Here is a 224,398-nt window from a genome sequence, read left to right on the forward strand (position 1 = left end):
TTAATCCGTTCTGGAAGTCCGTTCTTAAACCAAAGCCGTTCTTAAACCAAGGCACACTTTCCCTAATGAGGCCTCCTGCCGCTGGTGCCCTTCCACTGTTCAGATTCTGTTCATAAACCGAGGTAAAGTTCACAGACCGGGACACTGCTTCCAAAATTGTGGAGTTCCTAAACCGAATAGTTCTTAAGCAGGGCTGTTCTTAAACCGAGGTACCACTGTACCTCTGTCATATCCCCTCTCCCTTGCCTTTTCTCTGAAGCCCCAAATGCCACAAGCCTTTCAAATGAGGGAGTTGCTCCCTCCCCTTGATCATTTTGGTTGCCTTTTTCTGAACCATTTTCCAGCTCTGCAATGACCAGAAGTGGACACAGTATTCCCAGTGTGGCTGCAACATACCGCAGATTTGTATAAAACCATTCTGATCATGCCAGCGTTATTTTAATCGTAAAGATCCCTAGCATGGAGTTTACTTTTTCACAGCTGTCACCCTCTGAGTCAACATTTTAATGCAGCCTTCAACCATAATACCAGTATATCTTTCCTGGCCGTCTCAGATCCCATCAAGTGTGTATGGGAAGTTAAGAGTCGCTTTATTGCTCGCTTACATTGAATCACATTTGCTATGGTAGTATCCAATAATCTGGTCTGGAGAGATCCTTTTGGAGCAACTTGCAAACCTGTTTTGCTTTGACCACCCTAAACAATTTGGTAGCAACAGCAAACGTGGCTACTTCACTGCTCATTCCTCATGGGCATAGCGGGGGGGGGGGACAGCTGCTGACCAATAACTGACCAATCACATTGCAGATAGCTCAGTTCTGCCCTCACTAACCTAAAACCTACCCCCCCAACATAAATCCTGGCTATGCCCATGTCACCCCTAACTCCAAGTCACTTAAAGGTAAAGGGAACCCTGACCATTAGGTCCAGTCGTGACCGACTCTGGGGTTGCGCACTCATCTCGCTCTATAGGCCGAAGGAGCCGGGGTTTGTCCGCAGACAGCTTCCGGGTCATGTGGCCAGCATGACCAAGCCGCTTCTGGCGAACCAGAGCAGCACACGGAAATGCCGTTTACCTTCCCGCAGGAGCGGTCCCTATTTATCTACTTGCACTTTGACATGCTTTTGAACTGCTAGGTTGGCAGGAGCAGGGACCGAGCAACGGGAGCTCACCCCGTCCCGGGGATTTGAACCGCCGACCTTCTGATCGGCAAGTCCTAGGCTCTGTGGTTTAACCCACAGCGCCACCTGCTTCCCTAGTCACTTAGTCCAAGTCACTTAGACTAAGACTAGTCCAAGTCACTTAGGAACCAGTAAAAAATCACCAGCCCCAATACAACTCATTGGAGAACCCCATTTTTGAAAATGTAAGTAGCTTGTATTGGCTTGAAAAAGGGGTTCTGTCTCCCCTCTCTTTTATGACACATTGATATTGGAAAGCCTGGTGGAGTTGGTGTGTGTGTGTGTGTGTGTGTGTGTGTGTGAAACAGACATTACTTTTTTAAGGTAAAAATTGAAGTGCCAGTACTCTTACTTGATGCAAGCATAGAAGGTGCCAGCACAAAATGGCTGCTATGAGCAGCAAAAGAAAAAGGTGTTAGTACTCTGCTCCAGCATGAGTTGCTGTTGTTGGCATCGGTCTGTCTTGAGAGACAACGGAGGAGTGCACTCTTGGGGGTGAAGTCAAGCTCTGGAGAAGCCACAGCCTGCTGTGGCTGTGGAGACCAATATGGGAGACACATGTTTTATTGCAGCTGGGGCAGATGAAGGCATCCAGTGACATTGGGGACATGGAAAGGAACAGTGGTGCAGGGGGCCACTAGGGGGCGCATTGGAAGATGGCCGACAATACCATCTCTCCGACCCACACGGGGTAATTAAGAGGCTGTTATGGGAGTAGGCAGCCTCCCTTGTTACCCCAAGGAAATGGGGAACACTGCCCTTGCCTGCTGTGCCCATAAATCACCCCCTAATTCGAAAGAAGGGGGTGAGGGCCCTAGGCAGAATGCCCCCGTGTGGACATCGGCTCTCCTGGACGCTGTCTCTGATCGCGCACTAGCTGCAGCAATTTGGAATAATTAATTACAAAAGAAGCAAATGCACATATTTCAAGTGAAGAAGGGGAGTGAAGTCTGCTAATTTAAGTGACCTCTGTGAAAGAAGACGACGGGCTGGAGAAACAGGAATATTTTACGATGAAGATACACCAAAGGCGGGGTATGTTGACAATGGGGCTGAATGGGGGGGGACCTTTTTTACTTTCCTTCTATGTGATTTACAAGAACCCCTCCTCATTAGAACCGTCGGTTGAACTGACCCAAGCAGGATGATTAAGGTCTGTGTGGAGATAAACTTTAACCAAAAGTATGCTTTATGGAGACCGAGAAGCAATAAGAGTTTTTGGGAATGGCGCAGCAATTAATTCGGAGTCGCCATCTTGCCAAAGGATTTATAGCCGGGAGGAAAAACGGACTTGTTTTCAGACTGCATTCCTAGTGAATCTCCTCAGAGGTTTTGAGAAAGGAGGCAGATTGGTGAAGATTAATGACGCTAAGACTGTTTTGATGTATGGAAGTGATGTTATATGGAAAACGTCTGGATATGGCTACTGGATAAAAATAATAATATCCACGCAGGATTACAAACTGTTCTAACCAGCTTGCGGAGACTATCAGAGGTCACAAAGAGAAAGGAAAAATATATGAAAATAACAACAAGAGATGTGGAAAAATAATAAGAAAGGACTGGATAGTACTGTGAACATCATAAGGTTAGATTTGTGGACATTAAAACGGCAGTAAGAAGCAAGAAGTTGATTGGATCCCCTTCGGAACTTGAAATATGGGTACCCCCAACAAAAATTTAAAATTCGGCTGTGTAATTTGGAATTTAGGTAATTTGGTTTGATTTGATGTGATTATTGGTCGGTTAATAAAAAATTATTCTTTGGAAAGGAACAGTGGTGCAGCTTGGCGGCTCCATGCAAATACTGAGGCAACAAACACTTAGATTGGCACCCAGACTCAGAAAGCCAGTTGCTGTTTTAGAGGGTGCCTTTGGGTAAAAGGCCTTTGGGTAAGAGTCCCACTGTCATTGATAACTAGGAGTAAATGTGCAGACATATACATGTGCACACACTCGCACATGGACAGACACTAATAAATGCTGCCTCGCCTCCTGTCTACGTTGTTTAAGCGCAAGCAATTATTGCCAAGCCATGGTATTTTGGAGATGCTCCTGGATAGCAGGATGATGGGACAGATTTCCTTGGCAGGTGGTGAGCTTTCCTTTGCTGGAGATACTCAAGCAGAGGCGATCTGACAGGGGTTGGAAAGGTTTACCTCGCCTGGGCCAGTTCACTCCAGCAGAGATCCCTCTGTGGCCCAGATTGAGCATGCACATGAGCGCTCACGCCTGCGATTTCCAGCATCTGCGCAGATGCAATTTCTGGCGTTTGCGCAGACAGGATTTTCAGCATCTGCGCATGCGCAGATGTGATTTCCAGCACCGAGGAAGTGAGTCCCCACACCGCGCTGTGCTGGTTAAGCGCATTGCACAGGGACTCACCAAGCGGGCGGCTCTGTTCGGGGGCAGCTCGGGGGCAGGTTAAATGGCCCCCGTGGGCCGCTTGTGGCCCATGGACCTTAGGTTGCCTACCCCTGGGTAAGAGAGCTATCTGTTAGAGATGCTGTGGTTGTATCCTGCATTGTAGATCTTGTACTGAGCAAAGAGTTGGGGTAGATGACCTCCAGCGTCCCACTCATCCCTGTGGTTTTATGAGAGCAAGCAGGTGATCCTGCTATTAGGGATTTCTTTGATTTTACATAGAATGCAGCCTTATCTTATCTTACCTTTGTTCTCCCGTTGTTTACTCTTTAAAGTTGCCCAGTCTCCTGAGATGGCAGACACCCAGAGGACCTTCTCTGGTCACCTGCAAGGGACTGATTCCGCGTGGGAGCAAGCTAATCTGTGGTCTTTTTTAGTTGTGGTATTCAGCATCGTTCGTCTCCCCCCCCCCACCCCGACTTCCCTAAATGGCCTGAGGCCAGCGAGGCAACTCAACGCACACCCTTTCCCGAGGAAGCTTGGAGATCATCTTGACTTACGACATTGTACTCCCCAAGTGGCACGCCAGTGGAAATTAGGTTGACGGCTATGGAGAGAGTTTTCTCTCTGTGGGGGGAAGTATCCTCTCCCCACAGAAGCTTGCCTGACATGCTTTGAGCTGCATATACACCATACATTTAAAGCACATTTTCCTCCACCCCCATAAAAAAAGAATCCCAGGAATTGTAGTTTGTTAAGCATGCTGGGAACTGTAGCTCTCTGAGGGTCAAACTGCAGTCCCTGGGATTCTTTTATTGGGTGGGGAATGTGCTTTAAATGTATTCAGGGTAAGCTAGTTTCAGTGAAATTTTATTGCTGATTCAAATCAACAATAGAAGCCACTGCAGTACCTTGTCACGGACTGAAAAGCAAAGAGACATTTAAAAATGGAAAGCGTAATGCTGGTGGCCAACAAAAGAGGTTTAAAGACTGTCTCGAGGCAAATCTTTTAAAAAGTAGAATAAACACCAACAATTGGGAAACACTTGCCTGCGAGTGCTCCAATTGGGGAACAGCCTTTACCAAAGGTGTCATGGGCTTTGAAGACACTCGAACTCAGAACACAAGGGAGAAATGTGCTAAGAGGAAGGCACCGTGATCAACTTCTTCCCGGAAACCAATGTCCCCACTGTGAAAGGATGTGTGAATCCAGAATTGGCCTCCAAAGTCACTTACAGACTCATTGTTAAAACCGTGTTTATGGAAGACAATCTTACTTGGCTACGAGTGATCGCAGAAGAAGAAGAAGAAGAAGAAGAAGAAGAAGAAGAAGAAGAAGAAGAAGAAGAAGAAGAAGGTATGAATGCCACAGTCCTTGTGGATAAGGCTTCCAGGGTTGTTTCCCCTGCCAGCCTTCTATCACCCCCCCAGTCTCACTTTCAACATGCCCCCCCCCATGCAGAGCCTCCCACAGTGCAGGCAGCTATATAGTGGCGCAGCATGTTGGGGGCACAGTACTTTCATTAGGCCAGCCAAAAGGCCTCAGAGTAGCAAGCCAAGCTTTCAAGTTCCCTAGGACACTTCATCAGGCTGGATGTTAAACAAAGCAGAGAGGGCAGAAGTTGACTGATGGTGAAGCCATGGATGGAGTCGCAGTCTTAAGATGGAATGCAGGAGAAAGGAGCCGACTTATTTTGATTAGGCTCTGCTAGATGCTATGCAGGTTTCAGGTTGCATCTGGCGCTGCTAAGAAACCTGAATTGTTGACCTTTGAAATACGAAATCAGGCTGTTGCTAGGATCTGTCTCCACTTTTTGGTGAAAGACACAACTTCCTTGGTAGCTGGAAAAATTTACACACACACACACACACACACACACACACACACACTGTCAATTGGTCAATTCAGCTTCCATTGTTTTCCCCTTTCGTGTTAGGGCTTCCAGCACTGGAGCTAAATGTGGATTCCTCCTGGCCTGTCTTCCCTTTAATGCACATTTTGTCACCCTAGGTGCATCCCAGTGTTGTCCCGGACCTTTCCCTGGGAAAACTATGGGGCTTCTGGAGGCATGGATTCATGGAAAGTGTGAATCAGAAAAAGCCTGCATTTAAAGGGCTCACCTGTTGTTTAATGTAGATAATAAGCTTCCTGTGTTTCCATTAATTCTCTGTTGACCATATGATGTTCTCCTCCACATCATGGCCTTCCCCACTCCTCTCCTTGTTGGAAAAAGTGGGAAATGTCCTAGCCAACATTGGGATAGGCACAGTTTGTTCTGGTGTGGATAAAACCTTTGTGTTTCCCACCAAAAACAACCAGGAGCCTTGTAACACTTTAAAGACGAAGGGCCTGTCCATACCTTATCTTAATATGGATTGTGAACTCCTATGCTTCCTTTAATTCCCTCTTGTCCATGTGGCATTCTCTTGCAAGAGATTTTGCAGTCAAACTCAACAATGCATGTCTATGCTCGTTAGGAAATGAAGGAGTACAGAGCTGTAAATTGCTAGAGAAAGCATGGCTCAGTCACACACCCTCACCTTCAGGGAGGGAGGAAATAAGTAAGGCCCGTTTCCCATTCTTTTCTCTCTCTCTCTTCTCTTTGAATCATCTAACAGAACAGACATTTGAAGCTGGGGCTCCAGACTCATACCATGTATTTGAGACTAACTTTTGTATTTTGTAACTAAGAATACCTTACCTGTGTTGTTTCTGCTGCAGCACTGAACGATGCATGAGTGAGACCTCTAATTACTGTAAGTAAGCCATTTAAACTTACTTGAGGGTTGTAGTCTATTCACTGTGAGAGGGATAGACATGGGGGAGCACAATCGTGAGCACTTAATAATGGAACATTTAAAAGTCTAACAACCTCTATTTCCTATGCTTTGCAAATGCTGCACATATTCTTGCATTGCAGGGGTTTGGACTAGATGTCCCTTATCGTTCCTTCCAAATATATAATTCTAGGATTCTGTTATTTCTGTTTTAAACTTTGCTGGAGGTTCTTTTGACTGGAGAGTGAGTCAAGATTTTTTAATTCAGCCAGTCGCCTTTTCTTTCTTTCTTTCTTTCTTTCTTTCTTTCTTTCTTTCTTTCTTTCTTTTTGCAGTGTCCCACACACGTGGGACTTCAGGATTAACTGGTATCGCTCAGTTATTTCCCAGCACCTCTAACTACTGCTATCCCAAATTTCTTTCTCCCAAAATCTGGAGATTCCTAATGCATTTGGTATATCTCTCTAATTCAGATTTTCAAGGTTTTGGGAATATCCCGATTTAGGAAAGAGAAAGTGTGGGAGAGTGGTGGTTGGTGGATGAGGGGGGGTTTAAACGAGGCACCAAGGGATTTGCAATCCACATTAAGCCAAGGTAGGGACAGGCCCTAAAAGATTTATCAACTTTCATGCATCAGATGAAGCATACTGCAGAAAGTTAATGCTGTGATAAACCTGTTCATCTTTAAGGTGACTCAAGACTTTGTTGCATTTACTTTGCATGCGTGTGAAGATCCTGAGAGTTTCGGTTCCAGTCTTGCACCTGTCCCTGCTTATCTATGGTCGTGAAGCAGAAGATTGGTCCGCCAGGGTTCCACATTCAAACACATACATCACACCTCCCCCCCTGCCCCCGCCGAATGAAACACCACCAAGGATCAGTTTCACTGAGACCAAAGTACTGCACAGCAGAAGTTGTTTACTATGCAATTACCCTCTTTAGCAAAACTTTCCACTTCTGGAGCCGAAATGGAAAGTGCCATCGAGGGAACGTGAACAGGGAGGAAGACATTTACTTCTCTTCCTAAAACCGTGGAGGCAGTTTCCCACAGCAACCCACTGGGAACTCAGTCACAGCCAGGCACACATATCGGGGGCCCAGTGCCCAGGCTTGTTACAGATGCAAAGGTCAGAGTAGGGCAGCTCTCACTGGATTTGTGAGGGATTTCTGAGTACAGATGCAAAATCAGGCAAGGTGAGATCTTCTGCTTGAGCAGCTGGTGTTCGAAAGGCATACAACAGACAACATACAAAACAATCTGGCTAATTTTACCCAACAAAGGTTTTTTAAAAAAGGTAAAGGACCCCTGGACCGTTAAGTCCAGTCAAAGGCGAATATTGGGGTGGGGCGCTCATCTCGCTTTCAGGCCGAGGGAGCTGGCGTTTGTCCACGGACAGCTTTCCAGGTCATGTGGCCAGCATGAGTAAACCGCTTCTGGCGTAATGGAACACCATGGCGGAAGCCAGAGCACACGGAAACACGTTTTATCTTCCCGCCGCAGCGGTACCTCTTTATCTACTTGCACTGGTGTGCTTTTGAACTGCGAGGTAGGCAGGAGCTGGGACAGAGCAACAGGAGCTCACTCCGCTGCAGGGATTCGAACTGGCGTCCTTCCGATCGGCAAGCCCAAGAGGCTCAGTGGTTTAGACCACAGTGCCCCCTCACGCACGCAAACAAATCTCACTGCTGCCAATTAAACACAACCATGCCCTGCCCCCCCCAAGCTCCCTCACTACCAAGGAAATATAATAAAACAAACAGATAGACAACCTACCCAAATGACGCTGACATTAAAAACCCACATACTGTACACACTAAGTATAAAAATATAAATTTACCACTTCCTTCCCCCCCCCTTTTCTTCTTTCCCAACTTTATTCTGTTTACAACACTAATGTCTCACATTATATGTAACTGATATATGGAAAGACTTTACCTGAGAAAAGAGACGATGCACATACTTTGGTAAACAAAGAAAATATTTAATAAAAATTAGTATACAAAAACGGAAATGGCACACAGCATTTCTTCAGGCATAGACATTGAACAGCAAACATCAGCAATGAAAATTAGGAGACGTCTTATTTTAAATTGGGCATTCTTTCCTGGAGGGACTTAGGGAAAGGTGGAAGGGTGCATTTGAGCCCCCAGTTCACATTCAGCAGTGGGGGGGGGGGGGGAGAGACTTCTGTCAGGCTGATTCCCGCAGATACTTGATTGTGTTTGATACAGTGCAAAAATATTTTCACAGTTTATTGAGCTTCATGCCATACTTTGGGAGACACTTTAACTCACACAGATGGAACATGTCTCAAATGCTTTGCTCTGTCACATAATCTGGCCCTGTCCTGGAGTCACAGTCTTTTGGTCAGAGGTCATCAGCTGCATAAATATGTTTTTGGACACTTCCTTGAGGTTTCCAGATGTCAATGTACTATTGAATTACGTACCAGTCCTTTGGAACCTGGCACAGGGACAATGCAACTAGCTTCTAAGGATATTCAAGATGGTTAAAGCTATAACGCTTCGATATTGGAAGGGAAGGACAGGTCTACCCCACCCCCACTCTTCTTTAAGATGTGTGCATTTCTAACTTTGGACTTTTTGTTCAGACCGGTATCATTCTTCTACCCATCCAGAACACTGTGGCTTGTGTGTGTCTGTGTGTATGTATGAGAGACACACACAGACAGACAGACAGACAGACAGAGATGGTCCATCAACCTCATCCACAGAAAACAAAACTCTGGCTTTCTCTGGGAATGTTTGCAAATTGAAAAAAATGAATAAATCTGAGAATGGTCTTTTTTTAATTGGTTGCAATATTATCAGATTAATGACTACTTTTAAAATGATTTATTCAAAGGTTTCATGGATTGAAGTTCTGACTTTTAAAAGATTCTGCTTGAAGGAAGAGAAAATGTATAAATTGTCAGCTTCGCCTTTGAGCCAGTGCCACCGACTGGGCTCAACCACTTCTGCCCCGACTGGGCCAGGTGAGCTGGGGTAGCACTTCCAGAGACCTTCTTCTGCAGGAACAGGTCTAAGTGCTGTGGACTCACAACTCAGAGCTGTGAGCATTGAACTCACTTCCAGAAGACAGCCGTGCACAGCAGAGTATAGCAGAGCATAAATCACTCGGACGACAGTGCTGAAGAATATCTTCTTTTATTCACTAACAGCTACTGTACTATACAAACTATATACAAATGGAGACGCTGGACTGCACTGAGTGTTACAGCTGCTTTCTGCAGCGACCTTATCTACACAGAGATAACACTCAGTCTCCCCATTGAAGTGAGGCTGGAGTGGAATAAGTACTGGAGCAAAATCCGCCCCCTCCTCTCTGGAAAATCAGCAGATTCTTGCAATGGGAGGGGTGAAATATCCTCATAAATTGTTATTAGAATGGAGACGAAAGATGAAATGGTTAAATCAGTAATGATACAACGGGCTAAGGATCTAGGACAGACCTTTCAAAATTGTGTGTCGTGACACATTAGTGTGTCGGCTGCAGTGTGTAGGTGTGTCGCACAAACGCTCCCCGCGCTCCTACCAGGGATGGAAATGTTAACCTCTGGTTTGCTTGTAGAACTGAATTACTGTGTCTCGAAAAGTGTGTCACCCACATGAAAAGTTTGGAAAGCTCTGATCTAGGCCATAACATAGAAACAAATGTGTAGTAAAGGCTGTGGAAAACAGATATGAAATTTATGAAAATTATATGAAAATGATGTATAGACACCTAACACCTAACAAATTGTCTAAAATGTATAAGAAGGTTCCTAATAACTGCTGGAAGTGTAAACAAGTAGATGGATCTTTTTTTCATATATGGTGGACTTGCAAGAAAGCAAAGGTATTTTGGGATATGATATATGATGAGATAAAAAAGATGTTTAAAGTGATTAAACACCAAAAAAAGCACACACCCTGAAGCTTTTCTTTTAGGGATTGTAGGGACAGAAATTCCAAGAAAGATGATTAAGCTGTTTATACAGGATTTTATAGGATTATATAGCTAACAGCTAGGATGTGGGACACGGGTGGCGCTGTGGGTAAAACCTCAGCGCCTAGGACTTGCCGATCTCATGGTCGGCGGTTCGAATCCCCGCGGCGGGGTGCGCTCCCGTCGTTCGGTCCCAGCGCCTGCCAACCTAGCAGTTCGAAAGCACCCCCGGGTGCAAGTAGATAAATAGGGACCGCTTACCAGCGGGAAGGTAAACGGCGTTCCGTGTGCTGCGCTGGCTCGCCAGATGCAGCTTGTCACGCTGGCCACGTGACCCGGAAGTGTCTGCGGACAGTGCTAGCCCCCGGCCTCTTAAGTGAGATGAGCGCACAACCCTAGAGTCTGGCAAGACTGGCCCGTACGGGCAGGGGTACCTTTACCTTTACCTAGGATGCTCTATGCACAAAAATGGAAAAAAGAAGTAAAGGTAAAGGGACCCCTGACCATTAGGTCCAGTCGTGGCCGACTCTGGGGTTGCAGCGCTCATCTCGCTTTATTGGCCGAGGGAGCCGGCGTACAGCTTCTGGGTCAAAATGGAAAGAAGAAGTAGTTACCACCAAATAAGAATGGATAAGTAAAGCATTGGACTATGCGGAATTGGCAAAGCCCCAGAGACGTAGGAAGGTCAGGTGGTACCCGGTGCGGAAAATTTCTTGATTTATATATTTTTTTGCCTGCAAGTATGGTTAGCGTTATTTCATATTTTCTTACAAAGGAATGTGGATTCTGAGCCTCTGATAACAAGTAGGTGACTATGGACAGATACTTAAATCTACAGGATGGATTGTGTTTTGGCTTGTGTTATTTTATTTATATGTATTGTTTATTTATTTAATAAAATTTATTTTTAAAAAACCTGCAAAGTGGTTTACCGAAACAAAAAACACAAAAACACCACAGCAGTAAAATCAAGAAAAATTAACAATCTTACTTTAAAACATACAAAAGCTAAAATATGAAGATTAAAATTACTTCAACTTCCTAAACATCTAGGTATGCTTGCCTAATGAAGAATGCTTTTAGCAGGTGCCCGAAAAGAGTCTAGCAAAGGCACATGCTTTGTTGAAATTTCAGCCTTCACGACATAGGAAAACGGCCAAGTAAACAGCTATTTTCATGGAGGAGGGTCAAGATATTAACTGATATGCATGAAATTTCATATGTAGCTATATAATCCCTAGTGTAGTAAGATAAGACCTTTGGAGCAGGCATGTTCAAAAAAAAAATTTTTTTTTTTTTTTACTGATAAATTTTTATTGGTATTATACATATATACATATAAACTTATACAAAGTCCAATACTTAAATTACACATAATATATTCATTCCATAAATCATAAATACATTTATTTTAGGCTCTGCCAAGCCTTGAACTTCCTTCCACTCCTTTGGTAAGTATCAAATAGACTTTATATTCATGTATTTTATCTCTTTTACATAATAACCTTTTACTGTTAGAGTTATTCCAATCCCGCCAGTGTCGTTTAAAGTTTAGTCCCAATATATATCCAATATTTAATCCAGTTATCATGAAATTTCTGTTCAAAAAAATTTTTTTAAAATGAACTGCCCTAGTAGGGCAGTAATTGTTCCTTGATAATTTGTCAGACCCCCCCCCCCATTATGGCACATGGGGCGGCCTGCCCCCCGCCCCACCTTTCCTAGACCCCTGCAAATCCCATCTCTAGCAATGAGTAGACCACACTCTGTTATGTAAGATTAAAATGCTTTACTTACTAAATCCAAAGGTCTGGTTCATGTTTTATTCCATACAGCAGCAAGGAGAACACAGGTAAATTACTATTGGGTGCAAAATACAGAATGTAGTTTCAAACATGCAGTATGAACTTGGATCAAGTTAAGATATGTCTGTCCTGGTAGATTACAAGAGAGTGAGAGAAAGGAAAAAAAGCAGCTTCACTTTCCCTCTCAGGGAGGTAAGGGAGCATGACCTAGCCAAGTCTAGTAACAGACCTCTCTTCATGCACTAACTAGCACAATTATGTTTGACTGCAATTTCCCACAGCTATGTTACTGGTTTGGTGGGGGTGGGTCAGTCTGGATGATGCCCTGAGTCCCCTCCAGTTCTTGGGATCCAGCATCCAGTGAGGATTAGAATCTAACAGAGGATTCTAGGTTTAGGTTTGGAATTGCCCAAGAAAGATGTTAAATTATTTTTGTATGCCACAACGGCTGCCCGAATATTACTTGCTAAAAATTGGAAAACACAAGAACTACCAACTGGCAGATGAAGATGATGGATTTTTCAGAGTTAGCTGACCTGACTGGAAGAATCCGCGACCAGAAAGGAGTTTCAAGAGGACTGGAGGAAATTCAAGGACTATTTGAATAAATATTGTAATATAAAAAAATTAGAAATTACTTGAAAGAAACAAATAGGCCTAGGATGAAACTAAGTTATAATTAAATAAATGGGATTTAGAATATTAAGAAAAGTGAATAAGATGGATCATAACTGGAAATTGTTTTAGTTTAATAATGATATTGGAAAGCTGTTACTTTCAACTACAAGGAAACTCAGAAGGGAGGGACTAGAGGAAGTCAACCAAGATGTTTATAAGGCTGGATTTGTAAAGAATTAAGTTTGTTGTTATTGTTTATCGGTTTATTGTTCCTTTTTCGTTCATTGATGCATTTTTCTTTTTGTGTGTGTTATTCTGCTTTGTGGTTTTTGTTATAATTGTGGAAAATCTAATTTTTTATTTTTTAAAAAAAAATAGAATCTAACAGAGGATTCTATTGCTGAACTAGTGAGACAAAGCCTTAGCTGGCCACTTAGGTGTCCTCGTCAGCATCCAAAAAGAATGAGCTACAAGTGATTGTGCCCTCCAGGCCAATGGGTGAATCCTTCCTTCCCTCTGTATCACCTAGTTGCTAGCGAGGAGAACAATAGTGTTTGTAACCTATGTGGGCTGAGCTGGAAGAAGCTGGAAGATGGAGACACAGAGACCTGCTTGCTGTGTGCTGGATCCAAAGCTGTAACTAATAGAGAAGCAAGATCTGTTGGGGTGTTAATGCTGTGAGCCCCTCCATCTTATGCTCAGGTTGTATAGATGTGTAAATAAAACCTTATTACCACTCAGAGATTAGGGTGGCCTGTAACAGTTTAGTTCATTGGAAGCCATTTTTGAACTGCACAGGACTGTATTCATACAGCTTTTGTTTGGGATTCAGTTCAGGTTAACTATTTGTCAGCTGTAGGAGGAGAAAAGTTGGTTACATATGCGGAAGGATGCTTGCCCTATCACTGGGGCCAGAAAAAGCAAGGTTCCTTATTAATGCATTTTTTTTAATCCCCGAAGATAGACTGAGACCTAATTGCACCTCTTTACATGTCTGACAACCGCATGATCATATTGAGCGTTGGGAAATTCCAGTTGCCCAAGATCACTATTTGCTTTATAGTCAAAACTTTCTGCTGCCAATTAATACTGTTTTTAAGCCATGCTCTTTGGTTTTGATGCTGACCCACTGCCCAAACACAATGAATCATCATTTGCTCCCTTTTCATATGTAACAATTCTCTTTTCTTTGTCAAGCTTTGGTACTGTGCCAGACCTTCCATCCCACTTTTAATTTTATTTTTGCCTTTAAAATTTTCAGTCTGTTAGGATTCCACCCCTCACCCCCCAGTCAGTCCAAAACATTATTCAGCCACTCAGAAAGATTGTTCCACGTTCCTCTTCGGATGCACCACTTTCTGCTTCTCACACGGCTATTAGGGCACAGGAGTTCTGCCAGGGAAAAAACAATGGCATCCCTATTGCCCACAGGGCTTAATAGGTCCTGCACCATTGTGCGGGGGGGGGGGGGGCGCAAGAGAAGCCAAGAGTGAGCCTCTCATTGTGTCTCCCTCCACCAAAGCTGGTCTGTGCCATGGTGTGATTTAATCTATTTTTGTTTTAAATAACAGTGTTCAAGCGGTATGATTTGTGGGGAGGGTGTTTGGGGCTGATGGGAGTCGCAGTCATTGTCCAAAACATCTTGAGCACCAGGTTGTTGAAGACTGTCCTGAGCGTTTTAAAAAGACTCATGAGCCATGACCACCACATAATGCAGCAGCAAAATTCCATAAATGAATTAAGTGCTCAGTCCCAAATCTAGTCAATTTCCCAAAGGTGCAATCAATTTCATTTTTATTGCTTCAATTATTTTATCAGAGATTTTGATATAGTAACAGCAATTACAAAGAAAACATTTCAAAATACTAAAAAGAAAAAAGAAAGGGATAGCATTTGGCAAGCCGTGTTTAGCACAATTACTTTAAGAGGTCTTGTCTTGCTTATCTCTGTTGAATCTTCCAGATGCACCAGAAGGATAGTGAGAAAGTACTGAGAAAGATGGAAGAGGACAAAAAAATCTGATAGATCTCTCACATTCCTCCGATGTTCATTTTGATTGATGTAGCCAATAAAATCAAACCACATGACAAAGGAGGTGTCCCTTTCACTTTCACCTTGTGCCATCCACAGTTACTGAGACCGGTGCTTCAGAAGCCGAAGGCACTATGTAGCCTCATTTTCATTTTATTATGACATTGATATCCCACCTTTCCTCTAAGGGGCTCAAGCTGACAGACATAGTTCTCCAGTGAGTAGGCAGTCCAAGGTCACCCACTGAACTTCATGACTAAGTGGAGGGTTGAATCCTGCTCTCCCAGGTCCCAGCCTTACCTCTAAACCACATTTTGTCCTGGTTCTGCTCCAAGTCAGTTTCATGAGGTGACCTTGACGTATGTGAGAGAAAGAAAAACTATCTTGGATCCACTTTCTTATTTTAATCTACAGCGGTTCTGTGAGGAGGCTGCCCATAGAATCACAGAATTGCAGGGCTAGGAGGGAGCTAAAGGGTCATCCAGCCCAACCCTTTACAATGCAAGAATCACAGCTAAAGAATCCATGACAGATGGTCATCAAATGAAGGCGAGTGCACCACTTTCCCAGGGAATCTGCTCCACTATCAAACAGTTCTTCCTCATGTCGAAACAAAATTTAAAAAAAAATTCCTTCCAGTAGCACCTTAGAGACCAGCTAAGCTTGTTATTGGTATGAGCTTTCGTGTGCATGCACACTTCTTAATCTCCTTTCTTATAATGTATATCCATTGGTTCAGCCCCTCCCCCTGGAGCTACAGAAAAGAAGCTTGCTCCATCTCCCATATTCTTCTTAATTTCCCTAGTTTATTGGACTTTATGCCCCTTTTTGTTGCAACACCTAGTGACCCAGAAGTTAAGCCGCACTGACAACAATGTGGTGCTTAACTTTGAGCACCGTGCAACGTGCAGAAATAGCCCCCAACCAAAGCACCCATCTCTTCCCCCCCCCCCAATAGAGCAACCTTCCCCAACCTGGCTGCTCCAGATGTTTTGGACTGTAACTTCCATCAACCCCAGCCATTCAGCCATATGATGCTGGTTCCAATAGGAGTTGCAGTCTTAAACATCTAGAGGTCAGGGTAGTGAAGCCTTATGTCAAAGGATACTCAGTCCAGTGACCTACAAGGTTTCTGAGGCAGTGGACATATCTATGTCCATCATTATTACATGAACATGTGTACATTGTGTTTCTCTCCAAATGTCTTTAGCGCATGTCCTTACCAGCCTCTTCTGCCCAGTCTAAAAGACGAGAAGAGAAGAACTCCAGAGCTGGTGCCTCTCAAACCCTGCTTCTTGTTGCCTCGCTCCATAATATCTACACAGATTTCCATCTTAGGCAGAGATCAGACCAACTGCTCAGAAGCAGGCTGACCCCTCCTCTTGACCTGACAGTTTCATAACAGCATTCCCAGCAGAAAGTTGTTTCAAGGAAACTGGCTTGTGGGAGGCCTGCAAGGGGGACAGGGACTGTACAAGACAATTTCTGAAGAATCAACAAAGGGGCTTTCCCTAACATAAAATCCTGGATGCCTGGACTTCTAGTGCTAAAGGCAGGGTCAAAACTAGGCTTTATTTCACCCAGGTTAAAGACACAGTTGGCACCCCTTATGCGCATTTGCCAACACACACACACACACACACACACACACACACACACAGGCTGGGAGCCTCAATGGCACCCCTCTAGAGGCGGCACCTGGGGCAGCAACCCTGGCTAGCCCCCCCCCCCCCGCCATAGCTGCAGTTCTGCTAAAGTTGGTTCTTCTAAGCATACCGGTACTTTTTGAAGCATGCAAGCAGCCTCTGTGACCCTTCAGTGGTCAATGGAAGAGCTGTTGGACTTTCTTCATATCTCCCAGTCAGATCCCCAGCAGCATACAAACATTTTTATCCACACTTAATTCTACTTGTTTCTTTTCAATATTGTGCAAAAATGAAAATGGAATAAGGGTAAGGTACTTGTTGAGTGAACACCTCAAACTTTTTCTGTCCTAGGTCAGAAAGGTTCCTTTCTTTGTACAAAGTGTGCAGGGGGGGGGGGTTGAGAATGTCTGCTATTTACTGTGCATTCATTTATTTGCTGGTGTGGTGGTGGTTAGACAATATTGTGTCAAGCAAGTGTTATCCCATAGTTTCTGGTGCACTTTCCCACCACTTTCCTGAATGCAAAAGTGTGGTTTTAAATGTAAGTGGGTTTGTTTCAAATTGACTTTAATTGTGGAATCTGAATTTGCTAGTTGTAATTGAATCCCATCCCAAAACAGCAGGAATGCCCCCCCCCCCGCAAGACAAAAAGATTCTAGGACATATGCCTCACTGCCAATTTTAATACCCAGAAGGTGGAAGAACCAACAAGGGGCTCATCTGTCTTGGACCTGGACCTTACCAGTAGAGAAGAACAGATAAATGAAGTGGAAGTACTCAGAAACTGGGAAAGAAGTGATCATGTTCTCCTGGGTTTCAGGAAAAAAGGGGAAACCGAGTGTAGTCAGCAACACACTCTGGACTTTAAAAAGGCCAATTTCAAAAAAGCTGAAGGAGCTACTGGGTGTGATCCCATGGTCAGAAATACCCAAAGAGAAGGGAGTCTAAGAAGGATGGGAGTTTCTAAAAGGGGAAATATTGAAGGCCCAAATGCAGACGATACCAACAAGAAAGAAAAGTGGGAGGCATCTAAGAAGCTTACAGATGAGCTGGGAGTTAAGAAGGGCATGTATAAGAAATGGAAGAAAGGGGAAATCACAAAGGAGGAGTATGCACGAGTAGCCAACAGTTGCAGGTTTCAGTAAGGCTTTTGACAAAGTCCCCCATGATATTCTCGTGAGGAGCTGGTAAAATGTGTGTTGAGCAAGGCAACTGTTAGGTGGATTTGTAGCTGGTTGACTGACCGAACCCAAAGAGTACTCATTAATGGTTTCTTGTCATCCTGGAAAGAAGTGACAAGGGGGGTGCCGCAGGGTTCTGTCCTGGGCCCGTTGATGTTCAACGTCTTTATAAATGACTTGGATGAAGGAATTGAGGGGATGCTCATCAAATCTGCAGATGACACCAAACTGGGAGGGGTAGCTAATGTCACAGAAGTCAGAGACAGAATTCAAAATGACCTTAACATATTGGAGAACAAGCTAACAAATGAATTTCAGTAGGGACAAATGTAAGGTTCTGCACTTTGGCAGGAAGAACCAGGTTCACAAATAAAGGATGGGGGACACCTGGCTTAATAGCAGTACACGTGAAAAGGATCTCAGGGTCTTGGTGGATCACAAGCTTAACACAGGTCAACCATGTGATGCAGCAGCAAAAAAAGCTAACATTCTAGGCTGCACCAACAGAAGTCTAGTGTCCAGATCAAGGGAAATAATAGTACCACTGTATTCTGCCTGGGCCAGGCCACACTTGGAATACTGTGTCGAATTCTGGGCACCACAATTTAAGAAGGATTTTTTAAAATAACATTTCCCCCCAAAAAAATAACAACAAAAACATCATCAAGAATTTTTTTAACCAAGTCAGGCACAATTTAAGAAGGATGTTGACAAGCTGGAAGGCGTGCAGAGGAGGGCAACCAATATGATCAAGGGTTTGGAAACTAAGCCTTGTGAGGACCTCTTGAAGTAGCTGGGTTTGTTTAGCCTGGACAAAGGGAGACTGAGAGGAGATATGATAGCCACCTTCAATATCTTAAGGGTTGTCACATGGAAGAGGAGACATGCTTGTTCCCTCCTGCTATGGAGGGTAGGACTAGAGGCATTGGCTTTAAGTTACAAGAAAGGAGATTCTGACTAAACTTTTGGAAAAACTTTCTGGCAGTCGGAGCTGTTCGGTGGTGGAACAGACTTCCATGAGAGGTGATGGACTCTCTTTCCTTGGAAGTTTTAAAGCAGAGGTTGTCTAGCTATCTGTCATGGATTCTTTACCTGAAATTCCTACATTGCAGGGGTTGGACTAGATGATTTTAGGTGCCTTCCAACTCTAAGATTCTATGACTTTAAGAGTCCAGTCGCACAGAGTCAGTCTCAGCATTGTTACCAGGCACAAAGGAGCAAACGCCTGTGCCCACAGAACTCCTTCCCATTTAAAAACTTTTTGATATGTTAATAGACCAGCCTTAGAAATGCCAGCAGCACAACCAGGCGCCTTCAGTTGCTCCAGCTGCAACAAAACATGTCTCTCCTGCATTGGCCTCCACAGCCATAGCAGACACTGTAACTCTCCAATAGTTTTGACTTCATTCCCAAAGGCACACTCCTCTGTTGTTTCCTGAGTCAGACAGATGCCAACAACAGAATAAAGAAACACAATGGGCCAGGTGGGTGGCTGCTGCCCTGACCAACATACTTCCTCATCTCCATCCATAAGGGATAGGAAATCTGAGCACGATGCTAGCAAGGGCTGTGGCTGCCCCAGCCAGACACTCCCTTTATTATAAGGCTGGGCTATTATATGGGAGTCCCAGGTCTCTAGGTCAAAGGTGCTTTTGGACAATGGCATCTGTCTCCACCTGCCTCCCCCCAGAGAAGCACTGGGTGCAGGGGATGGGGGAAGGGGAAGAGGGCATCTTGATTTTGAGGATCCCATTTAAAACTAGTTCTGCCCCTGTGACAGGAATTTTGAGGTCTTAGAAACGACAGGAGAAAAACAACATTCAAATTTCTGTTTTAGACCGCCTTTTTTGTGATGTAGGTATGATGTATCTGAGGGGTGGTCTTAGGTTACACTCCTTCTGTGATGTATGTATGATGTTTCTGGGGGTGGTCTTGATCTAGAGGGTGGCAATTTCAAATGTCTTTATAAAGCCTTGTGCGCCATTGTTCTGGGTTCCTCCTCCCTCCTGCGTGTGGTTAGCGAGGACCCTGTTGCAGCAGATCAATAAAGATCAGGCTTACTAGCTGCTTTGCTTCTCAATATTCTCTGGTTGGCCTCTGTTATTTTCTCCTACCAATAGGGAACCTATCTAAGGACTCTATATGGGCTCTTGGATACCCCATAAGGGAAAAGGGCAATTTTTGTTTACAACACCCCTATATAAAGTGATACCCTTAGCTACCATGTGAGTGTGAGTGAGTGAGTGGACTGTTAAAAGGTTGTAATAAACAGCAATGAAAAGCACAGGCTGACAATTCAATTAGTTTAAATACTCATTTCGTATACTCAGTGATTGTTCCTGGTAACTGGTTCACATAATTGGCCTTAACAAGCCATCTTAGCATTGTAAGTACACTGCAAGTTGGAGTGATGGCCACCAATTTGGATAGCTTTAGAAGAGCTGAGACTCCAATATTTTGGCCCCCTCATGAGAAGACTCCCTGGAAAAGACCCTGATGTTGGGAAAGATGGAGGGCACAAGGAGAAGGGGACGACAGAGGACGAGGTGGTTGGACAGTGTTCTTGAAGCTACCAGCATGAGTTTGACCAAACTGCGGGAGGCAGTGGAAGACAGGAGTGCCTGGCGTGCTCTGGTCCAGGGGGTCACGAAGAGTTGGACATGACTGAATGACTAAACAACAACAGAAGAGCCTCCCAGCCATGAGGGCTCTGCTCTGCCTCCATTGTCGAGGCAGCAATGCTTCTGAATACCAGTTGCTGGAAACCACAGGAGGAGAGAGTTGCTCTTGTGCTCAGATTCTGCTTACTGGCTCCCCATAAGAGACATCTGGTTGGCTGCTGTCTTCTTGTGGGTCAAGAAACCACTGTCTCTATTCAGACCAAAATGACCAGAATCAAATGCACTACTGCTGTCTTAGCAACATCAAAGTGACCTCCCCAGGGTGCAAGCTTGGGCAGTGTGTATGGAGGTCCTGGGTTGCCCAGATTACAAGACCCCATCCTCAGCCCCGCTGATGTGGTCCACAGAGTAATACATTTGGCACCAGACTGGCTGCAGCAGTTGCCAGGAGGAGGCATACAAGACACCACCCAATCGTCTTAGGGACTCCACTCTGGATTTGTAGCCTTTTATTCTGAAAGTATCTCACCAGGCAGTGGAAGTTTAGGATCAGTGTTTTCCTTCTCCTAGATGGGCTCCCTTCTCAAGTTGACGAGCCGCATCTGCCCCTCCCGTCTCTGCATGTACAGAAACTGCTCCATCCACCATAGCCTCTCTTTGCATGCAGGGGAAGTTCCTTAGTCACAGAGGGTTTGAGACCCATCAGCTGCCCTCACCTGGTTTAGCTGGCTAATCAAAGCCATTCCCAGGGTGTGACCACTGTCACATGCTGGCAGCTTCTAGGAGCCACAGGTGATAACCGAATGCAGGGTGGGGACAAACTACCCCAGAAGCAGCCTATGTGTCCCCCACCACAGGTACTACTGCTCCCCTAACATCCTGACAATTAGCTGCTTTTCCTTTAGGAGAAAGAACCTCCCTCTCAGTAGCTTGAGGAGCTGCAGATGATTTATTTAAAGGAAGGTTAGCATTGCAAACACTGAAACACAGAGTTTAGCAGCACCATGGTGTGGCTTTCAGGACAGGCAGGTTCCCATCCACCCACTTGACCCATTTTCTCACTTGGTTAAGCAGGTTGCGGCTATGCACCAAAAACTGGTTAGGGTGGAAGTTAGCTAGACAAAAAGACATACATGGAGGCCCAAGTGCGCCTTTTCCATGGAAGGTACATTAATACTTGCAAGACACATTCCCCTTCTTTGCAGGTTTGGGGAGATCAACAAGGCTTGCATTGAAGTACATCAGCCTGCTCCCCAATGACTTTGCAGAAGGGGGTGGGATCCAGTTAACCTCTAATTCTGTCTTCTAGCAGAGTACAGCCTTCCCTGACAATCCACACCTCTCCAAGCTCACTGGCAGAGAAGAGCATTTCCCAACTCTGAAACCTCAGATTCTTTAACTGGGTAATTTCAAGGACTAAGCCATCAGTCTTTTGTACACAGAGAGAATCTGCAACTGAGATAAAGGCTGAATCTGTCAGAAGTAAATCAGCATGGTCCTAAACAGATTGACTCAGGAGTGAGCAGGCCTGCTTTGGACCACAGACAATCATTAAGCCAAAGCAAACACAAGTTGTTTACAAGTTGGGCAAGACCCCACTCCCTGCTTATTTCTCAATTGCACATGACCCACCCAGTTTTCATTAGGCAGTGGTGGTGGTGGGGAATCTTCAAAGCAACCAGGAAAGGCAAAACAAAATCTAGTACTTTTCTTTAAAAGGAAAGAATGCCCTAACCAAAGCCAAACCTCAGTCTGTGTTCTACTTTACCAAAAAGGTTTTACAGTCAGAAGACTTAAGATGCAAGTGTAAGTTCACAGCTTTGCAAACAAGAATTTCCCCCCTTTAAATCTTTCATTCGCAATGTGATGTTCTTCAGATGTTTTGGAATAAAACGCCCATTGGTTCCAGCCAGCACCTTGCAGAAGGCTGCTTTAGATGACACGGTTTCAAACCATGGTCCTCCCAAGTGGTTTTCTTTTTAATAGAAAAAAAGGTGTCGGTGCTTAGCATGAAGTTGTTTCAGTTAAGTGCTGCACTTCTAACATTTGGGGGAAAAAACAACGCACAAAAAACTGCCAGTACTACATACCACTGAGTACCCCCAGAAAAAAGCACTGGCCTCCCCCTACAAAAACCCATTTCAAATTTTCATTTCTAAAACACCCACATTTAAAAAAATCCCAACATTATGACGTTTTTCATTGGCAGTTCAGTTTAAGAAAGCTATTGACATGAACACAAAACATTATTCACTCCTGCCTAGAATGCTAACATAGAAACACTCTCATTTAGTACCGGTACTTTAAACCATCCTCACAATGTTTTTTTCAGAAAACATTTCCTTGGAGTTTTCATTCTGGACAGCAGGGGGCACTGCTGTCCTTTTAAGTTAGCCAATGCAGGAATTTGTTCCCCAAACCATTATCCTTTTGTATTACATTTGAGAAGATGTTTCCAAACTCTGCATTTAAAAAACAAGCCCCTGAATGCCTAGCATGCTCAACATCGCAATTTGATGGGAAAACGTAAGTGTTGTAAGAAAAATACAGCTCCCTTTCCCTTACTGGGTATCCAAGAGTCTGTATAGAGTCCTTATGTAGGTTCTCTATCTGTAGGAGAAAATAGCAGAGGCCAACCAGAGAATATTGAGAAGCAAAGCGGCTAGTAAGCCTGATCTTTATTAAACTGTTGCAAAAGGGTCCCTCCCCCCCCCCCCACAGGGAAGGAGGAGCCCAGAACTTTGCTGTGCAAGCTCTTATATTGACTTTTGAAATTGCCTTCCCTATAGCTCAAGACCACCCCCCCAAAACATCATACATCACAGAAAGAGGTGGTCCCCAGCTCAGCAGAAATTGGAGAGTTGCTTCAGTCCTGTCATCCAAGATACCTGATAATACCTTATTTGATTGCCTTTTCTGGGTAGCCTGGCCATTCCTTTGAGATGGTAAATAGTTCCTTAATCTATTACACATGTTGATAGTGTGCTCAGCTTAACAGATACTTGCCAGACTGTATTTACAGGGAGGTGCAAGCCCCTACAGTCCAAAGACAACTAGAAAGCTTTTCCCATTTCCTTCCTCCTTGCAGAGAAATACCGGTATTTGAGGTCAATTTGGGAGAGTCAGAATGGCTTCTGGATTGTTCTCCTGTACTATTTCAGACACATGGTTTATATACTGACCATATTTTTGCTCTATAAGATGCACCTGACCGTAAGACGCACCTAGTTTTCAGAGGAGGAAAACAAGAAAAGCCAGCAAGAGCCGCAGACACGCTTGCTTGGCACGGCTCTTTAAAGATAGAGCGGCTCTTGCTGGCTTTTCCGGGAGGTGGGAGAAGGGTCTGACGGGCTGCCCTCCGTCCCTTCTCCCACCTCCCGGAAAAGTCAGAGCAAGCTGCGCAGCTATCTCTGAAGCCAGCACAGCAAGGGGGAGAGCTGCGCAGTGCCTCTAGCACCTCTAGTTGTGCTGGCTTCTCAGCGAAGCAGGATGAGGGACAGAAGGGAGCCCTTACAGAGCCCCTTCCGTCCCTTATCCTGCTTCACTGGGAAGCCAGCAGAGCAAGAGGCGCTGCGCAGCTCTCCCCCTTGCTGTGCTGGCTTCAGAGATAGCTGTGCAGCGCCTCTTCAGCGAAGCGGGAGGAGGAACGGAAGGGGCTCCGTGTAAGGGCTCCCTTCTGTTCCTCCTCCTGCTTCGCCGGGAAGCCAGCAGGCGCTGCGCAGCTCTTGCTCTTCTGGCTTCTGGGATAGCTGCGCAGCCTGCATTCGCTCCATAAGACGCACACACATTTCCCCTTACTTTTTAGGAGGAAAAGTGTCTTATGGAGCGAAAAATATGGTATGTGTTTGCCTTGTACATTTATGAGCAATATATATATATATATATCACACCTTAGAATTCCTATAGCAATAAGTAAACCCAAAGGTGAGTGCACATACATGAGAGACACAGATACAATTGCCACACGCAGGACCCATTCCAGTTTGGATACAAGGCGGAATTCACTAACTGTTGATATACATAGTGAAAACTGGGAAGTTTGGCATGGTGTGTGTGTTTATTGATCGATTTAAACAATTTATATATTGCTTAACTAAAATAGTCTCTAAGCCTCTGGGCCTCCCCCCTCCCCTGAACAAGCCCAATGAAGTGTTCTGCAGTAGACAAAAGCTAGCACACTATTTTCAGAAGAAAAAGAAAAAGCACTGGCCCTAATACAGATTTTGGGATCTGAGAGGCAGTGTGGTGTAGAGGTTAGAGCAGTGTTTCTTGGTCTTGGGCCACCAGCTCTTGTTTGACTACAACTCCCATCATCCCTGGCCACTGGTCCTGCTAGCTAGGGATGATAGGAGTTGTAGTCAAACAACAGCTGGGGACCCAAGATCCAGAAACACTGGGTTAGTGTGTTGGACTAAGACCTAGGAGACCAGTGTTCAAATCTCCAAAATGGAGAAAAGTCCTCCACAACGATGTGAGAGACTGATAAAGTCATACAGAAAACAATAACTTTAAGTTATTGCTGCTAAAGATAGTTCTACAAGCTGCTGAATCATAAGGCGTGCTTAGTTTTTCACACATGGCTTCTCTATTTTGGATTTATTTGTGTCAAATAAATCATGACGTGGTGTAATGTCATTTGTTGTTGTTCATCAGAGGTTTTATTTACCTAAGACCTGCTAAGGAACAGCTGGTTGTTATTACGTCCACATCTGTAAAACCACAATTCAAAGAGGGTGTACCTTCTTTTTCCCATGACACACACAAAAATTTCACACACACATTTTTTTTCTTACAGGCCTACACAGCTTCCTCTCCTTTTCTGTCAGACCCAAGGTCCATCCCACAGTGCTATGAAATAAGTCACAGAGGCAAGCTTCTTCTAAACAGATTTCTGTATTAGCCAATTACTTATAAATACATTTATTACAGTGAGCAAATCTGTGTATGCAGGGAGAAACAACAAAAACAAAACCATCAGCTACAGCGGAGACCCTGCAAAGATCCAAGGAACTTGATCAGGAAAGGCAGAAGCCTACAGGCCACAGTCAGGCAGAAGGCCTGGAGCGGAAGGCCAGGGCAGGCAGAGGAACAGGGGCAGAGAAGCAGGCTCCCATGCTCTGCCATTCAGGGTGGCACACCCCAGGAGAAAGGCCTGCCTCAGAATCAAGGTCTAAGGCAGCCTGGGCCAACCGGGCATTCTCCAGATGTTTTGGACCACAAACCCGTACCAGCCCCAGTAGTGATGGGAGTTGTAACCTAAAACACCTGGAGGGTACTTGACTGGCAAAGGCTGTCAAAGGGAACTAAATACACAACAGTGAATGAAGCAGAAACTTAGAGCACCTTTAAAAAACAAACAAACCTGCCTCATAGTTTTGGGGTTTTTTAAAAGCCACTTATGGACAAACGTCTCCTCTCCAAAGTGTTCACAGGAGACTTGGATGCCTTTACAATGCCCACCCCGCTTTTAAAGGGGAATACAGGCATTTCCCCACCCCAAACATTAATTACCAAGAAAACCTCTATACAAGAAGCATCCCCCATAGGGCTTCTGGGGCTCCCCAAACCCATTCTGGCCAACAGGGAACGCTGATCCCTTCCCCCAAGCAACGTTTGTCAACACTGTCACCTAATTGAGATGGGAGTGACCCAACCAGGTCCCTAAAAGAGGCTGTTTGGGAAGGAGCAGCTAAAGGCACTTTGGGAATCAGAACCCTCCAGGGAGAGATGAAGGGAACCTTAGCACTTGCCAGGCACAGATAACAGGAATTGCATCTCAAACAGTTGTTGGCACCAGTATCTGCAGGCTGGAGTGGGGGGTCAGCGAGCCCCAGGTGAATTTGGAAACGTAGGGAGTGTGGTAACGGAGCTCTTAAGGTCTGGTGGCAGAGATTCTTATTGCCCTGAGGCTAAAGAGAGGAGGAGCTGGTGAAGAAGGAAAGGGCAGTCTAGGGAGGGGAGTGTGTTTGTGTGTTCTGAAGGAGCAGTCAAGGACCCTGATGGCTGTGCTCAGCCAAGGGCCTTGTGGTTCCGTTAGTAATTTTGACGACTAAGAGAAGCAGTGGCAGACAGGAGCCAGGGTTGGAGTGAGCCGAGAAGATCCAATGCCAGGAGGAAGAGAGTTAGGTTGGGATGACACCCGTAGCAAAGAGAATGATCAAGATCAGGATGATGGCCACAATGACGCAGATGATGATGATCATCTTGGCATTCTTCCACCAGTACTTGCGTGCCACCTTCTGTGAGGTTGTCTTGAAGTGTTCCGACTGCAATGGAGAGAGAGAGAGAGAGAGAACTGTGAACACAGGAGGAGAGAGACTCCTCAGCCACACACCAACCAATGTGGGACGGGAAAGGTCTCCTCACAAAAAACAAACAAGAATTAAGAATGTGAGATGAGTCCTGCTGGATCAGGCCATGGCCCATCTAGTGGAGAATCCTCTTCTCATAGTGGCCAATTAGGTGCCTGTGGGAAACCTGCTAGCAGCACAATCCAGATGCCAGTTACAGCGCTACGAGAGACGGAGGACAGCCTTCTTCCATGCCAGCATCATTTATACAATTCCATTGTGTCACCTTTTTGCTCAACTTAGAAGTCCCAAACACTGCAACCTTTTCCCCCCAGGGGAGTTGCTCCATTCCCTTGATCAGTTGCTTGCCTTTTCCTGGAACTTTTCCAACTCCGCAAAACCCTTTTTTGAGCAAAGGCAGCTGGAAGTGAACATAGTATTCCAAATGCAGTTGTACAACAGATTTGTGTAACTGCATCAAGTTACCAGCAGTTTTATTTTCAGTTCCTTTCCTAATTTCTCTAGCATGGTACTGGGGTCCCAATATAGGTCAAACCCAGCAGATACAAATTTGGCACAGAAATGGGACTGGCAGCCAAGCTATAATCATTGTGATGTGTTCAGAACGCCTAGTCCCAGTTATTAAACTGGCCACCCAGCTGCGGTTTCCAGTCATCAAAGGCAGCCCAACACACAATGCATGGCAGTAATCTATCTGCTGTTTGCATCTTCTGCAGCTCTGTCAGGCCATCGACAGCAGCCATTCCATCAGGCTGCTGCGAGAGAGATGGAACTGCAGGGCCTCTCCATCAGCTCTGCTAAGAGACCGGCAAATGCTTGGCTCTGCTCCAAATTCTTTTCATTCCTGCTGCTCAAGACCTCCAAAACTAAGGATTAGTGCTTGTTTCCCCCTCCCCTCGGCCTATTTCCTTTTGGGTTGTAAGCCTGAGGCAATCTTCTCGTTTATATTTGTAAGCTGAGCTTGAGAGCACTTTTTGTGTGTGCTGAAAACCGGGATAAAAATGCCAATGAAATAATAATTAGCAAGTGTGTCTCTGTGTTGAAAGTGTCTCTGGAATTCTGTAGATATTTTATAGTTAATATTTTTATTCTACTGTTGTATTACCCATCCTGGGAGCATTTGTTGAAGGGCTGGATAATAAATTGAAATAATAATAATAATAATAATAATAATAATAATAATAATAACAACGGCAGCTCGTGGCACCCTGTTTCGATCAGGTCCCCCCAATTAAGGCTGCTGAGCAACTTTCCAGCCACCAAAACCAGGTGACAGATTCAAAAGTCAGCTAAAATCTTGCACATTCCTGTACGCTAGTCTTAGGTGGTACGGCCAACTGCTCCGCCTCATTCCAGGAAACAGCTTAGCAAGTTGTAAATACCAAAGGTAGAATAAAGGGCAGAGGGTGGTTGGGGCCTTCCTGGGCTTGCTCAGGGATTAATCAGCCACACTACAAACAGCTCCACCCTGTCCACTATGCTCCTTAGACACAGGACCTCTGGTGCGCTGCCTGAGAGGAGCTGGGCCTTGTGCCTCGGCCACCCTCTGCCTCAGCACCCACAGGCTGGTCACACAGACCAAATTGTGCCAGATTCGGACTTTTGAGTCAGAGGAGATCTCAGTTTAGAAGAGCCCAAATTGGCAATGATAAAAGGACAACTGGGATCAGCTGCGCACCATGGGGAAAACCTGCATGTTATTTTCAGAGCAGCTGGGAAGAAAATGTGCTGGTTGCAAGTCCCTCTCTGCGGTAAGGAGGGATTTAAAACCCCGTCCCAACAGGACAGGTGTGCAGGCTACTTGCAGGGAAAATCACACTTGAAAGCCAAAGGAGCTAAACATTTCGCCCGCTCTGAATTCTGAGCAGTGGTTGGGCTGAGGCACTGTTATCCGTGGATAAGGAGGAGGAGTTTTAATTTGCAGCAGAAACACTGTGAAGGCAAAGAATGCCTCCGTTGGCTGTATAGTGGGCTACAAACACACGTCTAAATACACCTATAGAGTTAGAACATGCTTGCCACTTGCAACATCCTTGAACTTGTGTGGAAAACCAGAGGATCATACCAAGTCACACCTTATGGTTTTGATGGCACTATTGCCAGAGCCCCAGCAATGTTGAAAAAGCCCCTGCTTTATCCATGAGCAACTTCCCCTTCAAGCTGAAGCTCTCAAGCTCAGAGCAAGTTTGCTGAGGGCAGGGGGTCTGTACCCTCCAGGTGCCTCCTCCCATCATCCTGAGGCAGCATGGCCAATGGTCAGGGATTATGGGAGCTGTAGTTCAGCAAAACTTAAGACAGCCACAGGTTCCCTAGGTCTGTGTTTCTAACTGGGAAACATCTTTCCTTCCAATGGGAACTTACAGATGTGGCACAAGAAGAGATAACCAGATGTACAAATGTAAGATGGGGGACACCAGGCTGGCCAGTAGTACATGTGAAAGGGATCTAGGGGTCTTTGTAGACCGCAAGCCTAACGTGAGTCTGCTCAGGAATGGAAGAGTACCACTTTACTCTGCCTTGGTCAGATCTCACTTGGAGTTTTGTGTCCTATTCTTGACAGCACAGTTTAAGAATTGTATTGACAAGCTGAAACATGTGCAGAGGGAGTGACCAAGATGATCAAGGGTCTACAAACCTTATGAGGAACAGTTAAGGTAGTTGGGTATGTTTAGCCTGGAGAAGAGAACATTGAGAGAGAATCGAATCATAACATTGTGGAGTTGGAAGAGACCAAGAGTCCAACCCCCCAATAACCAGGGATAACCATCTTCAAATATTTAAGGGGCTGTCCCATGTTAGATGGAGTGAGGTTGCTTTCTGCTGGTGCAGAACAAAGGACCCAGACCAGTGGACCCAAATTACAAGAAAGGAGATTCTAACTAAACATTAGGAATAACTTTCTCTCTCTTTTTTTTTATTAGATAGAATACGCGATGTTATAACTATATGATACTTACCGAAGAGACGGAGGGAAGTCCGAAGCTCGGCAGAGCTTAAGGCTTAGGTGGATGGATAAATGTATAATGAGTGTATGCATTCTATGTGTATATGTAATAATGAAAATCAATAAAAACTGAATAGGAATAACTTTCTCACGGTAAGAGCTGCTTGACAGTGGAACAGACTCCCTCGGAAGATGGTGGACTCTCCTTCATTGGTTTTGAAACGGAGACTGGATGGCCATCTGTCAGAGATTCTTTAACTGTGATTTCTGCATTGCAGGGGATGGATCTAGATGACCCTTGGGATTCTAGGAACTACCATCACTTTCCCCAATGCTTGCTTGGGGACTCTGCTCTTCTCTACCAAGTCACTAGGCAAGTCCCCCCACTCTTCAATGAAAGGAGCTTGGTGGCCTCCCGTGAAAACCTCACCCCCTTCGACTCTGCTCAGAGCACAAGTCTCAGAACCTACCGTCGCTTCCAGGTCCTCCGTCTTGTTGCGCAGGTGGTCCAGGTTCTCTCCCCTTGCCAGCATACGCTCCACGTTCTGCGTCATGATGTTCTTGACACCCTCCACCTCATTCTGGAGGTTCTTCACCTTGTCGCTTGCCATCCCGGGGGCGCTTCCACCCTCCTGGAGGGAAGAGAAGGAAGGAAGGAAGGGGGCTTAGGATGGAAGACCTGGGTCAGCCATGGATGTTGGCAACCGGAAGAAGGAAATCCAAATGGAGCTCCCAGCGTCCCACACACCAACAAATATGGGACGGGAAAGGTCTTCTGCACAACCCTCACAAAACATAAACAAGAATGCACTTGAGAAACCCACAAGCAGGACCCAAGCACAAGAGCAACTCTCCCTTCCTGTGGCTTCCAGCAACTGGTCTTCAGAAGCATTGCTGCCTCCAACTGTGGATGCAGAGCAGTCCTCCTGGCTAGTACCCATCGATAGCCCTCTCCTCCATGAATTTGTCCAATCCTATTTTTAAACCATCTAGGTTGGTAGCCATCACTGCCTCCATTGACAGACTGTGCAAGGTAGATCCAGGGGATTGTGAATGAAGGAGCTGCTGACTGCCTAGGCCCCTGTTCAGAAAATATCTCTGTTCCACAACTGCCAATTTCATAATGCCTTTATACATATCTATGGTTTGACTGCCCTTAGAATACTGCAAATAGCTCTGGTTGCCGCACCTCAAAAGGGACATTGTAGAATTGGGTAAGGGGAAGAAAGGGACAACCAGATGATCAGGGGGTTGGAGCAAATTTAACTTCCCAAGGAGGAAAGGGACCAACATTTTAGGAGTTTTAGTTTAGGACTAAAAAAAAAAGTGAGTAAGGGGCAGGGGGAGAGGACAGAGGCATATAAGATCATGCATAGTGTGTGGAGAAAGTAGACTCTGTTAGAACCCAAAGAAATCATCTAATGAAATGGACTACTGGAAGATCCAGGACAGAAAAAAAGAAGAAGTAGAACTTATCACAGAATCCGCAGTATGCAGGGATGACCACCACCTTATATGGCTTTAAAAGGGGTCCAGACAAATAAATATAGGATAAGGGTATCAACAGCTACTAGCCATGATGGCAACGTGCTTCCTCCACTGTCCAAGGCAGAATGACAGTTCCTGGGAGTCTGCAGTGGCGAGAGTACGACTGTAGCACTCAGGTTCTGGTTGCAGTCTTCACATTGGGCCATCTGGTTGGCCAATGCAAGAACAGGATGCTGGACTAGATGGGCTCCCTTTGGCCTGCTCCATCAGCCAGGCTCTCCTCCTATTCTTAACAGGGCACACAATTTGCCACTACAGTAGCTGCTCATGCAAATGCCACTTGTGCAAGGGCAAAACAAGAACCAACAGACGAAAATTAATCCATTGGCCTTGCACCAAGACACACTCTGAAAATAGGAACCAAGTCTGATCAGAAAGAACAGGCTTTGGTCGTACAAGAGAGGCCACTTTCACCCTGCCTGCCTGGGAGTGACGCGGTGGCTTGGGCGCCCACAGACTCCGCGCTGCCCCAAACAGCCTGCCCACCACCTCCCCATCAGCTGTAGGACGGCTGAGTGGGAAGAGGCAGGCAGGCTCCTCGAAGGCCCCGCGGAGCGTCCTGCCCCGGCTCGCGCCGCCCACAGGCACAGGGCATGCCCACCACCCCAGGTGCCCGATCGGCTTGCTTCGCCGCTGTCTTCAGCCCAAGCATCGCATTTCCTCGAGGGCAACTTTTTGCACCATACAGGTGCTGTGACATTAAGATTGTTAAAACCATAATGTATTTTTACATTATTAGAACATTACAAAGAGCTGGGCTGCTGGATGAGGCCAAAGGCCCATCTAAGCCAGCATCCTGTTTTCAGTTGGTCAACCAGATGCCCCAATGGAAAGCTTGCAAGCAGGACCTGGTTGGCACAGCGCTCTAGCCACAGCGCTCTAACCCAGCGGCCAGTATTCAGAGGTACATTACCTCTGAAAGTGGGGAGAACATAGGAATTGTGACTGGGAGCCATCGCTCGCCTAATCCTCTTTGAAAGCCATTCAAGTTGCTGGCCATTATTGCACCTTGTGGGAGCAAATCCCATAGTTTAACTATGCGCTATGTGAAGAAGTACTTTATTATATATTAATTATGTTATATTATGTACAATTCATATTAATTAAAGCACAGGAGGAACTCAGGATTATTAAAAACCTCACTAAAATGCCAGGAGTGTTAGACAAGGCCAAACAGATAAACAATACTTGTCTCAAGGAAGAGAAACCATTCGTCATCCTTATTCACAAAGATGTTGCAATCCCGGTATCACCAGATTCACTCAAGAGTTCCACAGAGTTGTTTCCTCAGAAATTACCAGAGTCAGATGACCAAACTTGGGGATAAGAAAGCAAAGACAACTAACCTCCAGAAGTGGAGATCGCAGTCACCCAGGGGTGCCATCTCACCCTCAGGATTGTGGGTGCTTGCCACCATAACGAGGACGTGCGACATCACACACTGGGACGCAAGCACAATGCACAAAGTTGCATTGCGCTTTTGGTGGGGGGGCTCCTCCTCGCAGCCAGCAAGGCCCCCTTTTCCGTGGGGAGGGGCTCAGACATGGAGGCAGAGTTTCTGCCTCTGCATCTGAGCCCCACCTCCCTGGAAAAGGGGGGCTCACTTGCTGGCTGCAGAGGGTGGGGCTGAACTTCTTCTTTCTCAGAGGCAGAGCCGCAGAGGCTGGTTGGCTGCCTCCCTCTGGTTTTGCTCACTGACTTTGTGGGTGCCCAGCCCCCAAAATTATATTATTGTGGGTGCCCAAGCACCCACAGCCCCTGGAGTTGGCTCCTGTGCAGTCACCGTAGCCACAATTTCTGGACACCACAACATACGTCTTCTGAACTAATGCAGAGATGCAATGGGCAGCCTCCACTGAACTGGTAATTACTGATTCTATTTTATTTCATTACTATTGTATAGAAGAACCAATTACCAGTTACGACAGACTGTGTAATGATCAGTGTGGAAATCGCAGCTGTACTCAGGATGCCACCTTTCCTATTAACCACTGTGTCACTTTTATATAAAAAATAATAACCATTTTAGGGAATAGAAGCATATTACATCATTCAAGGCTCATTTTTTTCTAACTGTAATTGCTGCCTTCAATATACTTGTTGTGGGACTGAATCATCAGTGTCCTGCTTTAGGGCTGTATCCCACCAAGTTATAGTGGACCCATAGAACTTAGTGGAGCTTAGTCATGTGCATTACTTTCAATAGGCCTACTCTGAGTACAGCTAACATTGGCTGCAACCATTTAGTACCAAGTCAGATAAAACAAATGTGGACAGATTTTATTTCAGATGTCATAGAGTCACTGGAATTTAATTTCCACATCTCACTGGCCTGAAGTCTTTTAAAAACAGGTTGTACCACCTGGTGGTAGGCAAGAATGCTTGGGGACAGCCAGGTTTGGTGGTGAATTCTATAGCAAAGAGCAAAAATGCCACAGCTTAAGGACAGCAAACCCCTGCTTCAACCAGCCATCTTCAACACATGAAACCATTCTGTATCTTCTGAAACCAATCCTGAAAACTTGAGACCAAAGAACTCCAGCTCACGGTCCAGACACATCTAAGGATGTTGGCAGGGAGACACTCAAACAGTGCTCCATCCTACCTGCCCCTGGCACCTGAGCCTGCTGCCAAGTCAGTGCTTCTGGAGAAGCTGCAGCGAAGAACCAGGAATGCTGTGCAGGAAGGCACCAGAGGTCTTGAGCAAGTCCCCAGCAGAAGTGACACATACTTCTTTCCACCGGGAATGCAAAATATGCCAAGCATCCCCCAGAACCAGCAGAGCCACTCTGCAGTCAACAGCCTGGCATCATCCCCAGCCCAGAGTTGCTTTAGTGGGGAGTAACAGAATCACAGAGTTGGAAGGGACCCAAAAGTCATCTAGTCCAATGCCTTGCAATGCAGGAATCTCAGCTACAGCATCCATGACAGATAGCCATCCAGCCTCTGTTTAAAAACATCCAAGGAAGGAGAGTCTACAGCCTCCCGAGGGAGACCGTTTCACTGTCAAATAGCTCTTACGGTCTGAAAGTTTTTTCAAATGTTTAGTTGGAATCTCCTTTCTTGTAACTTGAAGCTATTGGTTTGAGTCCTACCCTCAAGAGCAGGAGAAAGCAAGCATGCTACCCCTCTCCATGTGACAACCCTTAAGATATTTGGAGATGGCCATCGTATCTCCTCTCAGTCTCCCTTTGTCCAGGCTAAACATACCCAGCTACTTCAAGAGGTCCTCCTAAGGCTTAGTTTCCAGACCCTTGGTCCTCTTGCTTGCCCTCCTCAGCTTGTCAACATCCTTCTTAAATTGTGCCTGACTTGGTTAACAAATTTCTTGATGATGTTTTTGTTGTTATTTTTGGAAAATTAATAAAATGTTATTTTTTAAAATCCTTCTTAAATTGTGGTGCCCAGAATTTGACAAAGTATTCCAGGTTTGGTCTGGCCCAGGCAGAATACAGTGGTACTATTATTTCCCTTGATCTGGACACTAGACTTCTGTTGATGCAGCCTAGAATGTTAGCTTTTTTTGCTGCTGCATCACATGGTTGACTCGTGTTAAGCTTGTAATCCACCAAAACCCCTAGATCCTTTTCACATGTACTGCTAGTAAGCCAGGTGTCCCCCATCCTATATTTGTGCATCTGGTTCCTCCTGCCTAGGGGCAGAACCTTACATTTGTCCCTACTGAAATTCATTTTGTTAGCTTGTTCTCCAATATGTTAAGGTCATTTTGAATTCTGATTCTGTCTTCTGTGACATTAGCTACCCCTCCCAGTTTGGTGTCATTTGCAAATTTGATGAGCATCCCCTCAATTCCTTTATCCAAGTCATTTATAAAGACGTTGAACATCAACGGGCCCAGGACAGAACCCTGCGGCACCCCCCTTGTCACTTTTTCCAGGATGACGAGAAATCATTAATGAGTACTCTTTGGGTTCGGTCAGTCAACCAGCTACAAATCCACCTAACAGTTGCCTTGCTCAACACACATTTTACCAGCTCCTCACGAGAATATCATGGGGGACTTTGTCAAAAGCCTTACTGAAACCTGCAACTGTTGGCTACTCGTGCATACTCCTCCTTTGTGATTTCCCCTTTCTTCCATTTCTTATACATGCCCTTCTTAACTGTAAGCTTCTTAGATGCCTCCCACTTTTCTTTCTTGTTGGTATCGTCTGCATTTGGGCCTTCAATATTTCCCCTTTTAGAAACTCCCATCCTTCTTAGACTCCCTTCTCTTTGGGTATTTCTGACCATGGGATCACACCCAGTAGCTCCTTCAGCTTTTTTGAAATTGGCCTTTTTAAAGTCCAGAGTGTGTTGCTGACTACACTCAGTTCCCTCTTTTTCCCTGAAACCCAGGAGAACATGATCACTTCCTCTCAAGTTTCCCAGGACATCCACTTCATTTATCAGTTGCTCTCTCCTGGTGAGGACCAGATCCAAAATAGATGAGCCCCTTGTTGGTTCTTCCACCTTCTGGGAAATGAAATTGTCAGCGATGCAATGGAGGAATTTTTCAGACCTTACACTCTTGGCAGAGTTTGAGTCCCAACAGATATCAGGGAAGTTGAAGTCGCCCATGATTACTATATCTCTCCCTTTTGAATGTTTGGTAATCTGCTCTAGTAAGGCATCATCCAAGTCTTCAGTGTGGCTTGGTGGTCTATAGCAGACACACACAGTAAGGTCACTGTTGTTTCTCTCTCCTACCATTTTTACCCATATAAATCTCAATCTGCTTTTCACGCTCCAGGTCATGGATTTCTTCAGAAGTGTACACATCCATTATATACAATGCTACTCCTCCTCCTTTCTTGTTTGGCTTATTCCTTCTGAACAGGTTATACCCCTCAATTCCTACATTCCAGTCATGAGTCTCATCCCACCAGGTTTCAGCAATGCCTACCAGGTTGTATTTGCCATCCTGTATTAAAAGCTCCAATTCATCTTGTTTGTTTCTCATCCTGTTTGTTTCCCATACTCTGTGCATTTGTGTGGTGCAAGAGGCTTCAACCTCTGGAGCCCAGCAATGCTGGTGCAGCCAAGAGTGTTGTCCCTGGGCTCTAACAGCAGAACAGGGAGAGCAGTCTTTTTCCCTGCCACCCAAGCTGATTGCTGGGCATCTTTCCTGTTATAAGCCTCAAGCTGACCAGTCGGTAGTTGCCTGGTCCTCTTCTTTTATCGCTTTTGAAGATGGGGACAACATCTGCCTATCTCCAGTCCACAGGGAGCTCACTTGCTCTCCACAAATTCTCAGTGATTATAGACAGAGGCTCTGAGATTACACCTGCAGTTACTTTAGTACCCTTGGCTGCAGCCCATTAGAGATTTGATTTGAATTACTTTAAAGTAGCTAGATGTTCCTTTACCACCTCTTCCTGTCTTGGGCTGCAGCTACCATTCTGCACCATTTATTATATCACCACCAAGTTGGGCGCAGCTTTCTTTTTGAGTGAAGACAGAGGCAAAGCAGGTGATGAGCAGTTTCGGCATCTGCCACCCAGTAGCACTTCTGTTTTGTTTACACTCAGAGGGCCTACTACTTGCTTGTTCTTCCTCTTGTTTCAAACATAGATGGGGGAAAAACATTTTTATTATTTTTGACTTCACTTGCAAGCCTATGTTCATGCTGAGCTTTAGCCTATCTGACCTTCTCCATGAAAGTGTTGGCTAACCTAAAAACATCTTTACCGGCAGGCAATGTATAACTCCTCAAAAAATTAGTAAGGGAATAAAGGGACTTTTCCTGTCTCTGGTGGAAATGACCACAGGCTGCTGTATTCTCAAATGAAATCTTTCAGGAGATATAAAAAAATATTAATAAACATATTAAAATTTATCCTCTGTTATCCTTACTAAATATGTGGAAATATACCATGAAGACATTTTGCCAAAAGGAAATTTTGACATGGATGCTGTCAGCTGGCAGGATTTTTACAGCACAACAGCGGAAATGACTTTAAAAAATATGTCTATATCCTTATGGTATAAAAATATATGGAAGTTGGTTATTGCAGGAAAAAATAGAACGTACGTTACAGGTCTCTAAAGGGCTGGAAGATTCCAGTGATTTCTCCTCAGTATGGTGGGATTTTATTTTACATAGTTTAGCTTCAGATTCACAGAGAAATATGGATGCCATGATCTTAGATTAGATGTCGGGGTACTTAACTTTCTCCCTGCGCATGCCAGGCCTCTTCTGTGACACACTTCCAGCTCCAGAGGTTGGAAGGGTGATCTCACTAGGGGGGTCTTTCACCTCCAAGTTGCCATAATGGCAGTTTGTGGGTCTGGGGGGCCAGGTCTTCTCTTCCCATGCCCTAAAGTATGTGCCTAGATGCACATACCGCTTACGTGCCTTGAAATGTTTTTCCTCACTCACTGCCCCAAAGAGGCTCCAAGCACCAAACCCTTTGACTCAGGGCTCCTTTTCGCCACACAGATGTCCAAACCCACAACTGTGATTTCTTTTCCTTACTAGAAAATTGTATACTCCCAAATGCATTTGCAAAAGGATTGATTCCATTTGTCTTAGGGATTTGTAATCAGAACTCCATAAGCAAGCTCTAATACTTTAATTTGGCTGCCAAGGAACAAAGGACTATTGGGTTTAATTCTTTCACAGTCATATTCTTAACCTTGTAAACTATACCCAGGTTTTCTCGTTCCCACAATTTTTACTCTCCTGCAGGTTCAAAGGCTTGGCTTCAGCCATTATAGTCTCTGCGTCGCTCCAGATGCACTTTTCCATTTGCATTCATAATTCTTTGTGTTTGCGATGGTATTGGGGCAGTTATAAGCAGTCCCACTTTCAATACGGTTTGAGCCTACCAACAGTTTCAGGGTGGACACACTGCTTCATTTCTGGTCAACGCATGTCCTGTAACTTCCTACTGAAATCCTTTAACTCCTCATTCCACAAACATTCTGGTTTACTTTTTTTTGTCTCACCTTTGTTGCAAGAGGATACCTCCCAACAGCAATAAGACAATAACACTGGGGAAGTGGAACGATGTGTGTATGGTCCAGGATAAATACACCACTAATGCACAATGATTGTGTCAATGGCATGTTATGGTACACCCCCCCCCCCCAAAACAAACAAAGCAATCTGGAGGGCCCTCTGTGCTCTAGCATTCTACTTATAGCTGCTAGAGTCTGAACGAGGTCAATTTTTACAGAACCACAAATACAAGCAAGCAGTAACAGAAATTCAGTAATATATTCAGCTAAAGGTAGGGCATAGGGAATCTAATTTTGAATAAATGTGCAATTAATTGTTTTGAATTTTATTATGTTATTATGGGTTCATGGGTTGTGCAAGCCTCTATTCTGAATAATTATTATTTTTGTTATGTGTAGTGGGCAAATTTGGAGTAAGACGGTTGGATGGCACCCGGTATGCCTCCTTCCAGAAACTCCTGCAGTCAAGCTGGTGCCAAATGTCTTGCTCTGCTTTCCTTTGGACCACATCAGTGAGGCCAAGACAGGGGTCTTGTAGTCTGGACAGCCTAGGACCTCCATACACATTGCCCAGGCCTGCACCCCAGAAAAGTCACTTCGGTGCTGCTAATACAGCAGGAACAACATGGGAGGCGGCAGTTATGGGTTACCAGTCACCGCAGCCACAGCAGGCGCTGCCATTCTCTGACGGTTTGCCTCTAGAGACAGACGGATGCCAACAACAGGGGTAAGGGGCACTGGGGGTGAGTACATGGAACCAAGGGGGCTGTGGCTGAAAAAGTTTCAGATCCACTGATCTAAACTGTGTACAAGGATGACCCTAGAGGGGTGAGAAGTGGATTTCCTGGACAGCAAGCAATTTCAAAATCCAACATTCCACAGAACAAAGAAGCTGGGCTTTTCCTTGAACATTCTTTTGGCAGCTCTGACATGAAAACTGGAGCAAAACATCCCACACACTGCCAGGGCTGGAATTAATAGCTGCCTTATCTTCAGACCTATTCCTGGAAGCTGTTTGCTAGGAAATGCAAAGCAGGAGTCCGAAAGTCTAAACCAGGGCAGGTCTGCTATACCCTGTGCTTGCTTCTCTTCTTCTTCTTCTTCACTCTCTGCTATCACTCTCTTTTGCACAAGGAACCCACTGACCTCACACAGCTGTTGTGATGACAGTCAATAACAGACCATAAAAGCTATTTCCATGTAGAAAAACCGCTACACAGCTAATGAGCAACCAGTGCAGGTCAAGAGTAATGAGAAGCTGGAATTAAACATGGCAGCCTCTCCCAACAAAATGCTCTGCAGATGTTTTGGACTACAACTCCCATTGGTGCCATCATCAAACTTGGGTGGAGGTGACAGGAAATGTAGTCTAGAAACAGATTCTGGGCTCATCCACACTGACCTTTTGCCACACTCTTTCCAGGCACAGATCCGTACTTAAATGCTCCGTGTCAGAATGTTTTCTCTCTCTCTCTTTTTTTTTTTTTTTGCCCCAGTGAAATCTTGCTCTTTAGCACTCAGTCAGAGCAAATGTCAATTCAGGTTTTCTACAGATTGCCATTTGCTCCAAGCGAGCTTCAAAGAGTGGGTTTTTGTGGTGAAAGCTCTGAGGCAAAAAAAAAAAAGGGTGTTTGTACTCAGACACAGAGCTTTAAAGTGCAGACGTTGCCTGGAGGAAAGGCAAGTGTGGATAAACCCTCACACTATCTATTTAAAGCGCATGACTTCCCCCAGATAATTCTGGGAGCTGTGGTTTGTAAAGGGTGCTGGAAATGGCAGCTCTGTGAGGAGGAAACTACCATTCCCAGGATTCTCTGGGAGGAAGTCATGTGCTTTAAATGTGCATTGAATATGCTGTAATTGTACAGCGTGGATTTGACAGCTGGACGGCTTATGGCTCAAGAATGCTGGACTGGTGCATGAAGAATCCAGAGGATGAAAGAGCAGCATAATAAAGTTTCAGTGATGAGATTAACAGAAGAAATATCCTAGCAGTGGGACGGACTCTGGTCTCTCTTAAGAGGTTTCTGAGCACGGATCCAGCAGCGATGGGCTTCTGGCATTGGCGGGGGTAGGACTGGATGACATTTGGGGCACCTTGGGGGCAAGATCTCAGTGCCCCCCCCCCCAGTGCTAAGCTGCAGCCAGGGGTGACAACTTGAATAAAAAATGGGGCGGGGCATAATTGATCATATGACACGGTGCACTATTTGAAGGCAAGGCTCGTCAACTTTGGGGGGCGCTGGACCCTCAAATCTTTTATTGGGATGCCGAAGACCCCACAACCCCCAGGAGTTGGCTCCTATATGGCTGCAGCGGTTCAAGTGTCGGCTTGGGGTCAAGGCGGGCGGCGTTCGGATCCCCGCTCCGCCACGGCCAGTTCCACCTCTCCCAGCCTAACCAGCCTCGCAGGGTTGTTGGGAAGACACAGAGCGGGCGGGGACTCGGGGAAAGCCTGGAACTGTGGCCCGAGCTTGCAAAAGGGCCACTTGTTGGTTTCTAGAGGGCGTCTGCAAAGGCCGGAAAGGTTTCGAGGAGAAGCCCGGGAGGAGGAGCCCAACTCGCCCCAGCAGCCCAGCCCAGGAAGAGCGCCAAGCCCCGCAAAAGAGGTTTCCCGCGGGGGCCGGAGCCTCGTCCCGGGGCCTCCGAAACACCCCCCCCCCGCGCCGCCACCACTCCTGCCCAGCTCCCCTGCGCGCCGCCTCGACGCCGGCCGAGCCCGAGGGCGGAAGGGAGGCGCGCCAGAGCCGGGGGAACCCCGAGCCCGCGCCGGAGGGGGAGCCCTGGTCCAGGGACGCGGCCTCGAGAGGCAGCCCCCGGCCAAGCGCCCGCTCCGCGCCCCCGGCCCAGCCACGTCGAGGCGCGGCGGGCGCCGGACGGGGCGGCGAGAAGGCAGCAAACTCGGCGCGGCTGGAAAGCTCACCATGAGCCCGTCGAGTGGGTTCCCCCAGCAGCCGCTTCCCGGTCCTCGGCCAGCTCCCCGAAACTTCCTGCTTCTCTCTGGCTCCCCGCCGGCGGCCGCCCCTTCCTGTCCGCCTACCTTCTGGGCTCAGGTGGCCCGGGGCGGGTCCTCTCCTCCTCCGACGCCGCCGCGCCTCCTTCCGAGAGAGCGGCCCCAGGAGGAGCCCCACCCCCGCGGCGGCGGCGGCTTTGTGTTTCCTTGACGTGGCTCGAGGCCCAGCGGAGGCCAGTGTCTTCGAGAAATAGGGTTTATTAACAGGGATGGGCATGGGCGTTGCCAAGGGGGGGCAGCTGCCTCTCCCTGCCCCCCTAAATCAATAAAATCAGTAAACACACATAGCAGACTCAGGTTCTGCCATCCCCAACAAAAGGCTTGCCCCCCCCCCCAAGAAAAATCTTGGCTACACCCATGTACCTAGTTACAGGTAGGTAGCCGTGTTGGTCTGCTGTAGTCGAAACAAAATAAAAAAAATTCCTTCCAGTAGCACCTTAGAGACCAGCTAAGTTTGTTATTGGTATGAGCTTTCGTGTATCTGAGGAAGTGTGCATGCACACAAAAGCTCATACCAATAACATACTTAGCTGATCTTAAGGTGCTACTGGAAGGAATTTTTTATTTTGTTTAGACCTAGGGGTTGGTTAGGTTTGCCCCCACCAAGGGCGTAGGCCCAGTGGGCGCAGAAATCTCTCCACACTGGCTTGGAGTGGCTAGGAGCCTTCCTGCCCCGTCCGCACTCTCCCTGCCAAGGGCACAAGAAAGCCTAGGTACGCTTCTTTTAGCACATCTTTACACTTGGAAGTCGGCAATGGAGGAGGTGCAGAATATTATATCTCAATAAAAGACCTGCACAGAGCTTGTCTGAGGCCCAGGAGTGGGACTGTTTTGTTGTTTCTCAAACCGGACTGGAGTTCTTTAGCCCCTGTTGGCCAAGGTGTGAACATCTCTGTTATGTACTAAAGTTCTCACCCTGGGCCAGCAGGGGGATACTGTAGATAGTTTTCACTCAGGTCCACATATGCAAATAAGGGATTGAAAGTGATGTTCAGTGATTGGATAGTTACAGAAAGTTGTTACAGTTGCGTTGTACTGGAGCTCTATATAATCAGGCTGACTGAACCCTTCAGTTCAGTTCTGTTCTGGCCTGTGAATAAACAAGAGCTGTTTGAAGAATCGCTGTGTTGTCTGATATGTTCACCCACAACTTAACAATCTCCGTCAAGGGTAAAGACACCCCACCCTCCTCCTCAGTGCCTCCCTGTTGTGAACTCCAGCAGATTGGAATCTGGCTGACATGGAGCTGTGCTGGGGTGGGGGGAGAGAGATGTGAAACTTAGCAGGAAGGGACGGGTCACCTTCATTGTGCTCTAAGGCAATACAGTGGTACCTCGGGTTAAGTACTTAATTCGTTCCGGAGGTCCGTTCTTAACCTGAAACTGTTCTTAACTTGAAGCACCACTTTAGCTAATGGGGCCTCCTGCTGACACCGCGGCACCAGAGCACAATTTCTGTTCTCATCCTGCATCCTCAAGCAAAGTTCTTAACCCGAGGTACTATTTCTGGGTTAGCGGAGTCTGTAACCTGAAGCGTATGTAACCTGAAGTGTATGTAACCCAAGGTACCACTGTAATGTGAACCCAGCTGCCCTCAACTCCCTACAGCCTCCACCCTATCCCATAGCAATCCAGAAGCCAAGGACTGGAGTGGGACCCTGGTTCAATTCCCCACTGAATCCTAAAGCTCACTTAGTGGCCTGGAGCCAGCTGGTACCTTGCAGCCTAACTTGCTGTTGTTGTGAGGGTAAAATGAGTGGAAGGGAGAACTGTCAACACAACCTGAGCTCTTTGGTGTAAGGTCTTGCGTCAAAAATGTGGCAGGCCTCCAGGGATAGCGAAGACTCCACTTTTCCTGCATACTGCTGCCTCAAAGTCAGAAATGGCTGGATGAGGAAGAGCAGGCTTTGAAGACTGACATTTTTGGTAAAGTGCCAAAGGCCCCTTAGATAAGAATACAGATCCTCTTATGGATCATAACTGGTTGAAGAAGAGGAAGTGTAGAGTAGAAATAAATGGACAAATTAAGAAATGGGGTTCTCCAAAGATCAATATTGGGCCCTGTGCTTCTGAACTTGTTTGTAAGTGTCCTGGAGTGTCCAAGATGGTTAAAACCTTGGTTCTGGCTGCCTCAGTGGGAGAGAAGGGAGGCAGAAGGCTCACTGCATCTGCTTTGCTGAAAGCTCAGCTCCATTGGAACCTCCTACCCCTGCACTGCGCCTGTGTATGAGGTTTATTTCCCTCCTCTTCCTTCCTGTCCCCCTTTCCTTGTGTATTGCTAGATTGTAAGTCTGCAGGCAGGGACGCGGGTGGCGCTGTGGTCTAAACCACAGAGCCTAGGGCTTGCCGATCAGAAGGTCAGCGGTTCCAAACCACACGACGGGGTGAGCGAGCTCCCGTTGCTCAGTCCCTGCTCCTCGGTCCCTGCTCCTGCCAACCTAGCAGTTTGAAAGCACGCCAAAAAGTGCAGGTAGATAAATAGATACTGCTCCGGCAGGAAAGTAAACAGCATTTCCGTGTGCTGCTCTGGTTCGCCAGAAGCGGCTTAGTCATGCTGGCCACATGACCCAGAAGCTGTACGCCGGCTCCCTCGGCCAATAAAGCGAGATGAGCGCCGCAACCCCAGAGTCGGCCACGACTGGACCTAACGGTCAGGGGTCCCTTTACCTTTAAGTCTGCAAGCAGGGACTGCCTTCCTCTAATAGTATGTAAGCCACTCTCCGGGAGCCCTTTTGGCTGAAGGGTAGGGTACAGCTGCTCTAAATAAATACCAAATAAATAATAAAATGCTGCTTGCCGACTTCCGGAGGCGGCGCAAGACAGCAATGGCGGTCCTCTTTGCGCTGTGAAGAGGGGCTCCGCGGAAAAGGGTCGTCCGCTGCGGCAGAGCGGAGACCCGTTAAGAAAACCCACAGGTAGAGTGAGCCTGTGGTCGTGGGACTCGGCGGGCACCCATTTTTATTAAAAAAAATAAAATAAAATAAAATGCTGCTTGCCTACCAAATAAATATCAACATGCTGCCACTTTAATGTGCCTTTTTCTGCACTGTGGCCATCTATGCACCTCACTGCACTGTCACACACATGGGTGACAGCAGCCACAAGACTGCCCAGTCTCTCTGTGTGTCTGTGAGCCAAAAGGCCTGCCTTGTGGGCTCAGTCTTTCCTCGAGTTGTTTGCAAGAACCTCTGCTCCTAGAAACTGACCCTTGACCATATATATGTAATTTCTATACTGCCCTTCATCCGAGGATCACAGGGATTACAATATAAGAACACAAAAATACATAACATAGTTATTATTTGAACCACCCTGAGATGAATGGTGGTGTACAAATGTAATGCTGTATTTTTCGCTCTATAACACGCACCTGACCATAACACGCACGTAGTTTTTAGAGGAGGAAAATCCGTAGGCATGCCACCCGTAGGCATTCCCTCCATAACACGCACAGACATTTCCCCTTACTTTCTAGGAGGAAAAAAGTGAGTGTTATGGTGCAAAAAATACGGTAAATTAAAACCAATCAAGCCTCCCCCCCCCAGTTTAAAAGGCCATAGGTTGTTTAATTAGCCAAAGGCCTTAAATACACAACTGATCCCCTCCCCCTTGGCTGGTGCTGTGTGACTGTGCCCAGTGAAGTGAACTTATCACCATTCCCCCCACCCCACATTGCACTAATAAACTTCCTACAGGGAAGAGAGTGAGCTGATTTTCCTTGCCCCTGCCCCAGTGCTATTCTTCTAGAAAAAGAGGCAATGGTGCCCACCTGAGAGGTGCCAGAGCTGAGTTCCTGCGAGTTCCGGCTGAAGAAAAGCCCTGCCCCTGCCTGAGACCCTTCTAAGGACAAGCTCCTCCCTAAGGGTTGTCTCCTGCTCTCTCTGACATTATTGTGGGGGCTGGACGCCAGTGTGGTGTAGTGGTTAAGAGCGATGGACTCGTATTCTGGTGAACCGGGTTCGCTTCCCCGCTCCTCCACATGCAGCTGCTGGGTGACCTTGGGCCAGTCACACTTCTCTGAAGTCTCTCAGCCCCACTCACCTCACAGAGTGTTTGTTGTGGGGGAGGAAGGGAAAGGAGATTGTTAGCCGCTTTGAGACTCCTTAAAGGGAGTGAAAGGCGGGATATCAAATCCAAACTCCTCCTCTTCTTCTTCTTCTTCTTCTTCCTCTTCCTCTTCTTCTTCCTCTTCCTCTTCACCTTTGATCAGGAACATGGAAAGAACTGACTGGTAGTCCTTTAAAAAGCATTAGGAGCTTGTCACCTTTAATTTTTGTAAATTGGTGCTGTTGTTTTTTACTTGAATGTCAGATCCTGTCAGATTGTGTCAGATCCTGGCCAAAGCACTAACACTCATTGGATCCTTCCATCCAGATGGGATCAAATTTGCTCAGCTAAAACCCAGTGGAACAGGAAGTAAAGCGTAAACAGTTAAAACCACAAGAAACTGAAAGAAATTGCTCAGTTTATTAGCGTAAAAAGCTTAATGGTGTTATGAAATGATAACATGAAAACGTATGGAATTTACAGGAAATAAAATTGCATAAGATAAAATGTTTGAAAATAAAGCAACTTAAATATGATGAAATTTAAAGCAAAGCAATTATATATAATTTGCATATACTAAACTAATAATTAACATCAACAAAGCAATTAATATGAGTAAATAACATAATCTCCCCAAATTTGGCCATATATGTCATGCTTTCACTTTTGTTTTGGCTTCATATTGGTTTTCTGGGACTTCATATCTGTCTTCTGAAGCCAAAGTCTCAACTAGTAGCACTGAAAGCAGAAGATTTACACAAGGTTCAAGCAGCTTACAGGAAAACAATACAGACATGTCATAGTGTTATCCATCTTAATCCATTAGGGCTTCTCTGCTGTGTGCAATAAACTTTAGTGCAGGGTATGAGGGCACAATAGAGCCAGATTAAAAAATGGGATTTGAGTTCAAAATGCTTAAGAGAACATGATTTAGATAAATGGTGTGAATTGCCTATTATGAAACACATGAATTATAGACAATTTCTTTTTATATTTGTATTGTTTATAGCACCTTGGGTGTCAGCTGAACATCCTCCAGAGGAGGGCAACCAAAATGGTCAAAGGCCTGGAAACGATGCCTTATGAGGAACGGCTAAGGGAGCTGGGCATGTTTAGCCTGGAGAAGAGGAGGTTAAGGGGTGATATGATAGCCATGTTCAAATATATAAAAGGATGTCACATAGAGGAGGGAGAAAGGTTGTTTTCTGCTGCTCCAGAGAAGAGGACACGGAGCAATGGATCCAAACTACAAGAAAGAAGATTCCACCTAAACATTAGGAAGAACTTCCTGACAGTAAGAGCTGTTCGACAGTGGAATTTGCTGCCAAGGAGTGTGGTGGAGTCTCCTTCTTTGGAGGTCTTTAAGCAGAGGCTTGACAACCATATGTCAGGAGTGCTCTGATAGTGTTTCCTGCTTGGCAGGGGGTTGGACTCGATGGCCCTTGTGGTTTCTTCCAACTCTATGATTCTATGAAATAGCAAATGCATGTACTTGTTGGCTGATGGATGGAAAAGTAGCCTTTTCAGAATTTTGCAGAGCAAAGTCGGAAATGCAACCTGTGAGCCATCTTCTCGCGCGCTGGGGAAAACAAAACCATTGAATGCATGACTGTGCCATGTGGATGGGTAAGCTGAGATTGTTGTGGGTCCAGTTGGTACACCTGCCTGCCTGCCTGCCTCCCAGCAGGCCAAGAGTGAAAGCAAAGGGAAGTAGCAAGTTGGAGCTCCAACAAAAGGTTGCCTTGCAGTGTCCTGGTAAGTTCCTGCAGACAGAAGTGGCTTCTCTTCAGCGTGCCAACCAGCCAGCCCCTGAAATCAGCGAATTACGCTGCTCCTTGTTTTTCCTTTTCCAGTTGATAGGGCCCATCTGCACTATACAGTGGTACCTCGGGTTAAGTACTTAATTCGTTCCAGAGGTCCGTACTTAACCTGAAACTGTTCTTAACCTGAAGCACCACTTTAGCTAATGGGGCCTCCCGCTGCCGCCGCACGATTTCTGTTCTAATCCTGAAGCAAAGTTCTTAACCTGAAGCACTATTTCTGGTCTAGCGGAGTCTGTAACCTGAAGCATATGTAACCCAAGGTACCACTGTACATTTAATGCACCATCATACCGTTTTAAAAACTCAGGTTTTCTTCCAAAGAATTCTGGGAGCTGTAGTTCATTAAGGGTGCTGAAAGCTGTTAGGAGACCCCGGGGCCACTAGGGGGCGCATTGGAAGATGGCCGACAATACCATCCGTCCGACCCACACGGGGTAATTAAGAGGCTGTTATGGGAGTAGGCAGCCTCCCTTGTTGCCCCAAGGAAATGGGGGACACTGCCCTTGCCTGCTGTGCCCATAAATCACCCCCTAATTCGAAAGAAGGGGGTGAGGGCCCTAGGCAGAATGCCCCCGTGTGGACATCGGCTCTCCTGGACGCTGTCTCTGATCGCGCACTAGCTGCAGCAATTTGGAATACTTAATTACAAAAGAAGCAAATGCACATATTTCAAGTGAAGAAGGGGAGTGAAGTCTGCTAATTTAAGTGACCTCTGCGAAAGAAGACGACGGGCTGGAGAAACAGGAATATTTTACGATGAAGATACACCAAAGGCGGGGTATGTTGACAACGGGGCTGAATGGGGGGACGACCTTTTTTACTTTCCTTCTATGTGATTTAAAAGAACCCCTCCTCATTAGAACCGTCGGTTGAACTGACCCAAGCAGGATGATTAAGGTCTGTGTGGAGATAAACTTTAACCAAAAGTATGCTTTATGGAGACCGAGAAGCAATAAGAGCTTTTGGGAATGGCGCAGCAATTAATTCGGAGTCGCCATCTTGCCAAAGGATTTATAGCCGGGAGGAAGAATGGATTTGTTTTCAGACTGCATTCCTAGTGAATCTCCTCAGAGGTTTTGAGAAAGGAGGCAGATTGGTGAAGATTAATGACGCTAAGACTGTTTTGATGTATGGAAGTGATGTTATATGGAAAACGTCTGGATATGGCTACTGGATAAAAAAATTAATATCCACGCAGGATTACAAACTGTTCTAACCAGCTTGTGGAGACTATCAGAGGTCACAAAGAGAAAGGAAAAATATATGAAAATAACAACAAGAGATGTGGAAAAATAATAAGAAAGGACTGGGTAGTACTGTGAACATCATAAGGTTAGATTTGTGGACATTAAAACAGCAGTAAGAAGCAAGAAGTTGATTGGATCCCTTCGGAACTTGAAATATGGGTACCCCCAACAAAAATTTAAAATTCGGCTGTGTAATTTGGAATTTAGGTAATTTGGTTTGATTTGATGTGATTGGTCGGTTAATAAAAAATTATTCTTTAAAAAAAAAAGCTGTTAGGAGACCCCCGGTCCCCTCATAGGGCTACAATTACTTCTGTGAGTTCCTTGGGATGAAGGGTTGATTGTTAAACTACTCTGAAAATTGTGGCTGGTTACACAGAATCTGATTCTCTATGTTGCAAGAAAAGATATGCAGCAATTTTAGAAGAAGGCTTTCTTCAATCAAACCAATCAAATATAGAGCTATATTCCAGGGCGAGTGGTACCAGGCGTCCTGTGTCAGATTGGCTGTTTTCCATTGAGTTGCTATTACCATTTGTGGTGCCAAGATCATCTATAAAACCAGGGATTTTTTCCCCAGACAGAACTCAGGTGGGTGCCACTGACACCTGAGGGAGGCAATGGGAGGCATCTATGGTGAGTTCCAACACCTTTTTTTTCTAGAAAAAGAGCACTGTATAAGACTTATTCTTTTGACAATGTATCTACATTGGTATCACCCAAATATTCAGGAAATTAATTTGGACAACAAACAATAACTTACTTGGTAACATTTGTCATTTCTGTCAAAATTAAACCCCCCAAATCTTGAATCAATTGACATTCCCATCATAAATGGTAAAATGCACACATTTATTGCAATAATTAGGTGATACAAAAGAAGACATTTTTTGACATTTGCAAGGGAGTAAGATACTACTTGTGTAGTAATTTGAAGGGTTTTCCCCCAAAGGAAACTGGAAAAAGTGAGATTCTGATTGCTAAAAGCTCCTCCCCTTTGGAGCCGGAGCGTCCGGATCGGTGCCAGGAGTAGAGGGAAGATCGCGGCCACGCTCCACGTCCACCCTCCCTATCCAAAGGGCTGGAGCAAAAAAAGGCTCCCTTAAAAGCAAAGGCCGCCACATTCCGGGCTTTTACCATTAGAAACGCGTGACAAACGCGCATAATGTGCTGGAACCCAAAGGGATCACCGGGAAGCAGAACGCTGGGATGTTGGAGGAGACCAGAGAATTCATTAGGCATTAGAACCATTCGTGTCGGTTTTTTAATGCCAATTTACTTAAAGACCATCCACTTCCACGCCCTCCTCCCACGAGCTCAGTGTGATCATAACTGACAACTTTCCCCTTTTCTTGCGAGGAATCCTATTCGGAATAAGGGAATATCCCTTAAAAAGGGGGGAAGTTGACAGCTCTGCACTTGATTCTCCAACTTTCCGTTTTAGTCTCGCAACAGCCCCGCAATGGAGATGAGGCTGAGAAGCAGCGACCTGTCCAAGGCCCACCCATCATGTGGGCGAGCGGAGAATACCGCCCATTGGGTTTCACTTGACGGGCCAAGGCGGCCCCCGCCCTGGAAGCTGCTTTGCTGGGCGGCCCGTCCCGCTCCTCCGCCCGGCCCGCGCAGGGAGGCGCCTCCGCGGAGCCGGAAGTCCGAGCTGCGCGGCGCTGCCTGGCTTGCCCTCCTCTCTTGGGGGGCCTCCCTGGCCGGGACTCCGCCGAGCGGAAGGGCGCGCTCTCGCTCTCCCGCCGCCACGTCGAGATGGGGCCGGGGCGCGTGCACGCGGCGGGTATGAGCGGGCAGAGGGCAGGCGGGGGGGGGGGCGAGGTTCAGGTTCAGGCCTCTGGGGGGGTGCTGGGGAAGGGCCCCCCTTCTTCTTCCTGCAAGCCCAGCTGGGGCGCAGCGCCCGCCCCCGGGACTGGCACCGCGTCTCCCCCGGCAAACGCCCCGCGGTGGGGCGAGGAGGGCAGGCTCTGCAAATTCCTCTTTTAATTCCCCCCCTGCCCAGGGCAGCGCTGGCCTTTGAGAGTAAGAGACAACCCGGGATAGCCTTAAGCTTTTTTTCTGGGGGGACGCATACCCCTAAACATTTTGTGAATCTAAGTTTGGACTCATTGAGGAGCGGTGTTTCAATATGAGCAGGAAAATGAGAGTACTTCTAAACATTTTTTTTTAAAGGAAAAAAAGCACTGGCCTTAAGAGAGTTGTGTCTCACTGGTCGCCAGTCTGCCCTTTTAGCCATAGCTGTCAACTTTCAGATTTGAAAATAAGGGATCAGCAGCCTCTCCTGTCCCGGGACAGTCTACAGGATATCTAACAATCCGGGATAGCAGTGGGAAACGGCGCTGGAATAAGGGAATTTCCCACAAAAAAAGGGAAGGTTGACAGCTATGCTTTTAGCTAGCAACCAGGATAAAGGTAAAGGGACCCCTGACCATTAGGTCCAACCGTGACCGACTCTGGGGTTGCGGCGCTCATCTCGCTTTATTGGCCGAGGGAGCCGGCGTTTGTCCGCAGACAGCTTCTAGGTCATGTGGCCAGCGTGACTAAGCTGCTTCTAGCGAACAAGAGCAGTGCACAGAAATGCCGTTTACCTTCCCGCCGGATGGTCCAGAGCGACTTCATGCAGGGCGCCTATTTATCTACTTGCACTTTGTCGTGCTTTTGAATTGCTAGGTTGGCTGGAGCAGGGACCGAGCAATGGGAGCTCACCCCGTCGCGGGGATTCGAACCACCGACCTTCTGATCAGCAAGTCCTAGGCTCAGTGGTTTGACCCACAGCGCCACCTGCGTCCCATATATCTTTTAAAATCTTAGAATAATAGAATTGTAGAGTTGGAAGGGACACCAGGGGTCATCTAGTCCAACCCCCTGCAATGCAGGAATCACATCTCAAGAATCCCTGACAGATGACTATCCAAGCTCTGCTTAAAAACCTCCAAGGAAGAAGAGTCCACAACTTCCCAAGGAAGTCCATTCCACTTCATTCACTTTTATGGGGGGGGGGGAGTAAAGGGTTCAATAGAATACAGTCTGGGGGGGGGGTCCTCAACATTCTACACTCCCCCCACCCCAGCTCAGCCTGCTCCTTCCTGCCTGGGCTCTGTCCCTTGGTCACACCAGAGTGTAAGGACAAGACCTGGCCAATATGTGCAACAAGGTGAAGTAGACAGTAGGATTTGGGGGGGGGGGGTATCAGCAGCCAGTTTGAACTTGCTGTGTGTGTCTAGCAGTGTGCTGGTTTTCAAAATGCAGATTCTCCCATTCCTTTGCCGTTGGCAACCTCTGGTCTCTTTAATTTGAGAGGCACCAGAATTATACCAGCAGAGGCTACTTTTCCTGTTAGAAGGCAGTAGCTTCCTCTGTCCCCAAGTCACAGGAAAAGTAGCCTCTGCTGGTATAATTCTGGTGCCTCACAAATTAAAGAGACCTGAGTCAAGCTGTCTAGGGCACCATCTGCATGAGAACATAGAGAGAGCCTGCTGCTGGGTCAGGGGGTTGCCTGAGGCCTCTCAGCACCCTTCACAAACTACAGCTCCTGGGAGTCTTTGGGGCAAGCCTTGACTGCTTAAAGTGGTTTGATACGGCTTTGATCAGTATTGTTCAGATTTGGGACCATCTCAGTCGTACTCAGCAATTCTGGGATTGAACTCAGGGCTTTTGCATGCAAAGCTGATGCTCTGCGCTGATCCATGACTCTTTTTCTCCCTCTGGGGTGCAGCTGCCATCCTCTTCATCTTATTTTTGCAGGCACTCAGCTGTCAGAGTCTCCTGCCAGCCAGAAGAGGCGCAGCAACAAAGAGGAGGAGCCTGGGCCCTCGACCCCCTGCAGCTGGACCAAGCGCCTCCTGGGCTTTGAATGGGCCGATCTTTCCAGCTGGCACCATTTTGTCTGCTTACTTAACAGGCCGACTGACCCTGCAGCGCTGGGCATCTTCCGCTTTCTCTTTGGTGAGTCTTTTGCCTTAAGAGTGCTGGCCCTGGGAGGCCGGTGTGGACTGGAGAGTGCTTGTAGGCACCTCAGAGTATTGAGATGCTTGATATCTGTAAGGATAAATCCTTTTGGCATAGGTGTAGTTAGGAAAGATTCCAGGATGTCAGCTGCTTTCAGAAAAATGCTGATCTGTGCCCACAGCAGCAGCTTTCTACAACCTGGTGCTTCTGGGGTATTTTTGGATTACAACTCCCCTTAGCAAGTGGAGCACAGACTGTATATTTGCTATCAGGATGGGTTTAAGGTGCTCAGTTTGGTGTATCAAGCCCTTGGTAGCCAGCCTGCTACTTGAAGGAGCACTTTGCTCCATTGCTTGTCTTAAGGTGGAGAGGCAGTGCTGATCGCTGATGTAATATAGCAGGGCCTCCTTGGTAACAGCTCCCAGGATATGGAATGCCCTCTCCTTGGAGACAGATCTCCTTTCTGATGCATTCAACACTAGCCTAAAATAATAGGAAGAAGAACAGCGACAGCAGCAACATCTGGAGGCCACTAGGCTGCAGAAAGCTGATTTACAGTGTTCCAACAATTTCATACTGTATCCGCAAAGCTCCATCCCTCCATGTATGTTTAGGCTTGAGTCCCAGTTGACACCTGAGGTTCTGCTCCACGTTACCTTCAGCAGTAAAGCTCAAGAAACAGGGTCTTTGGGGTCATGGTGCCACACATGTGGCATTCCTGTCCCAGTTGCTGCCTGTCTCTAGGAGCAAGGGAAACATCTCATCTGGATCTTCAGAAAAGCTGCTGGAAGCCCCTGTTATTGGCAATCATCATTTTCTTTAACAGAAGTAGGAAAGCAATTATAACACTAACAGTACAACATGATAAAATAATAATAATAATAATAATAATAGTAATGATAATAATGATAATGATAGTATGGCAGGTTGAGAGGAGTTCCCTACCAGGACAGACTTTGCTCATGTGCTCAAGACATCAGTTTTATAAAACATATTTTGCTGCACTGTGTGAAATATGAGCAAGCCAGGGCTGAACTGATACTACCCTTGCTGGTACCTTTCCCATGAAAATCAGAGGCTCACTATGTCAGGTTCCTATTGGAAGACCGGACAAACGCTAGAACATTAGCAGTGGTGAAGTTTTTATCGGTGGTTACAAGAACCAATGATCCCTATCTTTAAGTCTGAACAAAATGCTTGTTTAACCTGGGGGTAGGTTGTCTGAATTGTGCATTGCTTTGTAACGATTTGTTGGGTCTCTAGAACGTAATAAAGATTGATTGATTGATAATAATAATAATAAACATTACAGTGAAAGTACAGTTGCTTGAGAGAGCACTGCAGAACTAGGAGGAGAACATGATGCAGAGGACACTTGGCATCTTACACAATCTTATTTGTGAACTAAGGGCCTCCAAAGGTTGAGGTGTGAGTCAGGAGAGTGGACTTGACTATCTGCCTGACTAGCAAACACCAGAAGAGGCCACCAGATACTGTCAAACCCCAATCCCATTGGAGCTGGGATTGTTTCTTTGTGGGCCTTTCCTTTCCTTTTTGCTGTCATAGAAATTTAAAAAGGGTATGTTGTTTCATTCTCTGGTACCCTCTTGTCACAAGCCATGCTGTTGGTCCTTTGAGGCTGAACGGGGAGAATGAAATACAGGTACCAAGCCTGGGGTGGGGAGGACAGGTGAGCAGGAGTGTGCATTGGTCACTTTCTTGCTGTTGTCAGGAATTGATGCTGAATTGACCCAGGCTGAAGACTCCACATATTCAGCCTCTGCAACAGCTGCAGGAAATCTTGGAAGAAAAGGCACTTTCCTTTCCAAGGGATGCTTCTGAGCACCTTGCCGCGAGTGCAGGAAACTCATCTGAGCTTGCCCTTGGGCTGGCAGGCATAAGATAGTGCTCCCTGCTAGTCCACTCTGTGTTGCTTGGTCTTCCTGATGCATCTGAAGTTTGCCACAGTTGAAGCCAGGAAACTTGGCTAGATTTATTTGATCCACCAGTGCTGATGTTGTGCTGTTTGTTCATCCTCAATGCATCATTTGATGTCCACTGCTTTCTCTGGAGCCTTTAAACTTGTGAGGATCTTCAATGCACCCTGTATTAAGAAGTAAATGCATTAAGGCCTAGAAAGGGTGGTGGGTAGAGTTAAGAGAGAGCATGGCCATGTTGAGACCAGGAATGGGTGTCAAGAGCCCAAATTAGGTGGCTTTCCTCCTCTCCTCCCTCATGCTGTGTTTGCGACCTTTTGGGAGATGCTGGGTGCAGGATTCGTGACTGTTTTTTTCTCTGCATGTGATGGCTGCTGCTGCTGCCCTCCTTTCATACACTCTCTGCCATATCTCTTGCAGGAGGAATGTCTGTTCCTACACGCCTCCTTCTTTACAAAGCTGCCCACAGGGCCTCTTTGCCAAACAAAATAGATGGGCTGGTTTTCCTGAGAGCTGTGGGGGAAATAATTTCATGGCGGTTGCAATCCAGTTCAGTGCACAGGATGTGGAGGAATGCGCTGCTTTTTTAAGCTGTGGTGTTTCCCTCCTGTACTGGAGCCACATCCATAGCTGCCACATCCGTAGCTGGCAGCAGCTTTGGGCTTCTCATTTTGGGCCAGTGCTGCTGGCCTCTCTCTTATCAGCAGTGATAGGAGACTTTGGACCTGGCTAGGAGAGATCAGGGTGTGATCCCATCGTGGGCTGCACTGGATGGTTTGTCCTAAAAACCAACAAGGTGTGTGTGTGTGTGTGTGTGTGTGTGTGTACAGAATGACTGACCTTTCCTTTGAATCACTGCTGCTTTCAATGAAAAAAAATTCTACTCCGTGTTTTGAAACTCTCTCTGAGCCCCCTTCACTCTTCATTTGTGGCGCACATCTGACAGTTCCACCTGACCCTCAGCATTTTCTGGAGTGGACTGCAGTAGCACATAATGTACCAATGTGGTGTGCTGGTTAGAGTGTTGGACTAGGGTAAGGTAAATGTAAAAGACCCCTGGATGGTTAAGTCCAGTCAAAGGCAACTATGGGGTGCGGCGCCCATCTTGCTTTTCAGGCTGAGGGAGCCAGAGTTTGTCCACAGACAGCTTTCCGGGTCATGTGGCCATCATAACTAAACCACTACTGGCGCACAGAGGACCGTGACGGAGGCCAGAGTGCACTGAAACGCTGTAAGAGCCAAGGGTTCAGATCCTCACTGCAGGCCTGTTTCCTTCCAGTGTTTGACCCCATTCCACCCCACATCATTCTTCTCTCTGGCCCTTGCTTAGGTTTGTTGATGGCCTTGGACATTCCCCAGGAGCGAGGCTTGAGCCAGCTGGACCACAAATACCTGGATGGGCTGAAGGTGTGCCGCTTCCCCCTCTTCAACTTCCTGGAGCCCCTTCCGCTGGACTGGATGTACCTTGTCTACACAGTGATGCTGCTGGGTAAGGACACTGGGAGAAGGCCAGGGAGGTGGGATGGACCAGCCCTGCAGTGTTGGCTCCACCTTGTTTCCTGGGCTTTTGGGCCTTGTTGGGTTGAGTGCGGCTGCAGAAGGTGCTCTGGGGACCTGACCTTGCCTCCCTCGCTGCAACAGGTGCTTTGGGGATCATGCTGGGCTGTTTCTACCGCCTCAGCTGCCTGCTCTTCGTGGTGCCTTACTGGTATGTCTTCCTGCTGGACAAAACAACATGGAACAACCACTCCTACCTCTACGGCCTCCTGGGCTTCCAGCTCTTGTTCATGAACGCAAACCGCTACTGGTAAGGGGTACCCCTTTGCTTTGCTTTCACCCAACAACCCTGATGTCAGGTTTTGCAGTGCCTCCTCTTTGCTCACAACATGCTTATGCCGAGTAAACACCTTTCCCGGCATTTCAATTACACAATTTCAGCTTGGCATTTGAACAGCTTGTGTCAGGAGTCAGGAGCAGGTCAGCAATGAAAAAACACCAGTGTCAGTGAAGTTAGCTCTTTATTCCAGGAAACCAAAACAGTGCAGTGATCACAGCAACTCTTCCCAGTAGGTCTTGCTACATTTGTGGCCGTTGTGAGGACTGAAGGTCCCCGGGGCCTTCCCAGTGCCTCTCTAAGGCCCTTCTTCCCCCAGTTCCTTCCAGCAGCCTAAGGCTCCTTTGACTTGTCGCTCTTTGCTCCACCCTCTTCATTTCTCTGTGTGTTCTGGGAGACCAGCAGGGAGGAGAGCTGGTCGCAGCAGGAGGGGGAGCTTCCTTGGCTTCTTCAGCAGCCTGCCTCCACTTCTGCCTATTGACCCCCCTCTGCTTCTGCTTCTGCCACAGCCTCTTCGTGCTCACTAAATCCTGTTACGTCTTCAGCTTCCAACGCATCCTCCCAGTCTGCTCCCTCTTCTCCCTTCTGACCACTTGTCATCATTCCACCACCAGTCCTTGGGCTCTGAGCCTTGTTCCCCTGGGGGTTCCCCTGCTAGTACCTTCCACCCCCCCACCCCTGCCTCCATTCAGTCCAAGACACTTGCAGGCTCTGGCATGAGGTCCCTAGGAAGTCTCCAGCAGCTGGAGGAGGAACATGAGCAGGCATCTTACTTCCTTTATCTCATAAAATTTATATGCCACTTGTTTGGAGAAAGAAACCTCAAAGCGGTTTACAAAAAAGAATAAAACAGTGAAATAATTGGTAAAAATAGTTAAAAACAGCTATTCAAAACATTTTAAAAAATAATTAAAATAAATGATAAGCTGAAAACCAGATTAAAACACCCGTCAGGCTGGCCCGTCAGGCCAAAAATTGTGAAAAGTGTACAATGAATGATGTCAACAGGCAGGGAGTTCCAAAGTGTGGGTGCTGCCACACTTACAAACTACAGTGGTACCTCGGGTTACAGACGCTTCAGGTTACAGACCCTGAAATAGTACCTCGGGTTAAGGACTTTGCTTCAGGATTAGAACAGAAATCGTGCTCCAGCGGCAGCAGGAGGCCCCATTAGCTAAAGTGGTGCTTCAGGTTAAGAACAGTTTCAGGTTAAGAACAGTTTCAGGTTAAGAACGGACCTCCAGAACAAATTAAGTTCTTAACCCGAGGTACCACTGTAAATGCAAGTCATTGATATTTAACTCATAAATCTTGTGCATGTTGACACCAGCAGAAGTTGGTCTTGCATTGCAAGGCATTGGCCACATTTCACATTAAACCACAGTTGAAAATTAACTACGGTTTAATGTGAACAAGTAACCTGCTGGCGCACACTGTTCAAGGGCGTCTCCTTTGCTGCTTCCCAGCTCCTGCCTTTGCCGTAGGAGAAGCAAAGCCTGTGCCTTGGCTTAGTGTTAGGTGAAAACCTGACCTTATTTCTCTCTGTGCGAACCATACGTAGTAATCCAGTAGCAACCCTTGGCTACCACTCAGGGCTTGCTTGGAGGGCAACAAACTACAAATCTGGATTCATAGGTAATGGCCTGGAATGTGCACCTTCACTGCGCTTAGTTTGCCCATGACCAGCTCCAAACTGTGGCAAAGACAGATTCCAGGTGCCAGCTTTCTGAATGAGTCAGAAAGCCACTGGAGAAGTGACTGTGGCTTCTGGGTTTCAGAAAGATTTTGTGGACCTCTTGCAAGATCTTGCCAGAAACCGAATGCTGCAACAGTGTGACCCTAGCAAGCAAGGCTTCAGCGGAGGTGTGGGGTGTGGGAGGCAGTGGTGGGAGAGGCGGCAGCAGTTGACGAAATTGGATGGGCCACCCCTGACAGCACCACCTTTTAAATAAGTCTGTGTTGTGGTGGGCTGAAAATAATATTTCAGAATTCTTAAGTGCCATCACTCAGGAGAAGGCCTTAGGCATCCAGAACGCCTCTGGTACTGGCTAAGCTGATCTGGACCCCCCCACCTTTGTCTCGATTTAAAATGGTCCGTGGGTAGCTTCTCAGTCCCACTGGAGGCCTCTAGGTAATGCGTCTCTTTCCTTTAGGTCTATTGATGGCCTCTGGAATCCACAGAAGAGAAACGCGCATGTTCCGTTGTGGAACTACACGCTGCTGCGCACACAGGTAAAGCGCTGCTGTTATTTCCCCCTAGCCCCCACCCCAGTATGCAGACTCCTCTCAGTGTCTGCACTGAAGTGTCCTCTGGAAACTGTTGTAAACAAAAATCTGCCCTTTTCCCCTTATGGGGTATCCAAGAGCCCATACAGAGTCCTTACGTAGGTTCCTATTGGTAGGAGAAAATAACAGAGGCCAATCAGAGAATATTGAGAAGCAAAGCAGCTAGTAAGCCTGATCTTTATTGATCTGTTGCAACAGGGTCCTCACTCACCACACACAGAAGGGAGGAGGAACCCAGAACAATGGCGTGCAAGGCCTTATATAGACATTTTAAATTCCCTGCTCTGGAGCTCAAGACCACCCCTCCATACATCATACATACATCACAGAAGGGGTGTTACCTAAGACCACCCCCCAGATACATCATACCTACATCACAGAAAAGGCGGTCTACAGCAGAAATCTGAGTGTGTTGTTTATCTCATCTGACAGGTTACCTGTTTAATGGTCACTTGATTGGATTGCCCGGGGAGCCTGGCCAGTCTTTTGTAATGATAAATACTTAGTTCCTGAGCCAGGTCACAGGCTCACACCCTATTCATATCTTAAATGTGCCCTTCAGACAGGATTTGTGAGGAAAGAGACAATGGGGAGGTTTCCCACTTTGACCTTGCAGAGAAAACATTTGGTCAGTTTGGGAATCAAAAATGGTTTCAGGTCGGTCTTCCTGTGCTGATCTATGTACGTGCTTGGTTGGTACACTTATGAACATTTAACATATATCTAAGACCTCAAAATTCCTATCACAAAACAAAGCAGCCTCTATGTAGATGGATGAGCCAGGACCCCCCACCCCCACAGAAGCAGCATGGGCTCAGCATTGACACTGGCGGGCTGTGACTTTCCAGGTTTGCAGGCCAGAGTCTTTCCCAGCCCTACCTGGGGATGCCAGGAATTGAACCTGGGATCTTTTGCGTGCAAAGTGTGTGCTCTGCTGCTGAGCAAGAGCTCACCCCCTTCATTGGGGGATACGGTATGTAGCGAGGTCCTTTCCTCACCTCGAAGGTAGTTTGGAGATGGGCAACCCCTTTGCTCCTGCCTGATGTCTTGTGCCCCTTGCCTGACTAGTTTGCTTCAGAATCTAACTCACAGATTCTTGGCCTTGTTCCCGAGCAGATCTTCATTGTGTACTTCATTGCGGGCATCAAGAAACTGGATGCGGATTGGGTCGAAGGCTACTCCATGAGCTCCCTTGCTCACCACTGGCTTTTCAGCCCCTTCAGGTGAGGAGGAAAGGGAGGGAGGGAGGCAGAAGCAGTGAAGGAGGAGAAAGGTCAAGGAATCACACAGGTGGAAGGTTCCAGCCGCTCCCTTCTGCATCCTAGATTTGGGAGGGTGGAATTCCCATGAAGGGTCTGGCTTTAGCTAGGGATAATACTTACTAGTTTTCAATTACAATCCAATAATAACTGCATTATAACAATACCAATTTATAATACAATTATTAATACCAATTGTTCAAATACCAAATTATATAATTTAGATAAAGTGGCCCCCTGTGTGCTAGATTTGATGAATTGATTATTTGCTTTATTTCTGCGTTCCAGAATCGTATTAATTTCCAGTCATAATGATAATCCCTTATACAACAACTGCAATATTAAAAACTTCTATTTGTGTTGACACATTAAATGATTTATAAAGCTACAAGTGAGGAACTCAAATTAGATTCTTGTTCTTCCTGTGTGTGGCAGTTATTCTGTCTGTGGTGTTTCTTCCTGTCCTTGTAAGATGTTATGTCTTTCTTTCCCCCGGTTGTTGCTGTTATCCATCATGCCTTGGGCGGAGCTGATATCCCATTGTTCCAGAAATTTCTCCATCGCTCCGTCCTGTGCTTTGCTGTTTTGCAACTTTTGCAACAGCTGCAAAAGTCACTCTGTCCCAATAAATAACCTGTTTTCACCATTTCCCCTCTCAGTCTGGGAAGAAGAGCGGTCTGTCGAATTGCAGATGACTCAGTAAAGAACCTTATCAGTTCCTTGGCAGTTCACTGACGCCTTTCATCCTTCCTTCCAACTGAAGATATATGATATATACTTCCAATTAAATTAAATTCCAAGTCCTCTTAGCATTATTCAGTTCACTCTGCAAATAATAAAGGATAGGGAAGAGTCAGCTCTAAGTTTATATCATTAAGCCTTTTGCAAAATAGAGCTTCCCTCCCTTTCTCCTTTTTTTACACACACAGTTCCATTTGATATTATATTCCATATTTATAATCCAATTCTTTCACTCTCGCTTGTACAAATATAATTTGAACTAAAATTCAGAGGAGAGTTGCCGAATCATAAATGTAGAGAATAAAACTTTAAACAAACCATAGGCTCCACTCTCTGCCCACCGTCTTTTTCACCAAATGAAGTCTTATCTTCAGTTTTGTTCTGCATTTTGGGATCTCATCTCTTCTAGCACACGCCTGTACTTTAGTCCAATTAAGCTCCAACTAACAGGAGAACCTCTGCTTCTTAATGGCGGCATTGGAGGGTTTCTGGTGGGCAAAATGTTTTTGCACTCAGCTCCTCCCTGCCCCCCCGCATTCCATGCCAGAGCAAGGAGATGAACTGCGAGTGAAGCCCCTTCCCCCTGTCCCTGGGGGGGAATTTGCAAGGATAATTACCCTCAATCATCCTTGTTTTTCCTTCTCTCTCTGTCATGGAGTCTGGCTCCATTAAGGCAGAGCAGAACCAGAAGCCACCGTTCGGTCCACATTTTTAAGTGAGCTGACCTCCCACCACTTCGATGAATACATGGATTGGAATATGATTATCCTTTGGACATGACCAAATTTTGTGATACAGTTCCTGGCGCAAAAAAGTGTGTGTTTGTGTGTGTTTGTGTGTGTTTGTGTGTGTGTGTGTGTGTGTATATATATATTTGCAGATTTAAAACTAAAATAAATTTAGAAATGCATTTGTGATAAAATTCATATCTAAGTTTACAGTATGATTTTGTCTTACATGGGGGTTCCGTTCCAAAGGTTCTGCATTTACATGAAAACTGCATATACCCAAACCCTTGGAACTGCCCTGCGGCTAGTGAGTGAGGGTGGGAATCTGCATGGGCTTTTTTTAAAAAAGAAGAGACTTGTGAATTATCACATAGAAATTGACATTGCTGTGCATCCCTAGTCCTGAGCATAGGCTGTTCACCTCCACCCACCACTTCTCAGTTATGCTGTGTCTTCTATCTCAGGTTGGTGCTTTCAGAGGAGATGACCAGCCTGCTGGTAGTGCATGGTGGGGGTCTCATGCTGGACTTGACCGCTGGCTACCTGTTGTTTTTTGACGCCACCCGACCCATTGCACTTGTCTTTGTCTCCTACTTTCACTGCATGAACTCCCAGCTCTTCAGCATTGGTAAGTTCTCCAGATGTCCAAACAACTCTCTTCTTCGCAAGAGGGTCAGGAGCCCTTAACTCCTGCCTTGTTTGGCTTTGGCCGCTAACCACGCTCCTGCTTGCCTGCGGTGAGTAAGAATCCCTTTTAGGTAACCAGGAAAACAAGTTTTTTGGGCTGTTTGGGAAAAAATGTGGGTGGTTCCTCACACCACCCCCCTTCATAGTATTAACAGGCTGCAAATTGCTAACATAGGTTCATGCAGAGAGGAAAAAAATCCCCAATTTTTTTGGGGGGGGGAGAGGCTTTTGCAGACACTTGCAAGCCTATGTTAATGCCATTTGGGGTAGTTTGTGTGACAAACTTGGTAATAAAACTTCCTCCTCGTCTTTGTTCTTGCAAGGTGGTGGGTGGGAGATGGCAATTGTACATAACCTTAGCATTGGGCTGGTATTGCAAACATCTCCTTCTCTGGCCTCCCTGTCCCAATCCACAAAAGTCCAATTTCCCAGCATTTTTTTCTTGCCCACAGGTATGTTCTCCTACACCATGTTGGCCACCAGCCCCCTTTTCTGCTACCCAGACTGGCCACGCCACCTGATTGCCAAGTTCCCGGCCTGCTTCCAAAGGCTCCTGCCCCTTTCAGAGGCTCCACAGCCCAGCCAGGAGTGTGTGTATGGAGGAGCAGGGCAGCAGAGGTTAGGCAGAGGAGCCCAGAAGCTGGGGTTGCGGCAGAAACTGGGGGCCATCTTCACAGTGCTGTATGTGCTGGAGCAGCTATTCCTGCCCTACTCCCACTTCATCACCCAGGTGAGACAGGCCTGCTTGGCAGAAGCAGGCAACATGGTGGTGCCATGGATAGCGTTGCGTTAATTGTGTTAATTCACAAAGCCCTAAACAACATTAGTCAGACCCCACCTGGAGTCCTGGAAAAATTTCTGGGCACCCCAGTTTAAGATGGATATTGACAAGCTGAAATGTGATCAAACTGGGTGAATGAGGAAGTAAAGGGTCTGGCAACCAAGCCTTATGAGGAAGAACGGGGATGTTTAGCTGAGGAGAGGTGATGAGATATCCATCTTGAAATATATAAAGGGCTGTCACTAGGAAGATAGAGCAAGTTTACTCCTGCTCTGGAGGGTATTGTGGGGTGTTTCTTAACTCTTGCAGACGTGCATATATATATGGGTCTTGGAGCAAAAGGTGCTGGATGTTGTCATTGGACAGACAAGATTTTCCTTGACGTGGGTCCTCTGGGAAGCAGAAGATGACGGATCTGGGCTAACAAAGTGGGAGGGACTGAGGAGGCCCCACCTGAGCCAGCGCAATTCTTCCCATGATGCATTTCTTTCCCAGCATTCCTGCAAGTTTGAGAGTTTCCCTGGTCCAGATCTACATTGAAATATATTGGTGCAGGATAGTAACGGCAGAATCTTAATCAGGATTGTGAGGTGAAATATCTGGTTGCTGGTAGCTTTTAGTCAGAAAATAATAGTCCAAAGTGGCAGCTCAGTGCATTGTCCATGACTGTCAGGCTGGGAGGGTGAAGGAAGAGGGAAAACAAGATCCTTTCTGGGAAAAGTCACCAGATTTCCCCTCAACTCCTTGTGCAGGGCTATAACAACTGGACAAATGGACTCTATGGCTACTCGTGGGACATGATGGTCCACGCACGCTCCCACCAGCATGTGAAGATTACGTACCGTGATGGTCTCACTGGGGAGGTTGGCTACCTCAATCCTGGGGTCAGTGTTTCTTCCTTTTCATTTGAAAGGGGGCAGGGGCAGCTTTGGGCTACTTTACTTGGGCTGCTACCCACATGGCAAACTGCAAATCAAATAATAGAATTGTAGAGTTGGAAGGGACCCTGAGGATCATTTAGTCCTGCAAAGCAGGAATACACAGCTGTCCCATACAGAGATTGGACATAGGGATACATTGCATGTCAGGACAGAGGCGCCAGCTTGCGAGGGCGATAGAGGGCAGGTGGGCAACATTGCATGTGTGACATCCTAATGTTGGGAGGAGCTGGGGGCTGAGCCAAACGCACGACTTCAATGGCTGGCATCTCCTCCTCTTGGCACCACCACCAGCAGGGGCAGCTTTGACCCTCCTGCCCCTCTGTGGAGGAGAAGGAGGAGGAGGAGGAGTCGGCCACTGGAGCTGTGCTGTGCTCGACTCCACACTTCACCTCCATGCATTTAGAACATTGGGGGGCCCAGCCCCAAAATATGGGGAGGGGCAAAAGAATTGAGCCCACAAGAGCTGGTGCCCCTGGTCGGTTACATGGTTGTATTCAGACCACTGTACCTGTGTCAGTTTTAACTGCAGGAGTGTGATGTTTGTCAAGGCTGCCTGCTATGTATTGCAAGTTGCTTTGAGTTAACTTTATGCAAAACAAGAAAAGGGGGAAACATGCAGGGCATATCCTGTGCCGTGGTGCAAAGCTCCCTCCGCCGCCGCCCTCCCCATTTCCCAGAGTTGTTGACCTTTTTTAAGGGAGGACAGTGCTGCCGGCAGGGCTGGAGGAGGCAGGCAGCGGCTGGAGGGTGGGGAAGAGGCGGAGGCTGGACGTGGCGGCTCCCGGCTCAGCTGGCCGCTTCGTGCCGCGGTGGCCACGGCAGATGGAAGCTCCAGGCATGGCAGAGGCAGGCAAGGGCGGCAAGCTGATGCCGGGAGGCACCACGTCCAGCCTCCGCCTCTTCCCTGGCACCCTCCAGAACTTGGCACCCTGGCGTCCCGCGCCACTAGGCTCTATGGGAACATGACTAATTAGTGCAAGTAATAATCATAATTGGGAGGATCACTGCACAGCCCACCCACTTCAAAGTGGTTTCCTGAGGATCTCAGGAGATGGGAAACCTCCAAATGATACTTAAAAATAATTACTTGTTGATATTTGTGGGTTTTCTGCCATATTTATATATACACACAAAAATACAAGCTGTTTCGTAGACCAAGATGCATCAATCTGGGATGCCTAACTTTCTTTTGGAATAAAAATCCAGCTTTTAGAGAAAATAATAATAATAATAATAATAATAATAATAATAATAATAATGCCCATCTGACTGGGTTGCTGCAGCCACTCTGAGTGTTTCATCAACCTCAGCTCTGGGAAAACTACGGAGTCATCTGAGCTTCATCCCATTGGAGTGGGCGCTTTGGAGCCAGACAGTCGATAGCCCTAGTTAACCCCACATTCCAGCGTGCCACCAGGGAATCGGCTGAGAGGCCATCAGAAAGGGATAATGCATCTCCTTTGGAAGCTGTTTGGATCAATTAAGTGTCAGGGGCAGACCATTTGAATCGGTCCCACCTCCCTGCGGATGGGAAGGGTTGCAGAGAAGTCCAGTTGCACCAGGAAGTGATCTGACCATGGCACTTCTTTTGTTCCACTGAAACTTAATGTCAGATCACCCACATCCACAGAGGTAAACACCAGATCTAAGGTGTGTTCATGGCTAAGAATAGGTGGCCATATTTATTCAGAGACAGCTCAGTGGAGACCATGCTTTCCATGAAGTCCCAAGCAGCCCCTTGTCAGGCCATGTCAGCATGGATGTTAAAATCAACCAGGACCACCAAGCCAGGTGTCTCCAGGAGAACATCCAACATGACCTGAAGCAGTTTGGGCAGGGAATTCTTGGTGCAGCAGGGAGGTCAATACACCAAAAGGAATCCTGTACTGCCCCTATTGCCCAACTTCCAGAACATGCACTCAGAAAACTGTGTCTCCCTAATAGGACGCCCGGTGAAAACTAAAGACTTCCTAAAAATCATTGCACCCACCTCCTTCCCCACCCACATGATATGGGTTGCTGTGTGTAAGAGAAACCTGGTGGATAAGCAGTAGCAGAAACAGGCTCATCTACCTTGTCCAAGCAAATCTCTGTTATAACATACTAGGTCAATTCCTCCATCAAATCATGGATGGCAGCGGTCTTCTGAATCATTGACCTGGCATTGCACAGTGTCTTGTGGGACACCTGTAGCCTTCTTGTCAGGGCCAGACCTGGAGGCAGGGATAGTCTTCAAACAACCACTAAACCTTTCTCGATAATGATGTGGTCTGGTCCAAATTCAGCAGCTGGAACAAATAATACATCTAAAGTGCAGAGAGGTGAATTTGCATGAGCTGCATAATCTTTGGAATCTTCACTTTCTAGCTGTAGAACTGTTGGGATTTTGGGTGCTGATTGCTAGACCTTGCTGCTCTTATGGCAGCAAGTCTGTCCTCCTGCCCTCCCATTCTCCTCTTCCCTGCACACCCCCACCAGCCCACCACCCTTCCTGTGTCCCAGCTGAGACTTGCATGTGTTAGGGCAGGTCTTCACCCAGAGCCGACGCTGGAGGGACCACGCAGACATGGTGAAGCAGTATGCCACCTGTCTCAGTCAGCTGCTGCACAACTATAACATTTCGGAGCCGGAGATCTACTTTGATATTTGGGTCTCGATCAACGATCGCTTCCAGCAGAGGTGAGTAGGCTGTTCCCACAACTGAAATGCCCTTGAGACTGCTGCTTGCAATGACAGTAAAGCAAAATTGGGGAGCTTCCAGCCCACAGGCCCAATCAGGTTCCTCGGTCTTCCCCAACTGGCCAGCAGGCTGCTTTGGCCCGGCCATGCCAGCTGTGTGGCTGGTAAAGACGTGGCTGTGCCAAAACCGGGGCTGCCAGGCACTTCCTGTCATTAATCAAAGGCACCTGCAGCTGTACATCGGCTGATCACTGGGGCTTTCAAAGCACAGCGCCTTTGCCTGGATGGTTTGATTTCAAAACAGGTAAGGAGAAGCAGGTCACTTGATGTCATTGTGACATTGGGTGATCGGCAGGCGGACTGTCTCTTCACCTGTCATACTTGGCCCACGGGAGGTGGGGAGGGGGAATTCCCTACCCTTTCAGTAGGGAATTATACAAGCTGCACTAACAATTCCAGTAAAATTGGAGTGCTATACAAGTGTTGAGGGATGGGGCAGCTGTTGGGGAGGGTGGGGGTGGAAGTTAGGCTGTTGCTTCCCATCATGCAGTTCCTTCGTAATGTCACTGACTTTGAGAAGACACTGGATAGAACACTGAAGAACCGCCTGTCCTTAAATGAGTAAGCCTCTCATAAACTCAAGCTGAGCCCATCCTTGCAAAGGAATTGAGTGCATGGAAGGAATGACAGCCATATTGGATTGGAGGAACACAGCCATGCAGGCAGAGCCCTCTTCCTTGCTAGTTATATTGACTTGACAATGGCCGGGGTCCCTCTGATTTGGGTATCTTCACTTTGCCCATGTCACTCCCCTCCTTAGACTCTTTGATCCACATGTGGACATTGTGAAGGCTGAGTGGTCCCCTTTCCAAAAGACGACATGGGTGAAGCCTCTGCTGGTTGACCTGTCACCCTGGCGAACAAAACTACAGGAGATTGAGGACACCCTGGACAACCAAACTGAGGTGGTCTTCATTGCAGACTTCCCAGGTACGTCTGTGCTGTTTGCCTTCTCCTGGAAACTGTATCCCTGTTTAAGCCAAGTCTACTCAGTACTCTTTGGCATGTTGCCTTTTGCCTGTGTGAGCAAGTTGCCTGAGTCGCTTTTAACTGCCTGTGTAGGGAAGCCATTTCAAGAGACTGGTGAATCCTCACCTGGGGGTGGTCTTGGGGTGTCAGAGCAGCCGTGGTCTTGGGGCTGCTCCTAGGCGCTCTGTTGCATTCCAGCTGCTCATCTCCCAGTTGTCCCCCATGGCAGGCCTGCATCTGGAAAACTTTGTCAGTGAGGACCTTGGCAACACTAGCCTTCACTTGCTGAAAGGAGAAGTTGCAGTGGAGATTGTCAGCATGCAGAAGAACCACACGCTGCAGGAAGGAGACAGGATACAGGTGAGGAGGAAGAGAAGGCTGAGAGGCGATATGATAGCCACTTTCAAATATCTGAAGGGCTGTCCCATGGAAGATGGAGCAAGCTTGTTTTCTGCTGCTCCAGAAGGGCTTCAAGTTACAAGAAAGGATATGCCGACTAAACATTAGGAATGGCTTTCTGACCGTTTAACTGTGGAACAGAGTACCTGAGAAGGTGGTGGACGCTCCTTCCTTGGAGGTTTTTAAGCAGAGCTTGGAGGACCATCTGTCAGGGATTCTTTAGCTGTGATTCCTGCCTTGCAGGGGGTTGGACTAGATGGTCCCTGGAGTACCTTCCAACTTTACAATTCTATGGTTCTGTGAGGGCCAAGCTGAGCCTTCACAATTGGAGAGCAGGGGAAGGGAAGCCTTTTCCAGCCGTGTCCAGGACCACCAGTGATCCTGATGCTCTGCCCCAAAGCACAAAGGAAAGGCAATGGGCATCTAACCACCTCTCGACCACCTCACATCCCCCGAGCCCACTGAAGTATTGGAACCTTCACCCCATGCGCAATACTTGCATGCACTGCTGAAAGGCCGAGGCTTCATGGTCAGGCACATGCTTTGCATGCAGCAGGTCAAAGGTCCAGTTGCCCAGTATCATCTCAAACAGCAGCAGGGCTGGGAAAGACCTCTGCGCTCCTGTGACCCAGGAGAGCCACTGCCAATCGGGGGAGCAGCACTGGCTCAGATGGACCACTGCTCTGTCATTTATACCACATTAAGGGCTTGTCCACACTTCCACTTGTCCTGTGCCTAGAAAGGATGGGTCTGAGTGGTCTTCTGCTTAACTGAATGCTTTCTAGGTGTGGGCCTGAACACTTCCCATGGGAAAAGCCTCTCTTGAGAGTTAAATCAGTCAATGACCACACTAAACTGCTGCTATATCATAAAAAGCTGACTATCTCAACTTCAATATAGCCCATTTTCTCTTTTGAACTGAATATGGCCCCTCTTGTGCCTTGTGAGAACTCAGGATCACAAATACAAACAAACCATGACCAAAGGAAATAGTTTTGAAAGTAGTAGGAGCAGAAAAACTTTACAAAGCAATAAAGGTGTTTTGCTCTAGGCTCTCGCCTGGTCAGTCATAAATAGGCAGTCAACATGCTTGGAGGAACCTGCTCCAGCCCTCCTCTGCCTCATAGCACCCCCACCCCAGTAATGGGGAGTACTGCCCATTTTGGGAACCCCTGCTGTGGATGGTGGGGCCCAAGCAAAATGAGGCCAGGGCCCTGTGTTGATATTCCAACTTTGCTCTCTTCCTCTTGGACACAGCTGCCGCCGGGGAAATACCACAAAGTCTTCACAGTGTCCCAGGAACCGTCCTGTTACATGTACATGTACGTCAACACCACAGAGGCAGCTCTTGAGCAGAACTTCACTCGGCTGCAGGAGTTGCGGGAGAAGGTGCAGAATGGGACAGGTAAGGCTGAGCAGTGGTTGGGGGGGCAAATGAACTGGGGGCCTCAGAAGGTCTTCCGGCTGCACCACTGGCTGCAGGGCACCAGCCTCTGCTGACACAGTCCTCCTCTATTTCACGCCTGCTGCTGGGACAGGCCAAGGACTGGCCTTGGGCTCTTCAGTCCCAAGCGGAAAGTTCAAGTTGCCTTCAGGTGCTTTCAGAAGAAATCATGAAAACCTCCTGGTTTCTTCCATCCAGTCCAGCATCCTGTTCTCACAGGGCACAGCCAGATGTCTGAAGCAGAATTCCACAAGCAGGGCAGGAGTGTAGTAGCCTCTCTCACCTGCTCCCAAACTCACACAAACTGCCTCTGAGGTGAAACATAGACATTGTGGCTAATAGCCATTGCAAGCCTTAAAGGTAAAGGGACCCCTGACCATTAGGTCCAGTCGTGGCCGACTCTGGGGTTGTGGCGCTCATCTTGCTTTATTGGCTGAGGGAGCCGGCGTACAGCTTCCGGGTCATGTGGCCAGCATGACTAAGCCACTTCTGGCAAACCAGAGCAGCGCACGGAAACGCTGTTTACCTTCCCTCCAGATTGGTACGTATTTATCTACTTGCACTTTGACGTGCTTTCAAACTGCTAGGTTGGCAGGAGCAGGGGCCGAGCAACGGAAGCTCACCCTGTCGCGGGGATTCGAACCGCCGACCTTCTGATCAGCAAGTCCTAGGCTCTGTGGTTTAACCCACAGAGCCACCCGCATCCTCCATCAATTTCTCTAATCCTCTTTTAAAGTTTGTGGACATCACTGCCACTAGTGGGAGTGAGTTCCATTGTTTGACTCTGTGCTGGGTGAAGAACTCCTTTAATCTGTCCTGAATCTTCCCACATTCAGCTTCACTGAATAACCCTGAGTTTTAGTATGATAAAACTCCCTGTCCACTTTCTCCACACCAGAGATAATTTTATACAACCTGCCATGTCTCTCTCTCTCATCTCCCCTCCCTGCCAAGTCCCAATTTTTTCTAAACAAAAAAGTCCCAAACACTGCAGTTTTTCCTTGAAGAGGAATTACTCCATGCCCGTGATCATTTTGCTTTCCTTTTTCTGAAACAATGTCCTTTTTTGAGGTCCAGCACCTGAAACCACATAGAGAATATCCCAAGTGCAGTCGCACCAGAGGTTTACACGATAGCTTTATTTCATTTTCAAGCGACTCTCAGTCTTCTGATACTAAATCCTGATATTGCCCCCCACCCCCAGAAACGGAGCCCCTCCCTCCGGAGCTACAGCCCATCTTGGACAGCTCCATGGAAAACGTGACGCAGGTGGACCCTGTCGTGGAGGCCTTTCTCCGCCGCCAGTGGCGCATGGAGGAGCTGCAGAAGCGCCGCAATGCCACGCTGGCCGAGCGCTTCCACCGTTTCATTGCCAAGAAGTACTTCGTATTCCGCAGGAGGTGAGAAAAGCCTTCTCTTTCCGCACAACGTCTGCCCTCCCTGCCATTTCTTGCTGGCTTAACCTGGTCCACTTTCTGGCTTTGGCAGCTGGATGATGCTGTGGGCAGCCTGTAGTCTGGCTGCCAGGGTGACTGAGTCCATTTATTTACTTCATGTTTTCGATAGCCTGCCTTTCTTCCAAGGTGGGATTCAAGGTATTCTCCGGTGTTTAAAAATGTTGTTATAAAATACAAAGTAATAAAAGAAAACTAGTTAAAACCAAAAGTTAAAAGGCATCAGAACACATTTAGAGCCAGCAGTTAAAATATACAGTGGACGCTCGGGTTGCAAACGTGATCCGTGTGGGATGCACGTTCACAACCCGCAGCGGTGTGTCTGCGCACACATGGGTTGTGATTCAGCACTTCTGCGCATGCACGACTGCCGAAACCCGGAAGTAACCCATTCCAGTACTTCCGGGTTTCGGCGGTCCGCAAGCCGAAAAAACGCAACCTGAAGCATCTGTAACCCGAGGTATGACTGTAGTCTGCCCTGACAGCAGCCAGTGATCAGCATTGTCTGCCCCTTGGTTTTTAAAAAAGGCCTCTCTAAACAGGAAGGTCTTAGCCTGCTGGTGGAAGGATAACAAAGAGGGAGCTAGCCTCTCTTGGGAGGGAATTCCACGGCCTGGGAGCAGCCACAGAAAAGGCTCTCTCTCTTGTCACCTCCCAGCTGTGCCTCTCCTGTCAATGGGACTAAGAGAAGGTGAGCTCACCCAGGCAGGTTCATATTGAGAGATAGGATATTTTGAGTAATCTGGTCCCAAGTCATATAGGGCATAACCAGCACTTTGAATGAATGAATGAATTTATTAATACGGTCACAGACCAGCGTCAACACACACAATATCACAAATCATAAAAAAAGAAAAAAAGAAAAAATATCAGAAATGCAGAGGACAATATGAATATAACAAGGATTTAAATATAAAAATTAAAATTAATTTTTAGCGTGCCCCCTGTAATTAACATTTAGGGGTTTGGTCATTATGGGATACCACTTGCTTCCTGCGATTAATGTAGTCTTGGGATTCTTGTCCTCTAGCAGTAGTTTTAAACTATGGTGTTCCGATTCTTTCCTGGACTTTTGCAAAACAGGTGTAATAAAAGTCAAACGTATATCCTCGTAAAGACGACAACGTAATAGTACATGTGAAGCAGTTTCAACTTCCAACGAGCCACAAGGGCAGACCCGTGCTGTGTATGGTTTACCCTCAAATCTGCCCCGAAGTAAGGCAGAAGGGAGAACGTTGAACCTGGCGAGGGTAAAAGACCGTCTGTATTTGGGTACCTGAAGACCTGACAGATAGTTAGCTGGAGAGAAACCTCTCCCATGCTCCCATGGAATTGTGATTGGAAATGGACTGGTAGTTGGCAAAATTGTTTTAACAAGGGAGCAACATTCAAAGGGTTGTTTGTTTTTCTGGGGGTTCCTCTTCACAGTGCCAGTTTGTCTTAATGTTTTAGAAAAGGCCCTTCCCTAGGCACACAGTCTATGGTGGTGAAAATGCACAGCTGGGGAACTAAATCCTGACCTCCCCTGCAGGCCAACTTCAGGCTGTGGGTGGGGCCACCCACCTGTCCGTCACCAAATGTGATGGCAGCAAGAGAACAACCTCAAGGGGGTTCTGCTCTCTCGGCGCCCGTCACCTGGCCTGCACTGAGAGCAGTCTCACTGGCTGAACCAAATGGGGAATGCTCTAGGGCAGAGCTTTCCAAACTTTTCAGGATGGTGACCCACTTTTTAGACATGCATCACTTTGCGACACGGTAGTTCAGTTTTAGTAGGAAACCGGAGGCTAAACTAAGAGCATTCGCTCGACACACCTGCACATTGCAGCTAACGTGTCATGGCGCACAGTTTGGAAAACTCTGCTCCGGGACCACAATGTCATATGCTGATAATCATAAAACAAAACAGCAACAACAAAACCCTCAAATCAGTTTACAAAACGGATAAAACAATAATTATAATCACCAGCAAAAATTAATAAAAATTAAAGACTTTCAAAACGTTAAAATAATAATATATTAAAAGTATATTAAAACACACATCACCTTTCTAAACTTCAGCATAGGCTTGTCTAAACAAAAATGTTTTTAGCAGGTGCTGAAAAGATTACAGTGAAGATGCCTGCCTGGTATCAATAGGGAGGGAGTTCCAGAGTGCAAGTGTTAGAATATTGAATTCTAACCAGTGAGGAAAGGGTCTTATGTGGCACCTGTAACAGGGTCAGTTCCATTGATCTAAGCGGTTGACTGGGCATATACGGGGTGAGACGATCTCACAGGTAAACTTGTCCCTTGTTCTAAAGGGCTTTATATACTAATAGTAACACCCTGAACTTTGGCAACTAATGTAGATATTTGAGCAGAGGTCTTATATGCTGACAGGGTTTTATCCCTATCAGCAACCACGCTGCAGCATTCTGCACTAACAAAAGCTTCTGGATTAAGCGCAAGGGAAGCCCCACATAGAGAGCATTGCAGTAGCCTGCTCTTGAAGAAGCCATATGTGGTGCATGCGGACATTAAACTGATGAGGTGAGTTCTTTCTGTTTCTCTGCCTTCTCAGCCTCCTGATGACCTGGATTTCTCTGCGGAACTTGTTGTTGGGCCGCCCGCCCCTGGAGCAGCTGGCGCAGGAGGTGGCCTATGCCAACATGCAACACGAGGAGGTCCGGACACCCAGCAGTCCAGACACCGTGCCAAAACAGCCAGGGCGTTCTGAACTCTGAGCAGCAGCCGTCGCTACCTCAGGTGCCAGCAGCAGCAGCAGCAGGGAGGCTCTTGCAATGGGGCCAAAGGATGGGAAACTGGGGGAACACTCTGAGCGTTCAAAAGAGCCACTTGCTGGACTGCGTGGCTTGCCCTCTCTCCCTTTTCTGGACTTCTGCTCTTCAGCCAAGGCTCTTGTACTGGCTTGCTGAGACCCATTGCCTCCTGCCCACCTCCACTGGCCTCTGCCGTCTGGAGACTGGTGTATTAAGGGGCAGTGCCCCACCAGTACCCTCCTCCTCAGTCTCACTGTTGCCTGTTGTAGATTCAGCATGGAGGAAGATGATGGGGACAAAACCAGCATTAGTGACAGAGATTTTCACTGTCCTTTTAAAAACACCCAGAGGTAGCTGCTGTCTTGGTTCAGAAGAGAAAAAACTCCCGTATCCACAAACTGGGCAATGCATTTGCAGGACCAGTGAAAATGCTGCAAAAGAGTGAGCAGGTTTTCGAGGTTTCTAGAGCTGTTCATGAACCTGAATGTTAAGCCAAACTGTGAATGTTGGGAGTTTTCCCAGCATTACTACCTGAGATTATTTTTCAGCTAATGTTGGTTGAAGTTGAAGGGGGGGGGGGGTTGCCAGGCAGTGGGTTGGCTGGGCCTGATGGGAGATGTAGTCCAAAATATCTGGAAGGGTATTAGGTTGGGGATGGCTGCTCTACCACTTGAGCTCTGGACACACAGAGTTGCAATTTCACACAATTGGAAAGGAACTGGAAACCTTCACTTCCGTCTGGGTATCTATTACAGACGGGCTTACAGTAGGAGTCCTCAGGTCTGTCTAAGAGCCTTATAATTAAGTCTAGAAAAGAGAAGGTTGTGGCGAGCTCCAGTGTGACCAAGACAAAAAGTGTTCAATTTCTATTAAAAATTAAATTTTATGAACACGTGTGTGTCATTGATTGTCTTCACTGCCAGAGTTCTTCACTCACCCTCTTGAGGGGTGGTTTGACAGGGCTGTAGGCAAAATTGCCACTCTGGGTCTTTGTGGCATCCAGATGGGTGGCTTGGCTCGTGGCTGCCATCCCTGTGTATACTCTGACTCCATGTGTGGTTCCTACTAGTGGCTTATACCGCTCCTGTTGTGCGTGGTGGGTGTCTGTGCTGTGTGCATCCCATGGGCAATAGTTGCTTCATAGTACTTGAATTCAGGACCACCCAGTGAAATTGGACTTGGAACTGAAGGGAGGAAGGACTTCTTCAAACGTTGTCTTAACTGAACTCCTAACCATGTCCATTCAGAAGTAAGTCTGTTGAATTTAAGGAGCTTCCACTCAGGTAAGGGGTTAGGATTCCCACTATGGGAACTGAGGGTCACGCTATGGGATGACTATTGGCTTAGATGGCCTTCAAGGGGGATTGGACAAATTTATACCACCTGTAACTCTCCACCATTTGTGTGCTGGGTTGGATGTTGAAATGAAGCTAAATGGTAACCTATGTGAGAATGGAATGCTGATTTTAAGAAACAGGTGCATATTTCTGGAAGCAAAGACTGTCAAAGGGGAGAATAATAAAACCCAAGATGGTGAAAACACTGCTGAACACTGCTGAGCGAAAATTACTAGACGAACAGCTGAAAGATTTAAGAGCTGTGTGAAATGTTAAAGGAGATTAGATCAGAGAAATATCAGACTAAAGAATGCACAGGACCTGTGGGAAAGGTGTTGATCCAGAACTGCCTGAAAATGAAAAGGTAAAGGCAAAATGGACGACAGCAGACGTTGGAATGGAATGGACATCCACACAGCTGTCTGGAGGACTGGATCAGACAAAGGATGCTGTTGTGCCTCTGGGAGAAGTGAATGGAATTATGAACAAAAGCAACTGGAGATGACAAAGGCTGAGAGAGAAAGAAAAAGCTCCCAAGATTTTGGTGCCTGCCTTGGCAAAAGAATCTGAAAAGGGGGAGGGGGGAGGACTTTCCCTTTTTCCTTTAAACCAGGATACAGAATATGGCCAACAGGAAATGGGACTGAAATATATAATTGTTACATACATAATTGGCAGACACAGAATTAGAAGCCCTTCAGTACTTGTTCTATCTTTTCTATGATTTTCTATTTTCATTAACTCTAGATTTACATTTTGTTTTGTAATTTGAAGTTCTCTGTCTTGGCTAAAGGAAGATACAGGGAGGTGATGGACCGAGAATGAAGGGCATTGCATGAAGGGCAGAGGAGAGAGGGTCTCCCAGGGTGGGAGGCTGGGGGAAGAGGGTGAAGCTCCCAGGAGAGAACTGAGAGGCTCACTCTTCTGTGTGCAAAATAAGGGTAAAGATTTAATTTTGATAAAAGGATTTGTAATTTCCTTTTGTTCATCTCTTCTTTCTCTTCTTTATTTCTTTCCTTTATTCCTTTTTCTATTTTTCTTTTCTAGATTAGTGTGATTTTTTATTGTATTTTATGTTGAAAACTTTGAATAAAAAATGATTTAAAAAAATCAATGGCTCTTCCCTGAGAATTATAGCTTTGTGAGATTTGAACTTGGAGTTTTGAACTGGGACTGCCCATCACTTTATAGTTACAGGTAGGTAGCCGTGTTGGTCTGCCATAGTCGAAACAAAATAAAATTCCTTCCAGTAGCACCTTAAAGGTAAAGGTACCCCTGCCCGTACGGGCCAGTCGTGTCCGACTCTAGGGTTGTGCGCCCATCTCACTTAAGAGGCCGGGGGCCAGCGCTGTCCGGAGATACTTCCGGGTCACGTGGCCAGCGTGACGAAGCTGCTCTGGCGAACCAGCACCAGCGCAGCACTCGGAAACGCCGTTTACCTTCCCGCTATAAAGTGGTACCTATTTATCTACTTGCACTTGGGGGTGCTTTCGAACTGCTAGGTGGGCAGGAGCTGGGACCGAAAGACGGGAGCTCACCCCGCCACGGGGATTCAAACCGCCGACCATGCGATCGGCAAGTCCTAGGCACTGAGGTTTTACCCACAGCGCCACCCACGTCCCTTTTCCAGTAGCACCTTAGAGACCAACTAAGTTTGTTATTGGTATGAGCTTTCGTGTGCCAGTATTGGGGGGGGGGGGGAGGTGTTCATTTGCAAACCAGAAATTTAGGTTTACAAAAAGAAGATTAACACGTTCTGACACAACAAATCCACTTTCTTTTTAAAATCCTTCTTCAGTTGGGAAAATGGCAGAGAAATTGAACAAAAGGTATAAGATAAACAACTGATGAGTGGAAAGATGTATAACCTTCATGCAAGCAAATCAAGATGAATGTCCATTCGGCTATAATTTCCCTGCCAAAAAATCTGAATGCTTGCTCAATAAAGATGGGGTATCATCCAAGCTGCGTGAAAGTAAATCTAGGAACACAGGGAACTGTTTTATACTGTGGTTCCATTTAGCTCAGTATTGTAAACACTGATTGACAGCAGCTCTGCAAGATTTCAGGCAGGAGATTGTCCTGGTCCTGCCTGGGGTTGAACCTGAGACCTTCTGCATGCAAAGCAGCCCTTCCCTAATCTTCCTCAATAAACAGGCTGCCTGGAAGAGCCTCTCATTTTTCACTTCTTTGGCTTGCCCCTGTCTACAGGTTTGTTTCCAAATGTGTGGCTTGCAGCCAACAATCTTCACTTGCTTCTGACTCTGAGGAATCGCCCTGGACCAGTTTGCCAGGATATGGCTGATATTAAGGTCAGGGGGATGTAGGACATGGCATTTAAATTCTTGTTTAGGACAACAGTTGCGTTAGATGTAATAGGAAGGAGAGCTTCCTTCAAAGTCAGGCTGTTGCAGCTCCAGCAGGTGCTGCCTGGACAGCGGCTTAAAGCTACCGCAAAGTGCGCAGCATTTTCTTATATCCTCACCATAACAGAGCTAATTATGTGGTGTGTGGCAGCCTGGCCAAATGAATCATCTGTCAGCTGTGAAAGCAGATCCCAGAACGAAACCACTTTCACAAGGGGATTACAAAGCACAGGAAATACAGGTGATTACCAGCAGGTGCCTTTGATACCTACATCCGTCTCTTCCTCTGGCCCTTTGAAATGACTCTGATATGCTGCAATTAGGGATTGCTGGGAAGAGATGGAGGGTGGCTGCTGCCTTCCTCCTCTCCTCCTACTTTGTTTTGAAGTTGGGATCAAAGGGATTTGGAGTGTCTGGGGGGTCTGGAGAGGAAGGAAAAGTGAGGAAATGCTGCTATAAATAAGGCTGAACTCTCCAAGGTGCAGCTTAACTCCTTTAGGTGCGAAAGGCAATCAGTGCCTTATTCTGACAAGCAGCAACCCACAGGTTCAAAATACTGGGGCGAAGGATGTGTGTTGCTCAGTGACTTTCACCCTAGGAAGGAGAGCGGAAGGTGCTTTGCTGTCTTCCAGGGAATATAGACAATACTCTGAGTTGGGAATGGAGGTGAAGTTTCTGTTTGGGATCACTTGCCTCTGCTCCCCATTGACTGCTATGGTTCTTGACTTCAACACCATCAGGGGCTCAGCTGAAGTATCCAGCTCCAAAAAGGTGAGCACTTTGGTGGGGGCTGTTTTTCAAGTAACATTTGCCAGTTAAGAGCTCCAAGATAATAAGTAACAGGTTACTCATGATCTCTGGACCCAAAAACTCTGCAGGCTATATAAAATGCTACAGACAGCTGCAAAATCTGCTTATCCAGCAATTGGAAGAAATAATACTAATACTAATACTAATACTAATACTAATACTAATACTAATACTAATACTAAATAATATACTCTGCCTATCTGGCTGGGCTGCCCCAGCCACTCTGGGAGACTTCCAACACACTGTTCTGTAATCCTCTGACAATAGAAGACTGGTTTTGGGCTGGGGGGGGGGGAGGGAAGGTCCTCTATAGAAATTATTAAAATGATATAATTTAGAAGTGCATTGAATGAGCAATCAAGCATGCTTTTTTGGAATGATTGTTGCTATTTGTTATGTTCTGAAATGATTAATTCGATTTGTTATCTTTCTATGCTGCTTTTCAGTCAAAGTGGCTTACAAACAATAAATAACAATAACAAGTTAGAACATCACAAATACAGCATAAATCATATACCGTATTTTTTGCTCTATAAGACTCACTTTTTCTCTCCTAAAAAGTAAGGGGAAATGTGTGTGCGTCTTATGGAGCGAATGCAGGCTGCACAGCTATCCCAGAAGCCAGAACAGCAAGAGGGATTGCTGCTTTCACTGTGCAGTGATCTCCCTTGCTGTTCTGGCTTCTGAGATTCAGAATATTTTTTTTCTTGTTTTCCTCCTCCAAAAACTAGGTGCGTCTTGTGGTCTGGTGCATCTTATAGAGCGAAAAATACGGTAATTAACAAATGATCACTGAAACAATTACAATTTCTAACACAGTTAACAAAGCAGCAACTACAAAATAAGCTCAACAACTAAAAAGCAAACCAAACATCACAATTAAAAGTAATATAATAAACAAAAATCAAGACACCACACATCCCTATAATCCCTGCAAACTTGTAAATATACTTTTTTTACTAAGTTAGTAAGCTAAACAATTGTGCAGTTGAACATCAATTCCACTAGTTAATATTTTTCAATTAAAAAAAAAAAGTAAAAAAATATATGGATGAGGTTAAGTTTGGCAGGAAATACAATTGCAGCCAGAACTTCCATATGCTGATCTGGAAGTTTAGTGGAGCATATTTCTGACTCGGAAGAATCTAGACTGGGCTGGTACTGAGGGTGTTAGAAACTGATGTGGATTTATTGAATGCAGTGGTAGACTGAGAGCAGCCCCAAACGCTGGTGGCTCTGACAAATTGCCTGTTATGATGCAACTGCTGTCTCCTGCCCGTTCCTTTGGTAGAAGGGACCTTTCAGTGGCATAACTTGGGCTCCTGCTGGCTGTTAGATGAGTGCAGGTGTGAGGAACCTCTTACCCAGACTGTCCTCAACTGTGACTCCCATCAGCCCAAGCAAGCACAGGTAGCGCTCAGGGATGATGGATTCAGCAACATTTGGAGGGTCAAAGGTTCATACCTGAATTAGTGCTTGCTAACACAAAAAAGTGCCTGGGCATAGGGTGGAGAAGCAGGGAGTAGAGTAAGCTTGTGGCTGATCAAGTTCCCCACCCTGGAAAATCTGAGAAAATTAGTGGCATCAGCTTTCCAACAGGTAATGTACTTTCATTCTCCACATCTTGTCTGGGCTGAAAACTATTCTAGTGGTACTTGAGCAGCTGAAACTTAACTTCCCTTTCAAAGAGCTGGAAGCCCCTCCATCGCTTTTAAACTACAGCCCTGAGGCAGAACTCCTTGTGCCTAACGCTCCCCCTGTAGGGTTGCCCAGCGTTTCTTGGACAGGATTCCATCACCTCTCCATGCTGCTAGAGCTGTTTCCCTTCAATCCAGCTTGCAGTTTAAACTCATGACATCTTGCTCTAGATCCTCTTTGGATGTAAGGATCTAAGGAGCAATGAGCATTGCAGTTCTTTCCAAAGGCAAGCCTTCCGCTGTGCACACAGAAAGAAGCACCTGAGGTGGAAATGAGGGCCAGCACAACACATTATGCTGCCTGCGATGGACACCAGAATAGCCTGGCTGGATCAAGCCAAAGGCTCATCTAGTCCAACATTCTGCTTTCACTGTGACCAACCAAATGCCCTGAAAGCAGGACCCGAGAGCATCAGCACTTGCCAGTGTGGTGTAGTGGTTAACAGCAGTGGACTTGTAATCTGGTGAACCAGGTTCGAGTCTCCGCTCCTCCACATGCGGCTGCTGGGTGACCTTGGGCCAGTCATACTTCTTTGAAGTCTCTCAGCCCCACTAACCTCACAGAGTGTTTGTTGTGGGGAAGGAAGTGAAAGGAGAATGTTAGCTGCTTTGAGACTCCTTCGGGTAGTGATAAAGCGGGATATCAAATCCAAACTCCTCCTCCTCCTCCTCCTCCTCCTCCTCCTCCTCTTCTTCTTCTTCTTGCCCCACGTGATGCTCAGCATCTGTTACTCAGAGGCATTTGCTGCCTCCAGCAGGGGAGGCAGAACTGAGCCATGGTGACCAGGTGGCACCCCTCCCCAATTCCACACGCGGAAGCAGACTGGACATGCAGTTGCAGACTGGGGTGGGGTGTAGGAGAAAACAAGCTATGTAGCAGACCTCTCTCTTTCCACCAACAGAGGAGGCCTAGCCAGCAGGTTTCGAAGGAACTGCCTTCGAAGGCCCCAGCATTTGCTGCCCGAGGTGGTTCTCATTTGCAGGCCTGGTTGAGACTGTATTGTAGCGCCATTTCTCTCTCTCTCTCTGGACCCTAACATGACTGTGTCCTTTTCTCCACAGAGCGCCCAATGCTTCACAGACAAAGACTGTCCAGCTGGGAAGTTCTGCAACAAGGCCTGGGAAGAGCTGCCCTTCTGCGCTGCTTGCCATGGGCTACGGAGGAGGTGCCAACGCAACACCATGTGCTGCCCAGGGATGCTATGCATAAATGGTAAGCAGTGGCTGCAACAGCAAGGCTAGGGGAGGAGTATGTTAGATGTTCCTTGCCTGCATTGTTTCCTAGCTAAAAACCACATTTAGATATGCTTTTATTTAATCCATAATTGCGCTTGTTTTGCTAAATTGTTGGGCTCCTTTGGGAGGAAGGGACAGAAATCTGAATAATGCTACTATTGATTGCATTTATTTACTTTCTCCAAGGAGCTCAAGGTGGTGTCCATGGTTCTACCTCTAGTCATTTAATCCCCACAACAACAGTGTGAGGCAGGGTAGGCTAAGGGGCAGTGAATAATAGCCCAAGGTCTTCCAGGTCCTAGTGTAACCACTGCACTACACTGGCTTTATTTTTGAATGGGACCTGAAAAACATGGGAGAAATATCTGCAGAGCAACCTGTAATGTAAGAAGTCCGTCTACTAATTACTGCTAAAGTCTGGTGGTGGAGGGAGTGTACATGATGGCCTGTGGTGGTTCAAGCAGGAGAACCACTTGCGGGGGGAGGGGCAATGAGTGAGGCAAATGTCTAAGGTTAGAATTCCCCATCAAGAGCGGAGATGCTCCACACGACCACATTATAGAGCGGTAATGTGGTTCTCCAGAGGTTGTTGCACTCCAGGGCCATCAGTCCCAACCAAGCATGAGTAATGGTTGGGAATGATGGACATTGTCTCCCAACAGGGTTTGAAGGGCCACAGCCAAGCTTAGCTGCACCAGTGATAAAAGAATTGGTAAGCTGTGCTTTATATGGTTGGGAAATGGGTACAGTGTCCTAATAAAGAGGGGGAAACCTACAATTCCAACTTAAGCTAGTCCAGGAGTTGCCAAACTTTTTGGACCAATGGGCACATTTTGGATTTTAAGAGATCTGGGGTGCCAGTTACAAAATGGCTGTTGAGGGTGCATGACTTAACACATAATCAGATGGACAACTTGACATCTTGTGGTTGGCATAAGGTTCTTAGAGGTGGCTCTGTCCTGCTCGTCCTGATTGTGGAAACCAAAAAATAGTGTGGTTTTTTAATGTGTACCCACAGCTGATTAGATCCTGTTGCTGCCTAATGGCAAGAGGGAGCGTTCCTCAGTACCAGGAAAAATATACCACACTCATGCTTACTTCACAGAAATTACTCAGAAGGTGCCACACATTTTGCTTCACCACACATCATGGTTGGGCTGGCACCCATTGGTTAACACAAATTCCATTTATACATCACTCATAAACATATCACACACACATTGACATGAGCAGATGTGCAGGCAACCACACAGAACAGAAGGCACTGGAATCCATTTGCATTTCTGGTCCCATCTGTCTCAGATGACTCAAGATTGCAGGCCCAGTTTCTAGCAGAACTTGGTGCCCTCCAGATTTTTTGGACCACAACTCCCATCAGCCCCAGCTAGCATGACCATATATGATGTTGTGCTTGATGGGGCTGCGCTGGCCAGAGTTGATGGGAATTGTAGTCCAAAACCCCTGCAGAGCACCAGATTTAGTCCCAGAACCAGGAATGGCTTTTGTCTAAGACCTTTTGTCCGAGAGCCAATGTGGTATAGCAGAGTGTCAGACTAGGACCAGGAGAGGCCAGGATTCAAATGCTCACTTGGGCATGAAGCTCACTGGTTGATGTTGGGCCAGTGACTCACTCTCAGTCTAAGCCACCTGACAGGTGTGGGGATGAAATGGGGGGGGGGGGGGAAGAATCGTGTAAGCCACCTTGAGCTCCATAGATGAAAAGGTGGGGTATAAATGGCAGGGGAGACCTTAAAAGAGCAGCTGCCAGTTGCAGGTAGAATAATGCCAGGCTAGATGGACCAGGGTTCTGACATGGTATGACAGCTTAAAAAATATATCACTATTCTCTTTCCACTCAGAAGTGTGCAGTCAGACTGAAAAGACGACTCTCGTTGAAGAAAAGAAGTGTGAGAAACAGGCTGGGTTGAGTTCAAAAGCTGCAGTCCAGTGCCTGGTTCCAGCAAGCAACGTCTTGAAGAAAGGAAATACTCAAACACCAAGCAACAAAGGTAAGAGAAGAAGAAGTGGCAACGGTTGTGCAGCTAGGAATAGGGATGGGTCAGCCTTGGGTACAGTGCTTGCCTCCTCCTGCCTGCAGGCAAAGGAAATTAGGTGACCCTTCAGATGTGTGTATGGGATGCTAGATATGGTTTACCCTCTTAAAGTTTGTTTGATAATCCTAATTACTGGCCTTCCCTAGCATCTCTATTTAACTATATACCAGGCATGTCAAACTCCCAAGGGACTGCGATCTACTCAAAGTATAAAAAGACTGGCTGTGATCTACCCATTGTCATTGCCAGTAGTTGTTGAGCTTTTTTTGGGGGGGGGGGGAGGCAAAGTTGTTGAGTTTTTTTAGGATGTGCAAGGTTGGTTTTAGGAGGAGTGCATTAAATCAATCGCTCAACGGTCAGCTCACCTCCTGACTTACCAAACTCTGCTACCAACGCACGAAAATAAACCTATCAAAGCAGCACCGCCGGCAGCGAGGGAACATAGCGCCGGGGGCAGGACGTGTCCCGATCACAGCAACAGGGAGATCACATACTAAACTACTGTGACCGACCTGGGACACCCCCGAGGTCGACAGGTAGATCGCGATCGACCTGTTGGACATGTCGGCTATATACAATCTGAAAGATGAGCCTATTTATTGCAGTCAGCGAAGACGTTGGGTCAGAATTTTTGCATTCTCCATAGCTGACCTGGGCAGCAAAATGTCTGTATAGTAAAAATGGGAGGCAGTCAGTGGCCCTGTCAAGTCTTGGTTATCACAGTTTCATCCTGCCCCCCCCCCCGGAGCTCAGGATGCTTTTATCCCCACAAAACCTGGTGAGGTAGGTTAAGGGAGGAGATTGGCATAGGGTCACCCAATGAGTGGAGACTTGACGCCAGGTCTCCCCAGTCTTATATCCAATGCAGGGAGCCTTGTACCACACTGGCTTGCAATGCAAGCTACTGAGCACTAGCAGAGAATCATGTAACTTGTAGAGTTAGAAGGGATCTCTGGGGGTCAACTATTCCAATCCCCAGCAACGCAGGAATGCTCGAGCCAGAACTAGCCGTGGGCCAAAGAGCAAAATGAAGACTATTCTTATTACAATTTATTACCTGCCTTTCTCTCTAAGAACCCAGGGCAGGTTACAACAATTAAAATACAATATTAAGAACAGCTTAAAGAACTTGCGATCACAGAAACAAGATGGTTCCTAAAAATATACAGGTTGTGGGAAAAGTAAGTAAGTGCTTAAGACACATTTTCTGAACGCTGTCTAGTGAAGGTGCCTGCTACAGCTCTGTGGGAAATCCCACCACTTGGGGCTGCCACAGAGGAGGCCCTCTCAGGACCATGCCACAAACTTCAGAGGCCAGTGGAACAACCGAGAGGACCCTCTGTGCTTATCTTGGCACCCGAGAGGGTGTGTGGGGAAGGAGGCTGGAGGGTTAAGGGAAATAGAACATGAGAGCATAGCTTAGCAGGGCCAGCAGAATCAGAAGTTCCTTTAGTCTCTCACCCTTGCCAGTCTTGTCCTCTGGGCTGAGGGAGAAAGGCAGGTAAGCAAGGTAGAGGCAGTACCTGCTGCTGCTGCTGCTGCTGCTCCTTGCTCCTATTTGCCCACCCATCCACCTAGGGAAGATCTCGCCACTCCCAGGGCCTTGGAAACTGCCCTCCCTTGCTGACCCCTGCCTGGCAAGGGTCCTCTTGGGCTATGCATGCTGCACAGGTTAAGAGCTCTCAGTTGGATTTCAATTGTGCACCATTTCCCTGCAGTTGAAGAGGGCGAGAGTTGCCTCCGCACCTCCGACTGTGCTGCGGGGCTCTGCTGCGCTCGCCACTTCTGGGCCAAGATCTGCAAGCCTGTTCTCAAGGAGGGCCAGGTGTGCTCCAGACGAGGACAGAAGGATGGCTCTCAGGGACCCGAAATCTTCCAGCGGTGTGACTGTGGCCCAGGACTGTCTTGCCAACTGCCACTCAGTGGAGAGTCCCAGCGATCCCGCTTACGAGTCTGCTGGAGAAACTGACGTCACGTTTATCAGTCAGCTAATATTGGAGTCCTCATAAGCCAAAGATGAACTCCACCTAGTAGGAAATCTAAATCCCCAAACCACATATATTTGCCCTCCATACACTGCTGCTGCTACTTTGTAGGGTAGATAAATGGCTCCCTTCAGATGGGTTGTTGCTCTCCCTGGTGTGCGCCTTATTTTAGCTTTTGATACTTGAACTGGGCCTGTTTTAATCAAGAGGAGACTTCAGTGTTGACACTCAAGGTGCTAGCCTTGGCCTTTTGTCTGGGATAGAGTAGCTCAAGAATCTCCTCTTCTATAAGCTTGACTTTTGGTGGTCCCACCATTGATGGGAGGTTGGGTTGGTGGGACAAGGGGCAGGGGAGCCCTTTTGATTATGTCACCCGAATGACAGAATGATCTTCCCAGACATGTGCTTTTTAAGCAGGAGCATAATACGGTTCTGTTTCAGCAGTCATATTTTTAAGTGAAGACCTTTTGCGATTTATCGTTTCATTTTTTAAATCCCTCCTGTGTGCAAACATTGCAGTGGTAGAAACTTGGTTATGAATATGTTGATAAAGACACTTGGCAGTAGAAAATTGTTGAGGAGTTGTGGCACATGGGCAAGAAGCTGTTGTATACTGCTGTAAAACTGCTTTTTTATTTTTTACAAAAGTGTTGTACAGTACAAATTTTATGAAATAAAGTATCTGTGCATGGCAAGACAGGTGCAACAGACTTTTAGATTACATGGAATGCATTTATCACTTGTGTGAAGCAAGGATGTGCTTCTGTAAGCATCCTGGCTGCATTTCCTTTGGATTCAGCATGAACTCTAATTTTCCAAACTGACAAAGAGATGGGGTTAATAAAGGAGAAAACAAAATGAACACAAGACCTCTTGTATGTTGATGGAAGTGACTAGACTTCACCTACCTGTGAAAAACAAAAGGGTAGTTCTAAGCCATGCAGGAAGGTTTTTGGTACAATACTCTGGTTTTTGGTTTCCATAATACTCTGGTTTTTGGTTTCCATAATACTCTGGTTTTTGGTTTCCATAATACTCTGGTTTTTGGTTTCCATAATACTCTGGTTTCTCTTCACATTGAATAAATCTTTTGCCTTTTACCATAATGTGCTATGTAACACCCAATCCTTTTTGTTCTGTTTACATCTGTTGATTTGTTATTTGTCATGAGAGAAAAATAATAAAAAAAGAAAAAAGAAGTATATATATCTCTCTGTCAAGTCAAAGGGACAGTTCTGACGCAGGCATTTAGTTGGCAGAACTTCCACATGTGGACACCAACTGAAACTTCCTTCAGCCCTGGCAATGGGCTGGCTTAGGTGGCACATAGCAAGCCGTGTGTGGCACTGGAAAGCAGCATTCGGATGCTCAGGGTGGACACCAGAGCAAGGAAGTAGTTAAGAGCTGCCAAGGAGGTCCATCAAGTAGGGCAAGGTTGGGAAACATGTCCTATCAGCCGCAGTCAGCACAGCCAACGAGCAGAGGATGCAAACTGCGGTCCAGCAACAGCAGGAGGGTCATGTGGTCCCCACCCAGGAGCAGCTGCTGCCAGGCATTGGAAGGGACTCTCAAGGGTCATCTAGTCCAAACCCCTGCAATGCAGGAACTACAGCTGAAGAATCCCTGGCAGATGGCCACCCAACCTCTGTTTAAAAACCTCCAAAGAAGGGGAGTCCAGCACCATCCAAGGTAGTCCGTTCCACTGTCAAACAGCTCTTACTGTTGGAAAGTTCCTCCTAGTGTTTAGCCGCCAGTGTGGTGTAGTGGTTCAGAGCGGTAGTCTCGTAATCTGGGGAACGGGGTTCGCGTCTCCGCTCCTCCACATGCAGCTGCTGGGTGACCTTGGGCCAGTCACACTTCTTTGAAGTCTCTCAGCCTCACTCACCTCACAGAGTGTTTGTTGTCGGGGAGGAAGGGAAAGGAGAATGTGAGCCGCTTTGAGACTCCTTAGGGTAGTGATAAAGCGGGATATCAAATCCAAACTCTAGTTGGAATCTCCTTCCTTGTCATTTGAATCCACTGATTTGGGTCGTTTTGAAAATGAAGTATGGGCAAAATATGGTCTCAATTAGATTGTTCCAGTGAATTGAACGAAATAGAGTTGCCTTTGTGGACAATGCTTTTTCACACCCCACTTGAAAGAGAGGTAGAGGCCATAAGATGGTATGTATCCTGGACCACTTGCAAGGTGAATGGTGTGAGAAGGGTAAAGTTCATTCAAGGATTCTGATTCTCTGTGTGTGCACAACTGAAACTGAGTACTTAGGGCGAGGGAAAGCAATATCTCCTTTATTTTAGATGCAAGTCTTTACCTCTGAACTACCACCTGCCCTCCAGTCAGTCAACAAACCTCTGTGTTTGTACTTGAATGCTGAGTCACAGAGCTGGGCTTCAGCTCCCAAGCCCCTACTTGCTCCTCTAATTACATTTTTTGAAGTTGAACTGCTAATTAGTGCTGCAGCTCTGTGTTGTGTAGCAGAACTCAGACTGCTATGTCTGAGCCTTACCTTTTCACTTGGGTCAAAATACATCTCTTAAGCCAGATCTGGGGAATCTGAAGCTTTGCAGAAAGAAGGTAAGTCACAGCCAATATACACCAGCTAGTGTTTTAATTCAGCACACACTACTGTAAAGTTCCAAAGACATTTAAAAACGAACCACACACTCACTTCCCCAACAGGATTAAGCAATAAATTACAGTCTCAGGCTAGATTGCCACCACCTCAACCTAAGAAATTAGCTTTTCAAAGCGCCTGGGATTGGGAGAGCAGTTATTCACTCCGCTCCTTTGGCTCGCGATACTTCCACTGGATGTAGTCAAAGATGTCCTTCTCACTGTTGACAAGGAGGGGCTCCCCAGCAACTCCTGAAAACACACACAGTGCAAATGGGGATGGGTGAGTTAAGTCCACTGGTAGGAAGGCGGGTTTATGGCAAAGCACTCCACTCCACACCCTCCAGAGTTATAAAATCAGTATTACGTGAACAGTATAGAAAATGAATTGCATTTCTTGTGGACACAAATGCTATTTAGCAAAAGCAGAATCAGCAACAGATGAGCAGGTCGTGGAACCAGCTCTGTTAGAGGGTAACACTCCCGAATGCAAAAAGTGAGGACCAGGGTGTGGGTGGGTGTCATGGAGGGGGAGACAGGATACAAACAACAAAGGGAGGGGTCACAGCTCAGAGGGAGAGCATAGGCTTTGGATGCAGAGTTCCAGATGAAAAATCCCTGGCCGCACCCGCAGGCAGAACTGGGAAAGGCTTAGGCATGAAAACCTGGAAAGCTACTGCCACTCAGTCCAGGCCAGCCTTCCCCAAGCCGCTGCCTGCTAGATTTTTGGACTACAATTCCCAGCAGCCCCTGACAGCATGGCCAATGGTCAGGTATGATGGGTATTGTGGTCCAACACGCCCTGGAGGGCACACACGCTGGCAAGGCTGGCACAGACCAGTGGTTCCCCAACTCCACCCCCACCAATGGACCACCTGAAAATTGTTGATGATCTTGCTGCCCCACTTGGGGATTTTTCTGCCTGTTGCAGCAACTGGAGGGGGCCGTGCTAGATGCTGTATCATTTTTACCTGTTACTTTATGGATTCTTTTATTTCTTATATATTGTATTCCATAGAATTCAAATTGTAATATAATCATATACAGTATGTAAGAAAAGAAGCAACAGAAACACAATTAAAAATCATTTTGGATATTTAATGCAACGAATGTGCCACCTCCTGCCTTCAATCACAAAACCACAGACACCTTCAGACCACCAGGATAAAGCTGGTGGGCCACTGGTGAGCCATAGACCAGTTTGGAAGCCCTGCTGCTAACAACCTTCACCTAGAAGGACCAGCAGTCCAGGGAAGTGAACAAGCCCCTTCTTCTGGACACTAGAAACATTCCCTTGTCCCTACCCACCATTTTTCTTCACTATCTCTTTGCAGCCACGAGAGCTAGATGTTTATTTCCAGGAAACAGACAACGGAACCAGAAGCCAAGATTTATGGCACGGTTGCAGTCGAGACAAAGAAACACAGACAGCCTCAAATCCATCCCCTAAAAGAGCAGATATGAGCACTCACCTGTGATCCCCAAGGGCCGGATTGTGTATTCATTGAGGGTGAAGCCCATTTCCAGAGCATGGGTTCTCATGTTCTTATTGAATATGTCGCTTCCAGTGAAGTACAGAACTCCACAGTAATACTGATCCCTGGGAATCAACCTGCAGAGCAGAACCAAGAGGGGAAGCACAATAAGAACCTAAGAGAGCCTGCTGGGTCAGATCAAAGGGCGCCCATCCCGTTCTCACAGTGGCCACCCAAATGCCCCAATGGGAAGCCTGCAAGCAGGACCTGAGCACAAGAGACTCTCCTCACTTGAGATTCCCAGGGGAGGAAGGTCACAGCCATCCTGGCTAGTAGCTCTTGATAGCCTTGTTCTTCATGAACTTGTCCAATCCTCTTTTAAAGCTATCTAGATTGGTGGCCATCACTGCCTCTTGTGGTAGCCAGTTCCATAGTTTATGTGCTGTGTGAACAACTCTCTTATTTGTCCTGAATCTTCCAACATTCACTGGCAATGAATGGCTCTCTGTCATGTGCAAGAGCTTCCTGCAGCCAATCAAAGCCCCACTTTGGTTTCTGAACGTTTTGGAAGTCGAACAGACTTCAGGAACAGAGTCTGTTTGACTTCCAAGGTAGGACACTCTCTCTCTCTCTCTCTCTCTCTCTATTTATTCCATCTAGCATACCAGTGCAGTTACCAGCCCCCTGTCCTCCTTGAGATTTACCTGATATCAATCCTCCTGTAAGGGTAAGCAGTTTCCTCATCTTTGCTTGGGAGCTGACACACTCCCTATAAGTTAAAGAAAGAAAACGTACATACATACATACATATAGATATACAAAGCAAGGAAAACACCAAAAATCATTAGGCACCCTTAGAGCCCGACACCTTTGATCAAGCATGCTGCCCCCAGTGTACCCCATACCTGGTGTCATATGACAGAGACTCAGTGTAAAAGCTAAACAGCTTGTGGAGCAGCTTCCTGCAGAGCAGAATTTCCTACCAAACAAAACCCTTCCAATATGGCTGGGATTGTAGTTTTATTTTGTAGGTAAACCTACACTCTTCAGTTCAGCAATTCTTTGGCTTCAAAAGAACCAAATGGTGATTTTCTGAAACTGTTCACAAATGCTGGGATCTGGACAGGAGCACTGAGGATCTCTGGGGTGGTTGGGAGAAACTGCTTACAAAAGCAGGCTGCAGGGCCGCTTGTTCCAGAGATCCACTTGGACAGGTACAGGCAGCAACCGCAGGATCACAATTTTTGCACCCTGGAGGGCCAGCTAGGTTTCTCCCACACATGTACCCATAAAAGTAATAGGTATGGAACAGCATGTCAGTTGAAACAAGAGTTTGCAAAGATAAGTTAATAAAAGGGGGGGGGGGGCACGTTTCCACACCCATCACAGAACATGCATTTTCTTGGTCAAGATTTAGGACAGAGGGCTCAGTCTAAATGCAGCCATTTTAGCGCCACTCACAATTAAGAGGTTGAGAACAAGATATCTGAGGCCTGCGGAGACACACCTAAACTGGATGTGAAACTTGATAGCACACATCCGGAGCAGGAGAACACTTGATGGTCTCTCTCCAAATAAATGATGCTTTCACCTTGTTCTTTGTGGCAAAACCCACATCAAAGGGGGATTAAGTATCTGCATCCTGACAAAGAATCTGTTGCTGAAACAAAAAACCTGAGATTTTCTGCAGCCAAAAAGTCTTTCCCTACAACTCCACACAGCTGAATTTCATAGGAACGTTTTAAGGAAATGCACTTCCGCCCGAGGTCAAACATGAAAGGGGGTTTCCTTGACTTCAATACCGACATGGAATTTTAAAACTTGCTAGCATTTCAAAGAAGAGGCAAGTCTGGGCTCTCTTAATTTCTCATGGCTCATAAATTGGCATTCCAATTGTCAAGGACTAAAGAAAGGAGGCGAGAACTCAATTACTTGGGGTTCTCTGTTTTCTCCTCCTGCAGGTTTGAGCATCTTTCAAGACACGCGGAATAAAAACACTCACCATGAACTTGGTGTCTCCCTTCGAAAGCGTATCTGTAATGAAGTGGATGTTTTCCAGTTGCTCGACCACTTGATGCAAAAGCTTTGGCTTCAGAAGGAATAATATTTGTCATCATTGAGTAGATAACAAAACACACTTGTAATGTTTATTCAGATGCCTCACAAACTTGCCGTCAGAAGGAGTCTAGAAACTGTTTCTCCTCCTGCACAGAATATTTGAGGGCTGCTGGGAGGCTATTCTCTTGGGAACAGCAGCAACAACTTAGAGCCTCTGCCCTGTTGAACGCTCTTTTGCCTTGAAAAGGCCTAGTGCCATCTTGTTTCTGGCGCTTACTACGACTTTTCACTCAAACCTTCCTAGATCAGTTGTTAGTTATGCACTATGTTGCATCTCACTGGTCACTGTGAAATCTGAAATGCATTTTATGCTGTTTTATCTTGACTGCTGGCAGGCTATGCCTTTTCCTCCTTTAAGATTGATAGGTGCTAAGCGGTCTAAAAATATTTTCAAATAACTAAATAGAGAAGAGGGACAGGGCAAACTCATTTTCCTGCCTGAGGTGGAAAGACTAAGGACAGCCTCACAACCACTAGAAAGTTCTTCGGCACAAAATGAGAAACTTGTTTCATAGACTTTTATGTAGCAGATCTTCCCAGTGGAAGGTGTCCACAATGGAGCAGATCTGTCTGTTGCCAGTGACTCTACTTGTTTTTGGAGGCAGCTGCAGCAGCTTGCTTTCCCTCTCTGTATAGGGCAAGATTTGAGGCACAGAAGAAAATTGTTCTTGCTAAAACTAGGGATTCTGGTTGCCTTATGACTGTGTTAGGCAGCAGTAGCCAACATGGTGCCCTCCACTGTTGTGAACAACTCCCATCACCCACGACCACTGACTGTGCTTGGGGGTTGGAGTCCAACAAAATCTGGATGGCACATCTGTTGGTTACCCCTTGTATTAGGGATTGGGAATAAATATGACTGCAGGGCAGACTTAGGATCTGTCCTGCCTCACCATTCTCAGGCTGGGGCTGTCCTGCCTGTGCAACTCATGAAGTATTATGTTTGCACACATCTGTAATCCAAACTCATAAATATATCTCCTGAGTGGTTTTTTAAAAATGTAATAGACTGCAGAAAGCACCTGTTTGGAGGATTCTGAAGTGAAGTTTGGATGGGTCAAAAGAATATCCATATCCCCACTTGATTCTGCACCTGTCAAAACCAGAGTATAAGAGAATAAGAATCCTGCTTTCCAGCCAAACCTAGAAACTTTGTTTTTATTTCCTCACTTCTACCCTTCAGCTCTGCTGTGGTCTGCAAGGTTTAGTTAGATCTGCAATTGAGGTAGGTAGCCGTGTTGGTCTGATGCCGTCGAAATAAAAATAAAAAGTAAAAAATTGTCTAGTAGCACCTTATAGACCAACCAAGTTTGTTCTGGTATAAGCTTTCGTGTGCATCTGAAGAAGTGGGACTTGTAAAACTTGCACACAAAAGCTGATACCAGAACAAACTTAGTTGGTCTATAAGGTGTTACTAGCACCTTATATTTTTTTTTTATTAGATCTGCAAGTTTTACAAGTCCCACTTCTGCCTCAGTTAAGTGACATAACTAATGTTGGGATCTCAAGCATGTTAGATTTTTTTTCCAGACTAATAAATACTAAGCAGTGTAGAAGTCACCAAGAAAACACAAATAAAATCAACAAAGTTTTTAAAGACAAATATACAGAACAAGGTTACATGTTCTTGCCCCAGTCAGGCATTACAGAAACCTCAGAATTGTGCCAGAGAGGACACAATGCCCCACAACAACTAACAGAGACTCACCTCGACGGAAACTGCCACACACTGTAGCAATATACGTGGGGTCCACTTTCTTTACCTCGCTCAAAACGATTTCCTGTTTTGGACAAAAAGAGATCAAGTGATTTGATCTTTCTTCCACAGACCCCTCCTTGCCTTTCCCCTCAATGAGGAAGATGGTGCTTTTCTCACCTGCATCTCTAACATCTCTTTCCGAGGAATTCTTTTCTCAAAGTCTTCAAAGTACCTGCACATGCAAAATAAATGAGGATAAGGAAGCAGCAGTGACTGTGTTCCTGGGCGCATCAATTTTCAAGTTCTTTTGAAATTTAAATCCACTAACTCTTATAAATCCCTCCCAGTTACACAGTGCAAATTCAGGATTAATTCAAGTACTAATTCGCATATGTTCTGCTTTGCTGCCCAAGTTTTTTTACTGCTGTTTTACAGGGTGTGTTATATGGATTTTTGTATGGTTCCTACTGGTAATGCATTGTTCTCTGAGATCGTTGTGCTTAGACTCTTCATGCAGCAAGGAACTAATACCAATATTGTGTCAGCTTTAGAATAAGTATTGAACAAAACCTTCTATCATCTGATAGATATAATATGCTAAAGCTACTGTTTAAAACAGAACACTTCTGACACGGGCCAAGCAATATGCCGCAGCAAAAAATATCAGTGATACATGAATGCTGCTTCTCAACATGACTTTGTTATAAACCTTCCTTTTTCAACAAGCCTTTTATGGGGAGGTTTTTATCTCTGTCTGTATCTCTATTGAATTTTGAAATTGTTTTTATGTGTTTCTATTGTTGCTTTTTTATTATTAATCACTTTGGGATATTTCATTTAATTTATGATTCACTTCCCACAAAACAAATAAAATAAACACATCTTCGAACTGGTCAGCAGCACTTCTGCCCATACAATGAATGTTTCACTACTAATGGCCCATTTTGCAAGTAATTCAGTATCACAGAATTTCAATCAAGAAACCCTGGAGGGCAAGTCAGACCCTGACCAACACCACAAACTGCTGAACAAAGGTAGCTAAAACTTGCATAGAGATTAACATTTGGCAACAAATGAAAAATCTACCACGGTGTTGCTTCTGAATGTATTATATTAAAAAAGCTCTATGCAAGTGTGCCATCAAATAACTATAAATGTCCATAACTGAACCTTTAGAGGAAGAAAATATGCAGGTCTTACTTCAATCCAATTCGCTGATGATGGTTCAGTTTCTGCTCATTTTTTCTTAGATCTAGAAGGAGCAGAGTAATGAAATCAGTTAAGCATTTTATTAAATGACTATCTCTTCCAGATGAAGCATTTACCAAGTGACTGTCCTGATTTGCTCTCAGAAAACTTGCACAGAGGCTATATCCCATCATAGTCAAATGGCTGCTCTCCTGAACAAATTACTGTATTTTCCCATCACTTTTCTGACTACAGAAGTCCAATCTTTTTCAAAAGTGGATTTGTTGTGTTGCTCTTGCTATTTATATTGTACTGTGTTGTTGTTTTATTCCTTAAAGTTGGCTATGAAAAATTACTCTTATGACGCAAAGGGCACACGGAGGCATCTCCTCATGCAGGCCTGTGCAGTCTAGATGCAGCCCTCAAGAAAGGAGGAAATGTTTGGCACAACTTTCTTGGCACTGGATATATCAACAATCTGGGATCTCTGGATTGTGATCCCAAGGAGACGGACAAAAGGGAGAAGTGGGTCACAAGCCTGATTACTGCAGAACCAATTTGGTTTCTCCCTCAAAACGTAATAGCCCCTGAAACACAAATAGTTACTTGCATTAGCTTTAGAAATAATATTCTCCAAAATTAAGTAAATAAAATAAACCAATCATCAGCTATAGAAACAAAGAAAAACCATCCAGTTGATCTAAATCAATGTAGCCAGGGGCAAAAAATCCAACTTGTCAGCCCAAAGCGGTCCTGAACATTAAGGTTTTATGCATTTCTGGAAGGCAAAAGAGAAAGACCTTTGTCTGAGCAGTTTCTGGTTGTACTTCAGATGGCAAAGACCATCCTAAGCATGAGGAAGCCATTGGTGGGGGCAGGGAGGGGGCACACAGTGTAACGGGAGGAGGAAACTCACTTCAGTTCCCTCAGGCCAGATATGAAATGGCAGGTTAGAACATATAAAAACCCAGCAACACCCCACCCATCACCCCAAAACAGTAATTCACATACCAAACACCAAAGGACACCAAAAGAAATCCTTCAGTTTTCAACAGATAGGGATAAAGAGGGGCATCTTCAGCAACTGATAGAAGCTGTCAAGTGATGGTGCCAGATGCTCCTGAAGGTGGCAGAACAGAAAGGAGGGCCTCCTCCACTGATCTTGATCCCTGGGCTGGTCTATTGGAAAGGGTGATGGTATTGGGAGGGAGTATTGGACGACGGGGGAGATGGATAGGGCAGCAGAGCTATAGTTGCAGAGTCCTCCTAGCCCTGTCTAGGCATTTCCAAAGATGGAGGCATGTTGGCCTAGCAGATAAGCAGCTTGTTCCCTCAAACCAGAGAGACAGCCACAGAGGACTCACCTTCCAGAGTTTTAATTCCTTCGTCCACAAACTTCCTGGCAGCCGCAGGCCTACAAAGCAACAAGGCTGCTCATCACCAGTGTGAAGCATAACATCTCATGCAAAATTTCACTCCATGAGGATTTGTCTGCCATGAGACAGATTGCTGACCCAGTAATAATAATAATAATAATAATAATAATAATAATAATAATAATTATTTATTATTTGTACCCCGCCCATCTGGCTGGGTTTCCCCAGCCACTCTGGGCGGCTTCCATAGAAACCAAAAATACACTAAAATACCACAGATTAAAAACTTCCCTGAACAGGGCTGCCTTAAGATGTCTTCTGAATGTCAGGTAGTTATTTATCGCTTTGACATCTGATGGGAGGGCGTTCCACAGGGCGGGCGCCACTACCGAGAAGGCCCTCTGCCTGGTTCCCTGTAGCTTAGCTTCTCGCAATGAGGGAACCGCCAGAAGGCCCTCGGCGCTGGACCTCAGCGTCCGGGCAGAACGATGGGGGTGGAGACGCTCCTTCAGGTATACTGGGCTGAGGCCGTTTAGGGCTTTAAAGGTCAACACCAGCACTTTGAATTGTGCTCGGAAACATACTGGGAGCCAATGTAGGTCTTTCAAGACCGGTGTTATGTGGTCTCGGCGGCTAGACCCAGTCACCAGTCTAGCTGTCGCATTCTGGATTAGTTGTAGTTTCTGAGTCACCTTCAAAGATAGCCCCACGTAGAGCACATTGCAGTAGTCCAAGCGGGAGATAACTAGAGCATGCACCACTCTGGCGAGACAGTCCGCGGGCAGGTAGGGTCTCAGCCTGCGTACCAGGTGGAGTTGGTAGACAGCTGCCCTGGATACAGAATTGACCTGCGCCTCCATGGACAGCTGTGAGTCCAAAATGACTCCCAGGCTGCACACCTGGTCCTTCAGGGGCACAGTTACCCTATTCAGGACCAGGGAGTCCTCCACACCAGCCCGCCCCCTGTCCCCCAAAAACAGTACTTATGTCTTGTCAGGATTCAACTTCAATCCATTAGCCGCCATCCATCCTCCAACCGCCTCCAGGCACTCACACAGGACCTTCACCGCCTTCACTGGTTCTGATTTGAAAGAGAGGTAGAGCTGGGTATCATCTGCATATTGATGGACACCCAGTCCAAACCTCCCGATGATCTCTCCCAGCGGCTTCATATAGATGTTAAAAAGCATGGGGGAGAGGACGGAACCCTGAGGAACCCCACAAGTGAGGGCCCAGGGGTCTGAACACTCATCCCCCACCACCACTTTCTGAACACGGCCCAGGAGGAAGGAGCAAAACCACTGTATAACAGTGCCCCCAACTTGCCGGAGATCATCAACCAGCGCGACCAAGGCAGTTTCAGTCCCATGATGAGGCCTGAATCCCGATTGGAAGGGATCCAAATGGTCCGCATCCTCCAGGCGTGCCTGGAGTTGTTCAGCAACCACTCGCTCAATCACCTTGCCCAAGAATGGAAGATTTGAGACTGGGCGATAGTTGGCCATACTGGCCGGGTCTAAAGATGGTTTTTTAAGAAGCGGTTTAATGACCGCCTCTTTCAGCGGATCTGGGAATGTTCCCTCACAGAGGGAAACATTCACCACCCTGCAGAGCCCATCGCCCAGCCCTTCCCGGCTTGCTTTTATTAGCCAGGATGGGCAAGGATCAAGGAGACAGGTGGTTGGTTTCACGCGTCCAAGCAGCCTGTCCACATCCTCAGGGGTAACGGATTGAAATTGATTCCATGCAACTTGACCAGACAGAGCTCTAGCACTCTCCCGCCCCAGCCCTGCTCCCACGGTGGTGTCTAGCTCCTTCCGAATATGAGTGATTTTATCTGCAAAAAACTTTGCAAAATCATTGCAGGAGATCTTGCGGTCTTTGCAAGGCCCCGGTGGTAAAGGTGGTTCCGTTAAATTGCGAACCACCTGAAAGAGTCTTCTGCTACTATTTTCTGCAGATGCAATAGAGGCGGTGAAGAAAGTCTTCTTCGCCGTCGCTATCGCCACTTGGTAGGCTCGACGTTAAGCTCTAACCTGTGTCCGGTCAGATTCGGAGTGAGTTTTCTGCCACCGACGCTCTAGCCGTCTCAGCAATTGTTTCATCGCCCTCAGCTCCGAAGAAAACCACGGGGCTGCCCAGGCTCCATGCAATCGGAGAGGGCGCTTCGGAGCCAGACAGTCGATAGCCCTGGTTAACTCCGCATTCCAGCGGGCCACCAGGGAATCAGCTGAAAGGCCATCAACATGGGATAAAGAATCCCCTACCACTCTCTGGAAACCATTTGGATCCATTAAGTGGTGGGGGCGGACCATCCAAATTGGTCTCACCTCCCTGCAGAGGGGAAGGGTCGCGGAGAAGTCCAGTTGCACCAGGAAGTGATCTGACCATGGCACTTCTTTTGTTTCACTTTTACTTAGTGTCAGATCACCCATGTCACTAGAGGTGAACACCAGGTCTAAGGCATGTCCATGACTATGAGTTGGGCCAAACTTATTCAGGGACAGCCCCATGGAGGCCATGCTTTCCACGAAGTCCCGAGCAGCCCCTTGTAAGGTCGTGTCGGCATGGATGTTAAAATCCCCTAGGACAACCAAACTAGGTGTCTCCAGGAGAAAATCCGCCACGACCTGAAGCAGCTTGGACAGGGAATCCTTGGTGCAGCCCCACTCCCAGGCAGCCCTGATCCCGCCCCTTAAAAACAAAACACAAACTATACAGAACCAATAAAACAACAACAAAAAGGAACAAAACAATTATACTAAAATTAATCCCCAACCAAATATCCATCCCACCCACCCCCAACAAAGGAAAAAAGGAAAAAAGAAATAAAGAAATTTAAAGAAAGAAAGAAATAAAAGAAAATAAAGAAATTTAAAGAAATAAAAATTTAAATTGCCACCGACTGCTTGAGGACATTTAAAGCACATTAACCACCTGGAACAGGGAAGCAATGGCAGAACACTTCCCACACTTCCCCAAAAGTTTGTTCCAAATAAGGGCCTGGGCCACGCCCCCTGGGCCAGTTGGAAAAGGCCTTGGAAGGGAGCAGGCCCTGCAGTCCTCCCCACAGCCGATGGTCAAACGTTGGAAGAGTTTTAGAATTAGAATGACAAAAACAGCAGAATCTTAGACGGCGGAGGCAGAGAATGTCAAAGCCTTCCAACGGGGAGGAAATAACAGCTGATTGAGAATCAAAAAATATCTGGAGGGCACCAAACTGGGGAAAGCTGGATTATGAAACTGGGACACTGTCAATAGCAGCACCAGAAAGTGAATTTCAATCTCCTCAAATTTGAGATCAAATGCATTCAGGAGACCCGGTTTCAAAGCTCATTTCTACCCTTGGTTTTAAAAATGCACACACATTTACCCTATACCGCTGACTCTGGTCAGGAAATTGATAGACGAGCTCGTATCATCCTGTCGGATCTAGAAGGAGAAAAAGAACGGGCTGTTTCCAACTGCACAAATGAAACAGATAGTCAGATTATGGCAGGGAAACGGTTCCTGTGAAGCCTGAGTGAGACATTGCTTGGTTCACTCAGCCAAAGCAATGCCTGCCTTTGTCTCCTCCCTGCTACGTGATGGGATGCGGGAGCACAGGAGGCAGCGGAGACAGAAGCAGCAGGGGAAGATTTTCCCATGAACTGTGCAGAGTCAGCTTTCACAAAGAGCCTGCTGGATCAGACCAATGACCTGTTTTCACAGGGGCCAACCAAATGCCCGTGGGAACCTGCAAGCAGGATTCGAGCACAAGAGCACTCTTCCATCCTGTGGTTTACAGCAACTGGTATTCAGAAACATTGCTGCCTCCAACTGTGGTGGCGGAGCTTAGCTACTGTAGCTAGTAGCCATGGATAGCCTTCTCCTCCATGAATACGTGTAATCCTCTTTTAAAGCCATCCAAGTTGGTGGCCATCACTGCCCCCTGTAGGAACAAGTTCCACAGTGTAACTATGTGATGCGTGAAGAAGGACTTTCTTTGATCCGTCCTGAATCTTTCAGCATTCAGCTTCACATGAGATAATCATAATAATAATAAATAATAATAATAATAATAAAATTTATTTATACCCCGCCCTCCCTGGCCAGAGCTGAGGTCAGGGCGGCTAACACCTGTAAGATTACAATAAAAACATAATAGAAAGAAAAAGAAAAACCAATTTAAAATGCAGCCTCATTTTAAAAGGAGCCCAAAACTGTAAGGGGAGGGAAACATAAGGGTCATACTGAGTCCAAACCAAAGGCCAGGCGGAACAGCTCTGTCTTGCAGGCCCTGCGGAAAATGTCAAGTCCTGCAGGGCCCTGCTCTCTTGTGACAGAGCATTCCACCAAGTCGGGGCCAGTACTGAAAAGGCCCTGGCCCTAGTTGAGACCAATCTAACCACCTTGTGATTTGGGACCTCCAAAGTGTTGTCATTTGTGGACCTTAAGGTCCTCTGCGGGGCCTACCAGGAGAGGTAGCTGTTCTTGACAGAGTTTGGGACTCATTAAGGTGCAGCATGGGGACAGATCTGAGCAAGTAGTTTCAGTAGTAGAGCAGATGCTCTGTGTGCAGAATGGATCAGGCTCTGTCCTGGGTATCTTCAGGTAGGGCAGGGAGTGTCTGCCAGCCAGCCTCACTTGGTATGCAAGGCAGCTTCATATGCTGGCATGGTTTATTTTTATTCATTAAATAAATGTTTCTTAACTGCCTTACTTCAAGAGATTTCAAGGTGGTGTACGCAAGTATTAGGCAAAGTATTCACCCCATTAAAAAAACCAAAATGACACTCCACGCTCTTTTAGTAAACCTCTTGTGGTTTTATTACAATCAAGTAGTGTATAAATGTTGTGGGTAGGAAATTTAGAAACAATATAGAAGGACAACTAAGTTCAATATGTATGCTTGTACTTTGCATAGACGTACTTTCGGAGTGAAATATTATACCACTTGTACAAAACAGAGTTATAAAAATCCAATTAGTTACCTTTTCCAGCTTTCGTAGTTTTCCAGTAGATAAAAACTCATCAATCTTTTCTGCAATTTTAGCTCCAACTCCATCCTTTAAAAAAGAAAAGAAAAATGAAAAAATGGGAGAGCTACACAGGAACTTAACTTACAACAGCGAGCAAGAGAGTGAAGCACATAAAACAATGTTGTAAAGAATAAAGCATTTGCCATAACAACATGGAGGACGAGTCCTCCACCTGCTTGTGACTTGCATTCCCATTGTCCCCCGGTCAGCAAAGCCAATCTAAGGGCAGAATCCACCAGAAGGTTCTTCTGTGCTAGCCCCATTGAGATGATCAGAAGCAGCGCAAGAACATCGGTTTTGTTTTTAAGTTGCACGGCTCCTTTAAAACGTGCTACTTTCACACATGAACATGCCCAAAGCAGCTCACAACACAAGAGCAGCAATACAGAAACAGTAATGTACATCAAAACAGCATTACTACTATGGTCTGCTCCCGATAAGCTTCAAAACACAATATAGCAATCCAATAAATAACAATTCTACAGCAGTTTCTCCTGCCAACCAGCAGTTCAAAAGCACGTCAAAAGTGCCCGCTCTGGCGGGAAGGGAAACAGTGTTTCCGTGTGCTGCTGTGGTTCGCCAGAAGCGGCTTAGTCATGCTGGCCACATGACCCGGCCGATAAAGCGAGATGAGCGCTGCAACCCCAGAGTCGGTCACGACTGGACCTAATGGTTAGGGGTCCCTTTACCACAGTTTATTTCAATCAAGCAAATGTTTGAACAATGTTCCAAGTAAATTGGAAGTTAGCGTCAACAACTAAACCACAACCAATTTTGCATATTAATTGTTATAATAAAATAATAAGCTAAGACACAGCACAAATCCCCATTCTTTTTTCTCATTGTGTTTTTATTTTTATTTTGGCAGGTTACAAACCATAAATTTGAATAAATTTGTAGAAAAATTTGTAAACATATACAGAATCTGAAGATGAATTTTATCGATTCTGAATTATTCACAAAAGCAATGGGGACCTGCTTGTTCTTAAGGGACTTACCAGCTTCTTTGCTTCAGCTCCACTTTTGATCTTGCTTGGATATTTTGATATCACAGAGGCTGCCTTCCTGTATGCAGCAATGAAAAATCTACAGTCATATTTTGGCCCCCCAAAATTGGCTCACAGCATGAGATCCCCATTGCCGTTCCACTGAAAAGCAACACCCTTCCAGAAATTACAGTCAATTATAGAGAAGAAGCAGAAGACAGAAATTCAAATATAGGATCTCTCTCCTCAGAGAGGTGGCAGACAGTAACTGTATACATCCAGGCCACTCACTTTGCAGATCTCCCTCCAGTGCAATCCTGTAAAGATTTCTGTTGGACCAGGTGTCATGGTCTGCTGGCAAACAGATTATTTTTTTTCTTTATAGGCCACTTCATATTCCAACAGAAGTCTCTAAGCAGTTTACAAATCCCAACGAAAAGGATTGAGTATAAAAATATGATATAAATTAGACATGCAAACCCAACAACTATTACTGCTGCTACTACTGATTCCACATTGTTAGTAACATAATTAAATATCTCTTAAAATGTAGATAAATAAATCATATACAAAGCATCAAAATATACCATAATGCAGATAACACATTGTAATTACAGTATAACATTACAGTGGTACCTCGCAAGACGAATGCCTCACAAGACGGAAAACTCGCAAAACGAAAGGGTTTTTTGTTTTTTGAGCTACTTCACAAGACGATTTTCCCTATGGGCTTGCTTCGCAAGACGGAAACGTCTTGCAAGTTTGTTTCCTTTTTCTTAACACCGTTAATACAGTTGCGACTTGACTTTGAGGAGCAACTCATAGCACACGTTGTGGTAGCCTTTTCTGAGGTTTTTGAAGACTTTGGTGATTTCTGAAGCTTTTCCAAAACTTTTCCGACACCGTGCTTCGCAAGACGAAAAAAATCGCAAGACGACAAAACTCGTGGAACGAATTAATTTCGTCTTGTGAGGCACCACTGTATTGTTATAAAACCCCCACATAATTACAGTACCAAAACCATTCACACTACATAAAACTAAACCCACAACCCACACAAAGACAATCATTCAACAGACTCCTAACACTCACTGTCACTCCATCCACTCAATTCTCACTTTAAAAAGCACACCTAATACTGAAATAAAGGACATTATATTTCCACTTCTGCACAGGATTTGTATTTTGCAAAAGTAAAGATGTTCCTTTACTTTATCTCAAGAGGTGAGACCAAGTTCTCCTAAGATGCTGTCTCTGTTTTGCACTTATTCCTGGAGACTCAGCCATATTTTGAAGGGGAGGGCACTGATGGAGATTTGCTGTGAAACAGAGTCAAAATCTGGGATGGGGTGTCAAAGTACCACCATTGCAAGAAACCAAACCCACATGCTATGAAATGTCCTTATTTCAAAGCCCTCTGTAAAACTGCTTTGCCAAAGAATCGGTGGGTTTCCAAGCCAAGGCAGATCAGATGATAGCAGAGATCTTACCTGTAAGCATTGTACTTGTGGATGGCCCTGTTCACATTCCTCTCATAGTTGGCCAGTTCTGAAAAAAATATTCTAGTTAATTGTGAACAAAATCGCATAAATTGGGAGATTCGTCAACCTTTGAATGCCTGTTGAAAACTTTTCTAAGCTGCCAGGCTTATGCAGGCAATTTAGAAAATATATATTTTCATAATAGTCGTACCTTGGATCCCGAACGCCTTGGAACTCGGATGTTTTGGCTCCTGAATGCCGCAAACCCAGAAGTGATTGTTCCAGTTTGTGAACGTTCTTTTGGAACCTGAACATCTGACTGGGCTTCCGCGGCTTCTGATTGGCTGCAGGAGCTTCCTGCAGCCAAGCAGAGGCCGCAATTTGGTTTTCAAACATTTTGGAAATCGAACGGACTTCCGGAATGGATTCCATTCAACTTCCAAGGTACAACTGTAGCTTGTTAATGGCCTCAGATTCTAAATTTTTACATGCTTTTATTATATACAGATATCACTGTAAACCACTTTGATATGATATAGTGGTATATACTTTTTAAATAACAAATAAATAAAAATAGGGCCCAGCTCAGGTCAAGGTCAGTATGATTCAGTGCCAATCATTTAAATGACAGAGATAAGTGACTGCTCAACTCTACTACACCTGGAATGCATGAAAAGAGGGTTTGCATTGGATTGTGCCCATCTACACTGAAAACAGAGAAAGATATATAGATATAGGGCATAGCAAATAAAAAGCAGAAACTTAAGCAAGCATAAACACTGAGGCCAGACCAAGACTATAAAAAGTGAAGACACAATTTTCCCTGTTGCATGTGACCATGCTGGACCATTTGCAGAGCCACACCACACATTTAAAGCACATCCAATGCACGTGACTTTCCCCAAAGAATATCGGGGACTGTACGGTCCCCCTCACAGAGTTACAATTCCCAGCTTCCTTGCCAAACTACAGTTCCCAGTTCTTAAAATGCAATAGGATGGTGCAGATCTGCTGGGCAACTTCCATCACTCTTTAGTATCGGCCTTGCTGGCTGAGGCTGATGCGAGTTGGGAGTCCAACAAGCATCCCACCCCTGGGAGGAGCCCAGCCATACTTGAAAGGCCTAAGAGGTTTTACGATGGCATCAACATCTGTGGACTGGAGCCCATGTGATCCAGTTCAAGAGAAAGCTTGTGGACACTCCAGAGGCATTTGACTAGCTGCTGTGAAAAAGAGGCTGATGAACTGAATGGATTTATGGTCTACACCAGCCTTTGCCAACCTGATACCCTCCAGATGTTTTGGGCTACAACTCCCATCAGCTCAGCTGGCCAGGGCTGATGGGAGTTGCAGTCCAAAACATCTGGAGGGCATCAGGTTGGTGAAAGCTGGTCTCCAGGGTACAGGTCTCACAATGAAGGCAGCTGTGAAGCTGTTCCCCATCCCATGTGGGCATGTGTTAATGGTTTGTTTTTATTCTTGTTTTCATTTTATTATGTATTCTAATTTTATATCTTTATGTTGTGAATTACCCTGTGATCTTCAGATTAAGAATGGTGTACAAATTTAATAAACAATAACAGTCCTAATAGTAAAATAAGTGGAATAATTCAGCACCTTGCACCCTCTACCTACATGAAAGCCCCCCATGCAGCCTGTTCTGTCCTTGACCACTTCTGCCATTTCTTCCGCCTTTTCTGCTGCTTTCTCTTGATGACTTGCCTTTAATAACTACTTAGCCAGGAGTGGAAGTGGGGCTTGCCAGGCGCAAGCAGCCCTGCCCTACAACCTTCCAAAGCCAAGAGCAGTGGTTCTGAAACTTTCAGAATAAAAATTTGCTTGCGGCAGACCAATTTTTTTTCTTATGAAATGCAGTAGAAAGTGCAGCAAGTATTGCGCTTGGCATCACTTGATGCTCCTGCTCTCATTTTGAAAAGATACCTATCAATATTCTGCAAATAATGATAATGATAATAATAATAACATTTCTATACTACACTAAAGTACTTATAACCATATATGTATTTTAGATACCGTATTTTTCGCTCCATAAGAAACACTTTTTTCGTCTTAAAAACTAAGGGGAAATGTCTGTGCGTCTTATGGAGCGAACGTGTGGTCCCTGGGGCTGGGGGTACCTGGGCTTCCCCGCCCCAGCCCCGCGGCTAAAAAGGAAGCCAAGACAGCGAGCGGGATCCATCCTGCTCGCTGTCTTGGCTTCTTTGCTCTTTGGGGCTGGGGACCCAGGCTTCCCCTGACAGCCCCAGAAGCTCTGGGAGAAGTCCGCTGCTCTTTGGGGCTGGGGGGGGGATAATATTTTTTTTCTTGATTCCCCCCCCCCTAAAAACTAGGTGTGCCTTATGGTCCGGTGCACCTTATGGAGCGAAAAATACGGTAATATGTAACACAGATACCTATATACGAGGCAAGCGTATATGAAATTGTAGTTTTGCATACATGGCGATATATTATACTTTTCATGTACTTTTCACTTCATTTTGTTCAACTGAAGTACTTTCAATGCACAACTGAGAGAGCAGGATGCGGACGCCGCCCCCCGCCCTGGCCCACCCACACTTATGGGCCGCCCCCCCCCGGCAGGGAGGCGAGAGAGGCTCCCCCCCCCCCCCGCCGCCGCCCGGCCACGCACCGCTCAGGAAGTCGGTGATGCCCTCGTTGGGGTTCTCCTGCGGCGCCTTCCTCTTGCTCATGGCGGGGACCAGGCCGCTCCCGCCCCGGGAGGACTGGCAGGCCCGGCTCCCTCCCGCCGGCGGGGCAGCTCGGCAGATTCAGAGCAAACTGGGGCCTCCCAGGCGCTTTGGACTCCGATTCCCATGAGCCACGACGTCATTCGGTTGCGCCAAATAGAGGCCCCCCAGAAGGCGGAAGTGGCCTCTTCGCTCCAATGAGGTTCGCGTCTCTCCTTTCTTATCTCTATGGGAGGTGAAAGAGAGGCGCGTCCGGAAGTGACGCAGGCACGGTTCAGGAAGCAGGAGCGTCAGGAGCTGCCTGAGAGGAGAAGATGTGAGTCCGCTGGTCGCCTTCTTGCGCCGTCTCGGTCTGTGCTGTCCGCCCGCCGCTAACCGCGCTCTGTCTCCTTTTCCCCTTCGCAGGGCCAAGGTCACCTTTAAGGTCACGCTCACCTCAGACCCGCGGCTGCCTTACAAAGTGTGAGTCCCCCCTTTCTGTCAGCTGCCTCTCGCTTTCCGGGTGCGCATGCGCGGGCTGCTGAGCCACATCATTCTCTAGCGGGCGGAGGGGCGGGGCTTTTCTCTGCGACGCTACAGTTTAGTCAGCCTCTGCCGGGAACCGCCAGAGGGCGCTCCAAGACGGCTCATAATAATCTAGGGGTAACCGTAGGCGCACGGGTGGCGCTGTGGGTTAAACCACTGAGCCTTGGACTTGCCAATCAGAAGGTCGGCGGTTCGAATCCCCGTGACGGGGTGAGATCCCGTTGCTCGGTCCCTGCTCCTGCCAACCTAGCAGTTCAAAAGCCTGTCAAAGTGCAAGTAGATAAATAGGTACCGCTCCGGCGGGAAGGTATACGGCGTTTCCGCGCGTTGCTCTGGTTCGCCAGAAGCGGCTTAGTCATGCTGGCCACATGACCCAGAAGCTGTACGCCGGCTCCCTTGGCCAATAAAGCGAGATGAGAGCACAACCCCAGAGTCGTCTGCAACTGGACCTAACGGTCAGGGGTACCTTTACCTTTAACCGTATATTATGCCATACTTGACTCTGCAGGCAATCTCAGTATTCTGTGCAACAGTCCTGTAAGATAAGTCAACATTATTCCACATGCCATATTTTATTTTGTTGTGGCCTGTCTTCTCCAAGCAATTTAGGGAATTAGGTTTTGAGTGGAACTGGCTTGGTCTGCCCTTTACCTTAAATATAGTGAAAAAGGGGGATATGCAGGAAGAGCAAGTAGCAGCCTTTCTTCCTCCCGGCTTTTAGACCTGTGGCCGACTTAGGGAATGTATTGTGAAAATCAGCTGCTAACTAGAGATTTGTAGCTGCTGGAATGCTTCTTTCTTATTAGTTGGGGAACTAATTAGGAAATCTTATTTATGGTTTTCTGTAGACTGAGTGTGCCTGAAAGTACACCATTTACTGCTGTCTTGAAGTTTGCTGCCGAAGAAGTAAGTAAGGTTCTGGCAACATCCAAATTGCACCTGCTGTTGCATTTCTTTACGTGTTTATGTTTTTAAAAAATGTATTATATTTCCTTTTCAACTAGTTCAAAGTGCCTGCAGCAACAAGTGCCATCATAACAAATGGTGAGTGTTTTCCCCCTGTAATTTAGGAAACTTTGAGGTAGACTTGGTGCCAGTGGCCAAGATGTTCAGGCATCTCTTCAGGTGTCCAAAACCAATGCTAGTCCAAGTTCCATCTATTTTAATAGGACTAATGCGGGAGAAATTCCAGTTGATTCTGCCTAGGAAGTTCATGCTTACCAATGTTTATTGAGAGGAGTTGCTGGTTAATACTTCCATGTGTTGACTGACTTATTTACTTTCCCCCCACAGATGGAATAGGGATAAACCCTGCACAGACAGCTGGTAAGTAGTTATTTGCAGTTAGATTTTTAAAAATGGAATATTTTTCTATGTAGGTTTTTTAATACTGTCATTTTCTCAAAAGGATGTACAGTCATAGGAAAAGGAAAGTACACCCTCTTTGAATTCTTTGGTTTTACATATGAGGACATAACAACAACTACCTGTTCCTTAGCAGGTCTTGAAATTAGGTAAATACAACCTCAGATGAACAACAGCACATGACATATTGCACTGTGTCATGATTCGTTTAACAGAAATAAAGCCAAAATTGAGAACCCGTGTGTGAAAAACTAAGTATACCTTATGATTCAATAGCTTGTAGAACCACCTTTAGCAGTAATTACTTGAAGTAATATTTTTCTGTATGACTATCAATTGCTCAAATTAGTTGATATTTTAGATTGTAAAATGCTATTGATTTTATCTATTGATTTTTATCTATTGATTTGTTTTACCTTGTGGGCTTATAGCCGAATAAAGTATTATCTATCTAATTGCTCAAATCGTTGTGGAGGAATCTGGGCCCCATTCTTCTTTATAACATTGCTTCAGTTCATTGAAGTTTGCTGGCATTTGTCAATGCGTAGCTCTCTTAAGGTCCCTCCACAGCATTTCAGTTGGGTTGAGGGCTGAACTTTGACTGGGTCATTGCAACACCCTGATTATTTTCTTTTTCTGTTGATAATTGCTTATGATCAATTAAACAAGGGTGTTTGATTAGCAGCAGCTATCTGCTACTTAGCTTCTTAATTCCTCTGGAAGCAGTAAGGGTGTGCTTAGTTTTTCACACATGGTTTTTCCATTTTGGCTTTATTTTTGTAAACTACATCATGACATGGTGCAATATTTACTTAATTTTAAGTAAATAATATTATTAAGTAACTATTACTGCTAAGATTATTGTTATTATGTCCTCATATGTAAAACCACACAATTCAAAGAGGGTATACTTTCTCTTTCTTTTTCCCATGACTGTATGCTGCAGATGAGCTATGCAAGTGACATTTAAAAAAATCTCAGCCAGACCTCTTCAGCTTCCTGTAACCAACCTTGTCAGAATCTTTAATTTTGTCATCTCTGCTTAGGTGTTAACAAGAGAATGCAGCAAAGGTGTCTTAACACATTACAGAGAACTGTTCACATGCATTTGCTGTGACCTATCAGACTAGAACAAGTTGCCTTCATGGCTTACTTCCAATAACAGCAAGTCATTTACCCAAAGCCTTACCTTGGCTTACAGTGATTTATGCTTACCTTTTTATGTACTCTCATGTAACCAATTTCTTTTCCCCCTTCCTCATTAGGAAACGTCTTCCTTAAGCATGGCTCAGAATTACGGCTTATTCCCAGAGATCGTGTTGGGAAATGTTAACGTGTACTTACTAGATAAGGTAAATAATCTGCAAAAAGGATCCGTAAGCATATTCACTTAGGAATTAACCTACTATATTATAATGCAAAATACATTGTATTTCCCTGTGAAATCATCGTGCATCAACTGTCAACTCCTGCCAAGAAAAGAGTGGCCTCAGAGGTTGGATGGACTGCTTAGAATTGAATGACCCACTGAAATTTTACTGAAAGACTCCTATAGAGAATCGTCTTACAGAGTGGCTGGATTTTCTTCTGAGGAAACAACTTCTTCTAAATCGAAGCTTATTTCTAGTATATGGATGTCTTTGACTTGATCCAACGGTTCCTTGCAAGTGTGGAAGGACCAGTATGCATCAAAAGCTACCCCATTCACTAGGATTGAGCAGACACTGTCACGTGCAGTGGAAATAAATCTCCATTGAAGTAAACTGGGAAGTCTACTCCTGGGATCTTCCCATATGCACTCTGAGGAGGTTGGAGCCTGGCAGCTGCCATTCACAGCCATAGCAGATTGTTTGGATGTGTTGATGTGATCATGTGTGTTAAGACCTAGTAACATTAAATACCTGGTCATAAGGAGCCCAACTGAGTAATACCACTATTAATCAAATAACAAAATGGGAGATGCTCCAGGGTTTGTTTCAGTTACGGAAACCTGTTTGCACTTGTATCAGGAATTCCAGCTCTCATTTTTCATTCCATTAAAAGAAATCATTTAAAGGCTTTGGTTGCTGTTTGGGGGCAGAAATGTTCGTAGCGTTTGTATGATTTAATTGTGCCAGCCTCCATCTGCTTGTTTTATTCAGAATGGCATTGTCTAGCTTCAAGATGGCTCATTTTACCCCAGATGGATAATAAATTATACTTTATATGATTAACTTGCCAGGCCTTTGCATATCAACACAAGAACCTTGAACCTGGCTCACTAGCATATTGCCTTGTTGAGTCAGAAACCAGGGATACCTCTACTTATGTTTTCAGAAGTGGGGTTGGGGTTGCAAATCCCTGAGCTCATTTGCCAAGTTAGTCCCACATCCAAGCCTTTCTGCTGCTACTCTCCATCCTCGGACAAATGAGGTGTCAGCGAACAGACTGGCAAAAGATATTTTCCTGCAGTGGGGAGGGTAACTTATTTTGCATAAGCCTGGCTAGTGGAACAAGTCGTAGGGGGCAACACATCCAAGGACTCCCCTGCAGAAAAGGAACCTCCACAGAAGGTTTAATGTCACATTTCTAATTGTGGAAGATGAATAAAAAGCACCTATTTGTAGTAGAGGCTCTGTGCACACATTGTTTTACTGTTGTGGGCCTGTCTTGTTCTTTAATGTAGGTCTTTCTTTGACACAACTAGGTAGTTCTGCGGCAAAAAAGGGATTGAGTGCGCAAATCTGTTAAATTCAGATGCTTCTTTTTGTACTTGAGCATTATGGAGGTGGGAATCATCAGCAAGGCGTGACAATACTGCTGCTTTTAGGTATCCCACTCAGCCATGCATAACCACTAAAGCCATTCTGTTTGGAGAGTCCTGGCAGCATAGCCTCATGAAGATGCCCCCCCCCCCCCACTTTAGAACTTATTAGCTTGGGGCAGGAATCAAGAACTGATATTCTTAATACAATTGCTGCCTGTAAGGGATCTCCAGTTAGGCAAAATGTTTCGCTCCCCATACAAGGGAGGTAAAAAACATTTCACTATCTGTAAAATGTTTTGGTAAGCAATGCTCTAAGAAACCTACTTAGAAACACCCAGCAATCTACATTCAATGCTTGTGAAGATTTAAACATTTCTCCTAGAAGGCAATGAAGTCAATGATTAAAGAAAACTATGTACACAAAAAGATACGTTTATTAAAAGTGACAAAGGAACAAAACAGATGAAGGGTCCTCTTGTCATGGAGGACAGGAATGAGAGAACAATACTCCTGCTTCCCTTGCAAAGGCCAAACAGTTCCATGGTAAACTGGCGTGATGCCTCCTTGCTATGGCTTCTGGCTGAGAGCAGGCCCAGCTGTGGCTATGATGGAAGAGCTGGTCAAGTTATTGCCCAATGTGATAAGTGTGGTGCCGGCTCCAGCGGACAACATGCCTTGTGGAAGCAAGTGTCTGTTTGCCAGACTCTCCCTGGTGTGGATGATGGTACTGCTGTCGTCCATGACAGAAGGCACCCTGCCCAGGGTCTCCACAGTCCCAAGCGCATGACCTTTGGTCAGATTAACCTTCTCCACCCTCTGTCCTAGGGCTCGGTCACCCTTCATGGCTGTTAGTGTAGAAGTCAGTATCACCGTCTTGGATGTCGTCTGCAACACAGGTCCCACTTTGGAATGCACAAGGCTGCAGGGTGTGCTAGCTGGGGTGGAGGTGGCGAAGGTCACAGCTCCCACGGGGGCTGAGGAGGAGCTGGAGGAAGCAACGGCAGTTTGGACTGCTGTGGGCTTCACAGAGACGGAAGCGGCCTCTGCCATGACAGATTTTGTGAGTGCAGACAGTTTGGCATCTGACATCACATACAGCGTCTTCATGGGGCTTGTGGTGGTTACTATGCAGGAAGAGGAACAAGAAAGGAGTCTCAGTTGGTGCCCAGGTAATTAAACATCTCTACAATCAAGCACCAGGGTGTCATTTACCAGGCACCACCTGCACAGACACAATTTCAGGAGAGATCCATTATCACTCTTTTGCACTCAATCTCAGACTGACCACAGCCAGTGACATTCAGATCACTGAGACAGCCAAGGCCACTATGCTCTGTAGCAACATACACACGCTTGCTTCTGATAGCTTTCAGAAGACAGTATTCTCAATAACATTCAGGGGAACCCCCAAATGGTGCAATGAGCTGGGTAAACATGAAAGTGGTAGCATTCTCCCATATAATTTCCCACCTTTCCTAATACAGTACCTTGGGCAAAGATTAGATTGTCAATACTAGGGATTCACATAAAAATCTAATTTGCTTTTGCAGACTCTAGAAGGTTATTTTCTAGGTACTGAGAGGGTACCTAGAAATGTAAGTGGTGGGGAAAAAACTGCCAGGAAAGCTGCTGCTGTTTCAGACCATGCAGGCAAGATAAATTTGAGAAGCACTTTAAAATGGGAGGAAACCAGCTCCCTAGCTCCTAAGCAGCCCCATGTGTTGATGCAGACACTTCACGTAGAATTCCTTTATGGTTTATGGCAGTGGTTCCCAGATCTGGCTATACTATCCCCTGGAAGGGATTACCAGGGGGCGGGGGGTGCTGGAAGTGTAAATGACTATCACTTTGAAAAGTCTGTATCACTGGATCAAGGTCACTGAGTTTTAATTGGATTTTGAGTAAATGTGCAATAGTTGCTGTTTTGCATTCTACTGTGTCATCTTCCTTACTAGGTCATGCAAACCATTATTCTGCATAATCCTTTTTATAAGGTATAGGGCACTAGGGATGAGTTTGTGGAACCAAAGGGGCACTGTCCCAAAAAGGTTTTGGACCCTCTGTTCCATGCAGTATATGGGCGTTCCTTCTGCCTAGCCTAATGACAGGCATTCTGTTTTAAATGAATGAAAGAAACTAGACTGAGCACATGAGCAACCTAGCTATTTGGATTGTTTCATATTCAGTTGAAATGAACATCAGCGGCTATCTACCTAAAAATAGGACAGCTGTTCACCAATGACTACTAAAAGCAGTGACCCGCTACATGATGTACCCCTGCAGCTGGATTTCTAGACGTTGCTCAGATGCCACCATTTCTCACCTACAGATAGTGCTGGTGGTGTTGCTGAGGTTGGTTGAGATGCTGGTTCAGCAGGAGGCATCTCTATGCCAGCCTTGGCTTTGCCAAGTTCCCCCTGAGGCAACAACTTGCTGGAAGGAGTGGAGCTGCAAGCTGCACTGGTGAAGTTTCCAACTGCACTATCTGCGATCTGAAAAATGTAAACACAGAAAAAGAAGAGAAATGGAGGGTAACAAAATGACATTTCTGGCCATAAGCAACTCAGAGGTGTAAGAAAATGGAAAGGACCAAATACCAAAAGTTATGAGAAAGAACCACCTATAGTGCTATAAAAATGTTGTGTGACATGTACATAGAATTATGCCAAAATTTTCATTATTAGGAGGGAAAACCCTGCTTGAATGCTGTAGAAGTGCATAGCAAACTAGTTTCCCAAGCATACTGTTCTTAAGTCTGTTTGTAAGCCTTAGTAGTGCTACTTAGGGTTAAAGGTAAAGGTAAAGGTACCCCTGCCCGTACGGGCCAGTCTTGCCAGACTCTAGGGTTGTGCGCTCATCTCACTCTATAGGCCGGGAGCCAGCGCTGTCCGGAGACACTTCCGGGTCACGTGGCCAGCATGACCAGCTGCATCTGGTGAGCCAGCGCAGCACACGGAACGCTGTTTACCTTCCCGCTGGTAAGCGGTCCCTATTTATCTACTTGCACCCAGGGGTGCTTTCGAACTGCTAGGTTGGCAGGCGCTGGGACCGAACAACGGGAGCGCACCCGGCCGCAGGGATTCAAACCGCCGACCATGTGATCGGCAAGTCCTAGGCGCTGAGGTTTTACCCACAGCACCACCCGCGTCCCACTTAGGGTTAGGGATGCCCTTTTAACATTGTGCTGCAGTTCCAACTTGTGTATTTCCGATTCCCGGAGATGTAGGTATGAGATGCACACCAAACCTTTTGACCAGGCTGACTCAATAGATCTTTAAATATGCACCAGTAAGTCCCCAGAAACTTCTTCAGCATTTAAGCAAAAGCAGGCATTGGATTCATACCACAAATTATGGTAATAATCCCAAATTATTATCTGACATGACACTTTCCACAAGCTCAGAATCAGACGATCCCTTTATGGGGGTGGGACTGAGAAAACAGAGTAGAAAGTGCATGAAGTGGGTTCCATTACAAACTAAATATATACTATCTTCTTTCTTTTACTATATATTATCTTCTTTCTTTTAATAGATGGGATGTGGGTGGAGCTGTGGTCTAAACCACTGAGCCTTTGGCTTGCCGATCAAAAGGTCGGCAGTTCGAATCCCTGCGACGGGGTGAGCTCCAGTTGCTGGGTCCCAGCTCCTGCCAACCTAGCAGTACAAAAGCATGCCAAAAGTGCAAGTAGATTAATAGGTACTGCTCCGGCAGGAAGGTAAACGGCGTTTCCGTGTGCTGCTCTGGTGTCGGTGTTCCACTGCACCAGAAGTGGCTTAGTCACAGCCACATGACCTGGAAAAACTGCCTGTGGAGCGGACAGACGCCAGCTCCCTCGGCATGTAAAGCGAGATGAGCGCTGCAACCCCAGAGTCATTCGCGACTGGACTTAACTGCCAGGGGTCCTTTACCTTTATGTCACTTACAATCTGGTTTAACCAGACTTTGCCAACCTGGTGTCCTCCAGATCTTTTGGGCTACAACTCTCCTCAACCCAGCCAGCACACAGATTCATGGAGGATGAGGCTCTCAGTGACTACTCATCACAGGAAGTATCACAGGAAGTGTGTGCCTCTGAACACCATTTGTTGGGGGACACATGTTGGGAGAGGGCTATTGTGCTCATGTCCTGCTCTTAGGCTTCCCAGAGAGATCTCTTGGACCAGATGGACCTCCCTTTAGGTTTAACCAAATTCCCAAGATAAAGTCACAAAAATTAACAATGGCAAAGAGGACGAAACGCCATGATAGAAGGGCTAAGGGGGATTTGCCAGAAGAGGCAAAACCATCTAGGTGGGTCCTGTGGTAAACAAAGGTGACAAAGCTTAGCTTGGAGGCAGCTGCTGCTACTAAGCCCATAAGGCAGCCAAAGGCTGGCTGGAAAACCCTTAGAGCAAGAGAGAAGAGGAGAAGGCTGATTGCCCAGGTCAAGGCTTGAAGACAGTTCTGTGACTGTTCGGTCCCTAATGTACCTCACCTGAATGCTAGAGCTCCAGCAGGCAGAATTACCTGGGGTGGAGGTGGTGGGGACCGTAGCAGCAGCTGCTGCTGCTCTTCCAGCTGGGGCTGTACGCTTCCCATGGCTGCCTGGCTGAGGGTCGTGACTCGGCTGGCCTGTCCTCGCAGAGTCACTGTGATGGTGGTTGGAGCTTTTAAGCCTGGTGGAAATGGAGGGGGAAAAGTCACTGATGCAAGTTGCCCTGGGAACACACATATGCCAGAGTTGGCAGCCACAAATCATAAATTAGGAGTTAGGTTTACAACTGCCCTTCTATGGGCAGAGACTTTAGAGACTGACATCACCATTGAGGGATAACCAGCCTCATATAACCAAAACGCTTAAGTCTAATTAATGCATGAATAGGTCAATGCCATAGAGTAAGATGTCCAGCAACACTTAGCTTGGTCACACCCCATCACCTTGGGAGGAAGAAAGTAAAATCTATTGTTTCCTTCAGTCTACCATGTGTGTAGAGTTCTGAGCTCCAAGCTCAGATCATATGGCTTTTCTACAAACCATCATTGTGTTCCTGTACCAAATAAATCAGGAACTTTAACCACTTTGGAACTAACTTAAGTTCTGCTGCCTGTGTTTTCTGAATGCTGTATGGAAAACACATGAATCTGACCTTTGAAAGTTTGTAAGTAAACCATTTCTAACTTACCAAACATGGTCTTTTTCTATACTAGTGGAAGTGAGGAACTCTGGAAGGAATTTAGAAGGGCATATTTTAAAGGTAGAATACCCTATATTTACTTTGCTGCACATTTTGTGATTTTAAATCTCTGTGGGGGTTATTTCACCAAAGAGTACTTGCCCCAAACCTGTATCTTGGGGCATCTACGGAATTCTCCTTTTTTTTTAACCTATTTTTTCCTTGCCAATCAACAGTTATGAGACTAGAGAAGGGCAAAGCCTCAGGTGGGTTTTTTGTTTGTTTTCGTTTTTTAGGCTCAGTGCTGGAGAAATCACAATTGTATCTCCCCCTTTCTTCAAGGAGCTCAGGGTGGTGCAACTAGGATTAGGCCACTTAATCTTCAACCTGAGATAGCAAGCCCAATTTACCCCAAACTACCCAGTGAGCTTCCAAGCTGATTGGATATTTTAACGGGTCTCTGCAGTCGAACACTCCATGATGGCTCTGTTCATCAGGGTCTGCAGAAGCATGAAAGCCTGCACCAACCTCATCAGCTAATAACTGCAACTCTTGCAGTTGCTGTTGATCCTATTTATACATTTATTGTTTTTGCTACTGAATTCTGATTCACGCCAATGCAAGTTTCTGAATGAAGGAATACTATAGCATTCTGGCTCCATGCCTGTTGTAGTTGGTGTTTTGGCCCCAATCAACTCGCTCCCTCATCAGTATTGCCACAGTGACCTCAGCATACCCACTGGTGAAGCCACAATCCAAGGAAAAATGACACTAGTCAGCACAGAACATAATTATTCCCTGTTCTGCCATTACAGCTGGACTCTTACCTGTCCCCTGACCAGAGATGTGAGCCAAGCCAGGAAGGCTGCTTGCAAGTTTTGCCAGCCCCCCATTAGTAAGCAGCTGGTGAATAGTGGTGGGCTTCCCACTTGCTGAGCCTCCAAGAGATGCCAAGGTTGTGGCAACTGGGATGGTGCGGACGATGGTGCCTGTACTTGTGGTGATGGTGCTCAGGTTCTGGAGTGGGGCTGAGGTCTTCAGCGCTGAGGTCTGCAAGGTGGAAAAAGAGGAACAGGTTATAAGAATGAAACATCACTGAGCAGGAGGCCTCTCCCTTTTCCCTACTTCATGCTAAGATATCTAAGGTTTTCTCAAACTTGGGTCCCCAGCTGTTGTTGGACTACAACTCCCACCATCCCTGACCACTGGTCCTGCTAGCTAGGTAAGGTAAAGGTAAAGGACCCCTGGATGGTTAAGTCCAGTCGAATCAGACTATGGGGTGCGGTGCTCATCTCCACTTTCATGTGAGGGAACAGGCATTTGTCTGTAGACAGCTTTTCTGGGTCATATGGCCAGCATGACTACACTGGTTCTGGTGCATGGAATACCGTGAAAAGTGCCAGAGTGCATGGAAACGCAGTTTACCTTCCCATCACAGTGGTACCTATTTATCTACTCATGCTGGTATGCTTTCAAACAGCTAGGTTGGCAGGAGCTGGGACAAAGCAACAGGAGATCACTCTGTTGCAGGGATTCGAACCGCCGACCTTACGATTGGCAAGCCCAAGAGGTTTGGTGGTTTAGACCACAGCGCTGCCCACATCCATAACTAGGTATGATGGGAGTTGTAGCCCAACAACAGCTGGGGATGCATGTTTGAAACCTTTGGCCCACTGGTTGACCAGGGACCCCACAGGTTGCTCACACGGACCTACCTGAGCCAAAGGCCCTGCAGCAGCAGCAGCAGCAACACTTGTTGGGAGAGCGGCTGGCTTTGTGCCAATGTCCTGCAGGCTGAAGCTCAAGCCTTGCAGGAGGCTGCTGGCAGAAGCTGCCCCTGGAGATAAACCAAAGAGAAGCAAGAGGGTTATTCATTCTGTGCTTCGAGAAACAAATTTGCTGTCTGAACCAACAATCTGATCCCGTCAGACAACTCAAGAACAGCTTTGGAGCCAACAACCCAGGGTAGCCAGCCAGATGCACACTTCTCTCCCCATTCAGCTGACAGGCCTGGACTGCACATTTGAAGCCACCCCAAGCCTCTGTGAAATGCAAGCAGAGGCTTCCTACTCATGTCACCCAGCAGCTTTGTGCCAGAGAGGCTTGCCTTATGGAAGGAGAATAAAAAGAAGCAGCGTTGAGCAGGTGAAGGCTGGAATGTGAATGTTGTGTTCGCAAGAGAACCATGAGAGAAGGATGGAACAACATTCACAAAGGAGCTACTGCTATAACTGCTGAGGACAAAGTAAGGAGAGAAAGATAAGGAAGTTGGTATGCCATGTGATTAAAGCATTAGAAACAAGAAGAAACTATTGTCATATATGAAAATAGCTGCCCCTTTGCTTGTAAGAGCATAAATGCTAGTGCTTTTTTTTCATATCTGGGGTGTCACCCCTCAACTACCGTATTTTTCACCCTATAGGACGCACTTTTCCCCTCCAAAAATGAAGGGGAAATGTGTGTGCGTCCTATGGGGCGAATGCAGGCTTTCGCTGAAGCCTGGAGAGCGAGAAGCGCCGGTGCGCACCAACCCCTCTCGCTCTCCAGGCTTCAGGAAGCTATCCGCAAGCCTTGCGCGCCCGGGGGGAGTTCCCCCGGGCGCGCAAGGCTTGTGGGCGGCAGCCTGCAGCTTGGAGCACGGGGCGCCCTCCGGAGGACGCCCCGTGCTTCGGGCAGGAGTCCGCAAGCCTTGCGTGCCCGGGGGGAGTTCCCGCGGGCTCGCAAGGCTTGCGGGCAGCAGCCTGCAGCCCGGAGCATGGGGCGCCCTCCGGAGGATGCCCCGTGCTTCGCGCAGGTGTCTGCAAGCCTTGCGCGCCCGGGGGAACTCCCCCCGGACGCGCAAGGCTTGTGGATAGCAGCACGAAGCACGGGATAGCAGCCTGTCCTGGGGGCTGGGGGGGAAATGAGGTGCGTCCTATGGGCCAGTGTGCCCTATAGGGCGAAAAATACGGTACTTGCCAGTTGAGGTTGTGTCTCACTGGCCTTACAATGCCGAAATAAATGTCCTGTTGGACTGATAACTGGTGCCTGGATTTTATTGGCTGTTGCAGGCTGAACCCACAGGGTACTGGGTTTGAATCAGTATTTCCCCCAAAGCCTGGCATCAACACCACTGTCTTTTTGGAGTGGTGCTACATGGAAAAGGCTTTTAAATAAGCACTGTGAAGTTTTTTTTGTATTAACTCATCCTTACTTATTCCATTATTGATCATGTCTTACCTGCTATCCTGGTTTTGATTTTCAATTGATGGCTTACATTGTTTGTTTAATTGTGTGCTTTTAAACCTTTCATTGTTAGCCACCCTGGAAGCACTGTTTGCTGAAAGTCTTCAGAGTGGCAAATTTAATAAAAATAAAAATATTCAAAAACTGAGGTCTTCTCAATCTACCTTGATGCCAGAGTGCACAAGTACTAAAGGCATTCTCTGATGCAGGCCAGAGGCAACGGTTGCTTTCAGAGGCCTGGTGGGGGTAATCTTGCCTTTTCACAGAAAGAGAGTCAGAAGTTACCTTGGACAGCGTTGCTCGGCTGGGCCTGCATACAATGTGTGCCACCTGCCACCAGTCTGTTCTGCAGAGCATGGAAAGCACTTGGGGCTGTGCTGCTAGGGATCGTGGCCAAGGGGGTGGGACTGATAGAGGGGCTGTCTGCAGCAGAACCTGGCCTGGCCGGGGGAGGAAAAAAGGAAAAGCAGTTAAATTATTAAGCACACACACACTGCACACAGATCTTGGCATGGGGTAAGTGGAATTGCTCAGCCACAAATGAGATTTGCTTTTCCTCCAAAGCCATTGTTTGGCTCCCCTGCACGCAGCACCTGGAGCCACTTGCCCTGCAGGTGCCCTTTCTGGGGTGCGTCTGCGCCAGTGCTTGCAGCACATGGTAGCTTGGCTTCCATAGTTCTTTCTGTGCCATGCTGACTGTAGGCCACTTCACACTTACATGCACTTTAAGAATGAAGTGAATAAACTTTAAGAAGTTTTCCTCCCTCTCGTATAACACTAGCAGTAGTGTGCATCCAGTGAAGCTGAACCGTGGAAGATTCAGGACAGATAAAATAAAGTCCTTTTCCACACAGTGCAGAGTTATCGACTATGGAACTCCCTCCCCCAGGAGACAATGATGGCCACCGACCTAGATGGCATTAAAGGAGGATTAGACAAATTCATGGAGGAGAAGACTATCCCTGGCTACCAGCCATGATGGCTCTGCTCTGCCTCCACTGTCAGAAGCAGCAGTGCTTCTAAATACCAGTTTCTGGAACCCACAGGAGGGGAGACGGCTCTTGTGCTTGGATCCTGCTTGCAGGCTTCCGTTGGGGGCATCTGGTTGGCCACTGTGAGAACAGGATGCTGGACTAGCTGGGCCACTGGTCTGATGCAGCAGATGCTCTTCTTGTGTATTTGGGTAGTCCTGCTGGACCACACCAATGACCGGTCTGGTCCAATTTGCTCCATTTCCCATATTAGCCAGCCAGGTGCATATGAGAAGCCCATTATAAGGGCATTAAGGGGCTCTTCCTGCTGCTGCTTCACAGCACACAGTGTTTAGACCCAGGAGGGAACCGATAAGTCATCATGAGGCCCAGGATGGTGTAGGTAGGCCCATCCTCCATAGATGTGTAAAATCTCCTCCTAAGGGTGGGATAGATTATTGTAACCATTTATTAAATTTCTATACCACCCTTCATCCGAAGATGACAGGGTGGTTTACAATATAAAATTACATACCGTAATACAGTACCCCTGCTGAGCAACTGACCATCATTATTACACACACTGTTTTGAAAGGAAGGGAAGATTAATTTTTAAAATGAATGAATGAATGAATGAATGTACCATGCATCAATGAATTCCATAAATGAAGCATTTCTCAGAGTTGGATGTGTGAACTGATTTTCATGGGGAAAACACTGGTGATTTGAGATTAGCAAGGCAACTCTTTGTGGCAACCCATTCACAAATGCAGCCTACCCCTAAAAGATGCATGAATTGGTCCTAAATGCATCGAAGGCCAGCAGATACTCACTTGGAGGTGGCAAGCAATCCAGGCGCCTCCTTTACAGCCAAGGTGGATGGTCCCAAGGTTGCAGCAATAGGCTTCCCTGCAGCTACTGCAAAAGGAAAAAAAGGAGTAAGAGGAGTCAGTTTCTGTTGCAGTATGTCTGAAGGACTGAAAAAGACCAAGCATCAACCTCCAATAACCCATAGCCTGACACTGCCGTGAAAGATGCAAGAAATACCACGTCACTATGTGACTCACTCAGCACATACAGCAGAGTAACAATTGAACTGGATTCTAGACTCCAAACAGCCTCACTGCCTCTAAAGCACCAGGCTGTCTAGTTTGGAAGCAGCAATCAGCACTCCTGCCTGCTGATTTAATTTATACTTATTTCCCTTGTTCTGTTATGCCAAACACCCTTCTTTCTTTACTACCTCTTAGCACTGGCCAATCATTCATAGCAGGGCTTGTCTCATATAAAATACACAGGAACAGAAGCAAGTTAAAATCACGCGTTTATTGCAGTGTTTTGGATACAAATGAAAATCTGTCTTGCACATTCCACCTGTCCACGTATGGTAAGAGGGAATTCTTGTTTGGTTCAAGTTTACTTCTGCATTTCATTATTGTCTGTGAAAAGAAATAAAGTTTGGATAATTAAAAAATTAAAAAGAGACAGAGACTTTCAAAGCTGATAAATTTATGCCCCAGTGATTAAACAGGGATTAGTTAATTTGTACAGTAAAAATAAATAAATAAATCTACTGTTGAATTAACTAAAGGGAAGATTTACAAAAGTATAACATTTTACAGCTTTGGAAGTCTCCATGTCCAGATGTGCTCAAACTATGTGAAGCCCTCTTCGTAGCAGGGTTGGCTCGATAGCCTACTCTTGCTTCCATTTTAAAAGCCTTAGCTGATTTATCCCCAATAAATGTTTCAAGTGTGGCTATCCTATCTTCTGGTTCACACTGAGCTTGGGCGCCCATGCAAATCACTAGACCACTCTAGAAGTAGTTCCCGTTTAGCAATGTGCTGCTGCTGTTACATCATGTGCTCATCAGCAAATTCAGTCATTCCCATTCAGGGTCCTTCCCTCATATGTGAGGGCAGTGAACCGAGATGTGCAATAGAGTGTGCACTCCTTCAGGGAGCTGTGGCCACTCCCAGCCCCTTACCAGCATACTTGTATAAGCCATGCACACATCCGCACAGTTGCTGCATCCAAACATGCTGCAGGTTGGGAAATCATTTGCAATCAACTACGTATTTCAGGCAATGAGAATGTTACAAAACAATAATCACACCTAGAAGCTGGCTATGCCAAGGAATTTGAAATCACAAAGGATCTTCCAATGGAAGTCAGCATCAGTCCTAGAAAGAGCTTTTCCTATGGGGGATCTTGAGCTCCCAGGTGGAAGATTTTGTGGGAAACACTTCAACCTGTTAGTTTTGGAAAAGCTAATGATATTGGCTCAGAAACCAAATGCCATGGACATCAGAAAGAAGAATATTTTTAAAAATTGAACAGACCACTGGCCAGGCCTTTAAAAATCAACATGCCCTAGACATATTCCACAAAGCTGTTTTCTGCCTCCCATCAACCACAGCTGTAAACTTAGTAGCCATGGCCCCCTGGTTACCATGCACTATGACGAGGGTAAGAGGCAGCCTTGTAAGCACCTTCCAGGGTTAGCTGAGGGCTTTCTTGGAGCTGCTGTTTGTGCCTTTCTTGCTCTCACTTTGCAGTGCAATCTGCAGAAATCCATACAAGGGGCCTCAGTTTTGTGATGGCCATGTCTTTCACAGCAATGCTTTATTAGTTTAGCTCACAGAGCAACTCTAACATAACTAGATCCCAACAAATTCTCCAACTCTAGCTTCAAAACACACCTGCATCCAAGAAACGTTAGAAAACAGTGCAGTTCCTCTTTTGTTTATAATGCTACTGCCAACTCAGAGCTGCTCATGAAAAATATTAGCTAATTATTCCCTGGAACTAATACAATGGCCTAAACCTTGCATGTCAGATGATAACATGTTTTAGGCACTTGCTCTGCACTGTCCCATACACTAGACCAAACCATTAATCCACCAGCCTAGCCTAGCACTCTCCCAACCAAAACGCCACGTAAGGCAATTGACACACATCTCCTGTGACCTTTAGACCCTCCCTCCTCATCACTGGTCACCTGTAAGTGAGCTATAGTTCCCAGGACTCACTTTCTGGCGGTGCCTCTAAGGGGGCTCCATTCCCTGTGTCAGCAGATTCTCCATGGGAGACGATGGTCACTTTGATTTTGGCTCGCTTGGAAGATTTGCTGCAGTGAGTTGGGCTGGGGGCCTGGTGCCTCTTCAGCTGCATTCGTACATCTTCTTTCTCCCTGGCCTCTGACTGCTGCTCTGAAGAGACTGAAACCAGAGAATACAAGACAGCTTGTTGAAACTAAGTGTACAGGGGAAACCTCACAACACAAACCTGTGCATGTGCCCAGACACATCCCTGCAGTTTCCTCCAGGCTACCCTGTGCAAAGTGTCATTTTGCTTCGCAGGCGACAAGAACCCTTCTTCTCTTTCTTTAAAGCTGTCACCTCACCTGCCAATCATCAGCATTAAATAGAAATTAATCAGGGGTGCCATTCAAGCTGCAAACTAGGAGAAGGGAAGGAGGACTTGTAGGATATGGATGGAGGGGCCAACAGGTAAAGGAAGGAGAGATCAGTTACTGGAGAGGCATTGTGAGGTGCACTCATGAAATAGATGGACTTCATTTCAAAACACGTGAGATCTTTCCTAATGGATGTACCAGATTCCACAGCAGGGCTGCAATCCTAAGCAAACTTACTTGGAACTAACTCATTCTGAAATCACGAAGACTTCAGCCTAACAATTTTTTAACTTGGTATTAATCTTATTGCATTCAGCATGATTTATGTGCAAGTAAACATGGTTTACTTGTCAGATTCTCTCTGCCAATGCCTTCAACACACAACTTATGCTAGCTAGGTACTTTTTCCTTCCTACTGCATCACTCAGGCTTAGAGATAGAAGAGTGGTGTGTTTCAAGTCCCTAAAACCACACCCCTTTAGCAAAATTCAGAACTCTCTTCCTGGTTCAGACCAAACAGCAAACTGGACAGATGGCTTCATTACTGGATCTTTCTGGGAACCAAATGAGGTATTCACAAGAACCAACAATGTTGAACACCTTCTTCTCTGAACATCTCACAAACAGGGATTTTTTTCAAGTTTAAAGCCTACTCGCCCCCAATATGTTATCATTCCACAATGTGCAGATGCTAGAAAAGCCACAGCATTGAATAAGCGATATTTTTGCTCTATAGTGTTGGGCATTGATAGCTAATGGTACCAAGAACAGCTGAGAGTAAAGTTCAATATTTGTTTGTCCTGGATGAGGAGACAACCCATGAACCTGATTCGTGCCAGGCAGCCACTTTCACCAGGGCCATCAGCATGGAGTCAGTTTTCTGTTTACTAAGACAAAGAGTTAACACATTGCTTTGAAACCTGGTGCATGCTCTGCTCCGAAGTCACTCGAGACGTTTTGCTGAGAATGTGGAGAATCACTTAGAACAAAGCTGCCAAGGTGTGTGTTTGTGTGTGTGCACTCACAGTAGTCCAAAACAACCAAGAACTCCACACACGACTCCAGAGGTGACTAAGCTACAGCTCTCCAGATGCTGATGGACTCCAGCCCCAAACATCAGTGATGCTGGCCGGGGCTGATGGGAATAGGAGTCCAAACACATCTAGAGGTTAGCCACCACTGCTCTCTTCTGTTCACTAGCAGCTCAGAGCCACCAAATTAATGGAGCAGAAAGTGAATGCTGAGCCTGTTTCCAGGCTGAGGCACCCCAATAATTCTACGGGAACTCTGTTGGCTCTGCTGCTGCTCTGAGGTGAATGGGGATACCATTTTCAGACTAAACTTCTGTGCAGGCTGGGAAGGAAACTGACAACCTGCATTTGTTACGGTAGTCCAGCAAGTTCCAATTAACTGGCACTGTTTCCATGTATCCAGACTGCTGAAGAAAGCCAAGTCAAAACATAGCCATTGAATTGATGTAGCTGTACACATATCTTGTTTCTTTAATGAATAAACTAGCACCAAGCACTGTGTTTTACAAAATTAGTGAGAGCTGGCTACTTAGCTAATGTTATTTTCATAGTGTATATGGTACTTTTCACACACAATTCTACTCTGACATTTGTTTCGATTTCATTACTGTTGCTTTTGTTTAATAATGTTGTATGCACTTGTTCTAGGTGGGAATCAGGTCCTCCTGCCATGACAGGGAGGCTGCTGCATCCCCCATCGCTGAAAATCCACTGTGGAATTCAGTTCATACCATCAGATTACAGGAACAGGACATCAGAGCCACCAAAGCCATCTGGGGTAGGGAGCAAGCAGCCTCCTCCAGGTCAACCAGACAGCGAAGGGGCAGTAAACCTCAGGCAGGCCATGTCCCAAATGTGGCTCTCCAAACCTCTCCACCTGGCCTTTGGAATTCTCCCTAGGTCATGCCCCAAACTGGTCCTGCTTCACACCTCAAGTGTTTTTGCCTGGCTGGAATATGCCTTTGTACGTAATAATGCCTCATTTGTCTTGATGGATCAAAGAAAGAGAAGGGTGTGAGAGTCTGTGTAGAAGCTAGGCTACCAAACAAAGGTAAAATTTATTGCTCCACCTGCTTTTGCATCTGGCCCTGCCGACCAGTAGAATGCGGTCCTTGGAAGGCTGCCCAGAAGGAATCACCCTCACCTCAAAAAACCACCCTTATTAACACAAGGCCTATCAGAAATTCATTGCCATGCATTTATCAGGCCACACTTCCATCACAATGAAGCTTGGGCAAGGAATAATTCCTAGCGGATTGTAGCCCATGCTGGGTCATGATCTGTCTACCAGATCTGTCCCACTTTGCCATCTTTAATTTCTAGAGTTCAAAACCCACCAAGACCAGGTGGCAGGCAGCCTGCTGCCTCCTGAAGAACAGGTGGTAAAGCTAGCCTCACTGCAACACCCCAAACTTCCCCTGCCAGCTGTTCATCTCCCTCTTGTGGCAGCAGTTTGCAACTTCCAGGAGCACCATGGAAAAAGCAGGGCTGGAGCAGTTGGGCCGGTCCAGGCAGAAAATAGTTTTGTTTAGGCCCACTGCAAAAACTGCCTCCAGCAGTGATGAAATTTTCAAAGCTATGTAAAAAAGTGGGGCGGGTGGGTAGGAAAAGAAGGTGCTTCATACTCTCCACTGTCCTCTTCAGCTACTTCAGCTCCTGCTAAAGCAACAGGAGGAGTGGGAGAAGGCAGAAGAGGCCTCCAAACACTGCCAAAGCAGCGCAAGGAGGGAGAGAGGAGGGTGAGGGAAGAAGAGAGAGGCAGCAGAGGCAGAAAGTGAGGAGATACTCACCAAAGAGGCATGAAGAGGTGCCAGGAGGAAGAGATTTCCTCACCAGCATGTTTTGTTTCAGAAAGGCAGCAAACTGAGCTGAAATGAATCAGAGAAAATTACAGTCCTGCAGCTCATGTTTGGGGGGGGGCATCCCTCTGACCCACCATGAGAAGAGAAACTCTGCGGCTGGCTGGCAAGTAGATCCAAGAAGCATCTCTAACTGGCATGGCTGTAGCCCAGCCTCCCCCAACCCTTCAAAGAAGTGCTAGCCAGGGCTGATGGGACTGTCAACCGTTCAAAAACATCTGAAGGGCACCAGTTTGGTGCAGAATCCTATAGCATATTGCCTGTCACTGGGGCTTTGAGATTACCCACTCCACCCTAGCCAGCAGAACCAGGCAGCAACTTCTGTCAGAGACAGCAAAAACAGGTTTCTGAGTTGCTGTCTCTCTCCCTCACTGACTGCACTTTCAGCTATTGCCTGAGCAGGGTCACTTACTAATACAAATCACAGGAAGTCATTTCAGACATATTTAATTATAACTGCAAAACACTTGGCACAAACAACACACAACACATTAGGAAGCAAAATGTGACTGCTGATTGTCATTGTTTGGGGCTCAACACAGCAGCACTCCAAGCACCCACTCTTGAATGGAGGTATGTGGCATAAAGCCTGCTAGCACTGGCCAGCTGCTACAGTAAATTTACAGCTACCTTGAGAGTTTGAATTCTAACAAAACAAAGGAGTGACCATGCTGCCACACATGCACTTATTTTGATCTGCTGCTAGGATGTGCCTAAATCTGTAATTTAGAACAATCAAAGCATAAAGATTTATTTAGAGGGTGTTTAGCACTTACTGCTGCTTTTCTGAAGGAGTGATGCCTTCATACACAATTCAGTGTAGGTTTCACAATGAGACCTAGAATTTGAGTTGGCTGACAGCCACAAAGGCCAGAGTGACAAGGACCATAGGAGTCAAACAACAGGGCAATCTGTTTCAACCCTTGAAAAATGCTGTCTCTCCCCCACCCCATGACTTCATGTATTAGAGAAGGAGAACAGAGGCCAGACGGAGAAGGAGAAGGGGGACTATGAGAAAAGTAAGTTGCCCAGCCAATCTGGCACCAGCAATTTCCAGCTGCATCGGCTTTCACCAGCCTGGTGTTTTCCAGGAGTTGTAGGAGTTTTGGATGACAGCTCCAATCAGCCCAAGTGAGATCAGGCAAAGGGCTGCTGGAGCTGACAGGAGTTGTAGTCCAATATATCTGGATGGCAGCAAGTTGGCAAAGGCTGAGCTGCAATGTGCAACACAATCTCATCACAGGACAGTTGTGGGTCAAGTGGCAGCCAAGGTAGCCCAGCTAAGAACACAGGAAGCTCCTTAGCTCAAGTCTGGCTACCGGTCTATTTAGCTCTGTATATATTGTCTACTCTGACTGGCAGCAGCTCCCCGGGGTCTCAAGTTTTCCCAGACCCCCCACCACAGCTCCACTTTATCTGGAAGGAGGGTGGAACTGGGACCTTCTGCATGCATAGCTCATTGAGCTGTGACTCTCCACCCTTCTCTGATCAAGTTTCCTGCCCAGTTCTAATTTAGGGGATGACTGTAATGAGGATGGTATTGCTCCATTATCCTGCCCATTTGCTATACAGAGTGAATGGCAGCTCATCCTCCCTCCACAGCAGGCATGAAGCAAAGAAAGGGTAAAGCTTGGCAGCACTGAAACAAAGTCTGGGCTGAAACTCATCTGCTGCCAAAGACAAGAGTCCCAGCAGCAGAGATCTGCAATTAAAAGCTCAAGGGAAAGGATCTGTATTTTCAGGGACAAAGAGGAGGAGTGGTCGCTAGTGGGAGCTGGCAGGTCTGCTGAGCTGCACTGGGCACGCAGAAAACCAGATTGAAGATGAGAGAAAACTTCCTGCTCCGCCCTCCGCCAATCTATCATCGGTGCTGTTCTCTCCCTTGGAGTCACCTGCATTCACCTCACAGACCAAGCCACAAAGCACAGCCTTCACAAGCTTATCACCATGCAGGATGAAAGGCACCTGTTGAATATCTCTATCCCTCAACATACAAGACCATCACATATGCTTCTGATACTCCATTACCCAGTCAACTGATGAGGATACACAAATATATCTGCAGGGGCACATTATAAGCCTACAAAAGCCACAATCAGCAGCCGGAGAGCAGGAAGGAAACAAAAGCTACTAAACAGAAGACCCCAAAGGCCCATTAAAGCGGCTGTTTCTGATCTGGAGGAAGTGACCCCTTTCTGAAAGTGGTGTTGCTTGGAGTCAAAACCTGGAATGTTGCCCATTGCGCAGGCCCCAGTCTAAGCATTCCCAGGATGCGAAAAGCTGCCTCACAAAGACAAACAGGCAGACTTACCTTGAGCCTGCTTGTGGGTCAGCGCTGCTGCAGCAGCTTCTGTCCGCTGCACGGACCTCTTCAGCAACTGGGTAGCCCCAATCTGACTGGATTTCTGAACTGATGACACAGTGGCCATTTTAGCCTTAGGACTGGAGGTGGGGCTGCTGGATACGCTGGAGAGGTCCTGCCCAAGGGAAAAAGCCCCCCCACCCCAAATACCATTATAGGTGCACTATAATGAACATGTTTAGTAATGCTTAGGATCGTGGACTTGGAAAACTAATGACATGGCAAGCAATGGACCCCAACACCTCCCTGCTCTCATGACTGAGTCCCATCCCTGCTACTGGCTCCTTTAATCCTCCAAAGAATTCTGAATCCTTGCTTCTCTACCCATGGGTCTCACTATCAGCCCCCCTCCACCACCCTTCATATACAGGGCTCGTTGCATCCCTCAGTTCCATGCTCACATCTCACAAGTATGACAAATGCCCTCAGAACCTAAGTGACCCTTATTATAAAAGCTGGAAATTTGTTTTTTAGAAAGCTAAATGCGAGAAAGAAGAGCAGACTAAGGTGAGCACATTTAATCTATGTTTCTAAATGTGGCTGGCCATGCTCCTGTGGTATAGGGTTCCAAAAGTGGACCTGAGAATTGTGTGGGCAATGCCTGGGAAAATCTAAAGCTGCAGTGTGAAGGTGCCAGAATCTTTCTTCTTTTGGCACATTCTGCTGTTGTCACTGCAACTCTTTGCAAGCACACATGCTTTCCCCATCACTGTCATTACCTCTGATCCAGAAGGTGAAGCCGGGACCTTGGCTGCAGGGGAGGCTGGCCGGCTGCTTCTTTCTGGCATGTCAAAGGACAGATCCCGCCTGGCCAAATCACGTGTTGTTTTCTTCTTCTTCTCAGCGTCTAGGTCCCGAGGGTCAGAGCCCGAATGGCTGTCTGCCCGGGTGAGCACTCCAGTTAGGAAGTCAGCGATCTCATCCTGCAGAGGCATGAAGACAGGGTTAGGTTCTTAAGAGCATCCACAAAGTAAACATGCAAATGGTCTAAATGAATCTTATTGTAGTTCAAATTATTTGCCAACTCTCTCTCTCTCTCTATATGTATATATATGCGAGGCCACAACTCCCAGTCCTTCCCTTTATACTTACTTTTACTATTCTTATGCCAACAGAAAATTTAATGTGCTGAAATGTGCTAAGGGGGCCTTCAGAGCAATAGAAGGGATTATGTGCTGGTCCCTGCAGAAGGACCTCTGCCAAAGAGGGCAATGTAGAGATTTGCTTTCCACTGTGTGGCAGCACAGCGATGAAGACGCAATGCAGCAGGAAGCCATATGGAAGATTAGGGAATTACGGCAGGAGTGACCAGCCTCTTGGTAGGCTTCCACACATGACTGAGCGATGGCACTTTTGCACCCTGCTAAAACAGGAGACAGTCAGTCTTATACTGGAGGCCTGAAACCATTTCCTGCCCTGGCACAGCTTTGTTGCCAGCCTGTGACACCCTTGGATCCCTCCCAGCAGTGGTGACTCTTGTCTCAAGTAAGCACAATTGCTTTTGGATAGGTTCAAGTGTTTCTCTTGCAACTGACAAGGGACGAAGAGACAAGGGTTTGAGAACCTTTGGATTCTGCCCATCAAGACCCAAGAGTAGACTGGGCAGGACTTGAAATGCGGAAGCGTGGCTAGGTGCGTCAGGTGAGGGCTTACACCGTACTTACACCACTATAAGTAGTCCCATTGAACTTAATGAACTAACAGGTGAATAAATTCCACTGAGTCTACTCTGAATAGGACTGAGTTGAATAAAATCATAGAATTGTCGAGCTGGAAGGTACCCTCAAGGGTCATCTAGTCCAACCCCCCGCAATGCAAGAATCCCTGGCAGAGAGCCATCGAATCTGTTTAAAAATGGAGGAGAGTCCACCACCTTCCAAGGTAGCCCATTCCACTGTTGAAACTACCCTCCATGTTTTGGACCACAGCTCCCATCAGTCCCAGTACCATATGGCAGTACTGGCTGCAGCTGGTGGGAGCCATAGTCCAAACATCTGGATGACCTCAGGTTAGGGTTGGCTTTTTGCCAAAATTATTTAGCACAGAGAAGTGATTAGGACCTCATAATTTATGTCATGTACTTGAGTAGGGAGATCTGTTTACCTGTATACACCTGTCCACCATGCTCTGAGTCAGGCCTTCTGATTTCTTTTTGGCTTTGCTAATCCTATTATTAAGAAAAACAGAAAATCTGTCAAAGCACACACTTCCTTTTATTTCCTTCTCCTTCCCAATTCACAGTCAGAAAGCTGATAGTAGCAGATGACCCCTGAAGGTCAATCTGGTATTACCGATGTTTTTGTCAACTTTGGACAAAGTTACCTGCTCTGGATTTCTATGGAATCAAGGCTGACTTGACTTAACTGACTAGAAGCGACACTTGCTTTTCACCAAATACAAACACCAAGAATGCTGATTAAATCTACTGGCAAATGCCAGGGGACTAAGCTAGCCTGTCCACTATGAACTGCACGTCCCATTGTTCAAACTGTTCACATTATGTGCCCCCATTTTCTTGTGTACCTTAGCTTCCTAACTTATGGCAGTGAATTATGGGCAGATGCTTTTTGTACAGAAAGTTCCAGGTCCAGTCTCTGGCATCTCCAGCTAAGGGGTGCTTGGGTGAACGACACTGGCAGATGGATGGAGGGACTTATCAGTCTGACTCAGTGTTAAGGTAGCTTCATGTGTGCGTCGGTGTCGTTTCAAAGTTTAAATCAAGACATACATGCCAACTCCTAGGTGCTGAGATCCCTTTGACCTCCCACAGAATATCTGAGGGGGGTGGGCTACCCAAAGTTGCTGGGCATTGCCACTCAAATGGTGTGCATGCACCACATCATGTGACTGATTGTGTGCAACGGGGCTCACCTCCCCCCCCCCCAGCATTTTATTCAAGTTGACACTCCTGAATCAAAATTTGTTTGAGTTTATCTGCAGCAGGGATGGAGAAACCTCCGGCTTTGCGGAAGGGGAAATGGGGCACTCAAAGCTTTTCACCACACTCTTTCCCCAGCCCACAGCCCTTGCTGGTCCTACTTTGCACCTTTCTTGAGAGTTTGCACCTCTGGACTCTGATAATGCCTTCTGCTGGTCTAGATGAAGGATAGCGAGGAGTATGTGCTTATAGGCTACTGTGCAAAGGTAAGATTTAGATTCCTTGCTCTACCCATTTTTGCCTCTGGCTCTGTCCACCAACTGGCATACAGCCCCCAAAGATTGCCCAGAAAAGAGTGTGGTCCACGGGCTGAAAAAGTTTCCCCAGACCCACTCTAAGAACATTAAGAACCTGCTGGATCAGAGCACTGGCCCACCTAGTCCAGCCTCCTGTTCTCACAGGGGCCACCCAGATCCCCGAGGGAAACCCGCAAGCAGCACTGGAGCACAAGCGCATTCTCCCCATTTTGGGTTTCCAGGAACGGGTATTCAGGAACATTGCTGCCTCCAACTATGGAGGCAGAGCATAGCCATCGTAGCTAGTAGCAACCGACAGCCCACTCCTCCATTAATTTGTCTAATCCACTTTTAAGGCCGTCCAGGTAGGTGGCCATCACTGACTCCTTGGAGGGGGGAGCAAGTTCCAGAGGTTTTATTCATTATTTATTTATTTAACAAAATTTATACACTGCTTGATTGTAAAAAAACAAACTTCAAAGCGGTTTACAAAAGTGGTTTAAAACCTCTAAGCAGGAAGCAGTTTTAACTTTGCAGGTCAACATACAGTATCCCTAACCGAGGTTCTTTTTTTAACAAAGAACCTCATGGCCTGGATCTAACAATAAACCCGCCCTGGCTGAACACACCTCAGATTATCATCAGCTCCTCCAACCACGACTAGGCTGTTCTCAGCTCGAAGCTTCTCCCGGAAATCTTCCATGGCTTCACTATTGCACTGAAGGGAGTTCTGACCAATCACAAAAAGAACTGGAGTCTTCATGTCCAGAAGTGGGTCATCAACATCCTGTTGCGCAAAACAACACATCTCTTAGTTTTAGAAGTGATAAGGAGGGTACACTTTGCTGCTGCTGGGCAGAATGCAAGAGCAACCTTCATATCTGCTACATATTTTTAAAGTAGGGAACCAACATGCAAAGCATTCCTGGTATGTTGTTGGTAATGTAGCCAAAAAGCAATCCACTCCTCACGCCATGCTGTAAAACCAGTTTATTAGCTGACAATTTCAAATTTAGCAATTTCATGCTTACCCCTCTGGGCCCATCCACAGTTAAGAGAGGGAACCCAAGACACACAACAGCACTGACATCCTCCATCACTGAAACCTAGACATGGAAACAAAGGGGTCATATTTCTATAACTACTACAGGATATGTTTAGCCTGGTAAATAAAAAACTAAGAGGAGATATGATAGCCATCTTCAAATATCTCAAGGGTTGCCACATGAGCTTGTTTTCTCCTGCTCTGGAGGGTATTACCCAAACCAATGGCTTCAAGAACTTTCTGAGGGCAAGAGCTGTTCAACAGTGGAAGAGCCTCCCTCAGAAGGCGGTGGACAATCCTTCCCTGGAGGTGTTTACGCAGAGGTTGGATGGCCACCTGCCATGTATGAACTAGTTGAGATTCTTGCATTACAGGGGGTTGGACTAGATGACCCACGGGGGCCAAACCAACTCTACAATTCTATTACTCTAGGACTATGTAGCTCAACTGGCAATCCATGTCCAGTAGTCAGTAAAGATGATTCTGTGGCTAATCTGTTACAGTTGTATTTGCTTTTCAAGTACAATGAAGAGTAAAATCAGACTTTTCCTTCCTAATGCATGTGCTCACTTTTTCCAAAATGCAGAGACAGTACAGTACACTTAGAATCTTTAAGGCCCCTATATCTGCACTATTCATTTAAAGCACTGTCATGCCCCCAAAGAATCCTGTGAACTGTGGTTTGTTAAGGATGCTGAGAGTTGTTAGGAGACCCCTACTCTCCTCACAGAGCTGCAATTCTCAGGGTGGTTTAACAGTTAGTTCCTCTTCCAAGAAACCCTGGAAGTGTAGCTTGCATCGTTAGAGGAGCTTGCTTAGACTAACACAGTGTAACAGTTTTCCCAAATCTGATGCTCTCCAGATGTTTTGAGCTGCATCCAAGGGTACTAAAGGAGCTTGTGGCTGTAATCTCGAAGCCTTTGTCTATGATCTTTGAGAATTCATGGAGAACAGGTGACGTCCCTGCAGACTGGAAGCAGGTAATTGTTCTCCCCATCTTCAAAAAGGGGAGGGGGAAGGAGACACAGGTAATTACCGACCAGCGAGCTTGACATTTCTGTTAGAATTCCTGCTCCGTGATTGCAGTCATGGGATTTTTGTCTATCACATGACGGTGTATGTTTTGACTCCACAAAATGGAAAGTGACGGAGACATGATGTTTGTGTTACTGTGTTCAGTGAAGTGGGACTATTGTCCTTTGTTTTTTTCCTCTTTGCTAACTGATGCTAGAGAGAGAGGGAGCCATGTTGCAGTGCGCTGTGTGTGTTTATTTTTTTTTTTTTTAACGTATTTTTATTCAAGGTATGTGCAATGTCTCTTTCTCGTATTTCCCCCCCCCATGTAACTTTTTTTTTTTTTTTTTACAAATTGGTTTCATTTGTTAAGACATTAGGAAGAATAGGGGCAAAGAGGTGGGGGGGGGGAGATGAGTGGGGTTGGGGTTGGGTGGTAATGTTTCTATTTTACTTAATATATGTGGGGTTTTGTGTCAGCTCCGTGTGTGTTTATATGTAAATAAAGTAGATTAGCTAAAATGCTGAGTTGCTGAGGTCTGTTACGCAAACTGCGAACACTCTGTGGATCCCTAAGTGTGCTGATGTCTGTTGGCATCGGTCGCTGTGATGTTTGGGCTGAAGAAAGCTTTTGAAGCTCCTGAACGATCAGGAGGGAGAGAACATGCCAGTCGGGCTTGTGTCTCTGCCAGGGTCCTACTCGAGTGTAGGACAATCTCCTGACAATCAATACCCTTCCAACTCTACAATTCTGATTCTACGAGGATTCTCATCAGGCCCTGCTAGGACAACCAAGCAGTGCTGCCTGGGGCTGATGTGTGCTGTTGTCCTAAGCAGCTGGAGGGTGTCAGGTTGGGGAAAGCTGGGGAGCAGAATACTTTCAGGTCCTATGCCTTGGTTTCCCTTCTGGATTTTATTCTGCACGTACCACACTGCTGCGATTTCCTGCAGTAAACTAGTATAGTAATACTGGAGGTATAGACAAGAGAGCGACATACATGACAAGCCACCAGAGCTCCTGTGTTCCAGCCAATGAGGATTACTGGTTTGTGAGAGAAATGGTTGTGGATCTGGAAAAGAAAGGGAAAACGGGAAATTCAAAAGTTAAGTAATTTCCAAACTGGAAGCCACGCATATCCAACTGAAAAGTTTTGGATTTATAGAAGCTTGAGGGAAGTTCAACACTACTAATTGGATTTACTACTACTACTACTACTCCTGTACCCACCTCCATAACTTTGCCTCTCACAGCACCGATCATGTGCTCCAGGCATTGCAACACTCCAACACCACTGCCGTTATTCATTAAATGGGTAGCAACAGGGATCACCTGCAAGACAAGCAAAGACAAGCAAATTAAACAGCAATTCCATCACAGTCCAAGTTATATTGCAACCAAAAGTTACATCTGTGAATTTCATTGGAGGGGAAAAACACAAAGATCTGGGACTCTGCAAACTGTTGAGTTTGTAAATATCTGGAGTGTCTTACTCCACCTCAATATGGTTCTAGCTTTTTATATGGTGTTGGGCTGAATCCCTCTACCCATACCAGACATTTTTTGCCTGATGTGGGATTACAAATACCCTACAGAACTGTGGGATTGGAAGAGACTCTAAAAGTCATCTAGTTCAACCCCCTGCAATGCAGGAACCACAGCTAAAGAATCCATGACAGATTGGCCATCCGACCTCTGCTTAAAAACCTCCAATGAAGAGCAGTCCACCACCTTCTTAGGAAGCCCAGTCCACTGTCAAAAGAGTTCTTACCATCAGAAAGTTATTCTTAATGTTAAGTCAGAATTTTCTTTCTTGTCATTTGAAGCCATTGTTTCGGATCCTACCCTCTGGAGCAGCAGAAAACAAGCTTGCTCCATCTTCCATGTGACAGTGACAGCCCTTGAGATATTTGAAGATGACCATCTCCTCTCAGTCTTCTCTTTTGCAGGCTCAACATGCCAACTCCCTCAACTGCTTCTCATCAGGCTCGGTTTCCAGGCTCTTTATCATCTTGTCCACCACCTTCTGCACATTCCAGCTTTACAATATCCTTCTCAGACTGTGGTGCCCAGAACTGGGCATAGTATTCAAGGCGGGGTCTTACTAAGGCAGACTAGAGTGGTACTATTACTTCCCTTGTTCTGAATACTATACTTCTGTTGACGCAGCCTAGAATTGCATTAGCATTTTTTGCTGCTGCATCACACTGTTGACATGAAGCCCAGAAGTGTCCCCCATTCACCTGTTACCTGCCCAGGGTATTTCCCAGTACTTCCACTTTCATGTGTGCCTGATCTCCCTCTCCCGCAAATGGTTATTCTACACTTGTTTTCCATCTAAATCCAATCCAAGAAGGGAATGCGAGTCTACAGGAGTCTGTGGGGTTCCTGCAACTGCACTGAAGGCGGGGAGGGAGGGGACATAGCTTGCTGTAGGAGAATGAGAACAGGGTGGTGAAGAGACACAAACCTTTCCCAAGCAAGAGAGTTGTGACTGCCAGAATCGATGCCGCCGAGAAGTGGGAAACATTGAATTGGAGGGTCCAGAAGATGCCAACAGGATGAGGGGAGAACCAGGCAACTTGCTCTTGGGAAAACAAACAAATCCAAGAGGTTAAAAAAAAGCTGCTTCTCAAAGAGGCTCCAGCCCCTTCAACAACCACGTCTCCAAACACGGTTGCTCTACTGAGATACAGTTTAAGTCTTGACAAACAAAGCTGTCTTCAGTCAAGGGAAGACATTCTGTACTGCCTTTGGGATTTTAAAACCACCAGCCTTTTCCCAATTTAGCAGCTAAATATATCTGCTGCCCTCCCCCAACTGACTAATTCAGAGGGGAACAAGCAATGGCCTTTTTAAACCTCAATTTTTATCTCTGTTATCTGCTAGCTCCCAGCCACCTCCATTTCCACGTGTCTGCTCTCTTCCTTCTCCTGGCAAAAGCCCACTGCAACAGAGTGCCCTCTCAGCTCAGCTCATTATCTAAGCCAAGGTTTGGCTTAATGTGTTGTCTGAACTTTGCATTGTGGCTAAAGCTCTCTCCTCGCTAACCACAAGCTATAGCCAAGAATAAGGACCAGGGAGGAACAAAGTGGCTGATAGCTGCATTCCAGGAGCTGGCATGTTTGCATGTGAACCTGCTCTTAAAATAAAAATGAAAAACAGCAGCAGCACAGAAATAAAACCCAGGACCCCCTCCTCTTCCTGATGGCCCACAAAACACTTACTGGTTTGTTATGTGAAAGGACACCTATGGCTGGATCCCATGGTCGCTTCAGCAAGAGGGAGAGGGCCTCAGCTCCTGCCGCTCCTGTCTTTGCAGTCGAGGACAACAGCATCCGATCGATGAGGATGGGAATCTGAAACACATTGATAAGCATGTGATGGAACTCCAGAACACAGACATTCACTCTGCATAGTGACAGGAAGACATTTGGACTCTATAGCTCGTCACTATTATTAGTACATCAATGGTTAAGGGCTGCCAAATAGGGGTGGGGGATGACGACTAGAGACCTCCTGAAGCAAAAAGGCTCTCTAGCTTCCACTTCCCTTATAAAGGATAACAGCTGAGAGATTTATACATGAGTAGCTTATACATGAGTATTACTCCCAAACAAACACACACAGAAATTCAAACCTACAGTATCTTAAAGGAGAGATTTGTGTTCGCTCTTTTCCTAGCACTTAAGTAGCATTAACCTGAAAGGTCAGCATTCATTTATAATTAGAATTATATGGAATTCAAATTGTGGTATAGTATGATCACGACTTGCATGGGGGTTACGTTTCACAGACGAAGTGTACATGCAAAAATGTGCATACTCAAACCACACTCTTGGAACGTCCCCCATGGAACCATGCTTGCCTTCCAATCTCTCTACTTTGCTTACTAGGCTCTGGAATGCTTAAGTGGGAACTCGGACAGTACCAAGACATCTTATGAAAGCATCCTAGAGTCCAGTAAGCAAGGCTTCTTTTTGTGCCAGGTTTTCTGTGCAATTAATTTGTGGGATTTCAACCTACTGCCTTTCAACCACACAAGGCTGAAATTATGCAGATTAATTGCACACACAATGCAATCGTACTGTACAATAAAATACAATATGTAAGAAATAAAAGCAATAAAAGCAGTGTTTCAAAACCAGGCAACATCTAGCACAGCACATTACAATAGCCCCAACAAACAGAAAAAGGATAAAGTGGTCCACTAAGACCTTCAGAAAATGTCAAGTGGTTGGGAGGGGGAGTTTGGGAACTGCTGGTTTATAAGGAAAAGAGGTGGCACCTTCTTTTAAGTAGAATGCTTTGCCTAAAGAAGAAACATGGAAAGAAGGATTAAAAAGTGTTGGGGGGGGGGACCCCTTCCCCAACACATCATGTTCACTCACCTTTCCTTTAAGAGTCTGCAGGGCATCTAGGTAAGCAGCCAGCATAGGCAAACTAAGGGTTTCCACCAGCGTCGAGTGAAGCCACTGGATCAGCTTGGTATCCCAGCTGATGCTTGCCAAAGCCTGACGTACACGCCGGGCACATTTGTCCACTGCTATCCTCCTGAGCACCGGTTCGTTGCAAGCCTGTTGGAAAACAGAGGAGAAGGACCCAAAGTGAGGTTGCATAACAAAGTGTGCTGACCGCAGAACAAAGTAGCAGTGACAAAGCCTGGAGTTACAATGCCTATGTCTCAGATGTCCAAGTAGAGAGGAGACCTTCCCGACTTCATGGGACAAAACACAGAGGTACAAAGGGCACCACACATTTAATAAAAACGGGCAACCTGTCAGAGGGACTAGAAGCTCAGAAGAGGGGGGAGCAAGAGCAATGCTATTCTTACCCCTTCATTGGCTAACCGGGCCAGCCTGTCAGACTGTAAAGCTTTGAGGATTTTATTGAACAGCTTATTCTGGGCTATTGTCCAGCCAGATCTGCAAAGGAAAAAATCAAGTTAGCAGTTCACCTTCAAGGTCAGCCTGAGGGCAGAATTCTCACATGCAAATCATGGGCAGAACCACAAGCAAAAGTAGGTGGAGCAGTTCACACAAATATGACTTTTGTAGAAAAGGACAGTTTCTAGATACATTTGAACACACCTCTCTGTTCTCAATCTGGGCAGTCAAAACACATTATGAGAGTTCAAAAAGACATTTCAGCCAGGCAAAAGCCACCAAGGAGTAGGGCAGTAGGGCAGTGAGGGTGTGGCCTGGGGGAGTCCCAAGGGCCAGCTAGAGAGGCTTGGAGGGCCAGCTAGAGAGGCTTGGAGGGCCACCTTCAGCCCCCAGAGCCTGAAGTTCCTCACCCCTGCTCCTGTTAAACAAAACTGCAGCTGGAGGCACCCAAAGAGTACTGATTGTGGCCTAGATCAGATGGAAGAGGAAACCATGGTTTGATGCTACAAGAATGGGCAATTGTGAGCCCTGGACTCACCCACTCCCCTGCATTCTCTCCTCTTTTACCTGCCAAAAATGGAGATCAGAAGCCTGTGTTCTTAAACTAACCAGAGTTTCCTGTGGCATGTCTATAACTACAGTTGGCAAGAATAAGCCAGGACTGAACCACTATCTAAATAAGTCACAGTTTTCATTCATTGATGTGATATCCAGGCAGGAAATCATCCTGTATGAAGCAGTTACAAGTTAACCACAAAAACGTTTGGCAAACACACATGCACTCTCCCAAGGCCCACTGCTAACCCAAAATGTCTACACACACCTTGCAACAATGATCTGCATTCACTACCCAAGGATTTTGGAATTAAAGCCAACTTGCAGAACCCTGAACACTGCCTAGTCCCAAATTATCTCCAGGATCAAAAAGCAAAAAAAAGAAAAAGGAAATGACACCACCAAAGCATAAAACAATCTTCTGTCCACTCCCCAATTTATTACCTGTTCATATGCTCCTCCCAGTCATCAGGTGGAGGTGGCGTATCAGTGTCTGTGCGGGCAAATATCACATGGCGCTCACACTCATTCATCACAGTGCGGGCTTTCTGGTTGTCGTAGAGGGGCACAGGTGTGGGAGTCACTGTTTCCACATCAATGGGAACATCTGCCTCACTGAAAGCAGACAAGGCAAGGACATGTCATGGAACAGAGCAATCAGCCTCCGTTTCCCACCCCATAAAAGCTATATGTACCTGCAATACAAAGAATCACATTGAGCAAAAAGGGAGCTCTGGATAAATGGGTAAGCTGGGGTAAATGGGAAGCTGAATCAGAACAAAGGTCCTGCTAGCTCGGCTTTGTCTACATTGGTTGACAGTGGATCTCCAGGATTTCAGACAGGGAGTCTTCCCCAGCACTCCCTGGAGATGATGCTTGAGGGGGTTATTTCTTGCCAGGGGTGGCCCTTCCCATTTCACCTGAGGCAAAAGAGTTAGGTGCTGCCCTGTGCATGCTATGCACCCCCTTTACCATCTCTACCAAAGCCTTGCTTAGCAATGTTATGCAGCTGTGGCTTCCAGCGAAATCTCACTAGAACTCAGAAGCTGCCGCAGCCACTTCTCCTCACTTCTTCAGTGGCAAGGCAGGTCTGCCCATGGAGGAGCCCCTTGGATTCTGCTACCTAAGGCAGCTGCTTCAGTCTACCTCATGGATGGGCCAGCCCTGTGCCTGGGCCCTTTGGCAGGCAAAGGCCGGCATTCTACTACAGTCGTACCTTGGAAGTCGAACAGAATCCATTCTGGAAGTCCGTTCGACTTCCAAAACATTCGAAAACCAAATCATGGCTTCTGATTGGCTGCAGGAAGTTCCTGAGTTCCTGCAGGAAGTTCCCATCTCCTGGTCCAGCATAAGTGTTGGTGCCACTGCTCAACCTTTCAGCTTAGTTTGAAAGAAGCACATGCAAATCCTCAGAAGAAGGGTGGCAAATAAAGCAATTACAGAGACCCGCACACAAAATATCCCTAGTAACTCTCACATAAAAGTAAAACTCACATGGCGTTGCTATCTTGGTGTCTCTTAGGAGTGACGAACAGCAGACGAGTGGGACGGGCATTGCTGGCATCGGGGTGGGCGCTCCATGGCTTGGCATAGCTGTGGTCCAGGAAGACCAGGTCTAGTTCTCTCTCATGGACCGACAGCTGGAAAAGCAGAGAGGTCCCCATCCTCCTTGCCGAGGTTTGGAAGTCTCGCTCAGTGCCTCGGTAAGACATGTCTAGGTCGTATGTCTCTGCCACTAGCACTGGCACAATAAAATCTTACGGCTCCACATTCTTGCTGCTAGGGAAGGATAAAGAAAGAGTAAACAGTGTGAAATAATCTGCTTCTTACCCGTGTTAAGCGCATGTTCAGCCATCAAATGAAAACAACAATGTGCATACAGAGGTAATGCCCCCATTTTGCTCAGTTACTCCAATCGAGTCATTATCTCCATGACCTATGAATCAGGCACAAAAATCAACAAAAATAATACATCATAAAACTGATGCAATAAAAAAAAACCAACCACATGCAGAGTTTTGTGTGTATCTGTTTATGTGCATATTTCTAGGGAAGGAGTCCGTGGCTTTCACCCAAGGGGCCTGTGCCCAGACCAGGTTAAGAACCACTGGGTTACAGTATGACCCAGGTTAAAATCTCTGATTATTCTCGAAGTTCAATGCATGATACGGGACCAGTAATTCGCTTTCAGCCTAACCTACCTCAGAGGGTTGGACCTAAAAATTATAGGATCACCCCGCCGCTCTCTCCAACCTCTGACCAAGGCCGCTGTAGCCGCTCAGAAACAGCCGAGAAGCGCGCCCAAGTTCGAAGAGCAGCAGCAAAAAGAGCCCCTGAGCATGTACAAAGCGCCCAGAGAGACTTCTCCCCCCCCCCATCCGTCAGAAATGAGCGCTTGATATCAGAATCTCTTTCTGGACCCAGAGAAGGAGCAGCTACTCCTCACCCACCTCCGGCCAGAGAAAAAACGCGAGGGGGCTCAACGCCGGACCGAAGCCCCGGAACCCCTCGCCGGAATCCAGGCAGGGCAGGCCTGAGGCCTCGGGCGCATTTGCGCATGCGCGGCGCTCTCCGGAGCCGCCCGTGACTTTGGAAGGGGAGGGAGAGAAGGAAAACCCGGCCGGCGGATCCCGCGCTGAGTCAGGGGAAGTGATCCCGGCACTTGGAACGCGCACAGCTCGGGCGGCCTCTTGGCCCCGCTGGGGAAGAAGGGACTGAGATTTGCAGGCGCCAGGGATCTACATGCAACGGTTGCTGCTGGTTTTGTGCAGGAGATCCCTGCAGGCAAGCAAAAGGCATGAATCATAGAATGGTCGAGTTGGAAGGAACCCCGAGGCTCCCAACCCCCCGCAATGCAGGAATTAAAGCATGCATGCCTCTTCTTAAAAACCTCCCAGGAAGGCAAGTCCACCACATTCCGAGGGAGTCCTTCTCTTACCGCCAGAAAGTTCTTCCTGGTGTTTAGTCGGAATCGCCTTTCTTGTAACTTGAAGCCATTGGTCCAGGTCCAGCCTCCAGAGCAGGAGGAAGCAAGCAGGTCCCCTCTTCATGTGGCAGTCCCTGAGATATTTGAAGATGGCTACAATTTCTCCCCTCAGCCTTCTCTTTTGCAGGCTAAACATGCCACCTCCCTCGACTAGTCTTCCTCATGGTTTCCAAACGCCGCCTGAGAAAGCGGGCTCGCTGCTTTAGTCCTCGGCCCGACTCGGGACCCCCTTCCCAGATGAACCGAGTTCGAGAGGAAGGTGATTCTCGAAGCCAAATAACACCAGGGAGGGGGAAAGCGACGTTTCGTCTCTGTCCTGCGCACGAGCACCATTCACACATTGATACACCCGGCGGAGAGGGAAAGGCGCAGTTCTCCTAACCAGCCTGCAGGGGCCGCTGCTGGAGGCGGGCGTCGGGCGGGGGACACCCTTCTCGACGGCCCGCGGGGATGACGTCATTCGAGCGCCGGGGCTCGTCGTTGCTTTTCGTGCCGGGCGTGGGAACCGGAAGTGCTGCAGGAGCAACTGCAGCTTCCCGGCCCGGTAGCGGGTGGCTCGGCGTGGAGAGCGAAACCTTTGGGGGCCTCAGAGCCATGGGGAAGAAGAGTAAGAACGGAGTCCCGGACAGGTGAGCGGTACCTGCCTCGCCCGGGGTGGACGGGGAGCCCCGGACAGGCCCTCCCGCGCCCCGTTGTAGTGAGGCGCTGGAGCTGGTGTGAGAACCTCTCCCTCCGTCTTGGTCAGCCCCTCGCGTGGGAGGCTCGTGGGAGCTTGTATGTATGTATGTATGCCTGTTATATACCGCTCTTCATCCGAGGCATAGCTGTCAACTTACAGATTTGAAAATAAGGGACCAGCAGCCTCGAAAATAAGGGATCAGCAGCCAAGATAAGGGATCAACAATTTTATAAAATACATATTTTGTTGCATGGAAATGGCTTTAGATACCTATTAGGTCCATAAATTACCATATAGCATATATTCAACACAAAAAAACAGCAACAGTTTGTTGTTGACGAAGCAAGCTGGACATAGAAAGGGCCCCATTACCTTCAGTAGCTTATTTAAGGGACATTATCAATAAGGGACAGCAGCGGGACATGGCACTGGAATAAGGGACTGTCCTGCCAAATAAGGGGCGCTTGACAGCTATGATCCGAGGATGACAGGGTGGTTTACAACACAAAAACACATAACAAAACAAGGAACATAACACGAAACAAAACCAATAACTCCCCCCCCCCATACACAATATAAAAGGCCATAGATTGTTTAATTAGCCAAAGGCCAGGGAGTAGAGGAATGTTTTCTGCATCACGTATGGCCTTTGGACCATATACAGTGGTATCTCGGGTTATATACGCTTCAGGTTACAGACGCTTCCGCTAACCCAGAAATAGTACCTCGGGTTATGAACTTTACTTCAGGATGAGAACAGAAATCGTGCTCCAGCGGCGCGACAGCAGCAGGAGGCCCCATTAGCTAAAGTGGTGCTTCAGGTTAAGAACAGTTTCAGGTTAAGAACGGACCTGCAGAACGAATTAAGTTCTTAACCCGAGGTACCACTGTATATGGCAGGAGTCAACCATTTCTCCCAACAGTAGCAGGGTGCCCCTATCCTGCCCATAAAGTTTCATTGTCACTTGACCATAAAGGTAAAGGGACCCCTGACCGTTAGGTCCAGTCGCGGACGACTCTGGAGTTGTGCGTTCATCATGCTCTGTAGAACAAGGGAGCTGGCATTTGTCCACAGACAGCTTCCAGGTCATGTGGCCAGCATGACTAAGCCGCTTCTGGCGAACCAGAACAGCGCATGGAAACGCTGTTTACCTGTTTATCTACTTGCACTTTGATGTGCTTTCAAACTGCTAGGTTGGCAGGAGCTGGGAGCGAGCAACGGGAGCTCACCCCATCGCAGGGATTCGAACCGATGACCTGCTGATCGCCAAGCCCTAGGCTCTGTGGTTTAACCCACAGCGCCACCCGCCACCCATACTGGGCACCTAAAAATAAAAATTAAAAACAAGAACTTGGTGTTTCCAATGGGAATTTTGCAAATGCTGACTGTATGTAGGTACAGTGGTACCTCAGTTTACAAACTTAATCCGTTCAGGAAGTCCTTTCTTAAACCAAACCCGTTCTTAAACTGAAGTGTGCTTTCCCTTATGAGGCCTCCCGCTGCTGGTGCCCTTCCACCATTCGGATTCTGTTCTTAGACCGAGGTAAAGTTTGCAAACTGGGACACTACTTCCAGTTTTGCTTTGTTCGTATACTGAATCGTTCGTAAACAGGACTGTTCTTAAACCGAGGTACCACAGTACATACTTGAAATCCAATATTTCCAACAGTGCCATAATGCCATGTCATCCAATCACACCCCAAAGCAGCCACATGATGATTCCTTTAAAAAGTTTTTTTTAATGTTAGTAATTAGGAAAAGTATTGCTTTCATAGGGGTATATTGTTGTCATTTTTATTACTAATTAAATTTATATACTGCCCATCATCTGAAGATCCCAGGGCGGTTGACAGTATAAAAACACAAAAACACATAGCATGCTGTGTTTTGCTCTGGACCACACCAGTGAGCCTTGTCATCTGGGCAGCCCAAGACCTGCATACAGGGCAATCCTCATTTTGCACAGGGGTTTCGTTGACCCCAGTTTTTGAGGGTCAAGCCTGCATATCCTTCCTCCCATCCTAGGCTGTATTTTATGGTTGTCTTACAGTAGAATAGATTGGGATCTAGCATTTGCGTGTATAGCTGTCGTTTAGATGCTGTTAGTGTGAATGGTGTTTTAATGTTACCAAAAAGGGCAAATCCCTGCGCTGAACAGAGATCTTCTCCTGTTCTCCTGTTGAATTGTGTCTGCTTTCTCCGTCGTATTTATACAGAAGTAGTAAATTTCATTTCACTTCACTTTTAAGTGTAAGGTTTCTCTTCTAGATGGACTCATTACATACCTCTTGGAAAGAGAATACCTGGAACACGCTTTATTGCTTTTAAAGTTCCACTTAAGAAGGTAGGTATGGCATGCAGTTTTTTGGGGGTGGCTCTATGTGTTATGTAAATGTAAGGTTGCTCTTGGTCTGTTTGCATTGTGCTTTAGTCCAAATTCCAGAGCTCATGTTTTCATCTGAGCAAAGTTCAGTGTATAGCAGTGGTTCCCATATATTTTTGGGTCACTAGTCCCTTAGTTCCATAAACATCTGCAGAGCCCCCTGGCCAATAAAAAGCAGTATTCAGGATAGAGGTTTGCACGATCCACCAAGGAAAATAGGAACACAATAAATTTCAAGACAGTGCCAATTAATTGCACATTTATTCAAAATCAATTAAAACCATTTAGTTTAATAAATTCAGCAGAATTGATTAACTTGATCCAGTGATAGTTTGATATAGGATTGGCACATGTCCAGATTTCCCCAGACATATCTGGAATAGTGCAGTTGGCAGCAGTGTTCGGGTGGAAATTAATAAAAATATCCAGGAAAATCCGGACGTATGGCAGCCCATGTCAGCAGTGCTGTTTTTGCTATTTATCCATCAAAATAGCTCCAACCACTTTGCCTCCCCCCCCCCCCAAAAAAAAACTTTGCCAAAAGAACTCAACAACTTTTCTGTCCGGATTTTCACTGTTCGAAATATGGCAAGCCTATTTTGATGGTAATTCACACCTCCTTTGCTCCCTTGCTTCCCCCTTGCCTCTTAGCTCCACCTTATGTAATAACTGCAACCCCAGGTGCACAACTGGCTACTTTGGGAACCACTAGTGCAGGGGTAGGCAACCTAAGGCCCGTGGGCCGGATGCGGCCCAATCGCCTTCTCAATCCGGCCCATGGACAGTCTAGGAATCAGTGTGTTTTTTACATGAGTAGAATGTGTCCTTTTATTTAAAATGCATCTCTGGGTTATTTGTGGGGCCTGCCTGGTGTTTTTACATGAGTAGAATGTGTGCTTTTATTTAAAATGCATCTCTGGGTTATTTGTGGGGCATAGGAATTTGTGTCCCCCCCCCCAAAAAAAAAATAGTCTGGCCCACCACATGGCCTGAGGGACAGTGGACCGGCCTACGGCTGAAAAAGGTTGCTGACCCCTGCGACTAGTATATACGGTAATTGTATCTAAGGTTCTCTTTGTAATAGTCTAATTTAGTTTATCTAGCCTTTCCAGTTCCCAGCTGCAAGGATAAACATCCCAGTTCTTGTTGTTGTTGTTTGGTTGTTTAGTCATGTCTGACTCTTCGTGACCCCATGGACCAGAGCACGCCAGGCATGCCTGACTTCCACTGCCTCCCCCAGTTTGGTCAAACTCATGTTAGAAGCTTTGAGAACACTGTCCAACCATCTCGTCCTCTGTTGTCTCCTTCTCCTTGTGCCCTCAATCTACCCCAGTTCTTATGACTGGCCTAAAACTGTAAAGAAAAAAAACCCACACACATAAAAACACCAGGTCATAAGATACTATGATTACCATTATTTCTGGTAATTTTAGTCCGGTGTAAGATTTTGAGTGTCTTAGACTGCTGAAATAGCTTTAATACTATGTGTGGTAAACTTAATCAATATAAAACTATCCAAATACAGTTGTACTCTCCTTTGGATGCTTGTCAGGGAGTCTAGATGCAGCATCCAGTGAAGTAGTTCCATTTGTGCAAGGATTTCTGCCTGTGCAATGGAAATTTCATTGTGCAAACTGAAATCCTTTTGCTACTTTGTTAGACACTACCCTTAGAGTTTAACAGCAACCTATAACTGTTGGTTGAATACTCTACTTTCTTTTCAGACTTTTGATTGGAAACTTGCTCCAAATGAACGGTTTTCTCCATTAGACCTTATTAATCAGGTTACAGAACAGAAAGAAGAACTTGGCTTGGTCATTGACTTAACATACACCACCCGCTATTATGAGCCAGAGGTAAGTTCAGTTTCCCAAACTTATGTGAAAAGGGTAGATACTGTCTTTCGTAGCTTTCTCAGTGCGGAATTGGTTGTTAGCACTAGAATCTTGTTTGCTGAAAAATTGTTCTGCTAAGAACTGAAATGAAACTTTGAAAAAATGAATTAAAGGTCCTTTTCAGCATGCAGTAGCTATAAGCAGTGCCATGTGGACTTTTTAAAATGTGTGTATTTAGGGGCTCAGATGTCAAGTAGATATGACACTCTGGGGGGTTTCTTGTCAAGATGAGTAGAAATATTCCTCTGATTTTCATTCCTCTGCAAACAACATCACAACAGGCTGAGTTTTCTGCCTGAAAAGAGGGGTGGGGTTTATAATAAATCCTGGCCATAGCTGTTTTCTAGGAAGCTATAAAAAGCAAGTTGGTTTTGGTTATATTTGTATGATACGGTCATGTGAACAGCTGACTTATAGGCTATAGGAGTATCCTGTGACTTTGCATCATGGTCTCCAGACCTGCAAGAACACTGTATGATCCAGTAACTGACCTACAGAAGATGGTGGTTGGCTTTAGGGCAGGTGTGGCAAACTTGCAGCCCATGGACTAAATTTGGTTTACTGCACTGTTTGCCTAAAACCACATCCGCCTATCCCACACCTGATGTCATACGCAACATCCTGCAGAAAGGAGAATCAAGTTCAGTTCTGGTTGGTCACAGTCTCACCTCACCCCTGTGGGTTAACTTTGACATCTGGGTTAATCACCCACATGTCAAAGTTGGCCCATGAGGTAGGGAATGATAAAGATCTGACCTACTGGACAAAAAGATTCCTCACCCCTGCTTTAGGGTAGTGGGCAGGGCTACAGAAGGAGTATTAAAAAAAAAAATCCTTTTGTGACCCAGGGAGGATTTCTAACTGGTTTGCTAGCTTGACTTTAGTCAGACTAGGTGGGTGATGGGATTCCATTCTGAGCTGCCTGGGGCGAAAGTGATTGCTGAAAGTATGGAGATGTGTGCTGCAATTTTAAAAAATACTCTCTGCATTTAAACCCGGGAATAGTCCTGTGTGGTTGGCTTATTTGGTGTACATTGCAACTATTTGTGTTTCATATGTTCTTGCAGGAGCTCCTAGGCACGACGCAGTACTGCAAAATTGTAACTGTTGGCCAAGAAGTACCAAATAATGAGACAGTGTTTGAATTTAAAAGCGCTGTTAAAAAGTTCCTGATGGAGAATCAACATAATGGTGAGCATGATTTGATGGATTTATCTAAGACAGCAGAGCAGTTATGAAGGTAGCCGTTACCGATTGTGTGGCATTTCTTTTTTTATTTTAGTTGGATAGATGCTTTAGCTGGTTGGCTGGCTGAACCATGCCATGGTGGAAATGTACATGGTGGAAGCAGGCATGTTCCTGTCCCCACCGGCTTGCAGTTTAAAGGTGGATATTGGGGAAGGGAGGAAGGAGGGGAGAGAGGAGGAATTGTTCTCTTCTTGAAACATGCCAATCTACCCTTGGCAGCTAACCTGGAAGCTAAGCTCCTGCTCTTTATGAATGGAAGCACTAGGGTACTCTTTCTAGCTTCTGATGCATGGTAAAACTTTACATGAATTTGCTTTTTCAGAGTTGCTGTGTATAACTGTGTTTGTGCACTGCAGAGATTATCTAACACTTTTATCTAACACTTGACCATAAATATCATTATCTCCAAACAATTGTGGCAAATGTCAGACAGTACCTGACAAGCAACTTGATGAAGAATAAAGTTGCCTCTGCAACTGAGCCTTTGTTAAACCAGTTTGTGCTTCCAATTTCCCTAGACAAGCTTATTGGAGTTCACTGCACACATGGGTTGAATCGAACTGGTTACCTTGTTTGCAGGTAAGTTGCTCTTGAAACAAATCCAGGTCAGCAGTCTAGTTTGATAGTTGGAACATGTTATAAAAATGAATACCGTATTTTTCGCTCTATAACACGCATCTGACCATAACACGCACGTAGTTTTTAGAGGAGGAAAACAAGAAAAAAATATTCTAAATGAAACAGTGGATGTATGATTTTTATGGTTCATGCTGTGGCCACAGACATGTGATCTGACAGTGAGTTTGGGGTAGCCCAATGCAAAAATCCTGAGGATCCATGTGGATCCATGCTTTGTAACCATGTTTTTGCGCCATTGCGGCCCCATGAAACAGTGGGTGCGTGTGTGTTTTTTGGTGCAGGCTGTAGCCATGGAAATGCTATGTGATCTGATGGTGAATTTGGGGTGACCCAGTGCAAAAATCCTGAGGATCCATGTGGATCCGTGCTTTGTAACCACGTTTTAAGTGGGGAGGGAAGGAAAAGAACTCAAGGGACAAGGAGCACGCGTGGGGAGCGTGGAGAAGGAGCTTTTCCGCGAGCTGAGCGGGGAGGAGGGAGGGAAAGAGCACTGTTGCTTTAAAGGTATACTTAAGGTATTTGCCCTGTGCCTGGGGTTTTTTCCATTTAACAGTTTGCAGCCTTTTCCTTCCGATCCTTGTTTTGAGGCAGAATAGATTTGAGCAAGTGAGGAGGACTTGGATTGCAGGGGATTCGCCATTAGCTGTGTAAAAGCGCTCCTCCTTGCAGCCTGAACGATAAGCAGCCACCAGCAGCAATAGAATGGAGCACAAAAAAGCAGTAGGGGCACTAGGACCCAGACAATGCTCAAATCTATCCTGCCTGAAAACAAGCTGCTCCGTCCAGCTGAGATGCCGGGATTTGCAAAGTTTTCCCCTCTCCCTCATGCCCTCCCCAGCCTTTTTTTTTACTTCCTGGTTTTCACTGCGCTGGCTCAGAGCTCGAGGTTGGTTTTATTTTGCTGCTGGTTGCTTAAATTTTATCTTTCCTGCAGTCCCTCTGCAGCCTCATTGCTCTGTTTAGAGAGCGCACGGACTTTTGCTTAGCGTCTGTCCCTCCTCCCGTGTAAGCGGCTGCTGCCGGCTTTGCTGCCATGGCTCTCCTTCCCTCCCTCCTCCCCTGCTCCAGGTCGCTTTAAAGCAAGCAAAGTGAGAGCCTCGTAGAGCGTGTAAGCGGCTCCCGCTTTGCTTGACTGACGGCAGCCATGGCTCCGATCCGTGCATTCGCTCCGTAACACGCACAGGCATTTTCCCTTACTTTCTAGGAGCAAAAAAGTGCGTGTTTTGGAGCGAAAATTACGGTAATTGAGTATCTGCCACAAGGGTTCTTGCTTCAGTAAATTGAACAAATCCTCCTGGATAGAAGTGTTCATTTGTTTACATGTTTATATAAAAGGGCTGTCTTCCATGCATTAGTCAGTTAAGCTGGTGGGTTGTGACGTGAAGCTGGATCATAGCTTAACCAAAGATGGGTCATGTTAGCAGTCCGATTATTTCCATGTAGTTTTAATAGTTTTAAGAAGAGATAAAAGGAGAGATGGCCAAAGGGCCCATATTCTATATTTATCAAATTTGCCTAAGTTGCAACTTGGAATTAAAGGTATGTTCTGAGTTTGAAAAGGTTGGAGAAACTGTCCTACATAATTATACTTCTAAGAGTGAGGTGATATTTTATTTCTTAGTATGGTTTTGTGGATTTAGCCATGCTGTCACTGTTATCCAACAGGGTTTATCTCAATTTTAGGTTTTTTTAAGCTGGCCAGGAGACCATGGAGACTTCCCAGCTGACCCCAAAACATAGATTCAGAATACCCTTCATTTATCCCTTTATTAATACACTCCTTCAGAATAATTATGAGATGGGATTAAACTAACTTTTACTTAGAGTTTAATAATAATAATAATAATAATAATAATAATAATAATAATAATAATTTATTTATACCCCGCCCATCTGGCTGGGCCTCCCCAGTCACTCTGGGTGGCTTCCAACCAGATATTAAAAACACAATACAACATTAAAAATTAAAAACTTCCCTAAACAGGGCTGCCTTCAGATGTCTTTTAAAAGTGAGATAGTAGCTTATTGCCTTGACATCTGATGGGAGGGCATTCCACAGGGCAGGCGCCACCACCAAGAAGGCCCTCTGCCTAGTTCCCTGAAATTAATGGCCATGGCTAACTTGGGTTTATTAATTTCAGTGGGTGTACTCTAGTAAAAGATAACTGACTACAACTCATAGCTTTTACAGCACTTTAAAATAGAACACAGCAGACAGCATGGTGTAGGTTCCTAAAACACTGCTGTCTTTTAATTCTGTTTTGAGTGATGTTTTAACTGTTCCATTATGTGCAGTATTTTGAATGTTGTTGGCTATCCTGAGCTTCCTTTCAAGAGGAACAACAGGTATAAATCTAATGAAATAAGTTTGAATTCTATAAATCTAGCATCCATAGATAGTTTTAAATCTTAGTAAGCTCTAATACCACACCGTTTGGGTGATCAAACCAACATAGTTGGTGTAAATCTTACAAAAAACCCAGATATGTAGTCTGAAGTGATGAATAATACAACTCTCGGGTATATAGGTGGTGCCTTTTATAGGCAGTTCTGGGCCTTTCCCCCTTCTATTATTATCTGTTGGTCCAAAGTGCAGGGCAGTAATCTTAGGTATTAGCATGCTAGTATTTCTAGAGAAATACAGGTTTATTGTTTTTAAAGAAATTACATACAGCCTGTTGCCTTCAAACTTTCTATCATTGACTTCTGTTCTAAATGCTCATTTTTCTATAGCTAAAAATCTTGCTGTTCTCTTAAGGTACCTAATTGATGTTGAAGGAATGGATCCAAACATGGCAATAGAATGTAAGCATTGCGTCCTTTTTTGTTGAGTTGGGGCATTTGATTGTTTCCCCCACCACACCCCAAAGCTGCCTCATTAACTTCAGGTTGGAAACCGGTTCAACATAAGTCTGTGTTAAACTAGAGCTTAAGTAGTAGATACCCACAGCTCTCCTCTTGACATTGAGACTTTACTAGAAGGACACATGTAGAATTTATATTGCATTGAGTTAAACAGATACTGTATGCTGGTAGGGACTGATACACTCTTCCCAAGTTTTCCACAGGTCCCGTCTCATATGACCTGTTTTGTTTCTTCCTTGTTTCACTTGGAACGTGAACATTGTGGCATTAAAAATGGATTGAGAGCTGATGCCATAAGTGAGCTGGAAAGTCAGGTTTCATTTCAGCCACAAACTTTTAAAGTGGCCTTAGGCAAGCCACATTTCTCTCAGTGCATCTGGCCATCTGCATTTTCCAATCTGTAGTATAGCGATATCTGATCGTTGGATTAATTACGATAATACAGTAGTTCTCAGGCATCCTGCTTTCAGGAAACCATTTCTGAATCCAGTCATCTACCAAGGAACTGATGTACATTTCTCCCAGAACCTCAACCCTTGGCTGAGGATTCAGGGACATTTTCCTGGGTACGTAAGAGTGCTGGCTAGGTCTATTGGGAGTCCCATTGCCCTGAGCAAATCTAGAATGCACCTAGAACACAGACCCAGCACTCCATTGCAACTACTATTGATTGTTTCATTGGGGAAATCACTGGACTCCCTGGAATCCGCTTTGAAAGCCACAGCTTTTGTGCATGTGGGAACATTCTTTAAGTATTTGAATATTGGCAAGTAATAGCCTGATGTGGTGCTGCTTATGCTTAAAGTGACTTGATGGGAGGAATGGGGTCTTTTTATAGAAATAACTGTTGCCACCAAATCTTGTGTGTGATTGGGCTTACTTCAAAGTAAATGTGCATAGAATTGCACTGTAAACCTTGCTTTCTCTATTAGTGTTTAACAGGTGCAGGGGGCACTCAATAGAAAGGAAGAACTACATTGAAGCCCTTAGGGGAGGATCTGGAAGAAGGCAAGTAATTTTTCTGTTCCTCTTGCTTTATTTAAATATTGCTTTTGCTTGGAAGAAGCAGGAATTAGCTGCAGGAAAAGGTTCTGTTGTAGCATCTGCCACTAATTTTTCCATCGGAGTGCTTGTTCAGGGAACTATTGGGATTGTAGGACCCTCAGATCAAAAGCCCTACAGGCCCTGAATTTGGATCCCTTTGCAAATCAACAATTTCTCTTGTCTTGTGCCACAGACACAGGGCAGGTATTTTAACAGAGGAGTTTAGAAGAGAACAGACACAGTGTGCTGCAGAGGAAGTCAAAAAGGACACATTTGTAATGGGCAGAGGAAAGGAGGACACGCCCCTTAAAAACCTTCCCAATCCCAGAAGGCCATACTGAGAATGTCATCTGAAGGCCTTCTAACACAGAGGATTGTTGAAGTTTTACTGTCTTTGACATTAGCCATTTTTAGGTACTGTAATCCACCCTGCAGTCTTACGATGAAAGGCAGGATTTTAGTTTTCTAAATAAAAGAAACAGGGTAAAAAGGTAAAGGTAAATGACCCATGGAGGGTTAAATCCAGTCAGATTCAACTGTGGGGTACAGTGCTCATCTGCACTTTTAGGCATTTCTTCACAGACAGCTTTTCCGGGGCATGTGGCCAACATGACTAAACCCCTTCTGGCGAAACAGGACACCATGACATGTGCCAGAGCGCATGGAAACACCATTTACCTTCCCACAGCAGAGGCACCTATAAATCTACTTGCACAGGCATGCTTTTGAACTGCTGGGTTGGCAGGAGCTGGGACAAGCTACAGGAGCTCACCCCGTCGTGCAGATTCAAACTGCCAACCTTACGATCGGCAAGCCCAAGAGGCTTGGTGGTTTAGACCACAGTGCCACCCGTGTCCCCTAAAGGGGCAGTTGGAAACCTGTTTGAAAGCATTTCTTGTTTCCCCATAACTGTTTTAGAGATCCCTTTTTCATAACTTTACACCACAAATAGCCCTGTGTACTAGTAAAGTCATTTTCTTAAGTGCCAATACTTAAAATAGTCAAATTGACCCTATCCACACAAGCAGTTAAAGTATTCACATGTATGAGAGAACCCCAGGAATTTCAGAAATACAGAAAACATTTAGAAGGCAGAAAGACCTGTATGAGGGGGATGACTCAAAACAGCCCAGTGAAGACTGAGCATCCTCAGTGGCAGAATGCTGAGAGAGGAATAGACGTGGAATGTAATATCCTGAATGAAAGCATGTTATTGCTGGCTACCGCACCTAGTTTTTTTTTTGGGGGGGGGGGGAATAAAGAAAGAAAAATTTATTTCCCCCCCAGGCGCGGGGCTGGGGTGGGGGAAGCCCGAGCTTCCCCCGACCCCAGCCCCCAGAACAGGCTGCTATCCGCAAGCCTTGGGAGCCCGGCAGGAAGTCCCGCTGGGCTCCCAAGGCTTGCGGAGAGCTGCCCGAAGCCCGGGGTGCGCTCCGCTACGCTCCCCGGGTTTCGGGCTGCAGACTGCTGTCCGCAAACCTTGGGTGCGCACCGACCCCTCTCGCTTTCCAGGCTTCAGCGAAAGCCTGCATTCGCCCCATAGGACGCACACACATTTCCCCTTCATTTTTGGAGGGGAAAAAGTGCGTCCTATAGGGCGAAAAATACGGTATTTTCATTGTAAACCACTTCAATATATTTTCTGTGAACTAGCAACCTATAAATAAACAGGACCACAATGACTGCCTCTCCCCATATGAACAGACCCTGCAATCATCATCTGAGTCCCTTCTTCATGGGACCCTTTCTGTGGTGGCTCACCTGACGCCTTCGTCACATATATTTAGGCACCAGGCAAAAACATTCCTCTTCTCCCAAGCCTTTGGCTAATTGTTTGGCCTTTTAAACTGTCTGTTTGGGTGTATTGTTTTTGTTTGTTACTATGATACATATTTTTGTGTTTTTATATTTTATATTTGATCCTTGGTATAAAGGGCGGTATAGACCTTTAATAAATAATAAGAATATACCCCTATGAAAACAATACTTTTCCTTACTAACATTAAAAAACTCTTTTTAAAGGAATCATCATATGGCTGCTTCAGGACGTGGTTGGATGAAAGGGTACTATGGCCCTGTTGGAAACCCTGCATTTGAAGCAACATACAGCCAGCAACATTTGCAGCAGTTCCCACTGGAAACACCAAGGTCTCATTTTTTGCTTTCTAGACATCCAGTATGGTCAAGTGAAAATGGAACTTTATGCGTAGAATAGGGACACCCTGCTACTGTTGAGGGAAATGATTGAATCCTGCCATTTACATGGTTCAAAGGCTACCCTTGATGAGCAGCTGTCTCTTCCGCTCCTAAGTAATATGCCTTAAAGCCAGGGTTGCCTTGCAGGAATGCGGAAAGCAACTTTGCCCTTAGGCTTATGCACTTGGGTTTGGGCACTTGAACCATACCGTTCTTGCAGTCTTTCTCATTCTTTCTTTTACAGGCACTTCCCACCAAGGAGAGGAAGGGGTGGACAAAACCCACAGAGGTAAGAAAGTGGGGCTTCCAGGGAACTTCTGAACACATGTTGTGTCTAGTCAAGGGCAGTTCATGTTCCGCAGGACAAAAAATGACATTTCTATCCTCAGAATAAAACGTGCAAATAAAATTGGAATAGGTCGGCTTAATTTGTATAAGCTGTTTCTAAAAGATGGGCTTCCTAGAATATGTATCTACATGAAATGCTGGATTTTGTCCTTGTGTTGCAGAACTTTGGAATGCCCAGAATACACTTAACCTTGCCTAAATTGCTGTCTGGTCTACTTTTCAATTGTTAATGGCAGTGTATCAACTGAACACGATTTTATATCTGCTGTGCTAGTTAAAGAAATGCAAAATTCTGCAAGATATGAAAACTGAACTGCTGCACTAACAGTAGATGCTTTTTGTCTAAATAAAGTAGGCAGGGAGTAATGAATTGGCTCCTTTCCTACAAGCTACAGTACTTTATTTGCACAGGTATAGTTTTCCCTGAGGCAGTGCGGAGGAATGGTTTTGTTCTGGGGTAAAGACATCTGAAATTGATCACTGACAATGAGGAGCTCCTCCTAGCAGCTGGTTCCAGCGGGGGGCCATCTTATCCTTTTGAACCAAAAGCAACAGTCTTGTGACACCTTTAAGACTAGCAAACTGGCTTTTCTTTCCGCTCGGCATTGGTTGATAAAGCAGCTGCCTGTACCAGACTCAGAATTACAGCTGAAAGCTTCTCTGCTTTAGTGTTGCTCCAATCTCTCTGCCTTGGTGTACTTGCACCCAGCTCAGCTCTCAATACTCTCTCAATAGCCTAAGTTTTAAGAAGCAGACTTAGAAGGCTCCGATTACAGCATGGGTTGGAGTGTTGCGGTGCAGGCTCTTCAATACCACTTGGCTCTGCTCTGAAATTTGGTGCTTTCTCTTTCAGAAAACCCTATCATACCAATCACAGAAACCTCATCAACTGTTATGACAGTGGTCAGTCTGTTTACCATCCTCAGTACCTCCCTACAGCTGACATCACTCACCAAGGATTGGATTACTCTGTTAGGTCCAGCCCGGGGCTACACTATTCATCTTACCAGCAACAATTGCAAGGACATGCGGGGCCTCATTTTCCAGTGCAGAGTCCTCACTATCCACAGCAACAAGGACGATATAAAATTGTCAGACGGGACCGTTGAAAACTCTGTTGATGGAAACCTAACAGGCAAGGAGGACACAATCTCATACTAATCAACATACCGTAAATGAATTATTGCCTCGCGATTTAGCCAGCAGATGAGACCCAACAGGTTACAGTTATTATTGTTTATTTATTACTCACCTTCACTCTGTGGTTCCAGGGCAGGACCACTTTGTACTACATCACACCAATGCTGTGTAGTTTTCATTTTGTGATTGCTTACCAGCAAGATGTAGCCATTCCAGCCATTAAATGAATTCATAATTGATAATCGCTTATTAGCTGGTCTCCTGAAATGTCTCTTATTAAAGTCATGTTTGGGAGTTATAAGGCTCCTCAGTGCAGAAGCTGCTTCCACAAATGTTAGGAAACTGACCTCAAAATGTGTGTTAAATAAAGATTACTTTCCCCTGCTCTTGACATGACCCTCCCAAGAGGAAAATGGACCTGGTCCTTTAAAAATGGATTTCTGGCTCATAAATCAGTTCAACTCCAGTTTGCAACCAGATTCAATGAACTAGTTGCTGCTTTCTCCGTAACCTGGGAACTCTTCCTATAGTCCTATAGGGATGCTGTCAGTTGCACCAATCATAATGTGTTTTCATATGTAACTGAAGCTGTGTGGGTCTGGACCATGTAGAACCAGCGCTACCCTATAATGAAACTTACAGTAATCCCGCGTTTTATACATGGGTTTGGTTCCAAGGATCATGTCCAATCACCGACATCATGTATAGGGCATGATTTTTTAAAGAGCTCTTTGCACACCTGGTAACCCCAAATGGATCTGGCGCAAAAAAAAGCTTTTAAACTTTCTGCCTTGCTTCAGACTTGAGTTGCCCAATTGACTTGTTGCTGTTTCAACAAGCTCACCTTCAACCATGTTTGGCTGAAACTGTGCAGGTCAAATGTGTGTAAAGTGAGGGGTTACTGTACCAGGTTTGGGAATTTTCTAATCTTGGGTTTTTGTTTTCTTTTGCCTTCTATTACATAACAGATGTCTCATTTGCATCTATTGGAGTTGATATTTCACATATACTGTATTATTATGCCGTGGGGGTGGAGTATCTGCTCCTGATACTACCCTCAAATTTAATTGTCGTGTGCAAATCTTTTGTAAGCTGCAGTGAGAGCCTCTTGGGGCTATGGAGCAGAACATAAATGCTGTGCTGTATTCTAAATAAATAATAGCTGTATCCTCCATGAATCTGTCTCCTATCAAAGCTAGGGTGGGAGCTACCGCCACCTCTTCTGAAAGTGAATTCCATAGTATTAGTTATGTACTGGATGAAGACATTTCCGGTGCTCATTGTTCAGTGACATTTTGGTTGGTCCTAATGAGGCTAGCCATGGGCCCTGCTTTACAGAGGATGGGCCTTAGTCTGAAGATCTGTCAGAGGAGGACAGGCCCTCTGGTCTGGTTTAAAGATAAGAACAAGGAAGGAAAGCACAATTTTTTGACAGGGCGGTGCTCAAAATTACCCACCACCCTGGAAACCAGAAAGAGTATTCCTGCATCTTAGACACCTGCTCCCATTCTTGATTTGCATTCTGCTTTTCCAACAACAAATGTTGAGCTCAAAGCAGCTCATCATCATCATCAATTTATTGTTTGTACCCCGTCCATCTGGCTGGGTTTCCCCAGCCACTCTGGGTGGCTCACAATAGAACATTAAAAACATGATAAGACATCAAACACTAAAAACTTCCCTAAACAGGACTGCCTTCAGATGTTTTCCAAAAGTCAGGTAGTTATTTATTTCCTTGACATCTGATGGGAGGGCGTTCCACAGGGCTAAACATATTCACAACAGCATTAGGAGCTGGGAATGTAAACACGATAATATCAAATACAGTATGAATAAAGTAAACAATAACAACAAATACATCAAAACAATGGATACAATTCAGTGAAATCATAATTCATAGTAATTAGAAATATTGGAAAGAGCTACTGCACATCAGACCAGTGCCAAGTGACATTGTTGCTGTGGGAAGGAAATTCTTCACTCAGTACAGCAGGCAGCCTATTCCCAGACAGTACGATCTGTCATAGTTTTCCCCACTACAAGCAAGACACATTCCTGCTAAAGGGCAGCAATTATTTCTAAATTTGCACCTACACATGTACACGAGCACATTCGCATTTCATGCAAAACTCTGTTCTTGTGCCCTTTTAAGGTAATGTGCATATACGTGTGTGTGTGTGCGTGCGTGTGTGTGTTTGGGGGTGGGGAGGCGATGTGCAACTGGACCCCCTTGTCCTAATAAAAGTGTTGCCCAACTGATGCTTTCGAATGAAGCTTCCCAGCCGGGGAGCAGGACGTCTCCAGTCTCTGCAAGCGGCGGGGGGGGGGGGCTGTTGCCCAACCGCAGCGACCCTTAAAAACTTGCAATCCCCCGAGCGACAAAACCACCCTCTTTCTATGAGCCGCTTTCACCTCCGCCCGGGCTTGGGTGCACGTGGGGAAGGGGAAGAGTCCGAAAGCGAGTTTCTCCAACGAGAACCCGGAAGCCGCCTATCGACACTAAGCAGCGACCCTTCACCTAAATATATCTCTGTTGAAATATCTCTGTGGCAGGAGGGCCGGGCTAGAGAAGCCGGAAGTGGCCTCCCGGAAGTGGCTCATGTTCCGTATCTGCCTCCGTCCGTCGCTCGCAGGTCTGTGCAGCCCAGCCAGGAGAGGCGGCCCGCGCCCGCAAGCCCAGGTGAGTCCGGGGCCTGGAAGGCGGCCTAGGAGCTCCGCGAGCCGCGGCTCCTGCTTCGCTGCCGCCCTTCGAGCCTGCCGCCCCCAACGGCAGAGCTCTGGGCCGCTTCCCTCGCCGTCCGGGGGGCGGGAGGCATCGCCGGGCTCCGCTGAAAGGGAGGGAGGGAGGGAGGGAGGACTGTTGCTGCTGCTTATTTGCCTACTAAATTTGCCATAGCTGCCAACGTTTTCCCTTTTTTAAGGGAAATTCCCTTATTCCGAATAGGGTTCCTCGCAAGAAAAGGGAAAAGTTGACAGCTGTGAAATTTGTGTACCGCCATTCACTCGGAGATCCCAAGGCAGTTCACAACATCAAAATGCAAAATGCATAATAAAACCCTCCAGGAGTGGACGCCCCCCCAGCGGTGGCAGCCGATGGTTAGGGTGACGGGAGCAGTAAGAGGACAAAGCGAGCCTTGCAGACCAAGGAACCGCCTAGTCCAGCACCTTTTTCTCACGGTCCTTCAGTGCCATTCAGACGTTGCTGGACCCAGAGGTGGATTTAGAGGCGCTCAAGTTGTTCAGTAGCACTGGGCGTGGAGCCTCGAAGGCACCTGCAGCAGATGCCACAACAGTGATGTAAAATGAAAGACAAGAGATGGGGGTGTGCACAGAATTTTGGCACCACTTGCTGGACCATCGCCCCTGATCGTTGGCCGTGCAGGCTGCAGGGAGTTGGGAATCCAGCAGCACCTGGAGGGCATCATGTTGACTAGCCTTGCTCCAAGCTGTTGTCCTGATTGCAGCGCTGTCACTCCAAGGAGCCACATCAGCACATCCTCTGCTCGCTGTTTGAGCAGAAATGATTTTTCTCATGACAATAATCATGTGTTGTCTGCTCTCTCTATAAGGATCTTATAAGATCCCAGCCAGAGTGGTGTAGTGATGAGAGAGTTGGACCAGGCCAGGTTCAAATCCGCACTTGGCTTTGAAGCTCCTTGGCCAGTCACTCTCTCACAGGCTCACCACGGAGCAGCCTGCTGGATCAGGCCAATGTCCCATCTAGTCCTGCATCCTGTTTTCAAAGTGCCCAACTAGATGCGTGCCAGGAACATGCAAGCAGGACATCGGCGCAACAGGACCTCTTTCCTCCTTCGGTTTCCAACAACTGGTATGTGGCAGAAGAGCATAGCCTCCATCATGGCTAGTAGTCATTGGTCACTACCTTCTCCATGAATTTGTCCGATTCTGTTTAAAATCCATCCAAGTTGGTGGCCATCACTATCTCCTGTTGGAGCGAATGCCATAGGTTAACTTAACTGTAGCCCAACATCATGTTCTAGATTGTGGTAGGAGATCCGTGTGTGATTTCCTGGCATTGGAACAAGGGGCAGCGAGTAGTTGCCCAAGGCTTGCCTGTTGCCTTGCTAGCAGTGGTAGGGCTTGAATGCCATATCCAGTTATCTTTCTAATCCCCACCACCAATTTAAATACCCCCTGTATTCAACCTGATGTTCTCTGGATGTTTTGGCATATAACTCCGCTTAAGCCTGTGCCGCTGTATGATTCTGGGCCTGATGGAAGCATAGCTTTGCTGTTTGGGACTGATGGGACTTGTAGTCCAAAATATCCCAAGTTGGGAAAGGCTGATCTGGGTGCCTTCAGTTGGAGGATCAGTCTGGACTTCAGTACAAAAAGACTTTAGAAAGATAATCATCTTTCTAGCATGCTCATCTAGTGAATGAGAAGTACAGCACAAGTTGAGTGTCACAGTTTAGTATAAAAAGCCCACATGCACACATTACCTGAGGCAAAGCTATTTGGGAAGGTTGCTTATTATCAGCAGCTGAAAAAGCGAGGCTGTTTGGAAGTCACAACTCCTATTCTAGCATTAAAAACATCTGATGAAGGGTAGCATCATCATCAAGCTGACTACAGTACTAGGTGGAACTATATTTAAAGGCTGCCTTTCTATCCAAGGCAGTGAACAAAAAGTACATTATTATAATAAAACATTAAAAGTACAAAAAATACCCAATATATTAAAATATAATTTAGCCCATATAAAAGCCATTTCCTGAGCTGCAGCAATATGATGAGAGGGGGGATTTCTAGTAGTGAAAGGGAGGTTTCCTACTAAAGTTAATTTAGCATTTCCTTATAATTTGGTCTCTTAAATGACTTGTAGTCCCCAGTTCCTGCTTCTGAAGACACAACTGGTAGTGGAAATGCTTGTTGATATGTTTTTTATAATTAATACCTGAGACACTGTGACCTTAAGGTTTATTGGATTGTAGTCATAAGATGTGTTTTCAACCAGCATTCTTCAGTTACACAAATATTAGAGCTTAAGTTTATATGAGAGTCCATGTCCCCGTGTATCTTCCAGAGATTTCAGTTAAAGGGTTTATCTGGATACAAATGGTTTCAGTGCCGGTCATATCAATTTTCTTTACAGACTGACCCCCTATGCCTGACCACGCAGATGTCAGCCTGCCCCCAGAGGACCGGGTCAGGGGTCTTATCCAAATGGGCAGTAGTGTGGAGGTGAATGAAGATGTCCCACCTCGGAGGTACTATCGTTCTGGAGTTGAGATCATCCGGATGGCAACTATCTATTCTGAAGAAGGCAACATTGAACGTGCCTTTATATTGTACAACAAATACATCACGTAAGAAATTTGCATTGCTCAGTAATAACAGAAGAACCTCTGTTCTGATAAGCCTGTTAAGTACCGTTGTATTGTAAACCAGCTGGGCCAGATGGAGCTTATACGAGATTCTTGCCCAGTTACTTATTGTGACTCAGGTGTGCTGGTACTGGCTTCTTCCCTCACCTAACTTTTTAATCAGCAAGAAGAAGATGACTTTATCTCATCCCAAACCTGAGCCTAAGGATTTATCTAAGCAACCTGTCAAATCAACCCTCGATTGTATTTTAATCTTTGTGGATAGTTCTGTAAATCTTGATTCAAAGACAAGGCAAGTGTCCAGCCTGCATGTAATGGATGTGCATTCAGTAGAAGGGCTGTAGCTCATAGGTAGAACATCTGCTTTGCACGCAGAAGGTCCCAGGTTCAACCCCTGGTTTCTCCAGGTATTATTTTATTATTATTCGAATTTATATACCACCCTATACCCAGAGGTAGTGGTGGGAATGTTGCCTGTCTGAAAGCCTGGATAGATGCCACCAGTCAGTGTTGACAGTACTGAGCTAGCTGGATAAACAGGCTGGCCTATGGGTTGTATCAAATGTTAGTCCTACTTGGAGTAGACCAATTGAAAATGAAATACATGACTAACTTAGGTTCATTCATTTCAGTGGTCTACTCTGAGTAGGCCCAAGTCCCCTTTACCAGCTTTGTCTGGTTCTCCAGCTGCAACCATTCATGGACAAGAATTGCCTGACCAATGTAGTCCAGACATTTGTAACCTCAAGACTAGATCACTGTAATCCACTCTACTGGAGCTGTCCTTGGATCTGGTTTGAAAGCTCCAGCTGGTGCAGAATGCAGTGGCCAGACTGCTGGTGGGGCAGTGGACCAAAAACATGGGACACCTTTGTTAAACATTCTGCTCTGGTTGCCCATCTGCTGCTGAGCCAGTTCAAGGTTGTTGTATTCACTTACAAAACCCTGGACAATTTAGGTCCTGGGTACCTGAGGGATCACCTGAACTCTTATATCCCAGCCCAACCTTTATATTACTGAGATCATGTGCAGAAGCGTCATTGGTCATTCCCCAAGTTGGTGGTGCTCATTTGGCAACAGCAAGAAACCATGCCTTTAGTGTCATCAGCACACTCCTGTGGAACACTCTGCCAGTAGAGATTAAGCAGGCACCTTCTGTGCCAACTTTTAAGTGCCTGCTGAAAACCTTGCTGTTCTGCCTGGCCTATGCAGGCAATTAAGAATACAGCCTTCCACAGTCACTAATCGGTGTCTGTTTTTAACTCTTTAATATAGTTTTATTGTACAATTTTATATTTTAGGGATGTCCAACTCCCAATAGACTGTGATCTACTCACAGTATTAAAAAACTGGCAGTGATCTACCCAAAGTTGTTGAGCTTTTTTTAGTAAGCCAAAGTTTGTTTTTTGCTTTTTTTGCTTCTTTGTAAGGAGATCGCTTAGGGGTGGGATATCTAACAGGTACACCCTGATCTACTGGTAGATTGCGATCTACCTTTTTTGGACATGCCTGTTGTATTTTATTGCTGTATACCACTTTAATGCAGTTTCTTTTATGACATAGCAATATAGAAATATTTTTATAAACAAAATAAAATATGGTACAAGCGCAGTGGGGATGGGGAAGATAAATGAGCATGTCACTGGTGTAATGTCTTGGGCATGAAAAGCACCATGTTTTGCTCACCACTCCCAATAGTCATTAATACAACAGCTGTCGGGGGGGGGGAGTTGGGGGCTGTGTGAATGCTGTAAAAATTACTTCTGGGGTTGGGCAGAGGGACCTTATTGATTCCATTATATGAGGATGAAAAGTCAAATGAGTTTCTTTTAACCCAGAAAAGTAGTTTTTGTAATTATCAGCAAGCAGGCTCAAGGGAGGTCTCTGGGCTGTAGCACTGACTGCCAAACTAACAAAAACTGTAACTTGCCTGGATTGTTGAATGCAAAAGGATCTGCCAGGTTTGTGTATTTAATTTATAAATTTATATCCCTCCTTTCTCCCAAACTGGGATTCAAGGCAGCTTGCAACATTTGAAAACAACATTATAAAATACCAGTGTTATAGAAACAAACAAGTTGAAAACAGTAATTAAAATACTCTCACTGAGAGAACTGAGATTACAGGGAACCAGGCAGAGGGCCTTCCTCGGTAGTTGCTCCCGCCCTGCGAAACACCCTCCTGTAAGATGTCAAGGAAATAAACAACCATCTGACTTTTAGAAGACATCTGAAGGCAGTCTTGTTCAGGGAAGTTTTTAAGGTTTGATGTTGTATTATGTTTTAATTTGTTGGAAGCTGCCCTGAGTGGCATAGGGGCGTATAAATAAGAAACTATCACCACCACCACCACCATCAGAGCACATTTAGAACCGGCAATTAAAGTGCAATTTGCCCTGACTATAATGGTCTGCACCTTAAGTTTTTAAAGGCTTGTCTGAACAGGAAGGTCTTAGCCTGCTGGTGGAAGGATAGCAAAGAGGGAACAATCTAATCTCTCCTGGGAGGGAATTCCACAAATTGGAAGCAGCCAGAGGAAATGCTGTCTCTTTGGTCACCACCAACCGTCCTCCTTAAGTTGATGGGACCGAGAGAAGATCCCCAAGAATCTTAGGGAGATGCAATATTTCAGATAGCCTGGGCACAAGCCATATAGGCTCTTATAGGCCATAACCAACACTTTGAATTGTGCTCAGAAACAGACTGATAGCCAATGAAGTTAGCTCTCCGTAACTGGTCTCAAACAGCAGTCTGCCTGGCTGCATATATCGACATGTAGCTTCAGTTACTAGTTCAGTTCAGCTTATTTCTTACTAGGCCAAGAGAATCCTCTTCCATTCCTCCCCTGGGAAAGAGGACCTACATTTTCACTTGTTGGCATTTGCTGATTATTGAGCCGCGAGGTTCACATTTTCCCTTCAGTGTTTGAATGAAAAGCTGATAGCTGGCTCAGAGTTGCAGTTTAAGGTTACCCAATCAAAGGCCTGTTGTGTTTTTTTATTGTTAAGATGCCACATATATCAGTCTTAACAATCTTCTAAGTTTGCTTTGAGGGACGTGGGTGGCGCTGTGGTCTAAACCATTGAGCCTAGGGCTTGCCGATCGGAAGGTCGGCGGTTCAAATCCCCGCGACGGGCTGAGCTCCTGTTGTTCAGTCCCAGCTCTTGCCCACCTCGTAGTTTGAAAGAACGTCAAAATACAAGTAGATAAATAGGTACTGCTCCAGTGGGAAGGTAAATGGCATTTCTGTGCGCTGCTTTGGTTTGACAGAAGCAGCTTAGTCATGCTGGCCACATGACCCGGAAGCTGTACGCCGGCTCCCTTGGCCAGTTAAGCGAGATGAGCGTCGCAACCCCAGAGTCGTCCGCGACTGGACCTAACGGTCAGGGGTACCTTTACCTTTTACCTTTTAAGTTTTCTTTGATCTGAGATCTGGGAGTCAAAGCTGGGGGCAGGGTGGGGGAGTGGGAATCTTCCTACTCCTAGGAGACAATATCAAATTTCTAGTGAGCTGTGCTGTTGGGGTTTTTCCAGTAACATTGAAAGTCGCTTTACTGTTCAGCCAGTTTTTTAGCAGTACCTCAAAATCCTCCCTCAGGATTTGGATTCCACAAGAGCAGCCTTCCTTGTAGCCAAGAAGGGATATTGGCACTCTTCATAGGCGGTGATGTCATGCATATCACAGGAACCTCCCATTACTCGCTTTTACAACCTTTACAAAGTTACTCGCTTTCACAACCTTTACATTCATTCAGTTCCCAAGCAAAATGCCTTTTCTTTCCTGTCTTGGATATGATTGGCTGCCTTCCTTCAGAGTCCAGTGTATTGCATTGAGCTCCTCCGCCCCCCCCCTTTAGTGCTGTGGGCTGGTTTGTGGCCTCTGTGTGTTTACTCAGAAGTAAGTCCCACCAAGTTTGTTAGGGCTTACTTCTGAGTAAGTGTTCATAGGGTTGCAGCTTTAGGGTTTCAGGTGCTGTTGAAATCCTTTAACACGCTGAAAATCCGCTTCACAGTTCGTTTCAAAACGTCTCTAAGCGAATGTTAAATTCTTGTTAGTTCCAAAAATGGAAGTGGGGGTCTGGTATGGTCAGCCTTCTCTCCTTTCCAATGGCTGTTGCTGCCACCATTACCCAGGCATCTTCTATGCACAATTTTCCTGCTCCAGCCCCATTACATTCAGTACATTTTTTCCTGATTAGCATCACCTTCAGCCTTGCTTAACCTTCCATGCTTCCTCTTTTATGGGCATTTCTGGGAAGAGAAACTGGCCAAGGGACCTGCTAAGTGTAAAACTTGCTGGATCCCTCCCAGCTCTGCTCCCTCTTGGCAGCCACCTAAGCCTCCTTTAACTAAACAAATCCTCCAACTGTGATTCTGCCATTGCAGTAACAAATGCGGGAGCAGTGAGGAAACTCTGTGTGGATTACAGTACAAATGGTGTTTCTGTTTTGTCAGGCCTTGTGCAGGACCGTCCTGCGGGAGGGAACTCGTCTTGGAGGACTAAGCATAGCTTAGCCTAAATTATCCATTTTTGGAGGATTGCTCAACCTGATCCCACCAGGGATGCTCAGACTTTTGAATGAAGTTGGCATAGTCATTGCGAAGCGCTTCATAGGTGCAGAGCAAATTTGCTCAGATGATGGGAGGTTGTAATGGGGAGGTACTGAGAAGCAAATGTGCTTCCCAAAGGGTCCTCTCCAGGGGCAGAGTGGTGAGTTCATCCTGCCTTTCCAGAAGGCAAATGCAGTAGCAATACAATAAAACTGAGGTCGACCTAGAAACATGTTTGTTTACTGTGTTTTCTTTAGAATTTGGAGGGGTTGGATAAAGTTGTTTGGAGACTGAACTCCTGGTTGGCCAATCCTGGCCTAAATCAGCATCTGAATGAAAGTACATTTAAGTTGCTGAAATAGGACCCTTAAGATTGCAGCTGAAAACTAAATTGTCAGTTATGTGCAGGAGGTTGAACCATTTCCATTTATGCAAACTTGTGCCTGAAGTAGGCTTGAGCTTTGCTTTGATGCTACTTCGCAGGCCAGTTTTTCCTTTGAACAAATAATTCCCATGATCTTTGCTTGTGTGGAGGAACAGAATATCCAGATTTGCAAATTATAGTCTGTTCCAGTACCTGGCTGTGGTGACCATTTCCATTAGAAGAAGGAAGTGGCAGAAAGCTCAGCTTTTGCCCAGGGACTGTTTTGTATGCAGAGAGTCAAATTTCTCTTGGGGAGCAAGTTTGCCATTTAAATAGAGATATATGAGTAACACGGATGCAATTTTCCACAGAGATTACGATCCTGTGACCCAAAGCTCTAAGTGTGATATTCTGAGTCTGTTTGAGATGCAGTTTCCTGTGGAGTTCCTGTGCTAGAAAAGGGATGTCTTTAGTTTGTGGTGGAGAGCAGGATTGTGGTCTGGAATTTTGCTGTAAAAAATGTAAACTGAAATTCTGATCCCAGAGTCCCCATGTGATCAGGGTACGTAGGCCTGATCTTAGCCACACAGGATTATTGTATTGGACCTGGAAATGTTGTAACAACCCAAGTGTGGTCATGGTTCTCCTTCCTACATCTCAGCTGCCTGTTTTCACTTTCTTTGTCCTCTCTATTCCAAGGCTCTTCATAGAGAAACTTCCGAAGCATCGTGATTACAAAACTGCTATCATTCCTGAGAAGAGAGACACAGTAAAAGTAAGTGGCCACACTGGCCGTAATGGGGAAACTTTGCTTTAAGATTTTCCTCTAGAGCAAAGCTGCTGTAGCTCCCAGATACTGGCAATGAGGAAGAAGCTGTTAGTCTGTCACAAGCATATATAGAAACTATTTTGCAATGAATTATGTTGCAAAATGCAGGCGCCCGAGAGAGAGAGAGAGAGAGCGCACGCTAAGAAGTGTGTCACCCTTCCTTGTAAGTTTCTGTCCTGACTCCCTCTCCCTGCTGTGCTGTTGCACAGCTCCAATTTATTTCAGTGGTGCTTGCCTAGGCAAACATCCTGGCAGACTGTTCCAGGCCCCTCTAATAATGGTTCTTATTGTCACACTGCTACTGATCACAGCTTCTTTTTGAGTTCTAAAGAACTTGATTTTCATGCTTACTTTCTCTCTATCCAGAAACTAAAAGAAGTTGCATTTCCTAGAGCTGAAGAGCTGAAAAAGGAGCTTTTAGAAAGATACAACAAAGAATATGCACAGTACAATGTACAAAAAGTGAGTAACAGGAGGAGAAATGCATGAGCTCCAAATTGTGGCTCTGAAGACCACAGCTTGCAGGGAATGATGGCTGTTTGGGGTCTGTTTGTGTTTGGTCCTGGTCAAACAGTGAAGCTGACATGTTATCCCAGCACTGTACCCCAGCTACCCTTGATCTCTCTCCCTATTCCAGCAACTGGTATTCAGGAAAAAACTCTTCCATCTTCATCCAGAGTGGCTGTGGAGGTTCTGCTCTGGTGTCTTGGGGTCAATAATGGACTGGATGGGGAAGAACAAATTTGAAGTTAACATAAATGAGATAGTCTTGCTTATAGGAGTTTAGCCTGTTGTGAATGGGAGTAACACTCCCCATTAAATCTCAGATTATAGTCTGAGTGTTCTCCTGAATCCAGCCTTGAGCCTGGATACTCAAGTGATGGCCACAGTGAGGAATGCCTTTGCCCAGTTTAGATTGGTACACCAAATGTGCCTGTGCCCAGAAAATACTGGTTTAGCCCTGGTGACACATGCCTTAATTACATCTGGATTATAGCGATGTGCTTTCCATGGGGTGGACTTTGAAGAATTGTCCATAAACTTCAATTAGTCCAGAATGCAGCAGCCGGATTTCTTTTTAAATCTGCTTTTGCCTGTGAGACCCAAGGACTTCCATGGGCTGCCTGTGTTGCACCTTTTCTCACCTGGTCCCTTGTCTGATGTTCCTGATGCAGAAGAAGCAGGAGGAAGAGTTTGCCCGCAGCCTGGCTCTGCAGCAGCAGCTGGAGGAGGAGAGGCAGAGGGTGGCCAGGATGAAGCAGCAGCAGGCTGAGCAGGAGCAGTTCAATGCATTCGAGGAAATGATCCGGCGCCAGGAGCTGGAGAAGGAGCGCCTGAAAATCGTGCAGCAGTTTGGGAAGCCAACCCCCAACACCTCGGATGGCCCCTTGGTACCTGGCGTGCTCAAGCCCTTGAGCCCCAGTGGAGGAGGAGTGCTGCCAAAGCCCCCCACTGTGGACAGGTCTCTGAAACCTGGAGCTTTGGGGATCCCAGAAAACAGTTAGTATGCCTTGACCCACCTTGTTTGGCTACTGGGTGACAGATCTCCTTCCCTTCCACATGAAAACATGAACAAACCCCTCACCTACAATGTGAGAGTGTTCTAAAACCAAATTACACCACTTTTGTGCCACTTAAAACCCTGCTTGTGCCGATCCAGATCTCTGTATTGTAGAGTATTGACAAGATGACCCTTTGGGTTCCTTCCAACTCTACAATTCTGATTCTAGGATCTGGTATGTTCTCTGCAGAAGAGACAGATCCCTCTGCTACTGTTTTGCCATCTGAAGCTGAGCCGCCTCACAAGCCCGTTTTATTTCCTGCCCTGCCCTCATGCTCTTGAGTGGCCATAGGCGTGCATGCACGCGGGGCCGTGGGGGCCAACCCCCCTATTTTCACTGAGGGGGCCGCCCCCTCTATTCCACGGCCAGATGGGCTCTGTTGAGCCCTCCCACAGCTGTGACTAGGCCCCATCGGGCCTTTGAGGGGGCGCAACGGCTGCTGTCAGGCCTCTTCCCACTGTTGGGTGGAACCCAGCGCGCCTGAGTGGCCAGTTGCAGGGACAGGATGTGACAAGACAGCCGTTCTCCAAGGACCCAACAAGTTTGTGGGCTTCAGTGGTTGATTGGAGAAACCTGGGTTCTAACTTAATCCTTGAATATTCGCCCGCCTTTCATTCCCCCCCCCCCCAATTTTCCTCCATCTGCTCACTGAAAATATTATCAGTTCTTTCAGAAGGCAGTTCTGAAATACAGAGAATCCTGCAACATTGAGACATTTTTGCAGTGGAGCGATGGTCATGAGTTCTGTTAGTAGGTCCCCCCCTGTGGAATGTAAGGGGTGACACACATATTGGAAAGGGCTTTTGGACCTTATACAGCACACCTGAGCTTTTTATTTCCAGGTGTGCATCCGCTTACCAGAGGCAACTTTGGGCTACCTCTTAATTCTGGTTGAAATAACCACTGGCCCTTTTTTAAAGTGCTGGTCTCAAAACAATCTTCCTGTGACCTATTCTTCCAAACAACAGATCATGTAGTAAATCTGAGTCCGGACCATTCAGTTCAGATTGCAGGCATTGACTCATACGTTTGAATGCTTCCCTTCCTCCCTCACACACACACGCATAGTGAACTAGCAATTCGGGGTAAAAGCTTAGGCTAGAACCAGGCCTGATATATGCCTGTCACATTGTACATCAAAATCTTCTCTTCTCTCTGCAGATACTACTATAGAAGGACTTCGCCATGTGACTGTCCCCAGAGAACTCTGTCATAAATTCCTCAAGTTGGCGGATGCAAACACTGCAAGGGGTGTAGAGACATGTGGAATCCTTTGTGGGAAGCTGGTACGGTGACTTCTGGGATAATTACGTCAATATTTGGTAGTCCCCGGTTTCAAGGCTCTCAAGTTGCTGATTTGATTACTTGGAAATATTTGTGTTTATTAATATTAACTTGCTTTACATCACTTAAAGAACATGGGTGCATATATCAAAGCTGTTGCACATATGTAAAACTGGTTGCACTGATGTGAAGTCATGGAACGTTCATGAACACTCTTTCTTGCAAAAACTCACCCTGAGAAGATACAAGTTGCAAAAAGTCAGCTTTGTTGAGGGGCGTCTTTTGGAGGAGACCTTGTATAAGAGTTAGGGACAAGAGAGGGTGTGTGCTGTCAGCAGGAGTGGTGGAGAAGCAGGAAGACTGAGTGGGCAGCAGGGCTAAGAGGTAATAGACAGAGCCCCGAGGCCACGGACAGACAGATGGTGGTGATGTCAAAATATTTCAGCAGTGCAGGAGCCTACAATACCACCCTAGACTGATGCTGCTCTGGATATTGGATAGTACAGCTTGTTGTTTCACACCTTCGAAGGTTATGGTGGCTTCAATGTGTTTTGGTAAAAAGATAAATTAATCTCTCTTTTTTTTTTATAATAATGTACTGCAACCTTTGCTTTAGTTTGTAATACATTAGGACCACTTCTTTCAATTTTTTAAAATGAAGCTCTTAAGCTGAAAAACCCCCTCAAGTGTTTGATGTTGTCTTTTATATTTTTACACTGTAGCCAGAAAGCCAATTTGACCCATTTTTCTTTGCCTCCAGCCTCCCTTAAACTTCTCTAGGTGGGAGATTTGTTCATCTAGGCAGCTTTTGCCCTTCGGATTCTTAAAGTGGGACACAGGTGGTTTTTTTAAAGTAATTCAGTAAAATTAAACAACAACAAGGCAGCGGAGGGATGTAAAATCAAGAGCCAGCAGCAAAACAGACCTTTTAATCTATCTAAAAATGTTTCAATGTTCTCTGGTTATGGTATGACATGTTGTTGTCTTTTTATACTGGATATTTCTAAATTTTATTTTTCCTCTTTGATTTATCTATTCTGCTTCATTGGAGGTTTTTAAACAGAGGTTGGGTGTCCACGTGTCAGTGATTTTTTTGCCGGGATCCATGCATTGCAAGGAGTTTGGATTGGATGGCCCTTGTAGTCACTTCCAATTCCATGATTCTATGATTACATTGTTTAATGACATTTATCATGGGTTGCTTGTGTTATGGGAACACCGTGTATAAATGCTGGTGTCGATCAGTTAGCCACATGTCAGTCAGTTTCTGCAGCCCCAGCAGGGCCCCCAAGTGGTCCCTACCTCAAGCCACCCTTCAAACACACTTTTGCATCAGCAGCTGCTTCCAGGTGCGGCACAGTGCCCCGACCAGAACATGGGAAGTTAATGTGGTGTCCCAGGGGTGGTGGATGTGTCTGAGAGCTGCCATTTTAATTTACCATGGAACACCACTATCTTGGCAGCACTGTGGGGAATTTGAATGGGCGCTCCTCCAGAGTAGTCTGCTGCCCACCGCCTCAGTCCCTACTGGGGCATTGGCAGGTGACACTGAGGTAGGAGAGGGGCTTACCTGTGGGCACTGTACCACGGGCTCCCTCCTACCTAGAACCCCTGCTAAGAGAAATGGAATAAAAATATGGGTGATAGAGGAGGCAGGGAATTGGGGGAAAATCCTTACACAGCAAGAGGAGCTTGGCATTTTTATCGGAAGGGGAGGTACAGCCTAGTTCAGGCATCCCCAAACTCGGCCCTCCAGATGTTTTGGGACTACAATTCCCATCATCCCTGACCACTGGTCCTGTTAGCTAAGGATGATGGGATTTGTAGTCCCAAAACATCTGGAGGGCCGAGTTTGGGGGTGCCTGGCCAAGTTCATAGAACTGTGGAATTGTAAGGAACCCCAAGGGTCATCTAATTCTGCCCATTGCAGTGCAGGTGAGGCTGGTGGGATCGGCAAGAGGGCATTGAAAAATCACACCAGAAAGTGAGCAGTAATTGGAGGAGGAGGAGGGAAAGCTGAAATTCACTAAAACATCCAAACTGTCCAGGTCTCTAACGTCTCTGAAGCTGGGAGTGTGGTGTTGGGTCATTCCATTCATAGGCCATTATGTTTATGTCACTGGGGCTGTGTGGTGTTTAAATGGAAGCACTGTTGGCTGTTGCTAATTCCTCTTCCTTGCCCCCTTGCCCTTCTTTTTTTCCTTCCAGATGAAGAACGAATTCACAGTAACCCATGTCATCATCCCCAAGCAGCACGGGGGCCCTGACTATTGCAACACTGAGAATGAGGAGGAACTCTTCCTGATCCAGGATCAGTACAGCCTTATCACTCTGGGATGGATCCATGTAAGCCCTTGCTCAAGGCCTTCCAGGTGCAAAAGCCTGTTTGTGGGTGTACTTGTTACGGGCTGAGTCTTTGCCAGGTTCCTGTGCTTTCCCCGCAAAGCAATTGGCTGCTGCCTGCTGTAGAGCAGAAGACAAATTCAGAGATTTGTGGAAGGTCCCAAAGCAACCTGCTGCTGGGGGATGCAAAACCCTAGTGTGCTCCTCTTGTGCAGTCGGACTTCTCAGTGAATTGTGACTACTTGCATGCCTGTGTATGGTGGGGAGGGGGGTGGAATTACCAAGTGGATTTCCTTTGGTGCTTATCACACCCAGGGCCAGCCTTAGCATTGGGCACAGTGAGGCAGCTGCCTCAGGCAGCTAATTTTAAGTGTCATGAAAGGGCAGCATGCTGCTGTTACTGTTGAATTGCTCTCTGTGTGGGGGGGTTTCTTGTGGGATTTTCTGCCTCCGGTTCCAAAACAACTTGGCTTGTAGTGGGGACAATTATTTGCCACCTCAGGCAGCAAAATGTCTTTGGCTGGCCCTGACCACACCCTCTCACCCATCTGCTGAATCTGTCTGATCCCAGGGCTACCACCCTTGGCTGTGCTCTTAGTCATTCATTTCAGTGGGGCTCACATAGGAAAACTTCTTTCCAGATTGAGCTCTGTGTCCTAGTCTTTGTGCAGGATGGCATTTGAATTTACTTATCGAGCACCCAAATATTTATGGTCAGAAGTGGTCAGCACTGCACCTGCTTATTCTCTGCTTCCCCCAGTCTGGACTTAGATTGCTAGGGCGGGGGTGGGGTTGCTTGGGGAAGGTGACCACTCTGATAAAGAGCTATGAAAGGTCATGTTAATGTTTCCTTAGAGAACAGGAGCCTTTCCCACTTGCTTGGTGGTTGTCAAGAATGAGCCATGCCTTTCTTGGTGCTTGATTTTAATTTCTCCTTCTTTTCCTCCATCCTTATTTAGACACATCCTACCCAAACAGCTTTCCTTTCCAGTGTAGATCTACATACGCACTGCTCCTATCAGATGATGCTGCCGGAGTCTATAGCTATTGTTTGTTCGCCAAAATACCAGGAGTAAGTGTTCAATTTATTTGTATTGCAGACTAAATAAATGTGCTACGTTCATTCCATTCTGCACCTCATTCTAACAGAGGTTTGGTGCTTAGGCCAAGAAGAGAGGGCAGATGAGGCCTAGGAGGAATGTAGAAGGAGGGGATTTAAAAATAATATTAACCAGGCCTTTTTTTTCAGCCAGAGCTCACAGGAACTCAGCCCTGGCCCCTCGGAGGTGGGAGCCATTGCTATTCTAAGAGAACAAGGGAGAAGTTCATGAGGAGCTCTGGCACCTCTTTTTCTAGAAAAATAGCTCTGATAATAACCATAAGAAATGTAGATAACCCAGGCTGCGCTTCAACAGAGTTTAAAAGATTTTGGAAAATTGGGACAATTTGGGGGGGGGGGGGGAGAATTAAGGATGCAAGGGGGAACTAGGTTCCACTAAGGGGATTATGTACATTTAGCAGATGAATTTGCATCCTTGTGCTTCCAAAACATACGTTCCTCACCCCACCTTGGAGATTGTGTTAATAATAAGCAGTTCTAGGATTTCTTTCTAAATAATTAAATAAGACTCATTGACTGCTAGTCATAGTAACATAGCAATCAAAAGAGGCACCAGGTCTCTGAGCACCAGTTACTGGGAATCACAGATGGGGAGAATGCTGCTCTTGGGCTCCTTCTCCTGCCCATGATCACCGAGATCTGGTGTCCTAATGCATCCCGCCCCGGTAGGACCTGCCCAGCCATTCCATTGGCTACGGCCCACTCCCAGGCCAGCCTTCAACCCTTAAAAACACGTTTTCTTATACAAACTACAAAATGAAACAATAAACCAATAGAAAATAATAAAAGAGAAACAATTTACAATTACAGTGGTACCTTGGGTTACATACGCTTCAGGTTACAGACTCCGCTAACCCAGAAATAGTACCTCGGGTTAAGAACTTTGCTTCAGGATGAGAACAGAAATCGTGCTCTGGCGGTGCAGCGGCAGCAGGAGGCCCCATTAGCTAAAGTGGTACTTCAGGTTAAGAACAGTTTCAGGTTAAGAACGGACCTCCGGAACAAATTAAGTATGTAACCAGAAGTACCACTGTACACACAAATTAAAATAACCCCAACCCCATTTAAACATTAAAAACCACCCCACTCCATCCCAAAAAACAACCAGAATTTTAAGCTCCATGGATTAAAATTATTTTAAAAGCATTTTAAAACACACTAACATGGAGCAGGAAAAACAATAGCAGACCCCCCCCCAGCACTGTCCCGAGAGTTCATTGCAGTGAATCTGCCCCCGCCCTCTAGGCCAGCTGGCAAAGGCCTTGCAGAAGGAGCAGGCCCTGCAGTCCTCACCACAGCAGATCAGTATGCTTATATGTTCAGTACGAGGGTTTGGCTGTTCTTGGATATTCTTTGATTGTCCACATAATTCAAAAGACATGATAGTGGATTGTTAATCCATCTTGTCTTAAATTCCTTCATTTATGACAATACCATCCTTCAGTATCTTCTCACCTTCCAACATTCTTCACCAGGCAGAGATGAAATCTCCTTTACTGTCTTTGCCAAACCAGCACCTCCCATTGCCTAACCCTCCTGCCCATTTACTCCTCTGTCACAACCAATGCCGTTATACAGCCATTTCACCACAATTTTCTCTAAAATTCTTAGCTATCAGATAAGAATTTCCAAACTTCTTCTGGGATTTCCATCTGCAGATCTCTCTCCCGTTTTCCTGTATCTATGTGATTTGCCTCCCAGTTTTTAAGAATTAGTAGGGCTCTTCTTTTCATGACTTTCTGATGACTTTTGTTGTTGTTGTTGTTGTTGTTGTTGTTGTTGTTGTTGTTGTTGTTATATGCACGTATTAGTCACTTCTTCTTTTACAAAAAGTAACTCAATAGTACAAAAATTAAAATCAGAATGGAGATAACCCTAAAAATGCATTCATACATATAAAAGGCAAGTCTAGTACATCCAATCCACTGGAAGAGACCACAGGTACCTAAAATATTTTATGTATGCTGCTTATTTTAGTGTAGTTCAGTTCAGTTTAGTTTATTAAATTTATACATCACTTGATTGTTTTAAAAAACCAAAAAAACAAACAAACTTCAAAGCAGTTTACAAAAAATATGTAGGAAACCCAGAAGTGCTAATGAGTGAGATTTAAATAAATATGTTACACAAAACCTGCTATCAGTTTTGAGGCATACAAGTGATTTTATTTACAATCTTTCTAGGACTGGATTCTTTAAATTGACAGACCATGGCATGGAAGAGATCTCTTCCTGTAGGCAAAAAGGGTTCCATCCACACAGCAAAGATCCCCCACTCTTTACAGTAAGTATATCCAAAGTGCATTGGCCTGGTTCTTGCTGATTCCCCCAAATCCTGCCTGTACTGCAATGGCATGCTAACAGGAAAGCCTTTATCCAATTTCTGTTCTGATGCCTGCTAGGGTCAGAGAATGCCTCCTCTTTCTCTCCCCACTATTTGAGATTCTTTCTCTGTGTAGCGCTGGAAACTGCCAGTGAAGCAGGATGGTGTGGATTTTTCTCCAGCATAAAAATATCAGAATCTATAGTGGGACCCTAATGCCTGTTTAGGAGTGAGTCCTATTGAATTTAAGGGGGCTTACTCAAATGTTAGGGTTGCAGCCAGGAAAAAGAAATTCCAGTGGGTGCTGGAGCTTTTGACTGCAGAAGATATTCTCAGCACAAACTCTTGCAACAAATTAGAGCTTCTGAAATGCTTTGCCGTCCCAGGGCTAGCCCTTGGTCCCTATTCAGGGAATCTGGGATGGAGCCCTGAGGCAGAGGCAGTTGGGAGTTGGGTGTGTGATGGCAACCCAGATCAGCTGGGTGGGGAGCACATTGTTCCTAAACCTCTCACTGAAGGGGAAATCTGCTGGTGACGTTGAGGTACTTGGAATACTCTAAGACTGCCATGCACCATGTACAATTACAGTGGTACCTCTAGATGCGAACGGGATCTGTTCCGGAGCCCCGTTCGCATCTAGAAGCAAGCGTAACTAGCAACGGCACGTCTGCGCACGCACGCACGCATCGCTTTTCACCGCTTCTGCGCATGCGCATGACGTCATTTTGAGTGTCTGCACATGCATAAGTGGCAAAACCCGGAAGTAACACGCTCCGTTACTTCTGGGTTGCCACTGAGTGCAACTCGAACACGCTCATCCCGAAGCACATTCAACCGAAGGTATGACTGTAGTATCACTTTCAGCCTGTACATTGTGTTGAATTTAGCTGCCCCACCTGCTCTTGACTGCTGTGGCCTTCATTTCCTTTTCCTTTTCCCTTTCAGACCTGCAGTCACGTGACTATCCTGGAGCAGGAAGTGATGGTACTGGACCTTCGATAAAGCAAATGCCTTCATGCCTTTCTCAGCCATTAACTGTCCTCTACATTAATTTATGATGACTAATAATACCCTCTCTATGCAGCAGTTCCCAAGGCTCTCCCTGTAACGCCACAAGAGTTTCACATTCTTTCTGATCTCAGTTGTTAAATTAGGGAGGAGAGAGGAACTCTTAGGAGATATCACTAAACTTAATTCAAGTAGTATTTGGCTGCTCACTGATCCTCTTCAGGCTTTACTCTGCTGAACCTTAATCCAAAAATCAAGCAAATTAATAACCTATAAAAATCTGTTTGTGATATGCTGAGCGCATAAATTCATCTGTTTCCTCTCTTTCAAGCTGCAAACATAGAATTTCCTCCAAAGCTCATAAACCTTTGGTGGATTCCCCAAGTGCTGTGCCAATAGCTCTACTTCTTGTGAGCGACAACAAAATGATGTTTACGTTGGAAGGAAATGAGCATATGCAGGAAGATTGTGTTTTTTGTTGTCAGGAATTCTTCAAAAGATAAATAAATCACAAGTTCTTCCAGGCTTCCGTTTCAGGGAGAGGGAGGAGATAGGAGTTACAGGAAAAGAGAAGCCAAAGGAAGGGATTCCATAAATAGCTTCTTGGTTCCATTCTTGGCACAGTTTGCCAAAGGATGGATCTGCACTTGATTTGTGCTATGAACTTTCAGTTCCAGCAAGTGCCGATATGCACTGAATCATCTAACTCGAGTTGGACAACCCCTTAAGTAATGCTTTAAGGCCTAGACCAGCAACTTAAAGGCCTAGACTGAGGGTTAGTTCGATATAGAGATTTAAAAATAGGTTTACTGTTGGAAAAACGACTCTGGTACCTCTACATCTTGTACCCTGGCCTCGTATCACATTGCAGTGAAGGGCAGGTTTAAAATATTTTAAATAATAAATAAATACACCTATAAAAAGAACGTAAGTGTGATGACACTTCTCTCTTTCTCAAGCAGGTGTAGCCAATGTATGTTCCAGATGTTCCACGACTCTAAACTCTCATCCACCCAGTCAGCATTTGCCAATGGCCAGGGATGATGGGAGCTGTAGTCCAGCAACACCTGAAAGGCCACAGGTTCCCCATCCCTACCCTACAGATTGTGTCTTGCCACCCCGCCTTGTCACTTGATTGCAGCTGCTTCTTCCAGTCTGTAAATTGTAAACAGATCAGTGGGTGAGAAGCATTATCTACAACTCTGCGGCATGGAATGCTTACTGGGAGCGGAGGGGAAACTGACAGCTAGCTGGGAGGGGGAATAGAATGGAGAAGATGGAAAGGGAGGAAGAGACACAAAGATAAGAAGCAAGCAGAGAAGACCCATCTCCTTGTCTGCATAGGCCATGCCCTGGTTCACATTGAAAAGCCATCTACTGTACAGTACTCCCAGGTACAGAAGTGAGTGCTACCCTGAAGAAGAAAAAAATCAATATTTTTATGTAGTTGGCTCCAACACCAGTGTGCCTAACCTCACCCCCAATACCCTAAAAGATAACAGCAAAATGAAAATATATAAAAAATAATATATTTATATTTATTTATTTATATTTATAATATATATATAGAGAGAGAGAGACTGTGTCAGACCAACACGGCTACCTACCTGAATCTAGCAAAATGAAAAGTTCCTCTTTTTCCTATTCTGTGTGAACCGCACTGCGGGGCTGTCATAAGCCACTCTCTCCCACCCTTCCTATCTGCAATATGGAGAATGAACTGGAGTTGCTTTGGAATTTGCAGCAGAAGTTGTTTTAAAGCACACTAAGTAAGAATTGAATAAAAAAGTAAGTCCCATAAGTTTAGCCATGCACTATGGGAAGAAGCCGTTTATTTTATCAATATCTGCAAAGCTGACAAACGATGGCGGTGAAAGCAAGTATGTGAGAACCACTGGCAAGAGGGGCTGCTCAGCTTGGGAGCTCCAGGAGACGAAGCATATTCCCTTGGCAGCTTCTTAAATCTCTTCCCCTGCAATGTGAGTGTGTGTGTGTTGTTACACTCCACTTAAGTGAGGCCTAGCTGGCCTGGCGAACACCCCACATGAATTCTGTGTGCATCTACATCAGCCTTCCTCAACCTGGCGTCCTCCAGATGTTCTAGACTCGTAATTCCCATCAGCACAGCACTGCCCAAGTAATTTTGCTTCCTGAGACAAAGGGCAAGATGGCGCCCTCCCATTCCACCTACAGAATCTGATCAGCAGTTGAATCTTACTTCACCTTTGGTGATGGGTCAGAATTGTAGAGTTGGACCCAAAGGGTCATCTGGTTCAACTCCCTGTAATGCAGGTACACAGCTAAGGAATCCCTGACAGATGGCCTTCCAACCTCTGGTTAAAAACCTCCGTTCCATTAACCACATTGGCAGGCGGGGCAGGAGGACCAGCGGAAGACAAAGACAGTGTAAAAAAAGTAAGAAGAATTCAGAAATAAGGAATCAAATGCAGCTTTGGTTTTAAAATAGTTGCAAACCTAACATAAATTTGTACATGAAATAACTTTATGGAATCAAATGACAATTAAGAAAGAACAATGTATATCTGCCTATATCCAAAGCAAAAGAGCACGAACACAGTATACTGACAAAATATAAACAATGGGAACAGATGATGGTGATGATTGCTATTACAGTGGTACCTCGGGTTAAGAACTTAATTCGTTCTGGAGGTCCGTTCTTAATGTGAAACTGTTCTTAACCTGAGGTACCACTTTAGCTAATGGGGCCTCCCGCTGCTGCCGCGCAATTTCTGTTCTCATCCTGAAGCAAAGTTCTTAACCCGAGGTACTATTTCTGGGTTAGCGGGGTCTGTAACCAGAAACGTCTGTAACCTGAAGCATCTGTAACCCGAGGTACCACTGTATCACCATTATTTATTACCCAGCCTTCCCCGTAACATTGCAGGGTGGGTTACAACAGTTTAAAAATACAGCAGTAAAACAATTTGAAAAACTTAACAATTACAAAAAAACACAATCACAAAAAACAACATAAAATGACAATAGCATCTAACAAAAAGTAACAAAAATTCATACAGTTGCTTGTATTTAGGTTTCCAATCTTTCTGCATTAGAAATATTCATGGCTGTTTTTCTAATAAGATATAACTCACAAAGTATCACAGAACCCAAACATGTTCAGACCTCTGTCTTTCTCAGTGGTCTCTGTACTCTGGACACAAAAACAAGTGTACAAGTATATATTGTGTGTATGTGTACATACACACGCGCGCACACACACACACACACACACACACACACGTAAATGGAGGTGCTCCCCCAAGCATATGCCATCTGTGCCCCAGAATCCTTTGCACTGCAGTGCGGTTTCACAGCAGAGAACGGTAGTTCTTGGGCCAGCTTGTGGCATGGCAGGGGGTTCCTGGAAAGCACAAACCTTCTGAAAAGTGCTCTCTAGTGTGAGAGGCTTGGGAGGCGTTGCCCAGTGGCAGCTGCTTCCCTGGGCCAGTCCCCGGAAGTGTGGTTTTTCTGCTTTTGGAGCTCGGGCTATGAGCCTGGGAGAGCAACAGCCTCCCCCCTTCGCCTGCTGGGAGATGCCAAGGATTCCCTGCAGCTTCTCTTCCTCCTTCCCGCTGGCCTGCTTTGTGTCATAGGTTTCTGCTGCTTCTCTTGCTGCTGCAGCTGCATTCCATTCCAGTGGCAGATGCTGGGATACCAAGCGCCCATGGTGGGGCTGCAAGGGAAGCTGGATTGGCTGCCTGGGTCAAATGCTTCCTTATTAGGCTGTCCACTGCCTGTCAGGGTTTGGGGCTTTCAAATGCAAGTGTTGTCTTTTCGCCCAAAAGCTCCCAGGGTTTCTGTGAAGGACCCCCTTCTTGCTCGGTTCAGTGGGCGTTGGCTTCCTCCTTTGCTTGAGCACAAGGCAGCCTAAAAGCCCTCCAGTTTCAGGACTGCAGTGGGCAAGGCATCCTGGAAAGTAGGTAGATCAGGGGTCAGCAACCTTTTTCAGCTGTGGACCAGTCCACTGTCCCTCAGACCATGTGGTGGGCTGGACTATATTTTGGAAAAAATATGAACCAATTCCTATGCCCCACAAATAACCCAGAGATGCATTTTAAATAAAAGCACACATTCAACTCATGTAAAAACAAGCTGATTCCCAGATCATCTGTGGGCTGGATTGAGAAGGCAATTGGGCCGCATCCGGCCCCCAGGCCTTAGGTTGCCTACCCCTGAGGTAGATCTTCCCTCAGAGGAAGGACTGTAGCTCAGTGGTTGGGTATTTGCTTTGTATGTAGAAGTTGAATGTAGAAGCCACATGGAGCAATGGACTGACTTGGTGCAAAGCTGTAGCTGGGAGGTTTTTTTGCCCCGGGTGAAGCCTCCACAAGTGCACCATTGAAGCTCCCAGCCTCTCTCTCTGTGTATGCAAATGGGGATGGGGGTACCAAACTGAGTCTTTGACCCAGATGAAATAAAGCCTAGTTTTGCCCCTGCTTGGTATAAGGCAGCTTCTTGTGTGTTGCTGTCACAGTGGTACCTCTGGTTGCGAACGGTGGCACCTTTAGGATATATGGTTTTATTTATACATATGTATAAGGGGTGACCGGAAAGGTCGGTAAATGGTCACAGAAATCGGACAGCGAGAAATATTCGAACATCCAATTGGCATCAGAAACCCACGGAATGCTCACAATTGTGGATGGAGATGAAGCTGTAACTCAAAAGACAGCGTATGAGTGGTTAAGCGTTTCCATGAAGGGCAGCAAACCATTGAAGATGACCCTCTGTCTGGCAAACCATCGATGAGCAGAACGGCGGCAAATGTCGACAGAGTCCACAAGTTATTGATGCGGGATTGGCGTTTGTCCGTCCAAATGATGGCGGAAGAATTGCATTTTCCACATGAAATCATTACTGAGGTTACTGAATTGTCCCACCCTCCATATTTTCCCAATCTGGCCTCACTGGATTTCTTTCTTTTTCCAAAACTGAAATTTGTACTGAAAGGGCACAGATTTTCCAACATTTCACACGTCCATGCTGCTGTGACGAGGGAACTGAAAGCAGTACGAAAAGAGGACTTCTCCAGAAGTTTCCAACAGTTCTACGAACGTTGTCAGCGGTGCATTGTATCAGAGGGGGCCTACTCTCAAGGCCTGTAAGGTATGTATGCTTGAATGTTTCTCGCTGTCCGATTTCTGTGACCATTCGTTGAACTTTCCGGTCACACCTTGTACAACCTGAGCATAAGGTGGAGGAGCTCACAGCATTAAGATCCCATTAGAACTTGTTTCTCCATTTGGATCCAGCCCAGAGCAAGCAGGTCTCTGGGCTCATCAAGACTTCTGCTTGCCCCAATGCTTTCTAGACACTGGTGTGAGCAGTTTTGCATGCCCCTCCCTTAGCCTGGAGGCCCCATCATTATTTTGGGATGCTAATGAAGACACTTAAGCAGCCGGCTAAGGTCAATGCCTTACAAAGAAATTTGTCTGACAAGTCCAGCAACCTCCTCTGTTAGATTCAAACCCTCACTGGGTACCAGACCGCCAGAATGAGAAGGGACTCAGGACGTTTTCCAGATGGATCCCCCAAACCCACAACACTAATTAGAGAAGTCAGATAATTTCAGAGCTGTATGATAAGCCCATATGGAATTTAGAGGTATTTTATGATACCCATCCCCTCCATCAACTGAATGTGAGCATAACCGATGACTGCTGACCCACTCCTCCCCAACTGGCATGGGTTTTTTAGTTTAGGTTGCTTTTTGATGTTCTGTTTGTTTTATTGGCATTAACAATAGCAGCCACAGCAGCAGCAGCAACAAAAACACAATAAAATAATGTTTGTTAAACATGGCTTTGGGTCGTATCCAGTGTAAAGGTAAAGGGACCCCTGACCGTTAGGTCCAGTCATGACCGACTCTGGGGTTGCAGCGCTCCTCTGGCTTTATTGGCCGAGGGAGCCAGCATACAGCTTCTGGGTCATGTGGCCAGCATGACTAAGCCGCTTCTGGTGAACCAGAGCAGCGCACAGAAACGCCGTTTACCTTCCCGCCGGAGCGGTACCTATTTATCTACTTGCACTTTGACGTGCTTTCGAACTGCTAGGTTGGCAGGAGCAGGGACCAAACAACGGGAGCTCACCCCGCTGACCTTCTGATTGGCAAGTCCTAGGCTCTGTGGTTTAACCCACAGCACCACTCGCGTCCCCGTATCCAGTGTAGTGCTGTGCTAAAGTCATTTCAATTTATACTTGCTCCATGGGTGAAATATTTTGTGGAACATTGTTGCACGAGAGAATGCATAAGCAGGTTGCTGCACTGTTTGCTGCACCATAGATTGCACAATCTGTTGCATACTGTTGATCCCTCTGCCTGTTCCCAGGTCTCAAGGAGGCTTCCCTTTGCCACTGTGAGCTATCAGCATCTATCTGCAACTCTTGCCTCCCTCTTTTGCTGCTGCTGCTGCTGCTGCCCACTCCTGGGAGGCTCTGCTTGGCTACTGTGTACATTTATTTTCCTTTAAAAGGCAGCAGGGAGTTTCTCAGCTTCTGGTTGGATCTTTTAAGGCAGACTTCGCCAACCTGGCCTCCTCCATATGTTTGGGGTTAAATTAAAGCAATAGCTTCACACAGCGCTTAATATAGCTCTTCATCGCCTGGCAATCTCTTTACTCACCTCACACCATGCTTATATTATGTTTACTCAGAAGTAAGTCCTGTTAGCAAAGATCCTCTGCAGCTTTAGTGAGAAGGATTCTCCTTAGTGTTTCTGCATCTAGTAGTAACTTCCTGCTCCATACAGGAATGCTCCTGTCAAACTTACATTGGCAGGGAGTACCACAGGCCCATTATAGGCTCAGGTACAACAAAGGCCAACCTCAGGGGCCTGGGGGACCACCAAAAGTTTGGCAAATCTTGTGCTACTGAAATAGTTGCTCCGCAGCTGCCCTGTTATGCTTATGGAGTCATCACATTGATTTGTTAAAGCATTTTAATTGTTTTATATATAATTGCTGTTTGTTTATGTTTTTTAATTTTTTTACATGAGACATGGTTTTAACTGTTTTTAAGGGAAGATCGTGGCATTTGCTCTGAGGAGGCTAAGTTTATCACGTGATAAGATTTTCATAGAGTCACAGAATTGCGGTGTTGGAAGGTGCACAAGGGTCATCGAGGTCAACCCTTGCAATGCGTGTATGTAAGTTATTGCTTCATATATGCTTTTGCTGCATTGCAAATTGCACTGAGATGCCTCGTAGGAAGCGATTCATTAATAAAACAAATAATGTGACCAAGTTTGCTGATAATAGCAAATGGTTCAGCGCAGTCAAAACAAAGAGAGGTTGTGAAATGCTCCAGGGACCTAGTGAGGGGGGCATCGAAGTGGAAAAGCACCCGCCTTCATGTATATGCTGAACTGCGTCTTGGGGTTGTGACCGATAGCTTGAGGAAAACATTGGTGCAATGTGGGGCTGCTCAGAAAAAGGTGGAGAGCATGCTAGAGAACAATTTGGGAAAGGCTTGAAAAGAAAGCTGCTGATATCATAATGCCATTATATATACCTGGGGTGTGACTCCACTATTAACATCCACTTGGAAGGCTGAGTTCAGTTCTGGTCCCTGCATCTCAAAAGCGGTACAGTGGTACCTCGGGTTACATATGCTTCAGGTTACATATGCTTCAGGTTACACACTCCGCTAACCCAGAAATAGTGCTTCAGGTTAAGAACTTTGCTTCAGGATAAGAACAGAAAACGGGCTCCGGCGGTGCGGCGGCAGCAGGAGGCCCCGTTAGCTAAAGTGGTGCTTCAGGTTAAGAACAGTTTCAGGTTAAGAACAGACCTCCGGAACGAATTAAGTACTTAACCTGAGGTACCACTGTATTCTAGACCTGGGAAAGGTGCAGAAAAGGGTAGCCAAAATGATCAAGGGGCCAGAGCAAATCTTGAGTGCCATCAGAGTGGCACTGCCAGTCAGCTATAGAGAATCCTGTACTAACTGCCCAAGAGGCATTCAGTGCCTTTCTTTGTCACTTCCCTTTCTGCACAAAGCCTGATCTTTGGGGGAAGTTGGTTGCAAGGCCTTCCAGTCAACTTCAGTTACGCACCCTGAATTGCATGGTGCGTGACTGAATCCTCCTGGAAAATAGTGATCGTCTGGAAGTGCCCTGCAACTAGTCAAGAGGGGCATCTACCTTGCTGCTGCTGAAACAGCTTCCTGGGCTTTCTCCCTGTCCCCAGGCCCATCTAATAATAATAATAATAATAATAATAATAATAATAATAATATATTTATACCCCGCCCATCTGGCTGGGTTTCTCCAGCCACTCTGAGCGGCTCCCAACAGAATATTAAAAAAATGATAAAACATCAAACATTAAAAACTTCCCTAAACAGGACTGCCTTCAGATGTCTTCTAAAAGTCAGGTAGTTGTTTATTTCCTTGACATCTGTTGGGAGAGCGTTCCACAGGGCGGGTGCCACTGCTGAGAAGGCCCTCTGCCTTGAATACTCTGTGTTGTTTGGAGCCAGGGAACCAGGTGGAGGACTACCATTTCCACCATGAGCTTCTGGGGCACTTGAGTAACCTTTGCAAGCTCTCCTCCAGAGACCCCCAGCATGTGAGGTAGGGGGCAACTGAGGAGTGAGCCTGCTTAGTGGTAGCACCACAGCTGTGAAACACTCTCCCCCCCCCCCCCTGCCGCAGGAGCAACATACTGTGTTCTTTTGGTGCCACACAAAATCCTTTTTATTCTTGATGGCAGTGCTTCCCATTGGTGGTCAGCGGACACCAGGAGGACTGCACAACCCACCCAGGAGGTCCGTAGCATCACTCACATAACAAAAACAACCATTGTTGTTGTTGTTGTTTAGTTGTTTAGTCATGTCCGACTCTTCGTGACCCCCTGGACCAGAGCACGCCAGGCACTCCTGTCTTCCACTGCCTCCCGCAGTTTGGTCAATCTCATGCTGGTAGCTTCAAGAACACTGTCCAACCATCTCGTCCTCTGTTGTCCCCTTCTCCTTGCGCCCTCCATCTTTCCCAACATCAGGGTCTTTTCCAGGGAGTCTTCTCTTCTCATGAGGTGGCCAAAGTCTTGGAGCCTCAGCTTCAGGATCTGTCCTTCCAGTGAGCACTCAGGGCTGATTTCCTTCAGACTGGAGAAGTCTGATCTTCTTGCAGTCCATGGGACTCTCAAGAGTCTCCTCCAAAACAACCATAGAGATATCAAAATGTTCAAAAGAACATTCAAAAGTCTGTCCCTTGGCTTTTGAAAAACAGATGTCTGCAGTGCTAAGCTATTTGGGAGCCACTGCTCAAGACCTTTTACCCTCCGTGGTTTCTGTCTACAGTTCTGGTTGCCTCACCTCAGAAAGGGTATTTTGAAGTGCAACCAAGATGATCAAGGGGATGGAGCGACTCACATATGATGAGAGGTTGCAGCATTTAGGACTTTTTAGTTTAGAAAAATGGTGAGTAAGAGGCGGCATGAAATAAGTTTATAAAATCATGCATGGCATGGAGAAAGTAGATAAAGAAAGATTTTATCCTTCAGCCAGAACAGGATAACTCCTCAACATCCACTGAAGCTGAATGTTTGAAAAATTAATGGCAGATAAAAGAAAGTCCTTCTTCACACAGTACATAGTTAAACTATGGGACTCACTGCTACAGGAATCAGTAATGGCCACCAATTTGGATAGCTTTTAGAAAAGGATTAGATAATTCCATAGAGCAGCGGGTTATCCTAGTTACAGTGGCTCTGTTGTGCCTCCATGGCTGGAGGCAACAAGACTTCTGAATACCAGCTGCTAGAAGCTCCAGGAAAGGACAGAGCTCTCATGCTCAAATCCTGCTTGTGGGGTTCCCACAGGCATCAGTTTGGCCACTGTGAGAGCAGGATGCTGGATTAGATGGGCCATGGGCCTGATCCAGTGGTCAACCAGATGCCTGTGGGAGCCCCACGTGGAATCTAAGCACAAGAGCACGCTCCTCTCTTGCAGTTTCCAGCAACTAGTATTCAGAAACATAACTGCTTCAGGTCATGGAGGCAGAGCAGAGCAATCACAGCCAATCGCCATCAAAAGCCCTCTGCTCTATGAATCTGTCTAACCCAGGGGTAGGCAAACTAAGGCCCAGGAGGCCAGATCCAGCCCAATCGCCTTCTAAATCCGGCCCGCGGACGGTCTGGGAACCAGCGTGTTTTCACATGAGTAGAATGTGTCCTTTTATTTAAAATGCATCCCTGGGTTATTTGTGGGGCATAGGAATTCGTTCATTTCCCCCCTAAAAAAATATAGTCCAGCCCCCCACATGGTCTGAGGGACAGTGGACTGGCCCACGGCTGAAGAAGGTTGCTGAGCCCTGGTCGAATCCTCTTTTAAAGCCATCTAGGCTGGTGGCCTGTGGGAGCGAGTTCCATAGTTCAAGTGTGCGCTGTGTGAAGAGTCAGACCTTCCAGACAGGGCTGGATTTAGGGCAGTGTGGACACACACACACACACACACACACACACCCTGGCTCAACAACAACAACAACTTACATTTGCATGGGTACCTATTGAGAAGTTCCATAAAAAGCAACTGTGAAAATAAAAAATATTTAGGGGCGTGCCAAATTTTGTCTTTGCTTAGGGTGCCATATTATGACCCTGTCCACTCCTGTCTCAGTGGATTGGGCCCTTGATAATGAAGAGGAAGGGTGTGCATTTGGATTTCCTGCTTGTGGAACCAGAATGTCTTGGTCTGACTCTGGCCATTCTTGGTAACTTTCTCACCTCTGTCCCTGGACCGGCTGCCACTTCCTCTCCCAGTGCAGCTTATAAGGACTTGCCCCTCACTTGTTTACTGAAGTGTAGCATAAAAGGAGTCAGTTCACAAATGAGGCGTTGCTTCCCAACTTTTTTCCTGCATACATTTTTCTGAAGATAATAATTCACCGGGCTCTGTTCTACCATCAGCCCAAGGTCAATATAATGAAATAAAACACCTTATATGGCTAACATACTATCCATTGGCCTTTTTAGGGTCTTGGCTTGGAGAAGATCCGCCTCTGAGGTTTTATAGTCTCACTGGTATTTATACCAAAGGCATCGTCAGAACAGAGTCCCCGAGGAAAGGAGTTTTCCTGTACACTTGGTGAGTAGCTGCAGAAAGATTCTGCCTGCATGAACCCTCTTCTTGGAAACTGCCTCCTTCAGGGGCAAGGCAGGAGTTGTGCATGGCAAGGGAGACTTGGGAACCACCTTGCTGGCTGGCCAGGTTTGGAATGCACCTGAACATTGCTCCCTGTGTGTGCCTCTGGGAGGAGTGAGTGGCCGAAGCTCTGCCGCTTCATTGAAGGTTTCTGCCGGTTTTTGTGGCTGTCTTTGTGCAAGTGTTGTGCAAGGCTGTCTTTGTGCAAGTGTTAGCGGCTGTGGCTTGCCTCTCTCCACGGCACACTTTGGAGGCAGAGGGAAAGACCGGGACTTCTTGGGTTTATGGTCCAAGACGCAAATCAGGGTGTCAAGTCGTTGCTGTTTTTTAAAAGCGCAACCTGGTGTTTTGGATGCCATTTGTGGAGAAAGCCAGAAGTTTTTGACTACTATTCCTGTGGATGCTAAGTAATTTGAGATTATCTGTCACATGTTATTGATTGCCTAGGGCTAACCCCTCCCCCCACCCAGTTATTGATTCCATACAGCTGCTTTATATTCAATACTTGCTGAAATTAGTATTAGCTGTGACTGTTTCATCTTTCTTTATATGATAAAAGCAGCCTGGTGTGCCTGAATCTGAAGGAAATATGTGGGGAGGGGCCTTTTTTCCCTTTGGAAGCCAGGGGTTGGAGAGATTATTTCCATTTTTGGGAAAAGCTTGTGAGAAACCTCGTGTTTCTGTTTACTCTCGCCCAGAGTCCTGGCGTGGGATGCCAGGCTTGCTCTCTGATTCATGCCTGCAGCTTGCGGAAAATTTAGAAAAATTCCAGAGGACACAGAACAAGGCTTGCGTGTTAGAAAAGGAAAATATAAGTATGTGATACAATTGCATCCTCCAGGGAAGGAAAAGTAAAGTGATCCAAAATCTCTGGTGTGTGAAAACTCTTGTGCAGAAACCCAGCATGAAAGTAACTGCCCTCTGCACCTGCTCTGTGACACCTCCCTCTGGTAAAATCCTGGAATTAGGAAAAGAATCAGAGTCTGAGAGTTGGTGAGCCCAGGTCCAGTTAAGTCATGTTCCTTGGGGGCCCACTTTTATTTAGTATTTATTATTTTATTTATTCAACTTATATACTGCCTTTCATCAAAAGATCCCAGGGTGGTGTACAACATTAAGAACACACTTTAAGACAGCCACTGTGGTGGAGTACCTGGAGTGGCCTGACTTGGACCTGGGAGACCTTGGGCCGGTCACTTACTCTTAGCCTGAACTACCTCACAGGGTCGTTGTGAGGAGAAAAGGGGTGTGTGGGAGGAGAACCCCTTGAGCTCCTTAGAGGAAAGGTGGGATATAAATGCAAGAAATACGTTAATTAATTAATTAAATAAGATGAGACTCTCACCACCTGCTCTGCAGATGCGCTGAGATATATAGTCATTTCAATCTTTGATTCTTTGGAAATGGTATCATTTACATAAAAACCTCAAGCTTTAAATCTGAGTGGCATTTAACCAGACTGTGTTGAAGCTGAATCAGTGGAACAAGCCATGGCAACAGCAGGGAAGTCGAGGCAGCTGTCTTCTGGTCACGATGGCACCTTAGGCAAGGGATGAGACGTGAAGGGCAGGGTGTCAGATGTGGAGGAGCTGGCTGGAAGAGGGGAATTCCTTGCTGGATCAGGCCAAGTGAGGCTCATCTAGTACAACAATCAGTTCGCAAGAGGGGCCGCCCCACTGGGAAGCAGGGCAGGCAGGCATGCAATTGTTGGCCTGGCTTTCCCCTGTTGATTTCAGCATCTGGCATTCAGTGGCTTTTTTCAGCTGGAACTCATTGGAACTGGGTTCTGGCACCTCTCAGGTGTATGACATTGTCATTATACGAGAATAAGGGAGGCATTCATGGTGAGTTCTGGCGCCTTTTTTCTAGAAAAATAGCACTGGGTATACTGCCTCTGTACAGAGTCTCCACATATGTACTGTGGGTAATGGCCAAGCCCTAGGCTCCATGAACTTATCCATTCCATTTTTATAAGCAAGAGTGGATGCTTCAATCATTTCAGCTGCTTCCTGCAGCTTGCAGTTGTTTTCCCGGCTTTTGTGAATGGAAAAATCATGAGCTCCCCATCAGCTCAGCTTCATGACACATGGGGCTTACTTGCCATGATTCTCCTGCTCACACTAGTATTGCTAAGGGGTTTTCCATCTGGCCTTCTGTGTCTCTGCAGTTTGCTCCAATGGATGGGTTGCATCCTTTGATGTTTTCGGTTGGTGCCTTGAAAAGGAATTGGAGGACAGCCCCAAAGTTGCTAAAGCAGACTTGCCCAGCCTTGGACCCTCCAGATGTTCTGCACTACAACATCAGCCCTTGTATACTATGATGGGAATTGTAGTCCAAAGCATATGGCGGGCGCCAGGTTGGGTCAAGGGGACAAATTCTTTCTGATCACAATAGGTCCATCAAAAACCTTTAGCTGTTTTATGCCAGCAAAACTATCATGGCTCCCCTCAAAGAATCCCGACAATGGCATTTTGGTGAACATCCTGGTGATAGATTCAGGTAGGTAGCTGTGTTGGTCTGATGCAGTATATATACCGTATATATGTTGTATATATGTTGGTACTGTATAAGCTTTTGTGTGCATGCACACGACTTCAGATAAGAACTTCTTCGTATCTGAAGAAGTGTGCATGCACACGAAAGGTTATACCAAGAACAAATTTAGTTGGTCTCTAAGGTGCTACTGGACAATTTCTATAATATATATATATATATATATATATATATATATATATATACATCCCGGTGATAATTCTGCTAGCCATCCACCCTCACAGAGGTACAGGCCCCAGAGCAGGTTCCTTGCAGAAACGAAATGACTGTCAAGCTAAATCTGCACTGCAAACATGCTTTATGGGGTATCCTTTCACGGCTGGATTCACTGGCTGCCTTCAAGTCAGTTCTTTGGTCAGTCTCTGTGTTTAATGCTTGCAACATAATTGAATCCCCTTCTGCCTGTCCTTCATTCAGGGCTGCCTGAGCCAAAACACAAGATTCCAACTCTCCAGTTATAGCATTCTATGATTAGTGCAAATTTATTCTAATAAACATATTTTTGTATGCAATTTGACTTATATATGCAGCAACATCCCCCAATAGGATGCGGTTTTGTATGTCATTTTCAATAATATATTAATTTTTATGTGCACTTTCCCTTAGTATATGCATTTTTGTAAGCGCTGGTTGTCAAACTGCATCACAAAATTCAGATGAGCATGAATTCTGAAGGATAATTCTGTCTTTTGGTTCGCATATTGTTTTGAAAAGAGCAGATTTGATAGCTTCAGCTTTAATTGAAATACTTTATTGTCACTTGTACAAATTGTATACAGTGAGATTACAAGTGAATCTTGGATCGAATTCCCCCTCCTCCTCTACCTCAGAAAGAAAATGGGTTTTTCAAGGAATGATCAACCCACTGTGTAAAAAGCATGTGTGTTCTCCCCAGATATGCAGTGACTGCCCACTATAATAGCAGCTCCCACTCAATGCTGGTGAGAGGAGATCAGGCTAGCTTGGAGGGCAAAGTGCACACATCTCCGTCTTCAAACCCCTCATTGCCACTCCCTGTAGCATCTTCTGTCTGATGCCTTTGCCTAATGATGCCTCTTGCTTTCACCAGCAAAGACCCCCCCTCCTGCACAGTCCCTACATGTCCTTCCTGATCTTCCCTCTTCCAGGTCTCCTGTGTCCCAGCACCACCGTCAGTCGAAGCCATGTGTGAAGAGGAGACAACCGCCCTTGTTTGTGACAATGGCTCTGGGCTGTGCAAGGCTGGGTTCGCCGGTGACGATGCCCCCCGTGCCGTTTTCCCATCCATTGTGGGTCGCCCACGTCACCAGGTTTGTGCACAGAGTTCCCTTTGGGTGCTTCTAATCAGGGATTTTTTTTCAGCTGGAACTCAGGGCACATCTCAGGTGGACACCATTACAAGAGAACAGGGGAGGCATTCATGGTGAGTTCCGGCACCTCTTTTTCTAGAAAAATAGCACTGCTCAGAGCTGGGACTCAGTTAGACTGGTAAAGAAAAAGCAATTTATATGCGTTGTATGTGCAATATAACATTGTGCCACCAAATGGCAATGTGGAATCCCGTTTTTCTCTACCTGTTTAAATTTACAACGCTTTAAACTGAAACACTTCTTTGATGTGTCTAGATCCAGCCTTGGACTATGGACTCAGCTATACAGCTGCAAATAAAACATTTTAAGTGTGTTTTAAATGTAATATACAATGTTGCATTAGATGGCAATAGTGATCCTCATGGAAAATTCAATGTATTTTTAAAAAGGCATTTTCAGAACGGTTTTTATATGTGTGTATATATAACTCCCATCAGCCTCAGCCAGCATGTACAAAACATCTGGAGGGTACCAGCTTGGCAAAGGCTGATGCATGGCATATACATGGGATAAAATCTATTATTACCAAAAGTATAAGTATACAAATGAATTATCCAAAGAAACACAAGATGAAGATCTATAAATCTTAAATCAGAAAGAAAAGGAGCACTACAGTTTATTAAGAACCATCAATAGAATACATATTAAAAGGTCATAGTAGGAAGTAATTGTACAACTAAATGTGTTTGGATGTAAGAAATTGGTAGTTTCATAGACCAGAAATTCTCATGTAAGATACTGTAGGACCCCATATTTCATCAGCTAAATGCACCTTGAGATTTGCTGAAAGTCTGGCAGCTTTTTCACTTTTAGAGTATCCCAGAGCTTTGCAAAGTCTCTCTCCTGCCCCTCTTTAAAGAACTGGTAGAGCAAATTTACCAATATTTGGAAAATACCAGGGTAGCAGGATCATGGGAGTTCAGAGCCAGCCACATCAGAAATTCAGCAGGGAAAAGATTCCAGCAAATTATTTGATTGAATAAGATAGAAGAGGATCTGTTTTGAATGTTTTGGTCACAAGCAACTGTTTGTGGGCAAAGGACTCTGACAGGTTAAGGTTTCCCGTGTGCAGTGCTTTTTTTCTGGGGGTGCTCAAGGGTATGCAGTACTGACACCTCCCCCCCCCCCCGTTAAAAGTGTAGCACTTACTGGAACAACTTCAGGGTGAGTACCAGCACCTTATAAATAAATAAAAAAGCACTGCCCATATGAGAATCCTTGGAAATGGCTCAGTCTGTGGCTGAACTGGCCATGGCAAGTTCCTTTGACTCTTAGTTTTCACAGCTATTCATGTGACTGCATTAATGCCATGCAGGAAGTGACCAGGTGCTTGCCAAATGAGAACATTCCCATGTCTGTAGGGAGGAAGAATAATTGATGTTCAAGATCTGGTCCTTGTCATTCTATCGGTGAGGCTGAAATAGTCCATATTCTGGGAAATGAGACTTGTGAAGGCCAACATAGTGGTTCCCATTTAGCAGGGTGGAATGAAGAGTGCTGTGAGGCAGAATGCCAAACTTACCTTGAGCATGTGATCAAGCTGAGATTTGAATTGAGGATTCCCTGGTGCATCACACTCCTACCCAATATAAAATTTCACCTTCTTATTACAGTGGTGCCCCGCAAGACGAATGCCTCGCAAGACAAAAAACTTGCTAGACGAAAGGGTTTTTTGTTTTTTGAGCTGCTTCGCAAGACGATTTTCCCTATGGGCTTGCTTTGCAAGACGGAAACGTCTTGCAAGTTTGTTTCCTTTTTCTTAACACCGTTAATACAGTTGCGACTTGACTTCGAGGAGCAACTCATAGAACGCGGTGTGGTAGCCTTTTTTGAGGTTTTTAAAGACTTTGGTGATTTTTGAAGCTTTTCCAAAACTTTCCCGACACCGTGCTTCGCAAGACGAAAAAAATCTCAAGACAACAAAACTCGCGGAACGAATTAATTTCGTCTTGCGAGGCACCACTGTATTTATTTGCTTATTCATTGAAAAACGTATTTTCCAGTCTGTCCTCATATGGTTCTAAGTGGGTTGGAGAAGGCCGAATTCTAAATGGTCTTCAGAAGGGAGAAGTTATGTTGGTGGCAGATGAGTGGGTGTTGGATTATGTAGAGTTTGTTTCCCTTTCTTTGAATACCTCATGCCTGGAGAAGGATGAAGAGGGGAGTTTATGATGTTCCTCTTCTTGGTTCCTAGGGTGTGATGGTGGGGATGGGCCAGAAAGACAGCTACGTCGGGGACGAAGCCCAGAGCAAGAGGGGGATCCTGACCCTCAAGTACCCCATTGAGCACGGCATTATCACCAACTGGGACGATATGGAAAAGGTGACAAGCTCTCCTCTTCGTTAACTTTTTAATTCAGATTTTGAATGGGAGGGGTTTTTTTTTTTATTAAAATAGAAAAACACAGACAATAGCCAGGAAATAAAATAACTTCTCAGAGTCTTGTCTAATGTGTATTACAGCAGAGCATCTACTAAACCTTCCTTCTCCAGCCTTGATGTTTCTGAGAGTTTGTAATAATATTGTATCATTTGATATGATCAAACAAATAATTGGATAACATATGAATGGCAATTGATAAATTTCTCGCTAGATTCCATGGCTTTCCAATTGCATTTTCAACCAATTCCAGAAGTATTGTAGGAATTAGAGGAATTTCATACATAACAGTGGCTAGAGAATAATCAGTCATTTAGCTGAGCCAATGTGGTGGTCTGAAGACACGACACACCAAACTTAATGACGTGATGATGGCCTGAGTCTGCTAAGTACCTACTTCCATTTTATAAATAAAGCATTTTGCTTCTCTTCCCCACCAAAAAAGCTTTAAAGTATTAGTGCATATAGTCACCATCCTCTGTACTTCTTTGGACCCTAGCGTATCTGATCTTAGCAGCTGGGGTGACCAGACTTTATGGCTTGGATCAGGCATAGGCAAACTCGGCCCTCCGGACGTTTTTTCGGACTACAGTTCCCATCATCCCTGACCACCGCTCCTGTTAGCTAGGGATGATGGGAGTTGTAGTCCCAAAACATCTGGAGGGCCGAGTTTGCCTATGCCTGGCTTGGATCCTAAGATCCAATGAGGTCCATGTAAGGAAAGCAATTCTCCAGGCCCTTGCCCCAGGTCCACGAGATACTACACAATCTGATCTGTATTCAGGTTGCTAGGCTTTATGATAGAATTAGTGCCATTCAGTCATGAAAGATTCACAGTTATGGAACATATGTGTTTGGGCATTATGGAGGAATGACAGTGGCATTGGTCTGAGGAATGACTGCGCTTCCTGAGCAACCCCCCACAGAGGCAAATTGACCAGGTTGTTTTGCTTTAAGGGAAAGCGTGCCTGATAGCAGTAGCATACAAATAAAAAATGGCTTATCTGAGTCAGCAGCACCAGCTGGGCATGACAGGCAGGACCCAAAGATGGATGCAACATTATGGAGTCTTTTCACAATCTCTGGCCAACCTGAACACTTGTGACGTGTTGAGAATGAAGTCAGGCGAGACAAAGCTTGGCACTTTGCAGGCAACTCTTGTTTGTCCACTTTGCCCAGATTTGGCACCATTCTTTCTACAATGAACTGCGAGTGGCTCCTGAAGAACACCCCACACTTCTGACAGAGGCACCCCTGAACCCTAAGGCAAACCGAGAAAAGATGACCCAGGTAAAACCTCTTCTCCTGCTCGGCTGGACAATGTACGATGAACATGTACTGCCATGATGTATCTGCGTCAAGTGGTGGATTTGGGAAGCCATTAAGGGAGGTGAGGCAGAGCTGGGGGGGGGGGGGGTCCCTACACAAGATGCCTTCTGCAGCTCCTTTCCATTTCAATAAGATTTGTGCAGGAGAGCAGAATGTGCTCTCGAGACCGAAGCCTCCTCTATCCAGCCCTGGAAGAGTGGTGTGCCATTCATTCTCTCTTTTCCCCTCCTAGATTATGTTTGAAACCTTTAACGTCCCTGCCATGTATGTCGCAATCCAAGCTGTGCTGTCCCTCTATGCATCTGGCCGCACCACCGGTGAGTGCTTAGCTTCAATTGCCGAGTCTTCAGAAGTCTGAATTCCATGCACGTCCACACAAATCTGAGCTGAAAGAGAGCCAGTGTGGTGTAGTGGTTAGAGTGTCGTCCTAGGACCTGCGAGACCAGGGTTCGAATCCTCACTCATTCAGGAAGCCCACTGGCACAATAGCAGAGATAGCCTGGAGTTCATCCTGCTCCTGATGGTGTGCTGATGACCAAGCACTTTACAATACAGTGATATGGATGGTTGACAGCTCATTGGATTCCCAGAGACAATGGAGTGGGCCTCCAGGGTTGAACTCAAACTGCTAGAGAATCACAGCGCCTGCTGTGGCTGCAGACTGATAACTTGCAACTGCTGCCTCCCATGTTTTTTGCTGTGTTAGCAGTACCAAAGTAACCTCCCATGGGGCGCAGGGCTGAACAATGTGTGTGAAGGTCCTGGGCTGCACAGACAGAGGGCAAAGGTAAACAGCATAATATGTTTGGCACCACCTTGGCTGCTGGAGTTGCCAGAAGGAGGTGTACAAGGTGCCATCCAATCGTCTTAGAGACCCAACTCCAGATTTGTGTAGGGTTTAATCCAGGCACAGGCAAATTCCATCCCTCCAGATGTTTGGGACTACAGTTCTCATCATCCCTGACCTCTGGTCCTGTTAGCTAGGGATGATGGGAATTATAGTCCCAAACATCTGGAGGGCCGGAGTTTGCCTATGCCTGGTCCTTAGCTTTTTTTTCTCCTAAGATGTCCCGCAAGACAGCGGGTAATATTTCCTGAGTAATATGTTGACGTAAGAAGAGTGAAATGGGGGTTGGGGACCCACGGCATTTGTGTCACAGTCTTCCTTCCTCTTCCTCTTTAGGTATTGTTCTGGACTCCGGTGATGGCGTCACTCACAACGTGCCCATTTACGAAGGTTACGCCCTGCCTCACGCAATCATGCGTCTTGACCTGGCTGGTCGTGACCTTACAGACTACCTCATGAAGATCCTGACAGAACGGGGCTACTCTTTTGTCACCACTGGTAAGGAGGGGCTGGATCCTTGGAGCTGACGGCAGGGACCTAGATGGGGTTGCTCCAGCATTGCTTTTCTTCTTTATTTTACTTTTTTAGAAAAGCTCAGATAAGCACTTTATATTGTCATGTGGTTCAGACATCTTAGTGCTGTCTCCTCGTTGCATTTTTTGGAGGGGGAAATTGAAAGTAAATGGGGAGGAAAATAACACATTTTGTTAGATGGGATTGCCTTACCCCATCCATTAGAATCATAGAATTATAGAGTAGGAAGGAACACAAGGTTCATCTAGTCCTATAAATTATAATAGTACAATAAAATATAAAAGACACAAGCGCACACACTGAGAGGAAATGGGTAGAGAGAGGTGTATTGAAAGTAAATTAACAATAACAACAACAATAACTAAGGTAGGGTATATAAGACAGAGGACACCAAAGAAGGAACAAAGAAAGGATGAAAGAAAAGAAAAGGGGAAAAGGGAAGGAAAGAAGACGAAAAAGAGGGAAAGGAAATGTGTGTGTGTGTGTGTGTGTGTGTGTAACGCAGAGAAGAGGTATTCAGAAGTCAGGTAGTTGAACATAGGTAACAAGGGGAGACGACAACAACAACAACAACAACAACAACAACAACAACAACAACAAATTTATTATTTATACCCCGCCCATCTGGCTGGGTCTCCCCAGCCACTCTGGGTGGCTTCCAACTGAATATTAAAAACAACACAGCGTCAGACATTAAAAACTTCCCTAAACAGGGTCGCATTCAGTTGTCTTTTAAAAGTAAAATAGTTGTTTATTGCCTTGACTTATGCTGGGAGGGCGTTCCACAGGGCAGGCGCCACTACCGAGAAGGCTCTCTGTCTGGTTCCCTGTAATCTTACTTCTCACAATGAGGGAACCGCCAGAAGGCCCTCGGCGCTGGATCTCAGTGTCTGGGTAGAACGATGGGGGTGGAGACACTCCTTCAGATATACTGGACCGAGGCCGTTTAGGGCTTTAAAGGTCAGAACCAACACTTTGAATTGTGCTCGGAAACATACTGGGAGCCAATGCAGATCTCTCAGGACCGGTGTTATGTGGTCCCGGCAGCCACTCCCAGTCACCAGTCTAGCTGCCGCATTCTGGATTAATTGCAGTTTCCGAGTCACCTTCAAAGGTAGCCCCACGTAGAGCGCATTGCAATAGTCCAAGCGGGAGATAACCAGAGCATGCACCACTGTGGAGAGACACTCTGCGGGCAGGTAGGTTCTCACCCTGTGTAATGGTTCTAGGGGTTGCTCGTGCGTAAGCCGGTGCAAACACCTGGCTGGGTTGCCTGAGTGAACCTTTTCTGTCTGGACAGCCACTCACCTGTGGCTGTCTCAATCGCTGGCAGAATCCATCAGTGGGCGTTTCTTAAACTTCTTCCAGCAAAGAAGCTCTTTGACGCCTAGTCTCTTCCTACTCTCTCTGCACGAAAGCCTTCTGCGCAAGGAGGGCGTAGGCAGCGGAGGACCCCTACTCTCCCCGCTGGTCCCCGGCAAGGCGTCATGGGACCGCCTCGCCGCTTCCCCCATCTGCCCCCCTTCTCCACTGGTGCTACGCTGATTCTCTTCCCCAGAAGATGGGCTGCCTCTCCCAATCCCGGGATGCTCTCTGGAATCCCTCTGGATTTTGCTCTCTCCCTCCGGCACTGATGGCAGTTCCCTGACACCCTGCATACCAGAATTGACCTGCGCCTCCATGGACAGCTGTGAGTCCAAAATGACTCCCAGGCTGCGCACCTGCTCCTTCAGTGGCACAGTTACCCCATTCAGGATTAGGGAGTCCTCCACACCAGCCCGCCCCCTGTCCCCCAAGAACAGTACTTCTGTCTCATCAGGATTCAACCTCAATCCATTGTTATCTTCAACCCTTTCATTCCAATAGCTTATGAGAAGGACCCATCATTCTCTTGTTGGCTTCTGACTTCTCTTCCTGAGTATTCCATTTGAACAGATGCTAATGTTTGCCATATTTTCTTTAGCCATTCTTTCACTTGGTGGGGTGCGGCAGTCACTGCAGTCTTCCAATATTAAGAGATACAAATTCTGTCTACATTCTCATTTCTGTTATGAAGATCAGCTTACATATTGCATGGTGCTTGTGTGGGTGTGTGGAAACATATGATATACTCCCCCCACATATGAGACGACTGTACAAATGGTGGGTGTGTTTTCCTTTGGGTATGTGCATTGTGTGACTTGCTGTTCAACATCATGCCTAGCTTTGTTAACCTGGGGCAGCCTTCCCCAACCTGGTGCCCTCCAAACGTTTTGGACTACATAGCCCATCAACCCGCGTCAGCATGGCCGCCTCTGGAGAGAACCTGGTTGGGGAAGGCTGACTTAGGGCATACCTTCACTGCAAATATAAGTGAGTGCTAAGTCGCTTTTAACTATTGTGGCCTCTTTCACTGTGCGGAGAGTTCGCTAGGAGTTGTCCTTGTGGGATTGTGCTGAGAATCTTGACAGAGGGCATTTCCCAAGGCTGGGTCTACTGGGAAAAGTAAATTAAAACAATTCAATTTGGTACGTCTTAGTTCATCTACCATCATATCATCATCTTCATTTATTAATTTATATACCATGCCTCTGTCTTTCACAGCTGAACGAGAAATTGTGCGTGACATCAAGGAGAAGCTGTGCTACGTCGCTCTGGATTTTGAGAATGAGATGGCAACAGCTGCTTCCTCCTCATCCCTGGAAAAGAGCTATGAGCTCCCTGATGGGCAAGTCATCACCATTGGCAATGAGCGATTCCGTTGCCCAGAAACTCTTTTCCAGCCTTCCTTTATAGGTGAGTCTGCATCTCTGGAGTCTGGAGTCAGAGAATCTGAAGTAATGCATGGGAAACAATATTTCCTTCTCTCTTGGGGCTCTTTTCTTTGATTGTGATATTTCAACCTGAAAAAATCATTTTTTGGTATTAATATTTTATTGAAAAGGTTTCAATTATAAAGGAATAAAGTGATGCAAATAAAAATAAAATAAAAAGGCACAAAAATGTGTAGAAACAATATATGAATATATACAATATACAAAAAATACCCTAACCCATACATTCTTGTATAAATTAGATATTATTATGCTAATACTTATGTAAATATTAATAGTCTACTACATTTTGTATAAATTCATTCCAATTTTGTCGTGTTTATCCAAGCAGTCTACGTCTGTAAGCAGTCTGTTCATAACTTGCAAGTGTTATCATATTGTCAATCCATTTATTAAAGGGGATTATATCTTTATTCCAGTTGATCAATATCAGTCTCTTGGCTATCATTGGGGCACATAGAATCTATTTTCAACATCCTGTTGTTAACTTCTATACCAGGCATAGACAAACGCGGCCCTCCAGATGTTTTGGGACTACAACTCCCATCATCCCTACCTAACAGGGCCAGTGGTCAGGGATGATGGGAATTGTAGTCTCAAACCATCTGGAGGGCTGACTTTGCCTATGCCTGTTCTATACAATAGATATATAGTTCGGAAGAATATAGTTCAGTCAATCATGAAAAGAAAACAGAGCCTTACTTCTTGCATTCAATTTATTCATCCCTTGCTTCTCCCTCTGAAGGAAATCCCAAAGCATCTAACGACACCATACAAAAAAATACAGTCATCTCAAAAGACAAAGGAATATTTTATTTGAAAAAAATGCTAGAATAAACCTATAGATACATTTTGCATTCAGTACTTAAGAAAACAACAATTCAGTCAACAATTAAAAATCCATAAACAATGGAAGAAAACTGTATATGAGAATGAATTCTTCCCATTCCTATTATATAATTTTTACACTACAATAAAATTAAAAACCATGGCAATTTTAAAAATAAGGTAGTATTTAAAGCCCAGTGAAACAGCAACAGCTCTTAAAGGCAAACTAACAGCAGTGGCTTTTGCCAGTTGACTAGAAAGGCTCTGATGGGAGAGGATGCAAAGATGTTTGAAACATGCTCCCCAGAAAGGAACTTAATTCCAAAGTTTCATCAAAGCCAACCATAGTTCAGTGGTTGAGGCACTTGCTTGGCATGCAGAAAAGAGAGCCAGCGTGGTGCTGTGGTTAGAGTGAGAGACTAGGACCTGGGAGAGACCAGGGTTCGAATCCCCACTGGGCCATGAAGCTCACCTTGGGCCAAGCACGGCCTCTCAGTCTAACCTACCTCACAGGGTTTGGTGGGGATAAAATGAGAAGGGAGAGAACCATGAACACCACTTTGAACTCCTTAGGAAAAAATGGTGGGCTATAAATGCAATGAAACAAATGAATAGCTCAGGTTCAGTCTTTGGTTTCTCCAGGTAGGGCTGGAAGTCTCCTCTGTCTGAAATCTTGGAGAACTGCTGGTAGTCAATTTAGGCAATACAGAGCTAGATGGAGCAGTAGTCTGACTCAGTGTGAAGGTTTCTTCCTATGTACCTCTCAGTTGGGTAGTGATCAGTGCTGAACTGCCAGAGGAAGTTCATCTTACTGAGTTCCCATCTGAACTGGGGACAAGCCACTGATTTTGCGCCATTCCTCCTAGGCATGGAATCTGCTGGCATTCATGAGACAACCTACAATTCCATCATGAAGTGCGACATTGACATCCGCAAAGACCTCTATGCCAACAACGTCCTTTCTGGAGGCACCACCATGTACCCTGGAATTGCAGACAGAATGCAAAAGGAAATTACAGCCTTGGCTCCCAGCACAATGAAGATAAAGGCATGTCTGCCCTATTTTCTTTCAGGGTTTGAAATACTGTCCCTTAGCAGCCGCCCGGCCCCATCCCACCTGCAACCTGGCAGGACACCACATACTGATGGGAACAAAGATCCATGAATGTGCTATGGGGAGGGGATTACCCATGACTTTTTGGGACTGTGCCCCTTCCAGCCGTCAACCACAGGGAACTCCTTGCTGTTATGCTCTGATGGGTATTGGCCCACTGACATGCCTATGGAAATAATCCAAAATTTAATACTATCTGTAGTAGTTGGCATATATCTGATGATAGCTGTGGGTCTTGACATTTCCTCAGATCAGAACTGACTTTCTGTTTGTGCTTAGTCTCACACCTTACTTACTCGGTAGCCAAATGACCATCAAAAATGTCACTCATTAACCCTCTTCTACAAATGTTTTCACAGATCATTGCTCCTCCTGAGCGTAAATACTCTGTTTGGATTGGTGGTTCCATCCTGGCCTCTCTCTCCACCTTCCAGCAGATGTGGATCAGCAAACCAGAATACGATGAGGCTGGTCCTTCAATTGTCCACCGGAAGTGCTTCTAGAGGCCAGAGCTAGATTCTTCTAGAGCATGGAGACTCCTTCCTCCTCCTCCTCCTTTTGCAATTCTTTCTAACTCTTCAATAAGCATTAAAACGTTTTTCAAACTCTGCCTGTAGCACTTTGTCCCCTGTTGTTGCTGCTGCTGTAATCTACCTTGCACCCTAAGGCTCAGGGCAGGTCACAACAATTTAAAATACCATTTTAAAACACACAACAGTTTTTTAAAATCACAAAAAAACAGTGGGGGTTCTGAAAATATACATTTTAGGTGTCAAAGGTGCTAGGATAAAAAGATGTGTCTTCAGCATACAGTGGAAACTATATAGTGAAGGGCCAGGTGTACCTCTGTGGGGAAGGAATGCCACAACTTAGGGGCTGCCACAGTGAATGCCCTCTTCTGGCCTACCACCACTCCAAACTTCTGTGGGTTGTGGAACTACCAAGAGGGCCTGCTCTGTTGACACTAGAAAACTGTTTGCAGCAATGAGGTGGTCTCTTTCAGATATTTGGGGCCTGAGTCCTTTTGGGCTTAAAATGTTGATGTAATGACCCTGAATTGGGACCAGAAATGAACTGGCAACCAGTTCAGTTGTTCCAAAACAGCAGCTCCATGAGATCTAAACAGAACCCCAGCCAATAATCTGGATGCTGCATTTTGGACCAATCGAAGTCGCTGGGTCGTTCAAGCACATTGTAATAATCCAGCCTGGGAGTTACCAGAGCATGGAATACAGTGGTTAGGTCTTTTGTATGCCATTGATCTTCACATCTGGCTCTTGAGTAAACTTATTTATGTTTTATAAAGGGAAGGTATGCAATTCAGAGGAGTGGAGGTTGTTCAAATGAAATAAACCTTTACCTGAAAATTCAGTACTTCAGATGCTAGTCTGTTGCATGAAAAACAACAAAACCATGTGGCATCTTAAGAGGGCTGAATCAAGACCATGATGGTCCCTGGGCCAGCAGCCTGTAGTGGGTACCCTACTCTACTCCCAACTCTAGAGTCCCATGTACGACATCTTGGGCATGTGAACACACTCACACAAAGAAAAAGCATGTTATGTGCAACGATGGGGTGGTAAGCTCTACTCACAGTCAGATTAATGGGCCTAAGTTATGTCCATTGATTTCAGTAGGTTTACTGTGAGCAGTGCTTAGTTGGATACAAGCCATGTAGGAAACATTTCTACATATCTTAAAGCAGGGGCAGCCAATGTGGTGCCTCCCAGATGATGTTGGACTGCAGCTGTTGCCATTTGCTGACCATTAATCCGTAAACAGACCCCCGTGTTGCAATATAGACAAGCTGAACAAAATAACACAACACGATGGCCAATAACAATGGCACAGAACACTACTGTATTTATAGACTAATCCAAATGATCAGAAATTGCAACCAGTCTCTAAATCTTCACCAGTCGTGGCAGAGTAATTCAAAAGTTTGATATATACATAATCTTGATGAAGAATTGATTAAGATTGGCTGATGAAGCATTGAATGAAACAGATTGGTTATCCAGAAACTTCTGTTCCAGCGATATTTGATGACAGATTATGGGACGCGGATGGCGCTGTGGGTTAAACCACAGAACCTAGGACTTGCCAATCAGAAGGTCGGCAGTTCAAATCCTCGCGACGGAGTGAGCTCCCATTGCTCGGTCCCTGCTCCTGCCAACCCAGCAGTTCGAAAGCACATCCAAGTGCAAGTAGATAAATAGGTACCGCTCTGGCAGGAGGGAGTGCTTAGGGGATGCGGGTGGCGCTGTGGGTTAAACCACAGAGCCTAGGACTTGCCGATCAGAAGGTCGGCAGTTCAAATCCTCGTGACGGAGTGAGCTCCCATTGCTCGGTCCCTGCTCCTGCCAACCCAGCAGTTCGAAAGCACATCCAAGTGCAAGTAGATAAATAGGTACCACTCTGGCGGGAAGGTAAGCGGCGTTTCCGTGCGCTGCTCTGGTTCGCCAGAAGCGGCTTAGTCATGCTGGCCACATGACCTGGAAGCTGTACGCCGGCTCCCTTTGGCCAATAAAGCGAGATGAGCGCTGCAACCCCAGTTGGCCATGACTGGACCTAATGGTCAGGGGTCCCTTTACCTTTACCTATGTATATATCAAACTTTTGAATTGTTCTGCTGTGACTGGTGAAGGTTTAGATTAAATAGTGATTAAATAGTGTTAATGCCATTGTTATTGGCCATTGTGTTGTGTTATTTTGTTCAATTTGCTGACCATTGGCCATGCTTGCTGGGACCAATGGCAACAGCAGCCCACAACATCTGGAGGGAACCGAGCTGGCTGCATCTTCTGCACTTCACCGGAAGCAAGACTGGAAAGGCCCCCTTCACACATTTGTTGTGCCACGGGGTCTTCTTCAGTGCAAGCACTGGCCTCACCCCTGGTGCTACGTGGATTTCCTGGCCCTCTTCCAACCTGCACATGCTGGATGTTGCCACCTGCCTCAGGGACGCCTGCCTGATTCTCCTGCTGCCTATGTCCAGGGTGTGGCCATTATGGCGGAGGCTGGGGAAAGGGCAGCGTCTGGAGCACGGCCAGCAGCATGTTCACTGGCCCCTTGCTCTGGTGGAGCCCCCTTTGCACAGTTGACACATGAAAGGGGCTTGACACATCCCCAAAGGGAGCAGGGGTGATGTGCTGCCTCCTGCCTCCACTCGACCCCCTTCCACATGAGGGGCACAGCCTCTTGCTCTTCTGCTGCCTCAGGTGGCTGCTTCATTCCGCCTAATGGGTGGGCCGGCTCTGGTTCTTTGGCAACTTTTCTTCGCTAGAATCCCTGTTTTTACCTCTGCAGCACAGAGCTGTGAAATGCCACTCAAATGCGTTCCAGGAAATGCTCCGAGCTGTGAGAGGAGAAGTGGCCTCCCTCGTGCTTTTTTGTTACAGGCTGCAGGGAGAGGAGGTGGCTACGCTACCGAGCACTGCAGGGGGGCCTTCTCCCGAGGAGACATGCATAGGGTGGCGCTGCAGGTGCCTGATCCTCTCCAAACATAACTCCAACAAGCACACCCTAAAAGGTAAAGGTAAAGGGACCCCTGACCATTAGGTCCAGTCGTGGCCGACTCTGGGGTTGCGGTGCTCATCTTGCTTTACTGGCCGAGGGAGCCGGCATACAGCTTCCGGGTCATGTGGCCAGCATGACTAAGCCGCTTCTGGCGAACAAGAGCAGCGCACGGAAACGCCGTTTACCTTCCCGCCGGAGAGGTACCTATTTATCTACTTGCACTTTGACGTGCTTTCGAACTGCTAGGTTGGCAGGAGCAGGGACCGAGCAACGGGCGCTCACCCCGTCTCGAGGATTCGAACCGCCGACCTTCTGATCGGCAAGTCCTAGGCTCTGTGGTTTAACCCACAGCGCCACCCGCATCCCCTAAGCACTCCCTCCTGCCCCGCAAATGGCCGCCCGCGGGAGTACTGCTGCCCCGAGCTGGCGGAGCCCAGCGCCGGAACCAAGTGAACTGGGCCCCTTTGGGCGGCGGGCTCCGGAAAGACACGAGCGACTTCGGCAGGGCGGGGGCGCAGGCGCAATAGCGGGGCTGCGCCTCCCGACAGCTGGGCGCTGGGTGGCGCTGCTCTGCGCGATGGCTGCGGCGCGGGAGGCCGGCAAGAGGCTCGCCATCGAGGGAAACATTGGTAATGGGTCTGGGGACGGGGGGCAGGAGGAGCTCGGGGGTCTTTCCTTCCATTGTATGTCGGCAGCGCCGTCCTGCGACTTGGAAGCGCCCGTCCAGCCGGAGGTGGGGGGGGGGGGGAGGAACTCTGCACTTGCTTAGAGGCAGCCTTATTATTGCCTTGGTCGCTCGGGCCCTTGCACGGTTGCAGGAGATATGCCTTAGGAGCAATGCTCCGCCCCATTCCCCGTCTTGCTCCAGTTGGGGAAGACGCGCAGTCTCGGGCTTTGGCGAACCTCCAGGGAAGATCTTGGTTGGGTGGGTGGTGATTGATTTATTTACTATATTTCTATGCTGCTTTTCATTCAGATGAATAGCAGTCGGTTACAAACAGTAAATAACATTCCAAACTCAACGCAAATCATATAGAACAGATAACAGATCATAAGTAAAACTATTACAATCCATATAGCACCATCAACTAAAAAGGTTAAAGCATGAACTGGAGCCTCCGCGAGTGTTCAGAAGTGAATGGAACTTGGTGGTGGTGGTTGCAAGAGCGCTGTTAGGTTGGGCAGTATTATTACACCCCATAATATGCAGAAAGGGAGTGGGGCCAGGGTGAGGTGCCAAGTGGGTCACATGCACACCATACGTTTGAAGCACATGGCATCCGAATCCTGGGAACTGTGGTCGCTTAAGAGTGCTGGGTATTGTAGCTCCTTGAGGAGCAAACTACAGGTCCCAGGATTCTTTATCCAATAAGGTGAGTGTTGGAAGATTCAGGACAGGGGAAAAAAATGCCCTCCTTCATGCAGCATGTAGTTTAACTATGGAACTCACTTCCACAGGAGGCAGCAGTGGTCACCAACTAGGTAAAGGTAAAGGTAAAGGTACCCCTGCCCGTACGGGCCAGTCGTGTCCGACTCTAGGGTTGTGCGCTCATCTCACTTAAGAGGCCGGGGGCCAGCGCTGTCTGGAGACACTTCTGGGTCACGTGGCCAGCGTGACGAAGCTGCTCTGGCGATCCAGCACCAGCGCAGCACACGGAAACGCCGTTTACCTTCCCGCTATAAAGCGGTACCTATTTATCTACTTGCACTTAGGGGTGCTTTCGAACTGCTAGGTGGGCAGGAGCTGGGACCGAAAGACGGGAGCTCACCCCGCCGCGGGGATTCGAACCGCCAACCATACGATCGGCAAGTCCTAGGCACTGAGGTTTTACCCACAGCGCCACCCGCGTCCCTGCTTAAAATTTATATACTGCTTGACTGAAACCCCCACCCACCCTCAGAGCTGTTTGCCAGAATGATTCTTAGGGGGAAGCCATGTGCTCCAAGTATGTGGTGTGATTGTTACATCCCATCTCCACGGCTCATTCTCTGCACAACGTAAGCAGAATGAGGTTGCTTTTCCTTTTGCTGATATTTGGAAACGCAGTATAAGGAGGAATGTTGACTAATGGGCATACGTGCTTTTTGCTCCGCCAGCGGTGGGGAAGTCAACGTTTGTGAGAGTGCTCAGAAAAGCCTTTCCAGAATGGTCCATGATCTCGGAGCCAGTGTCCAAGTGGCAGAAAGTTCAAGCTGCTGGTCCCCACCAGGTAAGAGTCCAGATGTAAAACTTGTTTGGTCTGTAAGGAACTGAGCTATTTTGGTTCAGAATATTGTATTCAATCAACTGGGAGTTCTTCTTCAGTACAAGAATTCTGAGCAAAGGGGAAACTTGCCTTCTTACCAAAATAATCATTCAGATAAAATAACCATTCACTCTCGTGCAACTTCCTTTGGCACCAAAGAGTATTCACCCGCTTTGTGCTAAAGCAGGCTTCCTCAAACTCAGCCCTCCAGATGTTTTGAGACTACAGTTCCCATCATCCCTGACCACTGGTCCTGCCTAGCTAGGGATCATGGGAGTTGTAAGCCAGAAATATCTGGAGGGCCGAGTTTGAGGAAGCCTGTGCTAAAGGTTATAAGAACACCAGTAGAGCCTGCCGGATCAGGCCAATGACCCATTGAGTCCAGCATCCTGTTCTCCCTGTGGCCAAGCAGATGCCTGTGGAAAACCTTCCAGCAGGGAACGACTGCAAGAGCAGCCCTCTCTCCTCCTGTGGTTTCCAGGAGCTGGTGTTCAGAAGCGTTGCCGCCTCCGACTGGGCAGGCAGAGCACTGCCATCATGGCTTATATAGCCACAAATAGCCTTATCTTCCTGAATCTTCCAACGTTTGGCTCCCCTGAATGCCTACGAATTTTAGTGTTCTGAGAGAGGTAGAAAAATATTTCTCTATCCACTTTCTCCATACCATGCATGATTTTATAAAGTTCAAAAAAACTTCTATAAAGATTTTTAAAGACTCCACCCATCCCCTATGCTGTTCCTTATGTGCTTCCATTTATCCCAGCTTGCTGGCTGGGACTGAAAGGAGTCCAAAACATCTGGAGGGCACCAAGTGGGAGAAGGTTGAGCTGGAGGGAGGCGAAGAGAAGAGGAACCTTGCAATATCTTCACATGGCACAGGTTCACAGGCCCTGCTGTGGCCTCCCCCCAGAAAACACGCACTTTGTTTTGTGGTTCCTTTTCCGTTCGGTTCTTAAATGTTTGTCTCTTAAATTATTCCCCGTCACAGGCCTCTCCTTCTCAGAGCTTTGCAAACCTGCTTCAAATGATGTATCAGGAACCCTCGCGATGGTCCTACACATTCCAGACTTACTCATGCCTGAGTCGGCTGAAGGCGCAGCTGGAGCCTCTGTCTGTCAAGCCCCTGAAGATGTGGGACCATGTGCGGGTTTTTGAGAGATCTATATACAGTGATAGGTATGGTGCCACAGTCCTGTTCCTGAAGTTGGCAGCAGCAGCAGCAGCAACAGTGAGATGGGGCCACAGGCCAAGAGAAGTGGGGAGATGTTTGCCTTTTGAAAGAACTGTACACCCCCTTTTGAAATGTTCTCAAGTATTCAGTGCCCCCTCTCCATGTGCAGAGTGCTCTGCAGTTTCTTCCCACGCTTTCATTGTTGTTGAATGTCCTTGCAGTTCCTTCCAACTTATAATTGGGGAAACTAAGGATGGTGCCCCCTTAGCAAGGAAAGCTTTGCCATTCCTTCCATTGGAGCCTCTTCCCCACAAGGAAGAGGAAAACCTTCCATTTTGTAATGATGAATGGATGCCAATTGCAAATACAATATTTGGGAAGCTTGGCAGTTTCGCATTTATCTCTGACTTGCCTGTTCTTCTTCCTGTGTTTGTTGCTGTGCGGGTGGTTTAACTACATGGTCCTCCCCCAGGTACGTCTTTGCCAAAAACCTGTTTGAGATTGGCCACCTGGCAGAGATTGAGTGGGCAATTTACCAGGACTGGCACACTTTTCTCCAACAAGCATTCGGGGACCAGCTTGACATCCATGGCTTCCTTTATCTACGGGCACCTCCAGAGGTAACTGGAAACCTCTGTTATATTTATTAGACACTTCGCCACCTCCCACCCTCAAAAATGAAAGTCAAAGTGATTTACAAAAATGAAGATTGAAAGCAAGTTTTAAGCCAGATGGTTCACTCATGTAGGAAACTGCCTGCTACATCTCTGTCCGAGTCATTGCTCTGGCTGCCTCACCTTCTACTCTGCTGAAGGCAGGTAAATCGGCAGGCTTGTTGCATTGGATGTGAATGGATCCTTCAAAGTTGGTGCCCTGGGTGCACCTTCTCCCAGTCAGGAAGCATGTCCGTGAAGGTTTGGGTGGGCTTCTTTAATCATAGAATTTTAGAGGTGAAAGGGACCCAGTGGGTCATCTAGTCCAACCCCCTGCAATGCAGGAATCAAGGCAAGTTTTGACTTGTATACATCAGCAGTGGCTCTGCTTTGTTAGCCCAGGGGCCACATTTTGTACCAGCAAGTTCTCCAGGGGCCGCAGTACGTGTTAGGCATTGTCTGAAAAGTCGGTGTGATGACCAACACACCTGCGCATATGTGTGCGCACACATCAGAACACCACACATGCAACGCACATCACACCACTGAGCACTCATGCAAAGCAGAGATTGTGAAGGAGGGGATGGTACTTGGTTGTTCCAGCTAGAAACACAGCAATTTTCTCCATTGCAACCCAGAACGCTTTTCCAATTCAAGAGGGAGAACGGAGAAGACCATGGAAAGGGAAAGCCACGAGAGAGTTAGTGTGGCCAGCCAGGTGCCTTTGGGAAATCCACAAGCAGGATTAATAATAATAATAATTATTATTTATACCCTGCCCTCCCCGGCCAGGCTCAGGGCGGCTAACACCAATAAAATCACAGTAAAAACTTAATAGGGGGAAAAGAGGGGGGGGGGGGAGGAAAAAAACACCCAATTAAAATACAGGTTAAAATGCAATTTAAAATGCAGCCTCATTTTAAAGTAGCTGATAAATCAAGACTATAAGGGGAGGGAAACATGAGGGTCAGACTGAGTCCAAACCAAAGGCTGGGTGGAACAGCTCTGTCTTGCAGGCCCTGCGGAAAGATGTCAAGTCCCGCATTGCCCTAGTCTCTTGTGACAGAGCGTTCCACCACGTTGGGGCCAGTGCTGAAGAGGCCCTGGCCCTAGTTGAGACCAATCTAACCTCCTTGAGGCTCGGCACCTCCGAAGCGTTGTTATTTGTGGACCTTAAGGTCCTCCGCGGGGCTTACCAGGAGAGGCGGTCCCGTAGGTACGAGGGCCAATGAATTTCCCTTTCCCTCCTTTCAGATCTGCATGGAAAGATTGCGCCAAAGAGGGAGGCCTGAAGAGAAGGAGGTCCAGCTGCGCTACCTGGAGCAGCTTCACACTCAGCACGAACATTGGCTCATGGAGAAGAGCACAGAGTAAGTCACAGGCGGAGCAGCAGAGAGCTGGCTTCAGTGGGAAGGCAGTTGTGGCTCTGCAGGGAGCGCCTGCTCTCTGCGCTTGAGCCTCTTCATTTTGGTTGCACGCGGTTGTGTCACGTGGCAGGTGTATGTTGGTGCCAGAGCACCTGCCTGATTCCACACGGAAGAGAGAAGCATACAGCCAAGCCACAGTTCCCCTTCACCTGGAGATGAGGATGAGGATTTACATCCCACCTTCTTTCCTTCGAGGATCTCAAGGCGATGTATGTGGTCCTCTCGCTCCCTGTTTTATTCTCACAACAACTCTGTGAAGTGGGTTCGGCTCCAAGACAGTGACTGGCCCAAGGCTTCTGAGTGAGGATTCGTATCCAGGTCTCCCAGGTCCTTGTCCAACACTTTAACTGCTAAACATTACTGCTGCTGGGCTATGATGCTGAACAGCAGAAAGGGCCAAAAGGAACCAGGAAGTCTTGGTAGCACAGAAATGGGTGGGCTAAAGACCACGAAGTGCAGGAGGGCAGCTGTGTACAGACGGGTGCTGTGTCCTGGGCTGCGCGCAACTCGGGCCCCAAAATAAGATACGTGGCAGGCAGCATTTGGAAATGGGCCATGGGGTGTATTTGCCATTCGCTTCCCAACCAGAATCCTTAACAGTCTCTTGCTCACCAGACACAATTAGTGGGCTCTGGATCACTCAAGAGCAGCTTTCCTAACAGTAAGTCAGGCCTGATCCAGATTACTCTTTTATGATTAATTTGGGATTACTTATTGGCAGAATTTTTATCCTTTCCCATTGTCACAGTTTACAGGCCACTACTGTGTTAGTTGCAGTGTTGTTGCAAACCAGAGAGAGGCTGGAAGTTTCCGTTCTGCAGTGGGAGCGATGTGTGAAATCACAAGCTAGCTCAGCCTTCTCCAACTTTGTGCCCTCCCCATGTTTTAAGCTGCAACTCCTATCAGCTCCAGCTAACATGGCTGTGCTCCCATCAACTCTGGCACACTGGCTGGGGCCGATGGGAGTTGAAGACCCAAATCTCCGGAGGGCATCAAGTTGGGAAAGGCTGCTCTAGGGATTAAGTCGTCATCATCCTTTATTTTTTATTCATTCTGTTCCATTTATGAATGCTTCCTGTAGTGACTAAGAATAAAAACAAGTTTGTATATTTTAAACAAGTTCAAAGCCAATCCATGCGCAGACTGGGATAAAAATCTCTACTGCACTTCTTTTAAACCTGCAAGATGTATGTTCTCATTTTGCATGCTTTATTCTGAACACATTGCTAGGGTTTTCCAACTGTTATTTAGCAGGAAGAGAGGCAGGAAGGAATTATTGTTGCTTTACGCCAGCAGTTAAGGCAACTTCACCCCTCCACCAAAAAGCAGAAGAGACTGTAAATTACAGGTGCCCAATGTTATCTTCCTTGCTGTTTAATCAGGAAAAACACATCTGACAGCCTTGCATATTGTGCTCACTTACAACTGAGCTTCCGGAATCCAGTGAGTCTTTGGGTGGTGATGTCTTCACTCAGCTGAGCTCTCTCGCCACACAGAGCCTGTCCATCAACTTCTGAACCTTAATCAGTGGAAGCAAAGCAGATGAACTTTCATGTTTTGCCTTGATCTTTCACCCCCCGTCCTCTTGCTCTCAACCTATAGTTAGTCATATCCATCTTAAAGAATAAGTGCGTTTTCCAGTTCTACATTATTAGTTTTCAGAACCAAGCTTTTTTAAAGCTTACATAGTTGCAGTACGGGCAAAAGCAGCAGAGTAACTGTCAAGCATGATCAGAACATGGGACTATCTGATCTCCCCTTTCCACTGCTTGTGAATTCTAAAGATTTAATTCATTTTAAATGAAGCCCAATTCTATATCCCTACTTACAGTGGTACCTTGGGTTACAGACACTTCAGGTTACAGACTCCGCTAACCCAGAAATAGTACCTTGGGTTAAGAACTTTGCTTCAGGATGAGAACAGAAATTGCATGGCGGCAGTGCAGCGGCAGCAGGAGGCCCCATTAGCTAAAGTGGTACCTCAGGTTAAGAACAGTTTCAGGTTAAGAACGGACCTCCAGAACGAATTAAATTATTAACCCGAGGTACCACTATACTCATAAATGTGGGGCACTCCTCCTTTCTTATTCTGACATGTTTCTTCTTGTGATGATGCAGACATTTGGCCAAAACTTTGTCTCCCTCACTTGTGTCCCTCTTGAAGTTGCATGTAATACTAAACTGTAGTCAGAAACAAACTATGGCTTACTGTGAATTTGTGTGTTTTTCCACACAGTTCAAATTGCACCCACCCTTTGCCAAGCTGGGAGTAAACAAAACTACTGTGCTAGCTTAGCATTTTGTGTGAACCAGCATTGGTAGTTTGCATCTCTCCAAAGAAACTAGTAAGTCAAGAACAAACCTTGACTTCCGCCCATGGTTTGTTTGGGTTAGTGTTTGCACACAGCCCTAATCCAGCACTGTTGTTTGTTTCCTCCCAGTTGCCAAATGGATGAGCAGAGTGGGTGTGATTTGAGCAGCACTTATCAGCTTGCTGGCACATTCATAGTAAACTATAGTTTGTTTCTGACCATGACTTACTGTTGGGTGAAAGCGAGGCCATTAACTAGCTTGTCCCATCCTTCCTCACTATAGCCTGTCACTACAAACACACACCATTCCCTGTATCCTAAGTGAAGGCAAATAGAGAAAGCAGAGGTTTGGCTTGCAGTGAGGTGGCCAGTGACCTGTGGTGTTGTGAGCCTCAGTGTTACCTTAGACGAAGAAGTTCGGGGCTGAAAGACGGAGGCAGAGCGTGGGTGCATGGAGGCTAGATTGTTAAGTGAGCACATTGCAGAAAATGCTTGCTGCTTACATGATGCAGAAATTAAGGTTGGCACCTTAAGTTACAATTTCTACATTTTGGGATGTGCGTAATGGAATTAGTAAGTGCCTTGAAAAACGTGGTTTTTTTTATCTGAAGGTAGAATGTATTTGGCTTTGTTTCAAGGAAATCCATTGAATTATATGAGTCATGGTGATGGTGCAAAGCAGCAAAATTTAGCTTCACTGTGGGTGTATAGTAGTCAACATATGCACTATGCTTTAAGATGTTGAAAGCTCTATCTGTGTAATAATCTGCAATCCTTGCATGAAGCTGCAAGAGAGGCTGTTTTATAAAATTATTGCTGGTTTTATTAACTTCACAGTGTGATCAACAGTTCAAGGAGTAGATTTGGTATACTGTATAGTATAAGCCAGGGACGCGGGTGGCGCTGTGGGTTAAACCACAGAGCCTAGGCGGTTCGAATCCCCGTGACGGGGTGAGCTCCCATTGCTCGGTCCCTGCTACTGCCAACCTAGCAGTTCGAAAGCACGTCAAAGTGCAAGTAGATATCGGCGGGAAGGTAAACGGCGTTTCCGTGTGCTGCTCTGGTTCGCCAGAAGCGGCTTAGTCATGCTGGCCACATGACCCGGAAGCTGTACGCCGGCTCCCTCGGCCAGTAAAGCAAGATGAGCGCCGCAACCCCAGAGTCGGCCACGACTGGACCTAATGGTCAGGGGTCCCTTTACCTTTACCTATAGTATAAGCCACTTTTATCTCCAAATTGCTCTGGGATGGCAATATGGTAAAGCTGAGGATTACAACAGGGGCAGGAATCTTTGGGTCCGTAGAGAGAATGCACCCCCAGACCTCTTTGTCTGGCCCTTGGAACATTCCACAGGCCATGCCCCTCACTGACCCTGCTTCACACCCTTTTTGGCCCGGCTGGAATGTAAGCTTGAACTCTTGATTGTCTGGATGGATGATGGAGGGGTGTGTGTGTGTGTGTGTGTGTGTGTGTGTAGAAACTACCCTACTACACAAAGGTAAAATTTCCATTCATTCTTCTGTCACCAATATGTGACCCCGAGAAGATTGTTTAAAGGGAATGTGGCCCCTGGTCTGCAAAAGGTTCCCCTTGCTCTGCTTTCAACAACCTTGGCATGTAGTGCACTGAAGGGAATGAGGTGAATTAATGAGACAACTCAAAGTCAATGCAGATGAGATCATTCAAGGAAGTGAGCTGAACTACCCACTGTAACTGATGCCACAATATTGATTGTATAGTGAAAAGAATTAAGGAAATAACATTCTTATTGCCCCCACAGGATTCATTCTGAAAACATAAGAAATGCTCCAGTCTTGCTGCTTGATGTCACAAAGGATTTTGAGGATGACACAAATGAACAAGGGAGGCTTATGTCCCAGGTAAGATTTCACTTCTGTGAAATGTGAAAGCTTTGGTATAATGCACAAAACTTGCGTTTTCTTCCATCAGATTAAAGTTGGCACCGTAAGCTACCAATTTGCCTTAATTGTGTGCCTCTTATTCACTGGAACTAACATGGCAACAACTGAACAAACAATTGTTTGGATTTTATTTGAAGATCTGTTTCCTCTTTTTGTAGGTGAAGACTTTTATAAAGACTCTCTCAGGGGAGGCTTTCCCTTCTGCATCTACCACTGCCTCCTAGCCCAGGAGCTCAAAGCAGGCTCCTCTGAGTGGATGGCCACCAAGAAGAGGCCAAGAGAAAGCAGTCCTTGATGGTCAACTCCATTGGGAGTTAAGAGCTCGGCCAGGTCAGAGGTGCTTGCAAGAATTAAAGGTCTCTCTGCTCAGTACTTGCAGGGAAAGAAGCCCTCTGGGCAGCAAAATCCCAACCTAGTCTACAGATAGAAAGAGGAATTGCAGCAGGTGAAAGAGAGGGATGTTGGGGGCAATGTCACTTGGGCTGGGTGAGCTCAGAAGCCACACAGAGGCCTCTGTTCGGTCAAGTGAGAGATCAGTCCTCTGATCTCTTGCCTGGAAAGGGCCTGGCAGGGTGCTCTACCACGTGAGAGAGTGGTGGCCCATTTAATAGATTTGGGCAGTGGTGCATCTACTTAATTTTGTTGGTACTGGCTACCAGTGGCTCCTTTGCCATGATTCTGGACCTGCTCCCTCTCCAACTTCTGCCTGCTGCATTTTCTCAGGGTGGGGAGTCTCAAGTTGTTGAGTCTATATGTGCCCTCAATTCCTGCTACTTACTGTGACATGGCATGATAGCAATAGACACCTTGGGCTCACTTCTGTAATATATTATTTTAAAGCACCCTGCACTTAGACACCCACTTGAATTTCCTAGGCACTGTGGGACCGTCTAACAGTGCCCAGTTCCTGTGCATCTGCACACCTTTCCATTGTCTGTGCATCAATAGCCTCCCCCTTGGAGAAGAGAGATTGGAAATTGATTGACACCGAATTCAGGGACCAACCGAGGAATCTCGAAGGTTCAGAGTGTGAAGAATAGACTGAATTCTGTACAGTTGTGTTAGTGTCTGTATGTGGCAGATGTAAAAAAACCAGACACGTACTTGAGTTTTTCAAGGGGCTGTTGTCTCTTCTGCTGCTTCCCACCCCCAGTGCAACTCTTACTTATGTGATGGAGGCCTCTTGGGCTATAGCATCTCTGTGCATGAAGGCCACTGCATGGTTGATGTCACACACAAATATAGCAACTGTACATTGTTTTTGAGAATACTTTTCACCTTCTTTATCTGCCTTTATCACATTTCCATGAAATTTATCAAGTTTATCCTACAACCATAGCCCTCTTCATTCATTGCTTGTGCAAAGGGGCAACATGGATACAAAGGTTTTAAATTTTTTGTAGATTTTCCTTCAGCACAAGCACCTGCAAAGTTCCTTTTAAAAGAAATGGAATAAATGGGATGTCTGTCTATGAGCAGTCCAGTTTAAAGTTTAAGATAGCCCTGTGGTATAGTATCTTAAGACGCTAGAGGCGCACATATCACCATGAATTTTGCAGAGAGGATATGAAAAGTATGCCCAGTGCCTCTGTGGATAGTAAAGTTCACGAAGTTGACTTTGGGAAACTGGAATATGGATGTCCAAGTATTTTTGTCCATGCATGTTTCATCCTTTTCTCCTCAAGAAATAGTCCTGTTGCGTTTGATGTTGCTTTTCCAAGCCTCACTAAACCTATATATGCAAGTTCATCAGCAGTAGATGGAATGACGTGTCACCCCCTTACTTTTTGTACATAGCATTAAAATTCATGCACCAATTATAAATAAGCAACAGTACAAAACACTCCCTTTTTAATGCAGTGCTTTTAATGATGGGTGTTGTCAACATTTAATTTATCTCTCTTCTAATGTATAAAATTACTGTATTTTTTTTAAGGCTGTTGTGTGTGATTATGGCCTGTGTCCAGTGGTCTGTTGAAGTTCAGAGATTCTGTTTCCAAAGCTGCTTGCAGTATCCTTAGAAAGTTTTGGATAAACTATTTCTGCCACTGGGCTATTGTCCTTATATACTCAGTTGCACTGGGGGCATCAACATTTACTGCAGCTGAAGAAATGTGTATGGGGGAGGGCAGCTGCTGGAGATCCCCTCCTCACAGAGTTCTTGAATGTTGGGTCCCTGAGTGTGGTTGGGTTCTCAATTCCCATCATCCCCAGACAGCTTAGCTGGGAGGTCAGGGAGGAGTAGTCCGGAACACTTTTCTCCTTTATGTTTTTTACTACATCTAGTTGATAGTTTCTGTCCCTGCGCAAGGATATCGTTAGCATGTTACAAAATCCTCTGGCTGCAGCCCTCTTTGTGTTGCTTCTGTGTAAACATGCAGTTGACCCTGAAGATGTACATGCTTCTTGGAGTTGAATGGGAGCAACCACAGAAGTGGTGTCAGCCATGTAGAATCAAGCTCATCTTAAGCCAATTCTAAATAGAATTGACTTCTGTGTTCCAGTCTTCTACTCATCTCAGCCTCCCCCATTAAGAGGAAGGCTGCTTCTGTACCACTATAATGTGCTTTTTAAAAGATTCAGTACGCTGTTAAACCTTTCGTTTGTAGATAACTGCATTCTTCTCACATTTGTAAAATGCTACAGTTAAATCAAGGTTCGTATAGTTAAAGCTCTGGTTTTCCCAGTAGTGATGTATGGAAGTGAGAGCTGGACCATAAAGAAGGCTGATCGCCAAAGAATGGATGCTTTTGAATTCTGGTGCTGGAGGAGACACTTGAGAGTCCCGTGGACTGCAAGAAGATCAAACCCATCCATTCTGAAGGAAATCAGCCCTGAGTGCTCACTGGAAGGACAGATCCTGAAGCTGAGGCTCCAAGACTTTGGCCACCTCATGAGAAGAGAAGACTCCCTGGAAAAGACCCTGATGTTGGGAAAGATGGAGGGAACAAGGAGAAAGGGACGACAGAGGATGAGATGGTGGGACAGTGTTCTCGAAGCTACCAGCATGAGTCTGGCCAAACTGCGGGAGGCAGTGGAAGACAGGAGTGCCTGGCGTGCTCTGGTCCAGGGGGTCACGAAGAGTTGGACACAACTAAACAACAACAGTTAAATCAGTAAAACGAGTAACTTTAAACACGGAGAAAGGGAGTAAATAAAAGTTTGCTTTCCTCTCATAACACTAGAACTTGTAGACATCCAGTGAAGTTGGAAGATTTTAAAAAGTCATTCTTCACACACTAGGGAACCTGCTCCCACAGGAGACAGTGATGGCTCCCACACATCCTGGCTTTGCTCTGCCTCCGTCGTTGGAGTCAGCAGTGCTTCTCAATACCAGTTGCTCAGTCTAAGCCAGAGGAGGGGAGAGGGCTGCATGCGCTCATGTGCTCCTTGTGGGTTCCCCACGGGCATCTGGTTGGCCCCTCAGAACAGGATGCTAGGCTAGATGATCCAGCAAGCTCTTCTGATGGTCTCAGTTCTTGTTCTGCTGGTGACGGTGGTGGGGGAGGGCAGGACTTGAAAAGCACCCTTTCATTTCATATTATATCTCATGGTGTATAATATCTTTGTAAAGGAAAAGTTGTCCTGCCGCAGTTCACGTGGCCACCAGTTTCTTGCTGCTGCAAAATACAGTGTGAGGACAGACTTAGGCTGGCTGGGCAGAGAGTGAAAGAGCAGTGGGGGGTTGGGGCAGCAGAGCCTGGGGGGAAGAGTGGGGATGGGCAGGAGACCCCCCCAAGACACTGCTCTCTGAAGGGAAGGGGAGAGAAAAGCCTTCAGCAGCCCCCTTTTCCTTCAAGCTTCTGGGGTTTGTGTACAGAGGGGCATTTGAAGGCCTGCTCCCTCCCTACAGCTGATAGGCAGCAGGGAATGTGCTGAGAAGTTCCCCACACCCCCGGCTGCATTTCTCCTTCTGACCTCTGAGGTTAATTATATACATATACACAGACAGGTATCTTTTCCTGGGTTGCATCCAGTGTGGTGTTAAGTAACTTGCTCTATTAGCACTCATGTGATGGAACTCCTCCACTCTTTGCACCCCCCTGATCTGTTTCGGGGTTCACTCCAATCCTCTGGGGCTGATTTAGGGAGGGTTTGGGGCACACACAGGGGCAGGAGAAAGGAGAACTTTTGTTGCACAGGCACAAATCTTTGTGCTAATGGAACAAGTACATTGGGTGCAGTCCCATGAGTCAGATCCTTGGTCCAGCCAGGTCAGTGTTGTCTACACAGACTAGCAGTGACCCTCCAGAGTTTCTGACAAGGGGTCTTTCCCAGTCCTGCCTGTGGGTGCTTGGATTTGAACCTTCTGCATGCAGCGCAAGTATTATTGAACTAAGGCGCTCCCTAGTTGTAATGGTGTTTCTGTAGTTAATATGAGGAATAGGAAAGTGATAGCAACAAACGCTCTTTGCATTGAAAAAAGGCAGTGGATTCTGTCTTGAGTAGATGTAAGAGTAGATTTTGCTCATAGCCACCCACCCCCATGCGCTCCTGGATGTGGGCTTGCAAAATCTAAGTTTGGACAGCAACATAGAAAGCTGCCTTATACTGGTCCGTCTAGCTCATTATTGTCTACCCTGACTGCAGCAGCTCTTGGGGTTTCAGACAGGGAGTCTCTCTTTCCCAGCTGTGATTGGGAGCTTAAAAGAGGAGAGGAAGGCAGCTTGCAAAAGCCTTGGGGAGCCCCCCACCTCAATTCCCTTGTCAGTCCCTGATCTTACTCTAATGTTAAACGGATTGTGGGGTTGCAAGATCTGAGAGAATTGACCCTGAAATCTCTTGCCACTTTGAGATTGGGGTGCATGCAACAATATGCTCCCTCCAAGTTCAGAGGTGGATGCCTCTGAAAACCTGTTCCTGAGGACCATGTGCAGGGAGGGTGACCAGGCACACCGATCTTGTTCATGCACTTGCCAAAGGCACCTAAAGGTTGGTGGCTGTGGAAACAAAACTGGGCTTGATGGGCCTTTGGTCTGATCCAAAGGAGTCCTCCTCTGCCATTTCCCCACTGCTGTCTCCGAAGGGCTGCTAACCAGCCAGGTATTTCCTTTTGTTTCTCCTCTAGCCGCTCATGTCGTGCATCCAGCAGTTCTGACTTATAAATAACACTTTTGACTGACGCTGAAACAGTTCCCTGCTTTCTGGCCCAATGGCTTTGAGTGTGCAGCCTGTTCTCTAAAGCAGGGGTGAGAACCTGGATCCTGCCAACAGGAGTAGAACCTTCTGGCTCTTCCTTTCCCCCTCTGTTCCTCTCTCTTTCTCCCAGCCCCCCCCCCCCCCCAAACAAATACACCAAGCCAAGTTTGACAGGTGGGTGGGACTCCCCACATGCCAATCACCTGATGTCACAGTGATGGCTGCTGGCCAGTTTTTGTCCACGCAGTTGGAAAGCAAATGGTGCAGGCTAAGGCACAAGCATGTGTGAGTGTGGTGTAGTGGTTGGTGTGTTAGGCTAGGACTGGGGAGACCAGGGTTCAAACCTCCACTCAGTCATGAAGCTCACTGGGTGACCTTGGGCTAGTAACGCACTCTCAGCCTAGCCTACCTCACAGGGCTGTTGTGAGGGTGAAATGGGGAGGAGGAGAGCTACGTTTGCCACCTTGAATGCTTCAGGGGAAAGGTGGGATAGAAATGTAGCAAATAAACAGCAAATAAGTGTTGATGGCCAGCTGAGTTTAAAGTATTTACTGTTGTTGTTGGCACTTATCTGCCTTGGGAGACAATGAAGTACCTTCCTAATTTAGTCAAATAGGTAGCACAGAGCCCTGCAGAACACGACAAGTTTACAGCACTCTGTAATAAGATGCCAGTGAAGGAAAAATGCCTTTTAAAAATCTGCCTCTTGGTTTTGGCGATGAAGTATGTACATAGGCTGACTCTAAAATCGCTTTGCTGGGGAAATAACTATTTGAATTTGGTGGAGTTTCCCTGGTCTGGTAAATGCATTCTAAAAGTTCAAAGCTGTGGCTGCGCACTAGGTGGTGCTTTATTTCAAACTCGCTTTCCTGACACTAGAGTTTAATTAAGTGTTTCAGCTCCAGAGCCTGACAGACTCTGGAAGAACACGGCTCTGTCCCAGCATGGGAGTGAAGCGCTGCTGGGCTGGGAGATGTCTTGGAGTCAAATGTTTTTCCCCGCCCAGATCGGTGTGATAAGTTAAATATTTTTTGGTTGACTGCTGTCCACATGGTTAATCTGAAGTAAGGAGGCTCATGCTCAGAGGAGTTGGTCTTCAGGCCAGGAGAAGCTGGCTGCTTTTTTAACATTGAGGACTTTAAAAAAATTATTTTTACAGTCTGGAGGCTGCTATGCATACTATTTGTTTAATGAATTAAGAATCACTTCCCACAAAACATCCCAAAGTGAATAAAAATAAAATAAAATAAAAATGCCAATAAAAACATCAACTCTAAAAAAATGTGTAACTGATGCATAAAGAACTGAAGTGTTTTATTGTTGTCAGCCTGTCAACTGTCAAGTTACAGCATACAGTACGAATTAAGGGGGAATCAGCAAATATTACATTAGAGGTGCAAGTTCCAAAGGTGTGTCCAATCTAATGCCTTGATGGGAAAGCTGACCAAAGAGCTGAAAGCACTGAAAGGGCATCCAGGTGGCATTGGTTTTGTTGCTGGTGACTTTTGCTTTATAAAGGTAAAGGTAAAGGACCCCTGACAGTTAAGTCCAGTCGCAAATGACTCTGGGGTTGCGGTGCTCATCTCGCTTTCAGGCCGAGGGAGCCAGCGTTTGTCTGCAGACAGTTTTTCCAGGACATGTGGCCAGCATGACTCTGGTGAAACCAGAGCAGCGCACGGAAATGCCGTTTACCTTCCCGCTGGAGTGGTACGTATTTATCTACTTGCACTTCGGTGTGCTTTCGAACTGCTAGGTGGGCAGGAGCAGGGACTGAGCAACGGGAGCTCACCCCATCGCAGGGATTTGAACCGCCGACCTTCCAATTGGCAAGTCCTAGGCTCTGTGGTTTACACCACAGCGCCATCTGTGTCCCTTTATACATGCTTTATACAGTATGTTAAAAAGGAAGGAACAGACTCATGGACAGCTCTGGAGGGACCTGTTTGGGTAAGACTAGGACTACGTCCACACCAGACATTGAAAACACTATCAAAACACTTTTAACAGACATGGCTTCCCCCAAGAATCATAGAATTGCAGAATTGGATGCAGTAGCGTCGTGTGGGGAGGCCAGAGGGGCGGTTGCCCCAGGCACATTTCATAGAATCATAGAATCATAGAGTTGGAAGAGACCACAAGGGCCATCAAGTCTAACCCCCTGCCAAGCAGGAAACACCATCAGAGCACTCCTGACATATGGTTGTCAAGCCTCTGCTTAAAGACCGCCAAAGAAGGAGACTCCACCACACTCCTTGGCAGCAAATTCCACTGTCGAACAGCTCTTACTGTCAGGAAGTTCTTCCTAATGTTTAGGTGGAATCTTCTTTCTTGTAGTTTGGATCCATTGCTCCGTGTCCGCTTCTCTGGAGCAGCAGAAAACAACCTTTCTCCCTCCTCTATGTGACATCCTTTTATATATTTGAACATGGCTATCATATCACCCCTTAACCTCCTCTTCTCCAGGCTAAACATGCCCAGCTCCCTTAGCCGTTCCTCATAAGGCATCGTTTCCAGGCCTTTGACCATTTTGGTTGCCCTCCTCTGGACACGTTCCAGTTTGTCAGTGTCCTTCTTGAACTGTGGTGCCCAGAACTGGACACAGTACTCCAGGTGAGGTCTGACCAGAGCAGAATACAGTGGCACTATTACTTCCCTTGATCTAGATGCTATACTCCTATTGATGCAGTCCAGAACTGCATTGGCTTTTTTAGCTGCCGCGTCACACTGTTGGCTCATGTCAAGTTTGTGGTCAACCAAGACTCCTAGACCCTTTTCACATTTTTGGGGGGGTGGGCGCATTTTATTCCTTGCCACCCTGCCAGCCGCATGCTGCAGTGCCGCTGTCTACCCGCAGCCCTTGGCAAGCGCAACAGGCATGCTCCCAAGTAGCGCACTCATGCTGCTCTGCCAGCCGTGCCCTGCTTTGCGATGCTGCAGGGCTGTCTGAGGAGGTGCAGCGGAGCCTCGCCTGGCAGGGGGTCGCCGGCGGTGTGGGCTGGGCATGGGCTTCATTCACCCTTCATTCTCTGCGCCCTGCCCCCTGGGTGAGTGCTCCCCCGGGTGCACAGCCCCCCTCCTGCCCCAGGCACCACCACACACACTATGCCGCTAGTTGGAAGGGACTCTGAGGGTCCAACCCCCTGCATGCAAGAACCATAGCTAAAGCACCCCTGACATATGGCCATCTAAGCTCTGCTTAAAAACCTCCAGTAGGGAGTCCACCACATCCCAGTACAGTGGTACCTCGGGTTACAGATGCTTCAAGTTACAGACGCTTCAGGTTACAGACCCATAAATAGTACCTCGGGTTAACAACTTTGCTTCAGGATGAGAACAGAAATTGCACAGTGGTGGTGTGGTGGCAGCGGGAGGCCCCATTAGCTGAAGTGGTGCTTCAGGTTAAGAACAGTTTCAGGTTAAGAACGGACCTCCAGAATGAAGTTCTTAACCCAAGGTACCACTGGGTTAGAACAGGCTTCCTCAACCTCGGCCCTCCAGATGTTTTTGAGACTACAATTCCCATCATCCCTGACCACTGGTCCTGCTAACTAGGGATCATGGGAGTTGTAGGCCAAAAAATATCTGGAGGGCCGAGGTTGAGGAAGCCTGGGTCAGAATCTATTTTCCTATGATTTAAATCCATTGGTTTGGGTCCTCTCCCCTCTGGAGCAGGCAAAAACATGCTTACTCCAACTTCTGTGAGACGGCCCTTTATATATTTGAAGGCAGCTATCCTATCACCTCAGTCTCCCCTTTTCAAGGCTAAACATTCCCAACTCCCTCAACCATTCCTCATGAGGCTTGATTTCTCTGGGAGTTGTAGTTAAGAGTTGTTAAGAGACCCATGCTTCCCTTGCTGAGCTACAATTCCCACAGTGGTTTAGCTGTCCCGAGGGAACTCTGGGAATTGCAGCTTTGTAAGGAGAACAAGGTGGTCAACTAGTAGCTCTCAGGATGTGGGAAAGATGGAGCCAGCCATTCTGATATGGGTATGGGGGACAAGGGTATAAAAATGCTTTAAGAGGAAACAATGAAATGCCAGGGTTCATAGAATCATAGTTGGAAGGGACCCTGAGGACCATCTGCTCCAACCCTCTGCAGTGCAGGAATATGCAGCTGTCCCATATGGGGAGTTTAGTGAGCAAAGCCAAAAGGGAGTAAGGTATTACGGTAGTAGAAGTTCTGCCTCTCCTATCTTTCCCTCTGCTGCTTTTCCCATCTCTTCTATAAGTGCTTGGTGGGGTGTGGGGTGGGAGAACTGGTGAGTGTAGCACTTCTCCAAGAACACAAAAACAAAAATCATTTTCCTTGATAAAATTGAGTGTGTTGAGTGTGCATTCCATAGATCTGAGGGGCAAGGTCATATTCTTTGCAGTGTTGCCAGATGACAAGAACCTTCCTCACCCTCCTACTCACTGGCAAGCCCCACAGAGCAGCACAAATCAAGATGCAACTGATTTAACTGCAGAGTGTGTGACGAAC

The 224,398-nt window shown here is 46.2% G+C and overlaps 10 protein-coding genes across 19 annotated transcripts; 7 read left to right on the forward strand and 3 right to left on the reverse strand.

The window, feature by feature from the left end:
- Window positions 1–25,049: 25,049 nt before the first annotated feature.
- VAMP8 (vesicle associated membrane protein 8) lies at window positions 25,050–41,106 on the reverse strand. 2 transcript variants are annotated; one of them, XM_081017650.1, is made up of 3 exons: window positions 40,982–41,106; window positions 29,901–30,062; window positions 25,050–26,441 (listed from the first exon to the last, which is right to left on the reverse strand). In XM_081017650.1, exons 2-3 carry the CDS (start codon window positions 30,039–30,041, stop codon window positions 26,298–26,300), a joined length of 285 nt encoding a protein of 94 aa, XP_080873776.1. In that variant the 5' UTR covers window positions 30,042–30,062; window positions 40,982–41,106; the 3' UTR covers window positions 25,050–26,297. The 2 variants fall into 2 exon arrangements, with proteins under 2 accessions (XP_080873776.1, XP_080873775.1); XM_081017649.1 differs by having other exon boundaries at window positions 40,865–41,021.
- Window positions 41,107–49,706: 8,600 nt separating this feature from the next.
- On the forward strand, window positions 49,707–73,872 carry GGCX (gamma-glutamyl carboxylase). Its single transcript, XM_081017372.1, has 15 exons — window positions 49,707–49,859; window positions 51,821–52,021; window positions 55,292–55,450; window positions 55,603–55,768; window positions 57,949–58,027; window positions 59,198–59,304; window positions 61,274–61,437; window positions 61,949–62,226; window positions 63,030–63,161; window positions 65,746–65,897; window positions 66,718–66,887; window positions 67,156–67,286; window positions 68,583–68,730; window positions 69,974–70,169; window positions 72,784–73,872. The coding sequence occupies exons 1-15, from the start codon at window positions 49,832–49,834 to the stop codon at window positions 72,944–72,946; spliced, it is 2,274 nt and encodes a 757-aa protein (XP_080873498.1). The 5' UTR covers window positions 49,707–49,831; the 3' UTR covers window positions 72,947–73,872.
- A 2,533-nt stretch (window positions 73,873–76,405) lies between these two features.
- On the forward strand, window positions 76,406–85,106 carry DKK4 (dickkopf WNT signaling pathway inhibitor 4). Its single transcript, XM_081017617.1, has 4 exons — window positions 76,406–77,456; window positions 80,255–80,405; window positions 82,288–82,437; window positions 84,201–85,106. Exons 1-4 carry the CDS (start codon window positions 77,346–77,348, stop codon window positions 84,449–84,451), a joined length of 663 nt encoding a protein of 220 aa, XP_080873743.1. The 5' UTR covers window positions 76,406–77,345; the 3' UTR covers window positions 84,452–85,106.
- Window positions 85,107–87,059: 1,953 nt separating this feature from the next.
- Window positions 87,060–105,285, reverse strand: POLB (DNA polymerase beta). The gene is made up of 14 exons (XM_081017534.1): window positions 105,076–105,285; window positions 102,435–102,492; window positions 100,957–101,023; window positions 99,911–99,985; window positions 98,311–98,369; window positions 94,926–94,975; window positions 93,574–93,625; window positions 92,551–92,605; window positions 92,383–92,455; window positions 91,697–91,767; window positions 90,559–90,645; window positions 89,261–89,325; window positions 88,554–88,693; window positions 87,060–87,333 (listed from the first exon to the last, which is right to left on the reverse strand). Exons 1-14 carry the CDS (start codon window positions 105,134–105,136, stop codon window positions 87,239–87,241), a joined length of 1,008 nt encoding a protein of 335 aa, XP_080873660.1. The 5' UTR covers window positions 105,137–105,285; the 3' UTR covers window positions 87,060–87,238.
- Window positions 105,286–105,344: 59 nt separating this feature from the next.
- Window positions 105,345–109,631, forward strand: UFM1 (ubiquitin fold modifier 1). Of its 3 annotated transcripts, XM_081017653.1 has the most exons (7): window positions 105,345–105,449; window positions 105,539–105,595; window positions 106,507–106,564; window positions 106,663–106,702; window positions 106,952–106,984; window positions 108,289–108,375; window positions 108,483–109,232. In XM_081017653.1, coding segments are annotated over exons 1-6 (258 nt in total). In that variant the 5' UTR covers window positions 105,345–105,447; the 3' UTR covers window positions 108,357–108,375; window positions 108,483–109,232. The 3 variants fall into 3 exon arrangements, with proteins under 3 accessions (XP_080873779.1, XP_080873777.1, XP_080873778.1); XM_081017651.1 differs by lacking the exon at window positions 108,289–108,375 and having other exon boundaries at window positions 108,483–109,631; XM_081017652.1 differs by having other exon boundaries at window positions 108,289–109,232.
- A 554-nt stretch (window positions 109,632–110,185) lies between these two features.
- On the reverse strand, window positions 110,186–141,742 carry KANSL3 (KAT8 regulatory NSL complex subunit 3). Of its 7 annotated transcripts, none has more exons than XM_081017312.1 (23): window positions 141,402–141,742; window positions 139,958–140,242; window positions 138,908–139,078; window positions 137,857–137,947; window positions 137,414–137,599; window positions 136,250–136,381; window positions 135,493–135,609; window positions 134,253–134,354; window positions 134,023–134,094; window positions 131,997–132,071; window positions 131,595–131,752; window positions 129,895–129,958; window positions 128,511–128,714; window positions 127,741–127,906; window positions 125,361–125,438; window positions 122,154–122,342; window positions 119,955–120,039; window positions 118,436–118,590; window positions 116,641–116,762; window positions 115,753–115,975; window positions 114,279–114,427; window positions 112,093–112,261; window positions 110,186–110,893 (listed from the first exon to the last, which is right to left on the reverse strand). In XM_081017312.1, exons 2-23 carry the CDS (start codon window positions 140,173–140,175, stop codon window positions 110,337–110,339), a joined length of 3,483 nt encoding a protein of 1,160 aa, XP_080873438.1. In that variant the 5' UTR covers window positions 140,176–140,242; window positions 141,402–141,742; the 3' UTR covers window positions 110,186–110,336. The 7 variants fall into 7 exon arrangements, with proteins under 7 accessions (XP_080873438.1, XP_080873435.1, XP_080873434.1 ...); XM_081017309.1 differs by lacking the exon at window positions 141,402–141,742 and adding an exon at window positions 140,914–141,064 and having other exon boundaries at window positions 139,958–140,239; XM_081017308.1 differs by lacking the exon at window positions 141,402–141,742 and adding an exon at window positions 140,914–141,063.
- Window positions 141,743–141,884: 142 nt separating this feature from the next.
- Window positions 141,885–157,065, forward strand: DUSP11 (dual specificity phosphatase 11). The gene is made up of 10 exons (XM_081017500.1): window positions 141,885–142,078; window positions 144,398–144,473; window positions 146,237–146,368; window positions 147,475–147,598; window positions 148,174–148,234; window positions 151,053–151,099; window positions 152,092–152,167; window positions 154,226–154,351; window positions 154,644–154,688; window positions 155,601–157,065. The coding sequence occupies exons 1-10, from the start codon at window positions 141,900–141,902 to the stop codon at window positions 155,854–155,856; spliced, it is 1,122 nt and encodes a 373-aa protein (XP_080873626.1). The 5' UTR covers window positions 141,885–141,899; the 3' UTR covers window positions 155,857–157,065.
- Window positions 157,066–158,449: 1,384 nt separating this feature from the next.
- Window positions 158,450–177,543, forward strand: STAMBP (STAM binding protein). The gene is made up of 10 exons (XM_081017470.1): window positions 158,450–158,567; window positions 161,004–161,217; window positions 166,849–166,924; window positions 167,345–167,440; window positions 168,154–168,478; window positions 169,702–169,826; window positions 172,033–172,170; window positions 173,127–173,239; window positions 175,471–175,570; window positions 176,555–177,543. The coding sequence occupies exons 2-10, from the start codon at window positions 161,015–161,017 to the stop codon at window positions 176,609–176,611; spliced, it is 1,233 nt and encodes a 410-aa protein (XP_080873596.1). The 5' UTR covers window positions 158,450–158,567; window positions 161,004–161,014; the 3' UTR covers window positions 176,612–177,543.
- Window positions 177,544–187,588: 10,045 nt separating this feature from the next.
- On the forward strand, window positions 187,589–202,135 carry ACTG2 (actin gamma 2, smooth muscle). Its single transcript, XM_081017499.1, has 9 exons — window positions 187,589–187,723; window positions 191,461–191,622; window positions 193,877–194,005; window positions 195,242–195,352; window positions 195,624–195,708; window positions 196,575–196,736; window positions 199,356–199,547; window positions 201,280–201,461; window positions 201,887–202,135. The coding sequence occupies exons 2-9, from the start codon at window positions 191,497–191,499 to the stop codon at window positions 202,028–202,030; spliced, it is 1,131 nt and encodes a 376-aa protein (XP_080873625.1). The 5' UTR covers window positions 187,589–187,723; window positions 191,461–191,496; the 3' UTR covers window positions 202,031–202,135.
- A 3,437-nt stretch (window positions 202,136–205,572) lies between these two features.
- On the forward strand, window positions 205,573–216,829 carry DGUOK (deoxyguanosine kinase). The gene is made up of 7 exons (XM_081017576.1): window positions 205,573–205,675; window positions 207,144–207,256; window positions 208,281–208,468; window positions 208,936–209,083; window positions 210,371–210,486; window positions 214,636–214,735; window positions 214,936–216,829. The coding sequence occupies exons 1-7, from the start codon at window positions 205,624–205,626 to the stop codon at window positions 214,999–215,001; spliced, it is 783 nt and encodes a 260-aa protein (XP_080873702.1). The 5' UTR covers window positions 205,573–205,623; the 3' UTR covers window positions 215,002–216,829.
- Window positions 216,830–224,398: the final 7,569 nt, after the last annotated feature.

Source organism: Podarcis pityusensis (genome assembly GCF_964106645.2).
Source record: "Podarcis pityusensis genome assembly, chromosome: 8".
In the NCBI taxonomy this organism is placed as follows: Eukaryota; Metazoa; Chordata; class Lepidosauria; order Squamata; family Lacertidae; genus Podarcis; species Podarcis pityusensis.

Bases quoted from the DNA above. Each gene is read 5' to 3' on its own strand.
- STAMBP (XM_081017470.1), top strand. From the start codon at position 161,015: ATGCCTGACCACGCAGATGTCAGCCTGCCCCCAGAGGACCGGGTCAGG. The intron at 169,827-172,032 runs GTACGGTGACTT...TTTTCCTTCCAG, and splicing joins GAATCCTTTGTGGGAAGCTG to ATGAAGAACGAATTCACAGT. The intron at 175,571-176,554 runs GTAAGTATATCC...TTTCCCTTTCAG, and splicing joins AAGATCCCCCACTCTTTACA to ACCTGCAGTCACGTGACTAT.
- GGCX (XM_081017372.1), top strand. From the start codon at position 49,832: ATGGGGCCGGGGCGCGTGCACGCGGCGG. The intron at 58,028-59,197 runs GTAAAGCGCTGC...GTTCCCGAGCAG, and splicing joins ACACGCTGCTGCGCACACAG to ATCTTCATTGTGTACTTCAT. The intron at 59,305-61,273 runs GTGAGGAGGAAA...CTTCTATCTCAG, and splicing joins TGGCTTTTCAGCCCCTTCAG to GTTGGTGCTTTCAGAGGAGA.
- VAMP8 (XM_081017649.1), bottom strand. The intron at 26,442-29,900 runs GTAGGTTCTGAG...TCTCCATTGCAG, and splicing joins CGGAGGACCTGGAAGCGACG to TCGGAACACTTCAAGACAAC.
- ACTG2 (XM_081017499.1), top strand. From the start codon at position 191,497: ATGTGTGAAGAGGAGACAACCGCCCTTGTTTGTGACAATGGCTCTGGG. The intron at 194,006-195,241 runs GTGACAAGCTCT...CACTTTGCCCAG, and splicing joins ACTGGGACGATATGGAAAAG to ATTTGGCACCATTCTTTCTA. The intron at 195,709-196,574 runs GTGAGTGCTTAG...CTTCCTCTTTAG, and splicing joins TGCATCTGGCCGCACCACCG to GTATTGTTCTGGACTCCGGT.
- POLB (XM_081017534.1), bottom strand. From the start codon at position 105,136: ATGAGCAAGAGGAAGGCGCCGCAGGAGAACCCCAACGAGGGCATCACC. The intron at 101,024-102,434 runs GTAAGATCTCTG...TGCTGCATACAG, and splicing joins CACAAGTACAATGCTTACAG to GAAGGCAGCCTCTGTGATAT. The intron at 87,334-88,553 runs GTGAGTGCTCAT...GTGTGTTTTCAG, and splicing joins CCGGCCCTTGGGGATCACAG to GAGTTGCTGGGGAGCCCCTC.
- DKK4 (XM_081017617.1), top strand. From the start codon at position 77,346: ATGGAGGTGAAGTTTCTGTTTGGGATCACTTGCCTCTGCTCCCCATTG. The intron at 77,457-80,254 runs GTGAGCACTTTG...TTTTCTCCACAG, and splicing joins AAGTATCCAGCTCCAAAAAG to AGCGCCCAATGCTTCACAGA. The intron at 80,406-82,287 runs GTAAGCAGTGGC...CTTTCCACTCAG, and splicing joins AGGGATGCTATGCATAAATG to AAGTGTGCAGTCAGACTGAA.
- KANSL3 (XM_081017312.1), bottom strand. From the start codon at position 140,175: ATGTCTTACCGAGGCACTGAGCGAGACTTCCAAACCTCGGCAAGGAGG. The intron at 127,907-128,510 runs GTAATGACAGTG...TCCCTTGGGCAG, and splicing joins CTTCACCTTCTGGATCAGAG to GACCTCTCCAGCGTATCCAG. The intron at 112,262-114,278 runs GTAATTCTGCCT...TACATTTTTCAG, and splicing joins CCCCACCACCTCCACCCCAG to ATCGCAGATAGTGCAGTTGG.
- DGUOK (XM_081017576.1), top strand. From the start codon at position 205,624: ATGGCTGCGGCGCGGGAGGCCGGCAAGAGGCTCGCCATCGAGGGAAAC. The intron at 209,084-210,370 runs GTAACTGGAAAC...CCCTCCTTTCAG, and splicing joins ATCTACGGGCACCTCCAGAG to ATCTGCATGGAAAGATTGCG. The intron at 210,487-214,635 runs GTAAGTCACAGG...TTGCCCCCACAG, and splicing joins CTCATGGAGAAGAGCACAGA to GATTCATTCTGAAAACATAA.
- DUSP11 (XM_081017500.1), top strand. From the start codon at position 141,900: ATGACGTCATTCGAGCGCCGGGGCTCGTCGTTGCTTTTCGTGCCGGGC. The intron at 144,474-146,236 runs GTAGGTATGGCA...CTTTCTTTTCAG, and splicing joins TTAAAGTTCCACTTAAGAAG to ACTTTTGATTGGAAACTTGC. The intron at 151,100-152,091 runs GTAAGCATTGCG...TTTCTCTATTAG, and splicing joins TCCAAACATGGCAATAGAAT to TGTTTAACAGGTGCAGGGGG.
- UFM1 (XM_081017651.1), top strand. The intron at 106,565-106,662 runs GTAAGTAAGGTT...CTTTTCAACTAG, and splicing joins TGAAGTTTGCTGCCGAAGAA to TTCAAAGTGCCTGCAGCAAC. The intron at 106,985-108,482 runs GTAAGTAGTTAT...ATCGTGCATCAA, and splicing joins AAACCCTGCACAGACAGCTG to CTGTCAACTCCTGCCAAGAA.